At 43.5% G+C, this 288,358-nt stretch overlaps 2 protein-coding genes across 4 annotated transcripts; one reads left to right on the forward strand and one right to left on the reverse strand.

Moving 5' to 3' along the window:
* The first annotated feature begins 609 nt into the window (after positions 1-609).
* On the forward strand, positions 610-14,797 carry ZNF438 (zinc finger protein 438). Of its 2 annotated transcripts, none has more exons than XM_075271608.1 (3): positions 610-696; positions 6,888-8,556; positions 10,745-14,797. In XM_075271608.1, the coding sequence occupies exons 1-3, from the start codon at positions 645-647 to the stop codon at positions 11,307-11,309; spliced, it is 2,286 nt and encodes a 761-aa protein (XP_075127709.1). In that variant the 5' UTR covers positions 610-644; the 3' UTR covers positions 11,310-14,797. The 2 variants fall into 2 exon arrangements, with proteins under 2 accessions (XP_075127709.1, XP_075127708.1); XM_075271607.1 differs by lacking the exon at positions 610-696 and adding an exon at positions 798-1,253.
* Positions 14,798-70,722: 55,925 nt separating this feature from the next.
* Positions 70,723-197,571, reverse strand: SVIL (supervillin). Of its 2 annotated transcripts, none has more exons than XM_075271570.1 (40): positions 197,551-197,571; positions 165,431-165,494; positions 161,748-161,839; positions 160,051-160,108; positions 159,831-159,961; positions 158,279-158,897; positions 138,091-138,921; positions 137,632-137,802; positions 137,224-137,264; positions 137,008-137,069; positions 133,904-134,037; positions 131,561-131,656; positions 129,351-129,606; positions 124,995-125,592; positions 119,763-119,976; positions 116,495-116,633; positions 105,257-105,304; positions 104,656-104,733; positions 103,352-103,420; positions 97,940-98,087; positions 95,212-95,301; positions 93,580-93,666; positions 92,898-93,075; positions 88,077-88,249; positions 87,678-87,833; positions 86,593-86,729; positions 85,773-85,920; positions 84,157-84,302; positions 83,338-83,513; positions 82,724-82,871; positions 81,885-82,161; positions 80,290-80,438; positions 79,399-79,504; positions 78,333-78,540; positions 77,098-77,231; positions 76,801-76,956; positions 75,329-75,472; positions 74,084-74,205; positions 73,051-73,206; positions 70,723-71,773 (listed from the first exon to the last, which is right to left on the reverse strand). In XM_075271570.1, the coding sequence occupies exons 4-40, from the start codon at positions 160,056-160,058 to the stop codon at positions 71,687-71,689; spliced, it is 6,621 nt and encodes a 2,206-aa protein (XP_075127671.1). In that variant the 5' UTR covers positions 160,059-160,108; positions 161,748-161,839; positions 165,431-165,494; positions 197,551-197,571; the 3' UTR covers positions 70,723-71,686. The 2 variants fall into 2 exon arrangements, with proteins under 2 accessions (XP_075127671.1, XP_075127670.1); XM_075271569.1 differs by lacking the exon at positions 197,551-197,571 and adding an exon at positions 174,120-174,362.
* Between the last annotated feature and the right edge of the window lie 90,787 nt (positions 197,572-288,358).

The following is a 288,358-nucleotide window of genomic DNA, read 5'->3' on the forward strand; positions in this document are numbered from 1 at the left end:
CTCTGCTACATGTACATAACACATACACAGCCCTGCTACATGCACATAACACATACACAGCCCTGCTACATGCACATAACACATACACAGCTCTGCTACATGCACATAACACATACACAGCTCTGCTACATGTACATAACTCATACACAGCCCTGCTACATGCACATAACACATACACAGCCCTGCTACATGCACATAACACATACACAGCCCTGCTACATGCACATAACACATACACAGCCCTGCTACATGCACATAACACATACACAGCTCTGCTACATGCACATAACACATACACAGCCCTGCTACATGTACATAACACATACACAGCCCTGCTACATGCACATAACACATACACAGCCCTGCTACATGCACATAACACATACACAGCCCTGCTACATGTACATAACACAAGCAGACACACAACACATACACAGCTCCCCTGCACACACTCACACATACCCTGCTCCGTTACCTGCTCACGTGACTACTATTCCGTCCCCACCACCACAGCTCGCCCCCCCGACACATGACAGGTCACATGATGGTGACGTCACGGCAGGTCCTTGTCCCTCTAGGATGTAGCTGAGCTCCCGGCCGCCCCCGGTGCCTGCCATGTCCAGCGGTGCTGCAGAGGGGTCACTATGCATCATGTCCGGGAGATCAGTGCGGGGACAGCGGCGGCGGCTCCTCCAGGTATTTACCCTCCTGCCGGGCTCCAGGCTTTACCTCTGGGCTCACCTATATAGTGGGTGATATAAGTATCCGGCACGTCACCTATATAGTAACTCTATAGGTGCAGGTGACATGTCAGTGACATCCCATCCAGTGCACACAGGCACCAGGCCATACAGTAAGTAATGTGTAATATAGGAGGTGACACAGGGGAGGGACATGAGGAGCCCTGGGGGACCTGACAGCAGCCCAAATACTGAATACTAGTGACAGATAAGAAGCGCCGCACTGCATGATGGGTAAGACCAGCGAGCTGTCTCAAGACCTTCGCAACCTTATCGTTGCCAAACACACCAATGGCATTGGTTACCGAAGAATCTCCAAACTACTGACGGTCCCGGTGAGCACTGTAGGGGCCATAATCCGAAAGTGGAAAGAACATCACTTCACCGCAAACCGGCCGCGATCCGGGGCCCCCCGCAAGATTTCAGAGAGAGGAGTGAAAAGAATTATCCGAAGAGATGCCCAAGAGCCAAGGAGCGCCTGTGAAGACCTCCCGAAAGACCTGGAACCAACAGGTACAATAAGTAACGCCCTCACCCTCCACGTATGCACCGCGCAGGACTATATAGAGACGGGGCAAAACGTACCGCCATAGTGCGCCTGTATCATGTGGGGTGACTGCAGACGGGCGGACGTCTTCACCGGTTTCAGGGTTCACGAGTTTTATCACCATTATCCAACCAAATCCAAAGTGGAGGCAAAATCTAGAGATGGCGAAATAATAGGCAGACTATAAAATATCGGACTGACATTAAAGGGGGGTTCTCAGTTTTAAGGTGTTGTATAATAAAAAGTTGTGGAAGTTTGTGATTACTTTGTGTTGCAGTTCTTCAGGATCTCTGCTTGCTGCCACTGAATGGACAAATATCCTCACCAAACCCAACAACCACAGAGCTCTGAGAACGGTTCCGTAGGTGAACAATGAAGTCGCGTCACCTTGGAACTTTATGATGCCCTGCAGGCAATGGCATGGTGCTACATACTGTTTACAGTATTGTCCTTCGTGCCAGGTTCCCATTGGATTGGGGGGGGGGGTGACGCCTCTTTTACGCCCCACCTGTCAGTTTGGTTATCAGGGCTCTCATCATACAGATTAGAAGACACACACAGGCAGTCACTTTGCAAACCCATTTATGTGAATGGTTTTGAAAACTGACCACCGGGTTTCCGTCCCCTGTCCAGTTTCTCGGAGCAGAAGACGGAAACCCGTCGGATTGGCTAAAGCAAGACTGGGCGCCCTAAGTTCAAACGGCAGAAAATGAAGAGGAACTCCTCTTCATTTTCTACTGTTTATCGTCCGCCTGTACTGGTGACCTAGATGAGTCTGGAGCTGTGGGATGTGTGGCAAGATCAAGCAGGGCGCTAGTGTTGTCAGCGTCCTGCTGCAATCTCTGCCTTCCATTGAAGACCATCGGAGGCAGAATCTCTCACTGATTCGGGGGCGGAATCTGTCCCCAAATCCACTGCAAATTTCTCCATGGGAACTTAGCCTATATTCCCAATTATTAGGAAGCTTCTCCTGGACTTGGATGATTTGCCGACTTTTTTGGAAATTGTAAAGTTCTCCTCTTTTTCTAAGAGCTTTTCAAACATTCAGGGAGATATGGCAGATATGCCTTAAAGGGGTTGTCCAGGAACTGCTAATTTAGTGAGATTAGTGGAGAAGGAGATGTGGCCACTCCAGAGGCCGAGACGCTTCAGATCACATGACCCAGGCCTTGGGACATAGCCAGAACACCCCCGGGTCCATCAGCTGCAATGAGCTGCTTTAAAGGGGTTGGCTGGACCTAAATCAAGTTTTCATACTCATGACCTATCCACCTCAGTATGTGATCTATGATGGTCCAGCCCCCATACAGATCAGCTGCTGTAGCAGTCTCCGAGTCCTGGACGGTCGGCACGTGCAGCATAGGTCCTATTCAAGTACTAGGAGTGGTGCTTCGGTTGACTGTTACCACAGCTTTGTGGTGCACAGAGCTGCTGCATCGGTCCTATTACTTGAATGCCTCACACACCGTCCGTCCACTATCAACTTGTGGCACCCGGGTGTCAGAGCCCGACAGATCACATGCTCCATTTCAGCCCAGACAACCCCTTTAAGTCGATCCTGGTCACCCGTATGGATGCTGCACCATAATGCATCACTATAAACATGACTAGAGGGGGATTGTAAGGAAACCTCGCGTAACAAGCGGGTTACATGTGGGGGTCACTTATTTTCATTAGGTTTCCATTCACTGACTGCAAGCAGAAACACAAAGTGTATGAGAAAGTTTCAGGACGGCGTACTTTACACACATAGATCTGGAAAGTCTGTTTTAATATATTTCATGAAACTCAAGTAACTCCTGAATCTTAAAGGGGTTTTCTAGGACTAAAACACTGATGGCCTATCCAAGTGATAGGACATTATCCCATCGGTGGTGATCCATCAGCCGGAACGCTTCGAAGCCACTTTCATTTTGCATTCTGTTCCTGAAAAATGAAAAATAATAATAATTATAATAAGAAATTTTATTTCTATAGCGCCAACATATTCCGCAGCGCTGTACAATTTGTAGGGTTCAAATACAGACAGAAAGATACATTACAAAGAAATAGTCACTTCACACAATGGGACTGAGGGCCCTGCTCACAAGAGCTTACAATCTATGAGGTAGAGGAGGTGACACAAGAGGTAGCAGGGGCGATATTGCTTATGCAGAGGTCAGACACTTTTGTAATAGAGGTGACTGTCATTACACAAACATTTAAGCCTCTTGTCCAGTGTACTGTATACATACATTGTAATAGATGCCGTACAGTAGCATATACAGTACAGTACAGTCTCCTATACAGAGGCTGACACATGCCAAAAAGATAATCTTGGCTTTTGTCTGGTGACAAAACATATACAATGGGTTCCATTGATGTCAATGGGAACTGAGCTACATTACCTGCCCCTAGGCAATGTACTGAGCACAGAGCCAACTGCTCCGGACCCTGTATTGTGTATAGTACGGGTGTTGGAAGCGGGCCCCATACAGCTGAGGTTTAGTTCACATCTGCGTTCAGTATTCCGTTCCATTTGGGGACCCCCCGAATGGAATACTGAATGCATTAAAAAGCTGTTAGCTAAGAAACCACATGGACCCCATAGACCAGGGATAGGGAACCTTCGGCTCTCCAGCTGCTGTGAAACTACAACTGCCATCATGCTCCATTCAATTCCATGGGAGTTCCAAGAACAGCCGAGCAAGCATGCATGCTGGGAGTTGTAGATTTGCAACAGTTGGAGAGCCGCACGTTCCCTACCCCTGCCATAGAATGGGGTCCGTGTGTTTTCCGCGCTGTGTCCGTATGAATCATGCGGAGACAAAAGTACTTCAAGCACTGATTTTGTTTCTGCATGATTCATGCAAAAACACACGGACCCCATTATAGTCCATAGTGCTTTTAGGACTGGCATACATTTCAGGTATAACTCCTGCCAGCTCTCTGCCCTGAATTCCAGTATTGTTGGCCTGAGGCGTCATCATTCTGCCCACTATCGTTTTATTGAGCGGGCAGCAGAAGTAACAAGGTGGTGCCGGTTAGGTGCATGTTATAGCCGTGCAATAAATAAGCGCCACTTCTGCACCCACCTAGATAGGATAGTCAGTTCCCCCCAATGTGCATGTACCCCAGTGTGCATATGGTCTCTTTCAGTGGGATTGTCGAACAGTTCGTTGTGTATGCGGCTGCCGCTTTTTCTTGGGCACAGTTTGGTCATTTTCTTATCAATAAATCAGTAGCCATTTTTTTTCTCAGATCACAGCGGGGCTGTTAATTGTAAGTTAATACGATTCTTAGAACTGTCTTAAGTCTTCCCGTATTACAGTGTGCATTCATTTCTGTACTTTGATCGTACAATTAAAATGTGCCATTTTCTTGAATATTAATGTGTTAATTTTGCTCGCAGCGCCCATACATTTCAAGTGCAAAGCTTCAAAGATCCCTGTGTTTTTCCTTCCATGTGGAGCCCCGCCAGGCTGCTTACAAGAGACATTCATTATTCCGATAATATTACTACACTTGATACCAGGACCCATATTTTGGAGTACAGCCAAAGCATCAGCAAAAGCTTGTTAATATAATATATTGATTTACGCGTATAGATCGTGTGCAGTAGTTTCCTGCTATCCCTTAATGCTGTGAATGCGAGGATGCTGGCGATGACTATGGTGCACGTTATGTCCGCTCTAAGGGTTGGTTCACATCTGCATTCAGTAATCCATTCCCGAACGGAATACCAAACGCAATTGCAAGCGCTATGCAGTGAAAGCACACGGACCCCATAGACTATAATGGGGTCCATGTGCTTGCTGCCAGATCTCCGCACGAGTTCACAATCTACTTTCCTGTCCGCATGATTCGTGCGGGTCGCGCACGGCAAGCACACAGACCCCATTATAGTCTATGGGGTCCGTGTGCTTTCACTGCACAGCGCTTGCAGTTGCGTTTGGTATTCCGTTCGGAGGGTCTCCATGCGGACTCCCCGAATGGATTATCGAATGCAGATGTGAATGAAGGGTCAGTTCTTATGAGTAAATTCTATGAACTGTGGTCTCTGATACACACAAAATGAACGTTTAGTCTCCGAACAACCCCTTTAATTTTATTTGTGAACTGTTAGTGTCAGGATACAGAGTCGCCGCGGTCTCCTTGCTGCGCGGCGTCTCCCTGGGAGACGTGTTAGGAGTTCTATTGGGTGTGCTTAGGTGATTAAGGGTTAATCTTTTCCTTGCCTTCAGTCTCCATGTCATTAGCCATCAGGTGTGTTCTCTGCTGCTATTTAATCCCCACCCAGGCATGGATCCTTGCCAGCCTTCCTGGTTCCTCTGCTCAGTCTTATTCCCTGTCTGTTTGTATTCGGTCTGTTTCTTGGTTTTTAGACCCGGCTTGTATTTTTGACTATCCCTTGTCTTTTGATTTGGTACCTTTATTATATCTCCTGGCTTGACCTCTTGCTCGTCTGACCTCGCCTTCTCTTCTGTGTCTTGCTGGGACTTGTGGTCCTCCCTGGTTCCATGCTGTTTTAATCTTTTGTTTTGCATTGCAGTTACACTGTGCTTTCTGTTTAGGTGTGACCCCGTGACTCCAGTCCCTAGGACTTTCAGGGCCTCCTCTTCCCTTATCCTAGCCGCCGGATAGAAGGTTAGGAGCCGTGGTAGGCGCACTTCAATTAGGAAGTGCATGGGTCTGCCTCATCTCAGATATTACAGCATAGTTATAGCTGCAGGGCCTGCGACCCCTTTTGTCATTAGTTGCACAGTGTTGCTTTCCCAGCTGTGTCACTTTGCACTGCCTGACCCTGACTCCAATCCTTACAGTTAGAGTATCTTTCCTAGGCCTTGGTGTACTAAGTAATTGGTTCAACACCTATAAATATAAACCGAGGTGCAGAAATCATGAAAACTTATTTCTGTGAGGATCCAAGGGTGTAAGCTGTCTAGTGGTTTGTTCACTTTACACTTGATCTTACATCAGATATGGATAGAAGAGGTTGGAAGAGCAACCATATGATAGCCAAGAAATCTTGTGTACTATATTAAGTAGTTGAACCAAGACACAAGACTGCTCCCCAAGCCACACAAGTCTCTCCACATCCGATGTGAAGTCAAGACTGCTTACACCCATGAATCCTCCAAGAGCTAAGGTCTGTTCTTTCTTTAGCCCCTTTTTCCATATGGACTATATCCACATTCAGCCACTAGTTCTATTAATACTATACAGTAGACCTGACATAAATCTGCAATGTTTTTATTATATTATATTAGATTTATCTAACTTGGTCTAAAGATCTATTTTGGGTCTGAATCCAACCAAAGATAACATCTGTGAGGAGTTTGTATGTTGTTCCCATGTTTGTGTAGGTTACCTCCGGGTACTCCGGTTTCCTCCCACACTCACAAAGGCATTCCGCTTTGGGATTTAGATTGTGAGCCCTGCTTGGTACAAAGAGTATTGACAATGCCTGTATATCACTGCCGAATATGTTGGCGTTATAAGAAGAGAAGTACATTTACAATGTAGTCCTCTAGTGCTGAGCGCCATGATGAAAAATGGAACATTGGCTTGTTGGATATACTATCCTACGTATTTCACCAAAATGTTCATGTGTTTTGCAGATGATTCGAAGATCCCCATTGGATCTACTGGGACTATGCACTGCAGGAAGACTGTTCCCAACACAACTCACTTTAGAACTATTGCACCGAAAGTGGCGCCAAAGATTGTACCTTCCTATTCATCCACCACTTATCCGCCCTCCATATCTGATGTTGCTAAACCTTTAGTTACTAACACACAGAATTATGCTTTAATGAAAGTAGCCGGCCATGACGGGACTTTTTCCCTTGTAGCTTTACCACAAGTCGCTTCACCAATGATACAAACCACTGGTATACCTTTGCAAGAAAATCTCAAATTGCCCATTCCAAGGTATCAACCTGCTCGCAGCAAAAAGTTCCTCAACAAGAAAACAAAGGGTGCGTCTAATCCAAAACCAGAAATGTCTAATGTGCAGATAAATCAAGACGGACCTTCCGAAGCGACTGCAAAGTTAGTCCTGAAGACTGAAAAAACGGAACCTTTGGCAGTAGTGGAAGAGTCTGGCTTCGAAAGCAGGATGTTCCTGGGAAGTGGAGCAGAGGTTTGTGAAGGAAATAAGTCTACAATTTCGAATATGGAGAAGAGTATAAACCCAACTTTTTGCACGGGAAGCTCTGTAAAACCCAGAACTGATATTGAGAAGACTGTTGGTTCCTCAGACGGTGCGCCGTTGGTTAGATGTGAAAGCACCAAAGTGGTCGATTCTACGAACTCCTTGACGGTCATCTCTCCGGTTGTTTTTGGCAGTCCACTTCATCTTCTCCAATCTGTTCCTAAAGGAAAATTGCCTATTTTGCCTTATTCAAAAATCAAAAAATCGATCGCTTTGGAAACGAATGCCACTAAGTCAAATGTAGGTCAACCTGGCCAAGTCCAAATCTCTTCTCCTCCTGTCAATGTCCTAAAGGTCTCCACTTTGGACAGCCCAGGCCCACCAGCTCTGACGTCCGGTTCCAGCATTTTGACCAAGCAAAATTATGGCTTGGGAAGGAAACGGGGGAAGAGACGAAAACCTTACAGTGAGATGTCGGGCTACCAAACCAAAATGAGACTTGTTGGAAGTAAGCTCATCATTTGCAAGGAAAAATGCAAGGAAAAATGCAAGGCTGAGGTTGAGACCAGCGGTAAAAGTGAAGTCTCATTGAAGAAATATCGAAACATAATGCCAAAACCAATGGCGGAGACTCAGAGCTTGTCATCGCTGAATGCCTCCAACACTTTGCTTCCATCAAATATGGCTGAGGGTCATCTCAGAAATAGGTTGTGTGGTGGTAGACTTCACAGATGGAGACAAGGAGACCATTCTGTATTGACTCCAAGGAATACAGCGAAGGTCTGGTACAAGTGTCACGTCTGTGATCATAGCTTCCAGTTCAAGCATCACTTACAAGATCACTTGAACGGTCACAGTAACAAGAGACCTCACCACTGTCGTCTATGTCGGAAGTCCTACGTGCACTCGGGTAGTCTCAGCACTCACATGAGGCTCCACCATAGCGAGAGCCGTCTCAAGAAGTTAATGTGCTGTGAGTTCTGTGCCAAGGTCTTTGGACACATTCGGGTTTATTTTGGTCACCTTAAGGAAGTTCACCGAGTGATTATAAGCACAGAGTCTTCATGTAAGACACCAGAGAAGAAAAATCTGACTCTCAAAGTGAAATCTGAAGATGACGTATTACTGCATAGGTAAGTGTAATGTCTCCTCATTATTCAATGGAGATGAGGCGATGCTTTTGTGTACAGGTGTGAATATGTGTCTTACTTCACCTTTATACACTGGAGCGCTACTGCTTTACATTATAGGATTAGGTGGATCCTTTGGATTTGAGTTCTTCCACCCATGTGTACGAGATCTTTTGCTTTGCCGTTTCATCCCACTGATTGTATCTGTTATATATAGTAAGTGTAACTAAACTTTCGGACAACTTGTGACTTTATGGCAGTATTTGTCTCATAAATACATTTTGTAATATACTTTATTAACAGATTTTGTCTCCTTTCTGTGAAATCCTGCATTTATCCTCTTTCCCTTGTTTCTGTATTGAAAGCTGTTCCTGCCTCCCACTGATGTTACTGTATATGGAGTCGGGGGCTGTTTAACATGTAAAGATATAACTGTTTGAGGGTCCCCAAAACTCATTCTCTTTACACAGCCCCGCACTCCATACACAGTAACATTCAGTGGGAGGCAGGAACAGCTCTCAATACAGAAACAAGGGAAAGAGTGACAAAATACAGGATTTCACAGAAAGGAGACAAAATCTGTTAATAAAGTATATTACAAAATGTATTAATGACAGAAATACTGACAGAAAATCAAAGGTTAAGGGGCAACTGGTGGCTCAGTGGTTAGCACTGCAGCCTTGCAGCGCTGGAGTCCTGGGTTCGAGTCCACCGGGAACAACATCTGCAAGGAGTTTGTATGTTCTCCCCAGTGTTTAAGTGGATTTCCTCCCATTCTACAAAGACATACTGATAGGAAAATAAATGTACATTGTAATCCCTGTATGGGGCTCACAGCCTACATATTTAAAAAAAAAAACAAAAAAAAAAAACAATCAAAAGTTATCTGAAAGTTTAGTTACACTTTAGGGGGCATTCACACGTGTGCCTGGTGTCCGTCCTGTGCCGTTCCAACAGGTTTCCATCCTCAGCCTCGAGAAACTGGACAGGGGACGGAAACCCAGTGGTCTGCATTAAAACTCATTTGTTTTTTTTCAGTTGGACATATAGGCCAAAAAAAAAACGTTTCCCCATGGAGAGACCGTCGGGTTTCCATACTCAACCACGAGAAACTGGGCAAGGGAAGGAAACCCTGCTGTCTGCTTTAAAGGGATCCTATCATTAAAAATAATTTTTTGTGACTAACACGTAGGAATAGCCGTAAGAATGGCTATTCTTCTCCTACCTTTAGATGTCTTCTCCACGCCACCGTTCGGTAGAAATCCAGGATTTCGTTGGTATGCAAATGGGGGCATCCCCAATGCTGCGAGAGAACTCTCCAGCGCCGCCTCCATCTTCTTCAGGAATGGTCTCTTCACACGTCTTCTTCCAGCGCTGGAGGTCAAACTTCTAAGCCTCGGGAAGAGTTCACTGCGCATGCCCGTGGCCCCAATAAAATGGCCGCTTACACAGTAAAAAAGCGCCCATTTTCTTGTGTCCTGTGGGCATGCCCGAGGCCTAGAAGTTTAACTGCCAGCGTCGGAAGAAGAGGCGTGAAGAGGCCGTTCCTGAAGAAGATGGAGGCGGCGCTGGAGAGTTCTCTCGCAGCATTTGGGACGCCCCAGTACTGTTTGAGCGCTGAGGACCACTCCCAGTGCTGAGAACTCATTTGCATACTGACGAAAATCAGGATTTATACCAAACAGCTGCGCGAAGAAGACATCTAAAGGTAGGAGAAAGATAGCCTTTCTTAAAGCTATTCCTATGGGTTAGGCACAAAAAATTGTGTTTTAATGATAGGATCCCTTTAATGAGTGCAATTGATACAGAAAGTTATTTTTTTGGGAAAGTTGCATAAGGCTTATTTATTGTACTTAGCTGCTTTGGCCTTGACTCTCCCATACACTTGCATGCTTTGCTCATCCAACCCTACATCTTTTGTCAATGGGACGAGGGGAGTAGATCATTGCAAGAATCTGCTGTGAGAACATAAAGAGCGGGCATGCTACAATTCAGCAGTTCAATCTTTCTCTCCCCCATTGTCTGCGGTTGGGGGCAAGTCAGAGGCCCTAGCGCACGTCAGATGGCCCTGCTGAACTCACATTCCAACAATAATGGAAGGGGTGGTTGTTCTTTTGGGGTTCCTTGGCAATTATTGTTCAATTTCTTTTAGACGACTAACGCAGACGATCATCTATGGTTTTCATTACAGAGAAAAGAGCCTCAGCAATGAGGATGACTCCATCCCCGGACCAACAGATCAGATCAGACTACAGATCAAGTGCGGACGTTGTCATTTCATAGCTCCGACTTTTTCAGACATGAAGCTCCATTTGTTTAGCGTCCATGGAGATAAATCTCAAGAAGTATTGCCAGAAGGAGTCTTGGAAAGCAAAAAAGGTGTCCAAGAAGAGGTGGTTAAACAAGCAACTCATCACTGGAGGCTACTGAATGAAAGACGACATGGGGCTAGGGGCGGCGGCCACAACATGGGGCCCGCTGGTACAAGTAGATCGCAACAGCCTTGTACTTCTGACAACGCTGCAAGCGAGTCTGCTCCACCAGTGGAAGGGAAAGACAACCAGAGCCAAAGTATGAAGCTTTCCGAAGTCACGTTCTTCTCCAGGAACCATTACAACTGCCTGCTCTGCGCACAAATGTTACAAACCCAGAAGGATGCCTTTGAACATTGGGAGAAGAAGCACAACTGTGAGAACCCTTCGCTGCTTTGGACCATCTTCAGTTCATTGCCCAAGAATGATCACAAAACCACTTGAAAGCCTTTTGCCTCACGAGAAGGTCACGGCGTCTTCTGCACTGATCTGTAGTCAACGTGACCCCGACTTTTGTGTCTTATTTCTGCGGTTTTATATTGTTGTGAGATTTGTTCCGATTTGATAACTTAATTTTTTTATATGCTGTATGTCTAGTCCTTTTATTGTATATAAGATATTTTTTGGCTTTTGGCAGTTTGACACATTGTGAAATGTCCAGAGCCATCGCTGTGTGGCAGGAGCTAAGATATTAGTGTCTATTTTGGACAGGAGCGGACACAGAATCTCAAGAAGGAGTAGTTTTGCTATTTTGCATTTATGTACAGACCTAAGAATATATGAGGGTAGGGACTTATAGACGTAGTTACTCGATGGGAAACCTGCTGCCTGTGTCACCACTAGGGGGAGCTAAATCTATAAAGGTGTATACAACTCGTATGGAAGTATCTGTATGCAGGCAAATGCTGTGAACTGGGACAGCAAATAGGTCAAGGACCACACCACAAGTAGTATAGGAGTTGCGAGATGATCTGGTGCATTTGGATTCGGTAGGCCTGCATCCATAGCAGTCAAGATGGTGGCGATCACCTCGTTTACTTGTAGTGTCATCCTCTTCTGTACTGCAAGCATTTGCTTTATAGGCAGATACAGGAGAATCTTCTGTATGTGCTGGCAAAGGACAGGACATAACCTAGTAGACAGCCACATGGCTAAATTGAGTCCTTGCTACCGATGCTGCTGAATTGTGTCACGACAACTAGTGCTTACATACAGTACAGTACAAGCTTATGGCATTTTAAAGATTTCTCCAGAAAGAGCTAATCCCTATAAAGAGGTTTTCCCAGACTTAGTAGCTGATAACTTATTCTTAGTATAGGTCATCCATTATAGGACCTATATAGGACTGTTTCTGCTTCACAGGTCATGTAAAGTTTTGTTAGTGGGGCACATGGCCTGATTGCATCTCAGTCCCATTCAAGGGAATGGACTGAACTGCTATACCAAGCACAGCCACTATACAAACGTCTGGCACTGTTCTTGGTAAGTAGGGAGGAGGCCGCACTACTCACCCGGATACTGCAGCCTCTTCATACAGCTGATGGCCGGGATCCCGGGTGTCGGATCTTCAGTGGATTACCTGTACTTTATAAGATCATCCATTATTAAGCCTGAAAAGCCCCCTTTAATCTTGAGATATGCTGAGGCCTAGTCCATGAGGTCTTAGCATGTCCTGTATGATTGTGTTAATGTAACTCTCACTCCAGCACATGTGCATGCTGGTGACGTTGTGTTTTTGAACACATTTTCATACTCCGTACGTCAGAGTGACCCTCGCTGTTATTAAAGTCACATTACGTGTAGCCATTTTCCTGTGGATAGAAGTTTCTTGCAGTGCCTTTATTCATTCACATAGGAAACTGAATGGGACTTACTAGAGATACAGTCCAGTCCCAACCTCTGTGCAGATACAGACGTCTCAATGGACGATGATGTCATCGCACTGCTTTGATTACATCACTTTAGATCAAGCAGAGCCACGTTTGCTGTGAATTTTTACCATTTAAGATAAAGTTATTTTCAAGTCTGACAGTTCACAGATTCTTGTGCTTGTGGTTTTTCATTTCCAGAGTATCAATATCTTCTATAATCATACTTAATGAAGGATAATATTCTGTCTGCCTTCATCTACCACTAGGGGGAGCTTAAGAGCTTATTGTATAATGTATGCTTTTATTGCATAAATAAGGGGCAGATTTAGTAATGCTGTCTTAGGCTGAGGCCCCACGTTGATATCTGGAGTCTGGCACTCGGGATCCCCCACCAATCAGATGCTTGAATGGGACAGTGCTGCAATTACATTGCACGGCCACTATGAAACAGGCCATATGCAATGTAAAGAGTGAAGAGGTTTACCACAGCCCCTTTAAAGAGCTGGTAAGCCGGAATCCTGGTTGTCAGACCCTCTCTGATCTCTTCTTGTGACCTATGCTGGGGATAGATATAAAAATGAATCCAAAAATCTCCTAAAATTCAGACAGCTTTACAAATGCCCCAAATTTATCTTAGCGGTTCATGCTGGATGATAAATTTGATGCATCATTAAGTAGGATGGGATTAAAAAGCTAAATGTCATCCAAGAAAGGAGTTAGCTTTCGACGCAGAAGGAAGTAGTCAATGGATAAATGTGCTTAAAGGGGTTGTCCAGGAATTGGACCAACCTCTGTGCTGAATTAAAAAGAAAAAACATACCAGCGCTCCATTGTCCACCGCTGGTGTTCATTTGATCACTTTGCCAAAAAACCTGTACCCCACATGACCACTGAGACCAATCACTGGTAAAGAACCAACGACCTATGCGAGTGACATCATCGGTCCCTCTCCAGCAACGGCTAAGCCCATTGATATCAGTGGTCTTGTGGGGTACAGGACTTTCTGGCAAGCACAAGCCGAAACTGGCCTTAGATAATGGGGGAGCGGCAGGGTCAGATGAGTATGCCATAGGTTGGCCCAATTCCTGGACAACCCCTTTAAGTAAGTCTTATAGTCAGTGTCTAAGACGTTGTCTTTATTTTGCTTATGATAGTATGTACGTGTTGTGTTGTAAGTGCCTTAAAATGATTCAGGAAGAAAGGGGTTAAGTTATATATGTATATATGTGTCACGATTTGTTCCGTTCACCAAAGATGACGCGTGACGTTACTACCTTTATATAATCTTCATCTGTTCTTGGTTTAGGGTCATGTCCGTAAATGTCTAGAAAATTCTGGTTGATCAAAGATTGACGAATTTTTATAAATTTTTGGGTTAGTGAACGTTAATATTTGTTTCCTACGTTGCACAGATAATTTTTTTTTTCTCTCTGTAGAATAGGATTGACAATCTAACCATTCCTTATCTGAATGTACGATATCACTGACAGTATAATATCTGGCGCGGTCGCCTTCGGCCAGACACCTCGCAGTTCTCATTCCAGCAGCTCTTACGTTTGCCTCTTATATTACTGTTATGTTATTATCTGTGTGGTCGGATTTTGTTCAGTGTGATCACATAAAAAAGTCAAAATGTTGCTCTGGCCATGAATATCGTTGCGATTTCATCTTCCGAGGCTTAAATATATGGCAGTGTTAATATTTTTATATAATATCCAGACACAAGCTATCATTTAGATTTGACGGAGCGGCATCAGAATGTATGGATGTGTTTTTCCCATATACAAAGAAAATAACCCCCAATAGTCCATCCATGTATCCATATAGGAGAAATCCAGTTAAAGGCGTTCTCCAGGTTCTATTTGGGACGAACTTTGGGTTTCCTGGTTAGTTCTTACCCAGGGTCATGTGTTCAGAACCAGCACCTAAACCTCTCTGCCTCCTCTGGTTACCTGTGCTATGGGGCTGGCTTTACTATTAGGGTATGTTCACATGGATTTGGGGGCAGATTCCACCCAGAGATCACAGCAGGACACTGAAAAATAACCGTCCTGCTTGATCTTGCCATTGATTCAGCCATTGGTTCGAGACTTCCTGATTCATCTTTGCCTTATCAGTGGTGGATAGACACGCCGGGATGCCATTGCCATCCATCATGGCGGAATATGGGAGCAGGAATTCCCTTCTATCGATCTAGTCTGCCAGCCCCAATAGTACAAGTCACTGGTAGAGAACAGAGGAAGTGCGACTCAGGTATAAGGTGCTGGATCCATTCATGTGAACCTTCCTGGAAACCCAAGGTGCCTCCCAAATAGAACTACGGAGAAGTAACTCTACAAACACTCCTTGGAGATCCCTTTTAAAGGGCTTGTCCAGCCGGCAAAAACAAAATGACCACCATTTCTAAATACTATAAGAATTAGTACGCAATTCACCAATCCTGTGCTGCTCCCTGCTAGTCAGCCAATCTCTGTCTGTAGTTGTGACCTGTAGAGGTCGCTGTAACGATCAGTGATTGACTGCGGTGGTCATGAGTCCATGTCGTGATGTCATCAGGCGAAGACGTATACAGAGAATGGCAGAGGACTGGGAGGTTGCGGATCGGAAGGTGAATATTACTTCCTTTGTTCCTTTATCGTCTGGTCCTACAGATATGTAAGAAGATCACAGGGACGTTTAAAGTCATTGCCTATGGTTTGAGCTCTATATTGTCGAAATACGGTAATGGAAAGTCTGTGATCCCCGGCTGACCCCACATGTCTTATTCCATATGTCTTGGATATCTTTTATTTTGCACCTTAAAGGGGTATGCCCATCTCCAATGCTATCCATTGAATGGGCCTAAAGATCTACTTGTGCCAATGTATTCCTCCATTAATCCTGTAACATAACCCAAAGCTTACAGAGTATATACACCTGTACAACCTGTGGGATCCTGCAGTGCTTCCAAAATAAAAATAATAAAGCTTTACAAATAGTGTTGATAAAAAAAATCCCCGTTTTGTGTATGTAATCCCTATGCCCATATATATATTACTATGGTTACAGACTACACACCCAGCTTGTGTTGTCAGATTCTGCAGTCATGTCTTACTCCAAGTAATAACATTACCGCGCAGGACCAGACAGCACACTGGCTTCACCTGTAGTCACAGCAACACACTAGTCTGTATTGGAGCTGTATACCCGAAACGGTAGGATACTAGTAGTCAAGATCAGGAGCAAAGATACATCGGGACTACAAATAAATCATTTGTATTGGGGGTTTACCGGTTAATTCTGTGAGTTTACGTTTTTTTTGTTATTTGTTCTGAATACCAGATCTCGGTCCTGCGCTCACAGCCTTCAGCAGCTCGTACAGCAGGAAATCGAGACGAGAATACTTATCACAGCCGGCCGCATTGACCAGGCGGGATATAAATAGAATTAGCGGCCTCCTGTTATTCTAGTTGGTTAATTGAAAATCAAATTGAGCTGGAGGGACAGAGGGCGATGTCTGCGAACAGAATTGTAGCCCCTATGACGGCGATGTGACCAAGGCGGGAATCTGATGGATCATTTATGGGAACGCACTGTGTGACCTATGAGGATCTCTGGAGAGTCCTACAGAGTAGGGGGTTTTACTAGAAGGTGTTGTGTCTAGTCGTTGTCCCCCATGGGACTGGAACAAGCACTACCGTTAGGATGAGTATAATGGAGAGTAATGGATATGTCTATCGTCATCAGTGCATAGACTTTGCATGACGCGCATGCGCGACCACCACCACGGTGAAAACGGTGGACGATTGTCTACTATTGGACATTGGGGCAGATTCTCTAAGAACCTGCACCCCTTTTTTGGCAAGTCTTTAATGCCATTTGCATCTGACATAGTTGCAAGTGGTGTTTTTGCATCATCCTACAGTTTTGGGCCATACCTATTGATAGATATCTGCCAAAGTGCACGGCCCGGTCAAGGATGCGCCTGATTCATGTCTAGGCATCTGCCAAATCATGAATCTGATGAATCATCCGCCATGATATGGGTCATCAAGACCGGCATTCGATATGCTCATCTTGACAAATTTGACGGAATGTCTTCTCATGTAGAGGATTTGTCTATCTTATACGATCCCAACAAAATATCTGCATATCATACATCTGCTATCCCATATGATTATGTGCGTTTTGGATTCACTTTTTCAGATAGATTGGTTATAATAAGGGATCACTTTTTGAGATTGAGATTTTGGTGACATTGGGATTGGGCCCTGTCCAGAATTTTGGCCTTGTTGGTTGCTTTACTTTGCATTGGCCAGGCCTGGTACAAATTCTGATATGAGCACGATGTTATATATATGAAGGCAGCGCCAATATCCCCTGGGGGGGAAGTATATAGAATCGGGAGTGTTAGATTTAAGCATTCCCTTTCATTTGTCCCCCCAGGAGGTGCGTGTTCCCAGCAGCCCTGTATACTGAGCTAGGCAGGAGATAGCTGTCAGGTTCTTCTCAGTACGTTGCTTTAAATAGTTTCCTGCGTTGCAATGAAACTGGGATGGATTTCACGATCCACTTGCCAAAAGAGAATCCCGTCCTATTTGAGTTTTTCCTACATTCCTCTGATCTCCTGTTTTTTTTTTGGAAAATAAGGCCGGGTCCTCCAATAATAAGTCGCACATGTCAGATGGGATGTACTTTCTGACTTTAGTTGCTCCAAGTTCTAAATTGTAAGAGTTGAATGAATGGAAGATTCCATCTCCAGTGCCTTACATGTCAGGGCTTGGTAATCCACGGCGGTCTTTGTGCACACTTTTAGTCTTTGGCTACAGGTCAGACTTTGGTGGTTGTTAACCATTAAATTACCGAGAAGTAATAGTTGCAATGAACACTGCCAAGATTAGACGAGCCATCCCTTGGGCATCTCTTAGACAAACCTCCATCTTTCACTTTCATCTGTGTCATAGCCAAGTAGGCCACTTGATAGGCTAGCCCAAAACTATCTTTAGGCCACGTGTCACTAAAGGGGTTGTCAGAGGATTAAGGATAGGCCATAAATAGCTGATCGACAGTCGCCCCTAGGCCAGTCAACTACATGGAGCTTCTTTGAGCACCTGTCCTATACACAGTAGGTCTGTCCCCCGTAAAGCGGACAAGTGCTGAAACTGTAGCTCGGCTCCTATGGATTTCTATGGCAAATGAGATGCAGTATCGGCCCCAGGACACTATACAAAGGACGGAGCTTTCTGCTTCTGACCCTGTATCGTGTATAACACAGGGGCTGGATATGGCTTCATACAGCTGACTGTTCTGGGGGCCTCCAATGATCAGGATATTCTACAAAACCCCTGACAAACTTTTATCACGTCAGAAGTTTTGATCAGTGGCAGCCGAAGTGCTGACACCCCCCCCCCCCCTCCCAATCGCTATCTAGGCCATGAATATTAGGTCTGCAACCCGCAAGTCTGTGCAGGAGAGCCTATGGGGAAGCACTGTAGTACCTATACCCGCCACTACAGCTAGTGAGCAGCGTGGCTCTCCTGTACTGCCTCAGTATTGGTGATAGGCCACACCCGGGCCCCCCACAGATCTAATATTGAAGGCTTATCTTAAAGATTAACCATCAGTTTTACAACCTGGATAACCCCATTATGATAAATTTCCCCCATGTTGAGCCCATACATTGTTCGCTCTAAATATCCTCAACTTATATGTGCAGTCCTAATTTGTAGCCAACATACAAGAAACCTTAGGAATATTGTTTATTTTTCATTAATATTTAATATAAAAAAAATTGTAGATTGTATCGACCTACATTTGTGCACTTAAATAGTTGCCTTAATGAAACGATGTCTGATAGTAAACTACTGTATTTTACCTATTAAAGATGGTGGCTTCCTGCCAGAAATAGCGCTACTCTTTTCCTTCTGTGTCATATTGGAGACCAGGCCCTTCAACCTAAATAGGACCTTGTTGCAATACCAGACACCGCCTATGACTATAAGTGGCGCTGTGTGACCATACCCTATGAATGTATCATATTATTATAGCTGTGTTTTGCCTGTCCTTCCTATTTTCTGGAAACTGACCGCATCTGTAGACATGCTAGCTTTGCACAAGTATTGTTTATGACCATATAGTCTTGTGGTTTAAAGAGAACCTTTCACCACCTCTGCCAACTCCAACGCCTCCTTAAGTAAGTACCGCTCCCGATTCCAGTCCAGTTAGAATTTTTTCTCTAGCCCCCACCATTCCTGAGCAATCGTTTCTACTAGTTTTAACATGGTTATGCCATTTGCTGTCAAGTGGGCGGTCCGTGTCTTTCGGCTTCAAACAAAGACCTCCCACCTGACAATAGAGAACATAAATATGTTGAAACTAACCGGAACAACTACGCAGGAATGGTGGGCGCTAGAGAAAAAATTCTAACTGCTCCGGAATCGGGCGCGGCACCCATTGAAGTATGGCTGGAGGTGGTGAAAATATGTAAAGGAAGACATTATTTAAAGAAGGGGGATAAAGAGTTCCTATCAAATTTAAATTTTGTTAATAAAGTTTTACTGATATGTATATTTTATTATACCAATGTGTTATGTTTGTTGGTGTTTGTATTATGTGTCCAGTTGGTTTGTGGGCCCAGATCCTTCGTTGAGGTCGGTAATGTAAGCCAATAAAAATCTTTTGACATCTATGTGAGTTCTGTCCTATGTTTGTGCCAGTTTTATAGATTGTCCTATGACCAATTCCAAAATTATGCAAAATTTTTGTAGAAGAACACTTCAGTTTTATTTTTTTTTAAAAAAAAAGTGTAGTCTGAATGACAGCGAAGCTGTAGTCAAGGTGTGCCGCTTTGAAGATTGTTGATGTTCTAGAACAAGCACAATGTAACGTCGAAACGCTGCAATTATTTTAGCTTTTGCAAAACCAAAGCGTTCCAATCCTAAGGTCTAATCGACATAATGAAGTGGCGGAGGATAAGAAGATTTCACCGTTGTATCGATAATGAGCGAAAGGAAAACCAAAGAAAGGAGTGAGAATAAAAGGAAACGGCTCATTAAACTCTCCAAGAAAAGAACAGCAAACAAAAGGGGAACGCAACGTCCAACGCGTGAAAAGAAACCGTGCTCAAGTAATCACAGTAAAGTTCTGCTGCGCCCATGGCCATGTCACCTCCAGAACTTTTTTTATTCTACCGTTCACGGAGCCATGGGAGGGCATAATTTAACATGTCGTACACTGTACTGAGAAGTTGGAAAAATTTTTTAGAATGGGGTGGAATTGGAGGAAAACGGCATTTTACGACATTCACTGTGCAGCCCAGATAACGTCACCTGTATTCTATGGGTCATTATGATTGTGGGGAGACCAAATTTATATCATTTTGGTTACAATTTAACCCCTTAAAAATTCCAGAAGGTTGCAAAAGAAAAATCCATATACAGGGATGCATAAGGTGTCTTTTTTTTTGCTGTCCCGGTTAGTTTTTTGCTCTTATGTAGATTGTGAGCGCCACATAGGGATCACAATGTACATTTTTTTTCCTATCAGGATGTCTTTGTAGAATGGGAGGAAATCCATGTAAACACGGGGAGAACATACAAACTCCTTGCAGATGTTGTTCCTGGTGGTGGTCGAACCCAGGACTCCAGCGCTGCAAGGCTGCAGTACTCACCACTGAGCCACCGTGTTGCCCCCGTTTTTTGCTTTTTTTGTGTGACAACGTCTATATCCTTATTCCGCAACCTCAGTGAATTATTTTTACCTCTTTTCCGGATATTTTCTCTACTTTCATTGGCTTCAGGTATTTGTCCTTTTTGTTACTCTGGATAGTGAAGTCCGACGTCGTCTTGTGAATAATAAATGATCATAAATAATGTGTCCTCCATGCGCTGACTGGCACGTAACAAGGTATTTCATAATGACCCCCCGGGGTCCCGATGTGGTGCGTGCCAGCCGCAGCCATTGTCTTTGCATGGTGATAGAATTGTTCTGTCACTTTGTGTCCTTTTGTTCGCTACGAATCCAGTTTCGCTAAACGCCAAGTTTCCATAGCTACAAGTAACGTATATTAAATAAATCAGTAAAGAATGTATGCTGATATTAGACTTTCTGCAAATGAGTTCTCACATTATGGCAGCAGTAATGCTCCTGTACCTTAAAGTATGTAACTGATAGTATCACAAATTTGTAGATTTGATTGACTTTTGTAGGAAAACTAAATCCAGGACTAAGGTTAGTTGTACACGACCGCTGGCCATGATTGAGCTTGACGGCTGATGTAGGCGCAGTACACCGATATCATCCACGTGCTATCCTTGCACTGGTTGTGCTTCCGTGGTCCCATTCATTCAATGAAAGAACGGACGCAAATCCAGACAGGAATAGGACCTGTCCTGCAGCCCGGACTGTCGGCCTGCACATTGATCTGTGTAATACACAGTCATGTGCGTGGGCTGATTGAATTAATGGGTCAGTGTGCTATCAGGGAAAGACCAATATAGGACACTGACCGACGATATGTTGGCCCCCGCAAAAAATAACAGGTTCATAGACTGTGTCTGGTATTAGATTTAAAGTGAGTCTGTCACCATAACCCAGCGTCTCAGCCCTGCAGATAGATAGGTTACGGTCATACTGTGCTCACCATTGGAGACTCGGTCACAATGTCTACCTCAAATCGTCAGAAAAAAAGAAGTCCTGCTCGGCTTTTTCGTCTGCTAGTTTCAGTTTTAAAATGATGGACGCCCGACACATCCCATTATAGTCAATGGGACATGTCGGTCTCTGTATGTAACTACAGTATTAGTTTAATGGATTGCCTGTACATTGTTCTGACCCCTGAAGGACCAGAACAACAGACAGGCGACTGTAGCGTGAACTTAGCGTCACCTCAGTCAAACAGTGTTTTCCCTTTGAGAATTTCTGCTTTTATTGCTGAGATTTCGCTCTTTTTGTCAGTGTGCCTGCAAAATAAACCGGAGTGCCGGCATGCCCAGAAGAAGTGACGTCCCATGCCTAGAAGGTCCGGACTGGATTTTTGGGGATTTTAAATAAAATTTATGTTACTAATGACCATACACATCATCGATCTGGTCGCACACTGGTAGCACACGCTGTTTTACAGATGGATAAAGATGACACTGTAACCTAGTAAGGCTCACAAAACTCTTTCCATTGTGATCGAGGACACCGCAGCATAATAAAAGACATTCCCACTTCATAGACAATGGTGGTCACATCTGCAGTTAGTTTACCACACAGGGCCCAATAAGCAGCGAGGCCACGATAACCATTAGTACTGTAGCTGTGAAGTCTGACACTGACCAACAATGTCTTTGAACTTAGATAACCCGTAAACCACATGGCCCGAGTGAAGTGTCAGCCAACCTGGAAGTCATTGTGGCCATCTGCAAGTTCTTCTCTCATTCTATATTAGATATGATGCTGTGTCTAGACACTCAGTCTTTGTAAAGAGGTTTAACAATCTTGACTATACGATGTCGGCTGCCTAATACTGTGTAGCCAAAAAGTATGGAGTTTTCACTAGAGATGGGCGATCTGATTCATACCGAGTTGACCCAAATATTCCAAATTGTTTAGTTTTTTACTAAACTGAACAAATGGAGATTGCTCTCAGGCAAACTAAAATGGCTGCCACATTATTCTCTGGAGTCACCTTAAAATGGCTTAAACCCTTCCTGCCAGTGGCCTTTTCCGATTCCCACACTATGTTTTATAGATAGGTTCCTAGGAGCCCTGACAGTGTCCTACACTATGTTTTATAGATAGGTTCCTAGGAGCCCTGACAGTGTTCTACACTATGTTTTATAGATAGGTTCCTAGGAGCCCTGACAGTGTTATACACTATGTTTTATAGATAGGTTCCTAGGAGCCCTGACAGTATTCTACACTATGTTTTATAGATAGGTTCCTAGGAGCCCTGACAGTGTTATACACTATGTTTTATAGATAGGTTCCTAGGAGCCCTGACAGTATTCTACACTATGTTTTATAGATAGGTTCCTAGGAGCCCTGACAGTGTTATACACTATGTTTTATAGATAGGTTCCTAGGAACCCTGACAGTATTCTACACTATGTTTTATAGATAGGTTCCTAGGAGCCCTGACAGTGTTCTACACTATGTTTTATAGATAGGTTCCTAGGAGCCCTGACAGTGTTCTACACTATGTTTTATAGATAGGTTAATAGGAGCCCTAACAGTGTTATACACTATGTTTTATAGATAGGTTCCTAGGAGCCCTGACAGTGTTCTACACTATGTTTTATAGATAGGTTCCTAGGAACCCTGACAGTATTCTACACTATGTTTTATAGATAGGTTCCTAGGAGCCCTGACAGTGTTCTACACTATGTTTTATAGATAGGTTCCTAGGAGTCCTGACAGTGTTCTACACTATGTTTTATAGATAGGTTAGTAGGAGCCCTAACAGTGTTATACACTGTTTTATAGATAGGTTCCTAGGAGCCCTGACAGTGTTCTACACTATGTTTTATAGATAGGTTCCTAGGAACCCTGACAGTATTCTACACTATGTTTTATAGATAGGTTCCTAGGAGTCCTGACATTGTTCTACACTATGTTTTATAGATAGGTTAGTAGGAGCCCTAACAGTGTTATACACTGTTTTATAGATAGGTTCCTAGGAGTACTGACAGTGTTATACACTATGTTTTATAGATAGGTTCCTAGGAGCCCTGACAGTGTTATACATTATGTTTTATAGATAGGTTCCTAGGAGCCCTGACAGTGTTATACACTATGTTTTATAGATAGGTTCCTAGGAGCCCTGACAGTGTTCTACACTATGTTTTATAGATAGGTTCCTAGGAGTCCTGACAGTGTTCTACACTATGTTTTATAGATAGGTTAATAGGAGACCTAACAGTGTTATACACTGTTTTATAGATAGGTTCCTAGGAGCCCTGACAGTGTTCTACACTATGTTTTATAGATAGGTTCCTAGGAACCCTGACAGTATTCTACACTATGTTTTATAGATAGGTTCCTAGGAGTCCTGACATTGTTCTACACTATGTTTTATAGATAGGTTAGTAGGAGCCCTAACAGTGTTATACACTGTTTTATAGATAGGTTCCTAGGAGCCCTGACAGTGTTCTACACTATGTTTTATAGATAGGTTCCTAGGAACCCTGACAGTATTCTACACTATGTTTTATAGATAGGTTCCTAGGAACCCTGACAGTGTTCTACACTATGTTTTATAGATAGGTTCCTAGGAGTCCTGACAGTGTTCTACACTATGTTTTATAGATAGGTTAGTAGGAGCCCTTATTGTGTTATACACTGTTTTATAGATAGGTTCCTAGGAGTACTGACAGTGTTATACACTATGTTTTATAGATAGGTTCCTAGGAGCCCTTATTGTGTTATACACTATGTTATATAGATAGGTTTCTAGGAGCCCTGACAGTGTTATACACTATGTATTATAGATAGGTTTCTAGGAGCCCTGACAGTGTTATACACTATGTTTTATAGATAGGTTCCTAGGAGACCTGACCGTGTTCTACACTTTGTTTTATGGATAGGTTCCTAGGAGACCTGACCGTGTTCTACACTATGTTTTATAGATAGGTTCCTAGGAGTCCTGACAGTGTTCTACACTATGTTTTATAGATAGGTTCCTAGGAGCCCTGACAGTGTTCTACACTATGTTTTATAGATAGGTTCCTAGGAGACCTGACCGTGTTCTATACTATGTTTTATAGATAGGTTCCTAGGAGCCCTGACAGTGTTATACACTATGTATTATAGATAGGTTTCTAGGAGCCCTGACAGTGTTATACACTATGTTTTATAGATAGGTTCCTAAGAGCCCTGACAGTGTTCTACACTTTGTTTTATAGATAGGTTCCTAGGAGCCCTGACAGTGTCATACACTATGTTTTATAGATAGGTTCCTAGGAGCCCTGACAGTGTCATACACTATGTTTTATAGATAGGTTCCTAGGAGCCCTGACAGTGTCATACACTATGTATTATAGATAGGTTTCTAGGAGCCCTGACAGTGTTATACACTATGTTTTATAGATAGGTTCCTAGGAGCCCTGACAGTGTTATACACTATGTATTATAGATAGGTTTCTAGGAGCCCTGACAGTGTTATACACTATGTTTTATAGATAGGTTCCTAGGAGTCCTGACAGTGTTCTACACTATGTTTTATAGATAGGTTAATAGGAGCCCTAACAGTGTTATACACTGTTTTATAGATAGGTTCCTAGGAGCCCTGACAGTGTTCTACACTATGTTTTATAGATAGGTTCCTAGGAACCCTGACAGTATTCTACACTATGTTTTATAGATAGGTTCCTAGGAACCCTGACAGTGTTCTACACTATGTTTTATAGATCAGTTCCTAGGAGCCCTGACAGTGTTCTACACTATGTTTTATAGATAGGTTCCTAGGAGTCCTGACATTGTTCTACACTATGTTTTATAGATAGGTTAGTAGGAGCCCTAACAGTGTTATACACTGTTTTATAGATAGGTTCCTAGGAGTACTGACAGTGTTATACACTATGTTTTATAGATAGGTTCCTAGGAGCCCTTATTGTGTTATACACTATGTTATATAGATAGGTTCCTAGGAGCCCTGACAGTGTTATACACTATGTATTATAGATAGGTTTCTAGGAGCCCTGACAGTGTTATACACTATGTTTTATAGATAGGTTCCTAGGAGACCTGACCGTGTTCTACACTTTGTTTTATAGATAGGTTCCTAGGAGACCTGACCGTGTTCTACACTATGTTTTATAGATAGGTTCCTAGGAGTCCTGACAGTGTTCTACACTATGTTTTATAGATAGGTTCCTAGGAGCCCTGACAGTGTTCTACACTATGTTTTATAGATAGGTTCCTAGGAGACCTGACCATGTTCTATACTATGTTTTATAGATAGGTTCCTAGGAGCCCTGACAGTGTTATACACTATGTATTATAGATAGGTTTCTAGGAGCCCTGACAGTGTTATACACTATGGTTTATAGATAGGTTCCTAAGAGCCCTGACAGTGTTCTACACTTTGTTTTATAGATAGGTTCCTAGGAGCCCTGACAGTGTCATACACTATGTTTTATAGATAGGTTCCTAGGAGCCCTGACAATGTCATACACTATGTTTTATAGATAGGTTCCTAGGAGCCCTGACAGTGTCATACACTATGTATTATAGATAGGTTTCTAGGAGCCCTGACAGTGTTATACACTATGTTTTATAGATAGGTTCCTAGGAGACCTGACCGTGTTCTACACTTTGTTTTATAGATAGGTTCCTAGGAGCCCTGACAGTGTCATACACTATGTTTTATAGATAGGTTCCTAGGAGACCTGACCGTGTTCTACACTTTGTTTTATAGATAGGTTCCTAGGAGCCCTGACAGTGTCATACACTATGTTTTATAGATAGGTTCCTAGGAGACCTGACCGTGTTCTACACTTTGTTTTATAGATAGGTTCCTAGGAGCCCTGACAGTGTCATACACTATGTTTTATAGATAGGTTACTAGGAGCCCTGACAGTGTCATACACTATGTTTTATAGATAGGTTCCTAGGAGCCCTGACAGTGTTATACACTATGTATTATAGATAGGTTTCTAGGAGCCCTGACAGTGTTATACACTATGTTTTATAGATAGGTTCCTAGGAGACCTGACCGTGTTCTACACTATGTTTTATAGATAGGTTCCTAGGAGCCCTGACAGTGTTATACATTATGTTTTATAGATAGATTCCTAGGAGCCCTGACATTGTTATACACTATGTTTTAAGTTATTTTAAGGTATGGTTCATACCAAACTTCTTCAACCCAAAACGAATTTGGAACTGAGCCACCCGAAGCCAAAACAAAATGAATCCTGAGAGGTTGGGCTATCTCTAGTTTTCATCCATTAAGGCTCTTACCAGTTGAGGTGTCCACCATTAATGGAGTGACTTGTGCTGCAGTAGCTCTTCTACCAGTCAGCCTATGATCCCCATATACAGGGCTTTTCAAAAGTTTTAGACAGATGTTGACAAAACGTTGCAAAATTAGAACGATTTAAGAAATAGAAGGGTTAATAGTTTCTTGATTAACACAATGAAGTGAATGAAGAAAGAGAAGAAGAAGAAGAGAAATGTAAATCCCATCAATATTTGGTGTGACCTTTGCCCTTTGGAGTCCTGGAAATGATGATATGGCCTCTACAGAGCCCTGCCAAGTCTGTCTAGGATGACATGAAGAGACAGAAGGATTGGAGCAAGAAGATCTGTGCTTAGTTCTCCAAGATGGCGGGAACAACCTCCCTGCCGAGTTCTGCCAGAAACTGTCTGCAAGTGTGTTGAGTAGAATTGACCTAACGCTGCCCAAATCTTTGCGTTCACAGTATATCTACATCCAGTATATTTGTGCACTGCAGATACTATCACAGAGGCTGGAAGTTGTATTATGTGGGTAACAAGAGGGCAGTGTTTTTCTATCGGCATATTAATTTGTTCTTATTCATAGACTGAAATGTCTAAATGATATGTGAAGAAGATACCATGAATCAATATGTACTTAACTAAACTACAGTACGCTGTCCGGAGTTGTTTATATCACCCATTAGATATCCGCGGCATCTGCATTTTTTTACACAACAATAAATTGTTCTAATGGAAATTGATCTTTCGGACAATAGGATTTAAGTTTGCAAATTTATCATTCATGGAAGAGACAAAACAACATGATAGTCTTGCTGAATACAGAATACAGGGCCGAGATGAAGGGCTGTGTGATGTCACCAGAAATATCTCCCTGCTCAGGGGATTATCGTGACATCACCATTTCATCTCCTACGGATATTGTGTCGTAGTGGTGGTATGACATCACTAGACAATAATAGGATAGCCTGGTACAAACACAAACTGTGACAGACTATATGGAAATATGTCCCACTTCTGGCACCACCACTGGACTGAAGTGTCTAGGGCCCACCAGAGGAACTTGTTTTAGGGGCCCACCCAATAGCTTCTTGGTAATAGCCTACACCATGGCTCCCTCACTGATATCTTGCATAAGAACTGATTACCTGGCAACCAGCGCTGCACATTACTGAGTATATTCCCTGTATCGTCATGCCATGTGTGCGCACCAATAGCTCCGGTTCATGTACAGTACATTATGGGGAATGACATAGCCATGGAGCACTTGACACAGAGATAGACATAGTACACAGGGCTGCCCTCACAAATTTGTTGCCCCTCTGCTCCCTGATATATCTTAGTTTCCTATCATATGGCCCCCTATAGTATATGTACCCCCAGAGTATAATATGCTCCACAGAGGCCCCACACAGTATAACATGCTTCACATAGCCCCCCACAGTATAATGCTCCACATCTTTGCTTTAGATGAACCCCAAGAAATTTGTTTCAACAAATATTTATGAGATTTGACCCTCCGGCTCATTTCGGTACTATTATTATACTCTGGGGTGTCTTCAGACTTTGTGTGAATTTGCACTTTAAGGGTGCATTCACACTGAGTAAACGCTAGCTTATTCTGAACGTAAAACACGTTCAGAATAAGCGGCGTCTAAAGCAGCTCCATTCATTTCTATGGGAGCGGGGATACGAGCGCTCCCCATAGAAATGAATGGGCTGCTTCTTTCACTCCGTGCAGTCCCATTGAAGTGAATGGGGAGTGCCGGCGTGTACGCTCCGGCATGAGCAGAGCTTGCCGTATACGCCGGCACTCCCCATTCACTTCAATGGGACTGCACGGAGTGAAAGAAGCAGCCCATTCATTTCTATGGGGAGCGCTCGTATCCCCGCTCCCATAGAAATGAATGGAGCTGCTTTAGACGCCGCTTATTCTGAACGTGTTTTACGTTCAGAATAAGCTAGCGTTTACTCAGTGTGAATTCACCCTAATATGTGTTATAGTTGAAGGTGAATTGTTGCCACTTTAACTGGAACAAACCATTTATGTGTAAATTGGTAAACCCCCCCCCCCCCCCCCACTGTGATGTCTATATGTGTTAATATGGCATATGTAGAGGGGTTACTTTATATACTATTCACATTATATACTATTACTAAATAACTAAAATACATATAGTGCAGAATGCAGGGCAGCGGTTCTGGTACCAGTAGAACAATATCTACAAGGCATAAGGACTAGAGATGAACGAACACTGTTCGGATCAGCCGATCTGAACAGCACGCTCCCATAGAAATGAATGGAAGCACCTGTGACGCCGGCCGGCAAAGTCAGCGTCGCAGGTGCTTCCATTCATTTCTATGGGAGCGTGCTGTTCAGATCGGCTGATCCGAACAGTGTTCGTTCATCTCTAATAAGGACTGATTTAGCCCAAGGTGATCACTGTTCATTCACATGTGAATTAATGGAACATGAAAATAGATGGAAAGTAGACAATTAAATGTCAAAAACTAACTCCGCATTGTGATATTCCTATATTTTTCCCATCAACAAAATTGCGATATCACTTACCGACATAATATATAAAAATGTGGACAGGTCTTACTGACAACATGAAGACTGTCCTAATACGCAGTGCTCTGTTGGAGAAATCTCCCTTTATTGGAGTCCTGAGTGACATAGAATATAGACATCACTAGACGATTAAAGGCGAACCTGGCAGAGGGACAGTCTAACGGCGGGATCGCAACGTGACAGCGCCATTCAGCGAAATACGAACATGGGGCTGTCAGATATAATGTCAGAAAGCAAAGAACATTGTCAAAAATCCCAGTAGGTGAATCCAGAGGAGATTATAAAGACTTCAGAATGGATCGAAAAAATGAAGAGGGCAAGAAAATCATCGGAATCACTGTATACTGTACTATGTGTGGCCAATATAATACGGCATAAGCATTACATTAGATTAGTATGTATGTAAATAGGAAGCGCTAAATACATATATTTAAAGGGGCTCTATCAGCAAAATTTTGCTGTATGAGCCCCACATATGCGTGAATAGCCTTTAAAAAGACTATTCAGGCACCGCTAATCTTATTTTAAACCCCCCCCCCCCCCATCGTTTTTAAATAAAACTATAAAAACATAGATGTAAATCATACCTTTGCGTGCACGCTGGGCGGTGATTCACGGTCCGACGTCATCTTCTGGCACGCCTACCTCTTCTTTCGGCGACGCCCTCCGGTCCCGGCTTCATCGTCATCTTATTCCGGCGGTTCAAATCCGATTGGTTAAACATTAATATTTTATTATATATTGTCTTAGTGACTCACTTCGCTCTTCTACGAGGAATAGTCACTCAGAGTTTTTTAGTTTCTTTCATATTTTAGGTTTTGTTTTTGCTGGGAAAGTGACTCAGAGACTGGACCTTCCACATACAGGTGTGGTTTACTTCACTAGACTCCATGTCCTGAAAGTAACCTGGCAAATTAGGCTGAGCTCAGCAAGAAGGCAGAGCAAGCACGAAACCGCAACTCCTATAGTGGCACATGGCGATATCCAGATCCACAGTCTGACGTATGCCAAGATAGAAAACACCTAGTACTTAGGAGGTCAATCACATCTAATCTTAGAATACAGGGTAAAGGTATGGATTGGGTTAAAAAGGAATTTTCATCTATCTATCTATCTATCTATCTATCTATCTATCTATCTATCTATCTATCTATCTCCTATCTATCTATCTTCTATCTATCTATCTATCTCCTATCTATCTATCTATCTATCTATCTATCTATCTATCTATCTATCTCCTATCTATCTATCTCCTATCTATCTATCTATCTATCTATCTATCTATCTATCTATCTCCTATCTATCTATCTATCTATCTATCTATCTATCTCCTATCTATCTATCTATCTATCTATCTATCTATCTATCTATCTATCTATCTATCTCCTATCTATCTATCTATCTATCTATCTATCTATCTATCTATCTATCCCTCTATCTATCTATCTATCTCCTATCTATCTATCTATCTATCTATCTATCTATCTATCTATCTCCTATCTATCTATCTATCTATCTATCTATCTATCTAATATCTATCTCCTATCTATCTATCTATCTATCTATCTATCTATCTATCTATCTATCTCATGTGTATCTATCTATCTATCTATCTATCTAATATCTATCTATCTATTTATCTATCTATCTAATATCTATCTCCTATCTATCTATCTATCTATCTATCTATCTATCTATCTATCTATCTATCTATCTCATGTGTATCTATCTATCTATCTATCTATCTAATATCTATCTATCTATTTATCTATCTATCTATATATCTATCTCCTATCTATCTATCTATCTATCTATCTATCTATCTATCTATCATATACCATACTTATTACTTATTAGACATCCATTCTAAACTACAGGACATGGTCTTATCCACTAATGTAGGACACAGAGGTCATCAAACCTTTCCCACTTATCCTTATAATAGCTGCTGGGACTAGTCAGCTTACCGGCTGGACTCTCTACTGCCCCTTTGCCAATCAGGAAAGCCTCATTATTGCACAAGCATAGATATGGGTAAGAAGCGTCAGTCTTCAGACTATCTCATTGCGGACCACTGCCTCAGCTGAATGTTGCCAGTGACTACAATAGTAAATGCCAGGCAGATGCTGATATAAGCACTGAGATATACAGTAATGTGCTGCTGCAGATACTTGTAATCCTGCTGTACCCCTCCTGCAGAGACATTACTGCTATCTCTGGGTGATCAAGAGCTTTATTAATTAAGCCTTCATTAGCTATTTACTTAACACTGTGGGGACCATTTGTGAAAGGATATGTGAGCCAAAATCAGATGTGACTGTGATGGTGCCGAGGCTGCGAGGACGCGGAGATACTTATCAAAATGTCATCTGCTGTAATAAAGAAGATTATCAGTGACAATAGCGATTCATAAGAACTGCTCATGTAAAGGGATGAATCGTCAGAGCAGGTTCACACTAGTAGTTATTACAGTGAGTCATAGGATGAGAACAACAGACTTTATTTGTAGATCATGTTCTGATGCCCTTATTTATATTATCCATATATACTGTGCAATTGTCTATATTATCCCTATATACTGTGCAGTCGATTGGTCGCAGTCATTTCAGGCACTGGAGAAAATGAAGATAGAAAAAATACCCCCCAGGATCGCAGCTCCTGGGCCCCAATGCCAAATCTGTTATGGGGCCCCTACCTCTACCATATACCATTCAGAATAGTGGTACATTTTATGTATCAGAGGGACCTTTGGGGCTCCATCCGGGTCCAGGACCTGGTAGAAATTGCAACCTCTGCACCCACTATAGCTATGCCCCCGCCAAGGATCATCTTCGTATATCTCATATCTTCTGTCTGAAACAGTTATATATATATATATATATATATATATATATATATATATATATATGATTAGAAATAGCGCCACTCTTGTCTATAGGCTGGTATTGCAGTTTAAGTGAAAGGTGACCTGCAATACCCAGCACTATCTATACCTAAGTGCGGCGCTATTTATATTGTTCTAATCTTGACTTCTTTTACTTCTGCTCCTCAGCAAAACTTCCCAGAACCAAACACTGGCTTATGTAACTGGTGAAATATATTACATTTAATCGGTTTAGCAAATAATGTATCTGCATAGGGAAGTCTAATCCGAGGAGCTTTCTGCCGCCGCCAGCTGATATATCATGAACATAGGAAAGAAAGGTTTCATTCTGCGGCTGTGACTTGTCTATCTATAGTATGATGTGACTTTTGCGCCGTCCTCCCTCCTCCCCCTATAACCGCAGGAAAGTAAATCCATGTGATATTCCTCACAAGCTTCCAACTTTAAATTGCAGGAAATTAAAATCAGCCTGGAAAATGCAAAATTCAGGGTAAGTTCTCAGATCGGATGTCACCGGCTGGACGCTGAGAGTCACCGCTATACCTGGCCGGGAATGAGATCAGGATTTCTGCGGCTGCTGCCGTACGTGGAAGGTCACAGGCAGACTCAACACTATAAGGATAGCTTTCAGCCCTGTGGTAGAATGTTATTATTTCCATTTGGATCGCTACGTGGAGGTTCAGACCTGTCTTAGGTTACATTTTTTCACTATGTATTTTTAGTGGTGGAAATTCAGCTCTTAGATGTTAAATGTCAGTGAATCAAAAAATGATCCCAATCATACAAGTAATGGAAGATTATATAGATAATCTGTTTTCCCTTAGCCCAAACAGCAGCACAAGATGGGGTATTCTTGCCCCTGTGTGTTGTTAGGACAGGTGGAACTTTTAATTAACTAACAAGACCCCTATAAGAGGCCGGAGAGACCTCCCCCACCCTGTGTTAGTCATAAATTATTATATACAGAGACATAAATATATACAGTACTAACAAAAAGCAACTTAAAAAAATCACAAGGGAGGGAGCCTTGTGCTGCTGTATGGGCTAAGGGATTATCTATATAATCTTCCATTCCCCCTACGCCCAACAGCAGCACAAGATGGGAAACTAGCAAGTATAATTCCCCTAGGGAGGGAGATCTTGGCAAGTAGATGACAAGACCGAATGGCCAAAAGCAGCCGCTTCAGAGGTGCGCCAGTCCAGTCTATAATGCCTTGCGAAAGTCAAGTGAGAAGACCAAGTAGCAGCGGAACAAATTTGGTCTAGAGAGAGAGAGCGTCTTTCAGCCCATGATGATGACACTGCCCTAGTAGAATGGGCCCGTAAAAACTCCGGAACCAGAAAATCCTGAGCACGGAGTGAACAAGAAATTGCCTCCCTCACCCATCTGGATAGAGTAGATTTAGAGGCCTTAATCCCTCTGTTGTGACCACAGGTATTAACCTGCAGGTTTTCTGATCTTCAGAAAGATGATGTCCGCTGCAAATAAATTCGCAAGGTTCCCACCAAATCCAGAATGTGTAACTTCTCCTCCCACTCAGAGGTGGGAGAGGGAAACAAGTTAGGTAACGTAATGACCTGATTGATATTCTGAAAAGATGGTACTTTAGGTAAAAATCCCTGGAAAATCTAAGCTGCACCCTGTCCGGGAAAAAGGAAATGCAAAGCTCAGATGCAGCCAAAGCCTGAAGTTCACCAACACGCTTGGCTGAGGTGACAGCAAGCAAGAAGGTTACCTTATAAGAAAGGTATCTAAGATTGACCTCCTCTAAAGGCTCAAACGGGGAGAACATAACCTAAGCTAAGTCCCATTGAGGGACCGGAGGTAAAACTTGGGGGCGAAGCCTAGAGGCCCCTTTAAGGAACTGTCTGACTAGAGGATTGAGAGACAGGCGAGTCCCTAAAAGAGCTGTGAGTGCAACAACATGAACATTTAAGTTTGCTGGAACTAAATTCTTGTCCGTTCTGTCAAGTCCGTTCTGTAGAAACTCCAGGACTGATTCGACTGTAGTATCTTCCCGCTGCTTCTCCAGGCACCAATTTTCATGCAGAACCGTAGCTTGTGGATGAATCGATTCAAATACCAGAGATCGATGATCTTGCGCCATCCTCCAGTTGACTTCGGTACGAGAAACACTGGAGAGTATACCCCTTGACCCTGTTCTGACAGGGGAACAGTTTCCAATGCGGCTTTGTCCAAGTATTCCTGTATTGATCTTTCCAGATGAATTTGCTTGATGTCCTGAAGAGCAGGGCCGCCGATAGGCCAGTATTACCGCTACTGGCGTCAGGGGCCCGGCCAAATTGAAAAATGGGGGGGGCCCGGTTTTGGCCGGCCCCCTGGCGCCCGCAGCAGCAATTGTGCCCTGGTCACTGTAGTATAATCGGGCAAGTGCCGGGGCCCACAGAGCCTCTTGGGGCCCCCCGGCACTTGCCTGTCCCGATTTCAGCTCATCGGCGTCCGTCGCCTTGGGCGGCGAAAGGGATAGGTTCACCCCTGTATATGCGCGCACATATTTATGCACGCACATATTTATTCACGCACAAATTTATGCGCCCTACCCTGTATATGCGCGCACATATTTATGCGCGCACATATTTATGTGAGCACATATTTATGCGCGCACAAATTTATGCGCCCTACCCTGTGTATGCGCGCACATATTTATGCGCCCTACCCTCTATATGCATGAACCTATTTATGCGCGCACCTATTTATGCACCCTACCCTGTATATGCGCACACATATTTATGCGCGCACATATTTATGCACCCTACCCTGTATATGCGCGCACATATTTATGCGGGCACATATTTATGCGCGCACATATTTATGCGCCCTACCCTGTGTATGCGCGCACATATTTATGCGCCCTACCCTGTATATGCGCGCACATATTTATTATGCTTACATATATATGCACGCACATATATATGCGCCCTACCCTGTATATACGCCCTACCCTGTATATGTGTGCACATATTTATGCGCGCACATATTTATGCGCGCACATATTAATCCACGCTACCCTGTATATGCGCGCACATATTTATGCGCCCTACCCTGTATATGCGCGCACATATTTATGCGTGCACATATTTATGCGCCCTACCCTGTATATGCGCGCACATATTTATGCACGCACATATTTATACGCCCCACCCTGTATATGCGCACACATATTTATGCGCGCACATATTTATGCGAGCACATATTTATGCGCGCACATATTTATGCGCGCACAAATTTATGCACCCTACCCTGTATATGCGTGCACATATTTATGCGTGCACATATTTATGCGCCCTACCCTGTATATGCGCCCTACCCTGTATATGCGTGCACTTATTTATGCGCGCACTTATTTATGCGCGCACATATTTATGCACCCTACCCTGTATATGCGCGCACATATTTATTATGCTTATGTTAGGATCACATCTTCCATCTTGTATTCTGTCAGCCATCTTGTAACCTTTTTCTTATATAAGCTTCATAAGGATGTCTGTTTAGAGTCTAAGAGACCCCTTTAGGGGATAAGGCGTGTGGAATGTTGATGGTTGGGTTATAACTCCTTATCTGTTTGTGCTAAGACTATTCATCTTTGAGGGTGGGTGTAGAAACCGGTTCAAATAACCTGTTGATCGTTAGCCCCAAGGCCGGAGCGGACCAGCATGTGATCATTATCTCTCTTTCTGTGATATACATCTAGAACTAGTGTATGATGTTGGCTTACACATAAATATCTTAGATTCTTCATGTCATGAGAAAGGTCATCCCAGGTTGGAGTGTAATAATGAGATGCAGACCTTATCCCATAGTCATGTGCCACAGCTTATGTTATAACCAATCATGTCAAGTCCAACCTGCTTTTGTCTGTATAAATGCTACTCTCTGTAATAATAAATCAGAACTCTTTTGATACACCACCATCTTGTGTCTTAATCAGTTCTCCAGGCTTAAAGAAGATGGCTGCAGTCCATCTAGGCCTGTTAATTAATTATTTAATTTGGAGCCCTGCAACATACTCTTCCCCAACACTTACATATATATGCGCGCACATATATATGCGCCCTATCCTGTATATGTGTGCACATATTTATGCGCGCACATATTTATGCGCGCACATATTTATCCGTGCTACCCTGTATATGCGCGCACATATTTATGCGCCCTACCCTGTATATGCGCGCACATATTTTTGTGCGCACATATTTATGTGCGCACTTATTTATGCGCGCACATATATATCCGCCCTACCCTGTATATGCGCCCTACCCTGTATATCTGTATATGCGCGCACATATATATGCGCGCACATATTTATGTGCGCACATATTTATGCGCCCTACCCTGTATATGCGCGCACATATTTATGCACGCACATATTTATGCACGCACAAGCTGTCCTGGACTGGCTTAGCACCGAACGGTGGTTTGGGGAGGCCACTGGAGCAGCGCTGCTCCAGCAGCCTCCCCTCACGCTCAGGCAGAGAGCAAGTCCTCTCAGTGCCTGCTCTCTGCCTGCGAACGGCGCTAAGCACCGCCCCATTTGCTCTACCACGCCCCCTTTGCTCCGCCACGCCCCTTCGCTCCGCCCCCTCATCCGGGGGGTGGGGCGGCTTTCTGTAGTTCGCCTTGTGCGGCGAAAGGGATAGGTTCACCCCTGGGGGAATGACATGACACTGGGGCAGATGAGGGGGGGAACGGCATGACACTGGGGCAGAGATGGGGGGACATGAAACTGTGGGCAGTTGAAAGGGGGAGAACAGCATGAAACTGGGGACAGAGATGGGGGGGACATGAAACTGGGGGCAGAGGAAGGGTGTATATGAAACTGGGGGAGAGATGGAGGGGAGGCATATAATTTACAGGTGACTATAGGAGGATTATACTGTGTGGGAGCACATGAAAATGAATGAGAATGGGTGGAGTCAACAGAAAAGTGGGCGTAGCACATTTTCTCCCTCTTTCTACTCTTCAAAAGTTGGGAGGTAATACATAATTGGTATGTCACAAAATAAAGTAGTGTTAAAATGGCGGGGGGGGGGGGGGGCAGACACTTAGGGTGTATGGGGCCCCAAAATTCCTGGTGGCAGCCCTGCTGTAGAGGGCGGGTCTCCGCGTATCTTGCAGGAGGAGGAGACAAAAAGCTGATTTTGTAGCAGTACTGTACCAGTTGAAGAACCCAAGGGTCTTGAATTAGACGGAGCCAGGTGGGAAAATGGATAGAAAGCTGACCTCCTACCGCCGCAAATTTGCGGAGGAGAGGGGCAAAGGAGTTAGAAGGGTCTTTTCTTGTCAGTGTTGCGGGAGGATCGCGACCACCACCACTGGACTGGCCCCCAGGTCACCGTTGAGATTGGCCTCTAGGTGCTCTAGAAAACCCTCAGCCACAAAAGGAAGAAAGCTGTCTCCCTCTAGAGGACTGGGGAAGACTCTTCCCCTTGGAAACAGACAGACTCTCCATAATACGGTCTAGTTCTGAGCCAAACAACCTACCTGGCTCAAATGGGAGGGCACAAAGGTTAAACTTGGAGGCATTATCTGCCCGCCAAGGCTTGAGCCAAAGGAGATGCCTGGCCCCTGTCTGGGGTAGATGGAACCACTACTGACTTCTGCCAGTTCACTAGCCAGCCCAGCTCTTTCAGAAAAGCCACTGTAGTTCTCAGATGCGTGGCAAGGACCTCCTTTGACTGAGTTTTCAAGAGCCAGTTGTCTAGGTATGGGACTACAAAGATCCCTTGGAGGTGTAGGGCGGCTACAACCGGGGCCACTACCTTTGTACCGAATGGGAGAGCCGTAAACTGGAAGTGAGTTCTGAGCCAAACAACCTACCTGGCTCAAATGGGAGGGCACAAAGGTTAAACTTGGAGGCATTATCCGCCCGCCAAGGCTTGAGCCAAAGGAGATGCCTGGCCCCTGTAGACAGGGCCATGGATCTGGAAGTTAATTTCAATTGATAGGAAGATGATTCTGATAAGAAATCCACCACCAGTGAGATCTTTGACATGGCCAACAATAGGTCATACCTAGGGAACCCAGAATCGATATCCCTCTCAAGAGAGGAAACATCTGCCCAAAGCTTGTTCACCACTTCAGAGAAGGCAATGCCCACAGAGGCTTTGGCAGATGAGGAGGAGTAAATACGCCTGAGAGAAATCTCCGAACGGCAGTCCATAGCGTCCTGGAGGTTAGATCCGTCCTCGGCAGAGACCGTGGTGTGTTTGGATAACTTGGATACAGCCATATCCACATGAGGCAGAACACCCCAAGATCCCAGCTGGGACTCTGGTATGGGGAACAATTCTCTAAAATGTCTAGAGACGTTAAATGCCTTCTCCGGATGCCTCCACTCCGCCTCCATCTTAGAGGCTAAATCAGTGCTGACCCTGAAGGTAAAAGGACCTCTAGAAGGCCCAGCTTCAGCAAAATCTTTATCACGGTCCGAGGTCCGAATAGCCTTTAACAGCTTAGGCATTTTCTCTACCGGGAAGATGGGTCTGAATTCTCTGGTATCTTCCTCAGAAGAGACTTCATCAATGATCCGGAGGTCTTCTAGAGGAGGAAAGGATTGGTGACGAGACTCTAGGCGAGGTCTCTTAGCAAGTTGGGAAATAGACTCCTTCATTTCTCTCATGGACTCCTCTACGAAGTCCTTCACCCATCCAACCACGTCACGGACAGAGGTATCCTTGGTAGGGGGGCCACGGCACGTGCGGCAGAACTGGTAGTCATACCCATCTGGTAGCGAGATGTCACATTTCCTACAGGCCAGATGCCTGCGTTTGGAAAGCGTCTTTCTCCTGGGATTCTCCTGGGAGGGAGATGAAGTTGACATCTAGTGATAAGAAAAAAACAAAGGGTTAAAACCCAGAAGCCAAACCAGGAAAGGGAATAAAGCAATTCTGACCTCGCCACAAGATACAGAAAATACAACTTATGCAACAAAGAGCAAGTTAAGATCTCTCAGAGAGAGCAAGACCAGCCACAGCAAGCTATGCACCAGCAACCTTACCTAGGCACAGCCCAGGCTTAAATAGGAGGCTAGACACAAGGAGGGGGCGGAGATTACCCTGGCCCCGCCCCCTCCACAGCAAAGGCTGGTAGAAGAAAAGACAACACAGCCCATTTATAAACACTATAGAAGGCCAGGAGCCCACCATGGCCTTCTAAACACCTAGAAACACCCATAGGAACCTGAAAGAATGGTTCCTTTCTCCCCCCCAAGAGTCGGTCACACAGCAGAAACACCGCGACCAGTACTTGAGGAAGACAGGAAGACTCAGGAGAGTCCCCCCGATCCACAGAGGGAGAGAACCAGGAGACGTAAGTAAAAAGCAAACTCTATAAACGAAATCATGGAGGGAGGCAGAGATACCCCCCCCACACACCTGTCCAAACACAGAGTAGAAAAAAACACAGGGTGTGGGGGGTCTCTCCGGCCTCTTATAGGGGTCTTGTTAGTTAATTAAAAGTTCCACCTGTCCTAACAGAACACAGGGGCAGGAATACCCCATCTTGTGCTGCTGTTGGGCATAGGGCCAGTAGGAACCTATCTATAAAACATAGTGTAGAACACTGTCAGGGCTCCTAGGAACCTACCTATAAAACATAGTGCAGAACACTGTCAGGGCTCCTAGGAACCTATCTATAAAACATAGTGTATAACAATGTCAGGGCTCCTAGGAACCTATCTATAAAACATAGTGTATAACACTGTCAGGGTTCCTAGGAACCTATCTATAAAGCATAGTGTATAACAATGTCAGGGCTCCTAGGAACCTATCTATAAAACATAGTGTAGAACACTGTCAGGACTCCTAGGAACCTATCTATAAAGCATAGTGTCTAACAATGTCAGGGCTCCTAGGAACCTATCTATAAAACACAGTGTAGAACACTGTCAGGGCTCCTAGGAACCTAGCTATAAAACATAGTGTAGAACACTGTCAGGGTTCCTAGGAACCTATCTATAAAACATAGTGTAGAACACTGTCAGGGCTCCTAGGAACCTATCTATAAAACATAGTGCAGAATACTGTCAGGACTCATAGGAATCTATCTATAAAACATAGTGTATAACACTGTCAGGGCTCCTAGGAACCTATCTATAAAATATAGTGTAGAAAACTGTCAGGGCCAGTAGGAACCTATCTATAAAACATATTGTAGAACACTGTCAGGGCTCCTAGGAACCTATCTATAAAGCATAGTGTAGAACACTGTCAGGGCTCCTAGGAACCTATCTATAAAACATAGTGTGTGACACTGTCAGGGCTCCTAGGAACCTATCTATAAAACATAGTGTATAACACTGTCAGGGCTCCTAGGAACCTATCTATAAAACATAGTGTATAACACTGTCAGGACTCCTAGGAACCTATCTATAAAACACAGTGTAGAACACTGTCAGGGCTCCTAGGAACCTAGCTATAAAACATAGTGTAGAACACTGTCAGGGTTCCTAGGAACCTATCTATAAAACATAGTGTAGAACACTGTCAGGGCTCCTAGGAACCTATCTATAAAACATAGTGCAGAATACTGTCAGGACTCCTAGGAATCTATCTATAAAACATAGTGTATAACACTGTCAGGGCTCCTAGGAACCTATCTATAAAATATAGTGTAGAAAACTGTCAGGGCTCCTAGGAACTTATCTATAAAGCATAGTGTATAACAATGTCAGGGCTCCTAGGAACCTATCTATAAAACATAGTGCAGAACACTGTCAGGGCTCCTAGGAACCTATCTATAAAATATAGTGTATAACACTGTCAGGACTCCTAGGAACCTATCTATAAAGCATAGTGTATAACAATGTCAGGGCTCCTAGGAACCTATCTATAAAACAGTGCAGAATACTGTCAGGACTCCTAGGAATCTATCTATAAAACATAGTGTATAAAACTGTCAGGGCTCCTAGGAACCTATCTATAAAATATAGTGTAGAATACTGTCAGGGCCAGTAGGAACCTATCTATAAAACATAGTGTAGAACACTGTCAGGGCTCCTAGGAACCTATCTATAAAACATAGTGTATAACACTGTCAGGGCTCCTAGGAACCTATCTATAAAACATAGTGTGTGACACTGTCAGGGCTCCTAGTAACCTATCTATAAAACATAGTGTATAACACTGTCAGGGCTCCTAGGAACCTATCTATAAAACATAGTGTGTGACACTGTCAGGGCTCCTAGGAACCTATCTATAAAACATAGTGTATAACACTGTCAGGGCTCGTAGGAACCTATCTATAAAACATAGTGTAGAACACTGTCAGGGCTCCTAGGAACCTATCTATAAAACATAGTGTATAACACTGTCAGGGCTCCTAGGAACCTATCTATAAAACATAGTGTGTGACACTGTCAGGGCTCCTAGGAACCTATCTATAAAACATAGTGTCGAACACTGTCAGGGCTCCTAGGAACCTGTCTATAAAACATAGTGTATAACACTGTCAGGGCTCCTATGAACCTATCTATAAAACATAGTGTGTGACACTGTCAGGGCTCCTAGGAACCTATCTATAAAACATAGTGTATAACACTGTCAGGGCTCCTAGGAACCTATCTATAAAATATAGTGTAGAAAACTGTCAGGGCCAGTAGGAACCTATCTATAAAACATATTGTAGAACACTGTCAGGGCTCCTAGGAACCTATCTATAAAGCATAATGTAGAACACTGTCAGGGCTCCTAGGAACCTATCTATAAAACATAGTGCGTGACACTGTCAGGGCTCCTAGGAACCTATCTATAAAACATAGTGTATAACACTGTCAGGGCTCCTAGGAACCTATCTATAAAACATAGTGTATAACACTGTCAGGGCTCCTAAGAACCTATCTATAAAACATAGTGTATAACACTGTCAGGGCTCCTAGGAAACTATCTATAAAACATAGTGTGTGACACTGTCAGGGCTCCTAGGAACCTATCTATAAAACATAGTGTATAACACTGTCAGGGCTCCTAGGAATCTATCTATAAAACATAGTGTAGAACACTGTCAGGGCTCCTAGGAACCTATCTATAAAACATAGTATGTGACACTGTCAGGGCTCCTAGGAACCTATATATAAAACATAGTGTATAACACTGTCAGGGCTCCTAGGAACCTATCTATAAAGCATAGTGTATAACAATGTCAGGGCTCCTAGGAACCTATCTATAAAACATAGTGCAGAACACTGTCAGGGCTCCTAGGAACCTATCTATAAAATATAGTGTATAACACTGTCAGGACTCCTAGGAACCTATCTATAAAGCATAGTGTATAACAATGTCAGGGCTCCTAGGAACCTATCTATAAAACATAGTGCAGAATACTGTCAGGACTCCTAGGAATCTATCTATAAAACATAGTGTATAAAACTGTCAGGGCTCCTAGGAACCTATCTATAAAATATAGTGTAGAATACTGTCAGGGCCAGTAGGAACCTATCTATAAAACATAGTGTGTGACACTGTCAGGGCTCCTAGTAACCTATCTATAAAACATAGTGTGTGACACTATCAGGGCTCCTAGGAACCTATCTATAAAACATAGTGTATAACACTGTCAGGGCTCGTAGGAACCTATCTATAAAACATAGTGTAGAACACTGTCAGGGCTCCTAGGAACCTATCTATAAAACATAGTGTAGAACACTGTCAGGGCTCCTAGGAACCTATCTATAAAACATAGTGTGTGACACTGTCAGGGCTCCTAGTAACCTATCTATAAAACATAGTGTGTGACACTGTCAGGGCTCCTAGGAACCTATCTATAAAACATAGTGTATAACACTGTCAGGGCTCCTAGGAACCTATCTATAAACATAGTGTGTGACACTGTCAGGGCTCCTAGGAACTTATCTATAAAACTTAGTGTAGAACACTGTCAGGGCTCCTAGGAACCTATCTATAAACATAGTGTGTGACACTGTCAGGGCTCCTAGGAACCTATCTATAAAATAGTGTAGAACACTGTCAGGACACCTAAATAAAAAAAAACATTCATACTTACCTTCACTCATCTCCTTTGGGCCTTCTCATGGTGTCCGGTGCTTGACCTCGATATCCCTACGTCCTTTAAAACAAAAGTCTGACAAACATGCCCATACCCCCGCTAATACAGGAATAGTACTTATGATAAAATAACTAAGACGGACACCAATATTCCGATGGATTAGAATGGCCACAACAGCCAATTTATTTTGATAATTAATAACAGGGTAAATAAACAATTATACAAAATGGGAGGTCTAACAGGGCCCACCAAAGGAAAGTAGTAGGATAAACACCTCCCAGCCGCAGTGCGCCGACTTGGGAGCGGACAATAAGTCCATGAATCCACTTGTGAACAATAAACCATTATTAATCATTTAATATAAATTTTCCATAAAACATAACCGAAAAAGGGGGGTACCCTACACCTTGAGTCCCCAAGATTTTCCCCAAATGACCTTAAAGCGTGCCGTGGCAGACCTTCCAACCGCCAACTCTCTATTGCATAACCCCTTGTGCAATAGATCCCGCCCACACCCGCAGGGCTCGCTCTATGCCACCTTGCAACGCTAAGTACCACAAGTCATAACCCACATCATTGAGGGGCACCTGTAATGTCCCGAAACTGCTCATACAATTCCCTTTAATAGTCTTTGCAGACCGAGATTGTATGGACATTTGCATATAAGGTAAAGAGGTTCCTCCCCATTCCTTCTATATATTTAACAGTATTTCTATTTCACCAGAGCCAGCACACCTGGGGGTCTATTACTGCGCCATCTTGTGGATGTTTTGTGAACTGCACCTGCCTATACTTTCCATTGTAATTTATGTTGCCAATGTAAAGGAGTGTCCAGTATGATCAGGTGACCTTCAGAACCAATCAAGCTCCCTTGACAGGCCTGGAGGAGGCGGAGTTACACCCCTCTCTAGAGGGGGTTGGGAACCCTTTGTGTTCTTGTGTGTGAAGAGATCTACACACGTGGAGTTGAAAATGGCAGCCAAGCATCAGGGCACTTCAACCAGAGATGTCTTTTCCTCTGTGCTCAAGATTCTCCTCAGAGAGTGTTTTCCTCTGAAGCTCCAAGTCTGCAAGTACTAAAGTATATGGACCTGTTTATCCATACATCTGGGAACCTCACACGTATCTCTATTCAAGTAAGTCTTTGGTACAAATCTATATTTAAGGAGCCCATAGCTAGTCTGACAGAAATTGAGGGTCTCCCGCTGTCGACACCCCTATTTCCTCTCCTACATACGTGTACCCAGTTTGTTGAGGACTAACCCCCTGGATACAGGCCATCTTTACAAGTATATACAAGTTTAACTACCCAAGCAATTTCCTGCTCCAAGCTCCATCACCTGCTAACTGGACACTGTCTGCAAAGATCACAGTATTGTATGTGAAGAATTACTCCATATGTACATTTGTATTACCTTGTCCTGCTAGTAAAAGAGCAACGACTACCCCCGAAACCTGGTTGTCTGTTGTCATTGGCAGGTACCACGTGGGGGTGGGTAGTCGGGGACATCAAAAAGGAGGCTTTGTGCACACTTGGGATCCAGCCCAAGCCACATCTGACATATTCCCCGTGATATCAGTCCTGGCCCTCCTGAGTGTTACACACCCCATCCCTGCTCATGTGACCACGACACCACCATTACGTGCTACGAAAGCGGAGACAGCTCTGTTAATCTTCCTCCTAGTTTTGTTCAGCTTAACAACAGAACGAGCACCACGCCAGGTCATCCTGGCCACAATATCGGACCAGACAATAACCAAGCCTGGATACAAGGAACAGAGGCGAAGCATATCACACTTAATATCGCGGATGAGTTCTCGAGAAGTTTTCCCGAGATGAATCTCCATTTATTCAGTTTTGTAATCTTCACCCATCACTAATCCACTCTTGCCATGCTAGCATATAACAATTGGTGGGGGTCAACCTTTGCCCATCTTTGGTTGAGTTCCCTGTAATGTCTCATTGAATGTCCCAGAGCCAGAACAAGCTCCAAGCGGCAATGTTCTTCCACTAACATTGCTTTACACTTCATTATTGTAGAATTATATTAGACCTGATCTGTTTATTACATACTGTGGTGTAAAGTAAGAATTACACGACTGTCACTAGACCTTGACGTACTTGGCTCCTCACTCAGACTCTTACAACACACGGACATTTTTATGGACTGAGGCCCAAGACTTGGAAAATAGACTTGAGGGAACGTTCCTCTGATTCTATCTTGTTCCTGTCACCTGTTGAAGGAAACTTGAAAGGAATCCACGTGTCAGTATGTCATTATTTCCTTCTGTCTACAGGTTGTCCTTCACACATCCGTACTTCAGTCCATTTACATTGGAAAGTTTAATAAAACTAGAAATCAGATGACAGAATCTTGACAATTGTCCCCATACTGTCCCCATTGTATCTGTATTGTGATTCTTCATATTGCTTCTTAGCAGTTGACATTACATAAGATGTCTTATAGTATTGTATTACTCTGTTTTGTCTATTGGAGATCTAGATCCGATATTCTACATTCCTTGGTTAGATGGTAGATGTTACCTGAGAAACCTACAGTGAATCCTCTCCGAAAGACACATTTGTCATTAGTTTTATGAATCACCCTAGCTCAAGGTAAAAAATTAACAGTACATCCTATTAAAAATTAAAAATACAGCCTATTGAAAGCTCCCAGGCTTGTCTCTGTATATTTCTATTACAAGCTGTGCTAGGCAGTCTGCAATAGAAGTATAGGGATTATACAATGCATTGTAGTGCAGTCTATTAAGGATCACACCCCTAGGGGGTCTACAGTAAATATAAAGGCAAAAAAAAGAAAAAGAACTAAAGATTCCAATTTCCCAATTTTCCAGTAACATATAAAAGTAACCAAATAATGTAAAACACATTAAAAAACATTAGGAAAATATGTTTCCCATACAGTGAACGCCATAGGGGAAAAAAATTTAAAGAGCCGAACCGCCATTTTTTCACAGTTTCGCCTCCCATAAAAATTTGGAAAAAAAGTGATCAAAGAAATAAACATTGTCCAAAATGATATAAATAAAAAGTATATCTGACCTGCCTAAAAATCTAAAATTTTTTCTTTTTTTATGCAAAATTATGAATTTTTTCAAATGCCAGAAGGACAACAGAAGATTCGCCAGGAATCGTCGGAAAGACCGCGCTTCACCGGATGAAAGTGCAGAACAAGTCGTCTTTTATTAAAGTCACACGCACAACGTACACCCCTTACGTGATTGTCTGTTCGGCCACAGGGAAATGGCCGCCGCACATGCGCAGTTGTTGTTTTTGGTTGAAGACGCGAAAAAGAGGTGAGAAGAAGATGGAGGGCGTCACTGTAGACTCATTTGTATACATTGAAAACTGGGAATATCAATGGAACGGCGGCGCGGAGAAGACATCTAAAGGTAGGGGAAGAATAGCCTAGAAAGATTCTAATGATACAATCCCTTTAAAACCGACTGCCAACAGTCCAGACCTTCCTGGGAAAATCTCGAATATATTGGAAGTATTTTCCACGTCTCTCCATTCCTGGATGGCGTTCTATAGACGTCCCCGGCCGCGCTAGACCCTGCCAGCTCTTCTCTTACATTGTAATTACTATAGGCATAAATGTAAGTATTTCTCATTAAAGCGCCTCTGATATTGCCGTGTGTAATGAAGCCAGAAAAATGTCTTTTTAGCTTCCCAGCTTTTCATGCTCTCTCCGCGCTCCGCACATTAAACCATGAAGCTCGTTACCAAATCTGTGAATTTAAGGATTAATGCTATCTGTGCAAACCTAATATTTTAATCTAATTGAAAATTGGCCGAGTCCCTGAACGGAAAAGAGACTGTTTAGAAGTCCATAATCCGACCGATCGCAGCGCTGGAGGAGTTATCTCTACAAAATAGTATTTCCCATTAATTATTCATTGATGTTTCAGCTACAAACCGATCCCCGAAGCCGTGATTCAATTAAAAGAAAGGACTGACCCCATCCATCTCTGCTCCACCGAGGCTGCACATTTCCCTGCCACGACTAGGCCCCATGCGGGATATCTCTATGATCTGATGACTACTCGCAGGTTTACACTCATGTTTGTTTATGGCGCACAGAGGATATTTACTATGACATCAGAGTCTTAGGCTAAATCTACAAGCGCTGGACCACAGCACAACATCAACACTTCAGATGAATGCATATTCAAAGCCCAAATTTTTTTTTAATTTATTTTTACTACAATCGCTCCAATATTCTGTTCTGTTTATATCCTTGGAGCAATCTTACATTTGGTTTTCCATTACATTGTTCCTGCATAGACAAAGACTTGAAATGTACCTCCAGGTATACGACAACTACGCAAAAATGAATAGTATGGTATAGTATAGTATTGAAGAAATCTGTTTCCTTCTCCACTTATCAGGCTTAGTTATTTTTTACATAGAAGTCTATGGAAGAGGAAGCTGCTGGAAAAGGAACAAATAATGAGCGAGCTCTTCTGACACTGCTGTATCTTCAAGATAAGGCTCTACCACTGCACAGAATGAGGCAATAAATCAGTGACTAGTCCCCGTCTATACCCTCCCCTCTCCATAGACTTCTGTGTGTCAACTGGATACACAGACGGATTCTCAGCCTGATAAGTGGAGAAGGAAACATATTTCTTTCATAAGATATATTACAAATAGAGATGAGCGAACAGTAAAATGTTCGAGGTTCAATATTCGTTTCGAGTAGCCCCTCAATATTCGACTACTCGAATCGAATATCAAACCCTATTATAGTCTATGGGGGGAAAATGCTCGTTTCAGGGGTAGGCAACGTTCGATCAAATTATACTTACCAAGTCCACGAGTGAGGGTCGGGCTGGATCCTCCGAGCAGTCTTCTCCTTGCAGCGTCCCCGCGGCATCTTCCGGCTCTTCATTCACTCTGCCAGGCATCGGGCCTGGGCAGAGCCGACTGCGCATGCCCGCACTACAAGCGGACATGCGCAATCGGCTCTGCCCAGGCCTGATGCCTGGCAGAGTGAATGAAGAGCCGGAAGACGCCGCAGGGAAGCTGCACGGAGAAGACTTCTAAAGGTAGGAGAAGAACCAACGTTGATTGGCCGACTGTATAACATTCAGCCAATCAATGCCGGTTCGGCATCGAACTTTTACATTCGAACAGCGAGTGGTACTCGATCGAGTACGAGTATTTCGAATACCGTAGTATTCTATCGAATACCTACTCGATCCAGTACTACTCGTTCATCTCTAATTACAAAGTTTCTCCTCTTCACCAGAACTATTCATTTTTATAAGTAGAGGTATACTTTAAGCTATAACATGCTGCCACCACTAGAGGGAGTTTATATATTCCGTTATACATTGAGTTTACTAATAACTCCGTATACAGTGAGCTCCCTCTAGTGGCAGCTGTAAGCAGGTTCTTCTACAGATTTCTGTGCATGCAGGTGACTCGTAGCACTTTGTCGAAAAATGGAGCAATGACCACTAGAATAATACACTCACCGGCCACTTTATTAGGTACACCTGTCCAACTGCTCATTAACACTTAATTTCTAATCAGCCAATCACATGGCGGCAACTCAGTGCATTTAGGCATGTAGACATGGTCAAGACAATCTCCTGCAGTTCAAACCGAGCATCAGTATGGGGAAGAAAGGTGATTTGAGTGCCTTTGAACGTGGCATGGTTGTTGGTGCCAGAAGGGCTGGTCTGAGTATTTCAGAAACTGCTGATCTACTGGGATTTTCACGCACAACCATCTCTAGGGTTTACAGAGAATGGTCCGAAAAAGAAAAAACATCCAGTGAGCGGCAGTTCTGTGGGCGGAAATGCGTTGTTGATGCCAGAGGTCAGAGGAGAATGGCCAGACTGGTTCGAGCTGATAGAAAGGCAACAGTGACTCAAATAGCCACCCGTTACAACCAAGGTAGCCAGAAGAGCATCTCTGAACGCACAGTACGTCGAAGTTTGAGGCAGATGGGCTACAGCAGCAGAAGACCACACCGGGTGCCACTCCTTTCAGCTAAGAACAGGAAACTGAGGCTACAATTTGCACAAGCTCATCGAAATTGGACAATTGAAGATTGGAAAAACGTTGCCTGGTCTGATGAGTCTCGATTTCTGCTGCGACATTCGGATGGTAGGGTCAGAATTTGGCGTCAACAACATGAAAGCATGGATCCATCCTGCCTTGTATCAACGGTTCAGGCTGGTGGTGGTGGTGGTGTCATGGTGTGGGGAATATTTTCTTGGCACTCTTTGGGCCCCTTGGTACCAATTGAGCATCGTTGCAATGCCAAAGCCTACCTGAGTATTGTTGCTGACCATGTCCATCCCTTTATGACCACAATGGACCCAACATCTGATGGCTACTTTCAGCAGGATAATGCAATGCCATGTCATAAAGCTGGAATCATCTCAGACTGGTTTCTTGAACATGACAATTGAGGCAGTTCTGAAGGCAAAAGGGGGTCCAACCCGTTACTAGCATGGTGTACCTAATAAAGTGGCCGGTGAGTGTATATTAAGATATAACTCAATAGAATTTTTTATCTAAAAATAACGCGAGGACCTGAGGTGGAGATTCACTTTATAATAGGCTAGTGTTTATAGTTATTTAATCTTAAAGATTCATTGTCTTTTCTTAAAGTTCATGTATACTATGGGGGCCATTTTTCAAGCGATTTGCACCTTTTTTGTCTAGTTCTGCACCTATTAAATGTCTTTACACACCTAGCACAAGATTTACTATTCCTTTGTTTTAGCCTTGTTCACGCTGCTCATTTTCCGTATTTGTTGGGCAAAGTGGGTGTGGCTTATCTCGAAAAATATTTTACAATGCAGTTACAACAAATGCACTCCGGTGCCCCGGCTATGTAACAAGGTCCAAATACATAACAGCAGTAGGAATCTCATGTATGATTTTATGTAAGATTTATTACACGTTGTGCGCCATTTAATAAATAAATCTTTCTCCTGTTGCCACCACTAGAGGGCCCCAGCTCTGTACGGTCCTCATTATACTGACTAGGACATGCAGATAGATTAGTCTCTTACTATGGAGTAGACCTCACGTGGGAAATCTCAAAAAGTGAAGATTTCCATTTCATTCCTTCTCCTGTGCAGAATTTATGTAAGACACAGAAGCCAAATTTTCTCAAAAGATGCCTTTTGAATACGTACACTTGAAGACGAGAAGCAGTAAGAGCGCCCCCTATGTAATCCTCAATGGCAGCTCTATGTTACGACTCTGTGCACGCTTGCATTTGTATGCATTATCAGTTTGGCTTTGGCCTGTCATGTTTCCAGGACTGTGCTGCACTATTGATCTACTGACAGATCAGACACTGACACATGGCAGACATCTGCGCTACATATCTATGACCTTGTGAAGGGCAGCGTTCCCTCGCCGTATGTTGTCTGTACCTCTCAGACTATGAGGTGGCATCATCTCCTCGTGTACGCCCGTCGTACGCTGCATTTGTCTCGGGGGTGCTCATGGTGTCCGGAATAAATAATGATACTGAGTCATATACACTTGTGTCTGGTCAATGATCGGAGAGAGCGATAATATGGTGTACGGCCTCATGATATATATTACTGACGCTAGGTTCACACCTGCGTTCGGGTCTCCATTCTGTGGTTTCCGTCTTCTGCATGCAAGAAGACAGAAACCACAGACCGGGTCCGGCCGTGAGCGCCGGTGAGCGTTTTATGCTCTCCGCCGCAAAACCGTTTTTTTTAAACCGGACACAGAGTACTGCATGTCCGGTTTTGCGGCGGAGAGCATAAAACGCTCACCGCCGCTCACGGCCGGACAGCTTTCAAACCCATTCAATTGAAAGAGTCCTGCAGGTTTCCGTCTCCTGCCTCTATTTTGTGCAGGAAACGGAAACCTGCAGAACGGAGACTGGGTGCAGATGTGAACGAGCCCTTAGAGGTATAACAGGTGGAGGCCCAGGGGAGGTGGGAAAAAGAAAAAACCTTTTTTAGGGCCTCTTCGTGGCATCCAGTCCTTTCTCTCCACCTCCTTGGTGACCTCCTTGATGGTCCAGGGTCACCACTGAGGCCGGCGGTTGGGCCTTAGCAGTCACATGAGCATGCTGAGCATCATGATGTCATCAATCACAGGCCTCAGCGGGGACCCTGGACACAATATAGCCTTCTCATTGAAGCTATCATTCGTTTTTGCATTTTCTTTATTACACCCCGCCTTCTTTAATTTTTACATTCACACAGCAATATGAGGGAGTATTTTTGTGGAACGTCATAGTGGTGCCATTGACTATTATGTGCAATGTACTGGGAAGCCGGAAACAATTCAGAATGGGGTGGAATTGGGAAAAAAATAAGCAGCCCTATTTTTTTTACAGGTTTAGTTTTTTCGGCATTTGGCATACATTAAAAATGACATTACCTATATTCTGTGGTCGGGTTTTTCATGTTTTTTCATGTTTCAATACTGTTAAAAAAACAATGTGGAAGAAACAAAAATTTGTTTGTGTTGCCAGATTGTAACGTGCTTCTTCTTTAATAATTTCACATATGGAGCTGTGTAAGGTGTTTTTAGTGTTTTTAATGTGTTAATGTGTTTAATGTTTTTAGTGTGTTAGTGTTTTTAATCTTTATTGTTACCATTTTTGGGATTTTTTTCTTCCAGAGGTGGAATGCCAACAGATGGTTATTTGGTAATTTTACCTGTGACCATCAGATTGTTCATCCTATAGACTGCAGTTTATGGTAAAATCCCTGGATTACAATTGTGGCATGCTTATGGCAGGACTCAATAGTAATATTCCTATAGCAGGTCTTCAGATGGCTCTGGCAATCTTGCTGTGTGGGAGCTGATCGGACCTAAGGTTACCCCAAAGATGGTGTGGTTGCATGTGATGATGGCATCTTAGGGGTTAAGTACCTTTGATGATGTCTCTGATTGTAGAATCCCCGTACTATGGCGTCCACTGCGCTCCTGAGCAGGCGCCATGTTTAAATACCCAAAGTCTGCCAAACTATTACAGCGGACATCAGGAAGATATTATCTAGATTCATTGCGCTTATTGATCTGCATGTTTTAAAGCAGTGATTCCCAAATTGGTCTCAGCCGCAACGCAAATTTCCATCGTTAGATCTAATTTTCACATTTTTTGACGAGTTTTGGGAATATGGTCCACCGAAACCAGTAAAATTTTGAAAGTGTTCTACGAGGAAAAAAAGTTTGGGAACCTCTGTTTTAAAGGGAACCTGTTTGGGACACTAAATCACCCATGTGTCCTTACAGACTGATATTTTACTGTTCCAAATAGCCCTGTTGTAAAGCAATCAATAAAAAAACAACATAGAAAATCCCAAAAAACGTTATACTTACTCAGGCCCCATGCTCACGACCGTGTGCTAGTTCAGTGTGCTAACCGGATTTTTCCCATCTGGCACACTGACCCATCACTTCTTTGGGCCCACACACATGACCGTGTATTCCATGGATCCACATATAGGCTGAGAGTCCATACTATAAAACTCAGTGCAGGTCCTTTTCCTGTCTGGTTTTGTGGCCGTGTTATCTGGCCCCAATAAATGGGATCGTGGTAGCACAGCCGGTACCCAGATAACATCCTTGTGAGCCCATGCCGTATAATCACTGCAAGCGGCATGGACATGGCAACGTACATGCCACCTAGGAGATGAATGCTATGCGTTACATCAAACTCAGCAATGGTGCTGTTGGCGCCTGCGCAGTGGTTCAGTGGAGCTGGGGAAGTACATCTCAGCCTCACTGCGTATGTCCCCGACATCTGGCGAATCTGCAGTGAAGCCAAGGAGTATTTCCCCAGTTCCACTAAACCACTGCGCATGCGCCAGGAATACCCCCAGTCCAAAAGAAGCTGTAGGTGGTTTAGTGTCTCAAAATCCCCCGACAGGATCCCTTTAATAGTAGCTTACCATTAAAACTATTAGACTGTTTCAAACATAAAATGGAAGAAATAACAAGTCAAACATCCAAATCCACAAAAGTGCTAAATCTTTGTCCTTGTACAAACCCAATACAATGACTATAATATAACATGTAGAAATCGGCACATTAGCAGCCCCACCTATCTATGAAATGTAGTATTATAATCTCTCGAAGATCTCAGGATACAAGTGCCAAGTACTCTCCGAATAGTTCAGGCCGCTCGTAGCCTTGGACCATTGCTAGGACTTAAAAGCAGCGGTTCCACTTCCAAGTGACTCACCTTCCCAAGGGAACCCCAACTGGAGCACACTCGTAAGATTTCGTCTTTACTTTATTAATGCAAAGCGATTGTTACTAAGCATCGGTGACCATGGCCGAGAACCTGACTACAATATTTACCAGTGAACTCATCCCGCAGCTGCTTCGTTACACACCTTGGAAAAGTCCCCCATTACATGCACCACATACATATCGGGGAGCGGTTCCTGGAGAACATCCTACGTCTCTATTTCCATCTGTTGTTTTCACATCACATGTATAAAATGAATATCATATGGCACAGAACGGTTCTCAACACCTTTCTGCTGCCAGGGGTTGTTGCAGCACGTAGGAGAGCGCCCCCTGGCATCACAACTGTCAGCAATACACGGATCAATTACCAGGCTTCAGGGGCTATTGCCACAATGACGGAACACGTCGTCCTCTTGGACTGTAGGATACGTCGCTCGCTGGCGGTTATATAACGCCCATGTGACACCGCATAAAGTATTAACAAAATAAACAGGGTTTGCTCAAAACAGATGGTGAAATGACGAGACTGAAACTGGCAAAATCGGCACTTGTGAAGACTCAGGACTGCGAAAAGGTTCCTTGTTTTACATATGGCCGAGAGTTTATAGACAGATAGATGTGAGATAGATAGATAGATAGATAGATAGATAGATAGATAGATAGATAGATAGATACGGATAGACAGATGGATGGATAGACAGACAGACAGACAGACAGACAGACAGACAGACAGACAGATAGATAGATAGATAGATAGATAGATAGATAGATAATAGATAGATAGATAAATAGGAGATAGATGATAGATAGATGTGAGATAGATAGATAGATAGATAGATAGATAGATAGATAGATAGATAGATAGATACGGATAGACAGATGGATGGATAGACAGACAGACAGACAGACAGACAGACAGATAGATAGATAGATAGATAGATAGATAGATAATAGATAGATAAATAGGAGATAGATGATAGATAGATGTGAGATAGATAGATAGATAGATAGATAGATAGATAGATAGATAGATGAAATAGATAAATTAGTACAAGATATAAAGCTAGATAGATATAGGAAATAGACAGATAGATTTTAGTTGGAGACAATGGCAGATTCGCAGCGATTTCCAGTGAAGGTTACAACGTTCGGATCTATCATCTGTAAAGGTGCCATTAAGATGAAGCCGCCGTCCTATGTGTCACACAGCCATAGTAATATTCTTTTCTTCTCCCATCTCAGGACGGCAGTGTCAGACATTAGACATTGGGGAGCCATGTTACTGATGATGGGAATGATTTGGAGACAGTCTAGGTTGTTCTGTGTCTAGTCCTGGAGGAAGAGCCGCTGCTGCTATTAAGCTTCTCAGTATCTGTTTGAAGAATCTTTTTGAAGTCACATTTTCCTTATTCAGAATATTCTACCGGGATTTGGCAAATCGTGAGCTCTGCGGTGTCTGTACTATGGTAATGTCAGTACTTAGACCTCATACATAGGAACAGACAAGTTCTATAATGTAAGAGCTTAAAGGGGAAACGCGATATCTTCTGATATGTGATAGATAGAAGGAAGACGTTCTCATTATTAAAGATATTCTTCTCTGTTATTGGAAATCCGACACACTATCCTAAGCAAAGATCCATTCAAATCAATAGCCGACGGCTTAGAAAATCCATCATAGGCCTCCTTTATCAATACTGCCTAATAGTAAGACGTCTTTGTTGCCCATTTTTTTCTTTTTTTTTTTTTTTTAAGGATCTGGAGAAATGAAAGCTCAGCTCTGATTGGTTACTCTGGGAAACAAAGACGGTCTAAGGTTACATATACACAACCAAACGACATATCCTTATGATGCTGAGGTTCAGGGTGTGAAGCCTGATGATCCAAGTCCCATCCGCCACTCCTTCCACATGGCGCATGCGTACCTCACTTCATTATATAGGCATGGCGCATGCGTACCTCACTTCATTGTATAGGCATGGCACATGCTTCTTCACTTCATTACACAGGCGTAGCAAATGCGTACCTCACGTTATTGCACAGGCATGGCACATGCGTACCTCACTTTATTGCACAGGCATGGCGCATGCGTACCTTACTTCATTGTACAGGCATGGCGCATGCATATCTCACTTTCTTGCACAGACATGGCACAGGCGTACCTCACTTCACTGCACAGACATGGCACATGCATACCTCACTTCATTGTACAGACATGGCGCATGCATACCTCACTTCATTGTACAGACATGGCGCATGCATACTTCACTTCATTCTATAGGCATGGTGTATGCATATCTCACTTTATTACACAGGCGTGGTGCATGCGTACCTCACTTTATTGCACAGGCGTAGTGAATGCGTACCTCTCTTGGTACGTGCTATTGGTATAGTGGTATATTTTATGTGGCATGTGGCAGAGGGACCTTTGGGCCCCCTTAGGCTCCAGGGCCCAGTAACAATTGCTACCCCATATAGCATGGTCCCTGCTAGTACCTCACAGTAGTGACCCATAGAAATAAATTCCACCGCTACCCAACATGAGCCTGAATAATAGAGGTCCCAGCAGGAATTTCCCTGGCTATACATCTGCACCCCCCGTACCTTATGGAAATAAACTTGTCCCTTGCACGTTCGCTGTGGCTATAATCACCGCTCTGACAGCAGGAAAATGTAAATGTGTCCCGTATAGCGCGCGAGGAGAAAAATACACATTTAACATTCTTGAGATTCATTCTAAATCTAAGGAGCGCCCTGGGTTATAATGAACTGCAGGTTTAGCTCGTGTGAAGAAAATTGGCTCCGATAGAAAGCTTTAATTTAGACCGGATCACTTTTTCCTGAGAACACGCCTGCCGCAGTAATGTCAAACATTTTCCAGCTTGTGTTCCAGGTAAAGTCACTTGGTGAGAGGTTCTGAGAAAGCACTTACACACCGAGCCGAGCCAGCAGATGTTAGGAGTTGGATGTCTTCAATAAGGTGCAGGTGGCCTCCTGGCATGGTCGCCGGCAGCTGACGGGCAACTGGCTGCACTGAAAGGCATCTCATGAATTTTCCTAAGAAAACACCACTCGGCTATTAGTAAAGTATTCCATGTGATAGACTATGTAAACCGAGACATAAAAGTTAATTGCAATAAAGCTAGGAATTTCAAAGCAGAAACGTGTTTATTATGTTACCATGGCGTACATGGATGTAGACGTCTCTTACATTCTGGGCAGCGTATATATATATATATATATATATATATATATATATATATATATACAGTCCTATGAAAAAGTTTGGGCACCCCTATTAATCTTAATCATTTTTAGTTCTAAATATTTTGGTGTTTGCAGCAGCCATTTCAGTTTGATATATCTAATAACTGATGGACACAGTAATATTTCAGGATTGAAATGAGGTTTATTGTACTAACAGAAAATGTGCAATATGCATTAAACCAAAATTTGACTGGTGCAAAAGTATGGGCACCTCAACAGAAAAGTGACATTAATATTTAGTAGATCCTCCTTTTGCAAAGATAACAGCCTCTAGTCGCTTCCTGTAGCTTTTAATCAGTTCCTGGATCCTGGATGAAGGGATTTTGGACAAACAATTCAAGTTCAGTTAAGTTAGATGGTCGCCGAGCATGGACAGCCCGCTTCAAATCATCCCACAGATGTTCAATGATATTCAGGTCTGGGGACTGGGATGGCCATTCCAGAACATTGTAATTGTTCCTCTGCATGAATGCCTGAGGATTTGGAGCGGTGTTTTGGATCATTGTCTTGCTGAAATATCCATCCCCGGCGTAACTTCAACTTCGTCACTGATTCTTGAACATTATTCTCAAGAATCTGCTGATACTGAGTGGAATCCATGCGACCCTCAACTTTAACAAGATTCCCGATGCCGGCATTGGCCACACAGCCCCAAAGCATGATGGAACCTCCACCAAATTTTACAGTGGGTAGCATGTGTTTTTCTTGGAATGCTGTTTCTTTTTGGACGCCATGCATAACGCCTTTTTTTTATAACCAAACAACTCAATTTTTGTTTCCAAAATGAAGCTGCCTTGTCCAAATGTGCTTTTTCATACCTCAGGCAACTCTATTTGTGGAGTACGTGCAGAAACGGCTTCTTTCTCATCACTCTCCCATACAGCTTCTATTTGTGCAAAGTGCGCTGTATAGTTGACCGATGCACAGTGACACCATCTGCAGCAAGATGATGCTGCAGCTCTTTGGAGGTGGTCTGTGGATTGTCCTTGACTGTTCTCACCATTCTTCTTCTCTGCCTTTCTGATATTTTTCTTGGCCTGCCACTTCTGGGCTTAACAAGAACTGTCCCTGTGGTCTTCCATTTCCTTACTATGTTCCTCACAGTGGAAACTGACAGGTTAAATCTCTGAGACAGCTTTTTGTATCCTTCCCCTGAACAACTATGTTGAACAATCTTTGTTTTCAGATCATTTGAGAGTTGTTTTGAGTAGCCCATGATGCCACTCTTCAGAGGAGATTCAAATAGGAGATCAACTTGCAATTGGCCACCTTAAATACCTTTTCTTATGATTGGATACATCTGGCTATGAAGTTCAAAGCTCACTGAGGTTACAAAACCAATTTTGTGCTTCAGTAAGTCAGTAAAAAGTAGTTAGGGGAATTCAAATCAATAAAATGATAAGGGTGCCCATACTTTTGCACCGGTCACATTTTGGTTTAATGCATATTGCACATTTTCTGTTAGTACAATAAACCTCATTTCAATCCTGAAATATTACTGTGTCCATCAGTTATTAGATATATCAAACTGAAATGGCTGTTGCAAACACCAAAATATTTAGAACAAAAAATGATTAAGATTAATAGGGGTGCCCAAACTTTTTCATAGGACTGTATATATACTCACCACCATCACAAACACAGATGGAATTCTATGCATGCACAGGGCTGGTGTAAGCTTCAGAGATGTCTCCTCCTTCCAGGTCAAAGCTTCAGAGATGTCTCCTCCTTCAAGCTGGGTAGGGGGCACATTTGCAGAACCCATCCGTGCACTATATGAGGGGATTCGCAGTCACAGAGGTTATAAATTTCATTTCTACTAGAACTGTTAGGCTAGGACTACACTCCAGCTTTGGGCATGATGCCCATCTCACAACTAGAGAAGGACAAACCACTCAAGATTTGTTTTATTCTGAGTTCGGGTGGCTTGGATCCGTGATTTAATAGAATCAGAAGTGAAATTATTATACTCTGGGGTCTCTGCAGATATCAGAGTAAAATAGGTGGAGGTAGGGGCGTAACTTTCAAACAATGGGCCCCATAGCAAACTTTTGACTTGGACCCCACCAACAGTGCACCCTTTCCTTGCCGCCATACAATAAAATGGCCCATTTACACACTATAATGTCCCACAGTATAATGTCCCACAGTGGTCCCTGCACACAGTATCATGTCCTACTGTGGCCCCTGCTATGTTCATTGGCAGAACCAGAAATTTATGTGGTACAGCAGCATGGAGTCACACCAGAACCAGGTGAGGTGAGTAACACTGGTTTTTATGTTCACTCACTTCCCCTTCACCTCCAATCATTATACTATATACATACCTCCCAACTTTCACAGGATAGAAAGAGGGACAAAATGTGCTACGCACACCATTTGAAAATTTAAGTCCACCTTCTTCTATGTTGACTAGTTGGAGAGGGACATTAAACCGGGGCAACTAGAGGCAGACAAGTCCGCCTCCAGCTAATCCCCATGGCTTTATGTCCACTCCTCGATCTGTTCCCAATTTAATGTTCCCCCTCCATCTGTTCCCATTTTAATGTCCTCCTTCATTTGCCCACAGTTTAATATCCCCCTTCATCTGTCAACAGCTTAATGCCCCCCCTTCATCTGCCCCAGTTTAATTGCCTCCTACATCTACCACCAGCTTAATGTCCCCCTTCATCTGCCACCAGCTTAATGTCCCCCTTTATCTGTCACCAGCTTAATTTCCGCCTTAATCTGTCTTCAGTTTAATTGCCCGATACATCTGCCCCCAGTTCCCCCCTCTTGGTCATGACGCCATCAAAGGTCCTTTAACCCACTAGGATTTAGCATCTAAAATTTAGCCTTTACCATACCCTGAGATAAGAGACAGTGGATGGGGCAAAGTTTGTTATCAGCACAATACTTCAGGGGCATAGCGGGATAAACTGTAAGCTATCCGGGACAGCAGTGTAAAATCGGGACTGTCCCACCGGATCGGGATGGTTGGGAGCTATGTATATATATGCTATATAAATATCTATATAGCATAATAGCAGTATTTGTTGGGGGTTCATGCAACAAAACTCTTACCGTGGACTGGGCCTTAGTTACTGACCCCAACTCCTGCTCACGGCTGCCTCCCTTTCCTCTGCTGCTCTTCAGGGGCCCCCGTACATCCCATATCACGTTATCGAGATGCATGTGGCACTATGGAGGGCAGAAGGGAAAGCTGATGCGGTCGTGAGCAGGAACAAGGATAGGTACGTTAATAGGGTCCGTTACTTGCAGGGATTACATCAGCAGGTTACAGCCTATTAAAAACAAAGAAGAAAAGAAAAAACCCTTCCCCCCAGGCCCCCTAAAGTCACAGGCGTTCTAGTAGCTGCTGAGTGGAGGCCCAAAAAAATAAAACCATTTATATTCACTTTCCCTCACCTCTTGTGGGCCTCCACGTCTGGGACTCTCTTGGCCTCCTCAGTGACATCTTGTGCTGCTGAGGTCTGTGATTGGGCCTCAGTAGTCACATGGGTACTTGGCCGCTGTGTACATGCAGGGAAAGCTATGTAGTAACATGTAGAGGCTGGGAAGAGAGACCTACCTCTTCCACCCCACTCATTTGAGCCTTCGGGTTTCTAAAGACAGACTTTCCCTGGTAACAAGGAGTGAACAGCAGGTTAGGAAGGCGTGAGACACCTAGTGGCAGGAACTTCAGCGAGGTTTTCCTGGCAGAACACGACAACATTTTTAATTAAAGTGCGTTACGTTTTCGTTCAGAATCACTTGCTCTAATAAATGAAATTAAGTTGTCTGAAACATTAGAGATCATTTAAAGATTTTATAGAGCCGGACCTCTCCTTTAAAGGGGCTCTATCAGCAAAATCATGCTGATAGAGCCCCACATATGCGTGAATAGCCTTTAAAAAGGCTATTCAGGCACCGCTAAAGTTATATTAAACTACCCCCCAGTTTTAAAATAATACCCTAAAAAAGAATGTGATCAACTTACCCATCGTGCACGCTGGGCGGGCATTCAGGGTCCGCTGTCTTCTTCATCCACGCCTCCTCTTCCTGCGATGTCCTCAGGTCCTGTCTTCCTCCGGCGCTCTCGAACTGACATTGCTAAAAAAAATGGCCTGGGCGCATGCGCAGTAGCACGCTGCTTCTACTACGGCTACTGCGCATGCGCCAAGGCTATTCACGCATATGTGGGGCTCTATCAGCATGATTTTGCTGATAGAGCCCCTATAAGATCTCACTGTAAATGTGCAGGTATACAATCCACTTGTGTTTCCAAATCTAAATGAATATCAGGTGAAATCTTACTTTCATCAGCCAACCAATAGGATCCAGTACAATATATAACATCCATCAAACTAAGCACACATGGGCCCCGGCTGTAGCCTCAGTGTTTAGTTTCATCTGTTGCCCAAACCTCTTTATGGACTATGGATATATGATGTGGGATTTGTTGTGTGTATATACATGTTCAAAGACTGTGAGGAAAATGTTTATCAGCGCTGTTAACAGCCTTGGAGCAGATACAAGGAAGAATTGCCAAGATAATCAAAGTTCTTCTCGAGAATGTATGGAAATGCATGCCTAACTTACATATTCCCTTGTAGAGATGAGCGAACACTATTCGGAACAGCCGTTCCGAATAGCACGCTCCCATAGAAATGAATGGACGTAGCTGAACGCGGGGGGTTAAGCGACCGGCCTCCGGCAAAGTCTGCATGCCGGCAACTTCCATTCATTTCTATGGGAGCGTGCTATTCCCTTGTACTTAAAAACTGGACAATTCAGGTGTAACAGCACTTACCTCGACTAACCTACTGCTCTCCCCATGTTCTACTAATGGCGATCCTGGAGGCTGAGATATGGGGAGCTGTATGGTAGGATCGTCACTTGTACTGTATTCTCTGTGTCTACCTGTGATATAGAGTAAGACTATAGCACTAAGAAATCAATCAAGATATCAGATATCTGGGATTCTTAGGGCAGGTTCAGAATGCTGTTATTAATGTCTATTGCTCTCATCCATCATAGGATAAGAGCAACGGACATGAATTGTAGGCACAATGGAAACAGACACAGTTGGAGGGAGCTCTGTCTTTCTTTGTCACTATGTTGCTGTAAACTTCCTTGGCTCTCATACTATGATGGATGAGAGCAACGGACAATCACATGGGCAGTATGAACGCCCCCTGAGGATGTTAGAAAAGTCTCGTTAAAGGGGTTGTCCCATCACAAGGATCCTATCTATGCTGCTAGTTTACGTGGCTTTAAGACTTTTCCTAAATACATTGCTTTATCAAAACTGCTTTGTTTGGCCGCTATCTTAATTTATTCACTTCATTGTTTACACTACGTTTCTAAGGCCCTTGGGATTATCTGGCTCATTTGTCAAGTGATGTAGCTGCCTGCTCTCAGGCGGGAGGGAGGGGCTGGGAGAAGCTCTGAGCTGTTTGTGTCTGATAAGTAGTGGAGCTTCTCAGGTAGGGGAGGTGAGAGCTCCGGGATTTCTGAGCTCTTATCAGTCGGTTTAATTGAATTTGGCTGATAAGGGCTGAGATAGGGAGTCCGTTACCTCTGTATGTAATGCAAACTGACTCAAATCCAGCTCTGCTACATCAGCTTCACACTGTGGTAATTCAGTTACAACCAATCCCGTGCAAGTGAAACCCCGCCCACCTATGTGCCGAGAAAAGCAGGAAGTGAAGAGAGCACAACAGCCTGCAGGTTAGTGAACAAGTGTCATCGGAATACCCCTTTAAGTCAACAGTTATTCCTTCTAACCTCCACACAATACATGCCTAGTTGCTGCCTACGATGCAAAGACATCACTTGCAAATGAGCTCATTGGAGCAATGAATGTGTTGCCGCTTATCCCTGTAGAGCAATGGCAACACCCTCATTGCACCAAAGAGATCATTTGCATAATGACAGAAACAGCAATATCTCGGCAATGGTGGCAGAAATTCATAAGATTCATGTTTCCCTATCCTCTCTACTTACCGGGCTGGGTTGATATGCTGGGTTATGGTGACACACTCACTTTAAAGAGGATCTGTCACCGAGTATAAAATCCTAAATAACACAAATCAATTGATTCTTGTCATTAACCTGACCAATTCGTTTTTTTTATTTTTAAAATCCGTCCACCTGCTCAAAAGTTACGGCCCCTGGAAGATTACGCCTAAACCTGCTCTGATTCTCAGTGTGGGCGGGAACCTTTTCATTTCTTTTAGACAGTTCCCGCCCACTTTGAGTATCAGACTTAGTTTATATACAATCTTCCACGGATCATAACTTCTGAATGGGTGGACGGATTTTAAAAAGACAAACGCCGAATTGTTCAGGGGAATGACAAGAATAAAGTGATGTATGTTATTTAGCATTTGGTGACAAATCCAGAGAATTTAACAGATTTTTTTCTGTTATGCCATTCCATTGTTTTCCCATTTTTTTTTTTGTATCTCAGAAAACTCTCTAGCTAGTTCAAAGAGTCAAATACTTTTTCATATAATTCTACTGCACCTGACGTCAAACTGGAGTTGTGTTACCGCTTAGTGCCACATAATATTAAGGCAGCGCCACCTGCTGGCCACATAGCAAAAACGCATTGATTTCCAATCCTACTGCAGAGCTATTGGAACGTCAGCAGTCCCGCAATGTAGACGTATCACATCACACATAGACGATACATTGTAATCACTTTATACAATTTATATTCCAAGACTGACATTGTGATATATTGGAAGAAACGTCTTGGAATATTGTTGGATTGTCGGATTCTCGTCTTATTGTACATTAGATTTTAATGCATTTCCTTTTCTACGTAAATCATAATAAAGTCCGACTACAGCGTCCATCGCTGAATCCGAAGAAATCGTCATTGTCACAGGGGGATGAAATGAAATTTCATTGCTATGCGGGAGGAATGTAACAGTCTCATTTTTACACACCGCCTCGTGAGACCGGAGGAAAGAGCTTTAAAGGTAAAGACAAGATTTCTTTCTGGCTTCACATTTCATACAGGAGACATTTATGAGAATACAAAGAAGTGGCCTGCGGCGTTCTTACCTGATCCTGTTCCATCGGTGATACACATGATACATGGTATAATTTATGTATTAAAGCATCTGCCCTGCATACAATGCCTAGGAAATGTGACAACCTTAAATCACAATCTAGTGAATAATTTACTTTTTTCTTTCATGTATCAATAAAGGTTTATTACCTGGAACGTATTCACAGAAAATGACGTGTAATATTGTAGTTTTCACCCTGACATCCAGAGAAGATATTTAGAGTTTCTTGCAGGGTTCCCATTAGCTTTGCTGTGTGGACTGGGACAGAGTCAGCAGAGTCATCTCATTATTATTACATGGTTTTTCAGGACATTATTTCTGTATGAAAAGCCCAAAGATATACATCATCTGATTGGCGCGGTCAAACTGATTTTGAAATTTTGTTTATCCAAATCTGTTCAGCCATTCCACAGATATAAGCCCTTTTCGTGATGAAGTGTACTAGCCAAGTTGGTGGTAACTGGTTACCGCCCATTTCATTGGGGACAGTGCTGCAGTACCATTCTGGGACACTACCCAGTGTACAGCGCCGTGCTGTTTTGGTAGCACTACAGCCCACTCAAGCAGGTTTCAGTGGATGGGCCCCCACCCATTAGTTATTGATGGTATAATTGACATGCTGTGATTTCCAAAAACGCAAGGACTTTGGAAATCGCAGCAATTCAGGAATGCAGGAATTTTTATAAAATGTGTGGGATTCGCTAGAATCCCATCCACTTTGCAGGTATTGTAAAACGCAGTGGGTTTTGCTGCAACATTTCCACCTCAGCTAAACTGTGGCGTTTACGCCACATGGGGTCCTGGCCTGAAGGGGTTGTACTATTAAGGACACTTATCCACAACATAGGGGATAAGTGACAGATTACTGAGAATCCAACTGCTCAAACCCCTAGATATTCGGGGAACGGTGGGTCGAAAGTCACCTTGTCCCTTTACCTCCTCCTGGTCAATGTCAATTCTTTTGTGACTAGCGCTCTGATCACTGATATGAGGGCGCTGGGACGGCAATCTTTGGCAGCCCTATAGCAGTGAATGGAGTTCCGGTGATGTAAACGCACCAGCACCGCATTCACAAAGATGGAGGGAATTTCGGGGATTCTGAGTGATCTGACACTTATCCCCTAGTCTGTGGATTGAGGATAGGTTTCCTTAAAGGCTACCTGTGTCTATGCACGGGTCAGTTGGGAAAAAAGCCTGGATGGCACATACATCTGTGTGGCGTCCATGCCCTCCACGGAGCTGTCCCAAGTCTTGCCCACGGTCATGTGTTTGAGGCCACAGAATATAATGAAGGATTATGTAGATAATCTGTTTTCCTTAGTCCTAACAGCAGCACAAGATATGGGGTATTTTCTGCCCCGTATGTTGTGCTGCTGTTGGGGATGTAAGGGAATGGGTCAGTGTGCTACTGTTATGAACACAGCGCTGGCCGGTGTACACGGAGCCTTTATACTGCCTGTGGCCTAGACAAAGAACAGCAGCCCTATATACACAGCGCAGCCCTATATACACAGATAAGGCTTTGTATGGATCTCTCCTGTAAATCTCCAGCACAATATATAACACACAACAGTATACGAGGTATACACTGCTGAATGAGTCGTGTCAGTGTCAGGACATTCAGTGTAATGGAGTATTCGAGCTGTAATATACTCCATGTAAGACGCCGAGGCCTGATCAGATATTACAAGGAAGGAGACAACAGAACAGTCACATAGAAAGCTAATAAAAAACCTCTGCAAACCTTGCGGGCGATTTATAATGTCCACGTTACGGCCTGACATTTATCAGTCTCCTGAGTTACTATGAAGCTCTCACCAGCCGCTTTATTGAGCCAAGTCCTCAGGTTATGGAGTCCTGTAAATCCGGATGAAATGTAGACTATATATTCATGACATTGGTTATATGGTCGCGTCTAGAAAGAAACCTTAAGTAATTATAGGCCCAAAAATATACCTATATAATGAATATACGGTGGAAAATCCAAGATGAGGAGCACAATACGCTGTCATAGCCTGCGGGGTAAACCTAGAGGAACATGACATTTCTAGAATCTTCTGACAAGTACCTACAGTAAGTGTCTGATGTCTTTATTTCCAAGTTCAGCAGCTTTTCCTACCGACCTGTCAAGAAGTATGTGACATATTATAAGGCTTCTGACTGGGTGTCCTGGTCACCTTGTCGGCCCATAAGCCTACGTGAATCCATCAGCAGGGTCCCTGCACTTCCCTAGATACAGGAGCGTATGCAGAAGGTGAAATATGGTTATCATGTGCTGACCCAGCTTTAAGTTTATTCCTATTTTTCCAGGAGGAATACCAGTGGAACAGTACAATACTAGGTTCTATAATAAATGATCTAAAATTGTTAATAAATGTCAAAAAGACGGAAATTATGTGTAATCGTTTGGCCCATTTTTTTTTAAAATGGGCGGACACCAGTCTGTAAATTGGGCTGGAACTGTCTTTTATGTTTTGATATAAAGCTGGGATCAGTCAGTAAGGCCACAAGCCCTTGAACCCCACAGTTTTCAGACCTCTGAGTATGATGATCAGAGGGCTAGGGAAGGTGAGGGTACATAAAAAACATTGTTACTTACCTCTCCTGGGCTCCGGAAGGCTTCGGACCTACATGGTGACGTCACATGGGCCGGGTTTGTGCCCTTATGCGTTGCGACACAAGCCTGGCTCAAGTCACGTCTCTTCCATCATAGAAGATGACCGACATCAGCCGGGAGTGTGCTGGAGCCCAGGAGAGATAACTGGTTTTTATATTTGTATCCTCCCCTGGGTCTCCAATTATTATACTCATAGTGTATACTGTGGGGGTAATTATTCCAGAGTTCCCCTAACATTTTTTTCCCAATTTAAGCACTGGTGGACACCAGGAACAGATGTGACTTCAGATGCATGACTGAAAGACGGGACCATGTTGAGAGACATCGGAGTACTGGAGACAGATATTTATATAGATTAAATATATATATATATAAAATTATATTATATTTATATACATACTGTGTCCCACCTCCTTACCAAACCCGTTTATCCCATACAATCCCTTTAAGGATAAGCCATCACTTTTAAAAGGAGGATGACCCCTACTGTTTTATGTTGCCGTATTACCCCTACTGCCCTGTTAGCGCCACAAGTCAAGATGTGTTTTCCTCAGCAATCATAAGTAAAGACTTTAACTTGTACACTTCGCTATCATGTGAGTCAGTGTTCATGACCACACCCCCAGTGCTGCGGCGCACATGACCACACCCTCAGTGCTCCAGAAGACATGACCACACCCCCAGTGCACCAAACAGCTCATTTACATACAGATCAAATGTTCATTTTCAAGATTGTACTTTGACACAACAAAGATAAGTCATTAACGGCCCCTACAGCAGCATATAAGCGGGTTAGAAATTATTTGGGGGGTGGTAGACTCCCTTACAGTCTGTACCTGCTGACCCCAGGAAAGAATAAGGAATACAAGTTGCTACTTTAAGTGTAGAATTCCCTACATATCAATGTATAGATCAATATATATGACCCTATAATGTAAACTATTGTGCAGATGGGGCCTGGGGAACAGTCTGCTGGTCAGGAGGGCAGTGGTCTGCGCGGTCCGCTGATACATGGCATCACTGCTACTTATCTTTTTGATATAGTGAATTTACAAGGGCAGAGGAAAAGAAATCTATTAGCGTTGTGCAGTCTCATACCAAGACGGATCTTCCAAGCAAACATTTGTCGCTACCTCAATTTCTGTATTAAATTATATATGGATTCCTGTTACCTGAGAAATACAAAGAATAGGGAAATTACAGGCAAGACTAAAACGCCATCTACTGATCTAAAGCAGAACTGCAGATGACTACACAGAAATCAGCCACGGGAAAAGAACATGTTATATAATAAGCGAGCAGGACCCCAATCCTCATCCTAGCAGTGTAGACATTATTCTATTATATTACCCCCTTTATGTAGGAGCGGGGCAGACTTTTTTGGTCCAACTCAATGTCTCATAAGAGGTTTTTTTTTTTTTTTTTTTTGGGGGGGGGGGGGGGGTTCTTGCCCCATATCTCTGACATTCACTGTCCATAGTCATTACAGTTGTCCTGTCCAGCGTCAGGAGGTGATATGCGGCATCCCACAGAGGCGGTCATGGACAGAAGTGGGGATGTTTAAGTAAAAAACAACCATTACCTACCGGGGTGATTTAGTAGGTAGGGGTCTATAATGGGGGCCACTACTTTGTGTGTGATCAGGAAAGGGGACATTATAATGTGTGGGCCGGGACCAGTCAAAAGCTTGCTATGGGATCCAGCCCTTTCTAGTTATATCCCTGGGTGGACTAGTAGTTGGGTGTTCACAATTTGGAACATGGTGCTGAATTTGACTGAAATTCTGCTGCCATCCCCCCCCCCCCCCCCTTTTTTTTTTTTTCTATAACGTCCCTGTGTCTGATTTTCAGGCTCCCCATAGACTGATCGTGCTCGTGATCTGTATTTCTCTACTCTTCTTACGATGTCTATTAAAATCACTAGTTGTTAATGTGCCCAACTACACGGTGTGAATGCAGCAGATGGTCGGCTTTTCCAGACAACATCATTTTGCAATACACTTTTATTAGTTGTCTATTCTGTAGGGCTATGTGGGGCCACCCAGTGGTTGTGATGTGAATTGCAGCTTGACAAAGGTTTTTGTTTCACATCATAAAAGAAATTGAAATCCTTAACCAAATTTAGCAAAGTTATGTGTGAACACACAGGGGAGATGGTGCCTGGTTTTGACATTGGGGACAGAATGGCTTTTATTATTATACACCTCCTTCCATTATCCTTGGGCCAATTGCACAACCTCTTGGTGGTTGTTAATGCAGTTCCAGGGTAGATAAGAGCTTTGCTGAGCTGCAATAGCATCCCACAGCCACCACACCATTGCTCTGTACAGCTGATCGGTTGGGGTACAGGTTGTAAATCAATGTAAATACCTGAAACCTAATAATAATATAGTCTTATTAGGGGACATGACATCTTGCCCATCTTCCAGCACCCTGTATTTGTCCTTTCCACAGGCTGCAAGCTTCTAGTCCGTACTGTGGTCACAGTTTTTACTATTTTCTCAGCACTGCTTCATTTTGTACGAATTGCTACAGAAAAATTGCAATTTTATATTACCTTTTGACTATACCTTAACTAGGGTCAGTTTTTCCACACTAAAAGTAAAGCTTGCACATAGCTTCCATTACTGTGGTCCCCAATTGCAGATCTTTGATTCCTATTGCCCTCCCAATTCTTGTCAGATATGGCCTACAGTACCTCCAGCGGCATGATCTTGAGAGACTCAGGCTTTACGTACAGGACAGGGCTGTTTTTTTATGTAGATTGTGAGCCCCATATAGCAATTACAATGTACTTTTTTTTCTATCTGTATGTCTTTGTAGAATGGGAGGAAATCCACGCAAACTCCTTGCAGATGTTGTTCCTGGTGGAATTCGAACCCAGGACTCCAGCACTGCAAGGCTACAGTGCTAACCACTGAGCCACCATGTTGCCCCAGGGCTGTTTTTGATAGATGTAATGGGAATTTACACATTTACATCTGTTCTATTTTTCTGTTTTTGATGGCTGACTGCCATTTGTTTTTATTGGGCCCATACAACATAAATGATGAAGAATTCCATTCATGTCTTTAATAGACACAGCTCTGACGTTAATCCATTTTACAGCCGTTATAAACAGATCCATTTATTTGTATTGGGTCCAGGTGTGGGAGGAAACCAGAGTACCTGGAGGAAAATCACACAGACACAGGGAAGACATACAAACTCCTTGCAGATGTTGTCCTTGGTCAGATTTGAGCCCAGGACTCCAGCACTGCAAGACCACAGGGATAATGAGTGACTCTTCATGCTGCCCGGTCCTTATAAATGGGACTGCTGCAAAAATATCTGCAAGTGAATATGCCCTTAGAGAGCAGGACAGAACCATTCTGTATCATTAGTTGCCATTAGAAGAACATTAAAGGGGTATTCCCATAACTCTTGTTCTGCAGCCTCCAGGCTCTGTGCTCTCTTCACTTCCTGGATTTCCCAGCACATTGGTGGGTGGGGTTTCACTTGACTGCTATCTGTTATGTTTGCAGTCAGTAATGAGGGATTGGTTGTAGATGCATTACCACAGTATGAAGCTGATGTAGCAGAGCTGGATTTGAGGCAGCTTGCATTACATGCAGAGGTAACGGACTCCTTATCTCAGCCCTTATCAATTAAAGCGGCTGATAAGTGGAAAAGCTTAAGATAGACAGCACAGTAATCCCAGAGCTCTTAGCTCCCCCCTCCCCTATCTGATGATCTCTTCAGCCCCTCCTTCCCCCCCTGAGAGCAGGCAGCTACAAATGAGCAGATAAGCCCAATGGCCATAGAAACGCAGTGTCAACAATGAAATTAATACATTAAGATAGCGGCCAAACAAAGCAGTTTTGATAAAGCAATGTATTTAGGAAAAGTCTTAAATCCACAAAAACTAGCAGTATAGATAGGATGCTTTTCATGGGACAACCCCTTTAAGGCTGGGACCCCATGTCTTTTTTTTTTTTGCAGATGCCGTTTTACCAAAATGTACACTCACCTCAGATAAGTACATCTCAGTACCTCTATATATATATATATATATATATATATGTCCTGAATGGCCCTGGGACTGTATCAGAGTCTAATAGGGAGAGTGTTATGGGGTAGACTCTCCTCTACCTACTGTGTGCAGTGTATGGCAGATAGGTTCCACCCAGCAGCTGCGAGAGAACTGCAAAGTATAGAGAGAACCTGCAGAGGAGAAAACTGCCAAAACCAATAGACTATAAGCTGTGGAATGACCAGATATAGTGTCAATAGTGTATACACAACTACTTACCTTACCTAATGTTTAATTTGGATTTTTACGGTAACTCTGCGCCTTGCGACATCCATATAGTCAATAACTCCTCTGACACGACAACATTTTGTGAAGCCATTTTTTTTTTCTCTTTTTTTTTTTTTTAATTCGGGATCTTATATCACAAAATACATGTTTAAAGTTTACATCAGGTATTAGAAACTGAGATGTCTTCTATTATAAAGTACAAATATCAGAGGCTTTATTATTATAACTGCTTCCAAAAGGCAGACTACAATGTCCTGTATATAAACTGTACACAAACAAGGCACTATACAGTCGGTTATGAGCCCCTTTAGCCTGACGTATAAGCACAAGGAAAATCTGTGACAAAAGTCTAGCAGTGCTCGTGTGGGGGGGCGAAGACAGGGGGCGCCCCACAATCTGATGAATAATGATTGGACATAGGGACGCAGCTAGCTCGGCCTTTACTTTTGCACCAGTAGAGGGCAGTGTGAAGAGAAGCAAGTCCACACATGATGTGACCACCGTACTACTGACCACCACATGCAAAGAAGAAGAAGAAGAAAAAAAAAAAAAGTATGTCACAAATGCATATGGTATCCAGATAACCCGAGGTCATCTGCGGTTAGCACAGGATTGGCATTGTATCTCATGGTTTGTGTAATAACACACAAATCTTACACAGTGATTATATTGCATAGTTAAATACACAGTGTCGATATAAATACATTCTATCCGATCCGACAAACAAAACATTTACAAGAGAGAACCTCATCCGGCCAAGGAATAGAGGTTAAGTGCACGGTAGACATCTGTGGGCTTCCTTGGAGAAACGCTCATCTTCTCAATGGCTTTCAGTACATGTACAAAGGGACAGGAGTGACCCCAGCGCCCGATCTCAGCCACGTCCTTCACAGTCCTATCCACGGCGGCCATATATAGGGTTGTAAGACAGTACATTGAATTGTGCACGAAGGTAATGACAGCGAGTGCAAAATTCAGCGGCTGGAAGACAACTGCAGGCTCACAGATGATCCAGCAAACCTGGAGGGAAGGTCAAGATGGTGGGATCTCTCGCTTTAGAAGAGTCCTTTAGCTTTTTTGACGTTGACTTGCTTCCAGGATGGCAGCGTGCTGTATTCTTCTCTAGACATTTCTAATGCGATCTGCAGATATAGGATAGCAAGGTTAGAGGTCATAATGCACCACAACTAGCAGAACTCACATAGGAGAGGTGTGGTGTGTGGTGGGGCAGGGCCATCGGCCCCCATCAAATTTGTAATTTACCACAAACATCCAGTGGAAAAGCGCTGGGAATGGAAAGCACCGGGAACAGGTGATGATTTTTTTTATATTTTTATCTTCACAGTCTCCTGCTGCAATACTAAAATATCCTGGATAACCCCTTTAAGTGCCAATTACACCTATCCTCATATACTGTATATACTCGAGTATAAGCTGACCCGAATATAAGCTGAGGCCCCTAATTTTACCACAAAAACTGGGAAAACTTATTGACTCGAGTATAAGCCGAGGGGGGGAAATACAGCAGCTACTGGAAAATTTCAAAAATTAAAATGGTGGGAGTTTTTGGGTGCAGTAGTTGCTGGGGAGGGGAAGGGGGTGTTTTGGTTGTCTGTCTGTCCCTTCCCTGAGATTGAGGACTGGGTTTTTTTTTCCCCCCACTTGGAATTCAGCCTGGCTGACTATAGGGGATCTGCAGTGCTCCTATTAACCCCTTCCCGACGGAACAGGAGCACTGCAGATCCCCTATATTCAGTAGACCGGGCACTGTCAGACACAGGTATACCTAATGTGTATGTGTGTCACAGTCATTTTCTACTTTTGTATATATTCTAGGGAAAGGAGGGATTTACAACTTTTATTTATTTTATTATTAGATTTTTTTAAAGCTTTTTTTTTCCCACTATGTTATGGGAGATTCTATACATCACTATTGCGACTGGTAATAGACCCCCCTCAAAAATTATTATTTTTTTTTTTTATTTGCTTGACTCGAGTATAAGCCGAGGGGGGCTTTTTCGGCACAAAAAAAAAAAAAAACTGTGCTGAAAAACTCGGCTTATACTCGAGTATATATGGTACTTGTGCAAGACATCAATATGAGGCCATGTAATTTTTTTTTTATCCCTATAATGTTGGAGATATAAACAATAGGAGAACGATAGGCGTTTTCAGTTGCCTGGAAAGGGGGGAGGAGGTAGGACAAGTATGTCCCAGTCCACTTTACGGAGGTTTTCATGACGCCTATGGAAGTCTTGCCGAACCTCGGCATAATCCAAAATCTCCTCTTCCACTTTGTAGTGCTAACCAGCCATCACAGGACCTCCCCAATCTCCCTACAGGTGGGACCTATCACATCCAACAAATACACCGGAAATAGTATGGTCAGGATACCCCTTTACAATATGCAGAGGTTTACCTCAAAGTCCTTATCGGAGAGATATATTTCAAGCTTTAGTGGGTCCACTCCTTCAGGCAAAGGACGGGCAAGTAGTTCTGCCAAGGGGTAGATCTTTTGGCAGAGTCTGGCCAGAACGTCCTCTACTAGGATTATCTGATTGGAGACTTCAGCATCCTGTACAAGCACAAAGAGTATACGGGTACATAAAACAGGTATATATGTCATTTACATAAAGGAACAGGTCATATCGTAAATGTAGACCAAACTATAAGTCAGCAGGGTATAGCGCAGGATGGGAGTACGTAGGATATGGAAGTAGATTTCATCTAACTTGTAATCTGTTGAGAAAACATCTGTGCTAAACTTAGGCGTCCAGTGGTCAGGTTGTACTCTGTGCCTGCATTATTTCTATATACACATTCATACAGGGAAAGCTGGCCATCACCCATTAGGACCGCCCACTGGACTCCTGAGCCAAAAATAAGAGGTTTAGATCAACAGATTACAAGTTATCCCACAAATCTATATATCGATCTGCTCAGCTTCTCCTGCATTTCATGTGACAGGTTCCCTTTAACAGAATCAATTTATTTTTCAATGTAACACTTGGACATACTACATATTTTATAAAGGAATGAATACATTTTATTAGTTCCATAGCTGTAAATATCTGGAGAATTGTGCCAGTGATCTCAGCTTAAGGGGTTTTCTAGGTCTACGGTATGAGTCCTTAGGATAGGTCATCCATGTCAGATCAGTTAGGGTCAGTCACCAAGGACTGCTGTGATTGGGTAAGTGCTGCACCCAATTTACTGAATACCAAGAACAGCGCTGTACATGGCATAGTGGTTGTGCTTGGTATTACAGTACAACTCTATTTACTTGATTGGGACAGTGTCGTGAACAGAGGCTGTGATGAATGAAGGTGACGTCACTGGCCTGCACTTGCCACTGCCAATATGAGGAGCTGATCTGTGGGGGAGCTGGCATTATCCTAAGGATACTGTAGATCATCAATATTTAACTCTTACCCTACCCTTGTAACACTAACCTTCTCTGTGATCTGAGCGATGTCTTCTCTGTGCTCCCAGCTTGGGAACATGTTGGTGAACGTCAGAGGCTCCAGGCCGGCATGTATTAGGTAGGACTTGGGCGGTTTTTTACTGTTCTTGCCTAAAACACAAAGTAAATCAAGTCATATCATGAGTATAATACATGCATTAATAAATCCACACACATGTCTCTCATATCTAAAAGTATAAGCGATAATGTGCCTGTGAATTATTGAGCATTAACAGAAGGGTAAGAAGAGAGAAACCAGCAAGTCAGAAGTGAACACGACAACGTAGTCTGGTCCTGTGCCAGGAGATTATTCCGGCTGTCTGAGCAGAATCGTTCTTGTAATGATTATATTGTACAAGGAATATTCCTCGCCATATCAGTCCAGTACAATGGAATGAGCTTCACTGTGCTGGAAACCAGCACGGCAGACGGAGAGGACAGTATAAAGCGGAGGTCTATAACAGGGGGATCCATATTATGACCCTCAGCCTGGTGTATAGGGATACTAGGGGAGCCTGCCCCTATAACCATGAAGAATCCTGATCGGCCATAATTACCCTCTATGGTGTGAGCTGTATGATCAAAAGAATAGATCAGACCCAACTAAGGAAAAACATGCACAAAACTGAACAGCAAGATCTAAGATAACGTTAAGGGTATGTTCACATGGAAGTGAAACTTGCAGCATAAACTGGAGCTTAAGGGGGCATTCACACGGAGTAACGCTGGGCGTGTATCACAGCCGTACACGCCGGTGTTACGGCAGACTGCCGAACACTTCCCATTCACTTCAATGGTAGCGCTCGTAACAGCGGCGTTTACGAGCGCTCCCATTGAAGTGAATGGGAAGTGTTCGGCAGTCTGCTGTAACGCCAGCGTGTACGGCTGTGATACACGCCCAGCGTTACTCCGTGTGAATGCCCCCTAAGGCTTCATACACACAACCAAGGGTGCAGGCCAAGGGGAGCGGATTGTGTCATCTGAGTGTCTTTTGTCCCCATTGACTTCAATTGTGCGTCCATTCCGTTGTCTTGTAGCAGGATAGGACCTGCTCTATAACCATTGCCCCCCCATCAGTAGACCCTCGGCACGTGCATGAGGCCTAAGAATTGGATGTCTGCCACAGAGTTTATACCTTACAGATTCCGAATATAGATTGTTGTATGAGGTAAGAATTTTTGATACATAATCTCGCTCTTAAAAAATGACTGTCCATCATACTCCGGCTTCTCACCTTTGCAGTACTGTAGCACAGTCTCCATTCCACTTTTCCTGTCTGTATCCCATCGTATCCGCGCTGATCCAGTGATGATGTCTTCTGTGGGCCACCAGCCCTGCCACAGGTAAACCTCGTGATGATTGTCAACAAGGAATAAAGCTGCGGAATAAGAAAAAAAAAAAAAACCTTGCTAAGCATAGGCCAGACTACACAATGACTTCATGGCAGTGCATGGCTACCAGTCCTTCCATAAGGCAACCATATATCCTCTGTGTCATAACACAGAGAAGTTTTACTTAGAATGGCAAGAAATGTGTCTGATATCTGAGGGTCAAATATTAAAATCTATTGCACTTGGAGTGATTGCCCGATCTTACCACAGAGTAGATCACTGATCAAAGTTCTCACTATTTTAACTTAAAGGGATCCTATCATTCAAACTAATTTTTTTTGTCCCTAACACGTAGGAATATCCTTAAGAAAGGCTATTCTTCAACGGGCTGCCGTTCGGTATATAATCCAGTTTTCGTCAGTATGCAAATGAGTTCTCTCGCAGCACTGGGGGCGGGCCCCAGCGCTCAAACAGCACTGAGGGTGTCCCCAATGCTGCGAGAGAACTCTCTCCAGCACCGCCTCCATCTTGTTCAGCAACGGCCTCTTCATGCGTCTTCTTCCAGTGCACGGCAGGTCAAAATTCAATGCATGTGCAGGTCGACTCTGCCCGCAAGCCTTGGGCAGAGCCGACTTCACATGTGGGTGGCCATTTTTTTGTGGCCGCTTACGCGAGCACGTGCAGTACGCTCCTGTAGTTCTATGGCTGCCCACATGTGAAGTCGGTTCTTCCCGAAGCCCGCTGGCAGAGCCAACTTGCGCATGCGTTGAATTTTGACCCCCCCGTGCGCCGGAAGAAGACGCGTGAAGAGGCCGTTGCTGAAGAAGATGGAGGCAGCGCTGGAGAGAGTTCTCTCGCAGTACTGGGGATGCCAGTGCTGTTTGAGCACAGAGGACCGCCCCCAGTGCTGCAAGAGAACTCATTTGCATACTGACAAAAACCAGGATTTCAAGTGAATGGTGGTGTGGAGAAGACATCGAAAGGTAGGAGAAGAATAGTCTTTCTTAAGGCTATTCCTACATATTAGTGAGGAAAAAAAACGTGTTTGAATGATAGGATGCCTTTAAAGATAAACAGAAATTGAGTATTATGGCTGACTCTTATCTTAGGTGTATTGGCTGCACTATGGGAGGCAGAATCAGGGCAAGATCTGAATCGGTGGCAGGTTCCACCATGTAAAAGTACCCTTAATATGCACATTTTAGAATACGTTTTTCCTCCAAACTTGGCTTCAAAATCTGCTCCAATTTCTCTGTGTGAATATACCCTAAAGGGACAGGAGGTCAATAACACCTAGTATGAATGAGACAGCCAAAGAGGATCTGTCAAGGGTGTTACCTCTATAAGGTCCTCTCTAAGACGTGACAGTACTTACCTGGCTGCGAGGCGGTGTAGAGGTCCTCCTGTAAGAATGGCATGGAGTTTACCACCGTTGGCAACCTGGACGGGTACATGAATTCTGTAGCAGTGAATTCTCCAGATGAACTACCAAGACTGAATAACCGAGGGGTAAAGTTAAATTTCCCAGGATCTGTTAAGACATAAAAGATGGCAATGAACAAACAGAGACAAAGAAACCGTCCCTCCTGTTCTACTAGTAGTCCCATGTAAGTCATAGAAATGCAGTAAGGGTATATTCACACTGCCTTTGCAGAGTCCGCTTAAGGATTACCTTGTAACATGCAGTCATAGGCTTTCCGATCTCTCCTGCCAAGCGCGTCCCAGAATCCTATGGGCTCCGAGCCTTCATCACATTCATATATTGTCACTTTACTGCTGCTGTGCAATCCGGCTTCTAAAGGACATCTATAGGGACCAGACACTGGTTAGTATGAGCAGGCAGTATACGTTACAGACTCTTCAAGAACAATAGCTCCCAATACTTAAAGGGATTCTACCATTAAACTACTTTTTTTTCTAATTACCACGTCGGAATAGCCTTAAGAAAGGCTATTCATCTCCTACCTTTAGACGTGGTCTCCGTCGCGCCGTTCCGTAGAAATACCGGTTTTAACTGGTATACAAATGAGCTCTCCGCAGCAATGAGGGCGGGCCCCAGCGCTGAAAGGCCGATGAGCGCATCCCCATTGCTGCCCGAGAGCTTTCCTGTGCCGCCTCCTTGTTCTGCAGCAACTCCGCCTCTTCTGGCTTCTCTTGCTCTTGTAGTTCTATACAGGAGCATAGAGAGGCCACCCCAACATGGCCGCCGGCCAGCTCCTGTATTGAACTGCAAGAGCGGCTACCCAAAAATGGCCGGCAGCAATGGAGACGCGTTCATCGGTGTTTCAGCGCTGGGGCCCGCCCTCATTGCTGCGGAGAGCTCATTTGCATGCCAGTTAAAACCAGTATTTCTACGGAACGGCGCAGCGGAGACCACGTCTAAAGGTAGGAGACGAATAGCCTTTCTTAAGGCTATTCCGACGTGTTCATTAGAAAAAAAAGGTAGTTTAATGGTAGAATCCCTTTAACGGATTTGCAAAATGCCTCAAATTTTATGCAAAGTGTCACAATGGACTCCTTCAAGCCTGAAGTTGCTCGGGAGGGCGACGTATCAGCCCCATAATTTGACTCAGAATTGTCAATGTCATTCTCCGAAATTTACATATATAACGGCTTAAGGGGATTGTCCAGAATCATAAAAACATGGCTGCCCTTTCTCAAGAGCGCCACATCTGTCCATGGGTACTGCAGTGTGAATGAAAGGGGCCGAGATTCACCACCACACACAACCCATGGACAGATGTAGTGCTGCTTTTGGAAGTCAGCAGCCATGTTTCTCTAATCCTGTCCCACTCCTGTAAGCTGTGTTCTGTATACAGATTATGTATGTAACAGCCAGAGCAGAAACGACATGATGTACGACTTATTCTGGCGGTGTACAATGTTCCCAGCAGCCCCCATACTCACTCTTCTTTGATTTTGTTGGCTGCGGTCCTCCCTACTTCCTTTGTGTGACTTTGTGCTTTGCAGCCATGCCAGAGGTAAATGACGGCTTTATTTACATTGAGCAGTATCATAGATGTCCTGGAGCGGAGGCTGCTGCAGTGACATGCCACTTCGATGAGATTACCCTCCACGGGAACCTCTCCCCGAACACAATACAGTCGCCAGTCACCTGTGAGGGAGCAGAGGAGTCAGTCACATGATCAGTGGTAACTACCATAGACTGCATGTACAGATGTGCCCCTCCTTAATTTCCCTTTAGGTCAACACGTCCTGGATGTGTAGCACGAGATGACTTGATTTTTAACAAATATTTGGTATTTTGTCATACAATGCATAAAAAAAAATTGCAATTTTTTTTGAGCAAATTGACAATTTTATCATCAACTTAATATAGGATAGCTATGAGCCAGCGTAACGTTCCTTCCAAATGAAGCGCACCATCCACCGGTGCTGGGCTGGTGTTAGTAACGCCAATCCTCATATATCTGCCCCATAATATTAGGATCGTTACAAGATGTCTATTCTATAGGTGCCTAAGTGGAGCCACACAGTGGTGGTGGTGTGAATTACAGCCTGTTTTGCTACCAGGTCATGATATAGTCATGATTCATTTTTTATTTTGATATATAGCGCCATCGTATTCTGCAGCATCTTATAAACCAGAGGTACGCAACCTTCGGCACGCCAGCTGTTGTAGTACTAAAACTCCCAGCATGCATACTTGTTCTGCCGTTCTTGGAACTCCCATGGAAGTGAATGGAGCATGATGGGAGTTGTAGTTTCACAGCAGCTGGAGAGCCAAAGGTTGCTGATCCCTATTATAGACATTGTAGTCACTGTGGTCATAGAGGGCTCACAATCTAAATTCCCTATCAGTATGTCCTTGAAGTGTGGGAGGAAACCCACAAAAACATGGGTAGAAGAAACTCCTAGCAGATGGCCTTGGCTGGGTAGGACTCAAACACTGCTAACTACTGAGCCATCGTGCTTGGTTTACTAAGCTGTCTACAATAACTGAGAAACTTACTTTGTGCATTCTCTTCTTCCTCTTCTCTCCTTCCAGCATGCACAATCATACCTCCTTCAAAACACTGAAGGAAACATGGCGGCTCCTTTCCCTGAAGGACTTGGACCTGGAAGATTAGACAATGTTAGTTCGAGCTATATATCTGCAGCCTGCACGGTCCATTTAGGGACCGGACACGACTTAGACAATTTCCCACAACGTCAGACTGCATTACGAATCTTTACTTTTACTACGACTATATTATCAGTGATGTCCTCGGCCTGGTGAACCATACAGTCTGGTAATGAACTGCGTTCACTTGTGATTATGGCTTCGCATAGCTCAGCATAGACTGGCTTCAAGTGCTCATATTCGGTCCGTGAAATACAGACGGTATTTTGGCCATATTTGCCATACTGAACAGGGACCCAGATACCAAGCATTACAGTCAACTACGATCCCAGGCGTCTGGGCCTCCTCCGCAGTACTGAAAACATGTATACATGTATGGGACAGTAGTTCTGTGGGGAGACAGGGCCTACTACCAGTATAGAGGACTACAATGTCTGGGGTACAGGTTCCTGCTCAATGTTTGGTTCATAAATAATGGCTGATAAATGGTCTGTATTTTACAGACCTAATACACCCATGTGACGCTGGACTGTCTATATTCAATAATATCACACAGGTTATAATATCCTAAGGATCAGGATAATACCTGGATAATGCAATGACTTGTAGGTTATAAACAGGTCACAGACGTTTATGGCCTACCCATAAGATATGGTACAAATACAGGGGAGGTGGTTAATATGTCACTACGGCCTTCCGTCTGGGCAGTTTTAGCTTAATCTCATAAGGTCACCATACAATGGTAATGGCAGAAGTAATCTCACAATCCATGTAACTTGCCTGTGCTCCCCTCTCCTCATCCAGCTCGATTGTCATTAGCGCTGACGTGCCCTTTTCACTGACTGTTGACTGTCGACCTTGCCAGAAGAAATAAGCGCACTTTTCCTTTCCAGTCACCCTTACATGTTCTGTCTTATGTCGCTGCCCAACTGTATCACAAAAAAAGGAAAATTGGATGAGAAAAAAAAAATAAAAATACATATTTTTGCAGTTTATACAATCCATATTCTGCTGCTGGAGTTACTGTATACATTACTTATCCTTTACATGGATCCTACTGACTTACATTCTTGTATTATACTCCAGAGCTGCGCTCACTATTCTGCTGGTACAGTCACTGTGTACATACATTACATTACTTATCCAGTACTGATCCTGAGTTACATCCTGCATTATACTCCAGAGCTGCGCTCACTATTCTGCTGATGGAGTCACTGTGTACATACATTACATTACTTATCCAGTACTGATCCGGAGTTACATCCTGTATTATACTGCAGAGCTGCGCTCACTATTCTGCTGATGGAGTCACTCTAGGTTCTTATCATTAGATTTCACATATGTGCTTGTTGTCAGTAATGTAATGTAATCGTACATAGCAAGATTGTGTTCAAAATCCCTTTAAGATATATACGCAGAAATAAGACAGCGGTGCTTAGAAATATTTTTGTTTTTAATACCCAGTCACAGTAATCCTGTTGGTGGCCCTGACAATGGCTTGGTGACACTCAGAGCGGATACGTTACAATGAATGTAATGGATTTACGTCACTGGGAATCAAAGCCAATTAGCGAGAGGAAGGAAAAGTCATTACCTACAGGGAGGGCAATGTACTTATAGGAGCTGGGCCCAATCCAGACTACAGAGGGACAGTATATATACTAGATACATATTATAGGAGCTGGGCCCAATCCAGACTACAGAGGGACAGTATATATACTAGATACATATTATAGGAGCTGGGCCCAATCCAGACTACAGAGGGACAGTATATATACTAGATACATATTATAGGAGCTGGGCCCAATCCAGACTACAGAGGGACAGTATATATACTAGATACATATTATAGGAGCTGGGCCCAATCCAGACTACAGAGGGACAGTATATATACTAGATACATATTATAGGAGCTGGGCCCAATCCAGACTACAGAGGGACAGTATATATACTAGATACATATTATAGGAGCTGGGCCCAATCCAGACTACAGAGGGACAGTATATATACTAGATACATATTATAGGAGCTGGGCCCAATCCAGACTACAGAGGGACAGTATATATACTAGATACATATTATAGGAGCTGGGCCCAATCCAGACTACAGAGGGACAGTATATATACTAGATACATATTATAGGAGCTGGGCCCAATCCAGACTACAGAGGGACAGTATATATACTAGATACATATTATAGGAGCTGGGCACAAGCCATACTATAGGAGGACAGAATACCACCACATGCTGCATCAGTTCCTAGTATATGCCACGGTTTCATAAAACAACCAACAATATGGAAAAGACCCGAAGAAAACAGAGCAGTTTGAGTCGCCATATTGTCACTGTATACGTATCATAAGCCGCCTCCTTACCTGTGGTGCTCACCATGTATTTCCATTTCACCACATACGCATCCCCCTCATGGAATTGACCAATGCTTTGTTTCGGCAGCCGGCTGTAGTCAAATTCCAGAATATGCCAGACATCCACCGCGAGCGTAGTAATCTCATACTGCCTCCCGTCATCTCCTTCTACCAGCCCGTAACCGCGACACACATTAAATCCATCCAAGACCGTTCCCACAGCTGCCTGAGAGAGCGGCACCATCCGCATGACATCATAGCCCTTCACATCGTCTTCTTTCTCGTCCTGTCATTGTAAATGGATAGTTAGAGCATTTGTTAGGTTTAAGGGATGGCGGTATAGTGCTAAACATGAGATTTCAGTCCACGACGGAGTAATCTATCCACATGTAACTTGGACTATACTTTAGGATTACGGACAAATAAAGGGAACCATATTACAGTATATAAATATATATATATATATATATATATATATATATATATATATATATATATATATATATATATAATAAATGCGGCCTCTACAAGAAGATGAGTTAAGAAGAGTCGCCTCCTACGATACAGGAATATTTCGGTTTAGCAGTTTTAGGTATCTGACAAGAAGCATCTCACGTCTGGACTCTGTACTCATGTGATATGCAATTATATTTTTATGATTTTTTTCATCTAAGCTATAACAAAAACACCACAATAGTGCGCCAGTGTTTTCTAAGAAAGCTGTAGAGGTCGTCATCCAGCTTTTGCAGACCCCTGAATGGCAAATCTGTCCTGTAACGTCTATCCTTGACCCATCCTCCTGCTACAAGCCACAGAGTTAAGACATTATATAGATCTAGCGCTTTTGCCTTTTGCTTTGGGAGTTCCTCACACAAAGTCTTCTCCGCAGGTTTCTTCATTTCTGTCCAGTCCAGGAACTTTTCTTTAAACAATATGGTTTCATTGTGCTCAGTCAGGCGACCGAATATGGCCCAATCTGGACGACCGTGTCCCTTCCTGAAGAACAAGATGACGAGTGTTAGACCTCTGTATTAAAGGGGATTTCTGTGACTTTAAAACTGATGACCTCTGTTTAGGATATTCATCCATTGAAGATATGTGGTGGGCTGACGACAGAGAGCCTGGTGAATCAGCTGTGGGAAGCGGCACCACGACTTCAGAGGCCACGTTCGTTGGTCACATGGCCGGATCACAGCTCAGTCTCATTCAAGTGTATGGGTTAAGCTGTGATACCAAATGTAAGGTGCTGTGCTTGGTAAGTAATGAAGCGCCGGTGCGAGAACCTCCTCAAACAGCTGATCGGCCAAGGATAAAGCTAGGCCATCAATTAAATCCTGAAAAACCCCTTTAAGACTAATTGTATCCGCTTACATGCTCAGCCATCATATCCAAGTGCTTATGCACTTTCTCAAATACTGTCCCACATATATAAGAATTGCTTGTATATACTAGAATATCTTACCTTGGTATAAGAGAGTTGCATTCCCCAGGGTCTAGAGGGTTAATATCGCAGTTCTCATAGTCAAAGATGCCATTCCAGAGGTGTTTGGCTAGCTGGAACGCCACTTTCCTCTGAGCCAGAGTCACCTCTTTGCCATGCCACACGTACACCTCGCTGCCAAAGTCAAATACCAGCACCTGCAAAGAGATACTTATTATATTTCTTAGACTATATTATAGCATTACAAAGATTTGGCTAACAAAATACAAAATAAGACCATTCCCTGTATGAATGCTAAGGACCATTCATTCAACCAATAGAGATGTCCTTGTGCCCCAACATAGGGTCTTTGGGCAGACCCAAATTGTTGGGGGACACACGTCATGGACCTCACAACCACTGGCTCTGTAACAATGTAACACATACTATATGTACAAAATCGCCCTGATATACACAGAGTCAGGGTCAACCAGACTGCCCTGAGCTCACCAGAGAATTGGAGGTAGCACCATCCCTCTACAGTATACAGGACATGTATATGCCACTACAACAAATCAAACTTCGGTAGACCTCATAGTCTCTGCTGGAGTCCGGTATAATGTCAGGGCCTGGGTCTAGAGCAAGGATAGGAAACCTTTGCCACTCCAGCTGTTGTAAAACTACAACTCCCAGCATGCATACTTACTCTGCTGGTCTTGGAACTCCCATGGAAGTGAGTGGAGCATGCTGGGAGTTGTAGTCTCACAGCAGTTGGAGTGCCTGAGATTGCTGACCCCTGGTCTACAGGAACAGTCAGTCCCTACAGACCATATCAGGCCTAAACACACTGTGATCACTGACCTCTTTAGACTGCAAAAGCGAACACTTGGGCACTTTCCCCCAAAATTCATCAACGGGGACTAACTTATCCTCCAACAAACGGTATATACAGTTCGTTTCAATGATTGCATTTTCATAGCGTTCATCTTCTTCTGGATTTCCGGCATCTGCAATGACAGAAGTGAAACATAATACTGATGATACTCTGCTTGGTTTCAGCCATGACCTTTCATACAGTGTCTGCAGATTCAATTCCTTCCTACTAGAATCCACCAGATGTCTCCTTCCTTACCTTCCCACAAGTTTCTCTAAGGACTCCAGGTTCTCAAGATACAAATGCAAAACATTGTCACTAGGTGCTAGCAAAACACTTGACAGGCTGCAACACACAAAACAACCACTGGGTGGCCCCAAACAGTATAAACAACTCCCTACTGAGGATAGCAAAATCACATTCTCTCCAAAAGCTGATCACCTTCCCCCATTCATTTTGGAAAATGTCAAGCCAAAAATAAGATAAGGACGGGCACATCGAAAGGATTATAACATATCTATACCCCAAGACACTGCCCCGTCCAGGACCTATAACCCTTGCCCTTGATGAGATGGTCACACAGCCATAACTTGACACTCCTGGACCTCGATGTAAAATCTGCAATAGGGCCTCCACTTACCATGTACCATCTATATTACTAGGGTCTTCTGATATTGTCGACTCCTTTGCGTCCCTTCAGGCTCCAGGGCCTAAATGGTCACCACTGGAATCATCAAGCACCCAAATAACCCTGTGTTCCTCTTTAGAAATACAGATGAGCCCTTCCATATCTCTCCTAACCAAACATATCCTGAGATGTGCGGTTCAAGATGTCCAGACTTGATTTTGCGATACTCTGTCACCAGCTATCTATCCTATATGCTTTATGCGTTGCCACCTAGTGGTTGCGATGTTAGTTGCAGCCCTTTCATGGTTTTGCTAGCATGACAAGATATTGTATTTGTTTCATGGATCCTTAAAGGGGTACTCCCATCTTAAATTATCCTTTACCCACATGATGGGGATAACTTGTAGATGAATTGGGGTCTGACCACCACCGATTAGGAGAGCAGGGGAGCTTTGCCCCCCATTCTGAATGGAGTGATGGTTTCACTGCAACATGCCTCATCTCCTCCATGTCAATGGGAGCAACGGAGATCCAAACGCAGTAATTCCGCTATATTTATCCGATCCATTGAAATGAATGGAGCAGTGACCCCGATCTACCACCACTCCATTTAGACTTGGGGACAGAACTGCTCTGTTCTACTGCTTAGATCTGCAAGTAATGCCTATCCTTCTTGAGAAGAGTGGAAGATGGTCTCCTACTTCATGGCTGAAACGCTGGACAGCTTGCCGTGCAGGCTGGTTGGAGCAGCAGCTTTTGGGGGTTTTCATCTTCTAGCATTTGGGCTAGAAGGTGCCCCCAGCCATAGACTGGAAAAGCAGCACTGGGGGACTCACGGACTTCCTATGTCCCATAGAATAGGAGATATCGTTTGAAGATAGGAATACCCCTTTAACCAAATTCAGGCTACGATATATGGCCAAAATTGTATATGTACTTCCACCATATCAATGGGAAACCCTTCACAAAACTTACCTTGATATTCAGTCTGCCCACTCAGAAGTTTCCAGAATTCCCGTGCTGAGTGTGTATGGGTATTTATCCCCTCCTCCACAGTCTGCACATACGATGCTCTACATCCCAGTTCCCTCTTCGTCTGTATTATGGCCGCCAGTTCTGAAGCCTGGGAACGGATTAATTTTATTTAGCCACATAAAGGGTATGAAAACCTTCCAGTGTGTCTAAGCAGCTAGAATGATGTGACAAACACATCTGTCCTCACATGGACCGCCGACTTTATTCCTTTTAATGCGCTCATATGGTCCGCATTATCTCCTCCATGGCTGCATGGGCGTAGATCAACAACATGCAGAGCAATTGTAAAATTGAATTATTGTCATAACAGATTTTTTTTTTTGTGAATTTCCTGTACAAATCTGCAGGAGGTTGTGCAAGCAAAGGCAACAGACCATCATTGTGCCGTCTCCTCTGCAAAACAGGCAAGGTCGGTGTTATTTACTGCAAGGGGAGGACGGGAGAGATGTTCTGCAGTCTACGCTGCGAGGGGGGTGACTATATTTTTGGCGTGGTTTCTTTTACTACCCCCTAGAAACACAGTTGCAAAGAAACAAAACTCTAATGGCATGTAACCTCCCTCACAGAGGATTTCCTGGCTTTGCTATCAGGCACACTTCAAAGAGTTGGCACGCTGTCATGTTTTTAAAGGGTGCAGACATATATCAGCCTCCTCCGGGCCTTCTATGGCGGTCTAGATGACACCATTTATTCTAGTGTCAGGACATGTCACATCACTCGGCAGGAGAGGGACAACATGTCAACATCTCCGCTCACCAACCTTGGCTTTCTCAATGACGTTTGCAAACTCTCCAACCCATAGGAAGCAGTAAAGCGGGGAGATCAACAGGAAACAGTCACCGCTGTTTAGGGAGGAAGCCCGGGGCTCAACCAACCTCGACTGAACGTGTCGACGTCCTAAACAAAACAAACATTAGTAGTTACTCTTACAGTAGGTGGCAAGCTGCTAGCTATAATGATAAGGTGGTACATATGTCATTGCTACTCCCTTATCTTACTAGTTTGCCTCGGCTCACTCCGGCATGGTCACCATTGTCTGGAGAGTGTCAGAATGTGCAGGGTCCAGCCCCATTATGAATATTATAACATTATAATATATTTATTTATGGCTGGAAAGGTGTCTTCCTGATTAACCTTTTCATTATTTACAAGGAATATATCTGCACGCCATTGGGCTTGTTCACACGGGGCAGATTCTGACGCCGAATCCACCTCAGAATCCGCCCCCTCACAATAGAGGTCTATGTAGACCGCTAGCTTCCTTTTTTTCCATGAGTGGTATGTTCCGGCTCACGGAAAATAGAAGCGAGCTGTCCTTTCTTCAGGCGGATTCCGCGGCTGAGTCAGCCCCAGCATCCGCCTTGCGGCAGCACCCTCCGGACTAGGCCCATTCATTTGGGAAAAATTCCGGAGCGGGAAGCCGTGATGGCCGCATTTTGGTCCTAGTCTGACGCGGTTTCCCGCATCAGAATCAGGACCATAATACGCGGTCCCGTGCCCTATGTGAACAAGGCCACTGACTTGGCAGTGGTGCAGGGAAGTGCAGTTTGGTCCCACAAGACCGTACCATACTGCTACTAAGTAGATGTCGTGCAGGTCGATGCACTGATGCAAATAATGAGAAGGTTGCGGCCACAGCTTCTCCAAAGAGGTGATTGGTGGGGGCAACGATAATTGGATACCCGCCAATCTGATATTATTATTACACAAAAACCCCTTTAAGGATCAAGAGTTTGAGGACTAGTTAGGCAGACATGTGTGCCATTCTACATACCCCAGAGATACACTCAGATTAGGTTCAGAAATGCATTTCGGATACAAGGCAATGCTCAAGTCTTTACATACCTTTAATTTGTATTAACATAAGCTTCTTATATGGCACCGCACTGTTGTTGGAGTGCTGTTCTGTAAGGTTAACACTGCGTAAACTGACACTGCTGAAGTTCTCTTTACTTGCTAGTCCAGCCAGCGCGACTTCAGAAAAATTAGAATTTTTGGACACTAGACAAAAAAAAACAAAACAAAAACAAGTCACTACCCTCATAGATAGCCCTGTGTATGCCAACTTTGCAGGCTGGTCACCCAGGCAGTGCTACAATCTCCGGGCACCACAACTATTGCAGGTTTTAAAAACTGCTGTAACTGCTGTGACGGGTCAATAGGAAACTTTTTATGTTTTTTCCAGTTGATGCATCTGACAACTTTGCAAGCTAAAGTGCTAGTCTATGATCCTCGTCTACGTACTCTTTTCCACCTTCATCCTTTTAGATTCCATGAATGCCACGTTCAGCCTGGTCTCGGTGTATTCCTGCAGGAGGTCGTCACGGGCTGCAAGCATTTTAAGGGGGTTCCCTGAAGCCTGGACATTTCGCATGGGTCTCACTGCACGCTTGTGTTCTGCGACAGCGGAGGTCAACCTGGGTTTAGGACAACAAAAAAAACAAACAAAGTAACTTAAAACAATTTGCATAGAATTAGAAAAACATGGCTGCTTTCACTAAGAAACAGCGCCACCCCTGTCCATTGGTAGTGTCTGGTACTGCCGCGCCATTGAAGTGAAGCTGCAGACAACTATTGTAGGAAATGCAACAGGGGCTATACAGGTAGTCACCCAGCAAAATGGTTGAACATAAGTTTTTACAAACAGACTGAAGATTTTCTCGTAACAATGAACATAAGCATAATTTGCAAAGAAGCATTTCTTAATGTCTACCCTTACAACATATGCCTAGCTAAATGCAGACCAATACTACATTACACGAGCTTAGCTCCCCTCCTCTATGCTCCTGGGGCTGAAATAAGGGAATATAATCCATGTAAGGTAAGGCATGAATTATATGGCCTGGTATTGCCATCCAGCTGAAAGCCCAGATTACACTGAGCGCCTGTAAACAGATGAGAAGAATGGCCGGGACGTTGCTGCAGAGCTCTATTAGCAGGCAGAGAGTCCAAACAAGCAATAAAACATGCCTGACATTTAATATCCATTAATGCAATTCCCACTGGCTCAGCACGGATGGAGAGCACATATTAGGAGAGCACAAAAGCTCTATTTATGCTGAGAAACATGCTCATAAGACATCATTCCTGACAACCGATTTATGGGACAATGATGCTTTTCCCCAAAGGTTACCACTACAGGTCATGGAAGATGACCACCGGCCACGGATCATGTGTAAGGACTATGGGTAATGCGTAATCTTTATTGTTATACCACTACCTCACTTTCCTGTTTTAGAGGGAATATAGTGTGAACCTGTCCTGTGACTTATGCTGCATTATCTTACAGCAGGATATGATGGAGGGAGAGAAGCTGAGCTCTAGGATATATAGGGTTATAGGATAGAGGAGAGAAGCTGAGCTCTGTGATATATAGGGTTATATGATAGAGGAGAGAAGCTGAGCTCTGTGTTATATAGGGTTATATGATAGAGGAGAGAAGCTGAGCTCTGTGATATATAGGGTTATAGGATAGAGGAGAGAAGCTGAGCTCTGTGTTATATAGGTTATATGATAGAGGAGAGAAGCTGAGCTCTGTGACATATAGGGTTATATGATAGAGGAGAGAAGCTGAGCTCTGTGTTATATAGGGTTATAGGATAGAGGAGAGAAGCTGAGCTCTGTGATATATAGGGTTATATGATAGAGGAGAGAAGCTGAGCTCTGTGATATATAGGGTTATAGGATAGAGGAGAGAAGATGAGCTCTGTGATATATAGGGTTATATGATAGAGGAGAGAAGCTGAGCTCTGTGATATATAGGGTTATATGATAGAGGAGAGAAGCTGAGCTCTGTGACATATAGGGTTATATGATAGAGGAGAGAAGCTGAGCTCTGTGTTATATAGGGTTATAGGATAGAGGAGAGAAGCTGAGCTCTGTGATATATAGGGTTATATGATAGAGGAGAGAAGCTGAGCTCTGTGTTATATAGGGTTATATGATAGAGGAGAGAAGATGAGCTCTGTGATATATAGGGTTATATGATAGAGGAGAAAAGCTGAGCTCTGTGATATATAGGGTTATATGATAGAGGAGAGAAGCTGAGCTCTGTGATATATAGGGTTATATGATAGAGGAGAGAAGCTGAGCTCTGTGATATATAGGGTTATATGATAGAGGAGAGAAGCTGAGCTCTGTGATATATAGGGTTATATGATAGAGGAGAGAAGCTGAGCTCTGTGATATATAGGTTATATGATAGAGGAGAGAAGCTGAGCTCTGTGATATATAGGGTTATATGATAGAGGAGAGAAGCTGAGCTCTGTGATATATAGGTTATATGATAGAGGAGAGAAGCTGAGCTCTGTGATATATAGGGTTATATGATAGAGGAGAGAAGCTGAGCTCTGTGATATATAGGTTATATGATAGAGGAGAGAAGCTGAGCTCTGTGATATATAGGGTTATATGATAGAGGAGAGAAGCTGAGCTCTGTGATATATAGGGTTATATGATAGAGGAGAGAAGCTGAGCTCTGTGATATATAGGGTTATATGATAGAGGAGAGAAGCTGAGCTCTGTGATATATAGGTTATATGATAGAGGAGAGAAGCTGAGCTCTGTGATATATAGGGTTATTTGATAGAGGAGAGAAGCTGAGCTCTGTGATATATAGGGTTATATGATAGGAGAGAGAGAAGCTGAGCTATGTGATATATAGGGTTATATAATAGAGGAGAGAAGCTGAGCTCTGTGATATATAGAGTTATATGATAGAGGAGAGAAGCTGAGCTGTGTGATATAGAGGGTTATATGATAGGAGAGAAGCTGAGCTCTGTGATATATAGGGTTATATGATAGAGGAGAGAAGCTGAGCTCTTTGATATATAGGGTTATATGATAGAGGAGAGAAGCTGAGCTCTGTGATATATAGGGTTATATGATAGAGGAGAGAAGCTGAGCTCTGTGATACATAGGGTTATATGATAGGAGAGAGAGAAGCTGATCTCTGTGATATATAAGGTTATATGATAGAGGAGAGAAGCTGAGCTCTGTGATATATAGGTTATATGATATAGGAGAGAAGCTGAGCTCTGTGATATATAGGTTATATGATATAGGAGAGAAGCTGAGCTCTGTGATATATAAGGTTCTTTGATTCAGACCGGTTGAAGACGACCGTGCTGCAACTGGCCTGCCGTGAATTAAAAGCATGGGCGGCACATTGGGGACGTCTCCCATGTTCCATCCATCCATGGGCCGTGTTTCCACAACTCCTTTCATTGAATGACTAGAAGCCACGGAAGCAAGGGTCGCAAAATAGGACAATAGGAGCTGTTCTATATTTTGTGGCCTGGACAGTTGGCCCCCACACGGGACCTGGAAATGAATGAGTTGGTGTGTTATCTGTGAAATACATGGAGTGTACACTAACCATGGCCACAGTTGTCTGTCCTTACTGGACTACTAGGAGACACAGCGAGATTCTGGCTTCCCCCGACTACACTATGACTGACAGCCTCCTATTATATACAGACAGGTCATAAACGCTGACCATTCTGCTTTAAAAAGAGCCCTGGAGAAACCACTGCCAGGAAGATTTCCATGTGAATATTAAGATAAACGATAATGAAAATGGTCAATAAAAAAATAAATACTAAAGGCAAAAGAATGAATAAATGCAAGAAAGCGGGATTCGCAAATCTTTTCTAACCCACTGTGGTCCTCTACACTATTACCAGATGTCCCCATAACACAATCCCCCCACATATAGAGGTCGTCTATCATATGAACTCCCCTAGCAGATTTATTAAATATGATTACCCCATAGACCACCGAGTGTTGGGTCACTCTACCAATGTCTAGAAATGAATGTTGTGGAGCCATGCCTGCAGCTGTGTATATATCTGCAACTAGCCACAGGGGTGAAATGAAGGATGATGGTAAATACATTGACCCGTCTTCGGTACGGCAATACGATACCCATGGGTCAGGCATGCATGGGAAACCAACTGAAACAACAAGCCTACTATGGGTATTATTATACTGCACGACCACTCCTAATGTAAACAGTCTATACAGTGCAGGAGTGAAGAATGGCTGAAACACTAGAACACCCTGGATTATATGAAAGCGAGTCACTGTCTATAATCATTTATGTCCATTGACATCTAAAATCTAATTTTCAAAAAGAATTTACTCATGACTTGTATAATGAAATTATAGAGTCACGATCTTCAAGGCACTAGAATAACAGATTTGTCATTCTCGTAATGTAAGGTCAGCCCTGTGGTTTGCAAAGCCACAGCGAGCAGAACGGCGATTACAGAATGCGTCTACGTAGGATAATCCATTCCTCTGCCTCACAGAAGAACGGATTAAACAAGGACGGATCCGTGTGACGATGGACAATGATGGAATCCAAGGTATCCCCATTAACTATAAGGGGATCCATCAGGTATCCATTGCTTTCTCAGTAGGCTAAGTTGGACTTTTCGTCCTATATTTCAGATGGACCTTGCACCAGGCTGAGTCCAAAGCAGATGTAAATGAAGGCTATGGGATGCAAGAAGATGGGAGTCTCTGCCATGACCACCATCAATGAGGCCTAAGGTCCATTCACGTCAGGTTTTTTTTGCATCTGTGTAGCAGATCCGTTTGAAGGACGCAAAAAATACCCCCAAAAAACAAAACTGATTTCATTGGCCATCAGTTTTTTTTACATCCACTAAAAACATGATGTGACTAGATCCTTACAGGAGGGGTTTCCTAGTGAGAATACTGGAAAGGGGATGCACGTCTGACTGCTGGAGCCCCCAGTGATCTGGCAAACAAAGGTCCCCAAGTCCTGTGCGTGATAAGAGCAATAGACTGAAAACATGACCACTGCTCCATTTGCTTAGAAGCCTAGTATGGCGCTCCATCAGTCTCATAGAAGGTAATGGAACAGTATTCACATAGACAAAGTACTGTCTCAGCCGTTCTCACGATCGCTGGGGATCCAAGTAGCTGAGCCCCCCAGAGATCAGATACCCATCCCCCTAACCACAGGATACCAAAGTGTGGCCACTAGGACAATCACTAAGTGATACCACTGAGCCCTGACACCAGTAGAAGACTCACTTTGGTTCTTCAGCGCTAAACAAAAGATCGAAATCATCATCAAATAAGAACGGAGCGGAGCTGGCCTGGAACTCCAACGGCCGGTAAAAGCGAGAGAACGTCTCGTCGTCGTCCAGCTTCATGACTTCTTTCACCGATTTGCTGGTGACGGTAAGTGTTGTGTCTTGCAGGCCCCCAACTAAAGAATAAAAAATAGAGAAAAATGATAAAATTTAGCTTTATATCTAAAACCTGTTTTTGGGCCTAAATATATTAATGACCTATCCTAAGGATAGGTTATCAATATCAGATCAGTGGGGATCAGACACCAGGCAACCCCACTGATCAGCTGTTCTCAGCAGCCAATACACAGTGAACTGGACAGGAAGCAGACAGCGCTGTTTTCAGTGTAGTGGTCAGTTCAGGTATTGCAGGTTCGCATCCAACTGAATGTGAGAATAACTGAAAGCCTATTGTATTATACAATAAACGTCTTTGGCAATAAACGTCCAACTTTTGCAACTAGAATGTAAATCTACGGAAAACACTGCTCGGCAGTCCTATAGAGGCCAGACCAACACCAATAACATGCTTCCATTATACGCTATGGATATACATTACACGTTTGTTACTGTAATACTTATAACCATCATAGAGATATATTTGCTTGCAAAAAGCCTGATGATAATCTGACATCGCTCACCTTTATTGTGTAATCTTCCCAAAAATGATTCAAGTTTATCCAATTTTCTATCCGATTCCAAATGCATTTCAGGCTTGGCTTCAATTTCTAGGAATAAATAAGTAAAGTTTAGAGTCACGTTACAAAACACAGGCAAATCCATCAGTATATCCCTCTGTAGACCACAATACTGAATGGAGGTGTGTTGCAAGAAGACCAAACAAAAGGAGATCAATTGCACCGTCTGAACTCAAGAGGGGGCTAGAAGACATGAATGCAAAATGCTAAAATATTCAATGTACAATATGGACTGGAAGAGCACAAAAGCCAGAGAGTCTACTGCCACCACTAGATCTTCCAAGCCACTTATATGCTGTTGCAGTGACACGGTGAACATACATTTTAGTGTCACCCTTGGTGTGGCCACAGCTGCAAGGGCACCCATTGTTGTCTAAACAAGAACAAGGGTCCCAAGATTGTATGGGGAGTGGCTGACTGCGCATGCTCCTCCTCCATTTGATTCTAGGCGACATATGGAAAATTAAAAGTTAAATTTTAAGAAAAAGGACATCTCAGGAGTGCGGACTGGAATATATTTTGTGTTATACGTGTTGTCGATTGCCCCAGGAGTCCGGGATCTTTCTGGCCGTGCACCCTGAAGATTGGATCATTATATGGAAATCTGGTGAGCCACTACTTTATTTTTATTTTTTCATTCGACAATTTGGGACCCTGGTTCTTGCACTATTTTCACATTAGTGCTCTCTGTTTGGGAGACATAAACAACAAAGAGGCAAACCACTAAAACAGTGGTAACACTCGGAGCCTGGTGCACCCCACTGAATAAAATGGGGTCAGATTTTTTTTTTTCCTTACTGAAACCAGAGGAGGAAAAAGTCCTCTATGCAGGATTTTTCCTCCACCTATTTTTGGTGGACACTGTGATGGTGACTTTGGCACGGACGTGAGCATGACCTTAGTCTCAGCAGTCAGGCCCCCATCCTTGTAGCAGTGACAAGGAATAACCTATTACTGGAATACCCCTTTAAGACTGCATATAAGCTTCCTGCTCATGTAGGCTTCCATCTTGAACACATAAGATAATGATGTAATGCCAGAGCAGAGGGCGGTATTACTTTCTGGGTAATACAGAGCTTGGACTACAATAACGTGAACACAAAGCCTGACGCCATGGCACCGAAACAAGAACTTGAGAATAACAACTGGTGACATGAAGTCACTGGGATTGTGACAGGTATTTCCCTATGTGGAGACAATGTGGTCTGCTTTCATTGCCTTACTATTACATGCTGCCAGATTATAGCTTTACTGCTTTTCTTTAAACTAAACTTTAGCACATTGTTGTGGAATAGCCCAAACATATCCGTATCTATTAGCCTGACCATATATATGGATATGTAAACGCAGCCTTGGATGAATGCCGTCAGAACTTGGCGATTTCAGGGGGACTTACCATGAATCAGGATGTCCCAACCCTCCCTGGCAACACGGTTGGAAAACAGAAGGATCAGACATGATGGATTCGATTGCCTGATCCGTTGTTCTCACAAGAGACAAGACAGGGACAGTGACTGACGTGAGGGATGACTGCCTCTCTACAGAATATATTGGTGCCATATGTAATGTACAAACCTTCAGAAGGCTTAGTAACCACATTGGTAGATTTCGATTTAAGAGCCACTGGTGATGGTAAAGCTGTAATGGCGGTAGGTGAGGCCAAACCTACGACAGAAAACAAAAGTTATTGAGAGAACTCTCCTTATAGGAATAAGAACCAAATAAGACAAGAGGAACACAGAAAAAACCACTGACCATTTGTCTATTTCCGGATCAATATCTGATGACAGTGATAAAAATGACAGATACATTCTTTAGTAGATACAGTCCTATGAAAAAGTTTGGGCACCCCTCTTAATCATTTTTAGTTCTAAATATTTTGGTGTTTGCGGCAGCCATTTCATTTTGATATATCTAATAACTGATGGACACAGTAATATTTCAGGATTGAAATGAGGTTTATTGTACTAACAGAGAATGTGCAATATGCATTAAACCAAAATTTGACCAGTGCAAAAGTATGGGCACCTCAACAGAAAAGTGACATTAATATTTAGTAGATCCTCCTTTTGCAAAGATAACAGCCTCTAGTCGCTTCCTGTAGCTTTTAATCAGTTCCTGGATCCTGGATAAAGGGATTTTGGACAAACAATTCAAGTTCAGTTAAGTTAGATGGTCGCCGAGCATGGACAGCCCGCTTCAAATCATCCCACAGATGTTCAATGATATTCAGGTCTGGGGACTGGGATGGCCATTCCAGAACATTGTAATTGTTCCTCTGCATGAATGCCTGAGTCGATTTGGAGCGGTGTTTGGACATTGTATTGCTGAAATCTCCATCCCCGGCGTAACTTCAACTTCGTCACTGATTCTTGAACATTATTCTCAAGAATCTGCTGATACTGAGTGGAATCCATGCGACCCTCAACTTTAACAAGATTCCCGGTGCCGGCATTGGCCACACAGCCCCAAAGCATGATGGAACCTCCACCAAATTTTACAGTGGGTAGCATGTGTTTTTCTTGGAATGCTGTTTCTTTTTGGACGCCATGCATAACGCCTTTTTTTTTTTTATAACCAAACAACTCAATCTTTGTTTCCAAAATGAAGTTGGCTTCTCCAAATGTGCTTTTTCATACCTCAGGCAACTCTATTTGTGGCGTACGTGCAGAAACGGCTTCTTTCTCATCACTCTCCCATACAGCTTCTATTTGTGCAAAGTGCGCTGTATAGTTGACCGATGCACAGTGACACCATCTGCAGCAAGATGATGCTGCAGCTCTTTGGAGGTGGTCTGTGGATTGTCCTTGACTGTTCTCACCATTCTTCTTCTCTGCCTTTCTGATATTTTTCTTGGCCTGCCACTTCTGGGCTTAACAAGAACTGTCCCTGTGGTCTTCCATTTCCTTACTATGTTCCTCACAGTGGAAACTGACAGGTTAAATCTCTGAGACAACTTTTTGTATCCTTCCCCTGAACAACTATGTTGAACAATCTTTGTTTTCAGATCATTTGAGAGTTGTTTTGAGTAGCCCATGATGCCACTCTTCAGAGGAGATTCAAATAGTAGAACAACTTGCAATTGGCCACCTTAAATACCTTTTCTCAAGATTGGATACTCCTGGCTATGAAGTTCAAAGCTCACTGAGGTTACAAAACCAATTTTGTACTTCAGTAAGTCAGTAAAAAGTAGTTAGGAGTATTCAAATCAATAAAATGATAAGGGTGCCCATACTTTTGCACTGGTCAAATTTTGGTTTAATGCATATTGCACATTTTCTGTTAGTACAATAAACCTCATTTCAGTCCTGAAATATTACTGTGTCCATCAGTTATTAGATATATCAAACTGAAATGGCTGTTGCAAACACCAAAATTAGAACTAAAAATGATTAAGATTAATAGGGGTGCCCAAACTTTTTCATAGGACTGTATAATGTGTCCCCCATCCCCAGCCACCAGGGTATCACATCATCGGTGCAAGAAAGCCTAGGCATCAAGACGGTGACAAAAATAGTATTTTGCAGCGGTGTATTGGAGCGACGCACATCGTACAGTGTCAGGGCCTAGTGGGATTCCTACAAAACACCACCGCAAATGGGCCAGAGAAGGGAGACGGACTGACACTGTGGACGGTATGGAGACCAAAGTAACCTTCTTGTGGATAGCACTAGATAGATAAGTGTTAGATGTTTAACTGGTAAGACCCCCACCAATAATGAGCCTGGGATACCGGAGAACCCGTTACAATGAGATGGCAGTCATGTACGTATGACCACCATAGAGGAATGCTGCATTGCTCCACTCAAAGCGGGCATACACAAGACATCCGTTTTGGTGGGTTTGTAGCATTTAGCCCCCTACTGGTAACTGTTACCATAGGGGTAAGGATAAGTCTTGTTCACGAGCCGACCCCTCCAATGTAACTCTCCAGTCTGATGTTCTAGGACCCTTGTATAATAATTTCAGGGTGCCATAAGGAGTTTTGCTCCCTATCTCACCTAAAGACTTACTGAACAGTAACACTAAGGGGGCATTCACACGGAGTAACGCCGGGCGTGTATGAGAGCCGTACACACCGGCGTTACGGCAGACTGCCGAACACTTCCCATTCACTTCAATGGGAGCACTCGTAAACGCCGCTGTTACGAGCGCTCCCATTGAAGTGAATGGGAAGTGTTCGGCAGTCTGCCGTAACGCCGGCGTGTACGGCTGTGATACACGCCCGGCGTTACTCCGTGTGAATGCCCCCTAAAGTGCTAACCGACATCAAACGTAGTAAAATTAACCAAAGGTGACAAACCTTTTTTGACCATACGCCCCGCTACGGTAAACTGTGTGGAGTCATTGGAGGCTCCCATTCCCTTAGACTTCCAGGCCTCTTCTCTAATGGTAATCTGCTGTTTCCGCTCCTCAATGGACATGTGCAAACCCCCATCTGTAACCCTTTGCTATAGAAAGAGGAAAAAAAATAAAAAGACCGATTAGTCAGGAAAAAAGAAATTAATCTTTCAGTAAATTCTCAGAATTGTGAGGTCATTCATTTCTTTTCACAGAAGCATACGTGGGGATATTTATTAGATATGTCTAGTAATGTGATCACAGCCTTAACTCTGCCAGCGTGGTAGGTCACGGAAAAAAGAAAACCCCTAAACATTTGTTCTAAGATGTATTGCACTGGCAAGAAAAATGGCTGCGGTCAGATAGGAAGATGTGATCGGTGTAGATTCCTACATCTGGACCCTGCGCAGATCAGGCCGCCTACACGGCAGTGGACTGGGAGTGCACTGGACTCAGCAATACCGCCATGCAGAAGAAGGACGGCCGCTTCATGCCCTTCACATAATTAGGAGCAGAACCTCTTCCACCAACCCCATCCACTGCCGCTTCTGAGGCCTGATAGAAGCCCGATCAGCTGATCTGTGCAGGGGCCGTGTGTCAGATCACATGCCGATACCCTACCTTGTAGATATGTTTAAGCTGGCCATATAGTTTAGATAGGTGAACACTTGCTAACCCTTCTCATTTGGGTGAGCACCTGAAGGCCCCATCCAGGGTAGAGGATAGGCCTGTCCTTGTTCTGTTGATATTAATCTAATGTGTATGGCCGGCAAACCCAAAGAAAGGACCAACGACCACCGTAAAGATTTATTAAAGAATGAGCCTAGATTGTATAATCTGAAAAATAAAAGATCCTAAAACAGATTCACTCCTAATATCAAAAAGTAGGTTGACCACTGGAGGGCGCCCTAGTAAAAATGCCCCCACTATAGAGTATAGTACAATTCTGTATAGATCTGGTATATATCACCAGCACATCCTGACTAGAGGACCTTGAGGTCCTTGATATACACCCCCTGCTGCTACCCCCGTACTGTCCGTGATCTCTCGCACAGAAAGACACTGAACATCGAATTTTTGACAGCATAAGACGATAAACATGACAGGAAGGAAATATCCGCAGCGCTGTACTCCTCAAAGGAAGTTCAGTGAGGAGACCAAATGAGAAACATGACCTTACACCCCGCGGCATTAGGGAGCCGTAGTGCAGGATGTGAGCGTCGCGGGACAGAGTCCACCTGTACGGGTCACTCATCGCACTACATACCTGCCAAGTGCAGACATTACTCCATACTGCTAAAGGATTTAAGAATGTTTTTTTTTTTTTTTTTTTTTTTTTTTTGCAAAGCTGCAGTTTACCAGAACTCAGAAAAATATGAAAAAGCCTACTTTTATTTTTGTATCTTGACTTTCTAATTTTGCATGGTTGTCGCACTCATTGCTGAAACACTCTGTGCTTCGGTAAGGGTTCTGGTTGTCATTTTACATCCTTCTGTGCTGTGGCTAAGAGCAGGTATCCACATGATAGGTTTTCAATGATCCGCGAGTGATTGTGATCTTAAAAGGGGCCTTTCACCACTTCCACCCCTTTGCATACTTTACTAGTTCCTGCTCCACTGATTCCAAAATAGTGGGATTTTTTTTCCTCTAGCCCCCGCCAATCCTGAGAAATCAGTGGTATTAACTTGACAGAAGAAAGCGTAACTGTGCTAAAACGTAAATGATTACTCAGGAATGGTGGGGGCTAGAGGAAAAAATTCCAATTAACCAGTAGCAATGGAGAGGAACCTATTGAAGGATGCAGAGTGTTGGGGATGATGGAAGAGGTGGGTAAAAGGTTCTCTGGAGTCATTATAAAGTTCTGGTATTTTAGATATTACCGCCATCATGGACTGCATCAAGCATGGTGGAATTCAGCTGCCCAATCCTCATCTCCGCTGACATTTGATGTTGGGTGAGTTACAAATCCCCCCATACATACATACAGTAGGCCAGTCCTTGCAATAGCACCTTTATGCAATATAGAGTGTCAGCTTAAAGGGGTTGTGTCACCACAGAGTGAAGATCGTAGAGGGCCTGACTGCTGGGTCCTCCACCAATCATGAGAATAAGGGACCGAAAGATCCCCTGCTTGCCCCCATGTGAATAAAGTACTGGTGGTCTTGTTTGTCCAGTGCTGCATTCTGTCCATGGTCATCTTGGAACAAAACCCTACAGGAGCTGTATACATATAGGGGGACATAAGTTGTAATCATACAGAAGATAAGCCCCAAAGCCCAAGACCCTGGTGCAGATGGCATATCGTATCTTTATAGGAGTACTATACAGAAGCAGGACTTGGCCGGCTTCCTCTCTAGTGCCCTCCCGAGTCAGTACAGGCCGGGAAACAATTCAACCTGGACCTTGTCTAGATCTGGGGAACAGCAACTCCATTTATACAACTCTATTTATCCAAAAATGAGCGGTGTCATACCGAGCTAAACCAGAGGACCATCAGCAAATCAAGAATACTGCAGGCTACTGTAAACACAGCCTGCAATACCGCTGACAACACAATACCGCCGATGCAATGTGATGACGTTACGTCCCATTGCTTGGCGACATCTCATCCTACACTCTCATTCTAAAACATCCTCAACTCATTCATTATTATGGATATTTACAGATATTTCAGTGGGATCCATGTCTACGGTGCAGTTGCCAAAATCCCCAGACGTCTGATGGCAGAGGAAACGGATCCAACATACCGACTCTTCTTGTCCAAATCTATCGTGCCAATAACCACCCCCAAAACAAGCAGCTCCAAAGCGTCTGGCAGCCCCTCGTCTCCATATAACTACTGATCCGGATAGAATGTAATTATCTGTAAAATAACCATTGTATAATGAAGTGTATACGGGAGGCCGAGCGCCATGGCGTGTGCTCAGACGCAAGACGGCTGAATCGCTTTATATGCAAATATGTTTGTTTTGTAAATTCTGCCGCGCTGCCCCCAAATGGTCGATAGCAGATGGAGGAGCCCTTTGCAGTCTAGACATATGGCATTTGACCTTTATTGCTCTCATCTAGCTTAGAGAGGGAGATGGAAGGAAGGGAACATAATCGGTGATGTTCAGAATCTGTTCCAAAAGACAAGACGCCCTACCTGTGCCAGACCCACTCTAAATAGGATTATATGAGATGGCCTAAAGCCAAGGGTTATATAACACCTCCTAGATAAGGTAACTAAATACAAGGTAGAGAGTGATATTCACACAATTCAGAACAAGGAAATTAATTTTGACCATTCCTTACATTTTTGGTTTGTCATCTTAGACTTATTCGATAGGTTTTGGTATGAGTTAGGTTTATAAACCAGCAATTCTCAGATCATCTTATAGGGCTACATAAGGGACGGACCAGGACTTGAGATCCTGAAATGCTTGCAATGTCTCTATGTAACAAGGATGCAAGGTCATTACACAAAGGGTCTTCCTTTTCAATGGAAATCTATTTTCCTCTCCACTTTTTAGGTTCTCTACTTTCTACACATTGGTCTATGAAGAGGGGAGGGGTAGCTGCTACTTATACTCTGCTACTCTGCACTCTTAAGGCTGGTCTTACATGACCGTATTGATTTTACGGTCCGCAAGTTGCTGATCAGCAACATAGACACCGCAGACGTCCGTGACCTGCTGCATGTGCTCATAGAGTGAGTCCGTGCAGTGCCGTAAATTCACGGCCTTTGTGGACCTGCTTTATAAAGTGCGGACCTCGGTTGCAGCCCGGCACACCACGGATAAAATATCCGGTAGTGTAAGAGGCTGCACTGATTAGAATGTGTCCGCAATTGAAAACCCTCAATTGCGGACATACATTACGGCTGTGTAAGACCAGCCTAACACTGCTAGGTTGTAGATAAGAGGCTATCGGTGCACACAATAAGGGAATTGAATCAATTACCCAGCTGGCAGCAGCCTCCTTCTCCATCAAGCTCTGAGTGGGAGGCTGAATAAGGACACAGAATCTAATGAAAACAAGTTGACGTTGAAGTCAGCGACTTATTTCTGACTAATGGGCACATGTCCAGTGCCCATCCCTCCTTGCTGGAGCTTACACACAAACATCTAGTACATTGCACTGGGCTACACTACATTGACCAGTCATGAAAAAAAATATTACGAACGCTGCTTCCCGAATCACTCGCTGCTCTCGACTTCCAGCTCGCTCTTGACATGGACATATGACAGCTGCCGCAGTCCCATCGCTGATATCAGGTCATAATCGCCAGAGTAGGAAGTTCAGAGAGTGGTGGGGGACTGGGAAAGGTCAAAACTTCAGCAGCGAGGAGTCATGAGTAAGACTACATTATTTTGGTACAAAATTATTTTTCATTGCTGGACAACGTGAGTCAGAGTGTTATGTGAGGACGGAGAATCCTTTGCGGTGCAGTCATTGCACTGTATAACCCAGCTTACTTTATAGGAGAGAATCCCCAGGTACCCTTATTAGAGATGAGCGAATAGTATTCGATCAAATACCTCACTCCCATAGGAATGCGTGTAAGCGGCCGAACACAAAGGGGTTAAGCGCAGTGAATATTTGATGCGCTTAACCCCTCGGTGTTCGGCCGCTTACACGTATTCCTATGGGAGCGAGGTATTCAATCAAATACTACTTGCTCATCTCTAACCCTTATGGTTAGCTTTGTCTCTGACCTCAGTCACATGGTCGTCTCTGCTCTACTCTATGGACCTACAGTTGGAGTAAAGTAGAGTCTGTGACGTCAGAGAGCGCTGGAGAAGCAGCAGGTGAGGCCGAGACAAAAGCAAGTTATCCCTTATCATTAGGGAAACGTGCAGATCAGTAGGGGTCCGACTGCACAGATTTTTGCATTGGGTGGTGGTCGTGCAGCATGTGGACTGGTCTATTCATTTCAATGGGGACGCCAGAGATAGCCAAAGTCCAGTGCCAGACCTCTGCTATTGATCAGTGGAGGGTCTGAGTGGAGAGGTAGCCCAATGATCTGCGATGGATAGGGGATAACTTGCTTTTATGGGAAACCCTTTTAGGCTAAGGCCCCACGTTGCATAAATGCAGCTTTTTTTGTTGCGTTTTTTTTTTCAGCCAAAGCCAACAATGGCTACAAAAGGAATGGGAAATATATAGTGAGCTCTTATACTTCTCCCTACTGCTCAATCCACTCCTGGCTTTGGCTCAAAAAACCACAACAAAAAATCTGCGTTTCCACAACATGGGGCCTTAGCCGTAAGCAGGTTTTTGCATAGAGTGAAAGCACTGTAAACATTTCCATCCCAACTCCTATTATCTTGTTGTGACTTCTCAAAGACCTAACATTTTGTGTCTCAGGGGTCTTCTTTTTATCCAAATTCACCTTCCATCTCCAAGGATGACGTTCTGCAAACATCCCCGGACTTGACTCTCTCTGTCTATTATTACTGACCTTGAAGGTAAAGAAATAAAATAAGAAAGTGAAATAAACTATGGGAAAGTATAGCACACCAAACAGCAACCCGCTAGTATCAGCCAGAGCTGCGTAGGGGTACCGGTGGGGAAAGGCGCCTGTAGTGAGACTCACACGGCCGAGTTACAGGTACAGAAGAAGCAATTCTAGGCAATGTAGGTAAGCTACAAGTTATAGTGAGCAAAGTTATAGTAAAATAAAAAAAATAAAAAAATAAGGCTTAGGTTTAACACTCATTGAGACTAGTTGATAAATGCACTCAGGGCATTAACATGTTAAGCTCACGCCTTGTACTGACCATTCATATACATACAAGACCTACCAGCCCTGCTACCATCTTATCTGTTTATCCTTATTTACTGCCTACACAAGATTACTGAGGACATGAACTGATCTGCTGCATTATGCTGGGATCTAATGTAAGCCACCCAAAAATCCTTAAAGGGAACCTGTCAGCTGCTGCCCTATCTGAGAGCAGGGAGAGAAGCTGAGCTCTGTGATATATAGGGTTATATGATAGAGGAGAGAAGCTGAGCTCTGTGATATATAGGGTTATATGATAGAGGAGAGAAGCTGAGGTCTGTTATATATAGGGTTATAGGATAGAGGAGAGAAGCTGAGCTCTGTGCTATATAGGGTTATATGATAGAGGAGAGAAGCTGAGCTCTGTGATATATAGGATTATATGATAGAGGAGAGAAGCTGAGCTCTGTGATATACAGGGTTATAGGATAGAGGAGAGAAGCTGAGGTCTGTGATATATAGGGTTATATGATAGAGGAGAGAAGCTGAGGTCTGTTATATATAGGGTTATAGGATAGAGGAGAGAAGCTGAACTCTGTGAAAAAATGGGGTATATAATAGGGGGATATATAGGCCGAGTGTGCACAGGCTCTAAACAGGGAGAGGAGAGGTTCGGAGGGTTCAGCCGAGAACAATCCATAGAATGTGCCTGGTCAGCTTTAGGTTAAGTCGTAGATCTGTTGTGACTTATTTCATGTTTCGCCATACGTTCTGGTTCTATTCACACTATGCTGTTGATATATACAGTTTACATTTGCTTTCTATGTGCCAAATAAAAAGGTATTTACTCTATTTTTTGCTGTACATGGATTCCGCCACTGTCCTGACTACTTATTTCTGCGACACTCAAGGCCCCGATTCTGATAAGAAGCAATAGTGATATTATTTGCTGGTGCACACGGTTTCCTCACCTGATGTATAGGAACAAAATACTGGCATTTATAGGCGGCAGGTATAGCAGGAGTGTAAATAGAAGCATAGACAGGTTCCTATGGACAGAGGCAGAAGCAAAGCAAGAAAATTAGAAGAAAGGAGTGGTTGTAAAGAAAAAAAAAAACCTAAAATATAGATGGCTAGCTTACAAAGCAGCATAAAGCCACGCGACAGACAGGGGGGCAAAAACCTGGAAAGCGCAAAAGCCATAATCTCTTCTGTACTTCCAAAAGCCATACACAGCCCATGCAATATATACAGCCAGACCAAAGCAATGACCGCGGGTTCCTGTATATAAAACCACCCTGTATATTCCTAAAAGGAACATATTCTCCACCACCTATGTGTGATGCACAACCTAATACTATAGGGACGTGTTCACAGAGCTTGCAGTAGGCAATGACCTCAGTCAGAAGACAGCACGTAGCATTATGTCAGCACCGCTAACTCCTACGCCAATGGTAGACCTCGCCATATCTGATGACATCACTTCAAAAGCTGCACAAAGAAGCGTATGGACAGCACACGGCCAACATTAGAAACACTCCTTACAAGCCGTTGCGGCATAGTCCGGCTTACCCACAGCTGGCTAGGCAGGACATAATCATCCTTAATATCTCCTTCATCCTACAGGTCAAAACAAACAGGGAGATGAAGTACAAAGACCCAAGTGAAGCAAAACTTCAGAAATCTTAAGTTATAGGCAACACGATTACCAAATGTAACAAGGGTCAATAGAGAACATGAGGTGTGACATGACGCTCCTGGGCCCCAGTGCAAAATCTGTACTAGACCGGCCAACTACAATGTATTATTTAGAGTATTGGTCTCCTCCTATTGGGAAGAGACACCTCACGGGGTCCTAGACCCAGGGGATGTTGTGTCCTCTGCACCCCACTAAAGGTGCTGTGTCACTACAAGGGGGGACCGGGCTGCGGATAGAGAATTGTGTGCAGTCACACACGTGCATTAGCACTCCAAGGAGGACTTAGGCGGACTTTCGATCCCCTGGGTACCCAGCACTTGAGCCTCCAGTGATCGGACACTTATCCTGACCTGTGGATAAGGAATAAGTGTCCATAATGGGGCAAACCTTTTAAGTTATGTCCCTACTGCTTCAGGATTGTGGGGCACATGGGGGTATTCACCAGTAAATTCTCAGAATTACACTATGCTGTCTTCCTACGAACAACATTTTTCATGTTCTACAAGCCACATACTATAGCAACCATGATCTAGATCAGTCATATAGGCATGCAATAACGGTTCCTGGCTAGTGTACATAATACGGCCATGTTTGCTGTACTTCTTATTACTCAGTCTTAAATTTGATGGCTAAACAAGTGACCTAAATGTGTTGGGCCAACGTCTGACTAAACAAATGGGATGGCTTAAAGGGTTATGCTGTGAACCATTTTCATACAAAAGTCTGGGTAGTAGCAGATGTAGCATATTAAACATAATACCCTGAGATGTGGGAGCCATTTATTACCTGGGATTTCATTGCTGGGAAAAGTGGAGAAGGGAGGGGGTACACAAACAGTGAGAACAGGCAGATGAATCATGGGAAATGTAGTTTGTCCATGTAAACAACAGTGATACAAGGAGCAGCAAGTAAAATAAAGCCAAGCATAGGCTGCACAAAGGAACAGTGAGGATTTAGCACTGCTGTGGATGTATTTGTAGATAATTTTTGGAAGCTGAATAACCCCTCCTTCCCACTCACCGTACTATTATGTCACACTGAGCGTATAGTTCATGTTCAGCGCAGTAATAGTACGGCGCTGTATTGTTGCGGGCACAGAAGCTGCACCTGTGACATTACTTCCAGCACTCGGCGGTTTATCCCCCGAGATACCGTGATCAAAACTGCACCCTATCCCATTCCCCAGGGTCGCCCTGTCCTCACCTGGTTCCTGAGGTAGCTACCTGTGCTTTGGGGGTTGGCTAAGTACAGTAAGGTGATTCCTTCAGTAAAAAATGGGAGGAGGTGGAGGCAACAGCAACACAACCTGGGGGTTGGTTGTGATGACGTGACTTGGGAGTTGGAAACCACCTGGAACCTCCCATAAAATTGAGAGCAAGTATCGCACCCCCCAGACAAGTCCTTTAAGAGGTTTAATAATTAAGACGCATCTGCCGATGCTGAGAACGTTGAGCCTGGCACATATCGCAGCAGTCTTAATAAATTCCCCTACAGTATTTCCCCATCACCCCACTACAGCCACAATAAAGTGTATAGCTGCAATACCTCACACAACCCATGGACAAGAGTGAAAAAGAAAAAAAAAAAAAAAAAAAAAAAAAAGGTTTTTCTAATCCTCGACAATCCCTTTAAATACTTTAGCCACACAGGTTATACAAAGTCGAGTCGTCTCTTCCCATTGGACTGAACTGAGTAAATACATGATTATAATGTAAATTAATAAGGGAAAACCTGCCAATGCTTCTAAACCATATTTTCCTTTAGGAGCGTATTCCATTAAAGCCTGTGCCAATGATATTTAGCGGTAATCTCATCCAAGATGAGGGGAGCCAAACATGAACTAAGCTAGCACTTCTGCAAATGTCTTAAGACAGGGCACATCTGGAGCGAGGTGTATTTCCTTGCCCCCTCCCCATCTACCCCATAACCCAAGAGAACTGTGCAAATAAAATCATCCTGCAACACTGACTGGGCGAGTAAAGCGTGAATCCAGCGGCCTCATTTCTGGAAGAGCTTAACAAACATTAGCTGGAGAAGAAGGCGGCTTAGGGATCGGCTGGCTCCGGTATACATATATACTAAGGACGACTATATGCTCTTTACTGCTCTTGCTAATCTCGGCTGCTTCTCCTGCGCAAACTGCAGGACGTATTTTTGTAACGTCAGTGGAAACTTCTGAGATTCTTAGGTATAAAATAGCAATGTAAATGCCCTCCAGCGAGCCGTATATCTGCTACCCGCCCATGCTGTAAAGTGTCAAGACATGCTTGGAATATCAGGGCAGAATTTCAGAGATTACTGGAATAATTGTAACGTCTTCTAATTATAAACCGCACCATGTATGTGTGCTGGTAATGGGAACCAAAGGCAAGGTCACTTTAAGTGAGCACATGGGATTGATCTCTTATATATACACAAGTGTGTGTGTATACATATATCTATATAGGAGAACAGAAAGTTGCAACAGTCCTCTGCTAGCACCAAGAGCATTACTGCTATGTGTACTGTATAGAAAAATAAGTGAAAATTAAGTCGGTCCTTTGCACGTGTGATAATATCTATCTCTCTATCCCATATCTATCTATCTCTCTATCCCATATCTATCTATCTATCTATCTATCTATCTATCTATCTATCTATCTATCTATCTATCTATCTATCTATCTATCTATCTATCCCATATCTATCTATCTCATATCTATCTATCTATCTATCACCTATATATCTACTTACCTATCTAAAGTTACCACCTCCACCATTTTCGATCCTACAATAGGTGCCGCTCCACTGAATGCGCCAATGCAACACATTGGATTTTTTTTCTCTAGCCCTACAATCCTGAGCTATCGTTGCGGTCAGTCTCAACCCCCAACATACTAATGAAGTTGTCTTTCAAGTGGGTGGTCCCATGCAAATCTGGAACTGTCCACTTGACAGTAGGGTCTAATTTGCTTATTAGGGAACTGAAACTAACAGCACATTGCTCAGGAAAGGTGGCGGCTAGAGAAAAAAATTCTAGCTACTCCCCTCCAGTCACTTTTGGGATCCTCTATTTCAATTTCCTGGTCTCTGTTCTCACACAGGACATCACGGTGACCTGGGATTGGTTGTGGGATCATTTCCAGTGCATAAAAGAGGGAGCGGGGCGTACTGAGTAGCAGATGCCCAGAAAACACTGGAATGAGGACTCCTTAAACACTCTGCATCAGGGCCGGCGTCAGCGCACGGCATAGTCGGGCAAGTGCCGGGGCCCACAGAGCCTTTGGGGGCCCCCCAGCACTTGCCTGTCACAATTTCAGCTCATCGGTGTCCGTCCGCCGATGAGCTGAAATACATACGCGATGCAGGAGCTGTGAGATCAGCTCCTGCTTTAAAGCTCCGGCCCCGGCTTGCGTGTGTAGGCGCGATGACGTCATCACATCACACTTACACACGCAAGCCGGGCCGCAGCTAAGCAGGAGCTGATCTCACAGCTGCTGCATCGCGTATGTGATTGGAGGGAGAGAGAGGAGCGTCGGGGGAACGATGGAAGGTGAGTGATAGAAGGTGAGTGTAAGTGTTTGTTTTGTATTACATATTAAGGTGAAACATTATGAAGGGGGCCCATGAAACTGGGGGGCAAATGAAGGGGAGGGGGGGGAACGGCATGACACTGGAGAACATGAAGGGGGTGGGGAGAGAACGGCATGAAACTGGGGACAGAGATGGAGGGGGCCCAAAGAAACTGGGGGGCAAATGAAGGGGAGGGGGGAACAGCATGACACTGGGGCAGATGGAGGGGGGAGAACAGCATGACACTGGGGCAGATGGAGGGGGTGGGGAGAGAACGGCATGGAACTGGGGACAGAGATGGAGGGGGCCCAAAGAAACTGAAGGGGCAAATGAAGGGGAGGGGGGGAACGGCATGACACTGGGGCAGAGACGGGGGACATGAAACTGTGGGCAGATGAAGGGGGAGAACGTGATGAAACTGGGGACAGAGATGGAGGGGGGACATGAAACTGGGGGCAGAGGAAGGGTGTATATGAAACTGGGGGAGAGATGGAGGGGGAACATATAATTTACAGGTGACTGTAGGAGGATTATACTGTGTGGGAGCACATAATGAATGAGAATGGGTGGAATCAACATAAAAGTGGGTGGAGCTAAGTTTGCAGCGGCGCGCAGAGATTGGGAGGTATGGCGTTGGTGACGCCACACTCCTGCATGACATCACTCGCTTCATCTGCAACGCACAGTGTCTCGACTCCCCCACCTCCTTTACAAGGGGGCCCACTGAGGCTCTGTCGCCCAAGGGCCCATAAAAACCTGGAGCCGGCCCTGCTCTGCATTATGACTAATAGATGAGGTTCCTGAAAGCAGGCCCCCTCTACAAATGTAAGATTCTCTATCAGGGCACTTGAAACAAAAGGTTTTATTGCCAGACAACCCTTGAAAACTTTCTTAGTGCCAGGAAGATCAATGGAGGGCTTTTGTCAGATCACAGCTAAGCTCCTGGCTACTGCCTGCAAATGACAAGGTACAATACTCTTGAACAAGGTCTGCATGAGTCCTTAAAGAAAATCTGAAGATTCCTTCTATTACTTTCTAACCACAGGGAAAGGTCCTGTCAGACCACAGCTCTGCTCCTTGTCACTGTGGGGAATCCTTTAAAACCCTCTAGGAAAGCAGACGGGTGTGCAACCCCGGGGCGAGGTGAATGATGCTCTTTGAATCCATCTTTCATAAAACGCCCCCTTCAGGCCTTTCACATGGGATGATACAGTATACCCATTGTACCCACTCTGCTCTTTTAATGCTGCAGTGGCAAGAAGAGAGACTGCGGGGAAGGAGACGTAACGGTACAAGTATCTGCTTAACCTGCGCGGATTATAGAGGAAGCCACAAAGACAGGAGGGCATAGACGCAAAGTTAAAGAGAACCTTTCACCACCTCCACCAATTCTAGTTCTTAGCATATGTTAATAGACACTGCTCCTCTGATTCCAGCACAGTTGGAATTTTCTCTCTAGTCCCCACCGTTCCTGAGTAACAATCGCAGTTAGTTTTGGTCCCTGATAGGTTATTTAAGCTCTGTAATGTCAGGTGGGCGGTGTCAGGCAGGGGGTGTGACTCAGAGCTCCAATCAGAGGCAGCCAGTGTCAGAGCTCAGCCTCACCCCCCTTGTCTGCTCCTGTCTGACACCGCCCCCCCTGATAGTACAGAGTCTAAATAATATATCAGGGACCAAAACTAACAGCATTGATTGCTCAGGAGTGGTGGGGCCTAGAGAAATAATTCCAACTGTGCCAGAATCAGTGGAGAAGCACCTGTTGCTATCAGATGCAAAGAACTGGAGATCAAAGGATCCCCTTTAAGGCACCATTTAGCATCACAATCTCCATTGAACAAATTACAGTTTTTGTCCTGTACAGTCTACACACCAGCTGTATACCAGTGCACTTCTGCTCATAAGAAACGTGAACAAGGCAGAGGTGTAAGCTGGAATTTCCAGGGGGGCCCACGGATGTGAGATCACCTGTGTTTGTCGAATATATCCTCGCTGTATAAAATAGTGTGGTAAACTATGCTACAACCACCTCCAGTAGATGGCACCAGAGAGAGAGTTTTTCTTCCATTTAAGGGTACATTCACAGAGTTTTTTGCAGGCGGATTTTGATGCAGAATCAGTCTCAAAAATCTGCCTGCAAAAAAGGCTCCCATTCATTTCAATGGCATCCCACCCGCTAGTGATTTTTTTCAGCTAGCAGGAAAAAGCAGCGACATGCCCCATCTTCCCGCGGCTGACTCAGCCACAGCTTCCACAACGCAAGACTCACTCCTAATTAGTCCCATTCATTCGGGCCTAATCAGGAGCGGGATGCCAATGAACTGCATCGGCATCCCTTCGTGGCTAACCGCGCTGAAAGGTCAAACAGCGGAAAAGGTTTCTGAAGTGTGAACAGACGCTTAAAGGGGTTGTCCCATCACATGGTTCCTATCTATACTGCTAGTTTATGTGGATGTAAGACTTTTCCTAAATGCATTGCTTTATCAAAACTGCTTTGTTTGGCCGCTATCTTAATTTATTCCCCTCATTGTTTACACTCAATTTCTATGGCCTTTTGGCCTATGCTTTGAAAATACAAGAGGTAAAAAAAACAAAAACAGATGGGATTCTTTTGCTAATGGAATCTCTCCGTTATTCGGGTCTATTGGAGGACCCAAACAAGGGACAATCAGACCACAAAAACAGCAGTAAGAGTCTGACTGACCCCAATGACTTTGCCGATTGTCAGCAGCCACCGCACAGAGCCTTAAATATGTTACAGGGCCTGTTCTAAGGTCAGACATTGACATATAGGATAGTTATCCCCAATGGGTGGCACAGAGACAATGTCCTGTTCTCATGGAGGAGAGTTCCTGCTCTATACCTCGGATAAAAGACTCCAGCACAGTGTGAACGCTGCCCAAGATGTACAAAACAGTGATAAATTAGACTGCAAAAAGAGGTCAAGGCAAATTTTCTTGCAAGGCCAACCCCCCCCCAATTACATCTTATTCTTTCATTAACCCATAGAAGACGACAATAATAAATTTCCTTACGTGTGTTCTCGGTTTCAAGAACACATGTATTTCATCTGCTTTTATCTCCTGTAAGTGATGGAAAGCTCTTGGAGAACGGCACACGGCACATCTGGCTATCAGCTGTGTGAGCAGGACTGAAGCAGATACGGGAGAGGGCCATTCCTCGGCGTAGTTCATCTTCTTAGGTATACGGCTATCGGTGCACCTGGGATCTATTACTGGACCTCCAAAGACCCTTTGATGTTACGTGAACAGGGATCCGACATTAGGAGGGAAAGATCGGCCCCTATTCCGCCAAAGCGTACGTGATATTCTAAATGTAAACCTTACCGATGGAATATAATTTAATTTGGGACGGAGCAAAAATTTAAGACATAAAATATTCACTGTTTATAGGAAGGACTGGAAATGCTCACGGCCATATATACGCTCCTATTACCGTCTAGACATAAATGGAGTACGGCCACTTACTGTACATGCCACGTTACTAGTGTAAACTACAGAAACAAATGGATATTATAAAGCCTCGTTCACACGGAGCACGGGACCGCGTATTTTGGTCCGGATTCTGATGCGGGAAGCCGCATCAGAATTGGACCAAAATGCAACTGTCGCGGATTCCGACAGTCGCAGCTTCCCGCTTCCGGAGTAGGCTCAAATGAATGAGACTAGTCCGGAGGGTGCTGTCGCGAGTTGGACGCCGTGGAATCCATCTGAACAAAGGGCAGCTCGCTTCTTTTTTCCGTGATCCGGAACATTCCACTCACGGAAAAAAGGAAGCTAGCGGTCTACATAGACTTCTATTGTGAGGGGGCGGATTCTGAGGTGGATTCGGCGTCACAATCCGCCCCCTCTTGCCCCGTGTGATCGAGCCCAAAGACATTCACTTCTATAGGACTGCTGGGACGCCATCGATCCCATAGACGTGAACGGAGTGCGGGCCATGTATGTGCACCACTGCTCCCTTCACTTGGTCACTTCTAAATTCTACCTGCTTTTTTTTACAGATCCATCAGGGATGTGATAACTTTCCTGAAATTGGGAGACTACCTACAGTAGTTATGGCAGACATATTAGCCGTTCCCAAGTTTCCATGTAAAATATCTATATAACAGACAGAACAAACTAAATGGAAGTTTTGTCAACTTGGCAGAAGGTGAAACCTCATTGCTAATCTTTGGCAGGATCTGACATAACACTGGAGACTTAGGGGACTACTTAGACCACTTTAGCAGCCAATTTGACTTCTCCCATCCAAGCCGTAGGTACTTTAATGGCTTCCTGGTTCCTCGAAATTTATGTCAAGCCTGTGGTAACTGGGAATTACTAGCGCACGGGACCGCTACCTCTGGATTACTTTATAATCAAAAAATAGGGGTAAAAGTTAAAATGGAAGCTGGCACTGGGAGTGGTGGTAATACCCTTAAAGGGATATCCAGTTTCTGATACTGATGACCTTGTCTTAGGATAGGCCATTAATATTAGATCTGTGAGGGCTCCCGGTAAGGTTAGCACGTCGCGAGTTGCACTACTCACTAGCCATACAAAGTGTAACTGTGGGTTTAGGGACTCCAGCATGTTTAAGGATAGGCCATCAATACTAGAAACTAGATAACCTCTTTAAAAGGGGTTTCCAGGCAAAAACCATTGATGACCTATCTCAGGAATAGATGATCAATATCATCAATCACCCGGAACCTCCATGGATTAAACGTTCTCAGCAGCCTATACACTAAGAATGGAGCAGGAAGCAGACATCACCGTTCTCAGTGTAGTGGCCAAACCAGGTACTGCAGAAATGGGAGCTAAGCTGCAGTAACTCTGTTCCGCCACTACACAGAGAACAGCGCTGTCTGCTTCCTGTTCTATTCTCTGTATCAGCTGCTGAGATTAATTATAACAATATAACAATTATAACAATTAATCTATGGGGGTGGCAGGAAGTTGATACTCGCGGACCTGATATTGATGACCTATTAGGAGTAAATCTTTAAAAGAAACCTGATGCCTCAAAACTACCATATAGAAGACAGTGAGAGCAGTGTGAACATGCCTGGGGCGATGGCTGTGCAGTGTCCCATCCAGAGTGATTATAATATATATATATATATATATATATATATATATATATATATATATATATATATATATATATATATATATATATATATTGCGCCATCAGCAGTTCTGAGGGGTCGAAACTGCTGACAGGCTCCACATGGGAAGGCAGGGGTCACATGGGATGGGTTAACTACAGGATGCCCACTCCCCAGACCAGACCATGAGGTTTGCTGCACCTTGTAGTTTCATTTCCTAGGCAGATACCCCGACTTTCAACCTTTGCATTGCAGCTTGCTTAAAGGTGAACGTCTACCCCCAAGTGTCTCTCTCCAGGTTGTCCCCAGTAAAATCGAAAAAAGTATCAAACAAATCCAGCAATCTTTCCCTCTAAGCATATCCAGTTCTAGAACGTACCGTGACAACATTCAATCAGGGGGCGCTCAACTTGCCCACCGCAGTAATGAAACCAATATGGAAAAACCAATAAATTCCGCCATAAACGCTCGCCACAATACTTCCTAACTGCACAGAGGAATGCAATGGCTTTGGTAATAAATATTTCTGTACCTCTGAAGATCTCTACATCTACTGCAGGATATGCACTGAACGCTTTCTGCCAGCCATTTCCTTCATGTCCGCCACACAGACAGCAGGATATAGAGAAGCTAATATGTTCCATGGCCCTCGACCCTGGCTGCAAGAGGTCGTATACGCTGGATAACACGGAAGCCATACAATCTACAAAGTGTCATCTATGGACCGCTACATGGATGGTAGATTGGGGGTGGTGAGAGGAGAAAAGCAGACCAAACAAGTTGCTACTTTTTGGATTTTTTAATTTTTTTAAATTTGGTTATGTAGATTGTGAGCCCCATATAGGGATCACAATGTACTTTTTTTTTTCTCCTATCAGTATGTCTTTTTGTAGAATGGGAGAAAATCCACGCAAACACGGGGAGAGCATACAAACTCCTTGCAGATGTTGTTCCTGGCGGGATTCGAACCAAGGACTCCAGCGCGGCAAGGTTGCAGTGCTAACCACTGAGCCACTGTGTTGCCCCACTTTTTGGATAATTAGCAAATATAAGGGGATGGATCTCAAAGGATAAGACAGCAAGAAGGTCTTCCTTTTTTCCTTTGGATGCATGCCACCACATACTGAGCACAGATACGGAACCAAACGTAAGCCAACAAAGCGCTATCGAAGAGCCGCAACATTTTCCCTCTATTTCACACTGCAGAGTCTCAATAACTTATGTCCTATATTATTTCAGAGTGTCCCCTCCCGATCCAGGTTTGTGATAGGTTTCTCTCCGTCAGCTCTTAAAAGCAGGAGGCTGGTGTCAAACTGTGCAGAATCTCCACTGTGCTCAGACTAGATGCAAAGTACACACACACAGAACATAGTACACGCATACAGAACATAGACAATGCAAGTAAGGGGAGTTTACTAAGCCTGTGCTAATCGCTGTATGGTCCCAAGGACTATAAATCTCAGCAATCCTGATCCATTAGATAAGATGGACAGGATCTTTTCAGCTACTCTCAAGGGATTTAGGGCTCGTTCACACGGTGTAATAGGGGGCGGATTCTGATGCCGAATCCACCTCAGAATCCGCCCCCTCACAATAGAGGGCTATGGAGGCCGCTAGCTTCCTTTTTTCCGTGACTGTTATGTTCCGGCTCATGGAAAAAGGAAGCGAGCTGTCCTTTCTTCAGGCGGATTCCGTGGCTGATCAAACCCTGGCGTCCGCCTCGCGACAGCACCCTCCGGTCTAGGCCCATTCATTTGGGCCTACTCCAGAGCGGGAAGCCGCGACAGGCGCATTAAGGTCCTAAACAAGACCAAAATACGCGGTCCCGTGCCCTGTGTGAACGAGACCTTACAGAGGATCAGGGTCTGATGATGTAATCCAGTAGTTCCCAAGTAGTCCGCGACACAACGGAGTTTGTAAGATCGGGACTGGTGATCACATGACACCGGTGTCCTTAATGAAAGTATTCATTACCGGTGAGCTAAAAAATGACAAGAGCGGCGCTTCGTGCCAACACTACGAGGGAGGAAATTTGGAAAACCCCTATGTGAAGAACCTAAGAATCTTTCGGGAACCAACATGTCTGGATGATAAATACACCGTAACTGTGCACTCACAAATGATATAATCCTGTAACCAAACAATGCAGTGACCACGATCTTCTAAGAAACAGGGAGAGCTGCAAAGTTCTACTTAGATCACTGACTATTTTATTGCCTCCAGACCCATTCAGGTTGTTCCAAGAAACTTTTTAAAAACACTTGTAAAAATGTATGTGCATTAACTACCCGGGTGCAGAGCTGCGCTCCCAGGAGTTAATCCTGATGTGGTCAGAGTTAAGTACTGTGTGAGTCCTGTGCCGCAGCCTTCAGTAACAAATAGCAGGACTGTTAGATCTCAAAGTGCCGGGACAAGGTGGACAGTTTATTCCTAACATGGTTCTCTTTACCTTCTTTTTCAGCGACTGCTCAATTTCTTGCAGCTGGGTGCGCGAGCTGCGCTCTATGACAGACACTTTGCTGTAGTCCTGTTTTTTGTTAAGCCTGTTCTTCCAGTCTTCCTCCCCGCTCTTCTTCAGCAGAGCCAGCCTAAGAAGGAATAATATGCCACATTGTTTGTGAGACATTCTTAGCAAGTCATGATGTCCACAGAGACCCAAAAGGACAATTCACTACGGTTTTTTGGACAACGGCCTTATCGACGCGGACAAGAAAAGATGTCCTACTCTGCAAAAGCGAGTGTCTAGACTCCTGGCATTTGGTTTTATGCAATGCAACAGAATTTAGGCAAAGTTAGTATATTGTAGTGCCGTGAGTTGTATATCCAGGACTTGCCCGGTGTGCGCTACTGGCAGCGAAATAAGTCAAGGGCCACCAAAGTTACGACTTTACAAGTGTTAGGATAGATCATAAATGTCTGACGGTGCGGGGATGGCAGTCGACCTCCCACACAGATCAGCTGTTTGGGTACGCCTGTACTAACCAGTGCATGGAGCCGGATGCAGAAGACACATCACATAGTGGCCAGGCGTTGTTACTACCACTCAGCTCCTATTAACGTTAATGGGAGAAGTGTTGTAGTAATAGTGGGCCCCTATACATGATACAGAGCTGCTACCGTCCCGTGCAATCAGTTATTCATGGACATATGTATCATTTTAGGATAGGCCACAAAACCCCCCCGTTAGGCTGAAGCAACATGTTGCGGAAATGCTGGTTGCAGATTTTTCAGCGTTTTTTGGAGCCAAACTTAGTAATAGCCACAGAAGGGATCTGAACGATCTAGGAAGCTTCTTATACTTCTGACTTCTGCTCAATCCATTTTTGGCCTTGGCTCTAAAAACCGCAGCAAAATCTGCAACAAAAAAAGCCGCTTTTCTGCAATGTGGCGCCTTGGCGTTAAGGTTGCCATACTATGACTCTCTACACACCTGTACTGTTATTTCTGGGCTCTGTTCACACCAGGAGTGGTGAATCCACTGCATGATGGACACCAATGGTGCCTAAAAGACTGTAGTAACCCCCGCGAAGCCCGTCAGGTTTCTGCACTACTTTGCCTGCCAGCTTTGACAGGTTCTACAAAGGAGCTTGTGAAGCAGATGTGAACGCAGCCTTAGATAGCTGTAGGCCAAAAACTCAAATGGCAGCTATTCGTCCCACCCCCTTCCCATCACCTCGACTGCCCCGTATACATGTATGCTTGGCTCAGTGACAGCTCTGGTGGTGACTTAGTTCACTTGATAACAAGGGATCAGGCATGTTGAAAACAAACATGCCCGAGCTTTCTTTCCACTGACAGAATCAGGAAATCCCATTAGATTGTTGTGAAGGAGAGGAGCTGTATAGTCAATGAATTAGGAAAAGGATTCTATTCCTGTTGGCGTTTCCATCTCTTAAAGCTATACACACCCCTGCAAACAACAATGAACAGAATTTATGTAATACATTATTCCATGAGACATAGTGATGATCAACAATAAGACACAGAACATTTACACCATGTTGCACTTTCTGGACATCTGAGATGGAGGGTGAGACACAGTCATCCACCGAGTCCAGAGACTACTTACATTTTATTAGATTAGCGCTCAGACCCTGAAAGTTCTAAAAAAAGAGACAAAAACTCATTGTATCCCCTGGGGCTGCCACAGCAGATAAGAACGTTGCGTCACAGCACATAATAGGACAGCCTGGATGCCTTTGTTTCATCGTGTGTATGACAGTAATATCCAATGGACACAATGCCGCAGCTATTGACTAAGAGAGCAATTAAAGTGTAATGAGAAGCATATGATTCAGGATGATTCAACGTTACCAGTCCCTCGGCACAGACTCACCGACATCACCGAGCGCAGGAAAGTGCCCTGACGGCAAAATACAACGTACTGTGATGGGACATCCTACTGTCTTCTGTTACAATATAGGGCGCTTTACACTCAAGTAGATGCATTTCCCTATTTGTCTTAGGCAAGGGCTACATGCTGACATAAGATCGTAACGTTGCCCTACATCACACCTAATACTTGTCAATGTGGTTGTATTGCAACCCAAAAGTGGTTGCGAGCAGGCAGCAAAAAAATCCAACCCTGGTGGATTTTAGCGCAACCACATTTACAAAGATTAGGTACGACGTTTGCAATTCTGCACAATTCGTCACGAAGCCTAACTATATCTTGTGTTCTGTTAGGGATAAGGGAACTAATAGGGAAGCGAAAGAAAAGGACCACATATTTAGGCAATAATAATATACTTTACCCATCTGATCTATAGATAATGTATCATGTACTGTATATACGTCATTAACAAATGGTAATAAAATTATATATATATATATATATATATATATATATATATATACACACACACACACACATATATATTCTAATATATAATATAATTTTTATTATTAATATATATAATTTTTATTAATATATTATTTCTATTATATATATACACACCGTGTGTGTATATATTTATATTTTTTTAATACATATATAAATATATGTATTAAAAAAATATAAATATATACACACACGGTGTGTATATATATATATATATATATATATATATATATATATATATATATATATAGAAATAATAAATTAATAAAAATTATATATAAGTTTTTTTAATACATATATAAATATATGTATTAAAAAAATATAAATATATACACACACGGTGTGTATATATATATATATATATATATATATATAGAAATAATAAATTAATAAAAATTATATATAAGTTTTTTTAATACATATATAAATATATGTATTAAAAAAATATAAATATATACACACACGGTGTATGTATATATATATATATATATATATATACACACACACGGTGTATGTATATATATATATATATATATATATACACACACGGTGTATGTATATATATATATATATATATATATATATATATATATATAGAAATAATATATTAATAAAAATTATATATAAGGTTTTTTTTAATACATATATAAATATATGTATTAAAAAAATATAAATATATACACACACGGTGTATATATATATATATATATATATATATATTTATATATATATTATATATATATATATATATATATATATATATATATATATATATATATATATATATATATATATATAAAATAGACCCGAACATCACGCACCAAATATTCCTCACTTGTTGCATTCCATACAATGAGCAGCATTTAATATGGCTTACCTGTCTCGGATAGACATGCTTTTGCCGGAGATGTCAAAATCCTCCTCTGAATTGGTGTCGGTGGCAGGGGCGAGCTCTGCTGTTCTCTCCGGGGTCTCCCTTTCCTCTAGCTCTGCTGCCTGTGGTCTGCCGGATAGCGCAGGCGAAGTGTGAGAAACTGCTTGTGATGTTGTGACGGTGCCAAGAGGTTCAGAGGCCGGCTCGACAATCTCTGCTTATTGTGAAGAAAAGCCCAGCATTAGTGAGCAGTCACATGGCTTGCAGACTTGTACTTGTAAACCTCCCCCCCCCCCTCCTCGCTCCGCCGCTGTAATCTGCCAGCTGAGCTCATCCCCCTGGTTACACATGTGTTTCCTCAAAAAAAAAATTATATCATTTCGATACGCTGCTGACCTGAAAGGCAAACATATCAGTAGGGCACTCCTCGGTGACGTCATGGCGGAGATCTAATCTCCTCTATCCTCTTGTTTGCAGGGCTCTTGCACAAATAAGCGTCTTATCCACTCACCTCTTCCTGGCCAATACATTGTAGCTGAGCAAAATAGGAGCAGGACAAAGGCATAATATGGAGACGGAGAAATGAGAGTTTATAGGAAGGAAAAGGCTTGTGAATGAACATGGAATGAGTCAGGGAGGTGGCAGCGGCTATAACCTGCCCCCCAGGGCACCGGGGCAGGACAGTCACATTATAGCAAAGCACAGGATGTTGTGCATGTACTGGATACAGAAGAAAGGCTTGCAGAGACAGGACACAATGCTACAGTGTCAGGCACAATACCCAGAGGAGTGCAGCAATGGCTGAGGTCAATAGGAAACAGGGGAAAGAATCAATATCTGAAAGGTTAGATCTGGTATCCCATATACAGGGCTTTCCAGGATGTACATATTTATGGGTTATCCTTAAGTTGGACCCTGCTGATCAGCTGTGACTGTGGCAGCCTCTTCCCTTGGCTGATGATGTCATGGGTCACATGATGCAGCAGTAGCTCAGTCCTATACAAGGAAATAAAGCTGAGCTGCAATACCAAGCACAGACCCTATTGACATGTGCTTAAAAAGAAGGCTAGAGGCCAAAAAATGCAACCAGCTGATCTGTGGGGGTCCCGGGTGTCAGACAATATGTCATAACATATTGATGACACATTAATAAAATAAAAGGATACCTGGGGTCCCTCAGGACCGATTCCTGTGAAATGGATCTGTCTTTATTGCTTAATCCGTTCTTCTGTTCCTACGACGGATCAGAACAATGGGCTAAAACGATGCAGAAGTGAACCCTTTTATATAGTCTACACAGTACCTAGATAAGTAGTCAGTGCACTGTGTCTGGTTTGGACATCCCCACCTGCTAGTAGGTGATCTTTGGGGGTCTTACAGCTGGGAGCCCCCTGTGATTCGCCACAGTCCCGCGTCTCATAGGGCGCCCCAAAAGCCACAGACATTGCTCTAGGCATCGGCCAATAGAGGAAGATACTACACAGATTCCCATTACATGTACTATAATAGGAATCGGGAGCCAATAACCCATCTGACCTAGGAACAGATAAGATGTCTTTGCATACATATAACCTACAAGTGGAACAAGGGAAGCAGCGATGGTCCCCGTACTAAACACCATTACTGGCAGTAGCTATAAAACCCGCGTCGCTCATGTTTATCTTCAGTCCCTGATGTATATACTATACGCCAGACGCGCGGTGTGATAATATACAGTGCTTGTGAGGTTATACACAAGGTACAGCTGTGATCCTATATAGCGGCGGCTTCCTAAATCCCACACACTATATCACCCTTCTCACCAATATATCCGAACACCATGACATTAAGCGGCAAGCATAAACCCGAGGCAACTATCCAAAGTTACCACCAGGGGGTGTAAAACAAGCATCAGAGCCCAACCACTTGTCAGCGCTGACCCTGATCTGCAAAATCCAGTGGCCCGAGGTGACAATTACCCTCATTATTGTCTGTCCGCGGCCTATTACTATTTAATCCTCTGAAATACAGCTCAGTGACAGGCGGCCATGTGACTGTGTAGTCGCTGGTAAAACTACCAGAGGTGACATTATAGTAACAAGAGAGTGTATATAAGAATAGCGGCTCTGTATTACAATCCCAACACCTTCTGATCATGGCGGCCCCAGCGATCGGAAAAGGGATAAGTATTCATAACGGGACAATCCCTTTAAGCTAGCCATTTTTGGGCAAGATACTTGATAACCAATAGACCAATTTTTACAGAAAATAATGGGGCAGAGAGATTGATAAAGACAGCAACCAATCACAGTGAAGCTTTCAATTGGGAAGAGCAGAATATAGAATGAGAGCTGCGCTGTGATTGGCTGCTATGGGCAACAGGCTGGGGTATATTTTGCAAAGCCAAACGTTGCCCTCAATAGGGAGACTTATAAGTCGGGTCCAAATGAAAAGCTTAGAAATCCATTAGCAGCTTTTAATGAATTCAACAGTAATTCAGACATTGCAGTAAATCGCCAAAACCTTAAGGTGTTTCCCAGCTGATAAACATGGAATACTTCCAGACGAGTGACTAATGCAGATACAATACAGCCGGCACCCGCACCATTCAGGATCAAAGTCCAGGATATAAAAGTAGATTGTGGTAAAGGCCGTCATGACAATACGGAAATTCTGAGACGCCACCAACATTGACCGCCATTAAACAGGCCTTATAGAGATGTGTGTACATGTGTGATATATGGCTGTAAACCAGACGACCCTTCATGTCTATGATCATGATGTCGTTGTTCACTATGTCAGTCTATTGCACTTGCTTTCTACGTTGCAAAGTTGACAGTGCACTGAATTCAGTTCACCTTCAGTCTTGCAGGTATCTGCCCCCGTTAGTTTCAGCTACCCATATCACGGTACGGTCAGAGGAGCCGGCCTCATTGCTGGCTGGTGAGGAACGGTCCCTGACTGACGTTACACTTCTATCGCCTTGTAATGTGGATGGAGGTGTTCTCGCCACCCAGCGATGACACTGAGCGGTAAGGCTGGTCTGACACTGCACCAATACCAGTCACCAAAACTAACACCACCGATATCTTGAACTAGGGTAGATACCAGAAAAACTAAAAAAAAGAGCGCTGAATTCATCTGAATGGGTGACATGGTTGGCTGTGGATTTTCCCAGCCAAACTGGTTCTTTACTGAGTTGCATAAGCAGCAGGTGATGGCGGGCAAATTCTGAAAGAGGTTGTGGCATCAGAAGCAGCAGCGTTACGTGAGGCCAATATAATATCTGTAACAGGACCCGGCTACGTACCCTGTGACCACTTATAATGCTGGTCCATTTTTATATAGCCAAGATGCACCAGAGCCTATGTGCAACTCATCTCCAAGCTTCCTATAGGTACACCGCTTGGGATCCAAGACCTTACTAATACACCGAACAAAGTGATTCCTGCGCTTTCTTCATATTCTGTATGCATTGATGGCGGTGTAAATAACCGGACCCCTTTTCATGTCCAAATTACATGCACATAACAGAAATCATATACTTGTGCTTGAATGTATCTGGGGCAGAACTTGCAGAACAGTAGAATGGGAGGATACAACCACCATTATCTGGAGGTATTAATGTAAACTCTTCTATCCGCTCTTTCCTCAACTACGAGTCCAAACAAAAATCCTAGTCCATGCCATCCTCTCCCGCTGACACTACTGTAACATCCCTCTCTATGGCGTTCCAGCAAATACTCTCAACCCCCTCCAATGCACCCTGAGCTCTCCTGCCTGGTTAACCCACCTCTCCCCGTTTTTCATCAGTGTCTCCCCTCTGCCAATCCCCCCACCGCCTATCCGTTGTGCTGTGAGTAGAGATTCAAATGCTATCCACAAACCATCCACAAACCTAGACTATATCTCGGATCTAACCTCCCACCTAACACTATACGTAAGGTCCAGTTCTCCCCAAACCTCTTCTTTCGCTCTGCTCTCATCCACTCTTCACACCATTGCTTCCAAAATTTCTCCCCCATGTGCATCCCCCATGCTCTGGAGTTCGCTACTGCGACTTTCCCCCTCAATCGCAACCCTCATATGCAACCTCTCCCATAACATCTCTTCAGGATAGCATACAACCTTCAATAATCCCGCTGCCAACACACTACCATCGGAACAGCTCCTACCCTCACCTACTCCCCCTCCCCTCCTTGTAGGCAGGGCCCTCTAACCCACTGTACCCATTGCTCACTATGGTCAGTCTATTGCATTTGCTTTCTAAGTAATAATAATAATGATATTATATGTCTGTCAAACCAACCATACAAAAGTACAGATTCCGCCACCAAATCAGCGTCAGGTTCCACCTCTCTTAATGGGAAGCAGGACGATAAAAAATAAGCATCCTGCTCGATCTCATCGCGAATTGTGCGGCTCGAGACTCCGCGCTCATTAGGTCCATTCATTTCGGCCTAATCGGTGGTGGAAAGCCGCGACTAATCGCCAATGTTCAGCACCAGCGTTCTACTTCTAGGAACCCGGGGACAGAAAATGAAGAAGAATCCAAGGAGGATGTCCGGCTCAAATTCCCTAATCCAACAGAAAACTATAAACATGGTCACCTGAGTTGAAATGACATTACAGGTAAAGCTGATTGTGACTATTCATATGACGGACACATTCATATAATACATTGCTAATATTCTACCGCTATAGACTGTTGCAATATTACTACAAGAAAACCAGAAACACAGATAGATCAAAGAGAAATGTCACTCCGCTTCAGCTGCCATACACCTTACCCTCACAACTGGGCGATAACTACCATCACAGTCCTTGGATTGTACAAACGTTCCCAATCATTATGCAGCCATCACAGAAGCAGCAATAATTTGTTTGTCTATCACCGATCCCATTATTTATACCAACCTAAAATTGCTATTTGCTAATACTAGGCTGAGTAGAAAGAGGAGGAAAGGTACAAAAATGAAGACAAATACGGTAAGCTTTGTATTCAAGTCTTGGAAACGTGGACTTGCTAGCGCTGGCGATCGGTGCTCATTTTAGCAAACTCGTTTTCTGTGTAAAAGGAACGTCCATTGTGCCATTTCTAGGTCAGCTCAAGCAGGTACAGCATGGACCCCGCAAACAACTCCCCATATCTCAGCTTCCTGGCCCACTGTGACTGCATTGGATTTCGTGGTATACAATACACTAATAATAGGGCATTATTTAGGAGAAAAACATAAAAATAAAGGCGCTTCTTACCTCCAGCGCTCTTCACGCTCCACGTGGTCCCTTCTGACTGCAGATTCCTCCTCTCTTCTTGCATATCCTCCACCTGAACCTGCGGGGCGCTTTCTCCTATTGACAGATCTCGACGTAGAGCAGGTTGTAACACTGTCTGCTGGCTGAATAATTCTGCCGTGCTCTTACTTGAGATAACATGCCCGAGCATCTTCTGGTCTCTCGCAGGTTCCTCCTCCCTTGTAACATCCAGAGCAGGATGAGCGGCTTCCTTCTGAACAAAGCTAGATTTTCTCAAGCCGCCGCTATCATCTGCCGCAGACGCCCTGGTCTCATCAAACACCGGTTTCCTCAGCTCTTTGTCTTTGACTTTATCGGCAGCAGGAGGACTCCACGATTCTGACAGCAACAGGCTTCTCTCTGTAGTGTTTCCTGTCTCCAGTGAAGTGTGAAGCAGGGTAGAAGCGCTGGAGACACTTGATATTCTCTCGTCATAATTAGATGACTTTGTGACATTCATGTCCCCGGGATAGACAGGAGACGATCGAGACGTTAAAGTCGCCACAGATGTCACCACGGTTTGAGATAATGGAGCGATCTTTTCACCTCCGTTCTTGAACTGCACAGACAACAATAAACCAAAAACACATGTCAGCCAGCGGATACGGCTTCACGTCCGAGATAGTTTATGGTCTTGTTTTTCATTTTTATGTACTAATCTTAATTTATTTCACTACACAAGTCCTAACCAAGCCATATTAATTAAAAAAGATATCATTATCCATCCATCTATACATCCATCCCCTATCCATCTCCTATCCATACATCCCCTATCTTCCTATCCATCCCCCATCCATCCATCTCCTATCCATCCATCCATCCATCCGTCTTCCTATCCATCCATCCGTCTTCCTATCCATCCATCCGTCTTCCTATCCATCCATCCGTCTTCCTATCCATTCATCCGTCTTCCTATCCATCCATCCGTCTTCCTATCCATCCATCCGTCTTCCTATCCATCCATCCGTCTTCCTATCCATCCATCCGTCTTCCTATCCATCCATCCGTCTTCCTATCCATCCATCCGTCTTCCTATCCATCCATCCGACTTCCTATCCATCCATCCGACTTCCTATCCATCCATCCGTCTTCCTATCCATCCATCCGTCTTCCTATCCATCCATCCATCCATCCATCCGTCTTCCTATCCATCCATCCGTCTTCCTATCCATCCATCCATCCGTCTTCCTATCCATCCATCCATCCATCCGTCTTCCTATCCATCCATCCATCCGTCTTCCCATCCATCCATCCATCCGTCTTCCCATCCATCCATCCGTCTTCCCATCCATCCGTCTTCCTATCCATCCATCCATCCGTCTTCCTATCCATCCATCCATCCGTCTTCCTATCCATCCATCCATCCGTCTTCCTATCCATCCATCCATCCATCTGTCTTCCTATCCATCCATCCATCCGTCTTCCTATCCATCCATCCATCCGTCTTCCTATCCATCCATCCATCCGTCTTCCTATCCATCCATCCATCTATTCCCATCCATCCATCCATCTATTCCCATCCATCCATCCATCTATTCCCATCCATCCATCTATTCCCTAGCCATCCATCCATCTATCCCCTATCCATCCATCCATCCATCTATCCCCTATCCATCTATCCCCTATCCATCCATCCATCTATCCCCTATCCATCCATCCATCCATCCATCTATCCCCTATCCATCCATCTATCCCCTATCCATCCATCTATCCCCTATCCATCCATCTATCCCCTATCCATCCATCCATCTATCCCCTATCCATCCATCCATCTATCCCCTATCCATCCATCTATCCCCTATCCATCCATCTATCCCCTATCCATCCATCTATCCCCTATCCATCCATCCATCTATCCCCTATCCATCCATCTATCCCCTATCCATCCATCCATCTATCCCCTATCCATCCATCTATCCCCTATCCATCCATCCATCTATCCCCTATCCATCCCCTATCCATCCATCTCCTATCCATCCATCCCCTATCCTATACCTTGCAGACGGTGATTTCACAAGAAAAAGTGGTGTTTGCTGGGACAATAAGATTGCTCTGGCGGGGTTGATGCTCGAGACAACAAACTTAAAGGGGCATTCCCATCTCAGCATTTATTGGTATGTTCACAGCACCTGATAGAAGTGCCTCCCACCTCTAGGATCCCGTTCTCAAGATAGATTTGGGACCCAAAGCGTCGACTTACAACCATCAGGCATTTATGGCAAATCCTATGGATAGAGCCGTGAATGCACATATAGGAATACCCCTTTAATAATTAATAAAATTCAATATATTGTACTAAACTTGATGACTCCTGGTCAAGGACAATCTCATGAATGTCATACAAAGTATAGAGTATGTGCAGTCGCCAAGATTATTTTTTGGTTTGCCTCACCTCTCTGAGCTTATTATATATGTAGAACCAGACAAGGTAGCGTCGGGCGACAACTATCTAAAGTGCACGGCTGGCTTTAATCTACAACAGGGTGACAAGTAAGAAATCTTGAGGGAATTATACTGATTTAGTGACAACAGTCGGACCTTTTAGTCCCAACTAAGATTGAGCCGATCTTGAGATTTCAGGATCGATTTTAAAATCCGATTTCCGATTATTTCCCAGCCGATCTCAATAATTTGCTCGATCGCCGATTGGGATCTGATCTTTCCCAGTCACTCAACCCTAGTCAATGCTTCTCTATGGGAAAAGTTACTTTTAGGGTTACGCCGATCTTGAGATTTCAAAATCCGATTTCCGATCATTTTCCAGACGATCACTATCGTGAAGTTTGCTCGATCGCCGATCCGATCTTTCCCGATCGCTCAACCCTAGTCCCAACTATTGGTAATTGAGTTTTAGAACATTATTGGCTAGTACTGTCAGCTTTTACGGAAGACAATGTTGGAACATCTGCCCAATTTGAAGTTCAATAATAAATATATATGGGCTGCCTTAAGGCTTTTCTTTTTTTATCTATCTGGTCTGTCAGAGAAGAGCAAAAACATCTACTTCAGCTCATTTTATTAGAATGTGAAGATAAGACAACACCTGTACCGTCACCTGCATAGACCTGGAGCGAGGCCAGATTTCTGGCAATGAGAAAAGTATAAAGATTAACTCCTATAAGCCCTGGATCCGTCAGCCTCTGTTTTGGTCCAATATTCTAAGTAGTGGACAGAGAAAGGCGTCAACGTTACCAAAGCACAACCTCATGGTGACGTTTCGACATTGCCCATGTGGTGGTTAAGGCCAAGTTCACATTTACACCAGAGGTTCCTATTGGAGAGTTCCTCGCCATATCTGCCTGAACTTGGCGGACAAAGTAGTCCTGCCTGGAGGATATTTTCGTCCACTTTCAGTTTTGAACTAATGGGCCAATATAGTCAATGGGGACCGCCGATCTCCATATGTTACTGTCCGCTTGTCTGTTGTTGTGGATCTCCAACAGACAGTTTGATGCAATTGTGAACAAGTTCATTTATCTCTATTCCTTTTGTCAAAGAGCCATTGTTCCAAGTCTATGCTATTTCGGTGCACTGAACTAGACTAAGTTTGAACAGCAGAATTTGGAGCACATTTTGATGGATTCCTCCTTAAAATCATCTCTAAATTCTTGGCCAGAATCTTTCTCCCATTGTTTTGTCTGATCTTCCTGAGGACTCCAGTGCCGATTCTGCACAAGACTTGGGCTCAGCCCCAGCCATTGTACCTAAAAGTAAATCAGCGTGCAAAACCACAGCGGAAAGATGAAGCTCTGCTTCAGCTTTCCACTATAGGATCTACAGAGCCAGAATTTGGAGAGGAATCCAAGATAGAAGACATCTCTGTAGACCTGCCGACAGCAAAACACAGCCAAAATTTGATGGTTTTCACCATGGTTTTGCAAAAAAACTGATCTGCTGTGTTTAATTTTTTTTTTTAACAGTATGTGGATGGGATTTACTTACTTGGCCGCTGGCCATTCCAACTAACCTGCAGCTACATTATATGTGGCCCCTGAACAACATTAACCCCTGGGTTAGGTGACAAATATAAGATCCTGGAGGCCCGAACACTAAGACACCACAGATCATGAGAATGGGGATAACTAGCAGACCCATTGGAATGGAGTGGTTATTAAGCATACTCACATCTGCCTAAGAGACTAACAGACTGGCACAGAAGTACACGTGTGCCCACCGCTACGCTACAACTGGAAATCCTTGCAGCAACCAGTCTTCCTTTCTGTAATCTGCTGCCTGCTATAAAGGCCACATTGCAGGGAACTAAAACATACAGGGCACCAGCCGAACCATGACAGTGAGATAACTGGGCAGACATACCTGTTCCACTTCCACCAGAGTAACCGGCTGAGTCTGATAGCGTGCATTCATCCTCCGCTGTCGCACGTCCATCCTGCCGCGAGTCGTCTTCTCTTTAGTGACTGGTTGGGAGAGTTTATTGAATAAAGCCATCTTCTCAGCCAAGGACAGAGAGGAGGAATCGGGCTCCTCGGGGCTACTCGGTTCTGCTTTGGTCTCCTTAGCAATCTCTGGTTCTTCCTTGGAAGCCGCCTTGTGATGTGCGCACGCCTGTAAACTACAATTTAGAGCCAGAGGAGAGATGACATATAAATAACATATCTACAAATACAGCTGCGTGCCACCATCATAAAACTGCATGCACCAAGTCCCAGAACATGCTGAACCAATCACATACAGCATTAAAATGTCACCAGTGTGTATACGTACTGACGCAAGCCGAGCCAATTACAAGGGCTTACATTTCATTCACACGGCTTTATTATTGCTTTGCATGTTTAATTTACTGAAGAACATCTAATTCCAAGGCAGCAACAATAATAGGAGTCAGGAAAGGAACTTAAAGAGAACCGGTCACATTGAAAACGGCAACAGAGTAGAAGTCTCAGAGGTCTCATATACGCACAAATACATACAACTTTTTGATCCCAGAATTCTGGATAAATGTTGGAATGTCCCAAGTTATATTTTACATTCTGACTACAGGATCAGACTGCAGGATTTGTTTGTAGTCTGTCATCATGGAGATGCATAGGTCTGTATAGGAGCTCCAGACACAAAACAGTAGTCGTTTTATTTTTATTTTTTCGTAGACTGTAGGATAAGTTCACAAAGGGTTTTTTTGGTAGGGACCAAAATCCTGACCAAAAAGATGTCTCCCACTGAAATCATTCTTTCGGTCATTCTTTCAGGTGGATTCGCCTCGCGACATCCGCCTGAAGACACTCCCTCCCGACTAGGCCCATTCATTTGGGCCTAATCCGGAGCAGAGTGCGAGACTGGATTAGGGTGCACTGCACTGGCATCCAGTCGCAGCAACCCGTATTTTGGTCCGGAACCTGAGGCGGAACGGTTCAGGACCTAAAAACCCTGTATGAACTTACCCTTAGAGAGTGGGTGTCAGCCTACAGGTTCTCAATTGTGGCAGGTTTTGAGGAAAGACTATTAGTAAGGCTACGGTCACACCTGCATTCGACGACTGTTTGGGGATTCCATCCCCTATGAAACCCGATGGACCCCATAATAAGTCTATGGGGTCCGCAAGATTCCATTTTTCAGGCGCCCAACGCAGGTGTGAACCTAGCATAACACAGCATGTGCTTTTGTTTGTCTTGGAAAGTTGGCAAACCCTGTTAGGGAGCGTTCTCACTACCGTCGGTGTCCGACAGCTAGTGTCCGCTGCTAATGTCCGTTCAAAATCTTGCATTTTGCATTAATTTAAATGGAGATCGGGTGCGTTCTTTTACTGTCCGTGGGCGTCCTTAACTGTCCGTTCCCAAAGTGGTCTGACTTTTCAAGCGGACAGCAAAACCCGACATGTAGGTTTTTGCTGTCTGCTTGAAAAGTCGGACATCTTTGGGAACGGACAGTTAAGGACGCCCATGGACAGTAAAAGAACGCACCCGATCTCCATTTAAATGAATGCAAAATGTCACGGACACAGCTAGTGTCCGCTGCTAATGTCCGCACAAGATTTTGAACAGACATTAGCAGCGGACACTAGCTGTTGGACACGACGGTAGTGTGAACGCTCCCTTATACTCAATAGACACCGTCGGCCATAGTTGACGTCCATCTTTTCAGAGATCGTATAAGGATAAGTTCACCTGGTGGAATTTTTGCAGTGAAATATACCGCAAACAAAAAAATTTTGCATGGCAGGTCCTGGTGCAAAATCCGTTGTGCGAACTTATGCTAGCGGAGCAGAATATTGGAAACTATGACCATATGAAAGGTATTTCTGCATTACATATGTTATCATTCATCTAGCTCTCATTACGTTGAAAACGGATAGGATTGGTTAGGACGTCATCCTCCATAAGAAGCGGTAGTTGTATACAATGCACCTGTCAGCAGGCGGGTTAGAAGCCACGCATCCACACCATACACAGGGTTACAGTGTCAGTGTTACAGCAACAGTTGGTGTTAAAGCCAAGGTTAATAATTTATTTGGCATCTGCCACATGTGACGGTCGCTGTGTTTGGCATGCCAGACACGTCCCCTTTAGTACCTGATACGATGTACAGAACTCTTAGTTACAGTGGGACTAGGGAGCCTTGGGGTGACCGTGTGTGTAGTCACTGTGTGTGCGGCAGGGCTAGGCTTGCTTTAACATTGCAGAAGGGAAAACAGAAGAATAGCAAATGAGCCAAGAGGAAGAAAAAGGGTAAAATATGCAAAAAGGGAGAGAAAAAAAATATAGCAAGTAATATTAATAACGGAGCTGGTTCTGCCAACAAGGGAGAGAAAATGTGCATGAAAAGAAGAGACCATGACAAAAAAAAAAGGCAAAATCAAAAGATAAGCAATAGAAAATGTATAGAAATACAGGAAGAGCCTCTCGAAAGAAACCTCGGATGTTCTGAACAAAATGTGCAATGTGATCCTCAGTGTATGGAGCGCTGAGCAAGGTTTGAGCTCCTTTCACTGACACAATACAAGTGCAGATCTTTGCCATGTTGCGTAAGGCCTCGTTCACATCTACGTTCGTATTCCGTTCGGAGGAGTCCGAATGGAATACCAAACGCATTTGCAAGCGCTGTGCAGTAAAAGCACATGGACCCCATAGAGTGTAATGGGGTCCGTGTGCTTGCCGCCAGATGCGGAGAGGAAAGTAGTTCACAATCTACTTTCCGGAGATCGCACGGCAAGCACACGGACCCCATCATAGTCTATGGGGTCCGTGTGCTTTTACTGCACAGCGTTTGCAAATGCGTTCGTAGTCCATTGGGGGGGTCCACATGCGAACTCCCCGAATGGATTACCAAACGCAGATGTGAACGAGGGGTAAGATCTCTCCGTCTTCTAGGCTAGGCGTCTGCTCCAGACCATAACGCATCATCAATTACGTCCTGCGATATTTTTGGAAAGCTTCCACCATAAAGGAGTCAATGATGTGGTCGTCTCCAGTTTCCGTACCATCCTCTACATAACACTCTTTGAGGGTATGTAGATAGGGCAGCGCTAGGTATGTTGATTGAGTAGGGTTTCCCCCATGGGCGTCCATGTATAAATTCAGCACTCAGATACAAAGTGATATTAGTTTGGAATTTATTTAGTAGAGGAATGGCAATCCAATAACAAAGTTATATAACTTTTTGGGCTATTATCTCAGACCTACATCGGACATGGACTGCAGCAAGGGTCAAGGAATAGAAAGAAGGGCGTCTCTTCCACTTGGCTGCTAATCCTTGACCCAGCTGCAATCTGTGTCTGATGAAGGTCTGAGATAATAGCCCGAAACGTTATATAACTTTATGCTATTGGATTTCTCTACTAATAAATTCCACCCGAATAACCCCTTGCATCTGAGTGCTGAGTTCACATAAGGATACTCTATGGGGTGGAAGCCTAACTATTGGAGTGACATGCAGCCCCATCTACATACCCGAGCTCATCAATCCTTTCTCATAGTGGATGTTTTCCGAAAATGCATCTGAGTGTTGAGCTTATACACAGATACTCTTTGAGGGTACACCATCTGACAATGCTTAAAGGAATCGATGACCCAATAGGTCAGCGCCAGAAAGACACTCGGCACTGTACACGGCCATTCTGATGAGTTGCGTTGAGTGACCGAGCGAAGAGGAATGCAACTGGAAGTCGGAAACAGGTTAAACGTTGCAACAGCTGTCAGGTGTCTACCTCATGGCTCCGACACAGGGACATCACGGCATGTTCGAAGCTCCATATACTGAGGAACACGTTGCACATTATTTTGTTCCAATTGCTTCTTCTTAGCGAGAGTTATTACAGAATATTCAGGACCTCTTGAGTGAATCTCCCTGTACATAGACACGCTGTCTTCTTATGTGATACTAAGAACTTTGGCCCCTTTCGGCACCAGGGCTCAGGTGCTGCTCCTGCCTCTGTGCTTTTATAACATTGCATATAATGGATATGCTGCAAACAGCACATAATAAAGCCTGAAGCTATGAAATACAACTAGTATAATCCCTACGACGCTCCGGTATATCCCACCATCACCAGGGATTCATCACGGTTCCAGCGTCACGTCACGTGTAGTTAATTACTATGTAGCTGAAGTATCACCAGCTCAGATTTCAGGACACGCAGCGTGTACTTTATTTGGTGCTAGAGGGATGAAATAATGACCTATTTTTTCCTGGAAAAGCCTCCGCTACATTGCAGTTCGAGTGATTCATGTCTCAATTCCCTTTGGAAACGCAGTGCATCTCGCTCAGTATCCATCATTTTGGCAGACGTGCTGTGAAGTGGCCGGGTCCCTAAGCTACAAGCACTTTATTCTCTCCCCCCCCTCCTCAGGCTAATAAACTGGGAACAGAGCCCAGCCCCCTGCCCCACAACAAGCTATGGCTGTGCCAGTACTTACGTTGCAGCGATCACCACTTCTTCGGTGGTGACGGGCTGAGTGCGGGACCTGTCCTGTGCACGCCGCAGCCTCCTCTCTACGGCCGCATTTCTAGCACGGGGCTTAGCTTTTGGATCCACAGATTTTTCCATTTCCTGCAATTGAAACGCAAGAGAATTGACTAGGACACATTACGGTTTAGTCTACAGGTCACCTAGAAACCTCTTAACTTCGTTACCCGGATTTTCTATGCAAATGTTGGCCTACTCATAGTTCCAAGGGAATTCTGGATATTTTGCACATGAGCCTATGAAATGTTGGCACAACAAAAACATTACAGCAAATCTTGTTTCTTGTAAGTACAAGTGATACCAAGGAACGCATGAACAGTGGATTAAAGGGACTTGAGAAACTGTTGGCAGGAAACTTGACATTTTGCTAGTAACAATGCCAAGAGGAATAACGGAGCCCCGTGGTTATGGACGAATAAGCAACGCTAAAAATAATGAATAAATAACTCAATAATATGAAAACAGGATTTAATAGCCTCCCCTTAAAGGGGTCTGTCACCAGAAAAGTCTCAGCTGTGTATATTTAGCTTCTTTCCAGTTTCGGTTCATCCATTGCTGAGATATTGGCTAGTTTACGGATCTGTAACGAGCCGTTTGGTGCAACAAGAGCATCACCATTGCTCCCATTGCATTAAATAGCTATGCTTTCCAGCTCCCAGCCCTGCTATGATTTACAGCTACGCCCTATCAGACATAACAGGGGGGTAGATATTTGGTGCTTCTTGTTTGAGAGCTGCTCTCTGCTTCCCATGGTGTATGAATGTGTGAAATGATGCGAAAATAAGGCTTAGGGAAAGTCACGTCAAACAGCTATATCTCAGAAACTTGCTTTTGGTGTCATACAAAACCGGAGATTCTCATCTTTCATATGACACCAAGGATACAGTTCTACCCGTATGATTTACAGAGGTATCAAAGGTAGAAAACAGAGTCTGGATTGGGATATTGTATACCTGCTGCTGGATATAAATATCCCAATACCAACTCTGTTTTCAACCAGCGATTCCTCAGTAAATCATACAGGTAGGACTATATCCTTAGTGTCATGTGGACGAATCTTCTGTATCATATGACACCAAAAGCAAGTTTCTGTGTTTTATAATCCCTGAGATACAGCCCTGTACACAATGACAAGCAGGAAACCGCTCTGACGAGAGAAGCAAGGGAAAGAGTGAATAAGTACAGGATTTCACAGAAATTTAATACACGACATTACAGAATTTATTAATGATACAAATACTGCCAGAAAATCAAGCACCGCTAAGTAAGCAGAGCTCTGTCTTGAAACGAGCTGTGCACCTGTGTGTCGCGAGCGCAATCCGCTCTAAGAATCACCGATCGAATCCAAATTAGTATAAATTGGTAAATGAGCCGGCTCAGAGAATCATACACAACACAGCTGGATAATGTGTGCAGAGGATTCTACTGTAATGAGCGACAAAGGTGGGCTTACGGTATATTCACACGGCAGAATTTGCATTCTGCGGAGTGAACACGCCGCGCGGCTAGCCACGATGCAATGCCGGTGTAGTGCACTGGCATCTAGTCGCGACATTCTGCTCCGGATTAGTCCCGAAGAATTGGTCTAATCGAGAGGGAGCCTTGCGCCGCGGCTGAGTCAGATGCAGAATCCACGGCAAGATAGGGCAGCTCGCTTCTTTTTTCCGCTATTAGCTAGCAGAAAAAAACAAAGCGAGCGACTCCCATTGAAGTCAATGGGAGCCATTTATGGAGCCGGATTCCACGTCAAAATCTGCTCCAAAAAACTCTGCGTGAACTTACCCTTAAATAGAGTCCGTCAGCACAAGACTGAGATATAAACTAATCACAGTCTACAATTAACTGTACATGTCTGAAGACGATACACTGCAGCAGATTGTGAAACTCCCTGATTTTGGCAGGGTCTGCCAAGGAACTTTCTGCAGGAAAATCTAGTAATTCATAGCTGACAATTAAATGTCTATCAAAGTATTACAAGGACATCAAAGTAATACAAGAACATCTTGTGTCCAAACAGGACCTGCTTGTACAGAGCAGTACTCATTTGTGAAGGGGGGAGGGTCACGGTCAGGGTGTACTCCTGAAGAAGATCAGCAGGCTTCTGACACCCAGGATACCTGCTCACAGGCCATGGGACGTCAACTTCAGTCACGTGGCCCGATCGCAGCTCAGTCCATTCAAATGAATGGGACCCCAAGCACAGCTGCTGTTAAATGTATGGTGCTGTGCTTGGTTTTGGTGAAGAGGCCACACCAGGGTGAGCCGGTGTCAGACCCTGGCCAATCTTCAGTCATCTATAGGTCAAACTGAAAAAGCCTGGGGCCACACGGTAGCTCAGTGGTTAGCACTGCAGCCTTGCAGTGCTGGAGTCCTGGTGTTCGAATCCCGCCAAGGGCATTAAACCATCTGCAAGGAGTTTGTATGTTCTCCCCGTGTTTGCATGGATTTCCATCCCATATTCCAAAAAGACATACTGATAGGGAAACAGTGTACATTGTGAGCTCTATATGGGGCTCACAATCTACATAAAAAAAAAAAAAAAACTGAAAAAGCCTGTAAAAGCCATTTAGCTGTAATACCACTAGGACCCACGGACAAGAGTGGCGCTATTTATGGAAAGATCCTTTTCCTAACCTAGTATTTTTAGTACTAAGCTAGTTCATGGAAGTGAATATCATCTTTTATGTAGTAACATTGTCTCACATTGTGCAGCACCACAGATGAGAGCCCTGTATATGTTGGTGTAGTTTACCGTTCCCTCCATTATCTTTAGATCTGGAGCAGCCAGGCATAGAAATCAAAGACCACTAAGAAAGATTATTATATACATCAGCAATTCAGAACACAATACCTGGCTGGAAAATCCAAGGATGACTATTAAAGCGATCACCGGGTGAATGAAACCATTGAGATCGAGTCTTTGATGGTCATAATGAACCTCTATTTCATACTGGAATATTGCCCAAAAATGATTCACCCCATGGTCTTCATCATAAACATGGTCCGCCAGCTATTCTGCAGAAAGTCCCCAACAATGGGCAACGTCTTACTTACCCGGAACAAAAGCCTCTTTGCCGCGACGCTCAGTTTGGCTCTTTCATCCACCTTGGCTTCCTCTGCGGAGATAATAAATTTTTTTTTAGGGAATATTCAATTAATTCAGAAATATAATGTACACTGACAACATTATAAACTAATTGGTTGCCAATGGATAGGACCATGAACGCAGGAACAGTCCCACAACCATCCCATCTTAAGACGTCTACTTGCCTTCAGCGGTCTCCACTGGCGGAGAAGGATGAAACGTTGTCCTGTAGAAGAAAGAACAATCATTAACCAGACGTATTATGACACACGGATGTCCGCCCGATATGTAAAATCCATGCAAAGTGTGAATAATTCTACTTCACAGCAAGTTCACAAAAACAGTGCAACAATATGGTTTTAAGGTTTTAGGTTTATCCACACGAAATACGCAAAAGTAAAACTAAGATTCTAAATTATTTTAAAAAAATCAGGGATTGAAAAACGTAAAGTGTTTTTTGTTTTCAACCTCAGTCTTAGAATTCCAGCAAAATAAGTCAAATAAAAGCAAGAACCATTGGGTTGGGGCCACATAAGTCATGCCATTCAAACCCCCGGCTTGGATTTTACGGACTCCGCCGTTCCAATGCATACCTATGAGTTTCTTTCCTTTCGGCCGAAGTTATAGGTTGGGTTCTAAATCTTTCGGAAGTCTTTCTATTGTCCCCAGGAGTGATATAGAGTCTTGGCCTTCTTGGGCCTCTTTCCCGCTCATTGGCGGGACCAAGATCAACACTTGACGTTGGCATGTCAGCCTTGGGATCACTTTGTAACCACGATGAAGGTTATTGGGAAAAAAAAGAGAAGAGGGAGAGAGAAAGATAAGGATGAAAGTAAAGAGCACAGCAGACATGTCATATAGCAAAACCATGCAAGAGGACAGACAAAAACATTCCCAGAGAGGTAGCTCCGTGCTGACAAAGTGTGAGTATTCTTATTTCGTCACCATACAAGTGCATCCAAAAATATACTGTGCAGTAAGTTGAGGACGTGCAAGGGACACACACTATTAAAGGAGGGGGGGGGGGAATAAAATTTGCAAACATCACCCACGGGTCTGCTTTTTTGCTGGAATTCGCCGTCTCCAAAAATGCGCTCCTAAGCTGGGCCACGGACACCTTTGTGTTTACCGTGCCAGCTTCTCCATTGGCAAGGTGGGAATTGTCTTCAGTGCCCAAAAACAACATCTCTTTCTGCTCATCCAACGCCTTCAGTTGAATCTCTTCTGGTTTTTGCGTGCCAGAGTCGGACATTGAGCGCATGAACATTTTATGCTTCATTGTCGAAACTTCCTTGGGTTGCTCGAGTGGTCTGAATGGTTGAGGACTTAATCCGCTGTGCAAAAACATAATGGCCTCAGATTTCCCCAGGTTACTTGGCTTGTTCTGGGGTGACATGAACGGAAGCGTGTCCTTCGGAGGAGGCGATACTTCATTTTTTGGCCTGTCGACATAGGAGGATGTAAATCTTGGATTTTCCTCAAAGGAGTCGTGAAGCTTACCATTGGTAGTCTGGCTTTTGTAGGGGTCGTGTGTATTGGTCGGGCCTTGATAAATATGACGGGACTTATCGGCATTCACCTCATTGGCTGCCCGTGGATTTCTGAGTGAGGTAGTAAAGGCAGACACCATAACGTTGTCAGACTCTGTACGTGAAATGATCTTGGGAGTGTGAGCAATGTTGGCTGGTTGGATGTAGCCATGGATTGGTTGACGGCCTGGAGATGGCTGCTTATAAACTCTATCGAATGCGGAGTTCTCAGAATGAAACGGCTTATAGTAGATCGGGGCGGCAAGATGCTTCTTTTGGCTAGAAGTCTCTGTCTCAAATTTTGGACTCCCATGCATGTTCTCATCTCGCACCAGTCTGTCTCTAATTTTAACTCTTTAAGAAAGAAAACGAATTAGAATTGCAACTTAATAGAAAAAAAGTAAAGAATTAGTAAAAATAATATAAAGGAGAACATAAGAACAATAAGCAGGGATGGAAACTGAAACAGGAGGACAAAGAGAACTTGAGAAAAACAGGGTTGTTACAGGAGGCTACACAAATCCAAGAAGTTGTGATGTCCTTTGTGGCGTGACTATCTACGAAGGCCTTATGTTGGCCATGTACATTGGGCTTAGTGTTTCTTTGGCCCACAGACATCTCTTTGGACTCCACCATTCACATACAGAGCATGAAGGTGGTGACAATGAGGATCGGAGACACAAGGAGAACCTGACTGCTTACATTCGAGGGTTGACAAAATAGTCAACCATCATCCAAGTATTAATTTATTTTTTAAATTTTTTATAGGCCTTCCTATCGTTTCCTAAAATGGGTTATTAGCCCTAACTGTATTGTCCGTCCTCCATACCCATTCGCTCTTTAGTCCTCATTTTTTTCTTCCCATTTCCTATACCGCCCAGCCCATCTAATGACCTAGAGATGATGATCTTTGGGAGAGAATATTCTTTACTTTTCTCCCTCTCTTTCTCAGCTTGGGTTCACACCGACGTTGGAAACTCGGTCGCAAAAATCACCGGAACAAAGTCTTGCACAAAGACTTTTTTCTCCGCTGCTTTCAGTTTGTAAATGTTGGACACCTAGCAGACCCCCATATAGTCAACGGGGTCCGCCGGGGTCTGTGTGTAGTTACTGTTTTAGTGGTCAAGCTCTCCAATGTTCAGGTCCACCGGGAGGACCCGAATGACGGAGATCACAACACCAGTGTGAACCTAGTGCCATCTGCCTTGTAAGGGGTTGACATGGCTCTCTCTAAAATTGGGAGGTGGGTTCGAGGAAGGACGTGTGTCTTGCTACACTTGGTATCAGGGGGAGCCCGTCAGCTTGCCTGTCGCAACTTATTTTTTGACTGACCCAAAGTCCCGTTTCTGCATTTACACTTTTGTTAAATAATAAAACAGAACAAAAAAAAAAAAAAAAAAGATGACAGATTGGGAATGTTGCCCTGAGAAGAAACAGAGTAAGCATGTTGAAATCCAATATGCGCAGCTCTTCTATTCACCGACATCTGCCATCGGGGAAGTTTTGAGGCCTCAATACACACTAGAGGATCCATAAACAATTTTATGCATGTACAGCATGCATACCTGCTCTGCTGTACTTGGAACTCCCATGGAGGTGAATGGAGCATGCTGGGAGTATGTATGTATGTATGTATGTATGTATGTATGTATGGACAGCTTGCATCTGTAATGGCCGATATGGACAAAAATGTGTATATGTCTATTTCACTAAATCAGGGGTCAGCAACCTTTGGACTCCAGCTACTGTGAAACTACAACTCCCAGCATGCTCCATTCACCTCCATGGGAGTTCCAAGTACAGCAGAGCAGGTATGCATGCTGGGAGTTGTAGTCTTACAACAGCTGGAGTGCTGACGTTTGCCGAACCCTGCACTAGACTATTGTTCATTAAAAGGTTGCTCTACCTCTATCTAATAAACAAACACAAAAAAACCCCAGCATGCTATTGTGTGCAATAAACAAACCAAAATACTAAAAAAAAAATTACACACAAAATTTGTATAAAAACTAATACATTTTATTAAAGCCATGATTAAAAAAATGTGATACAAATAACATAAGACACATAAATGGGGGGGGGGGCATAATATAACAAAATACCAAAAATTACCTAACCATAGGTGGCTAAGACTATAACACTGAGGGGTAACTATAATATAATGCATTATAATTCAGCACACTATAGTCATAGGTACCTGGATGTAATATATATAGCTGCACGGCCAAGGGTATCTCAAGTCATAATGCCAATGGGCAAGTAATAGCATGTCAAGGGACAAAGTCCATCGTGGTGGATGAAACGCGCGTCGGGCGGCTCTACTCCATAGGCGGTATGTTATATCACTGAGGGGGGATTTTTTCTTACTACTTATATCTGGTACTTGTGTCTGGTTGTATGGCATTCTGTTATGGGCCATGCTATTACTTGCCCATTGGCATTATGACTTGAGATAGCCTTGGCCGTACAGCTATATAGATTACATCCAGGCACCTATATATAATGCTTTATAGTTACCCCTCAGTGTTATAGTCTTAGCCACCTATGGTTAGGTAATTTTTGGTATTTGGCTATTATGTCCCCCCTATTTATGTGTCTTATGTTATTTGCATCCCATTTTTAATCGTGGCATTAGTTTTATACTAATTTTGCGTGTATTTTTCTTAGTATTTTACCTCTATCTAATGTCTATGGTCCCCCCTTACAGCACTCCATAGGCTTTCACAATAGAGACAATAACCTAATAAAGGTCCGATCCCACGTAGCAGAATTGGTACAGAAATGTCTGAGCCTTAAAATCAGTCCCATACATTTCAATTGTGTTGTTTCTCCAGCAAGCATATGGATGTCTTCAGGCCACCTTTAAGCGCATGGGACAAGCACAGAAATTTTAACAAGTCTGCCATGTGTAAATCACACAAATATTTCCAGGTGCACTAACTATCCGGCTCCTGGGATTGTATACAGCAAGTAACCTATAAATTCTCAGAACACTTAGTCAAGGTTGCAACAACAGACCCCCAAAAAAGTCTTGCACTAGACCTCACTACATAGCGCTACCCTATAATAAAAAAAACAACATCTGACCTTTTGTTAAATTCCTCAATTTCCTCCCCGATAATCCCCACAGCTGACACATTGCGGATTTGTTAACAGTCAAAACAGCCGAACATCTCTTCTTACACTAGTATCAGCGCAACTCATCTCATTCCCTGGTGGGGCCAGCTGCGGCCCGTCTACACCCACCCAACACCCCTGAATGGATCCAGTTGTGTCACCATGAGATTTCACACGACCTGTCCTCTCCCCCACTTGCAGGTTGTATGGGGTGAATGTCAAGATGTGTCTCTGAACACAGCAAGATGTTTATTTCTACAGCTTAACAGTCTGAATATATACGTTACAAATTTAGGTCTATTTCAAGGGGATCTGGCCCTACCCCTGACGTGGAGAGTAGTATTCGATCGAATACCCACCCGCCATAGGTATTCGTGTTATGGGACGAACACTGAGGGGTTAAACACATCTAATATTCGATGCACTTAACCCCTTGGTGTTCGCCCGATAACACCAATACCTATGGCGGGCGGGTATTCGATCGAATACTACTCGCTCATCTCTAGTGGCCATTTTGGTATATACATGTATTAACCATCATTTATTACTAAATTTAAAACTGGGCGTTACCATTCCCCTTCTCAATTTAGGGTACGTAATTTGGCACTGATTTTGAGGCAGATTCTGCCTCAAAATCAGCACCAAGTTCTGTCCTGAATCTCCCTCCCACTGTATTCAATGGAAGGCAGAGACAGAAGCAGGAAGCTGAAATCAATGTAAGCTTCCTGCTCCATCTTACTACAGATTCTATGGCGGCTGCTGCTGAAGAAGCTGCTGCGAGAAACACTCCGCTGATCAATCTCAATCATCCAAGGTCTCATGCACACGACTGCAATTTTGTCTACAATTACAGATAAAAATATGGGTCCATACACACAGCTGCAATTTTTGCAGCTGTGTATCCAGGCCACATTTTGAGCCACAAATAATGGAGCAGGCTCTATACTTGTCTGCATCTGTGGCTCGGCCCATTCAATAGAATAGAGGAGTCAGTGACAACCACCGAAGACACCCGAACACCAATCTGGATGTCATCTGCTGGGGCGCACCACTCATGAGCTGAAGCGAAGCGGCCGCCTAAGGCGGCACTATCCGAGGGGCAGCATTTTTTATTTATTTTTTTTAAGGCTCCATCAAGGGATCGCAGGTAGGTGAGGATAATTTTTTTTTTGTTTGTTTTAGCAGACCCCTCTGCATGCTGTATTTGTAGTTTCTTTCCTCTCTGAGCTGATGGGTGGAGTATAGTAGTCATACACTGCACTCAGTGAGTAAAGGTGAACCTGCTCCAAAACTAACGCTCACAACTCAGAAATAGCCCCAGGATCATGTAGAATATACAGAGAATTTTTGACCTGTACTGACATAAGAAAAGAGCTTTGATTGTGATAGAAAGCTTCTACTTAGCTCAAGCATCAGACTAAGCCGGTCTGTCTTCTCATATCTCCTGCACTCTCCGCTTACTACACTCCTCTCCATAGACTTATAAAGACATGTGTAATCTGAGTTACGTGACCTGCAATCCATCTAGACAAGGATATAGCGGGATTTTCAGAGTGAGTTATTTGAACAGAGGGAGAGAAAGTCTCATAAGAGGAGAAAGAAGCATTTTTCTCAGATAAAATATATTACAAAGTAATCGCCTATACTACTCATTGCTGTAAGGTTTGCTGAAACGACTGTTCCTACTTAAAGGCAAAAAAACAAAACAAAATAAAATTAAAAAAATGGAAGGATATAAAAAGGACAGAAAAATTAGGATATACAAAAGCATCTGTATTCTCTCCACAGCATTCCATATTCAGGCTGAATTAAATGAAAGGGTTAAATTTCCAATTAGCCATTACGGGTACTATTATATTAGACTAGACGTTTAGGGTTTTTTTGTATTTTTTTTTTTTTGCTAGCCAATTAGTGGTGCAATAAATGAGTGGCAGAGAAAACAATCGGGTGCAGATGTGGTGCCACACGGCCATTCCAGTTCTGTGGTTAAGGGATGAATGTGGTTACATTTGGGTTTGGTTAAAATTTGGGAATGAGCAAATCGAATTAAAAGTAGGTCAGAATTAGCCACAAAACCACAAGCTCCGGTACCTGGAGGGCCAGCTGATGAGAGACGCTGTGTCCCCATCACGGTCTTTCTGTAGGAACCATTCTGGTTTCTGCTTTCCTGCACTGTTGCATAAAAGAGATCACCTTAAAAGCGTTCCAGGCATCCAGACTCTCGTATACTGTATACCGTACCGTCATTATCACGCACGCGGCTCGCTCTCAAGTCATAAAAAGCAGTGGAGCAGGTGTTGTAATACAGAAATTACAGTATTGGTTGGCAAGAAGACTATAGCTGAAGGCTGCGCGGAGCAGATAACGTTCCACTTTTTTCCGTTTTGGTACTAAAGAGGTTTGGAAAGGAAGAAGCCTTCCCATTTATCAAAAAGTATAGACAGGCAGCAAATGCACAGACACAGACAAAAACAAAGACCCGGCAGATGACAAATTTGACTCGGATGCAAGTATAAGGCTGGATCTATTGTAGCCCTAGTCCTAACAATCTGGTATCCTTAAAGTCTAAGTCCCATTTTGTTTTGTTTTTTTTGCTATTGTCTCAGAACATTTTAATAATATACTTAACCTATGTAACTTGCTTTTATTAGAAAAACAGGCTGCAACGTTCCCATTAACAATGCTCTAAGCAAGGCTGCACAGTTAGTCTAGCGTTGGGCTAACCAAGGCTAGCGTTGGTGTGACCATTCAGAGACTCCGTTCCCTATTCTGCTTACAATATGCTGATTTTTGACTGAAACCCGGTGAACCCCCCCCCCCCCATTATAGTCTTCCGCATGTAACCGCTTTTTAAGCGGATAGGATTTCCCCAAGAGGACCCAAAGAATGGTAACCCAAATGCTAGTGTGAACCTAATGTAATAGTTGCAAGGGAGATTCTGATCAGACACACGTACTCAATGCAGTACTTAGAGCTAAAGTATTTACCAATGGTCACTTCAAACGGCTGTATCTCTGGATTTCTACCACCTACAAAAATGGTTCTGGTATCAGAAGAAAGTTCAGATTTCTATCTATATGTGAACTTGATCTATCACTAGTTAAAAACACTCAGGAATGTGATTTTATATGTAGCTTTATAGTGCGACAAGAACCATTTTTCTAAGTGGTATACAACCTGAGATAGTCATTTGAAGTGACCATTCCCCCTTTGGTGAATGCTTCAGCTCTGTATATTCCCAATACAACTGTGTATGGACTTTCCATAGTAACAGCTCCGTTAGAGGGTTGCTAAAGCGAATGTTACAGCCTGTTTTATAACAAAAAGGAAGTTATATAGGTTAATAAAGTATACTACAAAAATGGCCACCAAACAGTAGGGGGAAAAAAAGTTACACTTTAAAATGACATATAAGAAAATGTACAGAAAGAAAAATTATGTATTAACCATCATCATGGTATCACATTTGAGTTGGTGATCTTGTCCAAATATATTGTTTAGGCTTGACAGTCACTTGTCCGCCTGGTTTCCTCTGCCTGAAACAACGGCTTGCCAAGAGCAATAGATTGTATACAAGTGTGCAAGTGTTCTCAATAGGGAGAGGGGAGAAATTCCCTGCACGACCACTCTTAAAATCCAATGTACCAGACTTTTTTTTTTAATCACCTTTTAATCACCTTCATCATCTTCAATCCCACCAAAATTAGTCGATTCGGCTAATGAAGGCCCAACTTAGAAGTTTTGAGAGACTTCTATAGATGTGGCAGAGTTATCCCGAACTTCTGTGACGAGATATCTCATTACAGAAGGCAACAATGACAAGGCGGCTTTTCCAATGACTTTTCATTGTTTTTATTGTGGTCTTCTGTGATGAGACCTCTCGCTGCAGCGGATTAACCAGTTGCAGAAGTTCGGGATAACTCTGCTACATCTGTAGTCAGAAGACCTATCCTTAAGATAGTAAAGTCAAAAAACACAAAGCTCACCAACCATAAGATGAATCAGAGATCCATACTCTTGGAAAAGAACGGCGCACGAAGATCAATCATTGGACAAAAGACCTGTTGAATTCTCACAACTTGATGATAAAGTAAATATATACCGGTAGACCAGCACTGAAGACAAAAATGATAATAAAATTTAACTTTTAATCATTTAATAAAAAAAGAAAGAGTTCAGTAGTGAATAGAAACACCCTACGCGTTTCAAGACATGACATCTCTTACTCAGGCCATGAAACGCGTGGGAGGTTTCTATTGACTACTGAACTCACAGATTATAGAAATCTTTCCTCTTATTAAATTATTATTATAATTTTTTGACTTCGGTGCTGAAATATATTTGATATCATCAAGTTGTCCTATCCTTCAGATAGGTCATCAGTATGCAATTGGTGGGGGTCTGACAACTGGGACGCCAATCCGTTGTCTGAAGAGGCCACAGCACTCCCTAGCACTGCGGCCTCTTCCCCAGTGTAGATGACGTCATGTCCATCAGTCACATGGTACAGCAGTGGCTCAGTCCCAATTAAGTAAATGGGACCAAGCTGAAATACCAAGCATAGCCTCTACAATATGTACAGCTCTGAGCTTGGTATCCAGTGTTGGAGCCTCTTCAAACAGCCGATCAGTGTGGGCTCTGTGTGTCAGACCCTTACCAATCACATATTGATGACCTATCCTAAGGACAATTTTTTTTTTTTTTTTTTTTTAAATGTAGATTGTGACCCCACATAGACCTCACAATGTACATTTTGTCTTTTTGGAATATGGGATGGAAATCCATGCAAACATGGGGAGAACATACAAACTCCTTGCAGATGGTTTTATGCCCTTGGTGAGATTTGAACACCAGGACTCCAGTGCTGCAAGGCTTCAGTGCTAACCACTGAGCCACCGTGTGGACCCGGACAAATTTTAAGTGTGTGTGTGTGTGTGTGTGTGTGTGTGTGTGTGTGTGTGTGTGTGTGTGTGTGTGTGTGTATATATATATATATATATATACACATTAAAAATTAGTCCCGAAAAATGCCTTTAACTCTCTTGTTGCAGGACCTAACGCATCTACCCTTCAATGAAGACTTCCCAGTTACTGCGGCCAGTTTCTCTACAGACAGCCATTATGATAGCACCTAATACTTAAAGCCCAATGCCACTTACAACCCAAAAATTCAGTGGTATTCCCAAGAAGCAAAATATCCTCTGGGGCCTGTCTGTAACATGCGGGGGTCACTATAGTCACTGGTGGCTTTCTGGCTCTGCACAAACTTTTTTGACTCCTTGAAAATCTGGGACAAAGAAGAAAGATAAGATAATCCTTTAATAGTCCCACCATTGGGGAATTATCAGTGGAAGAAGAAAATCCTCTGAATAAAAAGGGAGCAGCCACATGGGGTTGGATGTGACATGGACTTTAGAGCGGATTATGCCCCATAATGTGACCACAATCCTCATCCCCCGCTCCACATAGAACACAAAATTTGCACACAGATTTTTGTGCTGCCACAAACCTAGAAAGCCCTGTCTTCGAAATAAGTACACAGACAAGTCGAGGATTGGACTCATTGGATAACCATGGTGGACATGTTGTACACCTGCGGCATATCCACGGCAGGTATCTGAGGCTTACCAAAGACAAGTTGCATTTGCAACATGCAAAACCAACAGGTGGCCTTACTTTATGCAGGTGACCCAGATAGAACCATAGCGGAGAGATGTCCAAGAAGAAGAGCCAAGGCGAGTCGCCGATCAAGATGCCAGTAACCAATTTTTCTAAGAAAGGGCGGGGAAGGGGTAAAGGATCCAGGCGGAGGACCAGGATGTCTTTTAAGTAAGAACGTCCAGTGAATTTGTAACATTGGCGAACGGAACGATCTAGTTAATCATTGAACGAACGGCCATCAATTCTAGAAGCCATTTGTATATTTTATGCCGCCAGATAAGAGGTTATTGTAGACTCTGCTCTACCTGTAATGACGTTCACTGAACAATGGAGGGGGGCGGGGGGGCAACAACAGCTGCATATTAGGTAATTGCATTGTGGTCTCTGGACTGCTTAATATTAGGCAAACTATGCAATGTAACATGACCTGAGCCCATGAGCCCCGGATCACACAGCGCTAGTTGGCTCGTACTGGGAGAATTTATAATGCTCGGCCTCTTCCTTCAGCGTTTCCAAGGTTTGGAGAGGTAGTTTAGTGTCCAATAAACATTGAAAGTCTCAGATTTCCACTAAATGAAGAAAATACATAGAGAACAAGTGACTCGTTCTATCCGGAGTGAAAAAGTTTCTTCCCACGCAAAGACATTAGCAAAAACACTTTGTAGTCTCCATAGATATAAAGGTACAAAACAGCGTAAGATGTGAAGAGTAGAGATGAGCGAACAGTGTTCTATCAAACACATGTTCGATCGGATATCAGGGTGTTCGCCATGTTCGAATCGAATCGAACACCGCGTGGTAAAGTGCGCCAAAATTCGATTCCCCTCCCACCTTCCCTGGCGCCTTTTTTGCACCAATAACAGCGCAGGGGAGGTGGGACAGGAACTACGACACTGGGGGCATTGAAAAAAATTGGAAAAAGTCATTGGCTGCCGAAATCAGGTGACCTCCATTTTAGACGAATAGTGGATTTCAAATCCGGGTCATATGAGAATGTGAACTTTGTGACTATGAGACAGGGATAGCTGTACAGGCAGGGATAGCTAGAGATAACCTTTATTTAGGGGGGAATGTTATTAAAAATAACTTTTTGGGGCTCTGTCGGGTGTGTAATTGTGATTTTTGTGAGATAAACTTTTTCCCATAGGGATGCATTGGCCAGCGCTGATTGGCCAGAGTACGGAACTCGACCAATCAGCGCTGGCTCTGCTGGAGGAGGCGGAGTCTAAGATCGCTCCACACCAGTCTCCATTCAGGTCCGACCTTAGACTCCACCTCCTCCAGCAGAGCCAGCGCTGATTGGCCGAATTCCGTACTCTGGCCAATCAGCACTGGCTAATGCATTGTATTGGCGTGATGAAGCAGTGCTGAATGTGTGTGCTTAGCACACACATTCAGCTCTACTTCATCGGGCTAATAGAATGCATTGGCCAATCAGCGCTGGCCAATGCATTCTATTAGCTTGATGAAGCAGAGTGTGCACAAGGGTTCAAGCGCACCCTCGGCTCTGATGTAGCAGAGCCGAGGGTGCACAAGGGTTCAAGCGCACCCTCGGCTCTGATGTAGCAGAGCCGAGGGTGCACAAGGGTTCAAGCGCACCCTCGGCTCTGATGTAGCAGAGCCGAGGCTGCACAAGGGTTCAAGCGCACCCTCGGCTCTGATGTAGCAGAGCCGAGGGTGCACAAGGGTTCAAGTGCACCCTCGGCTCTGCTACATCAGAGCCGAGGGTGCGCTTGAACCCTTGTGCAGCCTCGGCTCTGCTACATCAGAGCCGAGGTTGCGCTTGAACCCTTGTGCACACTCTGCTTCATCAAGCTAATAGAATGCATTGGCCAGCGCTGATTGGCCAATGCATTCTATTAGCCCGATGAAGTAGAGCTGAATGTGTGTGCTAAGCACACACATTCAGCACTGCTTCATCACGCCAATACAATGCATTAGCCAGTGCTGATTGGCCAGAGTACGGAATTCGGCCAATCAGCGCTGGCTCTGCTGGAGGAGGCGGAGTCTAAGGTCGGACCTGAATGGAGACTGGTGTGGAGCGATCTTAGACTCCGCCTCCTTCAGCAGAGCCAGCGCTGATTGGTCGAGTTCCGTACTCTGGCCAATCAGCTCCATTCCATCAAGTGAGTGAGGCTGAGCTGCAAGAACGCTGCAAGAACCTTTCAGGCTATGGGGTGTAAATGCCATGGTTTGCCATAGGTTTCTAGCGAATCCCATCCACACTTTGCCGTAAAATACATACAGTGGACATGCTGCAATCTCCAAAACCGATGTGTTTTTGGAAATCGCAACGTGTCACAGATAGATGTAACCCACTGGACCCCACAGTAAGCTAATGAGTACAGTGCACACCAGTATTATAGGATTCTTTTTTTTTTTTTTTCTGCAATGGCTGAATTTGGATAAATCCATTACAGATTCCTTGCAATGGACTTGTCCACCTTGGATGCTTCCTAAAGTCTTACCCTGACCTACGTTGGCCATGTTCCAGGAGAATATGGAACAATAAATCTCAGCCGCCGCAGCCCCTATATACATATTTTGATCTCAGGGGGGTTTCATTGCTAGACCCCCCCACTGACCACAGGGTATGAGAAGTCTATGCAAGGCCAAACATATTATGAAATGAAGGTGACCCCCTTTCTATCAGCCAAATCCTAAAATGATCAACCCCTTAACCCCTGTGTACACAGCATCCTTACACTTTTATGGTGATGGCGATTAAATCATCTCTTTTTTACGGAGACCATCCCAGATTCTCACGAAGACACCGAGGAATAAATGAGGGGGGGAGAGAGCGAGGCTTTCTATGATTTTAGGAACATATGTTTTCCATTAAAATACCATCTGACATCCACTCGCTAAATATTAACATATGGGATTTGGTTTTACTCCGCAGTCATTCTGACCTGGCTAGATGTAATATATAAGAGCGCGGAGATCCCAAGATACACAAATTAAACAATTAACTTCGGAAACTTCGAGCGAGAGAAAAAAACACAAGGAAAATGGTTGGTATTTGCCATGCGAATAATATACCGAAGGGGCCGTAAACGCACAATGAAATTGTCTCCCATTGGACTTGTCATTTATACGCAACGGATATAATATAGATAGATGATAGATAGATAGATAGATAGATAGATAGATAGATATGAGATAGATAGATAGATATGAGAGAGATAGATAGAGATGAGAGAGAGAGATAGAGATGAGAGAGAGAGATAGAGATGAGAGAGAGATAGATAGATAGATAGATAGATAGATATGAGAGAGATAGATAGAGATGAGAGAGATAGATAGAGATGAGAGAGATAGATAGAGATGAGAGAGATAGATAGAGATGAGAGAGATAGATAGAGATGAGAGAGATAGATAGAGATGAGAGAGATAGATAGAGATGAGAGAGATAGATAGAGATGAGAGAGATAGATAGATAGATAGATAGATAGATAGATAGATAGATAGATAGATAGATAGATAGATAGATATGAGATACAGTCCTATGAAAAAGTTTGGGCACCCCTATTAATCTTAATCATTTTTAGTTCTAAATATTTTGGTGTTTGCAACAGCCATTTCAGTTTGATATATCTAATAACTGATGGACACAGTAATATTTCAGGATTGAAATGAGGTTTATTGTACTAACAGAAAATGCGCAATATGCATTAAACCAAAATTTGACCGGTGCAAAAGTATGGGCACCCTTATCATTTTATTGATTTGAATACTCCTAACTACTTTTTACTGACTTACTGAAGCACAAAATTGGTTTTGTAACCTCAGTGAGCTTTGAACTTCATAGCCAGATGTATCCAATCATAAGAAAAGGTATTTAAGGTGGCCAATTGCAAGTTGTTCTACTATTTGAATCTCCTCTGAAGAGTGGCATCATGGGCTACTCAAAACAACTCTCAAATGATCTGAAAACAAAGATTGTTCAACATAGTTGTTTAGCGGAAGGATACAAAAAGTTGTCTCAGAGATTTAATCTGTCAGTTTCCACTGTGAGGAACATAGTAAGGAAATGGAAGACCACAGGGACAGTTCTTGTTAAGCCCAGAAGTGGCAGGCCAAGAAAAATATCAGAAAGGCAGAGAAGAAGAATGGTGAGAACAGTCAAGGACAATCCACAGACCACCTCCAAAGAGCTGCAGCATCATCTTGCTGCAGATGGTGTCACTGTGCATCGGTCAACTATACAGCGCACTTTGCACAAATAGAAGCTGTATGGGAGAGTGATGAGAAAGAAGCCGTTTCTGCACGTACGCCACAAATAGAGTTGCCTGAGGTATGAAAAAGCACATTTGGACAAGGCAGCTTCATTTTGGAAACAAAAATTGAGTTGTTTGGTTATAAAAAAAGGCGTTATGCATGGCGTCCAAAAAGAAACAGCATTCCAAGAAAAACACTTGCTACCCACTGTAAAATTTGGTGGAGGTTCCATCATGCTTTGGGGCTGTGTGGCCAATGCCGGCATCGGGAATCTTGTTAAAGTTGAGAGTCGCATGGATTCCACTCAGTATCAGCAGATTCTTGAGAATAATGTTCAAGAATCAGTGACGAAGTTGAAGTTACGCCGGGGATGGATATTTCAGCAAGACAATGATCCAAAACACCGCTCCAAATCCTCAGGCATTCATGCAGAGGAACAATTACAATGTTCTGGAATGGCCATCCCAGTCCCCAGACCTGAATATCATTGAACATCTGTGGGATGATTTGAAGCGGGCTGTCCATGCTCGGCGACCATCTAACTTAACTGAACTTGAATTGTTTGTCCAAAATACCTTTATCCAGGATCCAGGAACTGATTAAAAGCTACAGGAAGCGACTAGAGGCTGTTATCTTTGCAAAAGGAGGATCTACTAAATATTAATGTCACTTTTCTGTTGAGGTGCCCATACTTTTGCACCGGTCAAATTTTGGTTTAATGCATATTGCGCATTTTCTGTTAGTACAATAAACCTAATTTCAATCCTGAAATATTACTGTGTCCATCAGTTATTAGATATATCAAACTGAAATGGCTGTTGCAAATACCAAAATATTTAGAACTAAAAATGATTAAGATTAATAGGGGTACCCAAACTTTTTCATAGGACTGTAGATAGATAGATAGATAGATAGATAGATAGATAGATAGATAGATAGAGATGAGAGAGATGATATATAGATAGATAGATAGATAGATAGATAGATAGATAGATAGATAGATAGATAGGAGATTAGATAGATAGATAGATAGATAGATAGATATGAGATAGATAGATAGATAGATAGATATGAGAGAGAGAGATAGATAGATAGATAGATAGATATGAGAGAGATAGATAGGAGATAGATAGATAGATAGATAGATATGAGAGAGAGAGAGAGATAGATAGATAGATAGATAGATATGAGAGAGATAGATAGGAGATTAGATAGATAGATATGAGAGAGATAGATAGGAGATAGATAGATAGATAGATAGATAGATAGATAGATATGAGAGAGATAGAGAGATAGGAGATTAGATAGATAGATATGAGAGAGATAGATAGGAGATAGATAGATAGATAGATAGATATGAGAGAGAGAGAGAGATAGATAGATAGATAGATAGATAGATAGATAGATAGATAGATAGATAGATATGAGAGAGATAGATAGGAGATTAGATAGATAGATAGATAGATAGATAGATAGATAGGAGAGAGATAGATAGAGATGAGAGAGATTGATAGATAGATAGATAGATAGATAGATAGATAGATAGATAGAGAGATAGGAGATTAGATAGATAGATATGAGAGAGATAGATAGGAGATTAGATAGATAGATAGGAGATAGATAGATAGATAGATAGATATGAGAGAGAGAGATAGATAGATAGATAGATAGATAGATAGATATGAGAGAGATAGATAGGAGATTAGATAGATAGATAGATAGATAGATAGATAGGAGATAGATAGATAGATAGATAGATAGATAGGAGAGAGATAGATAGAGATGAGATAGATAGATAGATAGATAGATAGATAGATAGATAGATAGATAGATATGAGAGAGATAGATAGAGAGATAGGAGATTAGATAGATAGATATGAGAGAGATAGATAGGAGATAGATAGATAGATAGATAGATAGATAGATAGATAGATAGATAGATATGAGAGAGAGAGAGAGATAGATAGATAGATAGATAGATATGAGAGAGATAGATAGGAGATTAGATAGATAGATAGATAGATAGATAGATAGGAGAGAGATAGATAGAGATGAGAGAGATAGATAGAGAGATAGGAGATTAGATAGATAGATATGAGAGAGATAGATAGGAGATTAGATAGATAGATAGGAGATAGATAGATAGATAGATAGATAGATAGATATGAGAGAGAGAGATAGATAGATAGATAGATAGATAGATATGAGAGAGATAGATAGGAGATTAGATAGATAGATAGATAGATAGATAGATAGGAGATAGATAGATAGATAGGAGATAGATAGATAGATAGATAGATAGATAGATAGATAGATAGATAGGAGAGAGATAGATAGAGATGAGATAGATAGATAGATAGATAGATAGATAGATAGATAGATAGATAGATAGATAGATAGATCTTCAAATACAGGAGCTCTCCAAATACTCCTATACACAGTTGTGAAGTAACCCTCCTCCTCCTCATCACCATCGCCGACCTCTAACACTGTACCGGGGAACACGAGGTATAGGCACCTAGAGATAACATCTGTATAAACAGACTTGTGATGTCATCACTTTGGCGTTTATGTTGCGTCATAAAAGATAATCCCAGATTTTGGATTAGGATCATCAGATACGGGTTTCAAAGCCTTGTGCGTAAAAGCAAAGCTACGGTATCCACTACAACGCCATGCACTACCCAGGTGTAAGCAGTGGTCACAGCTAAGGGCGTCAGCCATATAGTCCGTTTTTGGCAAACCGTATATAAAATTGCGCGGGGAACTTATTAGGACTGGTGTTTCCTGCGTCAGACTTTAGAAAGTCCCCGAACAGTGTGGGGCGTGATAGAATCATCAAGATTTGTATCTGGCTACAAGACTGGGGCAGATGGGTTGACCAGCCACCCCATATATTGAAATAGGCATGATGGGATGGCACGGACTACAGTAAGGGTATGCTCACATGGCATAATTTGGCACTGAATTTGAGTTGGATTCAGCCTCTAAATCAACTCCAAATCCCATCTGACATCTGCCTCCATTGATTTCAAAGACAACCACTTATATTTTTTTTTTTTTTTTTCCTCCAGTTGATTTTTTTCAGCTACTGGAAAAAATAAGAGTCATCCTCGATCTTCATGTGGATTTCACCTGATCCATCAAACCTGATGGGAAACAGAAAATTTCACCTGGCTAGTTGCAGAATTCGACGTAGAATATGATGTTAAATTTGGCCAAGCAAAAAAAAATAAAAAATTCAGCTTCAAAATCCCGAAGCTGAATTTTTCAGCTAGAAAAAATTCTACTATGTGAACATACTCTTAGCAACTAACTTAGATTATGAAAAAAAAATATATCTGCAGATGTAGCGGTTTTGTGAATAATAAGGGCTAGTTCACACGGGCACAGAGGGGGCGGATTAGGGGGCGGAGTCCACGTCCTAATCCGCCCTCTCACAATGGTGGTCTATGGAGGCCGCTAGCGGCTTCCCTTTCTTCAGGTGGACTCCAAGGCTCATTGAGACACGGCGTCCACCTTGTGGCAGCACCCTCTGGACTACGCCCATTCATTTTGGGCCTACTCTGGAGCAGGAAGCCGTGACTGACCGTTGCGGCAAGCGTATTTTGGTCCCAATTTTGATGCGGATTCCCGCGTCAAAATCAGGACCAAAATAGGCTATTCCGTCCCCGTGTGAACTAGGCCTAAGAACTATGCTCTCCCCATTGCTGCACTTGCCAATGTTCAACTGGTGTGTGGGCTCTACAGGATGCCCGTACCTATCAGATTCATATGGCACTGACTATTTCACCAGTCTAAGCAGGTGCACATAAGACTCTGGTGAAGCCGGCGGGGGTCGACTGTCAACCGTCCAGGCTGTGCGCAAAATCTGCTGGACTCAAACCTCCCCGATCCTTTGATCTCACAGGTGATCAGCTTTATTTTCCGACATGGGGGAGAATTCCCTGAAGTTTTTGTTACATGAGCCAGGTCAACTACATGTCTATGAATGTCTTCCCAGCAGTCCCCAGGGAGCGAAGCCTATTCGCCTCCACCCTTTGAAGTAAACCTGTGCCCTTGAGCTATGACTTTAAGGAATTACATGGAAGCTTTTGCTTTTTGCTGCACAATGCTCTTCAAAGCCAAAAAAGCGTCCCATCCAGCCTGCCCCAAAATCTATAGGCACGGAGGTCATAATACAAAAAAGCATCTGATACTCCGGGGTTAACTTCAAGAGTACAGTAATGCTTCAGCCGACCAATTTTCCTTGATCCTTTGCCAAGGACGTCTCCGCCATCAATACAATCATTTATATGCACAGAGAGTCTTGTCTCACATCAGGACGGCGTTCCCGGAACTGACCAAGAGCCGCGTATTATCACTGCTGGGACGTCAAAGGGAAGAAAATCATTAGATGCATCAATGGAAGTAGAAGAAAAAGTAAGATCCTCTAAAACCAATGTAATATTTGGTGCTAATATGCGACTAAAAGGGGTCGTCCCACTAACTAGACTTATCTCCTAGTCACAGGACATAGGGTAGGAGTCTGGGGGGGGGGAAGCTACAGCGGTCATGAGAATGGCGGCATAGCAGGGGACTTGTGGACCCCATTCTTGTGATTGTTGGAGGTCCCAGCAAATTTCTTGGCCCTTAACCTGGAAATAGTGCAAAGGTTTGTTTGCCACCTTACCTATCCCTTTGCACACAGGGGATACGTTGCCGACAAGTGGGGGTCTGACCGCTTGAACCCAAACAATCAAAAGTACACGGAAGATTTTGAACAGAGAGCACTAAGCGCCATTAGTTCCCATGGGAGTGGCCCTTCAAGGCCTCAGATACAGATGCAAACCCGCTATAGAACTGTACACAATGTATATGACAGTACTCAATTTTGGACAATTCCTCCATGTACTTACAAAGTGTTTCCAAGTAAATACATTCACGAAAATGGTGTTTCATTCCAACTTCATGTTTACAAACAGCCAACCGTAACATGACTCATTACTGCATCCAACCGGACACGGATTGCCAGAGCAACAGGGAATCCAATACTAGTAGTTCTCAATCTATTGTATACTCCATTATCTAAATTTTTACATAGGGTTGTGGAGAAATTAAAGGGATTGTCGATGACTAGGATATTGATTGCTGCAGACTCTTTACTACTTACTAAGCACAGCGCCGTACACTGTATAGTGGTTGTGTTTGGTATTGCAACTCAGTCCCATACATTTGAATGGCCGCGTGACCAGTAGACACAATGTAACTGGTCTGAGAGGAGGAAGTGCAGCTCAATATCATAGTCCTGGACAACCCCTTTAACAGTGTTAAACCCCTCATCTCAAAGTTAACACTAACAACGCAAACCCAACAAGGTAATAGATGTTCATAGTCACCTCTGCTACATTCAATGTACATAAGTGACTGATTATATTATAAAGACAGTGCTAAAAAATATTATGGAGATGGTTTATACAACCTACAGTCCATAGCATAGAAAAAAAAAACCTTATATATATGCAACAAGAGAAAACCATGAAAAATCTATCTAAAAACACTTCCTGCAACAAAGAAAAACCTATGTCACCCCACATTGTAAAGACTGTGTGCACCCACATATATCCACATTTAAGAGTACATTACTTTAGTAACGCAGCTTCATTTTCTTGCCTTATGAAATTACTCCGACCCATTGTTTATACTTCGTTGTCAAAGAACCTTGACCATTTTCTGATTAAGGATGGATGGCATGACTCACTGCTCTCTGAAGGGGAGGGGGGCTGAGTTCTCTGTATTACTTTGAGCGGTTATTTTCTGCTAGGGTTGAGCGATCGGGAAAAATCGGATCCAGATCGGTGATCGAGCAAATTTCACGATTGGCTGGAAAATGATTGAAAATCAGATTTTAAAAACGATCCTGAAATCTCAAGATCGGCTCAACCCTACTGCTCTGCAATCTAGGGAATTAGATCAGCAAATTGCAGTTTGCTGATAAAGGCTCGTATGTAAACCAAAAAAATAACATTGAGTTTACTGAAAGTCTATTGCCAGTCCTGGGAGATTGTAAATATTCTCTAAACCTGTGTAATGGAATATACATTTACTGTGCCCTTTTTTTTTTGATCTGCATTATTATAGATTTCTCGTAATGATAAATCTCTCATAGTAAAGGCAATGTCTATAACTACTGAAGTATTTCATAGTGTCCTATCCAGCACATCGGCAAGGCTGACCACCAGCTTGTGGAAGAAAACAGGAAGTGAGAAGAGTCAGCAGGCAAAGTGCTCTCTACACATGCAACAAAACCAGACAATAAAAAAAAAAAAAAAGTCCCCATATTCTTCCACTTAGAGCCAACAGTAAGAAAGTGTTATGAGAGGCTGGATACTGAAAAAAAAAATGGAGCGCCCTTTTATGAGAGACCAATTATCTCCATACCATCCAGACCGCCCCTTTAATACCAGATCCATGTCTGTCTTGTCTGACACCCCACAACCCCTACCGATTCACTGTTTAGAGCAGTGACTATACTGCACAGGCCAGTGACTTCCGATTTGTAAGTTGCATGGCCTGTTTGCAGCTCAGTCCCACCGAACGCTGTGTATCTTCAAGGTTTTCTCCTTTAGGTCAGGTTTGGCCAATTTACAAAAACCAACACGTCAGTATTATAGAATATTACAAAAATGAGAAGTCTTGTTACAAGAGACCAACACGATAGATTCTTGCTTACCCTTGTCTATCCATCTGCTGTGGCTGCACATCTGAAGAAAAGGAGACTGGAGATGAAGGACGCTTTGGAGAGGTCTGGGACGCACGACGAGGGAACTTGGGTGACTGTGGTCCTTCTCCTACAGTTTTGTATGAAGAAACAGGGGCAGGACCGTCTACCTTTGAGATTCCATGTAACTGGTTATTATTATCCAGGTTTTGTAGAGCGTCACGGATGGACACATTTTCAGTCACGTCATGAGGTTTCACGTCAGGGAGGCGAGCTTTTCTGGTCTCTGGCCGATACAAATAATCGGACATATTGTCCTTGGAATCGTCATCCTCAAGAATTCCTGACCTCTTCTCGGAGGTTTCACTGTCTTTCCTTGTTCGTGTATACCTGGACTGGTATTCGGAATCTCCTTCAGAGTCCAATGGTAGGCCATACTTCTCCGCCAACTGGCGCCGACGTTCGGCTTTGTATCGGGCTATCCTGTCTGCTTTAGATTCCTGCTCTGGCACATCCATGTTTCCTGGAATACTGGAAGTCTCGGCCTGAATTTCGGCTGGTTTTGGATGATATCTCAATTTTGAATGTGTTTCTACTGAAGACTCTGAAGTTGCATCATCATTTGTGTGTCCTGGAGGAAAACATTGAAAAGAACCAATGGTAAAGGACTGCTCTACAAATGTGACTTGGTATGAAACTGGACTGTAGAGTTGTACCAAAATTCTAAAAAATAATCATAGGGGAACCAGTCATCCCTGAGCCGCTTTACAGCTCCACCAAATGGACGGTATGTAGGAACGTGTAGCCTGACTTCTATGGGAGAGTGTTATGGGCATGCTCTGTGACCTGAACCAAGGTCATTATACATGAAGGAAAAGATGACCTGTGACCTCCATATTATAAATGGTAGATCCTGTGTTCTCTTAATATAAATGATACCTGCCATTGTAATCCTTCCTGTGATGAAAAGGAGAAGTGATCTCCACAGAGCAGGAAGTCTCAGACTATATAAGGCTCAGCAATCGCAGTAAAAACTGTAGGGTTTCTGAATTTTTATTATCTATAGAAAGTAACACGAAGTATAAAAAATCCCCATAAAACTTGATTTAATATGTCATATCTATGTTGATAGTGAAGGCAAAAGGGGTAAGTACCACTGGGGCATCCACAACCTAGTAGCTTGTAGTTTGTCCTCCGCTTGGTCACAGTGTTGGGGACAGGGTTCAGGATTTTTTTTATTTTTGGTAGATTGTGAGCCCCATATAGGGATCACAATGTACATTTTTCTCCTATCAGTATGTCTTTGTAGAATGGGAGGAAATCCACGCAAACACGGAGAGAACATACAAACTCCTTGCAGATGTTCTTCCTGGCAGGATTCAAACCCAGGACTCCAGCGCTGCAAGGCTGCAGTGCTAACCAGGAGAGGATTCCCACCCGATATTTTGCCCTGTAGCCTGCAGCAGAGTTGATCTGGCCCTAAAGATAACTGAACCCTAAAATGTAACCAGCAATATCCCATACTACCTTATGAAGACAGAGGCTATTCGGTCCCCTCTCCTACCTATATGAGGGCTGTATGCATCAGTCGCTCGCATGTATCTTGGGGTGTCCTCTTCCAGCAGCCTGTTCTGTAACATAATTGGTGGGGCCTCATTTTCGATGCCTTCCAAGCGTCTCGCGATTCTTTCCTTTCTGAAATAAAAGAGCATCTCCGTGAATTCTCACGAATCCCCCTCTTTAGTTCTAGTAGGCCTAAGCCTTGGTCTCCACATGGCATTTACCTCTTCATCTCGGTGATCACCCTCCGGTTGGGCTCAAATAGTTTTCTTAACTCTGAAACTGAAGAGGAGAAAAAATAATAATTCATAAATAGAGGAAAAAATTTTTTAAAAAATCTAAAACGTTTTCAGTGTCCAAAACCAAAAAATCTTGGGAAGAGTTCATACACTTGTATTGACCGACTAATAAAAGTGAAAAAAAAAAGTCCAAAAATAAAAGGTCTACCCGACTGAAAATGAAGAGCACATAAGGCCTCGTGTAGAAGGCCACGACTCTCCCGATGGGGATTCCAACGTTCCATTCTGATGATTATAGAGCAGGACCTTATCCGTTCCGGCTCCGTGGCATCAAACTGGAGCAGAACGGAACGGCCCTTTGACGTCAACCAATGGGATGGATGTCAATCAGATGAATATGTACGGATATGTAATGGGCCCCCCTTACCCCTTCTTGGTGTGCAAACTCTGTCGGTATCTGAGTCCGTATTAAAAATATCCCATATAGGGATCACAATGTACATTTTTCTCTATTAGTATGTCTGTGTAGTATGGGAGGAAATCCACGCAAATACGGGGAGAACATACAAACTCCTTACAGATGTTGTTCCTGGCGGGATTCGAACCCAGGACACCAGCACTGCAAGGCTGTAGTGCTAACCTCCGTGTTGCCCCAAAAAAAAAAAAAAAAAATCAGGAGGTACAATCCTTCACCGGACAAAAAAGTTCTGCAAGTATGACTTTTGTTTTGTCCAGTGATTTCAGTTTATAAAGAAAAATGGGTCCCTCGAGCGCCATTCGTGTCCATCACGTTCGGCATCCATTGCAAAGACGTCAGCGGTGCGCAACGTTTTGATTTACGGTCTGCGCTCCCCAGGCCATTCACAGTGTTAGATTTACATTTCCTCAGGTTCTGATACTCAATATAAACGTAAAAAACAGCACAAAACAATTCACCGACTGCTGCCCCGAATAAAGCCTCCCCCAATGAACAATGTATAACCACGGAGAACTCTAATATAAAACTTAATGAAATGTATCGCACGTTAACCCCGGATGGTGAAGTCAGACGATCAAACTGGGAACAGTAATGTGGACGTTCTTCATAGGAACCAGGAAATGCAGCGCCCAGAGCCGGTGCGAGAGGAATGGCTTCCAGGTTTCCATATCTCAGAGTTTCCATGATGTGTGTCAGCGGCGAAATATTAATCTGCTGGCTGCACATTAGGCAACAACTGCAACACTTATAGTAACCGAGTCATAAGACGATATACTTCGCTTTTACTGAATGTACTTGTTATGATCTTCTGCTAGGAAGGTACAGTGCTGTGCAAAAGTTTTAGGCATGAATAGACTACATCCACAGAAGATCTCTGCTTAGTTCTCCAAGATGGGGGGGGGGGGGGGGACAACCTCCCTACCGAGTTCTGCCAAACACTGTCTACAAGTACCGAGAAGAACAGATGGAAGGCAAAGGGCAAAGGTCACACCAAATAGTGATGAGGATTACATTTCTCTTTTCTTTATTCACTATATTTTTGGCAATTTGCCAAACTAATTAACCCTTCTATTTCTGAAAGCATTCTTACTCTGCAGCAACCCCCCCCCCCAACACCTGCCTAAATCTTTTGCACAATACTGTATATCCCCCAATGGGGGCTGTGACTGTATTCAGTAGCACATCTCCATATACAAGTGCCTACCTTTAGGAAGAACAGCGAGTATGTGTGCATCAATATCCTTGGAGCAGTTTCCAAAATCTTCTTGAATTCCGCAGCCAAAGGTTTTTTGGAAGCTAATAAGGAAATAAAACAGAGCAACACATCAGATCACCGTTACATTTCTACACATTTATCCAGCTGGATTAGAAAAAGCGTGGATTTTTTTTTTCCTTTTTAAACGGTGCCACATCTGTGTAAAGGCCGTGCATGGTATTGCAGCTCATCCATAGTCTAGCGAATCCCATGCCCACTTTGTAGTAAAAAATTGCAGTGCAGACACGCTGCGGTTTCTAAAGCCGCCACGATTTTGGAAATCGCAGCATGTCAATCATACCTACGGAAATGCCGGTTTCCCCATAGATATAATTGTAACAGAAAGTGTTGCAGGGAGAACAGTGATGCTTTGCCACCGCGTTTTTTCCCGCAGCATTTTTTGCTGTGGGACTTTAGCCTAAAAGAGCTTTTTATGGAGCTTGGGGGAAGGTGAAAAATAAATACACGGCCCATCAGTGGTCTCTACAGACCCAGGAAAGGACCCGGGAAGTCACTCACATACGTTCTGGGTCCTTCCTTAGGCCGCAGTGGTCACGTGAGGTGAAGAATCTCTGAGGCGCCGCAGGGTTGGACAGCGGCCTGGGACACTGGAGCACATATATATTATATACGTGCAGGTCATCAGGATTTCCATTTTTCTTTGCACCTATAGGAACAGCAAAATGGAAATCCTGGGTGTGACACTTCCATCATATAACGGATACAAATGCTACTTAATAGACCCCCATGACTATAATGGGGTCCATCAGGTTTTAGTGATGGGGTCCGTCATCTTGTTGCACGCCGCACTACTTTGTCTGTGATTTTTGATGGATTCTGCCGAGACGCAAACACAGATGTAAGCGCAGCCTAATAAATAGAGTAGAAGAGGTGCAGGGATTATTATTTGGCAGCGTCAAGTGCCAAACTTTTATTGGCTCTCTGGGCCCTATGAAAAGTCCTGAAATAATAAACCGCCCCAGACCTGAAATAACTGCGTCTGACAAAACTGACATGTGCATTTATGATCACTTCTAGGAGCCAGGCTATAACCTCACTGCACAGGTGCTGTACCTGGTGACAGCCTACAGGTGGCAGTGTCATTCTTATACTTCATTACACCTAAATTCTCAATAAATGGGGACGTCTGTATGTATGGGTGACAATCTGTGGTTGTTTTGAGGCCCTGGGTCTGGCAGATGGTGTACATCAGCTAATAATAATAAATTTTATTTATATAGCGCCAACATATTCCGCAGCGCTGTACAATTTGTAGGGTTCAAATCCAGACAGAAAGATACATTACAAAGAAAATCATTTCACACAATGGGACTGAGGGCCCTGCTCGCAAGAGCTTACAATCTATAAGGTAGAGGGGGTGACATAAGAGGTAGCAGGGGCGGCATTGCTTATGCAGAGGTCAGACACTTTTGTAATAGAGGTGACTGTCATTGCATAAACATAAGACTTTATGAGCAGTCGACAGTCGTGTCCTTTAACATGTGAATGGAGCTTGGACATATAGAGTTATCCTGAAATGGCATTATATCATGTGGGGTAATGTGGGAGCGGGGACAGAGGAGGGTTAGATTTTGGGGATTCTAATTATAGTACGGAAGGGTTTACGTTAGAAATTGTGACAGGCCTGTCTGAAAAGATGTGTCTTTAGGTTGCAACTGTAGAAATTGGGAGTTAATCTGATTGTCCGGGGTAGAGCATTCCAGAGAAGTGGTGCAGCTCGGGAGAAGTCTTGTATACGAGCGGGGGAGGTTCTGATAATAGAGGATGCAAGTGTTAGGTCATTGAGTGAGCGGAGAGCACGGGTTGGGCGGTATATACTCGAGGGGCACAATACTCTTTTTTTGGGGTGTTCTATGGTATTCTCATCTTTCCAAAATATGATAGAGACGCACAAATCTCAATGGATTCAATAGTTGACCCACGTCACTAGGCCGGGGCTCCATGGTGAGTTCCCGAGAACCTTAGTTAAAAACGAATATAAATAAATTTATATATATATATATATATATATATATATATATATATATATATATATATATATATATAAAAAAGTTCCTTACGCCACATTTATGAAGTTTCCCCTATACAATAGTTAATATCGCTGCCTTTGCTTGTGGCGATCCCATCCTATAACTAAACAACCATCAGTCCGTTCTTATTCTAAAACTGGCGGGGTCATTTTTCATTGTTTAACAAGGAAATTCGCTTTGTGAGGCATTTGACACAAGATCAAGTTCTCGATACTGAAATCCACCAGAGAGCTGCACCAGGTCACGGATGTAATAAAGCTGTTAAATGAAAATAAACCGGTCACGTATGGCGTGGAAATATTACATCACCGCCGACCGTGTTTATTAGTGCAAGGGCTAAAAGTTTTACAAATCCGTATTCCCCGGTCACATTCCATCCAAAAAAATGTCATCAAACCATATAAAAATGTAGTGAGAGACCAAGGAAATGCCTGGAACCTTGTCACTCGATCTAATAAACCATGGCCGCTTATCACATAGGGAGAGCGCCCGGCGAATAAACCCAGCAGTGTCATGTAAATGCGGATAGAAGACTTGTATTATTGGAAGCGACGTGGCCTCAGGCTCCAAGGAATTTGTAAGGAAAAAACCACCAGGATCCCCTTGTCTAATGACAGGGAAATCTCCGAGCGGCCTGGCACACAGCAAACTCAGAAACTTGCACAGATAAGGGATTCTAGGCTGGCGTGGGGTGGAGGAATGTGCGTTGGAAGAGGATAAAACCCAAATCGAATGCCCTTTTTGCTCAGAAAAGGAAACGGCTTTGGCTTGTGCTCCGTGCTCTCGGGATGCTGTGACCACACACAGACTGAACTGGCTGCGCTCTGCTTACTCATCACATGAAGGGCGGGCGTGTGCTGAAAATTGCACACAGGAACAAAATGCAAAAACTGCATAAAAGGAGGTCAATTTATAGATGAATTTTTTTGTGTTCTGCAATGATAGTTGCAGTCCTGGTACGGTCCTGGTACCGTAGCTCTTTACAGTCAGAAGGACATTCCTGACAGTCAGTCAGGAACGTCCTTCTCCACAGCAGCACCTATCGCGCTGTACAGTGTGAGCGGGGAGGAACGCCCCTCTGCACACAGTGCTCGCCCATAGATGAGTGTTATCAGGAGGGGAGGGGGCGTTCCTCCTCGCTCATACTGTACAGCACGATAGGCGCTGCTGTGGAGAAGGACGTACCTGACTGTAAAGAGCTACGGTACCGGGACCGTCAGCTTTCCAGCGGTATATAGAACTGCCTGTGCCCCGGACCATGAAAGGTCCTTTTTAAATAATCTAGATATGGCAGAATTTTCTGTGACTCCTTCTGCGCCTTCCTGATCACTGCCCTGTGTCGGGCTGTAAGACAACTGGCTGCAGCAGGATCCTCTCCCCTTCTGCTCTAGGGCCAAAAGATTCCTAATCTCACCCCAAGACTAAGCTCGGCCCGATCAGTCTGTCTTTGGCCAACAATTGAAAAATCAAAAGTAAAACTGGATCGGTGTATTATTAGATCATTGATACCCCGATCATGAGTGTCACAGTAGAGTTATCATATTTATGGGCACTTTTATTCACGTATATATTTTACCGTACCTTGAGGTTTTTCTTAATTGAAGTCTTGAATTTCTAAGACTGACAGGGCCGTCTCTGTTAAAACCTAGAGAAAAGAAAGAACAAGTAAGAATGAGTCAGTGAAAATGACATCACTACTACCACCATCCTCCTCCTCCTCCTTAACACTGTAAATATGGGCATAAGAATGGGTATTATTATCGGTTCATTTCTCCATTTTGTACTAATAGTTTTTTTGTTTTGTTTTTGGAGAATCCTATGTATCAGAGTGAGAGAATTGGCTTAAAAACATAAAAAAGTGACCCCAGACCAGGAACCATCAGCAGCTATATGAGGACAGTATAATGATATCTCAGACATGGGCTTCAGCGTTTATAAAAGGTATCTGTTACTGACATGTGTGTCATCACACTGAAATGTTCGCAATAAAAACTAGGAGATGACCGGACCTTGGCTACAGGCTTAGAGAATGGACGTCTACCCAGCACCGAGACGGCTGCACGTCATACTGGATTAACTGTGACTTCCAACCAACTAAAAACATCCACTACCAATTTATTTAGTGCAAATACACAAAGGATGACAGGTGTGTCTAAAAGTATACAATGACAGTGATCCGAATAGACCAACAATGCAAAAGTACCGGAATAATCCAAAAGTAACCAAAAAGTACTATGCAAGAAAAATGCCTACAACAAGGTAAGCAAGACTTACCTTGGACACCAGGACATTTGAGATGGATTCAATTTTTGGCCAAAGGAGGACCTAAACGTTTGACCTTCTCTATGACGTAAAGCAGACATCACTGTCGAGGTTAGGCCCCATGCACACGACAAAGTGAGCCGTCTGCTCGGGGCTCCAATGCTCCACTCCGATCTGATAGTTATAGAGAAGATACTGATCTGCTCTATGACAAATCGTATTGCTAGTATTGGCCACGGTGCCAGGTGCTTGACCCTACAATAGTTCCTAACCTGGTGTCCTTCGCCAGTCATCTTCATACCCTATTGACCTTGGAAATGCTGCACAAGGGTGTTTCTAACTACTGCGCTGCCAATACATGACTAGGAAAATGTCTATACAGAATAACTTGAAGTAAATCTGTCACAGGAACCCAGCGCCATAGACTGGGACTAGAGATGTGCTTAACCCCTCGATTACACGGATGCCTATGGTGGGGAGGTATTCCATCGAATACTACTCGCTCATAACTGGGACATCTGAATCGTTTTTGCTAACCGTTGGCTCAGTTGCTGAGATAGGCACATAAGCTCCTTGGAGAAAGAGGAGAAACCACAGTGTAAGGCCCCTTGCAGATGACAGTGGTGCGGGTCAGTGTGTTATCCGTGTATTCCCTGGATAGAACACTGACCCATTCTTTTCTATGGGCCTGTACACACGACCGTGATTTTCACAGTTTCATGTGCGGGCCGACAGTCCGGACTGCATCAGATAGGACAGATCCAATTCCTGTCCTATTTTGTGGCTTCCGTGGCTCCTATTCATTTGATGAAAGGCTTTTATTTCACGGCATGCCAGTCGTTTACAACCGGCCTAATTCAGGTGCCTCTATCCCATCTACGGGGCCAGGTTCTAGTGACGGACTAATGATTATATTAGAAAATACCATTACTTGAAGATTACCGGTAGTCGGTCTTTGAAAGTAGGAAGGAAAAAAAAAAAGTCACAAAAAAACAAACAAAAAACACTATTCCATTCCTAAACCTATGCTAAGAAAAAATTCTGCCATCCACAGACTGTATTCTTTATATTCGAGTCGAAAGTGAAAAACGGACATGGGGATCCAGATTGGATGAAGTTTTTTTTTATTTTTAGAAAATCTATCAACTTTTTGAATTTTTAGTTTATTTTTCCGGACTCCACCAGCGGGGCAGAGGATTGTGTATCTTATCTATACACCATTGTGGTATTCCCAACAGACCAGTTTGTCTTGTCAGATTAACGTTTTAACACATCCTTGCCTAATCCGAGACAAGTTCTTAGCAACGGCATCTAATAAGACAAGGTGCTGTAAGGCTCGGATCACACACAAGAGTTCGGATGCAGTATTTTTTGGTTTTTTGGGGGGTTTTTAACCAAAGGCAGGAAAAAAAAAAAAAAAAAAACTTACACACAAAACTAAAAAGTTTTGACCCCTTTCCTTCCTGTTGGATCCACTTTTGGCTTTTGCTCAGAGAACCGGATCCAACGCGACTTGTGTATTTCCAGACATGGCTGATTTTCTGCAGTGTAATATGACAACGCCAAGATCAATAGAACAATATACTGAAAATTTACAACTTGGCACATTTTATTTTTTCATTTTGGCATCCCAAGAAGGTAGCCGGACAGCGAAGACAATGTTCTATATTAAGACTTTCCAATTGTGGTTTTCTAGTTATAAATCAGTTTACGCCGCACCTAGAAATCCTTCCCTTTGACGTCTTGCTTTGCGCTTCACCTGCAGTTGCTGCTACTTAGAAGTAAGAAAATAACCCTGCGCTCCTCACCTAAGATTATCCCACTGGAATGGGCAAAAATCTGGATCCCATGTTGGTGCTACCTCAGAAGAGATTGAGTTCTAGGTTTTACCTCATATACCAGTATAATGCTGAGAGCAGCCGAGCTCTAGATTTAGGTTTATGATCTGGAGCAGGATTTGTGGAAAAAGCAGTGTAAATCCTGACAGGACCCCTAGGAGGCGCAGCGAGAGTTCTTGAATCTGAGTATCTTCAGCTTCTCTCCTCTATCATATAACCCTATATATCACAGAGCTCAGCTTCTCTCCTATATCATATAACCTATATATCACAGAGCTCAGCTTCTCTCCTATATCATATAACCCTATATATCACAGAGCTCAGCTTCTCTCCTCTATCATATAACCTATATATCACAGAGCTCAGCTTCTCTCCTATATCATATAACCTATATATCACAGAGCTCAGCTTCTCTCCTCTATCATATAACCCTATATATCACAGAGCTCAGCTTCTCTCCTCTATCATATAACCTATATATCACAGAGCTCAGCTTCTCTCCTCTATCATATAACCCTATATATCACAGAGCTCAGCTTCTCTCCTCTATCATATAACCTACAGTATATATCACATAGCTCAGCTTCTCTCCTCTATCATATAACCCTATATATCACACAGCTCAGCTTCTCTCCTCTATCATATAACCCTATATATCACAGAGCACAGCTTCTCTCCTCTATCATATAACCTATATATCACAGAGCTCAGCCTCTCTCATCTATCATATAACCCTATATATCACAGAGCTCAGCTTCTCTCCTCTATCATATAACCTATATATCACAGAGCTCAGCTTCTCTCCCTCTGTCCTATAACCCTATATATCACATAGCTCAGCTTCTCTCCTCTATCATATAATCCTATATATCACAGAGCTCAGCTTCTCTCCTCTATCATATAACCTATATATCACAGAGCTCAGCTTCTCTCCCTCTGTCCTATAACCCTATATATCACATAGCTCAGCTTCTCTCCTCTATCATATAACCCTATATATCACAGAGCTCAGCTTCTCTCCTCTATCATATAACCCTATATATCACAGAGCTCAGCTTCTCTCCCTCTATCATATAACCCTATATATCACAGAGCTCAGCTTCTCTCCCTCTATCATATAACCCTATATATCACAGAGCTCAGCTTCTCTCCCTCTACTATATCCTGCTCTCAGCAGAAACCACCTTTACAGATTTGTTCCAAAGTGACAAAATAAAGGACTGCAAACAAGCGAGGAGAGGATAATTTCCCATCTTGACAACCGCTCATTACTGTGTCTGAGGCTCATTGTTAAGTAAAAGGCATTAAAATTTGCAAATCAAGATGTGAAAACATCTAAAATGAAATAAAATAAAGTTGGAGAATATAAATAAAAGCATTACAGAGCCGCAGGTGACAGCAGAGCTCTTCTAGCTGGGAGATAACATTGGAGTAATCCTTTACTGTATTGTCAAGGGGAAACCTGTTCAGCAAGACTGAAGTGCTGTGGAGTGTTGTGGAGTGCTGCCTGCGGTGCGGGGAAACAAGAGTGCGAGTCACTGGAGACCCTTCATATCGCATTTTTATGTATATGGAAAAATGCCAATATTTTATAGAATATTACACCAGAAAATGATAAGATGGATAGATATTGTTCCATCAATCTGCTCCACTACTCCAAGTCGTCTTGGACATTACCCATAGTGGTCATTTACCACCTAGCAATGTGAAAATTGTCTATGGTGGGCAAGTTCCTTTGATGGGGTGATCTAGGATTCACTTCACTTCTACTTCTCTGGAAGTGACATCACGTCCGCATGGCCATGTGACCGACTGAAGTGAAGTCACCGTCTGTCTTTTGTCAGACAAGTCTTAAACCATGTGGCTCTGCCTGAGGCCTAGAAAATTGAAAACCCAGGACGGAAGAAGACACAGGGAGAGGATGTTCCTGAAGAAGATGGAGGCGGGGCTGGAGATTTCTCTCGCAGAATTGGGGACGCCCCCAGTGCTGTTTGAGCTCACGGAACCGCCCCCAGTGCTGCGAGTGAACTCATTTGCATACCGACTAAAACCGGGATTTATACCGAACGGCGGTGCCGAGAAGACATCTAAAAGGTAGGAGAAGAATAGACTTTAAGCTACTCCTATGTGTTATTGAGAAGAGAAAGAAAAAAAGGGTATCCAATGATAGGATCCCTTTAAAGGGGTTGACAAATGTTATAAAAGCAGAAAGGCTTCAAGAAATCCCTGTTACCTACCAAGAGATAAAGCTGGCCATGCACAGTAATTCATGGCCAAACCCGCCAATGGGACCAGATGACCATCTAACACTCGGGTCACATTGGCACCACCTCTGCGTTCTGGTCCAAAACAATGGAAAGGCGGACTGCTGAAATAGCGGTTACACATGGAATCCAACAAACCCCATTGACTATAGTCAGCGGTGGAAAAAAAAAGTCCTCATATGGGACTTTTTCCTCCAATGATTTATGGCGTACTCTGTGATGGAGTCTGCAGCGTAGTCTAATATATATGGGGGCGCCATGATGTTTCCAATCCTTTAGTTCATAAGAACAAGGCAGATCGGTAGACGTTCTGGGTCTTAGGCTTCTGCAGATTTTCAATTGATGACCTTTCCTAAGAATCGGTCAATTATTAAATCTGGAAAATCCCTTTCAGTAAGATAAGTTGCCAGTGAAGGTGTTTGGCAGGGACTTTCTCCTCTCCCTCCTTAAACACCTGCATGCACAGCTGAGGGTGCATGTGTATGGAGGGGAGGACATTGGTGGACAGCCATCTAATGTGTGTGGCCAACCAGGTTAGTAAATGAAGTCATTGTGATAATAGGATTATACTGTGTTACTATTAGATTCTAGTAGGTTTACCAGTCATTAACCTGCACCTAATAAATGACCCATCGCGTTTTACGCACCGCCTTACTACGGCTTACATAGTGCACACACCTGTCACATCTATCTACAGATTAGCCACGGACAGAGTAGCCTTCAGCTCCACCTACATGTCAATGCTTCCAGCAGAAGGGGGGAGGAATGGAGACCTTACCCCAGCCTAGTCCTGGGCGCAGACAATGGAGCTGTGCAGAGCAGTCACAAGCCATTCATATCAATTTTAATGAAGTGGCACAATTGTAGGCCGGAGCTCTGGCAGAAAATGTGTCGTCAGGTTTTCCTTTGTAGGTCAGCCAGACTAAACACAACTTGGAGAAGTAAAAGGACACTTGGGTCTCAGAAACAATCTACACATTTTCCAGTCAGAGATTTCTCTGGAAAATATTGCATGAGGCAGTTGTTCCCTTGACGTGACAGAGGTCTAATCGGATTTCTCAGTTTTCCTTCTCTTCATTAAGGAAGGCACGAATCATTAAAGGTAATGCTGGCGGGGAGGTGGGGGGCGCCGCTGAACTCTTGATACCTGTTAGCTATGGGGAAAAAAGGTCATGCAACTAGGCCTCATGCACACAGCAAAGCAGGGCACAAATCACCTGCAGGACGGCTAAGCGGCGGCACCTGCACGGCGGCAGGCAGTTCCAATGATACTCTTAGTATGCAGTTCCATATACTCTTAATAAAGTTGTAACATACATGCAAGGACGGCCCTGCTTGATCCAATATGAAAATATTATATACATACAATATGGTAGCACACAGACCACCAGGCAATTCATTACACAGTATACACTCACCGGCCAGTTTATTAGGTACACCTGTCCAACTGCTCGTTAACACTTAATTTCTAATCAGCCAATCACATGGCGGCAACTCAGTGCATTTAGGCATGTAGACATGGTCAAGACAATCTCCTGCAGTTCAAACCGAGCATCAGTATGGGGAAGAAAGGTGATTTGAGTGCCTTTGAACGTGGCATGGTTGTTGGTGCCAGAAGGGCTGGTCTGAGTATTTCAGAAACTGCTGATCTACTGGGATTTTCACGCACAACCATCTCTAGGGTTTACAGAGAATGGTCCAAAAAAGAAAAAACATCCAGTGAGCGGCAGTTCTGTGGGCGGAAATGCGTTGTTGATGCCAGAGGTCAGAGGAGAATGGCCAGACTGGTTCGAGCTGATAGAAAGGCAACAGTGACTCAAATAGCCACCCGTTACAACCAAGGTAGCCAGAAGAGCATCTCTGAACGCACAGTACGTCGAACTTTGAGGCAGATGGGCTACAGCAGCAGAAGACCACACCGGGTGCCACTCCTTTCAGCTAAGAACAGGAAACTGAGGCTACAATTTGCACAAGCTCATCGAAATTGGACAATTGAAGATTGGAAAAACGTTGCCTGGTCTGATGAGTCTCGATTTCTGCTGTGACATTCGGATGGTAGGGTCAGAATTTGGCGTCAACAACATGAAAGCATGGATCCATCCTGCCTTGTATCAACGGTTCAGGCTGGTGGTGGTGGTGTCATGGTGTGGGGAATATTTTCTTGGCACTCTTTGGGCCCCTTGGTACCAATTGAGCATCGTTGCAACGTCAAAGCCTACCTGAGTATTGTTGCTGACCATGTCCATCCCTTTATGACCACAATGTACCCAACATCTGATGGCTACTTTCAGCAGGATAATGCAATGCCATGTCATAAAGCTGGAATCATCTCAGACTGGTTTCTTGAACATGACAATGAGTTCACTGTACTCCAATGGCCTCCACAGTCACCAGATCTCAATCCAATAGAGGAGCATCTTTGGGATGTGGTGGAACGGGAGATTCGCATCATGGATGTGCAGCCGACAAATCTGCGGCAACTGTGTGATGCCATCATGTCAATATGGACCAAAATCTCTGAGGAATGCTTCCAGCACCTTGTTGAATCTATGCCACGAAGAATTGAGGCAGTTCTGAAGGCAAAAGGGGGTCCAACCCGTTACTAGCATGGTGTACCTAATAAAGTGGCCGGTGAGTGTATATGTTGCTATATGGAGCCATATGAGGAATAGATATCTCCGTAAAGCAATCTGACAAAAAGGAATGATAGCATGCTCTACTACATAATGAGCTATAAAAAAAGATAAAGGTACATTGGCCCTCAAGTCTAAAGGTGCAGTATTACGGCTCAGTACAACTTGAAGGCTGTTGTGTACAAGATCTTAAAGGGATAGTCCAGGATATTTAAAAAAAAAATAAAAATAAATAAATAAATTAGACACTAGTCACCTGTTACATGTCCCGTCGCTCTGGTCCAAGCTGGTTTGCAGCGATGACATCACATACGTCATTCATGATTCAGCCAATCGCAGACCTCAGCAGCAATGATTGCCTATATGGTATGTAACCACCAAGGCCGGTGATTGGCTGGAATAGGGATAATGTATGCAAGCCTGGAGGGGCATGTAATGGGTAAAGTAATGGTTATTTATCATTTATACCGGGTCTTTAAAAATCCTGGACAACCCCTTTAACTAGATAGTCACCCAGGGCATTGAGGTGCATCAATACCGCGCCAGAAAATGCACAGAGTGCGGCGGTTTGCACACTGGTCCTGCCAGAATTTGCATCTAATTTATGACTAGGTGCACCTCTAGCCATAATTGGTGCATCTTTTGTTTTCCGGGCACCTTAGCAGAAATCTACACCAGCTCCTTTGCTGGCATGGATTTATGGCATCAGTTCTGCCCTCCGCTGCGCCCCTTTCAGGAAAACAAGCTTCTATGCAAAAATTATGACTTATTCCATTGCATGTAGGCCCTTCTAAAGCAACCCCCCAAAAATTTTGACCCTGATTTTTTTGATGCAGGGAAACATTAGTTCGGCATGCTTCCCGCAAGCGCTTGCACCCAGCAGCTGCAATGCAATGCTCCCTTTCCCGGGCCGCAGGTGTGTACAGAATGGGCGCTCCCTGAAATCACACACCGGGCTCCAGGTCAATCTGCACAAACAAACAGAAGCGTAAAAGAAAAAAGAAAAGGAATAAAACTCCAGGAAAAAAAAAAAAAAAAAAAAAAGGTAGACTATACACGCCGAGGTGGATTAAACTTTGTGACATTTAACGATAATGAGGCAAAGTCGAGGTAAGCTTATTATCAGATCTATGTAATCTGTAGTCTGTAGTGTATAGGAAGAGCAATGTAGAAGCGGAATAGTATACAAAACAGGAATATATAGAATATCGCCCGTGTAGGATTTATAGGAAATCCTATGGAGCTCAATTAGCTAATGGCTTCAGACACTAACCTGGATCCTCCGGGCAAATGACACTTCCCACATAGCTGGAAATCCATCGGTTCCTAAACATTGTTTCTCGCCCGCGTCCTCAATGTATATACCCCAGGAGTAGAGCAGATTGCAAGGAGAACCCCAGCTCTAGGCCCGTTCCAGCAAAGGAGAGAGACAGCAATTTCCCCAATCCTGCACTGAAGCTGTCAGGCTGGAGAGACTCAGCACAGCGAGTGCATAGCAATGGGCTGGGGAAGCCGGAGCAAAGCAAGCCAGTAATCAGATTACAGGCAGAAATTAGGCACTCAAGTGCACCCTGGGTCAGAGACTGCGAGATGGCGACAAAAAGTGCAGTTTTGGCCAAATTGAAACACGTTTTTCAGAAAGGAGACAAAAACTGCAAAAAATATAAAATAAATAAGAAGGATTGCAACAGAAGGAAGTGAAAAATCCAAGACGGGGAGGAAAAAAAAAAAAAAAAATAGAAAGTACTATCTCCGCTCCAGGAACGCGCTGGTCACCCCTCCTATCAGCTGTCAGGATCGCAGCAATCTCTGCACGGAGGACAGAGCGACACCCGGTCAGGTAGGAGCGTGCGATATATCTGAGGGATGACAGCGCCGTGCACATGTGCTTTACATTATATGCACTATCAGGCGGTAATCTTCCAGAAATGACAGGGGTAGTCATGGAGAAGGACGGAAAGACAATGCCCGGGCTCAGCTGCTCCACATAATTGATCAGGCTTTAACCTGGATTTAGTCATCGACCGCAACATGGCCCACAGAAAATATTACTACTAGCTCGAGGGGGAAAGAAAAAAAAAAACTGGGTATTCGGTGTTGTAACTAATAAAGACTCACGGAAAGAATCTTCATTAACGTTAATTGGATTCCTAGCAATCCAATTCACACTGTGCAGTAATTAAGCACGCACTTTTTGACGCATGCTGCAGGGGTTTGCTTTTTTTTGGGGGGGGGGGGGCGTATTTACATGAACGCTTTGTTGCAAAAAAATTTTTGAGCTTTTAGCAGGACTGTGGAGAAAAAAAAACAAAAGATACACTGTGATGGTACGTTCAGACGGTGCGGAGAGGCGGCAGATTCAGGGCTGCAGAATTGGCTTGGGAAAAATCTGCAGCTTGTTAAAGGTTGCAACGTGACGTTGCAGTAGGCGCATGAGGCTGCCAATCATAGTACAATCAGGCGTGTGTCACACGGTGGAAATTGTCTAGGCTGCGGTCGGGGCCCCATGTGGTACATACACCACGATTTGCCCACGGTGGAAACGCAGCCGCGAAAATCGTAGCGTTTTACAGTCAGAGCAAAGTGAATGGGATTCTAGAGAATCCCATGCCCACTTTGCGGTAAAAACCGCACTATAGACATGCCGCGGTTTTGGAAATCAAAGCAAGTCAATTATACCTATGGCAACACCATAGGTGTAATTGAAACAAAGTCCACAGAGGAAACCTCTGCGAACTTTGTGTAACGCGATGCGGGAAGAACGAAATGCGTTGCCGCTGCGTTTTTTCCCCAGAACATTTTGTTGCTGCGGGACGCCACGTGGGGCCTTAGACTGAAAACTCAGCTTCAAGAATTTGACGCCGATTTTTCCACTTGTCCAAATTCTGCGTTAAAAAAATTCAGCATCTACCAAGTGGTGTTTTCTGCTTCCCAAGCACTTCAATGCTACAGACTCTGCCCAACGATCGAGCGTGATCCTGATTTTTCTTCTAGCAAGGGAAAAAAAACAAAAAACCGCTAGCTGAAAATAATCTGCATCCGACTCCCATGGAAATAAATGGAGGCTAGTTTCAGGTGGAATTTGGAGCTGATTTTTAGACGGGATCCACCTCAAATACAGCACCAAATCCCTCCATGTGAACATACCTTTAGACTAAAGGCCCCACGTTTTTCCCGCAGTGCTTTCACAGACAGTCCCTAGAGGTTTCCTTTGCGGACTTTGTGCTTCCATTGGCTAGAATCCCATCCACTTTGCAGGGTCTGTAAAACGCTACGGTTTTTTTGCAGCGTCATTTTTGCCACGACCAAACCGCGGCTGTTATGCCACGAGGGTACCCCAATCTTATACAGTAAAATCGCGCAATCACTGATGGCCGTATGTGGGCAGGATTTCAACTGCATGCAGATATTGCCATACTAGAATGCACCCTTAGGGTGTCAGAATCCGGCTCAAAAAACTGCCTCCCATTGAAATCAGTGGGAGCCGGTCATTTCCTTTTTGTGTGAGCAGTTTGTCCCCGCTCGCGGTAAAAAGAAGCGAGCTGCCCTTTCTTCAGGGGGATTCGGCGGCTCATTCACCTCACGACACCTCCCTCCTGACTAGGTCCATTCATTTGGGCCTAATCCGAAGCGGAATGCTAATCCGGTGCAGTGCATAGGAATCTGAGGCGGCCTCCGCGCTAAATTCAGGTCCAAAAAACTCACGTGTAAACTAACTCTTATCGTGGCAGTGTGAATGAAACGCGTTGCTTCATACCGTTTGGAGCGTTTATATACCAAAATATGTCCATTCGGTACGGTAGCGCTCCGCAAGAATTCAACACAAAGGCAACTTTATAATCACAATGAAAAGTACCGTAAGATTTCTGCCATATTCTGTGACCCAGGTGAAAATAGTGAATGCCAAAGCCGCAATTGGCATATGCCAAGTTCCAAGTCAGTAAAATTTAACTTTAGATCCAGACTTTATCCCTAAACTAAGATCCGGCGGATTACGACACAAAAGACAAGGTATAATAAAGAGATATCGCCTCAAAGAAATTTTTCTTAACAGGAGCCATAAAACAATATTAAAGCCATATTAGTTGATGAAAAAAAAATGAAGACATGTTTCACAACAGTTATAACAGGGTAAATGCACCGATAAAACGCACTATATATATATATATATATATATATATATATATATATATATATATATATATATATGCCACATGGAGAATTCATATCCATTTCTATATTAAAGTAACATCAACCCTTGATAAGGTGAACACAAGACCTCACGGGTGAAAAAGGAATTTGTTCCTAGCGCCACCTATTGGAAGGTAGCACCCTATACACCAATGCATCATCTGGGACAACAACCGACTGTTCTTGTAATGTTATTGCCCCTTATCATTGTAGAGCAGGGTAATGGCTGGCCAAGTGAGAGGTCTCAACAAGAATCATAAGGGGGAACATCTCTGGCCATAGCAGCATATTCCTTACCCAGAAGACTTAGTAGGGTATGCATGGTCTAAGAAGTTTCCCTTGGTAACATGCAGAAAATGGCCATCTGAGAAACCTGCTTTAGGCTGAGGCCCCACGTTGCGGAAACGCAGCTTTTTGTGTTGCAGATTTTGCAGCGGTTTTTCAAGCCAAAGTCAGGAGTGGATTGAACAAAAGGGGGCAGTATAAGAACTTCCTATATATTTCCATTCCTTTTGTTGCCATTCTTGGCTTTAGCTCAATAAACTGCAAGAAAATCTGCAACAAAAAAAGCTGCATTTCCGCAATGTGGGCCTTAGGCTTAGGTCCCAACTTGAGGAAACGCAGCTTCTTAGGTTGTAGATTATGCTGCGATTTTTCTGAGCCAAACCCAGGAGTGGCGACAAATGGATTAGGAAATATATAGGAAGTTGTGATACTTCTACCTTCTTTTCACTCTTGGCTTTGGCTCAAAAAAATGCAGCAAAATCTGCACAAGGTTGTATGCACATGCTGCAATAATGCAGAACGAATATTGTGATATTTGAAAACTTTTAGCAAAACTCTAAATATTGACATGTAGGGGAAGACTTGTTAAGACTGGCATATCGCGTGCCCAACTGGCACAGGGAATGAGAGAGATTTAGGAAGAGGCTGCAACCTTTTCAAAAAGCAGCAACTGTTTTTTCCAGAATGGAAATCTACACCTGTTATAAATCACTCTAGAAAAGCGGTGAGTTATAATAAATCGGTCTGGTCAAGGTGTTCCCGTCCCGATCACTTTCTTACAATGGGACAAGCTAGGCACAGATCGGGGCCTGTGGTGCTCATTTGGTGCAAGAAAGCACCTTGCGCCAAATATGCACCGCAGTATCAACCCTCTACTCTAGAATGGGTTGTGGGACTCCGATTCCTCTGAAGCCCCAATATACATGCATGCTTGGTTTAGCAGAGCAAGTACATATTCCCAATGGAGGGAGGAGTGTAAGTAACCACCTCACAGCCCATATGGTGGCCTATCTCCTGTAAGATCACGTATGCCGAAATTCAAGATATCAATCCTTGTTTCCAAACAGATGACAATTCTTGCCAAAATTCAGATGTCTAGGCCCTAATGTGTTCATTCCATATCCAACGCCTACTTCTACAATACGAGTGTCCTGATAAATTCCACAGAACGGCCCGTCTAATGTGGGTGGACAATTCTCATGATCAACCAGAAAATAATCTCTCCATTGACATCATTTATAAGGCCAGGTGGACAGGACTCTGGTGGTTTTTAGGTTTCCTCTTAAATTTGGCAGATTGTCTCCTCTGTAAATCCCAGCTCGGCCTCTCGCTGAGTGTTAAGGCTTTGTGGTCTGGCAGTGCAACCTGTTTTGTGCTCAGTTTATGCATCAAATCCCCTTTATTAAGCCTCAAAATAAAAAAGCAATGGACGTAGAAAGCAGAACATACAAGGCGAATGAATGGAATAGCGCTCGGGAACAAATGACCTCATGAAGGTCTTGAAGGATCTCACCAAATATCTAATGAGTAGGTGGCCATATATAAGTCTCATATCCTGAGACGTCATTACAACGACACCTGTAAGAGACCACCAAAATACTGTGGACAAGTAATCTTCTAAGGGGTTGTCTTCTCAAAGTAGATGGCCAGTATGCATGATGGATGGTAGATCTTAGATCCCCTTATCTAGACCAGGATATGTGGTCTGGATAAGGAGATGGTCTTCGTAACGGTCTAGAAGTCTCATCTAGAAGCAGAAGTCCCAATTTCATTGGTGGGATTTAGACATTGTCCTTACCTTGAGAAAAAAAAAAAAAAAGTGGCAGGACCAGTTTTATAGGAATGCAACCTTGGTAGGACTCTTCTCAGACCTAGGCGTCATAAAAGAGGCCGACGCTCCCCAAAAGACCAAGAGTCTGTCCGCTTAAAAAGCGGCTACCTAATGATATCTCATAGACATCCTATATAGCTCCGCCCACAAAATAGCATGTAGCTCCGCCCACTGCCTAGCATGATCCTATCTGAGAATAGCTCAAGGACCTGCGATGACGTCATCACAGGTCCTTTAGTGTTGTGTGAACCTAAATTCCTGCACTGTGGTCGTGTAGTGACGTCATTTACCAGGATAAAAAGTAGCATATGTTTTAATCGGGGTTCCTATCTATGTATGTGGCAAATTTCATGCAAATCCGTACAGCTGTTTTTGCGTGATTGAGGAACAAACATCCAAACTCACAAACTTTCCCACATTAGTAGGATAGAATATGTCACACAGCTCAGCTTCTCCCCTCTATCATATAACCCTATATATCACACAGCTCAGCTTCTCTCCTCTATTATATAACCCTATATATCACAGAGCTCAGCTTCTCTCCTCTATCCTATATAAACCTATATATCAGAGTTCAGCTTCTCTCCTCTATCCTATAACCCTATATATCACAGAGCTCAGCTTCTCTCCTCTACCATATATCCCTATATATCACAGAGCTCAGCTTCTCTCTTCTATCATATAACCCTATATATCACAGAGCTCAGCTTCTCTCCTCTGTCATATAACCCTATATATCACAGGGCTCAGCTTCTCTCCTCTATCATATAACCTATATATCACAAAGCTCAGCTTCTCTCCTCTATTATATAACCCTATATATCACAGAGCTCAGCTTCTCTCCTCTATCCTATAACCCTATATATCACAGAGCTCAGCTTCTTTCCTCTACCATATATCCCTATATATCACAGAGCTCAGCTTCTCTCTTCTATCATATAACCCTATATATCACAGGGCTCAGCTTCTCTCCTCTATCATATAACCTATATATCACAGGGCTCAGCTTCTCTCTTCTATCATATAACCCTAAATATCACAGAGCTCAGCTTCTCTCCTCTGTCATATAACCCTATATATCACATGGCTCAGCTTCTCTCCTCTATCATATAATCTATAGATCGCAGAGTTCAGCTTCTCTCCTCTACCATATAACCTATATATCACAGAGCTACGCTTCTCTCCTCTATCATATAACCCTACTAGCATCTGCCCGCGACTTCGACTGCGGGATGGTGTTGGCGCTGAACCGCTTATATTTAGCCAATTGCTGTTGTGGATGATCAACCTGCTCCCGCATCTCGGCTCTGCTACATTGCAGCATATGTGCAGCATACTCAGTTGTATGTACATCTCCACATATGGAAAGCGTATGATATAACCCTATATATCACAGAGCTCAGCTTCTCTCCTCTGTCATATAACCCTATATATCACAGAGCTCAGCTTCTCTCCTCTATCATATAATCCTATATATCACAGAGCTCAGCTTCTCTCCTCTATCATATAACCTATATATCACAGGGCTCAGCTTCTCTCTTCTATCATATAACCCTATATATCACAGGGCTCAGCTTCTCTCCTCTATCATATAACCCTATATATCACAGAGCTCAGCTTCTCTCTTCTATCATATAACCTATATATCACAGAGTTCAGCTTCTCTCCTCTATCATACACTTACTGCTTAAGGATTTTGAATTAACCCTTTCATTCTATCCTTTGCATCATAATGTGGCCATATGATGGTTAATAGGTGGCCCTTACAGTGAGTACAGATTGAGAAACATACCAAGAACTTAATCTATCAGAATACTATGAGAAAGTGACATTGACTGAGCTCATACGTCTTGCATAGAGCTATAATTATATTTAATAGCTGTGCCATTTTGCAGACCCCCTACCTGTGAGCTTTTACTAGGTCTGTGCCAAGTCACGTGGCGGCTGGGATTTAATGAAGTATTTCCCCCTGGGCATCCAGCTACCCGGCTAACTAGAGTAGGCAGATACGGGAAATAACATAAGGGAATCATTCTTATTATCTAGCATTAACCCTTCCTCTAATATGTGTGAATGGTGATGCCTTATACCGCACACATTATATGGACTTCACAATAACACACAATATATCTTAAAGGGGGTATGCAAACTGTAATACTGTTAGACCGTCATCAATCCAGAAGTGGTGCCATAGCCCAACAGCGGAGACCCCTACATAGAGACAGTGGCACTTTTTTCTTTAAAAGATTTATAACCTGTCCTAAAGATAGGCCATTAATATCAAAACTGCGGGCATGACAGCTGTACTCATCAGCTGATATACAGAGAATGGAGCAGGAAGCAGACAGCGCTGTTCTCTGTTTAGTGGCAGGCCCGACCCTGTTGATCCTCTCCCATGCATATGAATGGGACCTAAGCCGCAGTGACGCCATTCCGCCACTACAGAGAACAGCGCTGTCTGCTTCCCGTTTCATTCTCTGTATATCAACTGCCCATTTTTGTGCAGACACTGCGACCGAGTCTCTGGCTCAGATGTGAACTTAGCCCCCTAAGATTCCTGGGCACAACTCTGCACCTCCTTAAATTATGCCCCTAGATCACATAATCCATAAATCGGGATAACGTCTGAGAAAACAAGGATCAGGCCGTTGGATTTAAATATGCCCAGTCCTTTTCCTCTGTGGATCCATGCAAAATTGGTGCAGTCATGTTAATACACACTTATCCCGAGTCCAGGGTCTGACGTGATGGTGCTCAATACATGGATTCAAAGGAACAATTCTCCTTGATGCAGCGCCCCCTTCAGGCCATGCACAAGTCATGACACAGTATCAGTATTGCAATGAAGGAACAGTTTGTAGAGACTTTATAACATTTCTGTTACCAGTAGAGAAGCTACTTATGAGCACATGCATTAGCAATGAGCAAAAAGGCATTGTCTGAACACGTCCCTGTACCAGAGCCAACTGTGGGTTGAATCCAAATTAAATTCATCATAAAGCCATACAACGATGAAGAAATTAACTTTATCTGATTGCACAAGTCTAAATAATATATATATATATATATATATATATATAAAAAATTTATTTATTTATGTCAAATCTTTTATCTTGAGGGCTCATTCACACGGGGCACAGGACTGCGTATTTTGGTCCTGAGTCTGATGCGGGAAGCAGTGTCAGAATAGAACCAAAATGCGCCTGCCGTGGCTTCCGACAGCCGCGGCTTCCAGCTCCGGATTATTCCCAAATGAATGGGCCTAGTCCAATCCACCCCCCATACACACTTGGCTCACCCAAGCATGCATGTGTTCACAATGGGGAGAGTGGATTAAGCTGCTATCAGACACTGGTTATAGATATGTTGAAGTTCAACATGCCTGTCATATGGGGAAAATCAGGAAGCCTATATAGTAGACTAGCATCTGCCCGCAACTTCGTCTGCGGGTTGGTGTTGGCGCTGAGCCACTTATATTTAGCCAATTGCTGTTGTGGATAATCCGCCTGCTCCCGCGTCTCGGCTCTGCTACATCGCAGCATATGCGCAGCATACTCAGTTGTATGTACATCTCTGCATATGGAGAGCGTACTCAGCTGTGCTACAGCGCTGCCTAAGCTCTGCTACATCTGGCCATTTGGATTATAGGGGTGTTCTTATGTCAGTGTCTGAGCAGCTTCTGTGTTACAAAGGGCTGAACGGATGTTGCTGAAATGTGCCAAAGTTCTCCCCCCTTCCCCATCAGAGGCACAACAACACATTCCCCGTCGTACTCACTGAAACTCTACACCTGATATAGTCCTCTTGCCCACACACATCCTGCATGTTTTGTAATCTCCTGTTCTTCCATGAGACTCCATTTTCATCAGCTTTCACACTGTCCAGCTTCATCCTATACAGCTCCACCCACCGCCTAGCACGATCCTATCCTAGAATGGCTCAATGACCTGTGATGATGTCATCACAGGTCCTTTAGTGCTGTGTGAACGTACATTCATTCACTGCAGTCATGTAGTGATGTCATTTACCGGGATAAAAAGTAGCCTATGTTTTAATCGGGGTTCAGCCGTTCTTGTGTGATTGAGGAACAAACATCCAAACACACAAACTTTCACATTTATAATATTAGTAGGATAGGATTAGTAGGATAGGATTAGTAGGATAGGATAGGATATTCAGCTAATATGCATCTATGTTTAGTCTGAATTTATCTTATCTTGAGGTTTCCTAAATCTTATCAGCCCTAATGCCAAACATACAGATCTAGAGACACATGCTGTATAGGGCTGGGCGATTATGACCTAATTATGAAAAAAAACAGAGAGCCACAATGAAGCCCAGTAGAGGTGAGTACCACTGTTTAGGTTTACTCACCTCCTCTGGGCTTCCACTTGATATACTCTGGGGTCCAAAGCAACCCCAGAATATAATCATAGCACTCACGATTCAGACGTATTTGATCTGAACAAAACCGCTGGTAGAACCTCACAAATATTGTAATCATCGAACTGAAATAAGTGACGTGAACAAAATTACTCTGGTTATCCTAGTTGGTTGGTTTCGGTTATTTTCTGATTTATGGCCCAGCCTTAACACTGTACATTGTTTTGTCAATGGTTTTTCAGGCTTGATCATTTATGCCCTATCCTTACAACAGGTCATCAACTGAAGATCGGCAGGGGACCGACACCGATCAGCTGTTTGAAGAGGTTGTGTCTCTTCATTTCTCACCAAACACAGTGCTGTACATTTGTATAGTGGTTGTGGTCGGTATTGCAGCTCAGCCCACTGGTTGAAATGGGACTGAGCTGCCAAGTGGCCATGTGACTGATGGACAAGACATCACATGGCCTGTGAAGTGGAAGTGACGGTCAGGGAGCAGTGATGCCACCTCAAGCATCTGGATCCATGGCAGTCAAAGCTGTAGGATCGCCACCGATTTTGACCTATCCTAAAAAAAACCTTTAATAAAATACCCAAATAGATTTTCCTTTTTATCCAACACCATAGATGTCTAATACTCAGACATATTCATTGGTTATTACCTGTCACCAGCATCAGAAAATTAGAATTTAATGAAGATACATACGGCTCATCTCTATAGCCTTGTCAATGTATAAAATGTTCCCTCAGCTTTCTCAGTAACCTTGTTAGAGGTTATTTATGTCCTCCAAAAACACACTTTGGAAATGCCTGGCATGGGGATGAGATCATCCCTTCAGTAATAAAGCCTATCCGCTTTTAATCTCCATATATGAAAAGAAATCCATGCAGCCTATGACGCCTCGGTACTAGCAACCGGGGAAAACAATATGAGCCAGGTTAGAACACTGTTCTCATTCTGAGACAGAAAAAAAACCTGATGTCTCAGTGTCCAAAAGTTTCCTGAACAACATCAGCGCAACACCCATCCCTAAAATTAACCTACATACCATGAGGTCACTTTCAAGATCTGACCTTCTACACAGTCAGGCGACGTGACAACCAGTGACATGCTTGAGGAGCTTCAACGCGACAACACAAACCTCGAAAGAATTTCATGGTCAATCGTCCGTGTCGTTCAATTCTGCTTCTAGTCTTAGAGCAGTGGTTCTTAACCAGGATCGAACCCTAGGCCATATGCACCGTTCATTTTCCTAGGCCATAGGTTCATTTTGTGTACCAGTAAAAAAAAAAATAAATATACCTATGTCTTGAACTTGGAAATAAATCATATTTGATTTATCACTAAAGAAGTGTGCATATGAAACTGGTGGTTTCGGTACCTCAAACAAGGTTAAGAACCACTGTCTTAAAGGGATTCTACTATTAAAATCACATTTTTTTTCTCGATAACATGTCGGAATAGCCTTAAGAAAGGCTATTCTGCTACCTTTAGATGTCTTCTCCGCGCCACCGTTCAGTAGCAACCCTGGTCTTCGTCTGTATAGAAATGAGTCCTCTCGCAGCACTGGGGGTGGTCCATAGCGCTCAAACAGCACTGGGGCGTCCCCAATGCTGTGAGAGAACTCTCCAGCGACACCTTCATCTTCTTCAGGAATGGCCTCTTCACGCGTCTTCTTCCGGAGCTGGGTTCAAACTTCTAGGCCTCGGGCAGAGCAGACTGCACATGTCCACAAGTTACAAGAAAATAGCCGCTTACTGTGTGCTCTGCCCGAGGCCTAGAAGTTTGAAACCAGCTCCGGAAGAAGACACACAGATAGGCTGTTCCTTAAGAAGATGGAGGTGGCGCTGGAGAGTTCTCTCGCAGCATTAGGGACGCCCCCAGTGCTGCGAGAGAACTCATTTGCATACAGACGAAAACTGGGATTTCTACCGAACAGCGGCGCGGAGAAGACATCTAAAGGTAGGAGAAGAATAGCCTTGCTTAAGGCTATTCCTAAGTGTGATCTACAAAAGATGTGATTTTAATGGTAGAATCCCTTTAACAACTTCTGAGTCATGGTGACATTGTGAAGAAGGACCTCATGGACCTGCTGTGAGATTATTAAGCACAAAAGTTCTACGGATGGAAAGTAGACTTGTCTAGAACCACAAGTAGAAAGATGCCAAGTGTGGCTGTCTCTTGTCAACCTTCAGGTCTGAGCTGAGCAGAAGACCAGCGTAGTCAGCCAGACTTAGTTTCCAAACATGTGACACCTGATAAAGGCTGAAAACCCAAGTCTCCTGTCGGTAACCCTACCACTCAGTCAGGTAGTCATGACTCATATCTTCCAATCATTGCAGATTTAATCATATTCACCAAATTTTTCTGAGAACAACTTTACGAGGAGGAACCTTTACAAGGCTGACTCCAGGCTGTATCTGGAAATTGAGCTACAGAACTCCATGTCCAAAGGTTCACCAACCTGTGTAACAGAGCTGATCACGTTCTCAGGAGTAGCGAAGACCAAAAAGAAGACAGTGGACAAACTCTAGAACAAAGTAAGTCAGGCAAGTCAAATTCTAGGCGTGACATGAATTACTCTGGATGAAAAGTTGAGTTTTTAGTCATTACACAAAGGTTTCAAGAAGCCCAGAAGGACCTGTATCCATAAAGTAACTGCTATACACAAAAACACAGGCCACACATTTAGAGGTAAGGAGAGGTGTTCAGGGTTCTTTTATCAAAAGTGAATTGAAAAAGAGAAGAAATGCCATCTTTTCCTTTATGGGTTCTCTTCTTTTAAGATCCACGCAAAACAGACCTGAACATGTCCTTGCCTTTATTTCAGCCAGCTTCACACGGACAGATTTAGTTTGGAAGATACTGACTGGATGTGAGCAGAACTTCCCAAACGTGAACCCTAGGAGGAGAGTAATAAGCCCAGCATCAGTTATCTTTGTGGAGATCAAGGGAATCCAGGACTCCTAGCATCAAAGATTAGTTCAGTCTCAGGTGCGATCAGAAGAATCCTGTCCATATTTCTTGGACCACGTGTGTCTTTTTGAAGCAGGGCTTTGGAAAAATTCCAGGAGCCATTCTTCCTGTCACAGCCACATGTTCAATTCACACTTGCCCTAGGTTCACGCTAGCACTGGCTCTCCATTAATCCGATTGTCTATGACAAGCCTCTCGCGGGAATGACTAGGAAAACAGATTTGTGGCCCATATACAAGAAGTTATAATAGTTGGCCTACATTCCAATCACATGACCACAATGCAAAAAGGCCCATTTACGTCCATTTATTATGGGGTGGCCAGTATGACATTACAGGACGTGGAGAGATCAGGAAAACGAACAAAAAGAGAGCAGGACAGGTGTGTGATTGGCCGCCATTTCAAGATGGACCCAAACAACAGAGGGAATGTAAACTTAGCGCCACCCATGAATAAAAGGTTCCAGAATGGAGATTATGTGTACTGCTACTGGACATAACCTCTGTCCTGTTAGTACTGTAGGTGAATAATTTAGTATAAGAAGCATCTCCACTGAATGACAATATAGGCTCATGGATAACTTGACTATTTTCGTTACCAACTTGGACCTTCATGTAGAAGATACGTTTAGAAAATTACTATTGCCAAGTTTTCAGACTGACAGTATTAGTCACAGATACTAACGTTCTACAACCATCTCATGGTGACTAGACGAGGCAAGTTCCACCTCTTTAAGAAGGTAAGCCCATCCAGGAGACGGTCTAACATGGTGGTATTACAGGACCAGCGTGGAAGCAGCAGATCCATTACAGCTCTAGTGCTGAAGGTTACTCCTCATCTCAGATATTACTCAACCAGAAGAGTCACTGTGAGGACATACAACCTGGGTTGGCTACCATTAACCTAACACACTTTTAATAAAGTAGTCGTTCCTCTGCTAACATGTTCTGTTCTATTAGGTTTCGAGTAAAAGGCAACGCGAGAGCTGGGTAAAAGACGACAAACACCATCAAGTCACATAATTAATGAAGTTAGAAGAGCAAAGTCAACGTCATCATTCAATGACCCATTTAGAGGACATCTCAACACTTCATACAGTATAAGAGGGCTGTAGCTTGCTCTCTGATAGGTTTAAGACACTGGTTTCCAACAGGACTGTAGAGTCTGTAGACCAAACCACCAGCTCAGACTCCACCACAGCCCAACTCCTTTGTAAATGGCTGACCACCATGGTCAGACAGAAGTAGTAAAGCTCCTCTATTTCGAGAAAAAGTCAGTGATCGATTCCACTGAAAGTAAATCTGTAACAAACTATACACCTTACTATACAATAATAATTCTACAATAAAATTAAAAATAATCATTTTAATTGGAAGACTGAGCCGGAAACTTTTTTCCAACACCAATTCCATCCTAAACTAGCACAAACTCCATAGTCTTGGTCTCCAAGTAGGAATATTGGTTTGTAACAGGTAAAATGCCATTGTTTTAGGGGACACAATCGGTTGACAATGAAGTCTACTAATCCGTCAGTCTACAGTCCATTGCAGTCATGTAGCCAGTTGTACGAGCAAACCAATGTGAAACATGATATAATATGAGGAAAGTTCTATAAAAGCCACAAAAGGACAAACAGCAAAACAAATAAGAGCAACAAAAGACAGAAACATAAGTATGTGGATTGTGGTGCTCACCTGAGCCCCAAAATTGGTATTATCAACATCCTCACATATACAACCCCAAATAAACCCCATTGAAAGTTGACTTTTTAGGATAGGTCATTAACATTAGACTGGGGGATCCAAGTCCCAGCACCCACTCGATTGAAGGGAATATGGCGACCATCGTGGCCTCCTCTTTGGCCTGTGATGTCCCCATCATGGATCACATGGCCTTTTTGTACACAGGCAATACACAATATACGACCATGTGCCCAATATTCAATTAAAATGTTCACCCAAACAACAAATGCCCTTCAACCAGTTGATCGTGGGGATACTGGGAGTCGGGCCCCTACCAGTCTGACACGGGTGACCTATCCTAAGAATAGGATCTAAGTCTTAGTAACCTCCTTAAAGGAAACATATACACAAAGAACTAAGACACATGGCAAGAACAAAGGAGACAGTGCTACATACACCGAAACCTCTTCGAGACGACCACCCAAAACTACTGAAAAGTGGTTTTGTCCTCCATGAAGATGGACGGTATGAATATGTAAGAAACTAGAAATTACGTTCTAATAAAGCAATGGTCTTCTCGACGAGGTATCCCTTTAAATATATCAGGAGGCCATCACCATAGGGAAAACAAAAACACAACAAAAAGCATAATGTCAGCCTCTGAGCAAAGCTACCAACCCAAACATAAAGCAACTTGCAGTAAACGAAAGCGTAAAAATATCACAATATAAAAAAAATTAACGTACAATAAACACTAAATCACTAAGTCATGTCACCAATAAAAACAAAAGGCCCGTTCCCGAATCTCTAAATTTAGCTCCGTAATAAAACAATACATATAAAACAATTCCATATGAGGTCCTTTAAGCTTCGCAATATGGCTGCCGTAGACCAAGGGCTATAAAATAAAACCAGACCTCGGAAATCTCTCTACAATTCATTCCCTTTATTTAGCATCTAAATTTAATTCTTAAGAAGTCAGACACTCGAAAAACAGACTTACTTAATTCTTAGAAGGAGCCATCCGATTTCAGGATTAAAAATATAAAAATTCTTTTTAAAAAAAAAAATCGCTAAATAAAAAGAGCCAAAACCAAAGCCGGAAAGTTCAAAAAGTAGAAAAAAAAAAAAAAATAATAATGAGGTCACTCCCAGATGTGCGTGGAAGCGTGATAATGAGGGAATATTAATAAGCAGGCATTTTCTTTGCCCGTTGCCAAGAAGGTTCTAAGAGGAGTAATTTCAGACGGCAGCTAAAACGCTCTCGCACCAGACATGTGACCACATGACAATCCCAGCACTCCCTCGGAAAATTCTGGATTGGCCGGGGAAAAAGTTGGGGAAAAAGTTTGCAGCGTGGAGTCGCAGAAGAGGCTGAATTTGCCAGTGTTGTCTTTATCCATGCCTGTGTTTTGCCCGCATGAAATTAGAGAATTGCTACAACCTCCGAACACCCAAAGCCAAATGCAGTGTGGTAACTTCACAGAGGAGCAACCATTTATGGCATGGAGAGAGGAACACATGCTCCGGGCTGATCGACCATAAATAGCTCTGCAAACTGCTGGGATCAAATCAGCTGTTCTCCTATTTACTGCCTGTGGCTACCCAGCCCAATTAGAAAGTCAACATTTTCATTCTACGGACAGGAAGGGTTCACTTTTTTTTTTTTGGGTCACCGTTCGCTTGAAATACTATCACATATAAGTGACTGAGCAGGAGAGAAACGCTATACCTGGGAGACACGAAAATTAAGGTTGCATGCTTTTTATCACATTTGTCTGACAGATCACTAGGAGGTCACACGTTGCAGAAAATCTGTGTTTTTAGTTGCAGATTTTGCAGGGTTTTGTGTTCAGCCATATCCAAAAAATTGTGGAAAATAAAAGGAATCCCTTATAGCTCTGCCTTCTACTAAGGCTCTATTCGGAGGACGATGAAGCACAGATACTGCACCTATTTTCACAGATCCTTCATCGAGTGCAGTCTATTATGGCTCAGTTCACATCTGCGTTCAGTTCAGTTTTTCCCTCAGCATTTTCCATGCGGTAACCGAGCAGAAATCACTTGAACCCATTGTAGTCTATGGGGTCTGTGGGTTTCTGTAGGTAACTGCTTTTTTTTTTATTTTTTATTTTTTTTTATGCGGATTAGGTTTCCGTTTAGAGGGTTCCCAAGCGGGCTCTCCAAACAGAAAGCTATGCACAGATGTGAACCAGGCCTAACCAATGAATGAATGAATAAATAATTAAATAAATAAAATAGCAAAATTTAGGGGGGGGGGGGGATGCTAAAATGGACACTCTCCTGGGCCTCCAATCATTATACTCAGGGGTCTGAAAAAAAGACATCCCCCCCCCACGAATATGATAGCGCTTGTGGGGCCTGGTAGTTACGCCCCTGTCTGTGAGCCAGATGCAGCCTTCAAAAGAGGCTCATGATCCATAGGTTCCAGACACCTGCTCTAGGTGAACTGAACCTAATGCAGCCATGTGATGGCCATGGACATTAAAGGGGTATTCCCACCTCACATACTCATCGGTCTTCACTGCTGTAAAATCTTCTTTCTTCCTGGTTTCTTGCATCATTTGGTGGGCGGAGTTTCACATGCAAAGTGCCGTTTAGCTCCGCTCCCAAATTTGTATGTAGCTCCGCCCACACATATTGGACTATGAAGTACAGGCAGCAGCAACTCCATTCTGTGTTACATACAGAGACTGCCTGTCTCTGCCATAATGAACACAACTGAATTAGCTAGCCTGATAACTGGGAGAACAGAAGAAATGAAAGCAGCTCCTCTCCTCTATCTGCTAACAGGAAGCTAGGTCACATGGTGTAGACACAGGAATAGCTAGATACACAGGCTGGCTCCCTGCACTTAACCCCTCCTCCCTCCCCCCTGAGAGCAGCAGATACATCACTTGACTCATGAGCAGCTAAGTCAGGGCTGTGGCCACAAAGAATTGAATAAAGTAAGATGGTGGACAAACAAAAGGAGTTCTGCTGAAGCAATGTATTTAGGAAAAGTCTTACATCCACATTAACAAGCAGTATAGATAGGATCCTTGTGATGGGACAACCCCTTTAAAGAATACCTTAGTTTTCATAGTACAGACCATACAGCAAGACCGTACGCATATTTCAACTTTTTTTTTTGACTGCATAAGCTTTCATACATAATATCCCATCAGTTTTTTCTGCTGCCAATATTCACATTATGGCTGCAGCACATTTTCCATTTGTCTCTGAGGCTGTGGGCTTGTACAATAAAGGAGCAGTCTGACACTTTCCTATCCATTACTACTGTCACTACTGGTTCTACATCTACCATAATTCTGCCAGGACTAACAATACAATAGCAAACACGCAGCTGAGAAAGGCCCAAATGCCAAAATATTGGAGAACCAGGAACACAGGACTGTAAATACAGGGCAAATACAGGCAAGTAAGCAGTTAAAACACAGAAAAAACTAAAATATCAGCACAGTCAGGAAAGCTGCTGCTGTCTGTAAATAATATCCCATCTGCAATGATACAAGTATAAGACTTTTCTTACATTAGCTTTAAGATTTACAGAATCTTCAGCCATTTGCACAGAGCAGGTTTCAGAAATGCAGGAGGAGAATCGACCCCTCCCATCAACATCCACTGCTTAAAGAGGGAAAATCGCCCCTCCACTCAGTCTTTCCATCTTGCTTCCATCTCATATCTAGGGACAAACTTCACTGGACAGGAGTTAACTGCAGATTACCGTATATACTCGAGTATAAGCCGACTTTTTCCATGCTGAAAAAGCTCCCTTCGGCTTATACACGAGTCAGGGTCCACGGAGCACAGAAAACTGGAAGGACCTGGAAGGGGGAGGGCCTTTAGTGCTACTGCTCTGTGATTGGCTTGTCATGAGGTCACGTGACACTGATGTCATCGAAGGTTCTGTAGCCACTGGTATGTAACATCTGCAGATAAGGTTGAGTCTAAATCCTAGTAGCTCCGCCCACACCAGAGTCCGATCACATGGTCATGACATCATCAGAGGTCCTTTAGCACACTAGGATTTAGCATCTCCCCTGCAGATGAGTGGCCAGGATTCATTGTGTCTTATGGAAGATGTCTGTCGTATGGAGGAGAGGAGGCTGCAGTAACGTGACACACAGGGACCTTCCTTTAGTTACTCTGCCTAATAATCTCAGGCATTTGGGGTTATTAATTTAGTTTTAGTAACTCCATGTGCCTCACATTAATAACAGTTAACCCCATCATGTCCCTCATATTAACCCCTGTGTGCCCATATAAGGGTTACTAATATGTGAGACACATGAGGGGACTAATGAAGGACCTTAATTATGAAGTACCTCATTATTACCTCCATATGTTCCACATAGCAGTAACTCTTATGTGAGGCACACAGGGGGTTAATGTGAGGGACATGATGGGGTTAATTGCCATTACTATGATCCCCATGGAGTTACTAAGCTGCAATGCACATGACCAGACTATCTGCAATGGTGGATTTGCCCCCCTCGGCTTATACTCGAGTCAATAAGTTTTCCCAGTTTTTTGTGGTAAAATTAGGGGTCTCGGCTTATTCAGGCTGGCTTATACTCGAGTGTATATGAGCTAGAAGGGGGGACACCTAGTGGCAGGACCTATAGAGAGCTTCTTCAGGCAGAAAACAGGCACATTTTAATTAAAGTGCATTGCATGTTGGTCCACAATCACATGCTGTATGATATAAGACTAGATTGTCTGAAAAGTTTATGTTTGTAGGTTAAAGAAAGAAAAGAAAAAAAAAATACACCTACCGTATTTTTCGGACTATAAGACGCACCTAGGTTTAAGAGGAGGAAAATAGGGAAAAAAAATTTTGAAGCAAAAACTGGTAAAATAATTAATATATGGGAGTTGTAGTTTTGCAACAGCTGCAGGGCCACATTGACAGGTGACCCTGCAGCTGTACGGGATGCATAGAGTGTTTTTTTTTTGCGGGGCCAGAAGTACTTTTTAGTTTACCATTTTGGGGAATATCTATTGCTTAGATCACCTTTTATTGAAAAAAAACCCGGTGGTTTATGACATATGATTTTCTACTTTTAGATATATATATTCTAGGGACAGGAGGTGATTTTGAACTTTTATTTATTTCATATTTTTATTATATATTTTTAAAGCTTTTTTTTTTTTTTTTTTTTTTTTTTTTTACTATTTTATTCCCCCCCCCCCCACCCGCGCGAGTCACATGCAACAAAAGCCGCATACGATATTAGGGTAATGTGAATGACACCTAAGGCCTCCAGACACTACCAGGGAGGCCGATGTCCTCCGAGTCACTGGACATACACCAAAGCATGAATATGGTTTGTTTTTTTTTATGTAGATTGTGAGCCCCATATAGGGAACACAATGTACATTTATTATCCTATCAGTATGTCTTTGTAGAATGGGAGGAAATCCACACAAACATGGGGAGAACATACAAACTCCTTGCAGATGTTCTTGGCGGGATTTGAACCCAGGACTCCAGTGCTGCAAGGCCACCGTGCTAACAACTGAGCCACCGGGTTGAATATGCCTCATGTCATACACCGCCCTGCAGAATGTCTGCAGATTGTTCCTTCTCATCCGACTTGCATAATCTTTAGTTATTGGAGCGGCCATTGATTTCCCGTAAATCCCCGATATCTCGTGCTTTATCTTATGAGGTCATGGATTGTAGCTACAAGACATTCTATAGAGAGCAACACCATAGACGAGGGCGAGGTACAAGAGGACCTGTCAGCATTCTGGATGTGTTTGTACTAGGAAATATTTTCTAATTCTGAAGAAACCCCGTTTTGTAAATTCCTCTTTTGTTCCTCCTGGAAATGCACAACTAAAACAGAACCAGGTGTTGCCACTCCTCTGGTTAAAGTGACTTCCCTACAAAGTGACCTGATCAATTGAGTAGTTCATACAAGCTTCATAAGTGAAAACTAGTGCTTTTAACATGCTAGCGCCATGATGCCAAGTGCTACAGACCCGCCCCTAAATCCTGCAGTTTTCACTCTGACCACCAAGCCTAATAATAGACTGACACTAGCCAATTTTGAAATGTCCGCAGTCACTTCATTTTCATCACAGACAGGATTGTAATAGAAGATAACACCTTTATAGATAACACCACCGATGCGCTGACAGTGGATGATGCCACCATGTATCTCCTTCCTCTCCCTGCACTGAGGGTGTCTATAAAACTCTCCTATAGACCTCAATGCTTTGGATCCAGACCATTGCTGCCCATGTCCATGACGGTGCTGTAAAGCGTATCACTAAATGCTGTTAACAGGGTGTTGAAGAGTAAGAAAGATGGCTGCCTCCATAATAATGTATAGTCATTAGAAAAAAAATCTACAATTTGAAAATAAAAACAGTGATGGCCTCAATTTTCATTGTTTGGTTGCAATAACAAGAACAAGTGTTACAAAAATATTCGTAGTTGTACCGTAGGGGCCAAGGTAAACAATCGAGACGACGTGGTACTTGTGGGAGTGCAGCAGACCATCAAAATTGTTGCTGGTGGGGTGAAGAAAGTCAGAACCCCATTAAAGATAGGCCATCAGTTTTAATAACCTGGACGTGGTGGTGGTTATGGGTTACTGTAACGCGTGTGTTATAGACATGAAGGCCACTCTGGGGTAAGTCTGAGTCAGGCCCACGTGGATCTAAACTTTGTGGCCCATCTGTCCCTTTACAGACCCTTACCCTCGATCCACAATATAGTGGATACATGTCATATCAATGGGTCCATCAGCGATCAGGAGAACGGGGGACTAACAGGGGACGGAATCCCTGAATGGTTTTGTGACATGACCCGACACCAATCAGCAGCCTAAGACGTTCCGGTGACTTTCCTTAACCTATTGACTGGCCTCAGAGGTCATGAGCGATGGGGACTTCCATCGGACCGGACAGTGGCCTAGGACAATGGAGCACGGGGACAGGTGAATAGGAGATTTTCTCTTTTTTTTTTCTTAACCTTCCCAGATTTTTTTTTTTTTTTTTTATGGACAACCCCTTTAAGGATAGTGTGTATATTTCTATAAGTTTCAATCTTCCATTCAGAAATGGCTGATAACACAGAACAATAGAATAGATTTGACTAAGCCGTCAGCCATTATAGACTCAGCCTTCCCAGAAACAGGTCATAAATTAACCCCGCGTTACTCTGCCTCAGGCCCATGGTCCCCGTTACAGTAACTTCCAATTTTCCATGGTTTATGCTCTTCGAACATACAGTAATCCTTCCAGTGAGTGTTACTAAATCACCGCTGCAAGAAGCCAAAAGGCGGAGCGGGGAGGAGGGGGCCGTGCGAGGAGGAGGGGGCCGAGCGCTCTCACTATGACAGACCCCGCAGACGGAGAGTCATTCAAAACAGCTGTGCAAAATATTCCTGAATAATTCAATCAGCGTTTCATGGATCCGATCCCCGGCGAGTATTATCATATCCTGCTCGAATACACAACTTGTTTTATCCATTCTCCATGCCAAGTGAGCAAGATGAAAAGTTCATGGGAATACAGAAGGGGCAACGTAAATGGGCACAGAGGAAGTACCAAAATAACTGATGACAAATCGAGATACGCCGCACCTTACAGAGCAGTGTACACACAGCCCGAGGAGTCTGGAACGGAGGGGAACGTTACTTCTTTTGTTTAGGGGTACGAGCTGGACCCAAAAGCACATCTGTACCCCATAAGCCAGATATTACAAGATCAAATCATAGGTCATATGGGTTTTTTATACAATAGAAAAACTTAAACTACTCCAGAGAAGACAACACAGGTTGGTGCAGATTTTGTTAGCAGGGTTAAGGGTGAAATTGCCCTAAAAACACCCAAGCTCTACAGCAATACATTGGGTGAATTTATAAATGGAGTTGCCCAGGATTAGCAATTTTGTGGAAGGGGGCCAAGAAAGGTAAGAAAAAAAAAACAAAAAAAAAACACGCAGACTCCACCCATACTTACCTGTCCTCAGTGCTTCCACCAAGGTCTGATGCTGCTGAACAGCGGCCCAAGGAAAGGACATGGGAAGTCACGTGCAGTAGAGACACCGGAGCTCACGGGACCACACTGCAATGGGAGACACCAGAGCTCATGGGACAGGAGGATATGGGGGTAGTTTATTTCATTTTCCCCAGCCACCTTGCAAAAAAACTGCTTATCCTGGACTATCCCTTTAAGACTGATGTGTCAGTCTTAATCCATATCACCACACTGAGTTTTCTGGCCCCAAACTGATTTTGTTTATACAGATGATCTATCAGAATGTGATCTGTTGAGGGCTGGCACAGATCAGTTGTTCTAGCAATTTCCAGGTAACGTGTGCAGCACCAATCCTATTCAAGTAATCGGACCAATGCAGCAGCCCCTTCCACGGCATAGCTGTGCTTCCAGGGAAATGCAGCACCTGTTACTTTAAAGGGTCATTGATGCGCACGCTCCCATCCACAACATAGTTGTTTCCAGGGAAATCCAGCACTGCTCATTTTACTGAAATAGGATTATTACTGCACTCATTCCACATCCAATAGCGACTTCATAGAGACGTCTAGAACAGCTGATCTGTGTAGGGTTCGGGTGTCAAATCCAACAGATCATACCCTGATGACTTATCCACACGATAGGTCACCAGTATGAGAAATCAGTTTATGGCCAGAAAACTCAATAATGCCGAGTTCACACTAAGTTTTTTGGACCGGATTTTGACACGACAGCCGCCTCAGAATCCGCCTCTCGCAGCTAGCCACGACTGGATGCAGAAGGAACAAAGTGGCCCCATCAAGTAAGGGCCGTACGCCAAAGATGAGCCCCATTTACAGAAAACTGATGGGGATGGGTTAGGAAATTCCTCGTATTATGTCAATGGTATGCCGGGGTATGTGTCCTGACCTGGTTATGGCCCAAAATACTATATAATGTAAGTGCCTATCCGGGGGTGATCAAGAGGACACATTTTGGAGGCTCAAATGCAATATCCAAATCCACATAGTTGTATATTAGGTTTAGTCAGGTACGGGGACCCATCAAGGGTGCAATGGGAAAGTTGTAAAGTTCCTATGTGCTATATAATGGGCCTCTCTGAACGCTACCAAATGCATCATAAAGTATAATATACAACAGATAGAAACATAAAACAATGTAAATCCGTTGCAACTCCACTAGTTAACTACAAATATACATTAAATCTGCTGTAGATTGCACAAGGTGATTGATATTCAAAGAAAGTCCATAATAAGTCTGCACATAGAGATTTATGGAAGCCAAATCCATTAAAAAGAGCATCCAACCAGAGCCAAACCCACTGACAGCTAACACTTACTTTTCCTTGCCTGGTGGACACTTCTACTTTAGAGTCCAAAGAGCAAACCCTCATATAACCACGAGACCTGAAAGACAAAAAAATAACAAAACGTTAATGTCACACTTCCACCTGTATCGTGAGCTGTGCAAGGTGAAAATGTGCTGCAGCCATAATGGGACTATTAGCAGCAGAAAACTGATAGGACACCATGTCTGACGGCTGATACAGTCCATGCATGTACCTTTAACCCTGACATCATCACGCGAGTACAAGGAAGAGACAGCAATACCTGGCAATTCCCAAAGTTAAAAACTTTGAGCACCTCTACAATGAATACTTCAGGTTCTGTCCATGGATGACGGTAACATATGGGACCAGCCACACATAAAAGTTCTAAGTTTACGGTTTCGCCTCATAGTCATAATACAGGTCTCTTTCATACAAACATTACATAACTGAAATGTACCATATAAAAGTACAAACCCACACAAAAATGGAATGTGAGATGACACAGACGAGCGATCTGTTCCTATAAATGGGAAGCATTCTTTCTGCTTCCCTGGAATTGTGGCAGGAGACGTGTTACATTTTTGTTAGCATAGCTGGAGTTTAGACTAAGATCTGTCTACATGATGTGCATGTCTTAAAGAAGACCTGTCACCACTCCTGTCTAGGCCCAACACAACAATTCCGGGTTCTTTACTTAGAACTTTGCATATAACTTTCTGCGCATGCGCACTGAAACCAGGAACTGCGCCGGCCCGGAGAATACAGGCAGTAGGCGAATATAAAGCTCTAGACTCTGTCCGCAACTTCGTCTGTGTGTTGTTGGCATCGATGATCCGCCTATATTCAGCAAATTGCTGTCGTCGATGGTTCGCCTGCTCCGGCGGCACTTAAGCTGTCCTGCTGCTGAACTTGTTCCTCACACTGTGCCTGTAATTCTTCCAGCATCTCACTGGAACAGCAAATAATGAGTGTGTTGTTGGCATCGATGATCCCCATCAGCTCCGCTTGAGGAGAGCTCTGTGACCTCTGGCTACCTTCCTAGCTCTTGTGGTTTTAGACTTTTGCAACAAAATAGATTATTTTTTTCCCGGCATGTTTAAAATTGACAAACTGCCAATTTAAATTAATGGTGATTGCCCATGTCAGTTTGTCAGCACTGCCTGAAGCTGATCAGATAATATGCAAATTGTGTACACAAGCCACTGAGGGTTAGCACGTGTTTACATAGAGAGATAACAGACCTGGGACCTTAGATAAGCTGCTGCAAGAGCAGTGTAAAATAGTACGTGAACATAAATTCATAACAGTCGTGAAGCCATGTCATTTACCAGGATAAAAAGTAGGCTATGTTTTAATCTAGTTTACAAATTATGTGCCGAATTTCATTCAAATCCGTTCAGCCGTTTTTGCGTGATTGAGGAACAAACAAACTTTTATATTAAATAAAATAAATAAATAATATAATAAATAATAATAATATAATATTAGTAGGAGGATTTTTATTTTTAATGTGGCCATGGATTGTGGTATAACAAGGCGATTTGGGACACTAATCCCCTGGTTCATAAGGACCTGTGGGTGGTTTAGTGTCCTAACTCTCCCTTTAAGTATAGATATGAGTAACCCTTCCATGGTCACATACTGAAGAGCTGCTCTGTGGAATATGACATATGGCGGCACTTGACCTCCAGGATATTCTTCTCACTACAGTTTACAGAGAGCTGTCTGTTTCAAGATTTCCTGCAAAGGAGAAGTGCCAACATCGTAGACGTCTTAGAGAATGTATGAGATTGCTTGTAACAGATCATCCAATGAATGAAGTCACTTAGAATATGAAGACAAGAATAAACCCAAGTTTTCCTGAGGCTTCATGAGATGGGCTTTGTGTTGTTTTCAGGCACGGCAGACATCCTTAAAGAGATCCTATAATTCAGACGACATTTTTTCTAAGTACCACGTCGGATTAGCCTTAAGAAAAGCTATTCTTCTCTTACCTTTCGTTGTCTTCTCTGTGCCGCCGTTCGCCTACAATCCTGGTTCTTGTCGGTATGTAAATTAGCTCTCTTGCAGCACTGGAGGCGGCCTCAGCGCTCAGACAGCACTGGGGGCGGCCCCAATGCTGCGAGAGAACTCTCTCCAGCGCCGCCTCCATCTTCGTCAGGAACGGCCTCTTCCTTCTCTTCTTCCGGCGGTGTCTTCTTACTTCTAGGCCTCGGGCAGAGCAGACTGCGCATGCCCACAGGCCTCGAGAAAATGGACGGTTACAATACTATGCAAGCGTCCATTTTCTTGTGGCCTAAGGGCATGTGCAGTCTGCTCTGCCCAAGGCCGGAGGCCTTAGAAGTTACAAGCCACCGCCGGAAGAAGAGGCTGAAGATGACGCTGCTGAAGAAAATGAGGCGGCGCTGGAGAGAGTTCTCTCGCAGAATTGGGGACACCCAACAGTGCTGCGAGAGAGCTAATTTACATACCGACAAGAACCAGGATTGTAGGCGAACGGCGGTGCAGAGAAGACAACAAAAGGTAGGAGAAGAATAGCCTTTCTTAAGGCTATTCCGACGTGGTACTTAGAAAAAATGTCATCTGAATGATAGGATTCCTTTAAATGGGAGTCAGGGTTATCTACTCAATGTAGGTCTGACTCTCTAAACCCATATCCGATGTCAGCATGTGTGTATATACAGTGCTGTGCAACTGTATTAGGCAGATGTAGAAAAATACTGTGAAGTGAGAAGGCCTCCAGAAATATAAGGGTTAATAGTTCATTTTTGTCAATGAAGAAAATAGAAATGTAAATCCCATCAATATTTGGTGTGACCTCTGCCCTTTGGAGGAGGAGTTCTGGAAGTGATGATACGGCCCCCATAGATACAGCCCTGATCTCATCCTCATGCAGTCTGTCTAGGATAACATGAAGAGATAGAAGGGTTGGAGCAAGCCTACATCCACAGAAGATCTGTGCTTAGGTCTCCAATATGGCGGGAACAACCTCCCTGATCTCAACATCATCCAGTCTGTCTGGGATGACATGAAGAGAGAAGAATTGGAACAAGCCTACATCCACAGAATGTGCTTTATTGGTGTAGGTCCTATACGCGGGGCTACCGCAAAACTGTTTCCATTAGCTGCCCCCATGAGACTTGGGCATGGGTTGCCAATTCCCCAGCTGCCCTTCCTTGGACTCTTTGGTTGATACGAACCACTGCATACCTCGAGCACAAGGCCGGCTGTTTTGGAGACAATCTGACTGGTCGCCCAACTTAACAGTTTGGTCCATTACTCAGATCCTTTCGCTTGCCCATTTTTACGCTTCCAACACAAGAGCTTCACAAACTGGCTGTTCCCCATGACAGGCGCCATTGTCACGACATCATTATCAGTATTTACTGTGGCAATTGTTTGGAGTCCCCCCTCCTTTTCCTATACACTCACCGGCCACTTTATTAGGTACACCATGCTAGTAACGGGTTGGACCCCCTTTTGCCTTCAGAACTGCCTCAATTCTTCGTGGTATAGATTCAACAAGGTGCTGGAAGCATTCCTCAGAGATTTTGGTCCATATTGACATGATGGCATCACACAGTTGCCGCAGATTTGTCGGCTGCACATCCATGATGCGAATCTCCCGTTCCACCACATCCCAAAGATGCTCCTCTATTGGATTGAGATCTGGTGACTGTGGAGGCCATTGGAGTACAGTGAACTCATTGTCATGTTCAAGAAACCAGTCTGAGATGATTCCAGCTTTATGACATGGCATTGCATTATCCTGCTGAAAGTAGCCATCAGATGTTGGGTACATTGTGGTCATAAAGGGATGGACATGGTCAGCAACAATACTCAGGTAGGCTTTGGCGTTGCAACGATGCTCAATTGGTACCAAGGGGCCCAAAGAGTGCCAAGAAAATATTCCCCACACCATGACACCACCACCACCAGCCTGAACCGTTGATACAAGGCAGGATGGATCCATGCTTTCATGTTGTTGACGCCAAATTCTGACCCTACCATCCGAATGTCGCAGCAGAAATCGAGACTCATCAGACCAGGCAACGTTTTTCCAATCTTCAATTGTCCAATTTCGATGAGCTTGTGCAAATTGTAGCCTCAGTTTCCTGTTCTTAGCTGAAAGGAGTGGCACCCGGTGTGGTCTTCTGCTGCTGTAGCCCATCTGCCTCAAAGTTCGACGTACTGTGCGGCGTTCAGAGATGCTCTTCTGGCTACCTTGGTTGTAACGGGTGGCTATTTGAGTCACTGTTGCCTTTCTATCAGCTCGAACCAGTCTGGCCATTCTCCTCTGACCTCTGGCATCAACAACGCATTTCCGCCCACAGAACTGCCGCTCACTGGATGTTTTTTCTTTTTCGGACCATTCTCTGTAAACCCTAGAGATGGTTGTGCGTGAAAATCCCAGTAGATCAGCAGTTTCTGAAATACTCAGACCAGCCCTTCTGGCACCAACAACCATGCCACGTTCAAAGGCACTCAAATCACCTTTCTTCCCCATACTGATGCTCGGTTTGAACTGCAGGAGATTGTCTTGACCATGTCTACATGCCTAAATGCACTGAGTTGCCGCCATGTGATTGGCTGATTAGAAATTAAGTGTTAACGAGCAGTTGGACAGGTGTACCTAATAAAGTGGCCGGTGAGTGTATATCTTCATTACACACCTAACATGGCCGCCGGAGAGGTCTATAGGACAACTATAGCCGTGCAATTCTGGCATGATCTACGCACCCCTCTCAAAACCTAAATCCCTGCTTCTGCTCAAATAAATATGAGAGCGATAAATCCACTTGTCCGGATCAGCTTGTTCTGCTTTTTAGAAAGCTCTAATACGAGAGGGACAAGAGGTTAGAAAAACACAACAAGCATCAAAAGTGAAGCCTCACGTAGCGGCGGGAACGTTCCTGCACAAACTTACACCAATTCTCACCAACACTTGTAAAATATACAACCACACTGTGAAAAAAATACTACAGAGTAATAATGCTTTCACATTCACACTATTGTTATTAGAGTTTGTTCCAGTGATGGATGAGAACAACGAACAAATAACGGTAAAGATCATCATCTTATTAATCGGTAAGTGCATCAAGGGAGGGGCTTGATATGTCCACAGTTTCAAGTGCACTGGTTTTCCACCAGAATAAGTCCACACCGTTGGCCTCTCTGATAATAAAGGTATGTTTCTGCCGCTATTAAAGACTCCTCCATGGAGCCATTATTGGTTTTGGAGGTATTTTGGACCTGACAAAATCCCTTTAAGCCACACCCCTGAGGTTCTCTCCAGCTAAACATGGAGCAGATCAGCAGTTTTCTGCCAGATTTTACAATACTGTCAGCAAGATTTTCTGCATGATCCTGGAACAAACATGGAGGATCATATAAGTAACATAATCTGACCAGGAAGTCAGTGGATTGCCGGAGTAGTTTGCCAGGATCGGGAGAGGAGTCTTCCAGGATGAGGAGATTTCAACCCTAAAGGAGCTGAATGGATGTTGTGGGAGAGATAGCAAAATAGGCTATAGCTGGTGGAGAGGCTGCAGTTACACCCTGGCCCCACCACCTGGGGGGGCCCTACAGCTGATCCAACCAGCACATAAGGGGGTACTTAAAAGGAGTTGTCCAGGAACTCTGCCAGGGAAGGTGAACAAAAAACAAACAAAAAAAACCCCCAAAAAAACACAACCTCACACTCACCTGTCCCCGGTGCCTCCCACCATTTCAGTCCTGATGCTCTCGGGGTCTTGTTCTTTTGGAAGTCATGTGAAACAGGACATCAACTATGACGTCCTGTGTATGTGAGCAACGTCCCAGGTTCCTTTCTGTAGGCCACCGATTGGCCTCAGAGGTCATGTGAGCTGAAAGAAGTCCCAGGGCACCATTGGGTCAGACAATGGCAGGGGACACCAGTGCACCAAGAACAGGCGAGTATGGGCTTGTGTTTTTTTTCATTTTTCACCTTCCTCTATTCAGCCACATCAGAAACAGGGTTTTCTTATGAAATGTACTTTAAATAGTCCTACAGTAACTTGGATTGAGTTTTGTTCAGATACATTAAAGGCCGTGCGGGGAGTAAAATACACCGCCCATGTGTACACACCTACACAGATAAATAGTCTGAATTTTCTATGTAATACCAATGCCTGCAAAAATAGCTTGTTCTATCTGGTAAGTGATGATATAATCTTCTATACGAGACCCGGTGATGTCATCTGTATGATATCAGCTGTCAGCGTCAGTCACGTGACTCAGCAGAATCTTCAACACTCAATGACGAGAAGTCGTCTTATAGACATGAGGTCAAGTTGGCGTCTGCCTTAGTATTCAGTTTATCTATTAGGACTTATAACGGGGTCAGTCATGGCGTCCGTCATTTCACTAGAAAGAACAGGTGGGTCCATAGCCCCATGCCGCAGAAACGTTTTTCATTGTAGATTTAGTTGCGGGTTTTTTTGACCCAAAGCCAAAAGCGCCTTCAAAGAGAATGGGAAGTGCAAAGAAGCGCTTATTACTGCTCTTCTAAATCCACTCCTGGCTAAGGCTGGGCGATGAATTAAAAAAAATAACCAAAAACAACAAGGATAACCGGAGAGATTTTGTTCATGTCTGTAATTTTGGATTCGGTTATTACGATATTTGCAGTTTCTTCCGGGCCGAACACATTCGAACCGAAACGCCTCTTATTATACTTGGGGGTCTCTTCACATCCCAGAGTATTATAAGTGAAGGTCCAGCGGAGGCGATCAAACATAAAAACTGTTACTCACCTCTCCTGCTTGTCATCGGGGACCGCTGAAGTCCATCCATGGCGTCGCAACACTTGTGTCTATGCATCACGACGCTACGCAATGCTGAGGCCCAATCACAGGTCTTGGCGGTCCATGACATCAGTTAGAAGCGCCAAAGACAGCAGAGAGTTTCACCAGGGCCCAGGACAGGTGAGGACATGGGTGAGGTGAGTACAGGGGTAGTCTCTGCTGCATGAGGTGACCTATAGAAAGCCCCTTCCAAATATAAAAAAAATATCTTTGGCCGTGTTCGGGTGACACTCGCAAGGTTTGCCCAACACGTAAGACCTACTAAATAATCGCCATTAATCATAACTAAGGTAAAATGCCAAATTAATCACGATTTTGATTTCGGTCATAATCCCCCAACGCTACTCTTAGCTTTGGCGTCAGAGTCAGAGCCAATTTTGAATGAAGTCAGAAAAAAATTACCAACTACAGCCTATGCTGCGTTACATTCTATTATTCAGGCTTGGTTCGCACTACCATTATTCAATGCCCGTTGTTCTCATCCATCATAGGATCAGAGCAATAGACATTAAACGACTAAGGCAGATGGAGCTCCTTCCACCGAGTGTCCATCTACATTCACCAAAAAACCCCACAAAGTAGTGACAGAAATATCTCTTTAAATGGACCCCTGGTATTTTGTGATCAGTATATCTGACACCATGAATACTGCCGACAACTTTGCTTAAAAACATTTTTAAAAAAATATATAAAATTCCATGTGGGAAACTGATGTGTAAATGCTGATCCAGGGACGGAGACTATGGAGAGGTTAATACAAACATCCCGTGCAGCTGCACACACTGTATATATGGATATATAGGCGCAGGAACTAGGTCTATGGGAATCCATGGCTGCTAACCAATTTCTTCTACCTTTGTAAAACACTGCATAGGGCGGCACAAAATAACAGCGTGTGCTCTGAGGATACAGGACAATAGTGACCCTTGTACAGATAATAGTGCGCTATGGCGGCTCGGCAGGTCCTGTCCTCCCCCTGCAGCCCAATCCCGGTGACCATCGCACTGCTGTGTACCAATACTGACACCCAATGGCTGCTCCACAGCTGACACTTCTGTGAGACGGCAAACCCTGGGGGTCAAGATACAGGAAATAATCCAAATAATAGAGCGCCCCCCTGCCTGTGTGTATACATAACATGTACGGTATACACTACACTATGTGCGTTCTTTTTCTCTTCTGAGGATTGTATTCACATGCAACTTGAATGCGATTTGTTGCAAACATTTCGGAGACTGAACATCTGCACCATTATGGCAGATCTCGGGGCCTGTCATGTGACAGATTTACAGTCAGAGGAATTTCTGCAACAAATCCGGTGTGAACACACCTTAAGGAGCAAATATATGAATTTATCGACCACGTAACTTCTGGTACTAAAATAAGTATTTGTTTGCCGATCTATATACGTTAGTAAACCAACTGCAGACTGTACAGTAGTGCAAGGGTGGTACTCCAGCTCGTGTGGTACTACAACTCCCAGCATTCCTACTTGTTCTACTAGTGACCAAGGGTGCCAACATTGCACTAGTGAAAAAACACTCACTATAAAAGGGATCACATGTAGGCTGGAGGATTCATCGAAAAATAACCAAAACCAAATGTCAAATCAAGTGTTACTCACCTCTCCCGGGCTCCAGCACCTCTCCCTGTACTTTTTGGCACTTCTGTCAGGGACTACGGAGGTCTTTCATTGGGCCTCAATGATCCCGGACATCAGGCAGAGGTGTCGAAAAGAAAAGGGAGCCCAGAGAGACGACAGAGTGTAATAGAAATTTTGGTTGGGCCGTATTCAGTCTGAACGAAACCAGTGGGCAAATCTTAATAGGTTTCTCAAATGTCTTAAGGGGGTGGATTTAAAGGGGTGTGACCTAAATAATCGCCATCCATCGTACTCAAGGAACAATCTGTAATAAAGCGCCTACAGTAATCTATGAGCCTATACTGTATCGGGTAAACGTGGGGAGCGGCAACAAGCCACTCCGTCGTGACCAGGGAACTTAAAGGGATTTTTTTTTTTTTTTTAATTCAGTAAACCAGATGTAATAAAAAATCTCCAATCAGAAAAAAGTGAGATATATATATATATATATATATATATGTAGTGAATGCAGTGATGGTTCAGTGGTGTTATCTCTAGAGGTGTTATCTTCTACTGTAATTCTGTCTGACATAAATGAGGCGACTGTTGCAAAGAAAACTTCATAGAACTGGCAAGTGACAGTCTGTATTCTTTCCACACTTAGGAGTCTGGTGGGCGGTCCTACCACTTGCCAGCCTATCCTGTAATACTCTGCCAATCACTGACTAGTACCGCCCATTGGACTCTTAAGCATAGAAGGAACAAGGATTTGCAGAAGTTGTACTGAATCTTATCCATCGAAGCTGTAGATCAGTGTTGTCCGCTCCTCCTGCTCTATAACATGCTGCCTGCATATAGGAGACCAAGGATCACATGACAAGTTCCCTTTAAATAAAGCGGTAGAACAAACTAAACCTTTGGCCCAGGTAAAAGCAAATCTGCGGTTTCCAACCATTCTGCAGACGCAAAAGGGATATTATACTGCAAAACGTACCGCGACGTCTACTCACGTCTTATCTGACTATTATGAGAATACCGCCATATGGAGCTCCTGGATTTTACCATGAGAATTCAATTAGTAAACTTCATGTGACGGTGAAAACAAGGAAAGTTATTATCCTATTAAATGATGTATCCTGTAAGAGGAAGGAAACAGGGGATTCTGGGAAAGTTGCATGGGAAATCTTCAGAGAGCACAACAAGCACGTCTCTCCGAGGGGCAGTGGAAATTCGATTAGGCGGCGTGTGTGCGATGTATATATAGACACGCTCACTATATACACAAACACGGTTACACACATGTACAATGTACTTTTTAAGACAGAAAAATTTTGCAAGACGGTAAAAGGCTTCATGTTAGGCCCGGTTCACATCAGCATTCGGGGAGCCCCCTCCCCGAACAGAAACCTACCTGCATTAAAAAGCATTTACCTAAGAAACCACACGGACCCCATAGACTATAAAGAGGTCTGTGCGGTTTCCGCACAAAACATGCAGAGAGAAGTGATTTGTAACAGTTTTTGAGACAGATTCTGCCTCAAAATCAGCCCCAAATTCTACCCCAAATTAGTTATAAAACACCTTTCCATAAATGAGTAGTACAGGTGAATAGAAGAAACTGTGTAATATATCTTATTATTGAGATCTGTTAGGTCACCACTTATTAGATTAAGGATAAGGAGCAGGTCAACAGCCTGACTGTTTTGTTTACATAAGATATGTCTCAGTATTCAGAGCTCTATAGAGAAGGGAGGGGTGTAGCAATCTCCTGTGGACTGGATAATGGATTTATTGCCTCATTCTGTGCAGTTGTAGCCTCTTATCTACAACCTAGCAGTGCTAAAAGAGTACAGAGTTGCAAAGTGTAGGAGCAGCAATTATTAGAGTGTCTTTTCTATCCCCACTCCTGTGATAGATATGTAGAAAGTAACTTTGCCTAAAGAGTGCAGAAATTCAATATTAATCATTCAATTCGCTTTACTTTCCCCCAGGATAGGTTTTCAATAGAGATCAGTGGACATCAGGGACTCCGCTGATCAGCTATTTGAAGGGGCTGCAGCACTCCTACGAGCTCAATGACCTCACACGCCATCTGTTTTATAGTGGCTGTGTGATGTAATTACAGCCTCGTCCCATTCACTTCTATTGGACAGAAAAATGGGCGATGCTGGGGGTCCCAGCGGTCAGACTCCCCCAGTTACATCTATCACCTATGCTGTATCGGTGATCAAGGCTGTTTACAGGAAAACCTCATTAAGGGTTATTAGAAGACGATTACCCAGAGGCTTTGTCTGTCTCGTACAATGGTCTGATGCAGCTGCACATTTGGAAAATCTATCTGCTGTCTGCCAGGCATAAAGCGAGGGACGGCTGCCAAACTGGGTCATTTTGAGAGTTTCGGATAACCATTTAACGTGTATGGTGGGCTCGCCACCATCAGATATTGGGAGAGAGAAGGGTCGGGAGCCGTCCTTTTGCTCTTGGGGGTGACAATTTGCAGCCATCTTACTAATCGGGGGCACATGCATTTGGGGCAAGATGGCCATATAAGTGACTGACGGGCCTAAAACACAAGGGCTGCTTAAAGGGAACCTATCAGGACTATATGGGGCACTATACCACCTATAGGTCCTTGTCCTTACTGTCCCATATAGTCCTAACCGCTGTCCATGGTTCAAAAAGATGGTTCGGAGTTTATTTTAGCCATCAGGCGACACCACCGACTGGAAATGATATGGCAGGGTCTTGGGTTGAGGCCATCTTTAGGTTTGGCCATACGTAGATTGGAGAGGACCACCGTGTACTGTACCCATTATTTAACACACGATCCCTATTTCACCGATATAAGAAGTGTGCAAACAAAAACCATCTTGTACAACTTTTTACGTAACTTCCATCGCACCGCACGGCGAGGAGCAGCTGGCCGGCCTGCAGACAGAAGACAAGGACAGCTGGCAAATGCTGGACCTTGCATGAACAAGCTGCTATTTTATCCAAAATTCTGCTAGAGGTTTATACCCAGCACAATGGCAGACACAGAGAGAGTCTTCCAGGCCGCATGCGGAGCAGCTGTTCAGTGCTTCATCCATACAACCACCAACAAGTGGCTGCAGACCAGGCGCACATACTTCAGAGCTGTCTTCCCTTTCCAAAGCATGAGTTTAACCTCTGAATATGAAAATAAACAATGTGTCTGCAAATGGGACCAGTCATTATGCAGAGAGGAGACGACGGGGTGGCAAGTGTCTGCTGAAATCAGGGCCGGACACGCGTGATACAACCAGCGGCATGTGATATTCCAATAGCCGAGGCCCGTCATGTAATCAATGCTGAATTATAGGAGTATGCCCAGTGATCCGGGACAGGAGGTCTCATTAGTTATAGCAGCTGTCTACAGTCATCCCGGTAGTCTCTCCATAGAGGAATGAGAGAACCTGGAATTTTTATCCTCAAAGGCTGCAGCAGCTCAAGAGCCTTCTCTGTAGGTGGTATTAAAAAAAACAAAAAAAAAAAAAAACGCAAGAACATATCTATGGGAGTGAATTTACATGTCTAATCTTCATAACCACTACTGCTTTGATACGGAATTATTTTTTATTATTATAATACTATTATACTACTAGCATTATACTACTACTAATACTACCATTATACTACTACTAATACTACCATTATACTACTACCAATATACTACCATTATACTACTACTACCATTATACTACTACCATTATACTACTACTAATATACTACCATTATACTACTACCATTATACTACTACCATTATACTACTACTATTATACTACCATAATACTACTACTAATATACTACCATTATACTACTACTAATATACTGCCATTATACTACTACACTACCATTATACTACTACTAATATACTACCATTATACTACTACTAATATACTGCCATTATACTACTACTAATATACTGCCATTATACTACTACTAATATACTATCATTATACTACTACTACTAATATACTATCATTATACTACTACTAATACTACCATTATACTACTACTAATACTACCATTATACTACTACTAATACTACCATTATACTACTACCAATATACTACCATTATACTACTACTACCATTATACTACTACCATTATACTACTACTAATATACTACTATTATACTACTACCATTATACTACCATAATACTACTACTAATATACTACCATTATACTACTACTAATATACTGCCATTATACTACTACACTACCATTATACTACTACTAATATACTACCATTATACTACTACTAATATACTGCCATTATACTACTACTAATATACTGCCATTATACTACTACTAATATACTACCATTATACTACTACACTACCATTATACTACTACTAATATACTACCATTATACTACTACTAATATACTGCCATTATACTACTACTAATATACTGCCATTATACTACTACTAATATACTATCATTATACTACTACTAATACTACCATTATACTACTACTAATACTACCATTATACTACTACCAATATACTACCATTATACTACTACTACCATTATACTACTACCATTATACTACTACTAATATACTACTATTATACTACTACCATTATACTACCATAATACTACTACTAATATACTACCATTATACTACTACTAATATACTGCCATTATACTACTACACTACCATTATACTACTACTAATATACTACCATTATACTACTACTAATATACTGCCATTATACTACTACTAATATACTGCCATTATACTACTACTAATATACTATCATTATACTACTACTACTAATATACTATCATTATACTACTACTACTAATATACTATCATTATACTACTACTATAATACTATATCATTATACTACTACCATTATACTACCATTATACTACTACTATTATACTACTACCAATATACTACAATTATACTACTAATACTACCATTATACTACTAATATACTACCATTATACTACTACTAATATACTACCATTATACTACTACTAATATACTACCATTATACTACTACTAATATACTACCATTATACTACTACTAATATACTACCATTATACTACTACTAATATACTACCATTATACTACTACTAATATACTACCATTATACTACTACTAATATACTGCCATTATACTACTACTAATATACTATCATTATACTACTACTATAATACTATATCATTATACTACCATTATACTACTACCAATATACTACCATTATACTACTACCAATATACTACCATTATACTACTACCAATATACTACCATTATACTACTACTAATATACTACCATTATACTACTACTAATATACTACCATTATACTACTACTAATATACTACCATTATACTACTACTAATATACTACCATTATACTACTACTAATATACTACCATTATACTACTACTAATATACTGCCATTATACTACTACTAATATACTGCCATTATACTACTACTAATATACTGCCATTATACTACTACTAATATACTGCCATTATACTACTACTAATATACTGCCATTATACTACTACTAATATACTATCATTATACTACTACTACTACTAATATACTATCATTATACTACTACTATAACATTATACTACTACCAATATACTACCATTATACTACTACTAATACTACCATTATACTACTACTAATATACTATCATTATACTACTACTACTAATATACTATCATTATACTACTACTATAACATTATACTACTACCATTATACTACCATTATACTACTACTATTATACTACTACCAATATACTACCATTATACTACTACTAATACTACCATTATACTACTACTAATACTACCATTATACTACTACTAATATACTACCATTATACTACTACTAATATACTATCATTATACTACTACTAATATACTACCATTATACTACTACCAATATACTACCATTATACTACTACTAATACTACCATTATACTACTACTAATACTACCATTATACTACTACTAATATACTACCATTATACTACTACTAATATACTACCATTATACTACTACTAATATACTACCATTATACTACTACTAATATACTACCATTATACTACTACTAATATACTACCATTATACTACTACTAATATACTACCATTATACTACTACTAATATACTACCATTATACTACTACTAATATACTACCATTATACTACTACTAATATACTGCCATTATACTACTACTAATATACTGCCATTATACTACTACTAATATACTGCCATTATACTACTACTAATATACTGCCATTATACTACTACTAATATACTATCATTATACTACTACTACTAATATACTATCATTATACTACTACCATTATACTACCATTATACTACTACCATTATACTACTACCAATATACTACCACCAATATACTACCATTATACTACTACTAATATACTACCATTATACTACTACCAATATACTACCATTATACTACTACTAATATACTACCATTATACTACTACTAATATACTACCATTATACTACTACTACTATACTACCATTATACTACTACTAATATACTACCATTATACTACTACTAATATACTGCCATTATACTACTACTAATATACTACCATTATACTACTACTAATATACTGCCATTATACTACTACTAATATACTGCCATTATACTACTACTAATATACTGCCATTATACTACTACTAATATACTGCCATTATACTACTACTAATATACTATCATTATACTACTACTACTAATATACTATCATTATACTACTACCATTATACTACCATTATACTACTACCATTATACTACTACCAATATACTACCATTATACTACTACCAATATACTACCATTATACTACTACTAATATACTACCATTATACTACTACTAATATACTACCATTATACTACTACTAATATACTACCATTATACTACTACTAATATACTACCATTATACTACTACTAATATACTACCATTATACTACTACTAATATACTACCATTATACTACTACTAATATACTACCATTATACTACTACTAATATACTACCATTATACTACTACTAATATACTGCCATTATACTACTACTAATATACTGCCATTATACTACTACTAATATACTACCATTATACTACTACTAATATACTACCATTATACTACTACTAATATACTACCATTATACTACTACTAATATACTACCATTATACTACTACTAATATACTGCCATTATACTACTACTAATATACTATCATTATACTACTACTACTACTAATATACTATCATTATACTACTACTATAATACTATATCATTATACTACCACCATTATACTACCATTATACTACTACCAATATACTACCATTATACTACTACTAATACTACCATTATACTACTACTAATACTACCATTATACTACTACTAATATACTATCATTATACTACTACTATTATACTACCATTATACTACTACTAATATACTACCATTATACTACCACTATTATACTACCACTACTACATTGCAGTAGGTCGCAGGCTGAAATGCTCTTTTCATTCCTTTAGGTTAAGTTCACATCTGCATTGGACACAGCCTCAAATCGGCAGAAAGAAAAGACCTGTATGGCGTACTTTTCTCTCCACCGGTTACATTATAAAACCAACAGACATAATCATAGTCTAAAGCCATGATGGAGAACCTATGGCACGCGTGCCAGAGGTGGCACTTAGAGCCCTCTCTGTGGGCACCCATCTGTGGAACGGATTATACTGTGTGGGGGCCACTTTGCAGCAGACTGTACTGTGTGAGGCCCAATGTGGAGCAAATTGTACTGTGTATGGACCACTGTGTTGCAGACTGTACTGTACTGTGTGGGGGTCACTGTGGAGCAGATTGTACTCTGTGAGGTCCCTTCACTATTTTTATCACACAGTATCCGTTTTATAGCAGACAAGTTATATTATTACAGACCATCCGTAATTGTCCACAATTATGGATCCGCCCAATACGAAGGTCAAATTGCCGTGTTGGCACTTTGTGATAAGTTAGTGGGTTTTGGGATCCAGTTTGGGAACTCAGTCTCTAAAAGGTTCACCATCACTGGTCTAAAGGGTCCAAGGGTAACCACTTTTTTTTTTTTTTTTTTTTTTTTTTTTTTTTAATCAGAAGGGCTCTCCATCATTTGGGTCCCCAAGCAGAACCAAACGACGGAGAAACCAATGCTAGTGTGAATCTAGCGTCATTCATTTCAAGCCCTTTGACATATAGTTTGCAACCAGTGCCTAGTTTCTGACCGGTTTCATGTGGAGACGTCCCTCCTAGTAATATATAAAGGATGTGAGACCTTGGGTCTAGGATACTGCCGATTCAGAGTGTCATGGTTCTCTCCTCCCTCTGTACACTGATACACCAAACTGTGTGATCCTCATCTCTACAGTGGAAAGTGGTTACAACGTATCTCACTCTTAAGGATCTGTTCCGTCCTGAATGGCCACTGTCTAACGCTTCTTTTTTTCTTGTGATGGTGCTACAGGGAAGCTGAACACTCATTACATGATTCTCCTACTAACCACTGGGGATACGAAAAGACAGATTATGGATTAGTTTAGTGTTGAAGGGTTTTTTTGGGCCCCGAATCAAATTTCCTACTGATGACCTAACCACAGATGAAACAGAAGGCCGGTGTGGAACTGGGTGTTGGATTCAGTCAGATCACATAGGGCAGATCATCAGTATTAAAATTTGATTTGAGGCTGGAAAACCCCTTTAAGGAATTTTGACGATTTATTTATTTATTTTTAACGCAGGGAACCCTTTAAAAGGGATGATCTAAGACTAAAGGAAAAAAGGTTAGTTTTCCAAAAACAGCACCACACTTGTCCAGTGGCTATGACAGGTACTGCAGCTCAGTCACAGTCACTTAAACTTAGCCAAATATTTTTCTAGATTTGAGTAATCCCGCTGAACGGCGCTGCATCCCATCTCCAGTCTGAACAAAGTGCTAAGAGAACAACGGATAGACGGGACTCTTTAAAGGTTTCTTTAATTTGAGCATGTGCGAGTTTAGTGCAGGGTCAGTTCTCCAGACAAACAAACCCTGACATGTAGGCAATGGGTGCAATCCAGGAACAAGATAAACATGAGCCGCTGTTAACACCACCCTACCAGTGAAGACGTTGCAGCAACACACTGGCAAGATTGACTCCATCAGCTGTTACAACAGACCCGTCACATCCTTCCCCCAGTCATCTGTACATAACATACCAGCCTGCACCCTGCATGTGACCAAGTAACCTATGATTGTAGTAAAAAGCAGGAACGTGATATCAGAACTGGGGAACGGACTAGGATCACTAGAAAAAACATCAGGATGGAATGGAGCAGTGTTGGATTGGAGATTGGGTCCAATCTCTGCCTATATAGAACACAAGCACATTCACATATAACAGCACCAAGGTGTATGATGCCATCATTGAACGCACAGGACATATCACTTGGGATTGAAGATATTATTCATGGCTCAAAGCAGTAGTAAACTGTTAAAGGGGCTTTCCCTAGGATTGGCTATTAAAGGAAACCTGTCAGGGCAATTTGGGACACTAAACCACCCACAGAATTTTATGGGCCGGTGGATTAGTGTTTAAAGTAGCTCTGTTGCAATGCTGTCCACGTCCACATAAATAAAAATATTAATTTCATAAGGACCTGTGGGTGGTTCAGTGTGCAAAATTGTCCTGACAAGTTTCCCTATAATATCAAATCAATGAGGATTCTCTCCTCCCTCTGTACACTGTTACAACAACTGTGTTCTGTCAACTCCTGTCATCGGCACCAATCAGCCAATGGAAAGGTCCAGGGCACTCCGCAGTAAGTGCAGGTGTAAAAAAAAAAGTTACACCGGTTTAAATGGTTTGTTATATTTTCAGCGCTGTGGAATATGTTGGCGCTATATAAATACAATGTATTATTTTATTTTCTAAGAATTTAATCCCTGGCTTTTTTTTTTCCCATAAATTAGAGACTCTTTGCTGCTCCGGCCTAAGCATGGTGGTCAGCAATTTACAAAGGAGTAGGGTTGTGGAAAAAATTGAGGAGCTTCAGTCTCAGGCCAGACTTACTAACTACACAGCTCCAGTGCGGAGGCCTCTCCATAATTTTCCCGACACAGCGCCATCTATTTCACAGTGGCGGTGTCTGGCATTGAAGATTTCTATACGTCAGTCCCATTCAAGACAATTCCCTTCACTGATGCTGATACGTAGTATTATGGGTTCTCTCCTCTCTTTGTACACTGATACACCAACTGTGTGACCCTCATTTATTTGCCATGGTAGAGACTGTTTACAAAGGGTCTCACTTTTGAGGATTAGTCTTGTCCTCACCGGTGAATGGACACGGAGTATGCTAGGTTCAAATTAGCACTGTGTCTCCATTGGTTGGGTCCATTGGAGGACCCAAACAACAGAAGGGCTGCCGCTACACCTGTCGTTTTTGAACTGAAATCAGTGGAAGAAAGTCCTCCGGACAGGACTACTGCTGATTTTTCGGTAAACTCTGTTATAGGCAACAGAGGCTCTGGCACAGATGTGAACATGGCATTAAAGTGTAACTCCCATTTAAATGTTTTGAACCAGGTGGTATAAAACCAGTTACATGGCTATTTGTTGTGACCATTTCCCCTTTGGTCATTGCTTTGACTCTGCATATTACAAATGTGTACGGACTATCTCTAATAATAGCTCAGTTGCTAAGAAGAATGGTACAGCCTGTTTTATAATAAAAAAAGGAAGTTAGATAGGTTAACGCATAGTGCGAAAATGCTCACCAAACAATAGCCAAAAAAAAAAAAAAAATGGGAGTCTATCAGCAACAAAGGGAGTCTGAGTAGCCATTATATAACGAACAGAGCTCTACTGAAGTGGAGAGGCCACAGCACCTGCTTGAGAGCCGATGTCTCTTCGATTAAGAGAATGAAGGAGGTGCTGGGGTTGAATCTTCCCTGATCTATCCTGAGAAGACGCCAACAATTGTAAAGTCCCGGAAAATCCCTTAATTCATATTTACACGCTATGGGAGGCAGCATGTAAATTATACGGGAAATTATAACATATTAAGGTGACGGCGTATACCAATCTATATTCCGTATAAGAGACTGACAACCCAGGAAAGGCCATTACCCCTCCGTCTCCCCCATTACTAGATGATATGGGGTGCAGCTTAGTACTACACACAGAAAGCACTATCGTTCTCTGCTCTTTCCGATCTTGATGCGGAGGGGTGAGGATTTAGAGGAGCCGCCTGTGTCCCGGCAGCTGAGTAAACAGTAGGGGAACAACAGCTGAGGGCTAAATTAAACCTTTCCCAGTGGAGTCTATTGTACCACAGACACAGGTAGAAAAATCACTTTCCTGTTCAGAAAGAAAATCCCCGGAATAGAGAACACGAACTGGAAATTACTGCAGATAAACAACTGAATCCCATCCAAGTAAACCAGACGGAGAAGGAGCCAGGGGGAGAAGGCAGAGAGACCATTACTTTTCCAACAGGTACAAATAAAAAAAAAAAAAATTATTAAAAAAAAAAAAAAAAAAAACCAGGTTAGAATGGGTTAAAGCAAACAAATAAAAGCTCTACTATCTTAAGTAGTTACTGACCGAGTGGTGTCAACACAGTACAAGTAGTAGAGACTAGTGGGGGTACCTGGGAACTATCAGGACTTGTATTATCTTTAACCCATTCTGAGCTTCTTGCAAAAAAAAAAAAATTATATATATATATATATATATATATATATATATATATATATATATATATATATATAGCCTAAGAAGTTTTTTTCCCAGAAAGTCCACACTTACTGTAAAAAAAAAAAAAAAAAAAGAGATTATATATATATATATATATATATATATATATATATATATATATATATATATATGTATGTGTGTGTGTGTGTGTGTGTGTAGCCTTGTAGGAAGGCATAAAAAAAAAAATCATAAAAAAAAAAAAAAACATACCAGACATTACATGAACAAGATTCAAGTTTGTGTGAACAGGACCTAAACATCCGGCCCTATGCCACGTGAACTGGGATGACTTGGTTTAAAAGGATAATCGAGCACATACTAAAAAGGGGAGTGTATTTTATTGCCATGCATTGGCGGCTGTTCTTACGGAGAGGAAGGACTGATCATTTATTAGTTTAACCATTATATAATTTTTTTAAAGAATTTTAACATCTTGGATTAATAGTCAGAATAATTAAAAATAAAATATAATATAATTATATATATATATATATATATATATATATATATATATATACACACATACACACACTAATTTCAATAAAAAATAAATATAAATCACACGATATGAATATGCAAAAAAAAAACAAAAAAACTTGGGAAACAAAAACAAAAAAACCCACACACCTTTTTAGTAACCATGCCTTTACTGTACTTCTACACTGCGCAGCAGACCCACCAGGCTAGTCCCTGCAGAAAGACGATTCACCCTATATAACCGAATCCTATTACCTGACCACATCTGCTACACACCATATGAATCATCCTTATAGTCATATCCACTACAAATAAAACCGGAACATCCGAGTAACATCTATGTACTTATACATACAACAAGCGACAGCTGAATGCCAATACTCACCACTGTACACCTATTGCATACTCTGCACACACAGTGCCCGGCTTGTAGCCTGCTGGAGTTGCTGAGGCTTTTAGTCCCACAAATGCAGATTAATAAGATATAAATAAGCACAAGACGTTAAACCACATAGGAAAATAAAAGACCACAGACCTATCGAGACAAGCTCATTCTTGCTGGTGACCTTCACACGCCGAGCTATTCTTGAGAAGTGCTCTCTCCACTTTGTGCACAGTCAACTTGGAGCGGCCATTCCCCACATGACACTCACAGCTGCTGAATTGTATCATCACAGAGCACCGAGGGCAGAAACCTGGGCAGGGGAGATCTGCTGGGAAGGGGTCAGCGGACTGGCTGCAACGTCCATCTATATCAGGACAACCAGGCTGCTGACAACTGTGTCTGGTGTATACAGTCACTGGCTAATATATTGTACATAGAGATCAATGTCCCATGTAGATAGGTCAGTCTCCCATGTTGGCGCCTGAGGCAAGAGACTGTTATTCCACAACAATCCAGCTGCAAAGTGCAAGAACACTCCGGGATTGAGAGCTTGGAAAAAAAGTCACTTTTACAATCTACTCTCCTAAAAATATTAGGAGAAATAGAAGAGCAACAATATGAGCGCTCATAACTGCAGGGCCCAAGTGTTTGCAATGGCCCAGATGTTCATCGGTACAGTTCACACTGTAGTCAGAGGGAAGGAGTCAGGTGAAATCTATTAAACAGGACCTGCCACCACTTCCACCAACTCCAACTCTTTGCATTGTTCAATAGGTGGCGCTCCACTGATTCTGACGCAGTTGGAATTTCCTCTCTAGCCCCTGCCATTCCTGAGCAATTGGTACTTTAAGTTTCAGTATCCAATATGCTAATTAAGTTCTGTACTGTCAGGTGGGTGGTCCTGATCTAGGACCTCCCATATGACAACCAGACAGAATAATTGTGCTGAAAACTATAATGATTGTTCAGGAATGGTAGGGCTACAGAAAAAACTCCAACTACTCCGAAATCAACGGAGTGTAGCCTACTTTAGGATGCAAAGAACTGGAGTGTCACAACACATCTGCTTTTTTCACACTGTCGGAATTGGGACAAAAAAAAATAAAATAAAAAATTAAAGGGGTATTCCAACAATTTAAAAGATATCCTCTAGCCAGTGCATAGGGAATAACGGCCTCATAGGTAGGGGTCTGACTGCTGGGACCACCAATGATCATGCCAAAGGAGGCCCTTGTGTGAATGGAGCTACGGCAAACACATGCAGCCAATCACCCCCTGCATTCACTTTTAAGGGACTGCCAGAGACAAAATGGGCATCCTGTGACCCCTTTTCTCAGCACCTATCAGGCAATTATACGGCGGCATGTGGATACGTCAAATATTACAAGATGGGTATAGTAAAGCAAACCCATCATTTCAGGTGACTTGCCAAGATAACCTGATAGGTGGAGGAGGAGTAACACTATTTTTGACTATCATGTGACTTTTTCCTCTTCGCAGGCTCCCTTGAGCTGACAAGTTGGGTGCTACCCCTTACTCCACACAGTAAACAAATGGAAATCTGCTCTATGACTGTCTGTATCTCGCTCAGAGACAATCTTGGATCCTGCAGGACATATGTAGAGAACTACTGACCTGTACTGATGTGAATATAGAACTTGGACTACGAGACAAAGTTCCTATTTAGCTCCAGCATCAACCCAAGCCTCTATTTATGTAGCTATCTCGCTCAGCTCCTGCTCACTCTTCCCCTTCTCCATACACTTCCATAGACATAAGAGAAAGAAGCATTTTACATATTTTCAACTGTACTAACTTTATTGAAACGACAGAAAAGTACCAAATTCCATCATCTTTGGTGTTTATGGACTTCTAACCACAAAACAAGCCAGGATTGATCGCTGATATTTTAGGTTCCTCCCATCACAGGTGTATACAAGTAAATGAAGTACAGGGTGGTGCAGGTTACCCGACCCCAAACCAAACACATTTTCATACGGCAATACAATGTACTGTGTGTCACACACTTGTGTATTCATGATAGGTCTTGTCAAACTTGTTCCACGTTCGTTACGTAACGCCGCACTTGAGCACATTTCAAGTATCTTTTCTGAATTCCCCAAGTCTAGAAGTGCTGAACAGACCATTGGGGCCTCTAGCTTCTGACAGTCAGGTCTATTCCTTACCTTCAAGAGCATCTACACCAGTTCACCTCCTCAGACAGGGCATCCAGACTCAAGGGTTTGACATTACACTTGTATTTTCCTCAGAGTAACTTCTCCTACAGGACACCATGACTGGCGGTTCAGGTTTTGGCATTTGTACAAATACTTCAGCTTTTCACCCAGCAAGATGAAAGCATTTCTATCATTGTTTTACCCATATGTTCACAATGACGGCAAGACTGACCGTGCACAGAAGACAGCTTTCATCCAAATGGTTGCTCAGTAGACAGTCATCGTCCTAGGTCAAGTGAACGGGAGCAGAGCTGCAGTACTCCGGGACTGCCACTATACAGTACATGGAGATATCTGATATCTGCTTCTGGCTCAGTACACTGTATAGTTTAGGTACTCTGTTAGAGTGCCAGGCGTCGGACCCCACCCATCAGATATGTTTTGCCTATCCAGAAGGATAGGCCATCAATATATAATAGCCAAGAAAGCGCCTTTAAATACATATTTGGGGAGAGGGTATCTATCAAGATCAGCAATTGATACACCAGTGTTGATAGTTCCTGTACCAACGGAGGATATGGCTCATTTATGACAAGGCACCTCATCATAATCTCAAGTACTTCCTCCACTGGCCCTTGTGCCTGCAACAAAATCTACACCAGCTCGTAGCTTGTATAGATGTTAGGGGGCACCAATTATACCAGTAAACTAGTTGAAATTATCAAAAATCTGATGGGGCTGGTGGCGCTGCCCATGCAACACCCCTTCTCAGGAAAGTGTTGAAGCTAGCGTTCAAGAAAATAAAAAAGATTTAGAGTATTTTTGAAAATTTCCAGCTTGAGGTAAAGAAAAATACTACCTTTTCATGTCAGAAAACTGGCTTAGGGCCCATTCACACGGAGTAATGTGCCGCGTGACCTGGCACGTATACGCCATGTGAGATTTTAAGGGCCGTATACGCTCCCATTGATTTCAATGGGAGCGTGGATCGTAAATGCCGCGTTATTTTGCGGCCATGATTCTGCGGCACGTTACTCCGTGTGAATGCACCCTTACAAGGCATGATCAATTTCCCCCATTAGACCTAAACCACACAGACTATTGGGTTGCAGTAATGTGGCGGAGAACCTACAGACCCATGACGGCATGATTTTGAATTTTTTTTAAAAAAAAAATCAGACCTATGTTAAAAATTGTGCCTCATTGGCCACAGGACATAGGTGGACAGGTATATCCCCCTAATGGAAGTTGTAGGCAGCCAAAGTGTTTACATCTATCGGAAAGATTTACTACTAAGTTATAGGTGCCAAAATTTTGGTTCAATTTGCTCCAAAAAATGTTGTCTACATGCTGTGCTGCACACTGTTTTACTGAATTTTTTGGGCCCCCTGGGCCAAGGGCGCCGCGCGCAGGAGCCTCATCCTAAAACTTCTTCAAACTTCTACATCTACGGTCACTATGAAAAATCCTGCACGATTTCAGACTCTCCAGTCCAAGTGTACAGAACCTAAACCTTAGAACGTCTTAGTAATCCAAGTCTTCACGCTTACAATATTTTTGCAGAAGTTTTTGTAAAACATTACACTGTTTAAATGTCTATTTCTATGAAGAAAATCCTGAAATATTGCAAATTTTCACCCTAGGGACTGATCCCTCGCCGGCACACCTGCTTTAAAGAGTTGACGTTTCAGCTTACACCAAGTTCCCAAAACAACAACCAGTCCCTCCACCCCGTGACCCGGCCTGACGGTCTACAATAGGAAGTGTGACCTAATGGACGGCTATTTTAGGGGCATTTCTCACGTTTGCTTACTTCAAGCCAGTGGCTCTAGGAAGGCAACAAAGGAGTCCAGCAGTGACAGGAACAAAAGATCGGGCATGTACTGTATATACTCGAGTATAAGCCGACCCAAGGTCCTAATTTTACCACAAAAAAACTGGGACAACTTATTGACTCGAGTATAAGCCGAGGGGGAAGGGGGGGGGGGAATGCAGCAGCTATTGGAAAATTTCAAAAATTAAAAAGGTCGGAGTTTTTGGGTGCAGTAGTTGCTGGGTGCTGGGGAAGGGGAGGGGAGGGGGTGTTTTGGTTGTCTGTCTGTCCGAAGGGGGCTTTTTCAGCACAAAAACTGCAGAAAAATTCGACTTATACTCGAGTATATACGGTAAATACAACATGTCCAATTCTTTTTTCCCTTCTCTGACAGCTGTTGAAAATGGAAATTTAGGGGGATCCCAGAACACATTAAATAAATGCAAGTCAAATAATTTCAGCTAGACTGACTTACTAAGGGTGTATCCACACGTACGAATTGGCCGCATATTTGAGGGCGGATTTTTCCCCCAAAGCCAGAGCAGAATCCTCCGGAATCTGAATTGTTTTCAATGGGAGGCAGAGATCGCAGCAGGATGCGGAAAAAAGCAGCGTCTTGCTTGATCTTGCCATGGGGTCCACGGCTCAAGCCACCCTCCATTCATCTGGGCCGGAGCAGAATGCCACAATGCTGTGCATCAGCAACTCATCTCGGCTAGCCCCTGCGAAAATGCCGTCGGCGGAAAACGAAGAGGAATTTCCTCTTCATTTTCCGCTGTGTGAACAGACCCCCACACGTAGGGGCAATCCAAACCGCGCACACACGCTAAAGGTTAATGGAATTCACCGATTTCGACAAGACTGGCCAAACAGCAAACAAGTCAAGGGTACGTTCACAAAGTATAGCCACGGCATGATGCATCAGATTCAATCACAGCTTTTTCGCTGCCGGTTAGGCCCAGATGTCAGTAATAGCAAGCTGCGGAATCTGCAGATAGAGCTGGAAGCAGACCTTTTCGGGACGGAATCTTCTGAGGATTCAAGGGTGGAATCTGTGCCCAAATCTGCAGCAAACTCCCACGTGTGAAAGTATCTTTAGGGGGGTGTTCACAAGTAGGGATTGAACGCTGAATTTGTCAAGCAGAAAATTTCTGTATCAGGAATTTGAAGCAGATTTTCTCTGCTTAAAAACCAATGTCAGTTTTGATGCAGAATTTGAAGTGGATTTTGAAGCTGAATTTAGTGAAGAGTGTCACTGTACTTTGCCTTTACTGGGCAGGGCCAAATTCCAAGCCAACAGAAATTTTGGGTCACATACCTTCAAATCCGACCATGCACAAAATCCAGGGTTCCTGAACATGTCCAGTCAGTGCCAGACTGTAAGGACTCACCCCGAAGATATCAACTTATTTAGAAGTTTCTAGGAGGAGTAACAGAGGAACGGCAAAGTGCAGAGTTGTAAGCAAAGATGTCCCAGAACTATTTTATGGACACTACACGTATGTACTAAAACAGACATGTCCGGAGTGGTGACAGGTCCCCTTTAAGTGTTCACCAACTGTGACACCCAACTCCTAAATCCGGCATGTGCTTGGTGGACTAGACAATACACGAGACAGTCTATGTACTTTGTCTCCACAAGGAGTGGCATTAGCAACCAGTATTCAAATAGCACACATGCAAATCTCTTCACAGAGTTATACTCCGAGAAAGCAGAAAATGACGGAACAAAGCGGGGGTTTACTTCTCTTCTAACGGGCAGTTGTGTACTGGGCCCCTGTTTGGTACTAAAGAATGACCTTGTGTCTCAGGACCTCAAGCAGTTAAATTTTATAGGCAATAAGCAAATACGAGACGCACAAAAGCCTTCTTGTTCCCAATGGCCTGTGGCGGCCGATGTCTGCTGACAGGGCTCCTTCAGTCCAGGCCCAAGGAGTAGTAAGAAACCTTAGAGGTGCCTTATGTTTCCATCTGAATATACTACAGAGTTGTCCAACGATGAGAGTTAAAGGGAGCTCACAACTGTGTAAAATAATAAGATAAAGTCTACTTTCCAGGCTCTACTTCCTGATCCCTCTCGACACACAGGAAATGACTGATCGGTCAATCACTGGTTGCTAGGGTTGAGCGATCGGGAAAGATCAGATACCGGTCAGTGATTGAGCAAATTTCACGATCGGCTAGAAAATGATCAAAAAAAAAAAATCGAATTTTGAAATCTCAAGATCGGCTCAAATCTACTGTATATATAATATACAATTAGGGTTCAGCGATCGGGAAAAATCGGATCCCGATCAGCGATTGAGCAAATCTCACGATCGGCTGGAAAACGATCGGAAATTGGATTTTAAAAATCGATCCTGAAATGTCAAGATCGCCTCAACCCTACTGGTTGCAGAATGGATCGGGAACGTGCGTATGACTTACGTTAGGTTCACACTAGCATTCAGGTCTCTGTTGTCCCGGTCCGTGTGGGGACCTGAAAAATGGAGACCCTATGTGCTTTAAAAGTGGTTACATGTGGAATCCCGCTGACCCCATAGACTATACGGAGAGTCCAATGCAGCCATGAACCAAGCCTAAGGCTACATGCACACAAACGTGTAAGATAACAGCATGGCCGGTACATGGATGGTATCCGAGTTCTGCCCATGCCCCCCACAGACCCTTTCATTTCATCAAGGTGCCCAGGCGGCAAAATGAACAAGTATAGAGCCCGTATTGAGTTTATGGCTCCCACGCAACCCTGTAATAATACACGGGCATGACTATAGGGCCACAAGAAAAAGGGTGCTAGCCATTAAAACCATAGCTAGCATACGATCGTGTGCACGGAGCCTTACTTTATTTTTTTGCAGCGTTCTGCTCCACTTTTTGTAGACAACATCAAATTCAGCTATTTCAGTCCTAACATAGGATAGCTTAGTTGTCCACCTTGCGTGTCACTTCCTTGTAATGTGAGAAACCTTCTTTTCTACCAATGTGTTTTTCCTTCCTTTTGTTGTGTAAGAGCTGTCTGTAAATACAACTCCTTGTAAGTCTATAGCCGCTGACCGGTGTACTAGCCACATCACTATAGTCACTGTGTGTACTCCTGCCGAAAATAACTGGATGCTTACCAGACAACTACAACACTGATAACCTCACCCAGGCCTAATTCGGGAAGGTCAATCCCTGAGGGCTAGTTCACACGGACATGAACTCCTCGTATGAACATTCAGTCATGGCATTCCGCGATGGATTAGGCCCAAATGAATGGGCTGGAGCCTTGTGCCACGGAACTCGCAGCAATATAGGGCAGCGTGCTTTTTTTTCCCTCACTACTAGCTAGCAGAAAAAAGAAGCGAGCGGCTTCCATTGAAGTCAATGTGAGCCATTTCTGGTAGCTGATTTTGAGGCGGATTCCGAGTCAAAACCCGCTGCCAAAAGACTTTGTGTGAACTAGCCCCAACAGTACTAATAAGACTTTACCACACAGAGGTCTAGCTAGAGAAACATAGGTCAAATGTCAAAGGGGTATCTTTGGAGTGTGGGAGGAAACCGGAGTACCCGGAGGAAACCCAGGCAAACACGGGGAGAACATACAAACTCCTTGATGTCCTTGGCCAGATTGGAACCCAGGACTCCAGCGCTGCAAGACTGCAGCGCCAACCACTGACCCCAACCTATTTAAGGGTAAGTTCACACAGGTTTCTGGACCAAAATACGGGTAGCTGCGACTGGATGCCGATGCACTGCACTGTATCGGCATCCAGTTACGCACTCCGCTCCGGATTAGGCCCAAATGAATGGGCCTAGTCAGGAGAGAGTGTCTTCAGGCGGATGTTGCGAAGCAAATCCGCCTAAAAGAATGAGCATGTCGCTTCTTTTTTACGGAAGCCGGAACAAACGGCTCCCAGAAAAAAAGAACTGACCATCTTTTCGGTCAGGATTAGAGATGAGCGAACACTGTTTGGATCAGCTGATCCGAACAGCACACTCACATAGAAATGAATGGAAGCACCTGGCACGTACACTTTGCCGGCGGCTGGTCGCTTAACCCCCCGCGTGCCGGCCGCTTCCATTCATTTCTATGGGAGCGTGCTGTTCGGAACGGCTGTTCCTAACAGTGTTCGCTCATATCTAGTCAGGATTTTTAGGCGGATACGATCTCAAAATCCTGACCAAAAAACCCCATGTGAAGTTACCCTAATAGTGTTTCTGCTTGTAAATCGGAGCCTCTACTGCTGAGCTATCACCATTTTGGTCAATATGCAGTTGAGATTTCAGGATCCATGAGTGTATTTCTGCTTACGTCTTTGGAGCAATGACTATACCCTCGTTGCTCCAAACAGCTTATATGCATAGTAACAAAAACGGCGATTCATTGTGCTTCAGGTGACCCTAACCTATCTGTATTGATATGCTGGGTTCTAGTGACAGACTCCCTTTAAAGGGCTATTCCTACCAGAAACATAGGATAGGTGATGATGAGCACTTGGAGTCTCAGTCTCTTCCATTTTTGTGACCACAATACAGACTAGGGACACAGATTGGAAACCGCTGGTACAGACAATACTATAAGTTCCTGTATACATGGATATGGAATAGATGACACTCGCATACACATGTGCAAGTTTTATCAACATTTCAAGAACAGAAGTCGAAAGACAAAGACCCAGATCAATCCAATGGAAAAACAGATGATTTCATGCTCCTCTACAACCACAGCAGTTAATGCACGTCGGAGATTTCTGACAACTTCCTAGTAATCTAATCATGTCCTACAAAACACTCTCACTTTCATCTCGTCTCAAGAAGGTCTTACACTTGCACCTGCTTCCACTAACACCATCTCGCAGCTATAATCCTTCCTTCGTCTCTGCTTGCAGAATTATCCACCGCTGAGTTCTGGCCAGAACACCTTCTCTTTCCATCTTGAAGAGGCAGATAAGACTCCTCCATCTTCAAAGCACTCGGAAAAAGTTGTGCCCGGCTACTGACCCCGCACGCACTTCACTTGCTCCTAAATGGGTTTTCCAGTGCAGGAAAAATAAGGTCAACCATCGAAACAGGGGCAACATAATAATACAAGGTTACTCACCTCTCCACGATTCCTTCCAGGCAATTTTTGGCAAAAAGGGTACCGCACCCCAATCCCTGTATTGTAATAAACCGGGACCACAGAGGGAACCTGAGCAGCGAGGGATCCGGGACCATGCACTGAAAAACTCCATTATATACCCTTTTCACAATGTACATCTTTATCCTGAACCATACAAAGTTGTTCATTTTTCACTGTCTTTATTAGTTCCATGGTCACTGATCCAACAAACTTTGCATAAATCAATAATACAGACAAATAAGAAAATTTTCAATACATCTTAGAGCAAAATGCTACTTTCCCCTCTTACCAGTCGGTTTGCCGCCTCTCCCTTTCCCTGTCAAACTGTTTCGAGAAAGGCTACAAGTCAAAAATGACACGTCTATAGAAGTCTATGGAGAGGAGTGAGCAGAAACACTAGATTAGGCTAATGTTGCAGCTACATGGTAAGTTTCTATCACAGCCCAAGTGCTTTATACATATCAGTATCTTATATACAGGATGTTCTACATTATCCAAGGTCTGTTTTTGAGGAGGTTATAGAGCAGACTCTCCTCTACTTACTGTGGGTAGTATACGGCACCAACCAGCCCAGGGAGATCTGAAACTACACAAAGCTTGCAGAGGGGGGAGGGAAAAATATGCAAAATCTAAGTCCTGTAATGCCCAGAAATGGTGTCACTCTGATACACACAGAATGTAGAAGAGGGCAATTGTGAAGTGAACAGTGGCAGCTCAACACCCAGACTCTCTCTGAATTAGCCAGCACACAGAAATGTGTGCATGCACGGCTCCATGAGAAAACAACACATGGATGACATCCGTGTGCAGTCCATGACCTCCATGAAACCATACGTAACCAGGAGCCAGGCCTCAAAATGGACAGGAATAGAAACGGTCCTGAGTTTTGCCCCAAGAAACACCTGTAATACATGGTTATGTGCACAGGACCATAAAAAAATGAGAGATGAGATTTTTGGGGAATGCTCTTGAGCAGTCGGCCTGGATCAGTGTCACTATACTCGCCCAGATGGTGCTGCAGTGTGAGCACGGTTTACACTGGTTGTATCAGTCGTGCGGGCCCCGCAGTGTTATCAGCTCAGCCTGCTCTATTTCTGTTACTGATAACCAGGCCATGAATACTGGGAAGCTGCAGCCGTGATGACACAACCTGAGATTTACAGGAGAGCCTCAAGGTTCAGCGGGATATGGCCCATTTATGACATCTTATCTAGTTACCTGATCAAGGCTCAAAAATCAAAGCTCCAGGCTGGCAGCGCGTCCCATATACAGGGTGTGACCGAGCTAAGGATATGTTCACATCTGTACCGTTATAAAAATGAAAACAAACGTGTCGGCTACAAGAAAAAAAAGCATTGCAGGGAAAAACGTGGCGGAAACATCGAAAGTCCATAGAGTTTTCCTCTCCGAACTTCTGGCTTTCATTATACCTTTAGGGAAACCGCCAGCATTTCCGTAGGTATAATGCGTATATCAGGCCTTGGGCCGATCCAACTGCACATGCACCCGGCCACAAGAAAATGGCCACTTACACCAGCTTACTGTGTAAACAGCCATTTTCTTGTGGCCGCGGGCATGTGCAGTCAGCTGTGTCCGAGGCCCGATGCCGACTGCACATGCCTAGAAGATTGAAACCCAGGACGGAAGAAGACACAGGGAGAGGCCAGTTCCTGAAGAAGATGGAGGCGGCGCTGGAGATTTCTCTCACAGCATTAGGGACACCCCCAGTGCTGTTTGAGCACTGAGGACCGCCCCCAGTGCTGCGAGAGAACTCATTTGCATACCGAAGAAAATCGGGATTTCTACCGAACAGCGGCGCGGAGAAGACATCTAAAGGTAGGAGAAGAATAGACTTTCTTAAGGCTATTCCTACGTGTTCGTCAGAAAAAAAAGGGTATCCAATGATAAGATCCCTTTAAGAAATTTCATTTGAACAATGCGACAGACTAAAGAAACTTGACGCATATGTGAACGTTGCGTAAGATTTAACCAAACCACAACCCTTGTCCAGATACTTTTGAAAAATTTGTCTAAACTGATTTGCGCCAAAAAGTTGGTAAAATTTAGCACCTTAGTAAATGTGGGAAGCCATTGCTAACAATACATTTAGGAATTCCTTTTCTTGGGAAAGCAGCACATTTTGTACAAAATACCAAACGGCAGAAACAGAGGAAAGTTGGCTACAGTGCACGCCGTATGATGATGCTGCCAGGCCGTGTCGCAACACATTGTTATGAAATAGGTTACAGACCATGAGGACAGTGAACGTGCACAGATTACAGACCATAGAAGGGGTGAGAGCCATGCTGCCGAATAACTGTACCATAACTCTACCTGTCTTGTGGACCTACCCCTTAGCCAATAACTAAAGAACACGAGGACACAATCTATCCCAACCTCTACTACAGAACAGGAGGATTCAGGTCAACATCACAGCAGCAGGCGACCTCTATAGGCCTTTCCCGAAATCTCAGCCTACAAGATAGGTCAGGTCAGGCCTATCAAACTGAGTGAGCACATCAGGCTAGGACTAGGAATCTTAAGTCGAGCATAAAAGCAGAATGGACCATGGACAGTTCGGGAGGGGGGGGGGGGGGGAGGTCCCAGAGAGCATAGCAACAGGTCATACCATTATGGTGCGAGTATCCCTTTAATCAAGTGAAAAACGTGATACTTCGTTGCAAGGCAGTCAATATATAGTTGTGGGATGCCTGGAGGAAACAAGGCTGTGAAATCTGACTGCATTAGCATTTCTGCAATGGTTAAACACAGGTTCACAGGCTAAAAATGTTGATGACCCATCCTAAAGAGAAGTCATCAATATCAGATGGGTGGGGATCTGACAACCAGCACCCTAACCATCAACTGTTCTCAGCAGCTCATACAGAGAATGGAGCAGGAAGCAGACAGCGCTGTTCTCTGTGTAGTGGCTAAACAGAGTCACTACAGCTTTTCGCCCATTTAGTAAATGGGAACGGATCAGCAGTGCCTGTTCTGACCACTACACAGAGAACAGTGCTGTCTGTTTCCTGCTCCATTCTCTGTATAAACTGCTGAGAACACCTTTAAGGCTGAGGCCCCACTCTGTAGAAACGCAGCTTTTTTTGTTGCAGATTTTGCTGCGTTTTTTTTGAACCAAAACCAAGAATGGCTAAAAAAATATAGTAAATCTATAGGAAGATCTTATACTTCTCCCTTCTGCTCAATCCACTCCTGGTTTTGGCTCATAAAACCGCAATCAAAAAAAGGTGTGTTTCCGCAATGTGGGGCCTTAGCCTAAAGAGGTTTTCCAAAGTAATACTATTAATGGCCGCTCCTTGGAATGGGCCATATATATATATATATATATATATATATATATATATATATATATATATATCAGATTCGTGGTGGGGGTCTCTAAGTCTTAGTACCCCTGAAAATCAGCTATTTGGCATCAGGGAATTCCCAACCACCGTGTCTCCTTCAAATAGCCCTGAGGGAGGGGCAACACGGTGGCTCAGTGGTTAGCACTGTAGCCTTGCAGCACTGGAGTCCTGAGTTTGAATCCCACCAGGAACAACATCTGCAAGGAGTTTGTACGTTCTCCCTGTGATTGCGTGGATTTCCTCCCATTCTTCAAAAAGACATAGGATTATATGATGATAGGATTAAGAAATAAATAAAAAAAATTTACATTGTGATCCCTATATGGGGCTCACAATCTAAATGGAAAAAAAAAAAAAAAAAAGCCCTGAGGGTTACTAAGACCCAGACCCTGACCAATCTATGGATGACTTATCCTAATAACTGGCCACCAATATTGTATTCTTGGATAAAACTTTTAGATTGTGTGTTTTTTGGTTTATTTTTTTTAGTTGCTTAAGGTTATATAGTCACACAGCAGAGGCAGGCAATATTTCTGCTACTGAATTGGGTGGTGCTAGCAGGAAGACTGCATTTCTGCAACAAATCTGCACCGTGTGAATGCACAGATGTAGCAGATGATGGCTTGACATTTAACACGCCACATAACATTCACTTCCATAATGTGTAACACATTAAATATCAAGGTATACTCGTACGTGCTGTGACATCAGGCTGCGCGGCCACAAGGTAGTGTGCAATATATATGGTTTTTAACATCCTTTTTTCACAATGGTCACTGTACAGAAAGAGAAACCATTTCGGAAAGATGGCTGAACTGTTGTACTTGTGGTTCTCCTATTTAAGTCACGGGGGGGGGGGGGGACCCACTAGAGATGAGCGAACACTGTTCGGATCAGCCGTTCCGAACAGCACGCTCCCATAGAAATGAATGGAAGCACCTGGCACGTACATTTTGCCGGCGGCCGGGCGCCGTGCCAGGTGCTTCCATTCATTTCTATGGGAGCGTGCTGCTCAGAACGGCTGATCCAAACAGTGTTCGCTCATCTCTAAAAAACACCATATATGGAGAATGTTGCGCTTTCCAAAAACGCTCACTACCAGTCTAAAATTTCAGAAGCAGCAGATTTGTTGCAGAAATTTCTGCAGCTGTTCCTCTCATCTGGATAGAGTTGCTTTTGTAATACGTGTATTGTCCTCTGTAACATCCACTCAGGTGACTGAAACTGACTTTGTTGTTGTTGAAGTATCTGCAACACTTCTCCTGGATCTGAATATAACCTTAGGCTGAGGCCCAAAGTTCCGGAGGCGCGTTATTTTTTGTTGCAGATTTTGCTGCGGTTTTTTGAGCCAAAATCAGGAACGGATTGAGCAAAAGGGAGAAGTATAAGAACTTCCTATAGATTTCCCATTCTTCAAATCTGCAACCAAAGCTGTTGTTCTGCAATATGGGGCCCTCAGCCTGATAGTCCAGCCCACATTGTAACGCCCCGTGAAAACAGGAGAGGAGGAAGAGCGACCCCGAGGCAAAATCCGATCACGTGACCCATGGTTGGAACCAGTCCGAAACGTCCCAGCACTAGCTACACATTATTAGTTGCCAATTTCTTCATTTTTCTGACCATTCTTCTGGTCTGTCGCAGGTCCACAACTGAAAAACGGTCCATCAAGTCCAGAGGGACCCCATTGAGTGTCTGCCATAGTCGGCCATGAGGGACTCTTCATTTGGGATTTCTGCTAGACTCCGACGCAGATGTGAACGTAGCTTTATATGATGGGGAACACAAATGTTTGCTAAACCAGGCACATCAGGTGAGCCAGCGTGCCACAGGCCAAATTCAATAGACCCCCGGGGGTGTTGGGTTGCTCATGAATCACAAGGTTTTCTTCTGACATGTACATAAGGATAATACACACACAGGTACAGGAACATCTGAGGAATATAAATCTATTGTAGTCCCTCGTACACCAAAGGAGCAGCCACAATTCGTCATCCCTCGCTAAACCCAAAATGACTAGGGCTTCTTATTTTTCAGGAACCTCCCGTCGGAGCGGACACAAAGCACATATTATAGTTCTGCCAGTCCAGTGTTTTCCGACAAGTGAAAATTGTCACCTTACATAACATTGAGGATTAGGTATCATGTGGGATTTGTCTTACATGACATCATCAGGTAGTATGATCTCCGGGGAGCGCCCTAGGACAGCTCGCACACCTACAAAGGACTGGACAGACCACTCACATTACATCCACAATATAATATAGCATTATGTCACACCGCTCCGGAAGACGGATTACTGAGAGAGTTTGTGTGGTTCTTTATGCCAGTGTGCAGACATATTACTGAAGTCACTGATGAAAAGAGCAGTAAGCTCTAGGTACAGAGGAATGTATCTTCTAAGAAGGTCCTCCTCATGGAGAAGGTGCTACCATAACCATGGGTGAGAGGCCCAGAAGCTAGACAAAGGCCCACCATCCACCTGATGTCTCAGGAACTTCTCGTAGAATGACTAGAAAACCACCCGCTGCAACAAACATGGAGGCAACCATCAAACGCCAAAGGATAACCATGGGGTCATCCCTAGATAATCACCCAGAGACGGAAAACTAGTCACTTACAGGGTTAGTTACACCCCAATCCCTATGACAAGATTGTACAAAACTGGACCCTAGTTTCAGGGCAAAGGGTACCTGACCTCATATATACCACGATGTAAGTGTCCGCCATGTTATAGGGAAAGGGTCTACAAGATGATACCTAGAAGAACCTCATGGCTCATCTCTTCTCAGTAGATAAGCTGCCAAGCGACCTCTTGAAGATCGAGGGTGCGCTTTTTTTATTGCACCCCAACATGCACTACAATAACTTAATGTTGCAAAGTGTAAGGCCCGGATCAACTCTGAATTCGGTATTCAGGTTGAGGAACCCCCGAATGGAAACTTGCATTAAATGCACATGCATTAAAAATCCGTTAGCTAAGAACCCACACGGACCCCATAGACTATAATGGGGTTTTCCCGCACTAATCATGTGGAGACAAAAGTGGTGCTTGCAGTACTTTTCTATCCACATGATTTGTGCAGACACCATGCGGAAAACACACGAACCCCATTATAGTCTATGGGCTCCGTGTGATCTCTTCGCTAACCGCTTTTGAATGTGTGCCATATTCCATTCGGGGGCCCCCAAGTGGACTCCATGAACGGAATACCGAACGCGGATGTGAAGCGGGCCTAAGGCTGCAAAAGTAGAGCAAATAAAGAGTCTCCCACCTTCTTCAGTCCTTACTATAACGACTCTGCCAACCCAAGTCCAAGTGAGGAAATCTCAGCAGAAGGCCTGACTGTAGGATTAAGGACCCCCTTCTCGCACCATATTGCAGTCTGTGACCAGACAAATCTCCCTATGGTTCTTACCTAGCCGGTCACCATCATGGCTACTCTCAAAGAGTAAGCATAGCCTGACTACAAGAAGAACTCCAACTCCAGACCCTACTATAAGGCCCATGTGCCCCACCACTCAATACAGGCATAGGAGTACTACCCACAATGTGAGGGCGTGGGGTCCCTCCTTTGTGCAAAGTAAGTCACCATGCCTTCAAGGCTTCTATCAAACTGCAAGAACCCCAACTTCCATCCTCACTTTAAGGCCACTACCCACCCACTCAATAGGTCAGAGGGGTGGTGCCCCCTCTATGAGGGGTCAGGACCCCATTTCTGCATTGTAAGTCAGTATACCTTTAAAGCTGCTTTCAAACCTGGCTGCAAGAAGAACTCCAACCCAAGACCTCAATGCAAAGTCAGCAGCCCCCCACGCAATAGAATGAGAGGGGCACTGCTCCCTCTCTGAGGAGGTGAAGTCCCCAATGTCTGCATACCCTAAGAAAAGCATGGCAGAAAGCAGTGCCCCAACCTCAGCCCCCAGTAGTACAGTCAGCTGTGCCCCTTCCCCTCCTTACCTGCCGGGACACACCTGCCCCTCTCCTCCCCTGCAGGGGGCTCCTCTCACACACTCACTCCACAGTTAGAAAGTTTGCCGGCCGACCATGCTGCCAGTGCCGGCCTCCCCGGTCTGTAGTGTCACTCACCCCAGAGACTGTCTAGGCGGAGACTGAGTGATGCCCGCTGCTCTGCCCGAGCTCTGACACCGCCACTGCCGCCTCCACTTGTGGCTCCTCTGCCCTCCTCCTCCTCCTCTCTGATCCTCCAGGGCTACGTGCCCGCGCACCAGTAATGAGGGAGCCCACACAGGCGCGTGCCCGAGACCTGAGGCTTCCGGGCGGCGGAGAGTGAGGGCGGGTCGTGGTGTGAGGAGCGGGGGGATTGTGGGGTGAGAGTGACAGGGCGGCTGTATGGCCATATTACCTGGAAGTGCAGGCTCAGTATACGGACACACTGTGGAGGTGGACACTGTAGTGCAGTATATAGGAGTATAAGACGTATAGAAATACATTACATGGAAGTATGTATACAGAAAAGCCATATAGAAATACATTACATAGGGCATATGAAGGTGCATTATATGGCAGTATTATGTATAGACAAGCCATATAGAAATACATTACATAGGGTATATGAAGGTGCATTATATGGAAGTATTATGCATGTAGACAATCTATATAGAAATACATTACATAGGGCACATATGAAGGTGCATTATATGGGAGTATTATGTATAGACAAGCCATATAGAAATACATTACATAGGGTATATGAAGGTGCATTATATGGAAGTATGTATACAGACAAGCCATATAGAAATAAATTACATAGGGTGTATGAAAGTGCATTATATAGGAGTATTATGTAAGTAGAATAAGCCATATAGAATTACATTATATAGCGGTATATGAAGGTGCATTATATGGATGTACCTTGTATGACATTATATGATATGGAGGTATAGTATATAGTGGTACAGTAAATTGAAGGTGCATTATATGCAGATACATTATATAGAGGTAGATTATACGAATGTATGGAGATGTATTATATTGAAGTATATTTTAGGTGTGTTATATAGACGCATATTATGTACAAGTGTAGAACAATATAAGGAGATCCATTATATAGAAGTACATTGTATGTAGGTAGTTTATATAGTGGTCTATTACATGGACAAATATTGGGGGGAACTTACTAAGGCTTGGTTCACACCTGAGTCTACTATACATTTGAGGTTTAGAAAAGTCCTGTAAGCAGGACAGAACCTCAGCGGACTCCGTTATAGTCTATGGGGTCCGCGGGTAACTGATTTATAAGCGGATTACGTTTCCATTTGGAAACCCAAACGCAGGTGTGAACCTAGTGTCAGTCATCTATGGCAGTGTCCGGGTGTAGATGGATGTTAATGCGGTTCATCCTGTGGACACGACCCTCTTATTGGACAAAAGATGCGCCAATTTGTTAGTTCTGCGCTTTGCTCGCCAGTTTTTGCAAAAGTGAGCAGGACAGATAAAACGGATGTTGTTCCGGAAATCTACAATACGACTGGCGTAGATTACATTTCACTTGAGAGCGCGTCTGATTTATTAAGGCCGGGGCCCCACTGGGCGTAAACTCCGCAATTTGCCCGCTGCGGAGACGCTGCAGGAAAAATCGCGGCGTTTTACAGTGCAAGCAAAGAGGATGGGATTCATGCGAATCCCATGCCCACTTTGCGGAAAAAAACGCAGTGTGGATTTGCAAAGCCATTGCGGTTTTGTAAATCGTAGCATGTCAATTATATCTACGGAAATGCCGGCGGCTTCCTCGTAGATATAATGTTAAGAGAAAGTCCGCAGAGGAAAACTCAGCAAACTTTCTCTTAAAAACGCTGCGGAAATAACCACAATGCGATCACACAGCGGTTCTTCTCACAGCGCTCTATCACTGCGTTCACGCCCAGTGGGGCCTTAGCCTAAGAGAGGTTTTAATAATTTAGACGCGCCTAATAATAAGACTGGTGGAGGAAATGCCAATCTTTTTTTATGTAGATTGTGAGCCCCATATAGGGATCACATTGTACATTTATTTTCCTATCAGTAGGTCTTTGTAGAATGGGAGGAAATCCACACAAACACGGGGAGAACATACAAACTCTTTGCAGATGGTGTTCCTGGTGGGATTCGAACCCAGGAGTCCAGCGCTGCAAGCCTGCAGTGCTAACCACTGAGCCACTGTGTTGTCAATCTTAACAAATTCTGCCTACTGTAAGGAGAGCATTTTGTATAGGTGTGTTATATGTATGGAGGTAGAATATAAAGAAATGCAGTATATAAAGGTACATTGTATAGCGGTATTTTATTTATAACTACGTTACATAGGGGCACACATATAATGCCTTGTCTCACAGTCAGGATTTAGGAGCGGATTCTACTTCTCACTCCTGACAGACTATGCCGACATTCCCAGAGCAGCAGTGCAAGGGGCGGCCTATGGTAAATCCATACCTTGTGAACATGGTCTAATAGTAATCTATAACTTGTATATTATGTACACTAATCAGCCATAACATTAAAATCACCTGCCTAATATTGTGTAGGTCTTTCGGTGAACAAAGGCTCCGACCGATTGAGGCATGGACCTCTGGCACCAAGGTAGGGCCTCAACATAGATTATCCCTTTATAAACGTGAGATACCTGTCAGGTCAATGTTTATTTGGATGACCGGTACCTTTCCCACTCCCCCTATAGACTTGCATGCTCAGCTGGGCATGCTTATGTTGTTTCTAGGGACAGGAGTATATCCCGTTCACAGACACCGCTGCCGTGGGCCTACCTTCATAGGAACAATAGCAGCATGGCAATATTAAATATACCTAGTCCCTCTCTCCATTGTTATCAGCCCTTGCAAGAGCTTTGCAGGCCCCATACACATTAGCTGGTCAGCCGCTTCCACTAAATGAGTGAGTTCAGCCAGAATACATGCAATGTGTAAGCCAGCCATGAAACCCATCTCCGACCAAACCAAACTTGTACTATATACTTATAGCAAATCATAATCATCAGTGCAGTACAATGTTGTTCCTTATTTTGTAAGCGATACCAACCCGAGTCTTGTGTTAGTCAATACTTGTATTCCTCATGATACAACAATTCTGGAGGATCTTTTCTCAGACGTCTTAGTTGTGGTGTTCTCTGGTATCCCTGCTTGCCAGCAACCGATGATTTATAAGTAGCTCAGATACCCCCACAATATGTCGCTGAGACCCCTACAATGTCACAGTCACAAGATACCCCATGACTGCTGCAGTCATAGATACCCTAACCACATGCCCCATTCACAGATAGCCCCACAATATGCCCCGGTCAGAGATAGCGCCATAAATTATAAATTAACCCAGAAACCCCAACAGCATACTGCAGTCACCGATACCCCCAGAAATTAATACGGTAAGTAACTCAGATACCTCCACAACAAGCCATGGTCACAGATACCCCCACAAATGAATAAGTAACTCTGATACCCCTACAACATGTTGCAGTCCCATATACTCCCACAATATGCCCCAGTCACAGATACCCCACAAATTAAAAAGTAACCCAGAAGCTCCAACAACATACTGCAGTCAGAAATTAATAAGCAACTCAGATACCTTCATAATATGCCGCAGGCACGGATACCCCACAAATTAGTCACTGATACACCTACAACATGCTACAGTCCCATATACCCAACAATATTACACGCACCTGTAGTCCACCACAGTTAGGGAGCCTTCACACGGAATAAACGCGCATGTATTTTTGCAAAATACATGTGTAAAAATAAAACTCCCATTGACTTCAATGACATTTTACAGGCGTATTTTTACACGTGTAAAAAATATCATTGAAGTCAATGGGAGTCTTATTTTTACATGTGTATTTTGCAAAAATACACGCGCGTTTACTCCGTGTGAAGGCTCCCTTACTGTGCGCTGTATACTACGTCCTAGCACTGACCTGAGCACTTGGCGGCCGCAGGCTGGATGTACTGATGTAACAAGGGGCCCATCTGCACTGTATACTCTAAAGATAATACAGACCTGGCCTGACATTGCTTTGTTGTCTCATAGTAAAACAACATACCGTATATGCTGCCACATAGGGGCCATGCCGGCTTTCGACTTGGTCCTATATAAACAACTGTTCACAATTGCTATGGCTTAACCCATTAGTGACCGGCCTGTTTTAGGCCTTAATGACCAAATCATATTTTGCGTTCTTTCATTCTCGCATACAAAGAGATCTAACTTATTTATTTTTCTGTCACTGTAAGGGAGCCTTCACATGGAGTAAACGCACGTGTATTTTTGCAAAATACACGTGTAAAAATAAGACTCCCATTGACTTCAATGACATTTTACAGGCTTATTTTCACACGTGTAAAAAATATCATTGAAGTCAATGGGAGTCTTTTTACACGTGTATTTTTACACGTGTATTTTGCAAAAATACATGCGCGTTTACTCCGTGTGAAGGCTCCCTAACTTATGAGGGTCTGTTTTTTTTGTGGGATAAGTAGTAATGTTTAATGGTAATATTTTGGGATAGACGTATCTCATTGATTAACGTTTATTAACTTTTTTTGGGGAAGGAATAGAAAAAAATTGCCTTTTTATGCTATAAATTTTCACCATTCACTGTGCAGCTAAAGTAATGTGATAAACATACGGTACTCACTTTGTTAATTCGATGACATTGGTACTAAATTTGTATAGTTGAATTTTTCAAGTGTTACTACTTTTACAGAGTAAACCCCCCTCCCCTTTTCCTTTGTACCACCCCCTTTCCAAGACCCATAACTTCATTATTTTTTGTCCACGCAATTGCGTGAGAGCTTATTTTTTACAGGAAGGTCTGATGTTATTGTTGATGCCATTTTGGAAACATAAGGGTAAGTTCACATGGGTTTTTTTTGGTCTGGAGCCTGAGGCGGAGGCCGCCTCAGATTTCGAACCAAAAAAAAGGTAGCTGTGACTGGATGCCGGTGCAGTGCACCAGCATCGAGTCGCGCACTTCGTTCTGGATTAGGCCCAATGAATGGGCCTAGTCGGGAGTAGGGAGTGTCTTCAAGCAGAGTCGGGAGGTGACTCCGCCTGAAGAATATGCATGTCGCTTCTTTTTTCCAGGAGCCGGAACAAACAGCTCCCGTAAAAAGAACTGACGGCTCCCATTGATTTTAGTGGGAGCCGTCTTTTTGGTCAGAGCTTTGAGGCGGATACGGCCTCAAAATCCTGACCAAAATACCCCGTTTGAACTTACCCTAACACTTTCTGATCGCTTTTTATACAGGGTTTTGGTTGCTGACAGTCAAAAACTGCAGTCGTGAGGTCTGTGATTGGCGTGGCCAGGCCTCAGTGGTCACCCCGGGGGACATGACGTCACCGGAAGAGCATCAGATGAAACAATGAAGCCCAAAAGAGATCAGTACAATTGTTTTTTTTATTTTTATTCTTTCACCCTTGGGCCTTCACCTATTATGATCTAAGGTCTGAAGAGACCTGAGAGTATAATACTTTACTGCAATGCATATTGCAACCACCATTTTAGATTATCTGAGACAAATTCACAATTGTTTGGTTTCTTTAATATTTGGGTCACATCCAACTTCAAAGTGTTTCGACCCATCTATAACTTTAACCATATTTATATAACCCCTGTAATGTCCCGGGCATCGGTGTGACATGAAAGCTATATGTACATCATAGCAATGTTTCTGCCGTAATAACATGCCTTTATAGTCTTGTAAGATTTATTTAGTGCTCCGGAGACATCCAGTTCTCGTGTCTGAGTCACTAATTGTAAACCACTTCTGAGGATGTTATTCCCCGGTGTCCTCGTGTGCTCGCTATTGTCTCCAGAGACTGCGGTGTCTGCCCCGACAGAGCATTACTGGAAACACTGCTCATATCTCAGGTGCAAGGGAAGGCATGGCTATGGGGATCGCATACAGATATCTGTATGTAATAGGGGCACACCAAAATTATATTGGTAGTGCTGGGTGAGCATGTGAACTTAAAGGGGTTGTCCTGTCACAAGGATCCTATCTATACTGCTTGTAAATGTGAATGTAAGACTTTTCCTAAATACACTGTTTCAGCAAAACTGCTGTGTTTGACCACTATCTCACTTTATTCATTTTTTTGTGGCCACAGCCCTGACCTGAGTCAAGTGATGTGTCTGCCTGCTCTCAGGGGGGAGGGAGGAGGGGCTAAGTACACGGGAGCCAGCCTGCCGCTGCTGTCTTCATGCAGGGCAGGCACATAGCGATGTTGCTGGCTTCACCTGTGCCGGCATCTAACTCCCCGGCATCCGCTGTAATAGGCGGGTGCTCGGGACTGTTAGACGCCGGCACAGGCACATCCCTATGCTTCTGCCCTGCATGAAGACAGCAGCGGCAGAAGTGATGCTGTTCCGCTCCGGGGTAACATATGCAAAGCCAAGCGGCGAGATGCCGCCGGCCCTGCGTGCAAGCTCATACACCAGTCTAGCCTTCACAATGCTAATATAGACCCGCAGGGTGTCGGATCTGTATTCGCATTGTGAAGGGTAGACTGGTGTATGAGCGCGCACGCAGGGCCGGCGGCATCTCGCCGCTTGGCTTTGCATATGTGACCCCGCCCACCAATGACGAGACAAAGCCGGAAGACAGAAGATTTTAGAGGAACGAAGACGGGTAAGTATGCGACGTGGGAGTACCCCTTTAAAGGGATTCTACCATTAAAAACCTTTTTTTTCTCGTTGACACAATGGAAAAGCCTTAAGAAAGGCTATTCTTCTCCTACCTTTAGATGTCTTCTCCGCCCGCCGTTCGGTTAAAATCCTGTTTTCCGCCGGTATGCAAATGAGTTTTCTCGCAGCACTGGGGGTGGGCCCCAGCGCTCAAACAGCACTGGGGGCGTCCCCAATGCTGTGACAGAACTCTCCAGCGACGCCTCTTCTTCAGGAACAGAGTCTTCACGCGTCTTCTTCCGGGGGTTGTCTTCAAACTTCTAGGGCAAAGCCGACTGCGCATGCCTGCCGGCCACAAGAAAATGGCCCCCGGGGTCAGAGGGGAGCCGCATCATGGCAGTGCCCATAGCTGTGTATACAGCACTTACTGAGCACTGTATACACAGCAATCGGGAAGGCAGGGACGGTAATAAACCTTCCCTACCTACTCTATGGGAGCTCCAGCTGTAGTTGCAGCTGGCTCCCTGTTTCAGCAGCTGCACGATTTTGTGCAAATATGTGGATCAAACAGATCAAATAGAGTTTAACCTATGGCTGCTGTCCATGAGGCTCTTGAGTTGCACCCAGTATTGCAATGCTCCATATTGTGCTAGGTTGCCCATGTTGTCCGCAGATTACAAGCTTCATACTTAGCCATTGTTTTTTTGACAAGCAAACCTGTGACAAGTAGTCAATAAAGCAAAGGTATGTAATTCACCTGTACGTATGATGGCCACGATGTAACAAAGGGTGTAAAGAACTACCACTCCCAACAGGTGTATGCCTTACCACACAATAATAGATCAGAGAACAGGAAGGATCCGGAAGGCAGGAGCATTCTGCACACGTACGTCATTGTTTTCCTTGCTTGAATGCAAGGAGTTCATGGCAACACACCATTGCCCACAAGTCAGGAAAAACATGAGAAAAAACCATGAATAACCTTGTTTCCCATAAGGAAACACTGAGTTGGCATTGTGGTTTTACACTGTGATTCCAGCTGGCTTAGTGTCACTGTGTAGACTCCATTTGCCAGCTTTGCAGACAGACTGTTGCTTTGCTTGCATCTTGGCTGTCTGTAGGCAAATCTGGCAAACCAGACCCCGCCTCTGCTGCACTTGCTGGCTGATTGGCAAATCCATAATGAGATATATTCTCTGCAGTATTTCATTGGATTTGTGGCCACAGTGATATGTTTCTCCTCATATTAACAAGTTTCATACTATACAAAAACTGCCCCCACGGTCTATTATGAATGCATGGGGGCACAATGTAAAAAATAAAAAGTGGGAAAAAAAATTAAGTAAAATAATAAAAAAGTTAGAACCATACCCACATCACAAGTCAAGCCCGGGCCCCAGCGACACAGCACTACATAAAAATTACTGTAACGGAGGGGAAAATCTATTATAAATTATTTAAAAAGTTTCAATCACTGTAACACACAATATGGACCAAAATTTGTACAATTTTTCACCAGATGATTGTTATTTTCAGGGATGGTCAATGATCAACCCACTACCATCTATTGTATATGGCCACCTTAAAGGGGTTGTCCAGATTTTTTTTTTTTATTGCATATCCTTAGAATAAATATCTGATCATGGGGGTTATGTCAGCTAGCACCCATACAGATCAGCTGTTAAGTTGCCCTGCACAGTGGCTGTTACTGCTGCTGTAATCCCATTCACATCAATCGGAGTCCAGTCAAATGACAGTCAAAAGAATAGGCACTGCCCAGTAAGATAGAAATCTTTGGTACTTCTAGAGGTTTCTAGGGGTCTTAGATTTAGTTTACATATTATATTATGCATGAAGTAGGACTGCAGAAATTGTTGCAATGGCTCCTAACCTGGCTTGTCTTATGATTAAAGGGGTTGCCCGGGCTTAAACTATTTATGGTCTATGCTAAGGATCATTCTGCTTCCAGCCCTGTATTGTGTATAGGTTCCAAGGGCCAACTCTTGGACCCCCACCAATCAGGTATTGAAGGCCTGTGCCTAGGATAGAGCTGGGGGGCATTACTTCTGATCATGTGAGCTGGCCAGAACCCCCCCCAAGTCCTTCATCAACATTCGTCGGACCAGGTAAGTTAATTTCAATTCCCCGAAACAACTCATTTAAGGGACTCTGCTGCAGTACCGGACCAGGTAATTTCAACATCCGAGACCCCATTAAATCTCATGCTCACCTGTTAATGCTCCTTTAAAGGGATCCTATCATTAAAACTCATTTTTTTTTCTGCCTAACACGTAGGAATAGCCTTAAGAAAGGCTATTCGTCTCCTACCTTTAGATGTCTTCTCCGGTTTTCATCGGTATGCAACTTAGATCTCTCGCAGTACTGGGACGGGCCCCAGCGCTCAAACACCACTACGGGAGTCCCCAATGCTGCCAGAGAACTCTCCAACAACGCCTCCATCTTCTTCAGGAAAGGGTCTTCTTCCGGCGGTGGGTTCAAACTTCTAGGCCTCGGGCAGCCAATACTGTGTAAGCGGCCGTTTTCTTCTGGCCGGAGGGCATGCGCAGTCGGCTTTGCCCTAGGCCCGAAGCCTAGAAGTTTGAAGCCAAACCCCAGAAGAAGACGCGAAGAAGACCCATTCCTGAAGAAGATAGAGGTGGCGCTGGGGAGTTCTCTCGCAGCATTGGGGACACCCCCAGTGCTGCGAGAGAATTCATTTGCATACCAACGAAAACCAGATTATATACCGAACGGCGGCATGGAGAAAACATCTAAAGGTAGGAGAAGAATAGCCTTTCTTAAGGCTATTTCTACGTGTTAGGCAGAAAAAAAATGAGTTTTAATAATAGGATCCCTTTAACAGTTATTATGTCAATGATTGTCATAAATCTGCCAAAATCCTCTGGCAAAGCCTGGAGCCTGTACTACAATCTACACCAGCTCATAGATGGAGTAGAGTTCTGGCATCATTTGCAGCATCATTACACTTCTGTTCAGAAAAGTGGTGTAAAAGAGAAAAAGTCACAACTTTTTTTACAAAAACAGATTAAAAAAAAAATTGGGACTTTTTCATGTCTTACACACTAAAAAACTGACGTATAGGCAAGATAAATTTCCCCCATTAGGTTTTCTTTACATTCCTATGTATATGTGATGTTAGTATAGAGAAGTCTAGTCAATGTGTGTGCAGCCAGATAAATAGCCTCACATGCAGTCATGTCTGAATAACCACATTCAATGACATGGTGACTCACACTGTTTTGTCCACCATGTTAGGTTTTATTGATTTCAAGTGGATCAAAAGAACTCATATGGTCAAGATTATCAAAGTAGACTCCAGTGAAGAACTTCAGAGAAGGACGGCCTGTGACATTGATGTGGAATTTTTCCCATCCTCTCCATTTACAGAGACACTTATTGTTATGTAAAGTTGTGTCTGATCTCCGCAATAGAGGTTACCATGTCAAGGATTTCAGTGAAATTTACCAAAGTCTCTTTAATGGCTCTTATCCACACAAAAGAAGAAGTCTAATGAACAACTTCACAGCCTACATAGGCCCAATATATGGCTACTTTGTAAGGAGTCATTTCATTTTGGGTTTGGGTGGCTCGAGTCCAAGATTAGTCTCAGGTTGAACAAATTCAGTGTGAACCACACCTTAAATTGTCTCAAAACATAGTGTATAACACTGTCAGGACTCCTAGGAATCTATCTATAAAACATAGTGTATGACACTGTCAGGGCTCCTAGGAATCTATCTATAAAACATAGTGTAGAACACTGTCAGGGTTCCTAGGAACCTATCTATAAAACATAGTGTAGGACACTGTCAGGACTCCTAGGAATATATCTATAAAACATAGTGTAGAACACTGTCAGGGCTCCTAGGAACATATCTATAAAACATAGTGTATAACATTGTCAGGGCTTCTAGGAACATATCTATAAACCATAGTGTAGAACACTGTCAGGACTCCTAGGAACATATCTATAAAACATAGTGTAGATCACTGTCAGGGCTCCTAGGAACATATCTATAAAACATAGTGTAGAACACTGTCAGGGCTCCTAGGAACATATCTATAAAACATAGTGTAGAATACTGTCAGGGCTCCTAGGAACCTATCTATAAAACATAGTGTAGAACACTGTCAGGGCTCCTAAGAATCTATCTATAAAACATAGTGTAGAACACTGTCAGGGCTCCTAAGAACCTATCTATAAAACATAGTGTATAAAACTTTCAGGGCTGCTAGGAACCTATCTATAAAACATAGTGTATAACACTGTCAGGGCTCCTAGGAACCAATCTATAAAACATAGTGTAGAATACAGTCAGGGCTCCTAGGAACCTATCTATAAAACATAGCGTAGAACACTGTCAGGGCTCCTAGGAACCTATCTATAAAACATAGTGTAGAACACTGTCAGGGCTCCTAAGAATCTATCTATAAAACATAGTGTATAACACTGTCAGGGCTCCTAGGAACCTATCTATAAAACATAGTGTATAAAACTTTCAGGGCTCCTAGGAACCTATCTATAAAACATAGTGTATAACACTGTCAGGGCTCCTAGGAACCTATCTATAAAACATAGTGTAGAACACTGTCAGGGCTCCTAGGAACATATCTATAAAACATAGTGTAGAACACTGTCAGGGCTCCTAGGAACATATCTATAAAACATAGTGTAGAACACTGTCAGGGCTCCTAGGAACATATCTATAAAACATAGTGTAGAACACTGTCAGGGCTCCTACGTGTAGAACACTGTCAGGGCTCCTAGGAACCAATCTATAACACATAGTGTAGAATACTGTCAGGGCTCCTAGGAACCTATCTATAAAACATAGTGTAGAACACTGTCAGGGCTCCTAAGAATCTATCTATAAAACATAGTTTAGAACACTGTCAGGGCTCCTAGGAACCTATCTATAAAACATAGTGTATAAAACTTTCAGGGCTACTAGGAACCTATCTATAAAACATAGTGTATAACACTGTCAGGGCTCCTAGGAACCAATCTATAAAACATAGTGTAGAATACTGTCAGGGCTCCTAGGAACCTATCTATAAAACATAGTGTTGAACACTGTCAGGGCTCCTAGGAACATATCTATAAAACATAGTGTAGAACACTGTCAGGGCTCCTAAGAATCTATCTATAAAACATAGTGTAGAACACTGTCAGGACTCCTAGGAATCTATCTATAAAACATAGTGTAGAACACTGTCAGGGCTACTAGGAATCTATCTATAAAACATAGTGTAGAACACTGTCAGGGTTCCTAGGAACCTATCTATAAAACATAGTGTAGGACACTGTCAGGACTCCTAGGAATATATCTATAAAACATAGTGTAGAACACTGTCAGGGCTCCTAGGAACATATCTATAAAACATAGTGTATAACATTGTCAGGGCTTCTAGGAACATATCTATAAACCATAGTGTAGAACACTGTCAGGACTCCTAGGAACATATCTATAAAACATAGTGTAGATCACTGTCAGGGCTCCTAGGAACATATCTATAAAACATAGTGTAGAACACTGTCAGGGCTCCTAGGAACATATCTATAAAACATAGTGTAGAATACTGTCAGGGCTCCTAGGAACCTATCTATAAAACATAGTGTAGAACACTGTCAGGGCTCCTAAGAATCTATCTACAAAACATAGTGTAGAACACTGTCAGGGCTCCTAAGAACCTATCTATAAAACATAGTGTATAAAACTTTCAGGGCTGCTAGGAACCTATCTATAAAACATAGTGTATAACACTGTCAGGGCTCCTAGGAACCAATCTATAAAACATAGTGTAGAATACAGTCAGGGCTCCTAGGAACCTATATATAAAACATAGCGTAGAACACTGTCAGGGCTCCTAGGAACCTATCTATAAAACATAGTGTAGAACACTGTCAGGGCTCCTAAGAATCTATCTATAAAACATAGTGTATAACACTGTCAGGGCTCCTAGGAACCTATCTATAAAACATAGTGTATAAAACTTTCAGGGCTCCTAGGAACCTATCTATAAAACATAGTGTATAACACTGTCAGGGCTCCTAGGAACCTATCTATAAAACATAGTGTAGAACACTGTCAGGGCTCCTAGGAACATATCTATAAAACATAGTGTAGAACACTGTTAGGGCTCCTAGGAACATATCTATAAAACATAGTGTAGAACACTGTCAGGGCTCCTAGGAACATATCTATAAAACATAGTGTAGAACACTGTCAGGGCTCCTAGGTGTAGAACACTGTCAGGGCTCCTAGGAACCAATCTATAACACATAGTGTAGAATACTGTCAGGGCTCCTAGGAACCTATCTATAAAACATAGTGTAGAACACTGTCAGGGCTCCTAAGAATCTATCTATAAAACATAGTGTAGAATACAGTCAGGGCTCCTAGGAACCTATCTATAAAACATAGCGTAGAACACTGTCAGGGCTCCTAGGAACCTATCTATAAAACATAGTGTAGAACACTGTCAGGGCTCCTAAGAATCTATCTATAAAACATAGTGTATAACACTGTCAGGGCTCCTAGGAACCTATCTATAAAACATAGTGTATAAAACTTTCAGGGCTCCTAGGAACCTATCTATAAAACATAGTGTATAACACTGTCAGGGCTCCTAGGAACCTATCTATAAAACATAGTGTAGAACACTGTCAGGGCTCCTAGGAACATATCTATAAAACATAGTGTAGAACACTGTCAGGGCTCCTAGGAACATATCTATAAAACATAGTGTAGAACACTGTCAGGGCTCCTAGGAACATATCTATAAAACATAGTGTAGAACACTGTCAGGGCTCCTAGGTGTAGAACACTGTCAGGGCTCCTAGGAACCAATCTATAACACATAGTGTAGAATACTGTCAGGGCTCCTAGGAACCTATCTATAAAACATAGTGTATAAAACTTTCAGGGCTACTAGGAACCTATCTATAAAACATAGTGTATAACACTGTCAGGGCTCCTAGGAACCAATCTATAAAACATAGTGTAGAATACTGTCAGGGCTCCTAGGAACCTATCTATAAAACATAGTGTTGAACACTGTCAGGGCTCCTAGGAACATATCTATAAAACATAGTGTAGAACACTGTCAGGGCTCCTAAGAATCTATCTATAAAACATAGTGTAGAACACTGTCAGGACTCCTAGGAATCTATCTATAAAACATAGTGTAGAACACTGTCAGGGCTCCTAGGAACATATCTATAAAACATAGTGTATAACACTGTCAGGGCTTCTAGGAACATATCTATAAAACATAGTGTAGAACAATGTCAGGGCTCCTAGGAACCTATCTATAAACCATAGTGTAGAACACTGTCAGGACTCCTAGGAACATATCTATAAAACATAGTGTTGAACACTGTCAGGGCTCCTAGGAACATATCTATAAAACATAGTGTAGAACACTGTCAGGGCTCCTAAGAATCTATCTATAAAACATAGTGTAGAACACTGTCAGGACTCCTAGGAATCTATCTATAAAACATAGTGTAGAACACTGTCAGGGCTCCTAGGAACATATCTATAAAACATAGTGTATAACACTGTCAGGGCTTCTAGGAACATATCTATAAAACATAGTGTAGAACAATGTCAGGGCTCCTAGGAACCTATCTATAAACCATAGTGTAGAACACTGTCAGGACTCCTAGGAACATATCTATAAAACATAGTGTAGAACACTGTCAGGGCTCCTAGGAACATATCTATAAAACATAGTGTAGAACACTGTCAGGGCTCCTAGGAACATATCTATAAAACATAGTGTATAACACTGTCAGGGCTCCTAGGTGTAGAACACTGTCAGGGCTCCTAGGAACCAATCTATAAAACATAGTGTAGAATACTGTCAGGGCTCCTAGGAACCTATCTATAAAACATAGTGTAGAACACTGTCACGGCTCCTAAGAATCTATCTATAAAACATAGTGTAGAACACTGTCAGGGCTCCTAGGAACCTATCTATAAAACATAGTGTATAAAACTTTCAGGGCTGCTAGGAACCTATCTATAAAATATAGTGTATAACACTGTCAGGACTCCTAGGAACCTATCTATAAAACATAGTGTATAACACTGTCAGGGCTCCTAGGAACCAATCTATAAAACATAGTGTAGAACACTGTCAGGGCTCCTAGGAACCTATCTATAAAACATAGTGTATGACACTGTCAGGGCTCCTAAGAATCTATCTATAAAACATAGTGTATAACACTGTCAGGGCTCCTAGGAACCTATCTATAAAACATAGTGAATAACACTTTCAGGGCTCCTAGGAACCTATCTATAAAACATAGTGTATAACACTGTCAGGGCTCCTAGGAACCTATCTATAAAACATAGTGTAGAACACTGTCAGGGCTCCTAGGAACATATCTATAAAACATAGTGTAGAACACTGTCAGGGCTCCTATGAACATATCTATAAAACATAGTGTAGAACACTGTCAGGGCTCCTAGGAACATATCTATAAAACATAGTGTATAACACTGTCAGGGCTCCTAGGTGTAGAACACGGTCAGGGCTCCTAGGAACATATCTATAAAACATAGTGTAGAACACTGTCAGGGCTCCTAGGAACCTATCTATAAAACATAGTGTATAAAACTTTCAGGGCTGCTAGGAACCTATCTATAAAACATAGTGTATAACACTGTCAGGGCTCCTAGGAACCAATCTATTTTTTTTTTATTTTTTTTTTTTGGCGCCGCCCCCTGAGAGGCTTGGCTGCCTTGATGCAGTGCTCCAAGCTGGGAGCAAACTTTTCTTTCCTTTTTCACTCTTTTTCTCTGTATCTTCAAGAATCCGGTAACCAAGCAATCTAGCACTATGAATTTAGCAACTATAAATCGAATGGAAGACCCTGTGGAGTTTTTTTGTTCCTTTTGTTTCCATTGTAAAGCATGGACTCAAGATTTGGTTCAGCTGGTTTCCACATGTGCCTGTTACCATCCCCCAGCTAGGACAGCATGGCTCAACATGCGGCATGGAAGAGAAACCTACATGGAAATGCGGACTTCTTCGTTCAAGGAGATGATTTCTGGCGTCAATTGCTGATGTATGAAGATGCTACAGCTGACTGGTATTTCTTTCTATTACTGTGGACACGTGGGACACTGTTACAACCTGGGAACCTACCATCACCCACCTACCCCAGGAGTTATGGAAGCTTGGCAAGAGAGCAGCACCATGTATACCTGGATGGTCTCTGACTTCCTTGGGGCAGTAGAACACTGTGGTAAGGAGGAGGAGGACGGCTTGTGATGAAGGACATTTGGGGCATTTTTTTTGGTGGTTAAAAAGACAATAGTGCTGATGCAAGATACCGAACTATCAGCTGTGAGCATGAAATCTCACCACCTACCAAAGGAGCTGCCACATGTTATCATGATAGCTGCATATGTCCCCCACCTCTGCAAAATTTCTGCTTGTTATATCCACATGCTGTGACCCCCCTCCTCGTGTCCTACAACAAGTCGGCTGTATTATTATTATTATAATTATTATTATTAACATCAATCTGCACAGAGAACTAAATGATCCTGCAGTGTGTCTGTGTTTCTTTCTTTTTTAGTTGCTATGATTCCTAGGATTTCTCTATCTGCCATGAGCTTCTATGTGTTTCTCTCTTGTTATATACTACTGTACCATCTATGAAACTGTATCACTGAAATTTCCCCATTGTGGGACTATTAAAGGAATATCTTATCTTATAGTGTAGAATACTGTCAGGGCTCCTAGGAACCTATCTATAAAACATAGTGTAGAACACTGTCAGGGCTCCTAGGAACCTATCTATAAAACATAGTGTATAAAACTTTCAGGGCTCCTAGGAACCTATCTATAAAACATAGTGTAGAACACTGTCAGGGCTCCTAGGAACCTATCTATAAAACATAGTGTATAACACTGTCAGGACTCCTAGGAACCTATCTATAAAACATAGTGTAGAATACTGTCAGAGCTCCTAGGAGCCTATCTATAAAACATAGTGTATAACACTGTCAGGGCTCCTAGGAACCTATCTATAACACATAGTGTAGAACACTGTCAGGGATCCTAGGAACCTATCTATAAAACATAGTGTATAACACTGTCAGGGCTCCTAGGAACCTATCTATAAAACATAGTGTAGAACACTGTCAGGGCTCCTAGGAACCTATCTATAAAACATAGTGTATAAAACTTTCAGGGCTCCTAGGAACCTATCTATAAAACATAGTGTAGAACACTGTCAGGGCTACTAGGAACCTATCTATAAAACATAGTGTAGAACACTGTCAGAGCTCCTAGGAACCTATCTATAAAACATAGTGTAGAACACTGTCAGGGCTACTAGGAATCTATCTATAAAACAAATGCAAAGGCAAATTAATAAGTAAAATCCTAAATAATATAGAAAAACAATGTCTGTATAAGACAGGATCACTTAAACATTAAATAGTTTTAGTGAAAGAATAAAAACAGCGCAGCTGTATGTAATAATAATAAAATGGTAATACAAAAGGAAGGATCAATATAACCCAGAAAAAAGGCACATATCTAGGTGGAGGGAGGCACCATATAATAGTAAGGCCAAAATATACAATATAATAAGTAATACATGGTGAAATAATGAATTAGAAACACATGAAAAAATGCAAAAATGTGAACAACCAAGCAAAATACAAGTGAAAGTATATAATAAAGGCCAATGCCTACCCGTGCCACCTGGGGACCCGACGCGCATTTCGCCTTGCTCAGGCTTCGTCAGGGGATGTAGGAATCTATCTATAAAACACAGTGTAGAACAATGAAAAGACCCCAGAGTATAATAATTGCACATGAGTAGTCCACAATGGGACATAATACTGTGTGCAGGGACCACTATCAGGCATAATACTGTGTGCAGGGACCACTATCAGGCATAATACTGTGTGCAGGGACCACTATCAGGCATAATACTGTGTGCAGGGACCACTATCAGGCATAATACTGTGTGCAGGGACCACTATCAGGCATAATACTGTGTGCAGGGACCACTATCAGGCATAATACTGTGTTAAGGGGCCACTATCAGGCATAATACTGTGTGCAGGGACCACTATCAGGCATAATACTGTGTTAAGGGGCCACTATCAGGCATAATACTGTGTGCAGGGACCACTATCAGGCATAATACTGTGTTAAGGGGCCACTATGGGACATAATACTGTGTGCAGGAATGTGGGGAGCATGTCAAAAGTTTGCCACGGGGCCCCGCCATTCCTAGTTACGCCACTGCCTATATACAATATGGGATAGTGACGCTGTGGACAGGGAGGCCCAACGTCATACAAGATATCCATCTCATGACTGGGTTCACACCGAAGTACAGACTAGAGTTTCCAGACCAGATTCCCTCATGTGCATGGGGCCCTTACCCATAACATTGTTTTCATAGATGGACTGGATTTCCAGCCACAATACAGTTGCTATCTATGCGGTGCAGTCAGTATTTTGTCTCTTTATTATGCTCTGGGCTTGTTAATTTTTTTCAGAAAACCAAATTTAGTACCCTTGATCAGATTATATATTTACTTTTGATCCCTTGCTATCATTTCCATACAGCCTAAAATAAAAAATATGCACAGGGGCTATCTTTGTGAGACAAGCCTTATTGAGATACCAGGACTAGCACAGCTCCGGGAGTCTGACCCAATCTGGTCTGCTATTGCTGACCTACCCTAAGGAATAGTCATAGTATACATTCAGAGTATGCATAGTATGAACACATCTGACTACACTGACAGATACAGCATAAAGAATGTGTTAGCATGCACTGATCATATGGTTATGTGGAAGCGTGTTTGTCCCAACTTCTTTATATTCACATGATTATATATGCATCTTTGACCCAACAAAAAGCTTTTTAGTGACATCAAAGCTGTGGGAAATACTAAGATCCTTTCAGTAATGTGTTTACCAAGTATTCATAGTGATTCGGCAGAACGTGTGCACGTCACATTACATGTATCACACTGATGGAAAATATTCAAAGAAAGGAACACCAGATTCACCCTTACTCCATCTGTCACTGATGAAATCTGTACTATAGAAGTCTATGGAGAAGGAAGGGGGAGGAAGAGGAAAGCTTCTCAAATCAGAGAGAGACATATGCATTATAGAGAGACATCAGCCTGGTTATCAGGAATTACTATCCAGCCTTCTCTTTAATGCTGTAAGGCGGCTTCATACCTCTGTCTCTCACCTTTCCTCCTCCCACTCCTCTCTCCATGGACTTCAATGTAAACTGACACTAGTTGTGTACGTTATACGAGACAAAACCACTCAAATAAGAAGTAAAGACTGAAGTAAAGACAAAGGCACTTCTCATCTAGTAAAGTATATTGCAAAGTTTGCTCCCTTTATATGGATTATTGCACCTACTGCAAAATCGTGCAGGACAGTTGTTTTTTTTCTGCTGTGATCTCTACCTCCCATTGAAAACAATGGGAAGCAGAATCTGGGTGGAATCTGCCCCCAAATCCACGGCAAATTCCTCCAACAGACCGTACCCTTACTGCCACAGCTTGAACCCCCAGATGGATCCCCTGGCAGTCTGATGTGCACAGTCAGTGTGACAGCTGTATTTGAGCCAATCATGTGCTGTTCTTGGAACTCCCATGGAAGTGAATGGAGCAATTTTGGATTACAATGGCAGGTAGCTTTATATGTAGATAATATAAGATCCACCATTTACAATAGGTGATGGTGACAACTCAAGATTATTCTTATTAAATCTGCATGCACACTACCGAGTGTGTATCCAATGTGGGGTCAAGTTTGCAGCAGAATACACTCGGATGACCCTTGAAGTGACACCCAAGTACATTCTATGACACACTTACCCCTATAGGGGCTTCCGACCTGTTCCGATAGGATCTGCTCTATTGCATCGGAACTGAACGAACCATCGTACGCCCCCTTGGAGGAACACGGGTTGGCACACTCAGACATGGAGCCTTAATAGACTTGTAGAGATATAATATAGACTATATATACCAGTAATATATATACAGCACAATATGGATACAGTCATCTTTGCTTCAGAAGATGTTGTGCTGGTTATTCTCTACATGGCAGCTCATAGTCTGGAGATTCCTCACTAATAGGATTTGTCTGCTGGTCACAATGGGATGTGTATATCTGTTTATGTGCAGACATCCATTTTCCGCCTCTTGTAGTCACAACAAACATACCAGTATTCAGAGGGCAAAAGTGCACTAGAGACATGAGAATAGGGGCTGGCATCAGGCTGAATTCTAGAAAACAAAATTATGTTCTACCCCAGCCCCTCCGCAGTTTATCTTATCCATAGAAATGTAATTCCAAATAAGATCTGATTATTTTGTTAAGTCACCAAATATCTACAAACATTGCAAAGAATACAAACATCTATCCAGCAAATGTTTAGCGATATTTACAGAAAATGGTAAATTGTTATGTGTCAAGGGTTAAAGGGGTTGTAAACTGTTTGTAAATGAAGTAACTTGGTAATAGAAACCTCCTTTCTATTGTGCATGCTATCCAGCAGCAAAATGGACCATTTAGGGAATTAAAGGGGTTATTCACTTTCTAATATTGATAGGACAATGTTAGATCTGCGAGGGTCCGACACCCATGATCCCCAATGATCAGCTGTTCCTGGACAGTGCGGCTCTGTCATAGCTGATGATCTGCAAAGGTACCGGGTGTCTGACCCGTTCAGATCTAATATTTATCACCTGTCCTAAGGATAGACCTTCGATATTAAAGTGGATAACCCCTTTAATTCAAGCAGATTACACATGACATCTGTACTGTACATATGACGGAACGTTCACTTGTTACATCAATCTTTGTAATTATTAACAAATATTCATATTTGCAAAATTATTTTGTAATTATTGACCCATTTTATGCTTCTTTTATATGTATTCACAATATTCCAGCTCACCTCTCTGGATGCTCGGTGTACTTTTGCTGGTTCATGCTCTGCTCTTCCTTGTGCCTCTTTGGCCTAGGTCATGTATATACTGCCTGTGCACCCCTGGCTCCAGCCAATGTTTACCAGGCTTCTTAAGGATCCTCCTGTCGTTGCCCTATGCCTGAGCAAGGAAGTCATTTTGGTTCCTAAGTTTGCAAAAATTTTTTTATTCTTGCTTCATTTGACTTTGGTTTCTGACCTCTTTCTTCTCTCTGCTACCTGCCCTGACCTTTGCTTGTGACTGAACTCTGCCAGCCTTGACCCTTTCTCCAGCTGACTATGATTTTTGCCTGCTTCACCAGTGCCTGTGTATAACATGTGCCAATGTAAGCTTATGGAGAACACAAAGAATTCCCTATTTACAGTGTTGGCCAAAAGTATTGGCACCCCTGCAATTCTGTCAGATAATACCCAGTTTCTTCCAGACAATGATTGCAAGCACAAACTCTTTGGTAATATCTTCATTTATTTTGCTTGCAATGAAAAAACACAAAAGAGAATGAAAAAAAGTCCAATCATTGATCATTTTACACAAAACTCCAAAAAGTATTGGCCCCCTCAACCTAATACTCGGTAGCACAACCTTTAGACAAAATAACTGCACACAACCGCTTCCAGTAACCATCAATGAGTTTGTTACAAGGCTCTGCTGGAATTTTAGACTATTCTTCTTTGGCAAACTGCTCCAGGTCCCTGAGAAGTGAAGGGGGCCTTATTATTATTATTATTTTTTATTATTATTTATTTATATAGCACCATTAATTCCATGGTGCTTTACATTTGGGGGTTACATACAATACACAGAATATATAGGTAGATATAATACTAACAATGACCGACTGGCACAGTGGGGTAGAGGGCCCTGCCCGCGAGGGCTTACAATCTATGGGGGAAGGGGGTAGAGACAGAAGGAGAGGGGGAGACTGTACAGATGGCGGTGTGGTGATAGTGTTATTGGAGGTTGTAGGCCTTCCTGAATAGGTGAATCTTCAGCGCCTTCTTGAATCCTGTGATTGTGGGGTCAGTATTATGTGTCGTGGTAAGGAGTTCCAAAGTATGGGGGATGGACGGGATAAATCTTGGAGGCGGTTGTGTGAGGAGCGGATGAGGGCAGAGCGGAGTAGGAGGTCATTGGAGGATCTGAGGTTACGTGTGGGCAGGTAGCAGGAGATTTGCTCAGAGATATATGGAGGGGACAGGTTGTGGATGGCTTTGTATGTTAGCGTTAGTAGCTTGAACTCAATTCGCTGGGCTATAGGTAGCCAGTGGAGGGACTGGCAGAGGGGAGCAGCTGATGAAGATCGGGGGGTGAGGTGGATTAAGCGAGCAGCGCAGTTTAGGGTGGACTGGAGGGGGGCAAGGGTGTTAGCTGGGAGTCCATGGAGAAGGGTGTTGCAGTAGTCTAGGCGGGAGATTATGAGGGCCTGGACGAGCATCTTGGTAGTTTCCTGGGTGAGGAAGGGGCGAATTCGGTGGATGTTCTTGAGTTGGAGGCGGCAGGAGGTGTTGAGGGCTTGAATATGTGGCTTGAAGGATAGAGCGGAGTCCAGGGTTGCCTTCTCCAAACTGCCATCAAGAGATCTCTCCCCCACAGGTGCTCTATGGGATTCAGGGCTGGACTCATTGCTGCCACTTTACAAGTCTCCAGTGCTTTCTCTCAAACCATTTTCTAGTGCTGACCTGAAGTGTGTTTTGGGTCATTGTCCTGCTGGAAGACCCCTGACCTCTGAGGGAGACCCAACTTTCTCACACTGGGCCCTACATTATGCTGCACAATGTGTTGGTAGTCTTCAGACTTCATAATGCCAATCACACGGTCAAGCAGTCCAGTGCCAGAGGCAGCAAAGCAACCCCAAAACATCAGGGCACCTCCGCCATGTCTGACTGTAGGGACCGTGTTCTTTTCTTTGAAGGCCTCTTTTTTTCCTGTAAACTCTATGTTGATGCCTTTTCCTACTTTTGTCTCATCTAACCAGAGAACATTCTTCCAAAACGTTTTTGGCTTGCTCAGGCAAGTTTTGGCAAACTCCAGCCTGGCTTATGTCTCTGGGTAAGAAGTGGGGTCTTCCTGGGTCTCCTACCATACAGTCCCTTCTCATTCAGACGCTGACGGATAGTACGGGGTGACACTGTTGTACCCTCGGACTGCAGGACAGCTTGAACTTGTTTGGATGTTATTCGAGGTTCTTTATCCACCATCTGCACAATCTTGTGTTGAAATCTCTCGGCAATTTTTCTTTTCCGGCCACATCTAGGGAGGTTAGCCACAGTGCCATGGGCTTTACACTTCTTGATGACACTGCGCACGGTAGACGCAGGAACATTCAGGTCTTTGGAGATGGACTTGTGGCCTTGAGATTGCTCATGCTTCCTCACAATTTTGCTTCTCAAGTCCTCAGACAGTTCTTTGGTCTTCTTTCTCTTCTCCATGCTCAATGTGGTACACACAAGGACACAGGACAGAGGTTGAGTCAACTTTAATCCATTTCAACTGGCTGCAAGTGTGATTTAGTTATTGCCACCACCTGTTAGGTGCCTCAGGTAAGTAACAGGTGCTGTTAATTACACAAATTAGAGAAGCATCACATGATTTTTCAAACAGTGCCAATACTTTTGTCCACCCCCTTTTTTATGTTTGCTGTGGAATTAGATCCAATTTGGCTTTTTGACAATTCTTTTTGTGGTTTTCCATTGAAGATGAATTAAATGAAGATAATAATACCGAAGAATTTGTGATTGCAATCATTTTCTGGAAGAAACTGAGTATTATCTGACAGAATTGCAGGGGTGCCAATACTTTTGGCTAACACTGTAGGTCCATACCCCACTGCAGGGGTTTTACAGTGGAGTCAAATCAGCTAGTGACCTAGTGTTTCCCCATATTTTGTCAGCCGCCATTACATTGACATGAACCTCCATCACAGGTAAGTCTCAGACATCACTGTGCTGTATTTTGTAGTAGAAATACTGATATACCAGTTATATTATGTGCATATACACTATGTTCTATCTGTACACAAATGTGTATTTTTCTATAATAGTGACAACCAGAATGAAGCGATCCATTGTTCACATTTCTGGCTGGCGTAGAAGAAGGATGACAGTGTTCATTACTAAATAATACCTTGATACATGTTATTTACAGAATGGTCTTTATCCTATGTATCTATCATGTGTAGGGTGGTTATCACTGAGTCATATGAGAAGTCTATTCACAAACCTCTTCGTAGCTCAACTTCACCTCTAGAACAAGTTTTTTTTATGTTTAACACACGGTATGTACTGTATGTGTTACACTACAGGCGTAATGTGAACAGGCCCTTGTGCAGTCACATTTTTAGCATCTGTATCAAGGGCTCTAATTGGCAATCTGATTTTGGTTCTATAGCCGGCCATTCATTATGTGGGTGCTATGATGCTGTAACCATGCAGCACCACAGCCAATAGAGTAAGGACCCCCTATATAAAGGTCACCGTGAAGGGGTAGTGGGCTTATACACTAGGATAATATATACCAGAACCAGTGACGTAACTACCGTAGAGGCAGCGGAGGCGGCTGTCACAGGGCCTGGGCCATTAGGGGGCCCGGTGACAGCCGTTACCGCTGCGGGGTTTTTTTGTTTTTTTTTTAAATAGGCCGTTACGGGCCCTATTCACTTGCCGATCCTGGCTGGGCCAGGATCGGTAAGTGACACCGCGGGCCCCACAAATACTAAGAGGTAAGGGAACGTAAAAAACACAGTTACTTACCTCTCCATGATCCTGCCAGGCCTCCATCCTACTTGTCTGACGTCACATGAACCCGGCCTGCTTCCCGGGTCATGTGACGTTCGACGTCATAGAAGAGGGCCGACAGCGGACAAGACAGCGTAGGAGCCGGGGGACAGGTAAGAAACAGTAATTTTTTATGTTTTTATTCCCCCGGGTCTCCAATTATTATACTCTGGGGTCTGAAAAGACCCCAGAGTATAATAATTATTTATGGGTGTCCAATATGGGCTATAATACTGTGTGCAGGGACCACTATGGGGGATAATACTGTGTGCAGGGGCCACTATGGGGGATAATAGTGTGTGCAGGGGCCACTATGGGGGATAATACTGTGTGCAGGGGCCACTATGGGGTATAATAGTGTGTGCAGGGGACACTATGGGACATCATACTGTGTGCAGGGGCCACTATGGGGTATAATAGTGTGTGCAGGGGACACTATGGGACATCATACTGTGTGCAGGGGCCACTTTGGGGTATAATAGTGTGTGCAGGGGCCACTATGGGGGATAATAGTGTGTGCAGGGGCCACTATGGGGGATAATAGTGTGTGCAGGGGCCACTATGGGGGATAATACTGTGTGCAGGGGCCACTATGGGGTATAATAGTGTGTGCAGGGGACACTATGGGACATCATACTGTGTGCAGGGGCCACTTTGGGGTATAATACTGTGTGCAGGGGCCACTATGGGACATAATACTGTGTGCAGGGGACACTATGGGAGATAATACTGTGTGCAGGGGACACTATGGGGGATAATACTGTGTACAGGGGACACTATAGGGGATAATACTGTGTGCAGGGGCCACTATGGAGTATAATACTGTGTACAGGGGCCACTATGGGACATCATACTGTGTGCAGGGGCCACTATGGGGGATAATACTGTGTGAAGGGGCCACTATGGGGGATAATACTGTGTACAGGGGACACTATGGGGGATAATACTGTGTGAAGGGGCCACTATGGGGGATAATACTGTATACAGGGGACACTATGGGGGATAATACTGTGTGCAGGGGCCACTATGGGGGATAATACTGTGTACAGGGGCCACTATGGGACATCATACTGTGTGCAGGGGCCACTATGGGGGATAATACTGTGTGAAGGGGCCACTATGGGGGATAATACTGTGTACAGGGGACACTATGGGGGATAATACTGTGTGCAGGGGCCACTATGGGGGATAATAGTGTGTACAGGGGACACTATAGGACATAATACTGAGTGCAGGGCTTACTAAGGGACATAATAGAGTGCGGAGGAGGGGTCGGTCGAGGTCGTCAGTGTGTGGGGCGGGGGGCATGTAAAAAGTTCGTCACGGGGCCTCGCCATTCCTAGTTACACCACTGACCAGAACCTCATGTTCAATTTTGTAGATTTTGCTGAGAAGCATAGATCAATGGGTAATACTGAGACGTATGGTCAGTCTTCTTTCTAAAATGTTGATATACATTGTATGGCCATCTCCTCCCAAATCCACCATAAACATGCACACATAGCTAGGCCAAACATGTGTTTTTAAGAGTAGAATATGGCACTTCTTGGTCCCTTTGACAGCTGCTCATTTCTGATGGGAACAAAGGATTAGAACAAACTGCTATGAAGAAATGTCCAGAAATTTGTCATGATAGACATAAAACTATATGGTTAAACTGAGGATATCTGGCCAACAATGGAAGTCAGATATTTAACCTCTTTGGAGGTTTTTAGACATAATTTATACTATAGTGGAATGGGTGATATTGGAAAATTTAGATTGGTTTGTGGTGCTTATTATCTCCATGCCCTATTCTAATACAGGCCATACCCTTCTGAGCCCATCCACCCCATATACATGCACGTTCGGCCAAGTGAGAATGGGGAGAGGGATGGAAGTTTCTGCCAGAAACCAATTTATCTCTCGGGAACAAAAGGAGTAGACAAGTTGAAAGTCCACAGCAGGAGCCTTTTGCCCCCCAGCATCTGACATTGAGGGAGTCTGAAGACCCCATAAGCATTAGATAGCCAAATGGAATCAGTGGATTTATCGGAGATTAATATGCATGGCGAGCTTTGCATTGTCCTTGGAAAATATAACCTGCGTTTTGCCAAGCTCCACCATTGCCGGTTACTGCAGGATGGCCATTTCTGGCTGCGATGCTTTATCAGCCCTTGATACAGAGTTTTATTGGTGCTTGCCCATCCCTGCCAACATTTAGATCTTTAATTCAGGGAAACCTCATGTATGTCCTGCAAATTTTCAAACAGCCATGACCTATTTTGCTAACGCCCCACCCCTTTAATGTATGACATGACCCCTTTTTGTGACTTGGACTCAAATGTGGCAATCATTTCTATGGGTCCACATCATGTATAATAAGATAAAGAGCTTGGTGGATACAAGATTGTTGCACCAGGTCCAGGACATATGCCCACTCTTCTGGGACACCGGGTGGTCAATTCTTTTGGCAGGAGTTTCCCAGAGATTTTGGGAGAGTTGGCAGGTATTTGCTTACCTTTAACATATATGGTAACCAAACTGCTTGTACTCTCTGATCTCTGCCAGGAGGAACTGTTTGGCTGCAATATATTTCCCCTCCTTTTCTCCTCAGGCTTCGGATAATAAAGATTGTTTTAGAATATCTTGTTCCTTTTCATTTGGGCAGCTCCGGCACATACTTGTTCTTATGCTTTGATAAGATGGTTTATATTGGATGATAATGTATCTCCGTGCCTAAACTTGCAGGAACAAAGATAGGAGCAGATTTTACAAGTGATACAAGAAGACTGAAAACATAAGATTGGAGATTGAAGCCGTGAAAAAATCCCCAGTTATGGGTCCAGAAGTTAGAAGTCTAAGCGGCCCTGTTTATTTTTTATATTGGTATTTTTTTGTAACGCAGCCATTATTGTTATGTGTTGACATTCATTATAATGCAGACAGAGAAGGGCAATATGTTCTCTGCCAAGAATATCTATTTACCCTAAGAGATAAGAGAATCATTACAGATCTCAGGAAACTAAGCACTAAAATAGGCAACTTTTTGGATCTGAAACATCTAGCATAGCAAGGGCGCTCATATGCATTACATACAAGTTGGCTGAACCTTGCAATTTTGGCAGGACCGTTGGACTGTCTAATATCTATGTGGGTGTCCAGACCCTCAGCAGCTCTCTGGGAAAAGATGGTTTTGAGGGTATTTTAACCCTTTCACTGTCAGATTAATTTTTACGCTTTTGATATTGTATACAAATCCTACTAATATTATAAAGGTGAAAGCATGTGTGTTTGGATGTTTGTTCCTCAATTACACCTACACTGGCAAACGGATTTGTCTGAAAATGCGCACATACATACCTTGGGTCCCGGATTGAACGATAGGCTACATGGAATTCCCATAAACCACCGCAATTCACTCCCGTGCCCAATGGTTCTCACGGTTCAATTCGCGGCAGGTCCAGACACGCTGTAGGACCTGGGATGACGTCATCCCAGCCCTTTCAGCAGCTCACCTGATTGGGTGCCACTTCTCTATGTGGGCGCAGTTATCGTCCGGACGCCGTTCACACCAACATGGCGTCTCTGAGAGGTCCAGAGTATCCTGCACAAGGGCCTCTACTCTGAGGCAGCGACAAGTCCATACGCTGCCCCACCTGTGTGGCCTCACCACGGGACTGCAGTACTCTGCCGCGGCCGGACAGGGGGTCGCCTGCGCCACGCTCTGGAACGCCAGTTTGGCCAGCTGTCCCGCAGAGTCTGCTGTCTCTGGACTCTACAAGTCGGAACATTGGTGCACGGGAAGTCCAGGGTGTGATGAGGCGGAGGCCACAGGGGACACACAGTCGGCAGGTTCTGGTGGGGGGAAAAGGGGGCACGGGGTAGGTATGATGGGGGAAGAGGTATGGGGTAGGAGGAAGGAGTGACCACATGGGGAAGCGAGTAGGGACAAAGGGGGGTGGCGGACGCCAGGAGGGAGAGGAGGTAAAGAGTTACAGCGGACCACAGGGTGGGGGGGGGGCACAGGGTAGGTAAGACAGGAGATGGGATTAGGGGGGGAAGGTAGTACGTTCCTGGGGGGCAAAAGGGCACGGGGTAGGAGGAAGGAGTGACCACATGGGGAAGCGGGTAGGGAGAAAGGGGGGTGGCGGCGCCAGGAGGGAGAGGAGGTAAACAGTTCCAGCGGGCCGCAGGGAGGGCCCCGAGGGTCCATGGACCCACAGGTGTAGGAAGGGCCCGCTGTGGACACAAGGCAAAGGAACAAGCCTGTGCACCGCTCCAGGAAGTCGTGGGTAAAAGCTAGTAAAACATAAAATACAAAAAAATAAGAAAATTAATGCTTATGCATTAATATATTTGGTAAAATCATACACTGGACTTCATGCAATTTTGCATCAAAGTGGAACAAAAACAAAAAAAAATATGTATAACGGCAGGTTCACACCAGCGCCCGATCTCCGCTTTTTGGGTTTCTGTCTTCTGCCCAAGAAACTAGACAGGAGACGGAAACTCAGCAGTCAGTGTCTGCCCATGAGCGTCCTCTGGTCTCCGCGGCGAAACCGTTTTGTTTTTTTTAACCGGACACAAAGTCCTGCATGTCCGACTTTGTGTCTGGTTAAAAAAAAAAACAGGAGATGCTCATGGGCGGACACTTTGCAAACCCATTCAAATGAATGGGTTTGAAAACTGACCGCCGGGTACCATCTCCTGTCCAGTTTCTCGAGCAGAAGACGGAAACCTGCAAAGCGGAGACCGGGCGCTGGTGTGAACCCGCCCTAAAAAGTCACATTTATAGCTTTAGTAGTTAATACCCTTTAATGGTTAACCGAAAAGATGATGACAAATAGCAAACTTTCGAGACTACTTAGGTCTCTTCATCACTCATGTCTAGCGCTCCATGCGCCTGGTTCAGGGTTTCCATCACCAAACTGCTTGAAAAATGTAGAGAGAAAAGTCCTGCAAGCATATTTTGGGTGAAAACCCGGCAGACCCCATTTGAGTGGAATGGGTTTCCGTTTTACGGGTCCTCAAGTTGACCTTAAAGAACGGAAACCCGAACGCAAGTGTGAACCCAGTGTAAGTGTGCTAACTCTGTGTTTCTCATCTAGGGCACTGACCCATTATATTGTAATAGCCCAATATACAGGAGTTGTATTACCATGAGGCCATGAGCCTAGGGCAAAACTCAGGACAGGTCCTACATTTGTCAATTTTTTTGAACATGCTCTCTAAATAAAATGAATGTGCCCATGGAGGCACGGGTGGCTTATTGGTAAGAGGTATGACAACAAAATGAGAAGTTTCTGAGCCCCATCCTGGGGTCCGTGGAAGGTTGTACAGAGGGAGGGATCACATGAACAGTTTGCCATCTTTCTTCTGTCACTTGCAACTTCACACTCTCTTCCCATCTCTCACACAGAACTAGAAAGTAAAATATTGAACGTTATCAAAATTTAATCTGCTGCCCTAAACTTCTGGAACACTATTGAATATAATGAGACATCCCAATCCATAGCAAGAAGCTTATCCAGCAATGAAGAGAATGGGGGAGCGAAAGTCCCCCATACTGTCTCCTTGTGAATAGAGTGCCAGTGCTCTCGTATCACCGCTGCTCCATTGACTGCTATGTGGCTGTCAGGGCTATAGGCTTTGTTGGATAGGGGATAAGTGGCCTTGATGTAACTTAAAAAACTCCTTGAATATTCTATTTTTTCTTACATTTTGTCATAAACGTGTGATTGTTTTCACACTTTGTGATGTTATATCTTTTTTTATTTTTTAAATCTATCAGTATGTCTTTGTAGAATGGGAGGAAATTCAAGCAAACACGGGGAGAGCATACAAACTCCTTGTAGACATTGCTCCTGGCAGGATTCAAACCCAGGACTCCAGTGCTGCAAGGCTGCAGCGATAACCACTAAGCCACCATGTTGCCCCGTTTGTGATGTTATATCTGACAGATGACCTAGCAGCCAGTTGTCAGGAGCAAACGCTCATTCAAGTGCTCGATCCCCACAATTGACCTGTCTTATAAAGGCCGACAATCACTCGATGAATAAACGTTTGCTTGTTGATCTGGTGATCGACAAGTCAAAAAAAATCATTGTCCATTGGCAGTGCATCACCCTGAGCTCTGTAGAGGATAGACAATGAAATTATAGGCCGGAGGGGGGGAAGGGGTGTTATTATTTTAGAGATCGATCTTCCTGCATGTCCACTGCATCGGCCTCTATAAGAGCTGAGCAGAATAAGCGCTGATCTTTTTAGCCAAGAGCGCTCCCTATACACAAGCTGTATATAAACGACCCCATTACCATAATACCAGTCCCATAATAGCAGCAAACTCTCTTGGAGTGAGGATAGTCCTTGTGATCAATATCAAAGACTTTTGTTTTACTCGGCACATCAATAACAGGATGATAAGAAGCAGGCATCTGCGTGCAAAACATTTAGTCGGTGTGTGTTTATGTCTTGAGAGGGCTGCAAATCGTAAAACTGCAGATCTGGACTTTTCAACTGTCCTGAACCACAAGAAAGCCCCATAAGTCTTATACAATATACACACTCTAGCTATATGGACATACATTATAACAAACACACCCTGTTCAATTTTTCATGCTTACATAGAACAGCTAAAGAGATGTCCTAAAATAAGCCTAAAAGCCCCATTGTAAATAATTTAGTAAAAAGCTTAAAATAATCAGGCAGTGAGTTAATACACATCAGAATTCCCATAGCCAGGGACGTAGCTATGGGGGAGGGGTGGCAGCCCTGGAGGCTACTGTATAATAAGGCACTAATATGGTAAATAGGGGCCCTGTTACAGATTAGGTAGCTTCTGGTTACGCCCATAGTCCAATGTTTGGTAGTAGACAATAGCACCCTTCATATTTGGCTGAACCATTACCATGTTAGAGCCTGGGCCCAGTGCAGGATCTTCTAACATTGCCCTTTATCCCAGTCTTGGTCTGGCACCTTGCAAAAATAGACTCCATATCCATTGTAACCTAGATCTATATTCTACACTACTACTGTAAGATCTTGTTCACATAACCTTAATTAGGACATTTCCAATCTCTACAGGCATTCCCAATTCTGCAGTCGACAGCTCATTCCGAGGGTTATCCTTAGGATATGCCATAAATGTCTGGTAGATGCGAGTGGGACTCACGCCTATCTCCAAAATGACTTCCATGCCCCATTATTTACCCTGCTATGTTTTGGCTGTACGGAAACAGCATAGCTCTGAGTTACTCTGGTTACGTAGCTCAGATAGAAGTGAATGAGAGTTATGGAAACAGGATCAAACAGTGGAAACATTGTTTCCATAACTCCCATATACTTCTATGGGATTTACAGAAACAGCGTAGCTCAAAGCTACACTGTTTCCATACAGCCTGACTATAGATAAAAGTCTTTTCGATGAGGTTGAGGCAGGGCAAATGGGACCTGCATCTATCAGACATTTATGGAATAACCTGTGTATATGCCATAAAAGTTGTTTTGTTTGAAAATCCCTTTAAAGGGGTATTAAATGATAAAATTATGAATTAGAACACCCCTTTAAGTTCCAAACACAGCAGAACTATGAATACAGCTCCGGGTATAAATATGTTATCAGCAGTATATAAGTAATACAATCCACGTACAAAGTTACTGAAGTTTTTCTGCAGATTATATCTATGCTTAAGTGTGAACTAGTGTTGAAAGGTAAAATGATTCCTATTACGTATTCGAGAATTTCCTTCCCAGTGTTTGGACCATTAGCATATAGTTATAATAAACCCTGGCCATTAACCTATCTGGGCTATGTCTGTACAGGCTTCACCGACTTATCTACAAAGAAACATCTGTATTGTTCTGAGGTTATTTGGCCCGGACAAGGCCGGGTATTGCGAAGCTTTGAAGCTTACTGCCATGTAAACACAGTTAGTTTGTTGTCTGGGATCATAAGAAAGAGACTGTACATGGGATTGTGATACTCTGTGTTCTTTATACATGGTTAGTGAACAGTCCTGTGCTCTGGACATGTCTGCCATATTAGTTCACATGGGTTTTATGGACCGGAACCTGAGGTGGAGGCCGCCTCAGGTTCCGGTGCAAATAACGGGTAGCTGCAACTGAATACTGGTGCACTGCACCGGCTTCCAGTCACGCACTCCGCTCTGGATTAGGCCCAATGAATGGGCCTAGTCGGGAGTGTCTTCAGGCTGAATCACGAGGCGAAACGCCCTGAAGAATGAGCATCTCGCTTCTTTTTCCAGAAGCCAAAACAAACCGACACCCGGAAAAAAAGACCTGACCGGCTCTCGTTGATTTCAATGAGAGATGTCTTTTTGGTCAGGATTTTGAGGCCGTATCCGTATCCACCAAAAATCTTCGTGTGAACTTACCCTTAGTATGTACTTAGATGTATAAATAAAATAAAACCTCAATACCTTTTACACTTTGCTGAGCCACATGTGCATGTGTATGAGACATGGGACAGGAGGGATTTTTGATGAGGGTGTATCGGCTCTTTTACATATCTTTTTAGATAGTTGGGAACCCTTGGTAAGATAATGCTAACATGTTGATGTAGATCATATTAAGACTGCTCCACTGATTCCATTGGAATTTTTTCTCTATCCCCGCCATTCCTGAGCAATCAATGCTGTTAGTTTTGGTGCCTAATATACTATTTAGGCGTTGTACTGTCTCGAGGGTGGTGTCAGACAGAAGCAGACAAGGGGTGTAATCTGAGGTTAATAGTCAAGCCAATCTATCTCCTCCAAAAGACTACAGACAGCAGTTTTTTTGGTGTTTGCCTCTCATCAGTGAAGAGTATTAGGGTACTAGGGTACTGGTATACGTGGCACTAGGAGCAAATTCCTCTTTTTCACCAATGAAGTCTTATTTGTATTCCTTACCCAGAATTCTTAGCAGGCCTTACATGATGTAATAAGTCCCTGTACCACATATAGTCATAGTCATATGTTCGTCATTCAGCAGACATTTAGGAACAGGATGAGATCAATATAAAATCAATTATTACATGCAAAATGTAATTATATTTCTAATAAAACATAATTTCCTGGACATATATTATATAATTTACTATATATGGTATTGTTCTAAATCAGTCAGGTCTATTGAGTTACATGTGTATCAGCCACTGAGATTCTATGTAATGTCTCCATTGTTACATCAGCTCCTGGTCTCGGTATCTTGATATGATTTTTAATATTGTTTATAGGATATTTCATTAAAGGTAGAAAAAAAAAATAGGAGAAAATAATAAAGAAGGAATTTTTTCTCTGTTATCTAGTTGACAGCAGAAGCAATGGTTAAAAATATAAAGAAATATTTTGTAAAAATTAATAATAATAATAATAATAATAATAATAATAATTTACAATAATAATAATAATAATAATAATATTAAATAAAATATTATAATAATATAAATTATTATAATAATATTATAATAAAAATAATTTACAATTTGCAATGCAAACTACAACCAGGGCATTTTATAGGGATAAAGAAAGCTATATAACACTCATTCAGCCAAGAACTTTCCCTACTTTACACCCTCAAAAAAAATTAACAACATGTTTTAAAAAATAAATACCCCATTCCCATCCCATATTAACACACCCAGCTGCAGTCTCTTCATAAATCCCTCGTTACCTGCCCCACTCCAGCCATTTATTAAGCCCTTATCTAATGCCAGTCATAATAAATTTGCCTCTCTACATCAAAGTACCATGATGTTGATGTGCCCCCTTGATTGTTGAGATCACATCCCGTCTCGATCAGGTGAAGCCATGTACTAGGTATATGGTCAGAAGCGGTCCTGCTCCTATTCAAGTCAATGGAAGTGGAGCTGCAGTTACAGGTGTCACCATTACACTGTATGGACTCGGGAAGTTGTACACAGTACACTGTAGTGGTGGTGCCTGGAACTGCGGTCTTGATCCTATTTACTTGAATACGGGCAGGACTGCTACTAAGGATATGGCTTCCCAAACACCTGTTCAGAAAGAGGTCCAGGTGTCGGACCCTGACCGATCTGATACTGATGACAGGTCATCAGTATCAATGACTTTCAGGTCCTGGACAACCCCCTTCAGGTGAACATGACTGTTTATTATTTTATGCACCTCCCTTGAGCCTCCACTTATTAAACTCTAAGAAGAACGAAAAAGAAAATACAAAATATAAAAGGGTTGTTGGTAAAGTTTTGTTAAGAAATTGCTCAGAATAACATAATCAAATACTGAACTCACCTGATCTGATCCTGCCCAAACCATCTGACACTTACTGAATTACTGTCTGAAGCAGAATGACAATGCGTCCACTTGTAGGATTTCCTCACATCAGTATAGTTCAGCACTTTTCAATATATGTCCTGCAAGATCTTGGTGCTATTTCAGAGAGAGACTATTTTAGAGCAGATTCTCTTCTACTTACTGTGCGCAGCGTATGCCAGCCAAGAGAAGAATGAAAATTACTGATATATTACGCGAAGGAGAAAAAAGCTAAAAACTGGACTTTGTAAGTTGTAAAAGTTGTTATTTTTCATGTACACATACTTGACAACTTATCCTGAAAAATCAAATGGATCTACATGTACACTTAAAGCTGGACCACACGGGGAAGGATTACGACAAAGTTTGCTGCGAAGCACAGTATCAGCCTTGTGGATGAGATTAAATAAATGGTGCAAATAAAGCCCAGACTTGTAAAGTGACCTGCATGTCAGTTATTGCTGTGCAATGTGGCACTGGCCCACCAGAGGATCCTCCAGAGGGCCCAGACTCTAGCACTCTAATGGTCCAGCAGAGGGCACACAGATTTAAGGAGTATTATGGTCTATTTCCTTGGGATTGTGGAAGTAGGCCCCCAGAATCACCTTAATCCAACACTGTTGCTCTGGGTTTTAGCCACCATTGTTAACTTATAGAGATGAGCAAACACTGTTCGGAACAGCCGTTCCAAACAGCACGCTCACAGCATGCTCCCATAGAAATGAAAGGAAGCGGCCGGCACGTGGGGGGTTAAGCGGCCGGCCGCCGGCAAAGTCTGTGTGCCAGGTGCTTCCATTCATTTCTATGGGAACGTGCTGTTCGGATCGGCTGATCCGAACAGTGTTTGCTCATCTCTATTAACTTATGCAATGCATAAGGGGGACATGCGGAAATTTCTGAAGGTGATCCTTGCCAAAAATGACCTGATTCCAGGGGACTATGGATTCTGCAGCGTTTGTACTGTGTGTCCTCTGCCTTAGACATATGATATACACTCACCGGCCACTTTATTAGGTACACCATGCTAGTAACGGGTTGGACCCCCTTTTGCCTTCAGAACTGCCTCAATTCTTCGTGGCATAGATACAACAAGGTGCTGGAAGCATTCCTCAGAGATTTTGGTCCATATTGACATGATGGCATCACACAGTTGCCGCAGATTTGTCGGCTGCACATCCATGATGCGAATCTCCCATTCCACCACATCCCAAAGATGCTCTATTGGATTGAGATCTGGTGACTGTGGAGGCCATTGGAGTACAGTGAACTCATTGTCATGTTCAAGAAACCAGTCTGAGATGATTCCAGCTTTATGACATGGCGCATTATCCTGCTGAAAGTAGCCATCAGATGTTGGGTACATTGTGGTCATAAAGGGATGGACATGGTCAGCAACAATACTCAGGTAGGCTTTGGCGTTGCAACGATGCTCAATTGGTACCAAGGGGCCCAAAGAGTGCCAAGAAAATATTCCCCACACCATGACACCACCACCACCAGCCTGAACCGTTGATACAAGGCAGGATGGATCCATGCTTTCATGTTGTTGACGCCAAATTCTGACCCTACCATCCGAATGTCGCAGCAGAAATCGAGACTCATCAGACCAGGCAACGTTTTTCCAATCTTCAATTGTCCAATTTCGATGAGCTTGTGCAAATTGTAGCCTCAGTTTCCTGTTCTTAGCTGAAAGGAGTGGCACCCGGTGTGGTCTTCTGCTGCTATAGCCCATCTGCCTCAAAGTTCGACGTACTGTGCGGCGTTCAGAGATGCTCTTCTGGCTACCTTGGTTGTAACGGGTGGCTATTTGAGTCACTGTTGCCTTTCTATCAGCTCGAACCAGTCTGGCCATTCTCCTCTGACCTCTGGCATCAACAACGCATTTCCGCCCACAGAACTGCCGCTCACTGGATGTTTTTTCTTTTTCGGACCATTCTCTGTAAACCCTAGAGATGGTTGTGCGTGAAAATCCCAGTAGATCAGCAGTTTCTGAAATACTCAGACCAGCCCTTCTGGCACCAACAACCATGCCACGTTCAAAGGCACTCAAATCACCTTTCTTCCCCATACTGATGCTCGGTTTGAACTGCAGGAGATTGTCTTGACCATGTCTACATGCCTAAATGCACTGAGTTGCCGCCATGTGATTGGCTGATTAGAAATTAAGTGTTAACGAGCAGTTGGACAGGTGTACCTAATAAAGTGGCCTTTGAGTGTAATCTCTGCACTTTACTGAATTAAAGGGATCCTATAATTGGATAACCTTTTTTTCTGATTAACATGTAGGAATAGCCTTAAGAAAGGCTATTTTTCTCCTACCTTTAGATGTCTTCTCTGCTCCGCCATTTGGTAGAAATCAGGGTTTTCTTTGGTATGTAAATGAGTTGTCTTGCAGCACTGGGGGTGGTCCCCAGCGCTCAAACAGCACTGGGGGCGTCCCCAATGCTGCAAGAGAACTCTCCAGCGACACCTCCATCTTTTCTGGAATGCCCTCTCCCTGTGTCTTCTTCCGTCCTCGGTTTCAATCTTCTAGGCCTCAGGCACAGCCGACTACACATGCCCGGCCACAAGAAAATGGCTGCTTACACCACCTACTGTAATCGGCGACAAGAAAATGGCCACTTACACAGTAAGCTGGTGTAAGTGGCCAATTACACAGTAAGCTGGTGTAAGCGGCCATTTTCTTGTGGCCCGGGCATGCGCAGTCGGCCAGAGGCCTAGAGGATCGAAACCTAGAACGCAAGAAGACACAGGGAGAGGGCTTTCCAGAAGAAGATGGAGGTGGCGCTGGAGAGTTCTCTTGCAGCATTGGGGACGCCCCCAGTGCTGCGAGAGAACTCATTTGCTTTCAAACGGAAACCCGGATTTCTACCGAATGGCAACACCGAGAAGAAATCTAAAGGTAGGAGACGAAAAGCCTTTCTTAAGGCTATTCCTACATGTTAGGGGGAAAAAAAAAGGGTATCCAATGATAGGATCCCTTTAAGACTTGCTATATACAAAGTTTAAAGACTCCATTGACTGAAGGATATACCTGCATTGATCTTCTAATCTATTTAGTTAGTCTTTTTAATTTGACGTTGTTTCCGCACGTCTCTTGGCACATTTTTATTTCATGAGAACTTATGAAACATTTCACTCATTTATTCATATCTGATCCAACAATCTCTCTGGGATCTGACCTGGTTTACCAAGAATATATCAAAGGTGTATCCAGCGAGTTCAGAGCTCGTGCAGGATCAACATTCATCCCTGTGTTTATGTTTGAGATGAGTGAAAATATGAAAGCAATATAGACATGAGCAGAACGCAAGTCTGGAATATTATTACGCCCTCAGGCGAACAATAAAACTGGCAACCACCCAGCTTTCTTCTTTCATCATCGACACCAAGAACCGTATTACAATTTAGCATTTTACTTAGATCAGTTTTAGATCTAAGAATTTAGAATTGTTTTTGTCGTGATTGAATAAGATGTTGAAAACCCTTGGAGGGGAGACAGCCTCGGGGAGAGAATTTCAGCATTCTCTTACTTGAAAGCGTTTCCGCTGTATCGCTAGTCTTCCTGTAAATCTGTCGATTGATCGCGTGTGAAATGATACCTAACCTTGTCATAATCAGTGATTGTATCCATGTCCTCGACAGTGTGAACAGAGTAAATGATCTACAGATGGGGGGAATGTGTCAATGGAGCTTCCAGGTATAAAGATCTTACCAATGTGGGGAATCACAATGAAAGGATCAAGGCAGAGGGTATAGTATAGAGATGGGCAAACCAATTTGTTCCCGAATACTCCAAATTGTTCGGTATTTAACATATCTGAATATATGATTTGTTTTGGACAAATTAAGATGGCCGCTGTGACATGCTTTGAACAATGAAAGTACAGGAGACACAAGTGTCTGTGAGTCACTGTGACATTCTGACATCACCTGACAGCCTAAGTGGACACCTTACAGTGATGATTAGAGATGAGCGAACAGTGTTCTATCGAACTCATGTTCGATCGGATATTAGGCTGTTCGGCATGTTCGAATCGAATCGAACACCGCGTGGTAAAGTGCGCCATTACTCGATTCCCCTCCCACCTTCCCTGGCGCCTTTTTTGCTCCAATAACAGCGCAGGGTAGGTGGGACAGGAACTACGACACCGGTGACGTTGAAAAAAGTAGGCAAAACCCATTGGCTGCCGAAAACATGTGACCTCTAATTTAAAAGAACAGCGCCGCCCAGGTTCGCGTCATTCTGAGCTTGCAATTCACCGAGGACGGAGGTTTCCGTCCAGCTAGCTAGGGCTTAGATTCTGGGTAGGCAGGGACAGGCTAGGATAGGAAGGAGAAGACAACCAACAGCTCTTGTAAGAGCTAAATTCCAGGGAGAAGCTTGTCAGTGTAACGTGGCACTGACGGGCTCAATCGCCGCAACCCAGCTTTCCCAGGATCCTGAATGGAATACACTGTCAGTGTATTCCTGTATACCCGATATATACCCCGATACCCGTTCCAACGGTGTGCCCCCCCACCTTCACCCCAGAAATACCCTGCAAGTCCCCTAGCAATAGAATTGGGGCTATATACACCCACAATTTTTACTACTGGTATACAGTGCCATTGTCTGACTGGGAATTCAAAGAATATATTGGGAATACAAATACCCTCATTTCTTGCTACTGCCATATAGTGCCAGTTTCTGACTGGTAATTCAAAGAATATATTGGGGTTACGTGCACCCACAATTTTTACTACTGGTATACAGTGCCATTGTCTGACTGGGAATTCAAAGAATATATTGGGAATACAAATACCCTCATTTCTTGCTACTGCCATATAGTGCCAGTGTCTGACTGGGAATTCAAAGAATATATTGGGGTTACGTGCACCCACAATTTTTACTACTGGTATACAGTGCCATTGTCTGACTGGGAATTCAAAGAATATATTGGGAATACAAATACCCTCATTTCTTGCTACTGCCATATAGTGCCAGTGTCTGACTGGGAATTCAAAGAATATATTGGGGTTACGTGCACCCACAATTTTTACTACTGGTATACAGTGCCATTGTCTGACTGGGAATTCAAAGAATATATTGGGAATACAAATACCCTCATTTCTTGCTACTGCCATATAGTGCCAGTGTCTGACTGGGAATTCAAAGAATATATTGGGGTTACGTGCACCCACAATTTTTACTACTGGTATACAGTGCCATTGTCTGACTGGGAATTCAAAGAATATATTGGGGTTATAAATACCCTCATTTCTTGCTACTGCCATATAGTGCCAGTTTCTGACTGGTAATTCAAAGAATATATTGGGGTTACGTGCACCCACAATTTTTACTACTGGTATACAGTGCCATTGTTTGACTGGGAATTCAAAGAGTATATTGGGAATACAAATACCCTCATTTCTTGCTACTGCCATATAGTGCCAGTTTCTGACTGGGAATTCAAAGAATATATTGGGGTTACGTGCACCCACAATTTTTACTACTGGTATACAGTGCCATTGTCTGACTGGGAATTCAAAGAATATATTGGGGTTATAAATACCCTCATTTCTTGCTACTGCCATATAGTGCCAGTTTCTGACTGGTAATTCAAAGAATATATTGGGGTTACGTGCACCCACAATTTTTACTACTGGTATACAGTGCCATTGTCTGACTGGGAATTCAAAGAATATATTGGGGTTATAAATACCCTCATTTCTTGCTACTGCCATATAGTGCCAGTTTCTGACTGGTAATTCAAAGAATATATTGGGGTTACGTGCACCCACAATTTTTACTACTGGTATACAGTGCCATTGTCTGACTGGGAATTCAAAGAGTATATTGGGAATACAAATACCCTCATTTCTTGCTACTGCCATATAGTGCCAGTTTCTGACTGGGAATTCAAAGAATATATTGGGGTTACGTGCACCCACAATTTTTACTACTGGTATACAGTGCCATTGTCTGACTGGGAATTCAAAGAATATATTGGGAATACAAATACCCTCATTTCTTGCTACTGCCATATAGTGCCAGTGTCTGACTGGTAATTCAAAGAATATATTGGGGTTACGTGCACCCACAATTTTTACTACTGGTATACAGTGCCATTGTCTGACTGGGAATTCAAAGAATATATTGGGAATACAAATACCCTCATTTCTTGCTACTGCCATATAGTGCCAGTGTCTGACTGGGAATTCAAAGAATATATTGGGGTTACGTGCACCCACAATTTTTACTACTGGTATACAGTGCCATTGTCTGACTGGGAATTCAAAGAATATATTGGGGTTATAAATACCCTCATTTCTTGCTACTGCCATATAGTGCCAGTTTCTGACTGGTAATTCAAAGAATATATTGGGGTTACGTGCACCCACAATTTTTACTACTGGTATACAGTGCCATTGTCTGACTGGGAATTCAAAGAATATATTGGGGTTATAAATACCCTCATTTCTTGCTACTGCCATATAGTGCCAGTTTCTGACTGGTAATTCAAAGAATATATTGGGGTTACGTGCACCCACAATTTTTACTACTGGTATACAGTGCCATTGTTTGACTGGGAATTCAAAGAGTATATTGGGAATACAAATACCCTCATTTCTTGCTACTGCCATATAGTGCCAGTTTCTGACTGGGAATTCAAAGAATATATTGGGGTTACGTGCACCCACAATTTTTACTACTGGTATACAGTGCCATTGTCTGACTGGGAATTCAAAGAATATATTGGGGTTATAAATACCCTCATTTCTTGCTACTGCCATATAGTGCCAGTTTCTGACTGGTAATTCAAAGAATATATTGGGGTTACGTGCACCCACAATTTTTACTACTGGTATACAGTGCCATTGTCTGACTGGGAATTCAAAGAGTATATTGGGAATACAAATACCCTCATTTCTTGCTACTGCCATATAGTGCCAGTTTCTGACTGGTAATTCAAAGAATATATTGGGGTTACGTGCACCCACAATTTTTACTACTGGTATACAGTGCCATTGTCTGACTGGGAATTCAAAGAATATATTGGGGTTATAAATACCCTCATTTCTTGCTACTGCCATATAGTGCCAGTTTCTGACTGGTAATTCAAAGAATATATTGGGGTTACGTGCACCCACAATTTTTACTACTGGTATACAGTGCCATTGTCTGACTGGGAATTCAAAGAGTATATTGGGAATACAAATACCCTCATTTCTTGCTACTGCCATATAGTGCCAGTTTCTGACTGGGAATTCAAAGAATATATTGGGGTTACGTGCACCCACAATTTTTACTACTGGTATACAGTGCCATTGTCTGACTGGGAATTCAAAGAATATATTGGGGTTATAAATACCCTCATTTCTTGCTACTGCCATATAGTGCCAGTTTCTGACTGGTAATTCAAAGAATATATTGGGGTTACGTGCACCCACAATTTTTACTACTGGTATACAGTGCCATTGTCTGACTGGGAATTCAAAGAGTATATTGGGAATACAAATACCCTCATTTCTTGCTACTGCCATATAGTGCCAGTTTCTGACTGGGAATTCAAAGAATATATTGGGGTTACGTGCACCCACAATTTTTACTACTGGTATACAGTGCCATTGTCTGACTGGGAATTCAAAGAATATATTGGGGTTATAAATACCCTCATTTCTTGCTACTGCCATATAGTGCCAGTTTCTGACTGGTAATTCAAAGAATATATTGGGGTTACGTGCACCCACAATTTTTACTACTGGTATACAGTGCCATTGTCTGACTGGGAATTCAAAGAGTATATTGGGAATACAAATACCCTCATTTCTTGCTACTGCCATATAGTGCCAGTTTCTGACTGGGAATTCAAAGAATATATTGGGGTTACGTGCACCCACAATTTTTACTACTGGTATACAGTGCCATTGTCTGACTGGGAATTCAAAGAATATATTGGGGTTATAAATACCCTCATTTCTTGCTACTGCCATATAGTGCCAGTTTCTGACTGGTAATTCAAAGAATATATTGGGGTTACGTGCACCCACAATTTTTACTACTGGTATACAGTGCCATTGTCTGACTGGGAATTCAAAGAGTATATTGGGAATACAAATACCCTCATTTCTTGCTACTGCCATATAGTGCCAGTTTCTGACTGGGAATTCAAAGAATATATTGGGGTTACGTGCACCCACAATTTTTACTACTGGTATACAGTGCCATTGTCTGACTGGGAATTCAAAGAATATATTGGGGTTATAAATACTCTCATTTCTTGCTACTGCCATATAGTGCCAGTGTCTGACTGGGAATTCAAAGAATATATTGGGAATACAAATACCCTCATTTCTTTCTACTGCCATATAGTGCCAGTTTCTGACTGGTAATTCAAAGAATATATTGGGGTTACGTGCACCCACAATTTTTACTACTGGTATACAGTGCCATTGTCTGACTGGGAATTCAAAGAATATATTGGGGTTATAAATACCCTCATTTCTTGCTACTGCCATATAGTGCCAGTTTCTGACTGGTAATTCAAAGAATATATTGGGGTTACGTGCACCCACAATTTTTACTACTGGTATACAGTGCCATTGTCTGACTGGGAATTCAAAGAATATATTGGGGTTATAAATACCCTCATTTCTTGCTACTGCCATATAGTGCCAGTTTCTGACTGGTAATTCAAAGAATATATTGGGGTTACGTGCACCCACAATTTTTACTACTGGTATACAGTGCCATTGTCTGACTGGGAATTCAAAGAATATATTGGGGTTATAAATACCCTCATTTCTTGCTACTGCCATATAGTGCCAGTTTCTGACTGGTAATTCAAAGAATATATTGGGGTTACGTGCACCCACAATTTTTACTACTGGTATACAGTGCCATTGTCTGACTGGGAATTCAAAGAATATATTGGGGTTATAAATACCCTCATTTCTTGCTACTGCCATATAGTGCCAGTTTCTGACTGGTAATTCAAAGAATATATTGGGGTTACGTGCACCCACAATTTTTACTACTGGTATACAGTGCCATTGTCTGACTAGGAATTCAAAGAGTATATTGGGAATACAAATACCCTCATTTCTTGCTACTGCCATATAGTGCCAGTTTCTGACTGGGAATTCAAAGAATATATTGGGGTTACGTGCACCCACAATTTTTACTACTGGTATACAGTGCCATTGTCTGACTGGGAATTCAAAGAATATATTGGGGTTATAAATACCCTCATTTCTTGCTACTGCCATATAGTGCCAGTTTCTGACTGGTAATTCAAAGAATATATTGGGGTTACGTGCACCCACAATTTTTACTACTGGTATACAGTGCCATTGTCTGACTGGGAATTCAAAGAGTATATTGGGAATACAAATACCCTCATTTCTTGCTACTGCCATATAGTGCCAGTGTCTGACTGGGAATTCAAAGAATATATTGGGGTTACGTGCACCCACAATTTTTACTACTGGTATACAGTGCCAATTTCTAACTAGGAATTCAAAATGCGCAAGGCTCCCGGAAAGGGACGTGGACGAGGCCGTGGGCGAGGTCGGGGGAATGGTTCTGGGGAGCAAGGTAGCAGTGAAGCCACAGGGCGTCCCGTGCCTACTCCTGTGGGGCAGCAAGCATTGCGCCACTCCACAGTGCCAGGGTTGCTTGCCACATTAACTAAACTGCAGGGTACAAACCTTAGTAGGCCCGAGAACCAGGAACAGGTCTTGCAATGGCTGTCAGAGAACGCTTACAGCACATTGTCCAGCAGCCAGTCAGACTCTGCCTCCTCTCCTCCTATTACCCAACAGTCTTGTCTTCCTTCCTCCCAAAATTCCGAAGCTTTACAGAACAATAACCCAAACTGTCCCTGCTCCCCAGAGCTGTTCTCCGCTCCTTTCATTGTCCCTCAACCTGCCTCTCCACGTCACGATTCCACGAACCTAACAGAGGAGCATCTGTGTCCAGATGCTCAAACACTAGAGTCTCCTCCATCTCCGTTCGATTTGGTGGTGGATGACCAGCAACCCACCCTCATCGACGATGATGTGACGCAGTTGCCGTCAGGGCATCCAGTTGACCGGCGCATTGTGCGGGAGGAGGAGATGAGACAGGAGTTGGAAGAGGAAGTGGTGGATGATGAGGACACTGACCCGACCTGGACAGGGGGGATGTCAAGCGGGGAAAGTAGTGTGGATGTTGAGGCAGGTGCAGCACCAAAAAGGGTAGCTAGAGGCAGAGGCAGAGGTCAGCAGCTTAGGCGAAGCCAGGCCACACCCGGAATCTCCCAAGATGTTCCAGTTCGTACCCAGCCCCGAAAAACTCCCACCTCGAGGGCACATTTCTCGAAGGTGTGGAGTTTTTTCAAGGAATGCGCCGAGGACAGATATAGTGTTGTCTGCACAATTTGCCTCTCGAAATTGATTAGGGGCTCTGAGAAGAGCAACCTGTCCACCACTTCAATGCGCCGTCATTTGGAATCCAAGCACTGGAATCAGTGGCAGGCAGCAACGGCAGGACAAAGGCCGCCTGCCGTTCATGCCACTGCCACTGCCTCTGCCACTGCCTCTGCCTCTGCCACTGCCACTGCTGACTGTGCTGGCGATGCACTCCAGAGGACGAGCCAGGACACCACTTCATCTGCCTCCGCCACTTTGTTGACTTCTACCTCATCCTCCCCTGGTCCTGTCTTATCTCCTTCTCCTGCACCATCAAAGGCACCATCAGGCGTTTCTTTACAACAACCCACCATCTCTCAGACATTGGAGCGGCGGCAGAAATACACTGCTAACCACCCACACGCGCAAGCCTTGAACGCCAACATCGCTAAACTGCTGGCCCAGGAGATGTTGGCGTTCCGGCTTGTTGAAACTCCCGCCTTCCTGGACCTGATGGCAACTGCGGCACCTCGCTATGCCGTCCCTAGCCGTCACTACTTCTCCCGGTGTGCCGTCCCCGCCTTGCACCAGCACGTGTCACTCAACATCAGGCGGGCCCTTAGTTCCGCGCTTTGCACAAAGGTCCACTTGACCACCGACGCGTGGACAAGTGCATGCGGACAGGGACGCTACATTTCACTGACGGCACACTGGGTGAATGTAGTTGAGGCTGGGACTGCTTCCCAAACTGGCCCGGTGTACCTCGTCTCCCCGCCTAACATTCCTGGCAGGGACACGAGAAGAACACCCCCCTCCTCCTCCTCCTCTACCGCCTCCTCCTCCGCCACCGCCTCCTCCTCCGCCACCGCCTCCTCCTCCGCTGTTAGATTGACCCCAGCTACGAGTTGGAAACGTTGCAGCACTGGCGTTGGTAGACGTCAGCAGGCTGTGCTGAAGCTGATCAGCTTGGGGGACAGACAGCACACTGCCTCCGAGGTGAGGGATGCCCTCCTCGATGAGACGGCAATATGGTTTGAGCCGCTGCACCTGGGCCCAGGCATGGTCGTTTGTGATAACGGCCGGAACCTGGTAGCAGCTCTGGAGCTTGCCGGACTCCAACATGTTCCATGCCTGGCCCACGTCTTCAACCTAGTGGTGCAACGTTTCCTAAAGAGCTACCCCAATGTTCCAGAGCTACTGGTGAAAGTGCGGCGCATGTGCGCCCACTTTCGCAAGTCGACAGTAGCCGCTGCTAGCTTAAAATCTCTCCAGCAACGCCTGCATGTGCCACAACACCGGCTTTTGTGCGACGTCCCCACACGCTGGAACTCAACGTTTCAGATGTTGAATAGAGTGGTTGAGCAGCAGAGACCTTTGATGGAATACCAGCTACAAAACCCTAGGGTGCCACAAAGTCAGCTGCCTCAGTTTCACATCCATGAGTGGCCATGGATGAGAGACCTTTGTGACATCCTACGGGTCTTTGAGGAGTCCACAAGGAGGGTGAGCTCTGAGGATGCGATGGTGAGCCTTACAATCCCGCTCTTGTGTGTTCTGAGAGAATCCCTGATTGACATCAGGGATAACTCAGATCACACAGAGGAGTTAGGGATAGCATCCGATCCGTCACAGCTGGAGAGTAGGTCCACACATCTGTCCGCTTCACTGCGTTTAATGGAGGAGGAGGAGGAGGAGGAGGAGGAAGAAGAGTTGTCCGATGATGTGATGGTGATACAGGAGGCTTCCGGGCAACTTCGAATCGTCCCATTGTTGCAGCGCGGATGGGTAGACATGGAGGATGAGGAGGAAATGGAGATTGAACTTTCCGGTGGGGCCAGAGGAGTCATGCCAACTAACACTGTGGCAGACATGGCTGAGTTCATGTTGGGGTGCTTTACAACCGACAAGCGTATTGTCAAAATCATGGAGGACAACCAGTACTGGATCTTTGCTATCCTTGACCCCCGGTATAAAAACAACATCTCGTCTTTTATTCCGGTAGAGGGGAGGGCCAATCGCATCAATGCTTGCCACAGGCAATTGGTGCAGAATATGATGGAGATGTTTCCAGCATGTGACGTTGGCGGCAGGGAGGGCAGTTCCTCCAGTAGGCAACCAAGTTCTCACCGGTCCACACAAACGAGGGGCACACTGTCTAAGGTCTGGGACACCTTGATGGCACCCCCTCGCCAAAGTGCCGCCACGGAGGGTCCTAGTGTCACCAGGCGTGAGAAGTATAGGCGCATGTTGCGGGAATACCTTTCCGACCACAGCCCTATCCTCTCCGACCCCTCTGCGCCCTACACGTATTGGGTGTCGAAGTTGGACCTGTGGCTTGAACTTGCCCTATATGCCTTGGAGGTGCTGTCCTGTCCTGCCGCCAGCGTCCTATCTGAGAGGGTGTTCAGTGCAGCCGGTGGCATCATCACTGACAAGCGCACCCGTCTGTCAGCTGAGAGTGCCGACCGGCTCACTTTGATAAAAATGAACCACCACTGGATAGAGCCTTCATTGTTGTGCCCACCTGTGTAAAGCACCCCAACATGAAACTCCATGTCTGTACTCAACCTCTCCAATTCCTCCGCATCCTCATACTCATCCACCATAAGCGTTGCACAATTCTGCTAATACTAGGCTCCCTCCAACATGATTTCCCCCAACTCTGCTGGTTAGAGGCTCCCTCCACCCTGATTTCCACCAACTCTGCTGGTTAGAGGCTCCCTCCACCCTGCTTTCCCACAACTCTGCTGGTTAGAGGCTCCTTCCACCATGAATTTGCCCAAACTGGGCTGTTTAGAGGCTCCCTCCACCATGAATTGGTCCAAACTGGGCTGGTTAGAGGCTCCCTCCACCATTAATTGGTCCAAACTGGGCTGGTTAGAGGCTCCCTCCACCATGAATTTGCCCAAACTGGGCTGTTTAGAGGCTCCCTCCACCATGAATTTGCCCAAACTGGGCTGTTTAGAGGCTCCCTCCACCATGAATTGGTCCAAACTGGGTTTTTTAGAGGCTCCCTCCACCATGAATTGGTCCAAACTGGGCTGGTTAGAGGCTCCCTCCACCATGAATTGGTCCAAACTGGGGTGGTTAGAGGCTCCCTCCACCATTAATTGGTCCAAACTGGGCTGGTTAGAGGCTCCCTCCACCATTAATTGGTCCAAACTGGGCTGGTTAGAGGCTCCCTCCACCATGAATTTGCCCAAACTGGGCTGTTTAGAGGCTCCCTCCACCATGAATTGGTCCAAACTGGGTTTTTTAGAGGCTCCCTCCACCATGAATTGGTCCAAACTTGGCTGTTTAGAGGCTCCCTCCACCATGAATTGGTCCAAACTGGGGTGGTTAGAGGCTCCCTCCACCATTAATTGGTCCAAACTGGGCTGGTTAGAGGCTCCCTCCACCATTAATTGGTCCAAACTGGGCTGGTTAGAGGCTCCCTCCACCATGAATTTGCCCAAACTGGGCTGTTTAGAGGCTCCCTCCACCATGAATTTGCCCAAACTGGGCTGGTTAGAGGCTCCCTCCACCATGAATTGGTCCAAACGGGTTTTTAGAGGCTCCCTTCACCATGAATTGGTCCAAACTTGGCTGTTTAGAGGCTCCCTCCACCATGAATTGGTCCAAACTGGGGTGGTTAGAGGCTCCCTCCACCATTAATTGGTCCAAACTGGGCTGGTTAGAGGCTCCCTCCACCATTAATTGGTCCAAACTGGGCTGGTTAGAGGCTCCCTCCACCATGAATTGGTCCAAACTGGGGTTTTTAGAGGCTCCCTCCACCATGAATTGGTCCAAACTTGGCTGTTTAGAGGCTCCCTCCACCATTAATTGGTCCAAACTGGGCTGGTTAGAGGCTCCCTCCACCATGAATTGGTCCAAACTGGGTTTTTTAGAGGCTCCCTCCACCATGAATTTGCCCAAACTGGGCTGTTTAGAGGCTCCCTCCACCATGAATTGGTCCAAACTGGGTTTTTTAGAGGCTCCCTCCACCATGAATTGGTCCAAACTGGGCTGGTTAGAGGCTCCCTCCACCATGAATTGGTCCAAACTGGGGTGGTTAGAGGCTCCCTCCACCATTAATTGGTCCAAACTGGGCTGGTTAGAGGCTCCCTCCACCATTAATTGGTCCAAACTGGGCTGGTTAGAGGCTCCCTCCACCATTAATTGGTCCAAACTGGGCTGGTTAGAGGCTCCCTCCACCATGAATTTGCCCAAACTGGGCTGTTTAGAGGCTCCCTCCACCATGAATTTGCCCAAACTGGGCTGTTTAGAGGCTCCCTCCACCATGAATTGGTCCAAACTGGGTTTTTTAGAGGCTCCCTCCACCATGAATTGGTCCAAACTGGGCTGGTTAGAGGCTCCCTCCACCATGAATTGGTCCAAACTGGGGTGGTTAGAGGCTCCCTCCACCATTAATTGGTCCAAACTGGGCTGGTTAGAGGCTCCCTCCACCATTAATTGGTCCAAACTGGGCTGGTTAGAGGCTCCCTCCACCATGAATTTGCCCAAACTGGGCTGTTTAGAGGCTCCCTCCACCATGAATTGGTCCAAACTGGGTTTTTTAGAGGCTCCCTCCACCATGAATTGGTCCAAACTGGGCTGGTTAGAGGCTCCCTCCACCATGAATTGGTCCAAACTGGGGTGGTTAGAGGCTCCCTCCACCATGAATTGGTCCAAACTGGGGTTTTTAGAGGCTCCCTCCACCATGAATTGGTCCAAACTTGGCTGTTTAGAGGCTCCCTCCACCATGAATTGGTCCAAACTGGGGTGGTTAGAGGCTCCCTCCACCATTAATTGGTCCAAACTGGGCTGGTTAGAGGCTCCCTCCACCATTAATTGGTCCAAACTGGGCTGGTTAGAGGCTCCCTCCACCATGAATTGGTCCAAACTGGGTTTTTTAGAGGCTCCCTCCACCATGAATTTGCCCAAACTGGGCTGTTTAGAGGCTCCCTCCACCATGAATTGGTCCAAACTGGGCTGGTTAGAGGCTCCCTCCACCATGAATTTCCCAAAACATGGCTGTTTAGAGGCTCCCTCCACCATTAATTGGTCCAAACTGGGCTGGTTAGAGGCTCCCTCCACCATGAATTGGTCCAAACTGGGGTTTTTAGAGGCTCCCTCCACCATGAATTGGTCCAAACTTGGCTGTTTAGAGGCTCCCTCCACCATGAATTGGTCCAAACTGGGGTGGTTAGAGGCTCCCTCCACCATTAATTGGTCCAAACTGGGCTGGTTAGAGGCTCCCTCCACCATTAATTGGTCCAAACTGGGCTGGTTAGAGGCTCCCTCCACCATGAATTTGCCCAAACTGGGCTGTTTAGAGGCTCCCTCCACCATGAATTTGCCCAAACTGGGCTGGTTAGAGGCTCCCTCCACCATGAATTGGTCCAAACGGGTTTTTAGAGGCTCCCTTCACCATGAATTGGTCCAAACTTGGCTGTTTAGAGGCTCCCTCCACCATGAATTGGTCCAAACTGGGGTGGTTAGAGGCTCCCTCCACCATTAATTGGTCCAAACTGGGCTGGTTAGAGGCTCCCTCCACCATTAATTGGTCCAAACTGGGCTGGTTAGAGGCTCCCTCCACCATGAATTGGTCCAAACTGGGGTTTTTAGAGGCTCCCTCCACCATGAATTGGTCCAAACTTGGCTGTTTAGAGGCTCCCTCCACCATTAATTGGTCCAAACTGGGCTGGTTAGAGGCTCCCTCCACCATGAATTGGTCCAAACTGGGTTTTTTAGAGGCTCCCTCCACCATGAATTTGCCCAAACTGGGCTGTTTAGAGGCTCCCTCCACCATGAATTGGTCCAAACTGGGTTTTTTAGAGGCTCCCTCCACCATGAATTGGTCCAAACTGGGCTGGTTAGAGGCTCCCTCCACCATGAATTGGTCCAAACTGGGGTGGTTAGAGGCTCCCTCCACCATTAATTGGTCCAAACTGGGCTGGTTAGAGGCTCCCTCCACCATTAATTGGTCCAAACTGGGCTGGTTAGAGGCTCCCTCCACCATTAATTGGTCCAAACTGGGCTGGTTAGAGGCTCCCTCCACCATGAATTTGCCCAAACTGGGCTGTTTAGAGGCTCCCTCCACCATGAATTTGCCCAAACTGGGCTGTTTAGAGGCTCCCTCCACCATGAATTGGTCCAAACTGGGTTTTTTAGAGGCTCCCTCCACCATGAATTGGTCCAAACTGGGCTGGTTAGAGGCTCCCTCCACCATGAATTGGTCCAAACTGGGGTGGTTAGAGGCTCCCTCCACCATTAATTGGTCCAAACTGGGCTGGTTAGAGGCTCCCTCCACCATTAATTGGTCCAAACTGGGCTGGTTAGAGGCTCCCTCCACCATGAATTTGCCCAAACTGGGCTGTTTAGAGGCTCCCTCCACCATGAATTTGCCCAAACTGGGCTGGTTAGAGGCTCCCTCCACCATGAATTGGTCCAAACTGGGGTGGTTAGAGGCTCCCTCCACCATTAATTGGTCCAAACTGGGCTGGTTAGAGGCTCCCTCCACCATTAATTGGTCCAAACTGGGCTGGTTAGAGGCTCCCTCCACCATGAATTTGCCCAAACTGGGCTGTTTAGAGGCTCCCTCCACCATGAATTTGCCCAAACTGGGCTGGTTAGAGGCTCCCTCCACCATGAATTGGTCCAAACGGGTTTTTAGAGGCTCCCTTCACCATGAATTGGTCCAAACTTGGCTGTTTAGAGGCTCCCTCCACCATGAATTGGTCCAAACTGGGGTGGTTAGAGGCTCCCTCCACCATGAATTTGCCCAAACTGGGCTGTTTAGAGGCTCCCTCCACCATGAATTTGCCCAAACTGGGCTGGTTAGAGGCTCCCTCCACCATGAATTGGTCCAAACGGGTTTTTAGAGGCTCCCTCCACCATGAATTGGTCCAAACTGGGCTGGTTAGAGGCTCCCTCCACCATAAATTTCCCAAAACTTGGCTGTTTAGAGGCTCCCTCCACCATTAATTGGTCCAAACTGGGCTGGTTAGAGGCTCCCTCCACCATGAATTGGTCCAAACTGGGGTTTTTAGAGGCTCCCTCCACCATGAATTGGTCCAAACTTGGCTGTTTAGAGGCTCCCTCCACCATGAATTGGTCCAAACTGGGGTGGTTAGAGGCTCCCTCCACCATTAATTGGTCCAAACTGGGCTGGTTAGAGGCTCCCTCCACCATTAATTGGTCCAAACTGGGCTGGTTAGAGGCTCCCTCCACCATGAATTTGCCCAAACTGGGCTGTTTAGAGGCTCCCTCCACCATGAATTTGCCCAAACTGGGCTGGTTAGAGGCTCCCTCCACCATGAATTGGTCCAAACGGGTTTTTAGAGGCTCCCTTCACCATGAATTGGTCCAAACTTGGCTGTTTAGAGGCTCCCTCCACCATGAATTGGTCCAAACTGGGGTGGTTAGAGGCTCCCTCCACCATTAATTGGTCCAAACTGGGCTGGTTAGAGGCTCCCTCCACCATTAATTGGTCCAAACTGGGCTGGTTAGAGGCTCCCTCCACCATTAATTGGTCCAAACTGGGCTGGTTAGAGGCTCCCTCCACCATTAATTGGTCCAAACTGGGCTGGTTAGAGGCTCCCTCCACCATTAATTGGTCCAAACTGGGCTGGTTAGAGGCTCCCTCCACCATGAATTTGCCCAAACTGGGCTGTTTAGAGGCTCCCTCCACCATGAATTTGCCCAAACTGGGCTGTTTAGAGGCTCCCTCCACCATGAATTGGTCCAAACTGGGTTTTTTAGAGGCTCCCTCCACCATGAATTGGTCCAAACTGGGCTGGTTAGAGGCTCCCTCCACCATGAATTGGTCCAAACTGGGGTAGTTAGAGGCTCCCTCCACCATTAATTGGTCCAAACTGGGCTGGTTAGAGGCTCCCTCCACCATTAATTGGTCCAAACTGGGCTGGTTAGAGGCTCCCTCCACCATGAATTTGCCCAAACTGGGCTGTTTAGAGGCTCCCTCCACCATGAATTGGTCCAAACTGGGTTTTTTAGAGGCTCCCTCCACCATGAATTGGTCCAAACTGGGCTGGTTAGAGGCTCCCTCCACCATGAATTGGTCCAAACTGGGGTGGTTAGAGGCTCCCTCCACCATGAATTGGTCCAAACTTGGCTGTTTAGAGGCTCCCTCCACCATGAATTGGTCCAAACTGGGGTGGTTAGAGGCTCCCTCCACCATTAATTGGT

The sequence above is a fragment of the Leptodactylus fuscus genome, chromosome 4 (genome assembly GCF_031893055.1).
Source record: "Leptodactylus fuscus isolate aLepFus1 chromosome 4, aLepFus1.hap2, whole genome shotgun sequence".
NCBI classification, from domain to species: domain Eukaryota; kingdom Metazoa; phylum Chordata; class Amphibia; order Anura; family Leptodactylidae; genus Leptodactylus; species Leptodactylus fuscus.

What these genes read in the sequence shown, in the direction of transcription:
- ZNF438 (XM_075271607.1), top strand. Translation starts at nt 968, where the DNA reads ATGATGGGTAAGACCAGCGAGCTGTCTCAAGACCTTCGCAACCTTATC. An exon ending in GAAAGACCTGGAACCAACAG is followed by an intron (nt 1,254 to 6,887) that starts GTACAATAAGTA and finishes TGTGTTTTGCAG; the next exon opens with ATGATTCGAAGATCCCCATT. An exon ending in GATGACGTATTACTGCATAG is followed by an intron (nt 8,557 to 10,744) that starts GTAAGTGTAATG and finishes TTTTCATTACAG; the next exon opens with AGAAAAGAGCCTCAGCAATG.
- SVIL (XM_075271569.1), bottom strand. Translation starts at nt 174,180, where the DNA reads ATGTTTAGGAACCGATGGATTTCCAGCTATGTGGGAAGTGTCATTTGC. An exon ending in GAGCGTGAAGAGCGCTGGAG is followed by an intron (nt 119,977 to 124,994) that starts GTAAGAAGCGCC and finishes CTTCACAATAAG; the next exon opens with CAGAGATTGTCGAGCCGGCC. An exon ending in ATGAGGAGAGGGGAGCACAG is followed by an intron (nt 79,505 to 80,289) that starts GCAAGTTACATG and finishes CTAATCTTCCAG; the next exon opens with GTCCAAGTCCTTCAGGGAAA.